Source organism: Aphelocoma coerulescens, chromosome 11 (genome assembly GCF_041296385.1).
Source record: "Aphelocoma coerulescens isolate FSJ_1873_10779 chromosome 11, UR_Acoe_1.0, whole genome shotgun sequence".
NCBI classification, from domain to species: domain Eukaryota; kingdom Metazoa; phylum Chordata; class Aves; order Passeriformes; family Corvidae; genus Aphelocoma; species Aphelocoma coerulescens.
The window spans coordinates 13,361,310-13,615,740 of NC_091025.1; the positions used below are offsets into that span (position 1 = coordinate 13,361,310).

The window sequence follows — 254,431 nt, forward strand, 5'->3', positions numbered from 1 at the left end:
AAGGTTGAGACAGGAATATACACAAATGATCACCTGGCAGCTGTTGTCAGGCACATACCGTGGAAAAGCACAGGCTCACTCTGGGTGTCCATGCTACTGATGAGTTTTACCCTCAGGGATGTCCTCTTTCTCCTGCAAGCACAAGTGAGCACAAGAGAATTCCCTTGGCCTGGTGCTGTTCTCCCCTGGCCCCTGAACCAGCCTGTCTGTGCCATTTTCTGTCTTTTCTCTGCTGACTAAAACCTGCACCCGCAGGCAAGTGGCACGGCAGGTCCCGGGCCTTTTTTATTCTACAGTGTGGAACATTACAGATACTTCTGCTGGCTGGCACCCTAGCAGTGCATCTGCTCCTGCTGTGCACTCTCTCAGTGAACTCAGCCTCCTTTGAGATACCTTAATTGCTTGCCATGGAAGCTGAAGGTGACACCACAAGCCAATCGCCACAAATACATGCAAACCTCTCTTACAACAGCAAATCAGGTGCTTGTGGATAGGGCACAGTATGGATCAGCAAGAGCTGTTTCGCTCTAAATCTCATTTCCACACATCTTCAGACTTTGTACAGAATCCCAGCAGATGCTTGGGAAGACAGGGATCTTGAGTTTATATGGGCATATATAAACCCCTGAATGGCTTTTTGCTGCTTATACTTCATAAACTAATATAGCAGTGAACAAACTGCATTTACAGGATTGTGAACAAACTGCATTTCATATAAGTTATCCAGTTATGGACCAGGCCTTGCATTTCTTATTCAAGAAGGATTAAATCAAAAGGGAAGTAGTTTGTGAAAAGATGAATTTATAAACAGTGAGCTAAACTCTTGCTAAATTATTCTCTTGAAGGAAAAATAAAGGTTTCCAGTAGATTTCTCTGTACTTGTTTTCAGAGAAGCTTATGCTTGTCCCCCTTAGAGGCTTTCTTCATGAGTGAAGCTGAAGTTAAATGTGTAGTGAGACTGAGTTTTAAGGATGATTTTCCTAAAACAGGATTAAGGCTCACCGAGAATGTAATGGAGGGTGGGTAATGCTGCTGCTGCTTTGTGGCTAAACTATATTTTGGTTTCTACAGATAAAATTTCAGTAGCTACAAGCTTTAAGCTTGCTTCTGTAAGAGGTAAAAAAACAGGTTATTTTGGTCTCTCCATAGTTTTTTTTTTCTGGAACAAAATAAGCAATCCTCTCAGGATCTGAGCAGGATAGTAACCAGTCCTGAAGTGGTGCTTCAGGGACTTAACAAGGATCATTCAATTTTTTCCACTCCAGATTATGTCCAAGTTGTTTGTTTGGTTTATTTTCTTTAACCTTGGGTGAAACATTAGGGGAGTTCTACAAACTCATAGCCTGTGATCCATCTGTCAATACTGAAGTCTGGGCTAGTTACCACACAGTGGACAGTTCACATATTTTTGCCATATCCACAACAGTTTTTCTTAAAAGCAAACACCAAAGAGCTCTGTTTGATAAATATGTCCATTTCAGACTAACATCCCCAACAGCTATTACAGTTTATTGATACCTTGACACCATTTCCATCGTATCTCAATGACAATTGCCCTCTTCTATCTCAAAGACATTGACTAACAAGGCAGTTTATAATTAGATGGGGTAACTTAATTCCTGGCCCTCTATAAACATCTGCAAATCTCCACTCCTAGATGGGGAGCTCTTTGCCATACACCACTAATTATACCATGTGCTTATATATCAGTCCCTATGTCCTCCTGCTGAGCATCTCTTCTTTGTTCCAAGTCAGAGGCTGTTGTCAATACAGAGAGAATCAACACAACTGCCTAGTGCTGCATGTGACATTTAATGAAAATGAAGTCAGGTCTAATTTGCATGGCAGGTGTTACTTTATTACAGCCAGAGCTGCAGAAGCTAGATGCTACAATGCTAGTCAAGTGTGCAAGACTGAGAGTCGCTGACAACAAGGGTGTCTGGCACAGGAATCTTGGCACACCCCCTTGTTTGCCTGCTCACCTCCTGTGTGAGATAAAGTGACAATTTGGTTCATCTTTCCAGTTCCCCCTGTTCTTGTTCTTTCTGGTAACTCCATCCACCATAGCTCTTGGAGTAGCCAAGGAGGTTGGGGGTAGAAGGCCCACCCAACCTCCTGCCAAGGGGTCACCACACCAAGAAACTTCCAGCTCTGGCAGACCTTCCTGGATTCAAATCCACAAGATACCTCTAAAGAACTCTATAGCATGAGAGAACTGACTTCTGTCATGCACAAGAAGTCTTACAAGAGAAATACATGAATATTTTTTATGAATCATGTGTGTTGAAAGAACATGTATTTTTTCTTGAGTCAAGCACTCAGAATACTTAAAAGGGCAGAGTTGTGCCCCTTCCGTTTCCATTTCCCCAAGTCATTTCACCAAAACTGACAAGAATGCAAAATGCTCATTTTCACTAATTTTTATTTGGCTTAGCCTTATTAATGCCCCTTAGAAATATTAATTTTATTTTAAAGTTTCTGATTATGATTTCAGACTCAGTTAAGACTGTCAGCAACAATAATACATTGTAAATCTTAAGCTCATGTCTTGAAGTAAAACATAACACACCTTCTAACAGGCTGTGGCTCCACCCACTCACTTTCTACTTCTCAGGAGAATTTTCGTTTCTGTTTTATTATCTCCCCAGCTCCTTTCCGACGACTGTTCTTCCCCTAAAATCGTTTTGCCAACTGCATTGGTTTCCAGACTGCTTCACTGCCGAACATCTAAAGTGCGGAGTATTTTGACCCTCCCTGAGGAGGCACTCCTGATGCCATTGGTTACCGCTACATCCCGTCCCCTCACAGTCAGCCAGTACCAACCCACGGGCAGACTGATACTTCACAGACCCTGTCTGAACAACTTTACAGACACGCATTTAACTTAGCAGGGCAGTTATATGAATAAAATTTTATTTATGGCAGTTTTCAGAGAGAGAGATCGCTTTCCCAGGTAAAAAAAAAACCTTATGAATCACACAATCGGAAGAGCACAATAAAATAAAGCCTTTACCAAAATTCATAATGATTTGCACTGGAGCCCAGTTTTGGATGATATTCAGTTTCCCAGAGAAGATGCTACAAACTCCATAAAAGTTTTTATCTCTGAAGTTTAACTTTGTAAACAGATCTGCCAGTTAGAAAATAACTCTGTTCCAATCGTTTGTTTCTAATCTCTTCATTTACGATCCCGGGTGATTATTTTTTGCTGATGATCCAGAACGAATACTGGTCAGACCTCCGCCGAGACAAAGCAATCTTTGCACTTTAAGAAACAACGACGGCCCGAAACGCGCGCTCCGGGCTGGACCCATGGCGGGGCAGGGCACGGACTCCCGGCCCGGACGGGGACTTTCCCTGTCAGCGGGCAGCTCTGCCGGCCAGGAAAGCCTCTAGACGCTTTCGGAGCTTCTTGCTCGGGAACCCTTGCGGTTTGTTCCTCCCCGAGATGCGAACGAGGCGGCTGAAGATGACAGCGGAGCCTGGACACTTCTGAAAGGGGGACCCGTGGTATCCCATCCCTCGGTGCGATCTCCAGCGGGAGGGGCGCGGGGTCACAGCCGCTGATAACGTTGGCTGCTCGGAGGCGGTGGCAGGCCTTTGCCCCGCCAGCAGCCCGCTCCCTTCCAGCCTGCCTCGCTCAGCTGCACCGCCGAAAGCCGCGACCCCGCTCCGCCCAAGGGGCCCTCAGCCCGGCTTTGCCCGACGCCCCGATCCGAGCTGCTCCGCGGAAGTTCTCGAGCCCCACCCCACCTCAGCCCCGCGCGGTGCCGCGGCGCCCCGGCGCTCCTACCTACGCGGTGCGGGGCTGCGCGGCGCGGTGCGGTGCGGTGCGGAGCGGGCGGCTGCCGGGCACCTGCTCCCGCGCCCGCGCCCGCGCCGCCCCACAAAAGCGGCGGCTGCGGGCGGCGGCAGGCGGACTGCGCGGCCATTGGCGGCCGCGGCGCGCGGCGGGCGCCGGTTGGGCCGGGGCGGCGGAGGCGGGCGCGGGGCGCTGACGCCAGCGCGGGGCCGGTGGGGAGGCGGGGCCGCGCCCCGCGCCGTCTTTGTGCTCGCCGGCAGCCCCGGCAGCGCCGCCGCCTCCCGCCGCCTCCCCTCAGCCCCGCTCGGCGCGGCGGGCGGCTCCGCTCCGCTTCGAACCGCTCGGCCCCCGCTCCGCACCGCAGCGCTCCGCGCCGCGCTATGTGTGCCGGCGCTCCCGTGCCTCCTCGCGGCCGCTTCCCACCCGGCGGGGCGCGCTCGGCCCCGCTCTGAGCGCGGCGGGGCAGGGGAGCGAGCGGAGCGGAGCCCGGACGGTGCCGCCCGGCGCGGAGCGGCGCGGAACGAAGGGAGCGCGGCGCCATGCGGGGCCCGGGGCTGGGGCTGGGGCTGGGGCTGCTGCTGGGCGCGGCGTGGGTGGCGTGCGGGCAGAACGAGACGGAGCCCATCGTGCTGGAGGGCAAGTGCCTCGTGGTGTGCGACTCCAACCCCACCTCCGACCCCACCGGCACGGCCCTCGGCATCTCCGTGCGCTCCGGCAGCGCCAAGGTCGCCTTCTCCGCCATCCGTAGCACCAACCACGAGCCCTCCGAGATGAGCAACCGCACCATGATCATCTACTTCGACCAGGTGGGGCGGGTACGGCGGGCTCGGGAGCTCCGGGGCTCGGGGTGCGACGCGCGGGAGAAGTTGCCGGGGCCGGTGGCGGGGCCGGGCCGGGCCAGGGACGCGCCGCCCTGCGGGGCTCTGCCCGCGGGAGGGGAGGCGCTGAGGGCCGGCGGTGGCCGCGGGGCTGGGCGGCAGTAGCCCCGCGTTGGTGCTGATGGTGCTCTTCCCTTCCCAGGTACTAGTGAATATCGGCAGCAACTTCGACTCGGAGCGGAGCACTTTCATCGCGCCCAGGAAAGGGATTTACAGTTTCAATTTTCACGTGGTGAAAGTGTACAACAGGCAAACCATCCAGGTCAGCCCCGAGCGCCGTCGCCTAGCTCCGCGGGCACCGCGGGAGGGAGCGGACGGGTCTGCGGCCCGGCGGGCAAGGGGCCGTGCGGGTGGCGGGGTGGGACGTGTCCCTGAGCCTCTGCGGGAGCGCAGACCTGCGGCGATTCTCCGCTCGAAGGGACGGTGCCCAAGGGGCCAGGGAGCCCCAACAGGCCTCCGCTCGGCCCCTGTCCGCATGAGCCGTCCCGGCCGCCTGCCGCCCCCTCCCACCTTGTCCGGGCACTCGGACTGCCCAGTGGCGCGGAGCGCTGGCCAGAACGTCCCTGCACACAGCCCGTAGGAACCACGGCCCCTGGCGGGCTTCTCATCCACTCTCCTGTGGCAGGAGGTTTCATAGGGGTTTGAGGTTCAGGGAGGTGCCTATGGCATGGAAACGATAATGAATCTGTGCATGTCTATGCAGCTGCCGTATACGTACCTGCCTTTTCTATGAGATTCAACGCATACGCTCCCCTAGGTAGGGTTAATAAATTACCGGCCTGAAGCCAGGGAACATAACCAACACAGGAAATCTGACTGTATAAATATGCACTTTGCAAAGGTGAATGGACAGCTATATAGCACCGTTCTGGTGTAAGTGGTTTACCACCTTTAGATTGGGCAGGTAGTGTATTATTAACGTGGGATACGCAGTTCCGCGATCATTAACGCGAGCTTAGCAGAGCTTATTGACTTTGTTGTGGCATATTGTCTTTGCTGCCTAACAAAGGAAAACTATCCCTTGAATACACTTCAAAGGCCCTGACTCCAGCGGCTGTGGCTCTGCTCCTCGCTGTCTCTGAGGTTTCGCATAAAGCCATCTTTCAATAAGTACAAGCAGACCTCTTTTCATAGCCTGAAAACACAGGCACCCTATTGAAATTCTCCAAAATAGGATCAATGTCCTGCTTTATATGCACCGGGTGTTTTGATGTGGTTGTCGGTCTAAAACAGTGGTGAAAGACTTCTTCCTTTGGAGTACATACCTTAGCTGGGTTTAGATTGGTATTTCTTTTTTATGAGGCTGGAGTTTCAGCTGTCAAAAGAGGCCTTTTCTTAACTAAGCGTTTTGCCTGCTAGGCGAGCCCCAGCGGTGTCATTGTCTGACTTTAATTGACAGAGGGCTTTGTTTTATCTTGCTCTTTAGGTGAGTTTGATGCTAAATGGGTGGCCAGTGATTTCTGCCTTTGCAGGGGACCAAGATGTGACACGAGAAGCTGCTAGCAACGGAGTCCTGATTCAGATGGAGAAAGGAGACAGAGCTTACCTAAAACTGGAGAGAGGAAACTTGATGGGAGGCTGGAAGTATTCAACATTCTCTGGATTTCTAGTGTTCCCGCTTTAAATCACTTCTCATCCAAGAAAAGGGAGAGATCTCTTACAAATTCCCAAGTCAGAGCTGGGTTTGAAGAGTCATGGACAGCAGACTTTTTACATTCAAGTATTAAAGAAGCTTAATCCTGCTTAGGTTTGTGTACATCTGCTTTGAAGAATTACTACTTATTTTTGTTGTGTTGCAGCCAACAGGCGGGAGACACTATAATTGATCAAACCCCCATTTATATTCTTCTCTCTCCTCCCACAAAATTAGTTCCCATCTCTGTGTCATTGGTGTAATCTGCCATTGTTCCCCCATGGCTTCTGCCTCACACAAGTAGACTTTAGATATTTTCATTGTCCTTTACAGCATATTTTGTAGTTTTGTTTTTAAAACATGTTAATCTTGACTCTTTCTCTGAGTTTAACTTTTAAAAAAAAAGAAAAAAGCAAAGTATTTTTTGAATACATGGATGCCATGATGGAAAGGAAAATGCAATTCTTGCTGTGTACTGGCTGGCAAAAGGAAAAATTTCTACATGAAGAACTATCCACAGCCAAGGCTGACTAGAGTATTTCAATATTTCTATGTAATTCTGAGTGATTGTGAAATTTAAGGCTGCTAAATGTTTTGATGCTTGTTTTGCTCTTGTACAATGTGGCCCAACTAAATGCCAGGAAGTATATTGAACTTTTACTATTACTCTGTAATATATGTGTGAATATCGAAAATTAATTTTTGCTTTAATTCAATAAAGTTTGAATGGGACTTTTATTTTTCTTAACCAGAAATAAGGTTCCTCAATGCAGGTAGGCAGGGGGAGGAGGGTCGGTGGCGTCCCCGGGCTGCTGCAGTGGGACCAGCTCAGGGGTGCAGCCCCCTGCCCCTCTGCCCGCAGCTCCCCCGCACGGGTCCCACAAGCCCCGCGGGCAGTGCCGGCAGCCCGAGCGGACCCATCAAGGGGAGGAAGTTTCACGCCGCCTCTGATACCCACTTATTTATAGCATTTATCTGTATTATATCCTCTAAACCAGATCGCATTTTATACGGCCGCCTAAAACCACCTGACCATGTGCTGGTACTATTGATTCGCTGGTATTATTTGTTTACCGTCTTTTGAAGATATAAATGCTATAATTTTGCAGTACTCAAAGAGATTACTACTTTTATTAAAAGGTGCGTACCGAGGATTTGATTGTATCTAAACTTTAATGTGAAATAAATCGGTGAAATGACCCCCGGGCTGTGTGCGTAGCGCGGCGGCGGCCGGCGCGGGGCTGCCCCGGCTGCGGCACCAACGGAGCCGCGCCAATCCCCGGCTCCCGGGGAGGAATTTAATTAGCTCCAAGGAGGGGGGGATTAATACGAGCACAATAAGCAACGCTTTTCGCTTTATTCACAGGTTCTGCCCTGGAAACAGACCGGCGGGGCGGGCAGGGACGCGCTCTGCGAGGGGCGGCGGCGGGGAGCGGGGTCGGCCGGAGCCGGGGATGGCCGCGGCCCTTGAACTCCGTGGAATACACCAGCCTGCCGTCCGCTACTACTCCTCTGTCACCCTGTGACGCAGGGGCCAAAACGCCTTCTGGCCCCGCGGTTGCCGCCTGGCCCAGGCCCTGCTTCGCGCCCCGCAGGAGCAGGGAAGGCGCGGGCCGGCCCTCCTCAACACCCCCAGCAGCTCGCCGGGAGCCTGGGCACCTGCGGCCGCCGGGCAGGAGCCGTGCGAGGGAACAACTGAGTCTTATGAAGAAGGAATAATGACGGAAGGCAGCCGGGCTGTTTTCACCTGGAGTTACAAACTGCTCAAGACGACCCACACGTCGCATTCTCCGGCCTCACGCTCCTCTCTCAACGTGAGACTCTTCATTACTGTCGCCTGAAGCGTCTCACACTGGGCCGCCTCCCTCCCGCCCGGCTGCCAGCCCCGCGCCCCCTTCACGCCCTCCTCACCCGAAGAGTACGGTCAGGGCTAGAGGAGCCGCCCTTGCCGCCCGTGACGGCGGGGAGGGGGCAGTGGGGGGGGGGGGAAGGGGGGCGGGGGGTGTAACAAAAATTACTGGGTTGCAAGAGAAAGGACGGCGGCCCTGTGCCCTCCCCGCTTCATCGCACCGGAGCCAGGCAGCAGCTCCCGGCTGGGCCCGCCGCGGGGGATCCCGGCGATCGCCGCAATTGCGGGGACTGATGATGCTGATGCTCGTCTTTTGTTTTTTCCTTTTCCCTCCTCTCCCTTAACGCGAAGCAAATAAACCCGCCGCCTTCCGCTGAAAGTTTTCCCCTGGTTCTGAGCGTCTCATTAATATTGTGCAGCTGGAAATTACATTACTCCGATCGCAGCAAATCGCTGCTCTGCGGCTGTTACAAAACGCCGCCGTGGCTGCTTGAAACAGCTTCGTCTGCTCCGCGCCCGAGCAGCGAGCCCCCCACCCCGCTCAGCGATGCTCCCCTCAGCGAGCCCCGCACCTCGGGGCCGCCCGGAGGCCCCGGGCCGGAGCGGGAGTTACGGCGTCCTGGCTGAGCAGGTGAAGGCGCCGCCGCACCGGAACCCCCGTGGCTCTCAGCTGTCTCGCCTGGCCGGGGAGCCCTTGCCGGTGTCCTGGGCGGGGGGCCTGGCCCGGAACCCCGCCCCGGCTCCCCGGAGCGGCGGGCGGGTCCCGCTGCCTCCCCTCCCCAGCTCGGCCCGGAGCTCCCCCGGGCTCGGTGCTCGGAAGTGCGGGTGGTGCGTCCGAGCGGCGGCGAGGCTGCTGCCCGATGATTTACTTCACCAGAAGCGTTGCGTTTAAAAACAGCCCCTTTCTGTCATCCCTGCGCCCCCGGCGGGCAGGGAGAGGAAGGCCGATCGGACTGGAGGGAGGCCGGGAGAAGCCGTCCTTGCCGAGCTTCCAGGGCCGGCGCTGCCCCGACGGGGTGGACAGGGCGTGGGTCATCCCCAGGCCAGCCGAGACAACCTTACAACTCACGCTTACAACTATTACCACCTCTACACGGGGCCGGTGCTTTGGACCCGTGTTTATGGTAGGGGAATGTTAAATGAGTGTTTGGTTGCACCTGCTCGGAGCCTGTTCTCATTCTGGAAACCGCCCGCACCTGGGCAAGGTCACTTTCCTGCCTGGGCAACGCCAGGCCCGGCGAGCCGCAGGGGCGGGGGCGGGTGCTAGGAGGTTAATGTGCTCTGAGGGGGTGACCAAGCTGAAGGAACTGGACCTGGGTGCCATTTTAAGCTGCGGAGCCGGACGGGCCCTGGGGTCTGCTTGTGGGCACTGCTGTCTGGACTGTGCGGAGCCGGAGACAGGAAAGGGACCGGCTTTGCCCGGCAGCCCCGCCACGGCCGGTGAGCAGCCACAAACGGTCCCGTCACCCAGGGGTCCCTTTTAGGGAGGTCGTGTCCCCTCAGGGTTCCGGCGGCCTCGTCCCCGGCCCCCGCGGCCGTGGCACTGCTGGGCTGCTCCGGATACGGGGCCGCGCTGCCCCCAGAAACGAGCAGCCGCTGCTCTGTACCCTGCTTTAATGTGTTTTCAGTTGATGTATGTAATGTCTGATTGAATTTATTGCTGATTAGCGTTGAGCATGAGTTTACACAACAAGAAATTATGTTTCATTCAGTTCATTAGCATGTCTAGTGTTTGCTTTATGAGCATATCACTAATGGTAATGACCAATGTTGATTGATTTCTAATGTGAATATAATTACACAACATAGCGGAATTAAAGGGAAAACCCACATTTTTAATTGTTGAGTTTTTAGGGACTGCGAGTGGGGGCGAAGGGGGTAGGAAAGGGAGAAACAAACCAACTCTCCTCTGCGCAAACGATGAGAAGGTACAGATTAATGACTCCAGCAGGAGACGGGGAGTTTGGTCCAACAGAAGAGCAAGTCAAAAGCGGTTAACTCAGGGAATAGCTAATGCATACTCGACATTGCAAAACTTAATTTCCCCTCGTCTGCCCCCCAGGTACCTCTGGAAGCCCAATAAGTTCGTTTGGAAGCGGCCGTTCCCGAGGAGCCAGCGGAGGCAGGGCTTCGTGCATCGCCGGGCAGCCGGCTCCCTGCAGCCCCGCCGGCGGCTGCGCGGCTCCGAGGCAACGCGGCTGCCGAGCGGGGAGAGCTGCGCCCTGCCCGGGGTCAGGGGGGCGGCTCGCCCAGCTCTGGCAGCGGCAGTGCCGCCCCCGGCAGCGAGCGCCCTGCCCGCATCCTTCCTGCGAGCTGGAGACCGGCGAGTGCTGGAAAGCCCCGGCTGGAGCAGTGCGAAGGGCTGCAACAGGTACGGGGAGCGGAGCGGGCTGGTCACAGCGGGAGATTGTAGAGGCAGGGAGGGGACTGTGAGAGTACTGTGAGGACTGGGCGTGAGGAAGTTGGAAGCAGCTTGTGTACTCCATCTGGTCTCTCTGTTCCTGACGGTGGCCTCTGAGAGTGTCCTTTCCACTTAAAAGGAAAAATGGTCTAGGAGGGAAGAGATCAGAGTTTTGCTTGAGGCATCTGCAGTGGGATGTGCAGAGGGCGAGCAGGAAGGCTCGGGTCCTGAGGAAGCCCCTGTAGTGCAGAAATCCTGGTTGGGACACACACTTGTAGAACCGTTTTTGTTTCAGCCCCAGACAGGGTCAGTGGGTGAAGCATGATGTGTATTCTGCCAGCTAAGAGTTGCCAAAAGGCCTCTCTTTTTGCTTGCCCAGAAAGAAAAGAGGCCTTGTGGCTTTTTGAAGAGTGAAACAAGCTGTGTGCCTTGCATGGGAGAAGAGGGCTCGGTCAAGGCTGGCAGTAATGAGCCGCATTTTCTTGGGGCACTCGCTGAAAATCCAATGTGGGCTGGAGGCGGTGATTCCTGCACTGGGTGCACTTCCCGCACCCTCCGCTAGTACCTCCTTCCTTCCTACGGTGTGTTCCTAGGATACAGGGCGGTGGGGTTCCTCTGCTCCGGTGGTCCAGCGTCAAAAGCAGTGTTGATCCCACTGTAATCAGCTGTGCACATCTGGGTGCAGTGCGTTTCCCCTTTCCCCCGTGGCAGCTTTGAGCCTTTTGTTGGACAAGGGAGGAAGATAAAGCCGTTGCCTTTCTGCAGCTTTATGCAGCTGGGGAGATGTGGTAATGAGCCATGTCCCATTTCACCAGCAGCACTTAGGTTCTTACAGTATGGGATTCCTAAAATGAAACAGTTGTTCTGAACTCAGGACATATCTGGGATACTGAAAATCCCTGTTTGGGAAATGTTTCTTCAGGAGGGAGTTGTGGAACTACTGGAGAATGGGTCTAACATGGCATGAGCATGTAGATTTGAAAAATATTCCCAAGTGTCTCATGCCTCTTGTGCCTAGATCACTAAAAAGAAGAGTTCAGACTTAGTAATGAGTCTTTGTGCAGCAGGCTGTTTCTAGCACTTTTGGTGTTGGTGACCTTCTAATTGACTGAAATTCTGCTAAGCTATCAGAACAAAGAAGACCCAAGAAAAAGATGTTGGAAGAGTTGGAGCAAAATGAAGACAAAAGATGTGAATAATTGTCATTCACATTAGTAATTTATGTTGCATACAGTATGTTGAAAAAGTGCTTCAACTGCCGTTGTATTTCCAGGGTTTGTTTTTTTTTGTCTACACAACACTCGTTCAAGGACTAAAGGTTCACAAGAGGACTCCTGCTTTGTTTGCAGTTAATAGTCATCCAGCTTGTAAGGGAAATTCTCACTGCATTGTTGGACTTCATGCTAATAAATTTTAATGCACTTTCAATGTTTTGGGCCTCAGGGTCATTCAAGTCAGGGCCACCCTCCTTGATCTGCTTCTGTACTGACAGTGTTTTCCAATTTTTCCAGTAGTAACAACCCTTTTAAAAATGTAACTATCCTAGTGTAAATTAACATAGTCCTGAGCCTTTTCTGTTAATAAACCCCCCATGCCACTAATTGCATGACATCTGTTTTTTGGTGGTCTTGTCACCAAAGCAGGTCAATATTTCTCTCTGTTACAAAATAAAAATGCTGAGACTTAAAAAAAAAAAAAAAAGTTTTGAACGTGCCATGTTGCTCACTCTACAGTTCTTTCCATCAAAATTTATTTTATAACTCTTCAGGATATTGGTCACACTGCCCGATATGTTGACTCGGTAACTACCATTTCCACTGAAAGAATGGAGAAGTATTTTGTTCTTTGCCATGCATGTGATACTATTCCTGATGTCATAGTTGTTAAAATCTGGTCCACAGGACTTGAAATTTCATGGGTCAGTTATCCGATTCTCCCCAAATTTTTCAGCATACATTGAATCATGTTTTAAAATTACTGAATGGCATGGATTCATAATTCCCTTTCGTATGTTTTTATAATTTATTTACTTGGTTTTGTGTTTCCTAGCTGACAATAGATCTGAATTTCCCTACAATTCTGTCTGTTGAGGTGTGGGGAAAGAGAAGCTTCTGATGTATCTCTTTTTTATCTGCTTTTATTGTCCCTTTGCTGTCTTCTGAGTGATTAATCTCACTATTTTAGTCTTCAAAGGCTCAATTGTTCACACAATCCAGAGGATTGCAGCGTCTAGTTTTGAAACTCCTCCTTTGAGCAGGACCAGCTCTATCCAGAAGAGTGAGATGAGGCTCAGCAGTTCTTATATCCACAACAGGAATTCTTATTCCTGTAGCTGTGCACTTTGTCACGTGGCCGATCTCTCACAGTGCTGCATTGAGCAGAGACCTTCGCTGGGTTTCCTGCAATATTCCCAGGTCTCTATTGTGGCTTGATTAAGATAATTGAGAGCTCTACTAGGAATCAACCACCATCAATATACGTAAACCCAGCAGCTTTGCATTTAGCCTATTGTGTACAAGAAAAATTGCACAGCTCTGACCAAACTTGGAATTTTTTTTTCCTGTATGGAACTAAGACATCATTGTCTTGAAGCACAGGTTTAACATAGCATTTTGACCTGTGAAAGTCATATTTATTTTCCTAATATACATAGTGGAAAGACTTTATTGATAAGAAAGGACTTTGAAACAAATGCATTAAGAGAAAAATCAGCTTTTTTCTATAGCAGGAAGAGGAGGATCTTTATTTTTTTAAAGTAGAGGTACCAGGGCTCAGTTTGGAAGATATGGTTTTAAATTCCAGTGGGTCGTTAAATGAGTTTTTTCTGCTGACATAAATTTGCATAGCTGTGTTGCAGTGCAGATTCTTGCAACTTATTCTGCCTGTGGGATATTATGGCAGAATTCAGGAAACTGCTGTTACAGAAATACATCCCAGTCCCAGTTCCAGAATTGTTGCAAGCCGTGGATACACTTGCATAAGACAAGGATTATTTGTATGACCAGAACTTTTGAAGAAACACATTTATAGTTCATCTTCTCACATTAATTTTTTCATGTAGCCTTACACAACACAACTGAATTCTTTTGGCCATGTTTTCAAGATCATGTAAGTCTTCTGGATAACTGTTGGGACATTTAATAGTTTCATGCTGTTGCCCCAAAAAAATGTTGTCCAAACATGCTGTTGCCCAAAAAAGAAGTTGTCCAAACATGCCTAGGATAGGTTGGTTTTTGTTTCTTGGGTTTTTTTTTCTTTTTTAAATAACTGGAATGTCACAGGGTCAAAGCTGTCCAGAGTTATCTGGTGATTGTCATGTAAATTTATATCAGTGTAGGGTTTTAGGTGCATAAACTGTTTTAGTCCCATGACAATTTTTCCTATTTAAAATACTTATATATTTTAAAGATGGAAAAAGATGACCATTAAAAAGCATTGAAACTTAACACATCACGTTAAGTATTTGTTCAAATAATATCTGTTACTATTTTCTCTTGAAACTATAGATGGTTTTAGGAAGAAACCACCTCTCCTCTGTTCACTAGCAGTCTTTCAGATAGCACTGAAGATTTGGATACTTGGCCTATGTGGGAAAGGAAATAGCTGAACTGTTCTGGAGTTGTTTTAAGACAAAATGAGTGAAGTGCTCACAAAAACTGTGGAGAACACAATATCAAGGACAAACAAAATTTTTGTTTCTGACAGACTTTGTGGCTGAGATGGTCACAATGTAAGGTGGTGTTGGCTCCTGACACCAAGCAAACTGAAGCTGCAGTTCTACAGGCCAGCTAGTCAGTACCTACAGGTTTGGGCATGACTGTTCTCTGCTCAGAGCATGGAAATGCAGCCAAATCCCTTTGGTTATGCTTCAGCAGCTGGCAAGATGAGTCCTGTATAATCAGAAATCAACTGCAGAATGGTCATTTTAGTTTGATGTTTTTAATGTTCCCTTACTGTATTGTGCTTTGAGCAAAGCTGAAGACGTTGCAAATACAATATTGGGGTGTTGTTTATAAATTGATATAATTAGGAGCTGGTCTGATCAGTGCTATCAATGTCAGCACGTTCCAAAGAAGGCAGGGCTGTTCATTCAGGCTGGCTTCCCGTGTATTCTCTCAATTTGAAGCTGTGTGAATATATTTTATATTTTCCAAATGTATCTGTCACATCCTACCTTAATGGTGACAGCAGATCACATCACATGACACTGTGTTTCTGTCTTACCTACACTGGTGTCTAATGAATGCTTCTGCACAAAGGCTGTTGTACACTGTGCAGCTGAGTGAGCTCCTGTGTGACTCAGATGCTTTTCACTCAGCCCTTTACCTCTGCAGTTTATGGAAATTTCCCTCCTGTTACACTGTGGCCAGGTTGCACTAACCCTGAGTCTGTTCTCAGGGGCAGAGGAGGATTGTGAGACACTCCTTTCTACAGCTGTAGAGCAAGGAAATATTTTTGCAAGCTTGAAGCAAAGGGACTGTTAAATGGTAGGAAGCACCAAGCACTTCTGGGCAGGCAAGGAAAGCCCTGGCCACACATGACCATGTGTAGCAGACTTTTAAACCCTTTGCCACAGCAGTTTATGTCCATTACATCAGTAATGTGCTGTAGAAATACTGTCCTTTACATCTTGAGACATTCCTTCTCTTGCAGCTGCTCATTTGCTGAGTTTCCTCCATGAGTTGTGCAGCTTTTCAGTTTTAACTGGTTTAGTAATCTTTCTTCTCAAAATGCCCGATACTTCAACCTTGCCAGTCAGGAGGAGAGCCTCTTAGCTGTGCTAACTCAGTTTGTGCCTGCCTCTTTGTGTATTGACTTCCTATCATCTCTGAGATTAACTTAAAATAATTCTTGCCTTTAGTAGCCCTTTCCAGTTTTCTCTACTACCTTTATAGCTTGTTCGTGCTGTGCTTTTCCTTTTCTAACTTAATTTTTTTTTTCTTGTTTAGAAGAACCCTGTTGATATACAGTATTAGGATCTCTGCTGGAAACCAGTAATACGTTAATTCTGGCTGAAGTATTGGCTCCCCTCATCTCTGACTGGTTCTTCAGGAAAAGATGGAGATAGATACTGATATCTCTAGTTACTCTGTTGAGAAGCCTACCATTTTGCAAAACACTTAAGAATGTGCTTGATGTCAAAAGTGTGTCCATGGAGTTGAAACCAACAAGGTGCTTCATGTTTTTTAAGTTAAATCACTTAAGCGTAAGCTTGCCAGCTCTGTATGCCTTCAGCTGGGTAATAGAAGTACAAGAGTTGTTTTATATTTAAGACAGCAGATAAAAGTGGCCTTTTGAGAAGTGGAACATTCCTTTAGAAGGAATCACAAGCAACAGTCAGCTACTTTTCAGGTGGATGGCAAAAGTGCGTTCGTGAAAAAGACAGATGTGGAGGCTTGTTCTGTGTTTACATATAAGCCCAAGTGAGTGAGTTTGTTCCTTTGACTAATAAGTTGCTTTTCTAAATATTATTGAACGTAGTGCCACATTGTGAAGTGTAGTAGCAAAAATGATGGAAAGAGTTGCTCTAATTGCAAAGTTATGCAATAGCTGGGGTTTGGTTTCTGTGTCTGCTTTGCCAAGGAGGTAAATTGTACCTGGTGTGGTTTATTTTATTATCCATACTGGATGGGGCAATGACTCTTCCCTCTCTCAGTTGTGCATGGCAAAGGAGACCAGGAGAATTAGCCTATTGGTAGCTCATTAAATAAGTGTCCATCCAGGCTCATGACTGAGCATGAAGTTTCTCATGGTTCAGAGTTAAATGTTACAAGGGAATAAAATTCTACTCACTAAATGATAGTGAAAACACAGTAGGAGGCATTTTGTTCAGGGAGTACAAGCTATTGTCCTACCCCTGTCCAGAAGGCTACATACATCAAACAGAAGATATCTTCCTTACATTCCAGCTAAATCAACGTTATTTCTTCCAGAATACTGCTGCTTCCGTTTCTAGAGATAAAAAAACATAGCTCACTGCCAGGAGATAATTCCTTCTCTTGGGCTTTCTGTCCTTGACCAGTAGAAGTTTTTATTTTTCTTAGACAAGGAAGCCTTTCTTTATCCCTGGAAGATTAAATTGTCTTGCTGGTAGATCTGCCTTACTGAAGAAATGGAGGAGGAAAAGCAGAAAGGGAAGAAATAGAGAAGAAAATAATTTCAAGGTATCTTTATAGTCTCCTATTGTTAGGATGTCAATTACTACCATATATCACCTACACAGCAAACTTGTCATAGCTTGGGGTATCTCTTTTTTTTTTTTCTCTCCACCTAGTAGAAAATGTATCAGTTATCCATACAAAATCTTTTTTTATTGCTAGACTCATCTTGAAAGTATAGCTGTGATGCTCAGAGGGATTTACTTTTTTAACATCCTATTCAGAAGGATGAATGTTAAAAGATCATAGGTTTTTAAAATCCAGTTGTGCATTCCATGGGAATAATTGAAGAAAAGGATGCTCTTTTCAGCTTTTTGAGTTGGCTCTTGTTTTAAGTGCTGGTGCCTCACACTCCAGAGTGGTCAAGAATGGTAAATTCAGCACTGTATCTGTGGGCTCTGATTTAACTGTAACTCTCCTTTTGATGAGGTAGAGTGATTTAGTTGCTGTAAACATGGATTTTCCAAAATGGTTTTTAGGAGTAGAAAGAAGCTTGAGGAACTGAGGAAACCCCAGATTGCTCCTGTAATGGACCAAAAGAGAGCCAGCCCAGCTGTACCCAGCGAGGCGCAGGGTGCGGTCGGGGATCCTGCGCAGTGGCGCGGCTTCGGTGGCTGATTTCGGTGTTCTCACTGCTGGCAGACACTGCCGTGTGTGCAGCTCTTAGCAGTGGGCTTACCCTCCACAGCAATCAGATGTCCAGAGCAGCAGGAGAGAAGGGAACCACTTATTTACAAAATACATCCACTTGCAGACCTAAGATGCAAATCTTTCCTTTTCTTGGTGCTGTGGGAGCAAGAACTGACTTGCGTTCCTTGGAGCCCAGATATTCATCCCACCCTTGGAAGGAGGGGCAGGTCCATCACTACACCCTGGCAGTCCTTGTGTGACCCTCTGGGAACAGCTACTGTGGCCAGGAAAAGTTTGTTGGGAGGGCTCCCAGCTCTCCCTGGGAACAGAAGACAGAGGGAGGATAATGAATGGAGCTAAAAGGTGAGAGGTGTCTGCTAGTTCAGCTCTCCCTTGGTCAAGTTCTCCCTCCTTGATCTGCCTAGTTCTTATATAGAGTCAGTCATCTATTTCCTTCCTATTAGAGCTCCATCCTACTTTACTGTCCCTTCCAGTCTGTGGATTTTAATCCTCTCTCAAGTCTGTTTCACTTGTATTCTTTGCTTTCATGACTCAGGACTTTTTTTTCCTCATTTCCTTCATGATATGTCATTTCTTGGGGCTGGAACAGTGTTCTTCTTTTCTGAAAGGAAACATCAGTCCAGCAGGAGGATTAAAGGAGTTTTTAAAATAAATTCATAGGGAGTCTCAATCCCTCACAGAAACTGGAAGAAAATGGCAGCAAGTTTCAATTCTAGTGAGCTTTATTTCTGTATAATATAATTCATAATGTTATCAATATCTACAAAAGCAAAAAGAAAAGGCAACAGTAAGAGTCACCAAAAAAAAAAAAAAATCAAAAGCCCTGTAAAAGATATAAAATTAAACTTCAAAATACTTTAGAAGAGGAGGAAGGACCAGAACCCCAAATAGCAGGCTATTTTGGGAAAAAAACAGCTTTGAAAAGACCTAAAATAAAACAAAAATATGGAAGAAGCTCCCCCAAACCAGCAAGAGAAGTCCCTCTAGGCCAGTTTAAGTGAATAGGTTAGGAGCTGAAGAGGAAGGGAAAGTTAAGCAATTTTTGTTTATGTTCTATGCAGAAAGAAGAAATAACCACAAACTTTCCTCTGGGTAAAGGGGATCAGAGAAGCACTGGCAATACAATTTGATTGTATTGCTCAGGCAGCGTTTAAAAATACACAAACAATCTCTCAGCTTTCTCCTCAAACTTCCTCACTGTCTTTAAATAACCAAAAGACCACAAAACCACAACAAAATATAAATCTCAAAAATGAGCCATCAAAATGACAGATTCTTCTTTAAGCTTACTCTTAGAGGTTAGATCACAAATTCTCTTCTGCTGAAATGAACATGATTAAAAGCATAAGTATTTCCTTCTATACCACTTTGAAAAGTAAACAATTCAATGGAGAACTATAATTACAAAATGTTCCATGCTCTACTCTCATTTAACACTGCATTTCATACCAGCTACAGCTGCTATTACCAGGGTAAGGATTTGTATGATCTCTGTCCAATTTCCCACAAATGGAACTTTTTCTGCCACCAATGTGGACCTACAACTTGTGGCATGGTCCCAGTCCCTTGAAGACTTATGACCTTTGCTTGAAAGAAAAGCAGAACTGAATGAGCTTTTGATAGCAGAACATCGACAAAATAATGATAAGTTTCATCAAGAGACACACCACACTTTGTTTCTTTGTCATAAGCATGTTTATCACCATTTTGCCTCAAAGACTATTTTCAGGTTATTGGAATCTGCCTGACTTCCAACTTAAGTAGCAACTTCATTTATTTATTTATTGAGGCAAATGATCCTTTGCCTCTCTTCTCGTGCGTAGCAGTCTCTGCTTCACTGCATATTACAATTGTTACCTTAAATGTTCTGCCTTGGGCCTGTGCAGCATTATGGACTGGTACATTGGAAACAAGGAGTGCTTCTTCCAGTTACACAGCTAAGCCAGCAAGGAAATGGGTGAATCTTTCCTTGTGACCTGTAAGAGAAATGTTGCTGTTTCTCTGTTCCCAGCTAGCTAAATTGTTTCGACTCTGGGACAGATTTGATTTGGGAAGTGAGGAAAAAATCTCAGACAAAACAATGATTCTTAATTTTATTGATGTGTCAGGTTGTTCCCATGTCAGAGTTGTTATTTCTGCTTGGGCCCACTTTTTCCTTTTGCTGGTAGAATGTTAGGCATGTAAGGCTAGTGCATGTTACTAATATTAGGGCATTCAAGACTTCTTTCCTTATCAAACAAGCAAATTCTAGGTTTGCCTTTTCAAACCTCAGAAGTTTAATTTTGCTGTGTGTTTTCACAATGCCATCTTAGTAAGCTGATTGGTTTGATTTGAGTTAGTTCTAAATGTCATTCTGCAGAAACAGGGAAATTGAAGGTATCTATCCCAGGCTAGAGAAGTAAAGACCAAGGTGTGTGACCATTCTCTGGAAGGCCCTGGGTGTGTCAGATCTGTGTATTCAACTTCAGAGACCCCTGATGGGATGCTCAGCTCTACGTGATACCACTCGCTGATAGGCACTGCCCTTGCAGAATTCTGCTAAGCATAGTAAGGTACATATTGTATGAGAATAAAACCAGCTCAGCTTTATTATTGACTTGCATGCCTGGTAATGAATAGAAGGAAGGTGCACACCTTCATGAACAGAGAAATTTAATATAGTCTCTTCCTGGAGTTGCACTGGTGGGACTGAAAGTTTATTTCAGCATTCCAAGGGCAATAAAAAATCTAAATTTAAACTCAAAATGTACTCAAAAGAGTACCCAGAGGCTATGTACTGTTCAAACTTTGTTAAGGTCATAACTGCTTATGTAAAGTTAGTTTATACCAGCTAGTTAGGCTTTGTTTTTGAGCAGCATCTCCTATTACTAGAAAAGACACAGCAAGAGGAGGGGATGCATCTGAAAGTTCAGCTCTGCTTTACTGTTACATTTCATTCAGCTCCTTACTGCCTAGTGCAGAGCTGTGTGGAGAGATTTGTAGCTCTTAACCTGTGTTGTGCAGACACCTTTAAGTCTATTCTGATCCATTCCCATTGTTAGACATCTCAGGTATTTGGGGTTTAAGGGAAATCGAAAGGGAGAGGTGAGGGAGATGCCAGTGAAGGTTTGCTATAGCAGGTAAATGCCTGTTAGTTATAAACACAGATTGGGAGGACTGAGTGTGAACAGTTACCAGGTCCTAGCCCATGGGCCCTCAGTTCAGAGTTTCCCTGGTCCATTGTGTCTTGTGAAACCTGTCAGCCTGACTTAGCAGAATTGAACATTTCAACTTTCTTGGAACAGATATCAACGGGAGTGGCCATGGGATGTGAAAAGTGCTGCCTCTCTGACTTTGGTGTGAGAAAACAGCATATTTTCAGGCATTTAAAATAGTTTTTGGGTGTCCCTTTGAGTAATAATAAAAGTTACTAGCCATGTTTGTTTATTCTCAGTTTGTTCATTCTTTGAAATAGTTCTGCTTTGGGAAGCATGCCCAATATTTAAGATATTTGATATCACAACAAAGACTGAAGAAGACTAATTTACATAAAAATACCACTTATTATTTGGGAAAGGTCAAAAAAAGTTCCAATATGTTTGAAGACTAATATGCATAAGATGTAATCTCCAAAACTGCCAGTCACTAAACCTACAGATAAGTACACAAAAAACCCAGTTGAAGAGAAATCCTTGCCTTTTATAAGCAAAAAGATCTATTTACAAGTAATCTGTTTCTCTTTATAAAGGTTTCCATTTCTTTTTGTTTCTTCTGCTTCTTGCCAGCCCCTCTTTCCTGTCAGCCCCTGTTATAGGTCTATTTTACCTGCCTTCCCAGAGGTACTTAGACCTTCTTTCTTCTTTTGATATCTGTTTCACCATGACTAATGCATCCTTATAATTTCCTACACTTTTTGCACTCACTGGCATTCAGCCATTAGCATTGTTAATTTTTTTCCAGTCTCATAATAGTGTTTTACCAGAGTTACAGGGTCCAGTCTAGGCCTTTGTGCACTGAAATTCCCAATAGTCAATTTTCTTTTGGTGAGTACACACCTGGGATTTCCTCTGATATCTGTTGTTTCCAGGTTTCCAACTGTGAGAGCCACAGCTGACTCAGTTTCCTGAAAATACCACATAGTTTATTTTCCTTGACTATCCCACTTCACACATACTACATTTGTAGTTTCCTTGAGAATTTTATCAAAGCATTTTTAATAAGATTGTGTGTCTTCACCAATATGGCTTTCCAGCCATGAGCAAATGTTAGTTATTCCTAAAATGTTTGCATGCATGTTTCTACAGTACTTGCTACAAGGATCTTAAAAGATAAATATTTACTACTCAGTAAAACTGTTACTTTAAACTGTACACTTGTGTAGATGTGCTAGAGCCCTTTGTGGCAGGCTTGGATTCTGTTCAGATTGGACAAACATCTAGGTGTTTCTCATTCTTCCCAACTTTATTTAGGCATTTATGAGAAAAAGGAGATTTTTATTTATCTTAGTTTCTTTTACATGTGTTATTTTTTGCTCCAATTTTAATAGTCCGAGAACTCTGGAAAATTCAAATTTTCAAAGCAGATGAAACATCAGCCTTAGAGGCTTCTCTGGGACAGAGCTGTTTCCTCTAACTCACTGAAGACATTGCTTCAGGGAGAAAAAATTTATTTGTTCTCCATGGCACTTCATTATTTGGCTTCCTTGAAAGACCCATTTAAGGAGATGGTTGCTTCTGACAGCAATAGCAGTTGCTGCAGTCCAGATGAAGAATCTGACTGTGGATACATGACACAAACAGTAGCATGGATAACACTGCTGTTACATGGTAAGCAACTTCATTTATTTGCATGCTATACTGATAATTTAATGTTGGTATCATAATCAAATACTCATTCATTTTTAGCTGCATGGCTTGCAAGTATTAGCAAGAAATCCAGATTTTTGGTTTCTTCATAATTATTGTGTAGTCTTTATATTGTTCTTCTCCATAATCTCATGGATTTATTTTTACTCACAGGACCAACAGTGGCAGCCCCCTATCTTTAGATTTATTTCACAAGAGTGAACACAAACAAGAGAAGTGTACAAATGCAGCCGTGTGCCCAAGAATGGCACAGATTGACAAAGGCCTGGGTAAATGTCCTACCAGCCACATGCACATTTTACCAAGACTTCATAACACCTTTTGGTTTTATGTGAACATGGTGCAGTGTGTGGTGCTACCTACACAGTCCCCAGGAAATGTATAGAGATGTAGTTATTACTTGCCATTAAAAATTGCAGAGCTCCTAGAAAAATAAATTCGCCTTTAGTATCTTTTCCCATCTCTTAAATAATATTATAGTAATTAAATTTTAATATGTAAGTTCTTTGCAGGTCATTAGTGGTATAACGCTGCATATATGTGCCTGCTTCAGAAAACAATTCAGTCCATAATCTCATAATGTTGATTCTACCTGGCAGTTTTATTTGAACTTAATTTCTTTTTCGCCTCATGCTGTTACTCCAAGAGTTATGAGACAGGCATCAGCTGACAGCACCAGGGGAAGGATAGGTATTGGCAATAGCATAAAAGCAAAAGGGGAGGAAAAAGAATAGCTATTGTAGCATTTATCAGTATTCTATTAATAGTCTGCTCAGACACAACTGTGGAATAAAACAGACATTCATACTGCAATTTCTTGCAAAGGTTGAAGCTATTCATCTGCATGGTTACAAGGCAGAAGTCTAAACCTTCCAGGTGTTATAGCTGTTTCATTGTATTATTAGCATCAGAGGAAACACCTTAAAAAAGCCATTGCCTTAGGTGTAAATACTCTACCCCATTCCCTTTGGAAGGAATACAGATACAGACAGCCATGCTTCCTAGAGTGCTTTTTCACATAGTGTCTTTACAGTTTGAAATAAAACTATACCCAAATATTCCAAGCAGGGAACTGGGCCAAGAGTCTTTTTGTTTAGGGCTCAATTGACCATCCACTGAAGTGGACGGAAAGCTTCTTGTTGTTTCAGTGAAGGAGAATGTTTTTGCTATGTGTAACCAGGTAGAGATAAGCTCCACAAGAGCTTATGTTCTTTTTTACTGTGGAAGAGACTGGAGCAACAGGATAGGAAGGGTGCCCAGAGACAGCTGCCAAGCCTGCGAGTTGGGAAACCCACCCGACCTACTGCTCTGGGAATGGCTGTGATATCCATGGAGACCTTTGTCATTCTGATTCTGGGCAGCAGCTGTGCTCTTACCTGTGTTCTCTGTCAGTGCCCTCACGGAATGTACACTTTTTTAGGCTGGAACAGAACTCCCTGTTTGGGTCATGGGCTGGTTTCAGACCATGTAACTCTGCTGTCCTGAGACACCTGCGTTAGGAGCTTGGGAGCTTTCAAGTAGAGACACCTGACTTGGCCTCTGCAGGTGTCTCATTCTGTCTCCTTGATTACAGAGTTTTTAGGGCAGCTGCTTTCTTAATTAGGCACCTCATCAAGTGTGATCTGTTAGGGGAGTGACACTGGGCTTTGTTGCATAGACAGTTATAAGGGCAAACTTGTGAAGACAAAGTCAGGGGGAAAATAAAGAAAACTAAATCAAAACAAACAAACCACACCAAAAAGCAAAAACCACACACATAAAAAAAAGGGTTAGGCACTTGTTGGTTCAACATTAGCCAGCCCGTGACCTATTCGTAATTTTCTAGTGGAGACATTACACATACAAACTGAAACAAATTTAACATTTTGATACTCTCAGATTTTGTCCAAGGTCTTATAATAAAAGAGCTCGCTTCTTCCTTTGTTACAATGTGATTGTTAAGCAAGGAAAAGAATTACAGTGAATAATGCAGGTTGTCAAAGATGGCATTTCAAAAGGCTCAAAATACTCCTCAAAACTGGTTGCAGTTACCCAACAGTTTCCTCAAAAAAAAAAAAAAATGGGGGGTGGGGGAAATAATTTAAGAAAAATGCTTTTCATGTACTCAAGTATTTCATTTTTGTGTAAGTGAACTCAGTCAGTCCAGTTTATTTCAAGTTTTAAGATGTATAGAGAGGATTAAAAATTACTCTCCCCCCTGAACATTTTGAATTTCAAAAATGAGCTATTATGTTAAAATTATTATTTTAAATCCTAGTTGAGAAAATGCATAGCATATTTTACTTATTTAGAAAAGCTGTGTTTTCCTACAACCATTTAAAGAAATGAATTTTTTGTTTTGAGAAATCCTGGATTCTGAAATTAAAACTGCCATTTGATTTTCAGTTGGAATATTTTATTGTTGCAATGGTACAACAGAGGTAGTTAACTGGGATCCTTTATAAAACCTACTTAGTCAAAATATTAGGATACTGAAGTGGGTTCAGATTGCACTGGAGAGTGCTTGCCATGTTCAAGAATCTTGGCAGAGAAAGGAAGAAGAAAAAAATAAGTAATGCTATGTAAGTGTTCCCATGTGTAAGGCTTAGGTATTATTATTCTATGTATTTCACATCATGTGTTCTTCTCTAGTCAGTTGTGTATGTTTAGATTTTGCAAGCTGAGTGAGAACATTTTAAAAAAGTACAGCTTTCAGGTGGAATGGTTTTCCATCCCTAAGTTATGAATGATGATCGGATTGTATTTATAAGGACAAGCAGTATTTGGTAACTCTGCAATAATTGCACTAAGGTCTCCTCGTTTTTGCTGTTCTCACTAGCCAATTTTTGCTGTTCTCACTAGCCAGCCCTTGAAAGGAAATATTTTGTGTGCACGTTTCTGTTGTCTGCCTGGTGCCAGAAAATGCATGTAAAATGCTACCCTGTCTGACACCTACTTTGTCTCCAGTGTTTTCCTTTTGTAAATGACTTCCCAGCTGCATGGAAATAGGAAAAATGTCTCCTGTTTCAAACAAAACTTTCAGCTTTCTGGAGGTTATTCTTGAAGTCAATGGGAGGGAATCTAATTCCACTTGTTTTATGTGAGGTGAACCAGCTTGAGAAAGTCTGAAAGATGAACTTAGCTCTCCTTTATTTCAGTGAAAGTTTCTGGCAAGCAAAATGCACTGATGAAATGAAATTAACCCCTCCACCCCCCAACTCATGTGGGAGATATTTTGCAATACACTTGTTTTCATCCAGTTTCATGAACATTGAGATTTCCACTGCCTTAAAGCTCTAAGAGGAAGCTTTTCTCTCTTTGGTAGCTGAAGTAAAAGGAGACACTGTTGTAATTATGAATGAAGCATTTAAAATTTAAGATTAAAAATATGAAATAGAAACCCAGTTACAAGACAGTAAGCTCTGCTGAATGCACTTTTGTATTGCAATATTTTAGAAAAATCACTCACTAAAGATTTTTTTTCCACAGAAGCATAAGAAGATAATTCCTTTTTTTGACATGCTTTACCTTTGCAAAGTTCCTGGGCTGTTGACAGGTACAACAAGACATGTGCTACACTTACATGCTATTAGCGCAGCAAGCTTTGAAAAATGTCTAATGCATTGGCATATCTGACAATTTAGGGTATTAGTTAACAGTAAGACTCTGTAAATAGAGTGAATTTTAGCTTCAACTGCTGACTTGAGCATTCAGTCAACATCTTCAGTACAGGGCTGAACAACAAATAATGGCATTTTATGCTATAGAGATGGAAGTTGGCGTTATACAGTGTGTATGGTTCAGCCTTAGAGCAATGGTAATTGCAATGTATTGAAGTTTTGCATTGTAATAAAAATAGAGACCATTAGTGGATACCATTTATGTCATTAGTATTTAGTGGCTGTGTGTTGCAGCTTTTTTAGTGCTCATAAAACTGTCTCTGCTTGCAGATATGTGACAGCACTGATATAAATTTAAATGTTTAGAAATCCATAAGACATTAAATATAGATAGTAAATAGGGGCATAACATTATGGACAGAACCTTAATAATTTGGCACACAAATGTTTATATATTTGCATGTCAAGTGCAGAAATTAGCATAATGGTGCTCACATTTATACTACAGATTAACTTGATTAAACAAAGAATAACAAGTGAATTAAAACTGAGGCACATCATGCAGAAGCAGCAGAGAATACTTTCAGGTCCCCAAAAGGGAATTTGTGATGTTGAAAGGTATATCCTCTACATACATCTGGTGAGATACTGATTTTTCTCTTCATAGACTTTTTACTAGTTACAGCACCTGTTCCACTAACTCGTATTACAGTTGTTCTTAAGAAGTGATTATGTTAATTAAACAATAAAAAACATAATAAGTTTGTTAGGGAACCCTAAGATAGAGATTGGCTGGCACTAATTTAACAGTTGTGGAGCCAGCCAGCACAGGGAAGGTCGTATGGTGTCTAGCCCAAAAGAGCAATATCTTGTCAGGAAATTGGAGGGTGGTATGAGGGCAGGGAAGGAGCTGGCTGGAGAAAGACTTCGGAGGATGGGGTGGAAAGGAGTCCAGGAATAAAGCACAGGAGGATTTCCCTGCATTCCAAGTGTTATGCATGAGACAAGTGTGCAAGTCATGGTTTGGGCTTCCCAGTATATGATTTTCGTTCAAGAAATTTGGAAGCTTGTTTGATTTCCATGCAGCAGATCTCTGGGAAAGCTGTCCTCTTCCTTTGGTTTAAGGAAGAAGATTGGATTCTGCTAGCAGTTACTCTAACATCTTTAAGAGGTTCCCACCAGAGCTGATTTTTCCTCAGGAAGTTCCCACCATGGTTGATGTTCCTTTAAGAGGCTTCTCTTTGTGCTTTACTGACCCTGGTTTCTGTGTCAGTGATGGATTTGAAGCAAGAGATTCTGAGACTCGTGTTCTGCACACTCCATCCCCATTGTCCTCAGCTCTGACCTTGACATCCTGGAAACACCCTGGAGGTTTGTCACAGAGCTCTCAGAGGATTTGGAAATCAAACTGTACGGCAGTAAGGGAGAACACAGAAAACTATAAAAACACTTCGGTCATTAAGAGTGAAGTGACAGCAGGCAGTGTTAGAGTATGAATCCTTCCAATTAATTTTCTCTTCAGAGCACTTTTCATAACATTTTTAATTCTAAATTAGTATGAATTCTTTGGCAACATTAGTTGTGTCTTTCAAAAGAAAAGAAAACCTTTGATAAAACTTCTGAATCTCTTGACTAAACAATGATAGAGCCCTGATTTTTTTGAATCCTTATAGTTGGGAAAGGTGATAGTAGGAATCTACATTTGCAAAAAGCTTGTGGCTTACATTAATAGTTGTTAAGGTTATAAAATGAGATGCTTTTCAGAAGCTTAAGTAATAAGCAGAAGCAAAACATAAGCTTTCTGTACAGTGAATATAAATAATTCTTTCTGAGGCTCCTAGTATTTCTTACAATCTAATTATGGAAAGTGTTAAACTGAAAATCATAGTGCTCCTTTTAAAAACATATTTTTTGGTCTGTTTATCCGTTCAAAACAGACCAAAATGTAAATCTGTAAAATGCTTTCCATCTTCAAAGCAGCTATTTATATTCATCTAAATTCTGAAATCTTTTTGAAACTTTTCATTTTTATTTCTGATTGTGGGATTCAGTGTCACTTCTTAGCACATTAAATGCTGATGGCTTTGAACATACAGTATGGCACAAAGCGATAACTTGTGCTTACTACCCTGCTGAGAGGCAATTCTAAAGGAAAAGTGATTTTTATGCCGGAGTTTTGGCTGATTTTAGAATTAGGGGAAATATTAAAGAGCATTGCAAAATATTTTAATTCCCCCATACACCACTAAATTGTTTGTTACCTTATTTATCCCAGTAACAGCAGAGGCTGCTTTCTGAAGCTATTCTTCACTTAGAATTGTACTAAACCCACTAAGTCCTAATACAGGTGACAGATAAGTTTTGCAGTAGAGTGTTACTCTTGACTGGGTCTGTGCACACTTATCAAAAGCAGATGTAAAGGGAGAAAAATATTAGAATGATATAAGAGAAATGGGCTCCCTTAAAACTATTGTGTCATAAGGTAGAAGGCAAAAGACTGGATTTCTGGCAAAGTGTGAGTGAACCTGAAAAAATGCCATACTTCACGGTATTCCTACTGGAATAGTTGGATTAACTGTAGTTACCATAAAACCTGATACTGAATCTGAGTGTAGCATATTCCCTTAAGCAGGACAAGTAGATGCAATGTTTTGAATTGGAAATGAATGTTGAATTGGTGGTACTTGAAAGTACCAGTAGGACTGTGCAAAGCATATTATCTTGATAATGTGTTTTCCTGTGTTTTCTAACATCTATTTTTTAAGTTCACTCTTGTTCTGACTGCTGTCTGATACCTGGTATCTAGCTGCTCTCTTGTACTTCTATCTTGCAGGTAGACAGTGAATCATCCTAGGTTCTTACAGGGCATTCAGGCTTATTAGATTACCCAAATTACTATGGGTCACAGCTGAGATGCATTAGAGGAATTTAATAGGAAAGCTCATCCAATATAGGCTCTGCTGTTCTTACTGCTTCTTATTGCTTTCATAAGAAGGGAGGGAGATTATTGAAAGACATATTTATAAAATATCCAGTGCAGTGCAGCTACACTCCAGGTTTTTGCCAAATTAGGTGTTGAACCTGAAAGAATTCGGGCATCTGCTGCAGTGCAGATTACAGGTCACTGGGTGACCTCACTCATGTAGGTTGGCCTCCTCCTGCTTTGTTTAATCCATCCACAAAATTGAGAAAAACAAGGACCTTCATGAAAAAACAGGTATGCATCTGGGCACAACTGCCCTGGGTAAATAAATTACAAGAAAGCAGAGGGTCAGCTGAAGTAATAATAAAGAGGAAATATAAGTTTCTTTGTCTCCCACACACATTTGCCATTAGCTTAGTGGTGTGCCCTGTTTACATTTATTTGGCGTGTTTAGTCTCACTAGACTTCCAGCAGAACAGATCTGGGGTCATCTTTCTTCCCTGCAATTGAGTGCATGAGAAACACTATGTGGTTAGGTTTATTGGAGGGAACATAGGCTTTAGTGACTTGTGAATGAATCAATAAAGCATGTTCCTGTAGGTTTCTGAATTGTCTATTTCATTAAGAATGGAATTGGACAGCAGAAGATCAATTTCTGTGGCAAATCAGAGGGGTTTTATCAGACCTTTGTTTAAACTGTGGGTTTTTGAAGTCCAAAAGCTTCATCAGAAATATTATACAGGATTTAAACTGAAAAAAGGATCATAAATAGTTTAAATGTCCTTTTTCAGAAGATATTTTTGAACTCAGAATCACATGAGACCTGATCTTTAGCAATGCCCAGAGTTGACTAAATGAGTGGAAAATGCTAAGCTCCCGCATCTGAGGATCATGGTTTACAGAGTACTAGATATGGTGTTCATTAAAAGATATTTGGAAGGGGAAACATTCACAAAGGAATGTTACTGCTAAGGTTATAACTGAGAACTGTGTCTTTGTAAATCATAATTGCTTACAGCAACTGTCGACAATTGACGTGATTGTTATACAGGTATGGAACAGTCTTAAGTTTTGGCAGAGAGCTGTATAAATCTGCTTATTTTTGCAGCATCACCATGTGGCTGTGAAATTCTGAAGAAACACCTTTACAGATGGGTTTGTCTGAAAATTCTTTTCCTGCATGGCACATCCAGGCTTACTCAAGTGTGGTAGTGCACCTTGACAGTGTTGTTTTAGGACAGTATAACTTGCTTGTAGGTAACACAGTGTTCATCTTGGAGCCAGGGCTTTTAGTACACATATGTATCTTTCTAGCATCCTGAAGCAGTGTTAGGTTCATGGATAGACAAGGGCAGTGCGGCATATGCATTTCTTAATTTTTTAATAGGCTCATCAAGTCAGAATTTGTATTTCCAAATCCTCAGGGAGATGGAAAAACATGGATGAGTCACGTTGCTGAGTCTAGACAAAAATTAGCTGAATCTAAATCAAGAACAGCATCAACAGTAATACTTAGAAGCACAGAACTTTATTAGGAATTGATAATTTGCCAGGCATTACTTTCTACATAGACAATGTTGTAAGATGTTGGCCATCAATAAGTTGCTACATATTCCAAAACAAGTTTAAACTAAATAATTTATCATAAGATGTGTCATTGCCTGTTACATAGACTTAGCATTAGCTTGCACGTGCATACCTGCACAGGACAACAGTGTTTTCTAGTAATTCTCTTGAGAGGCAGTTACATTAATTTTCTAGTAATTGCTATATAAGAATTACATGTTACCTACATGTAATTCTTTATGTTTATGAATTATTTATTGTTTAGTGCAACCCTGAATCTTGATTCCTTCCTCGTTGACTCTAGAAGCAGGTTTATACCTGAAGGGTGCCCATAAATGCTACACATACAGAATTAAAATCTTGATGCTCTGGTGCAGTGATAGATGCTGGTGATACAGTGCCTTAGTGGGGGTTTCTAGTTAATTTTCTGTTACACGATCATAATTTGTGCTATTGCTTTGCATCGTTTTGTCGCAAACACCGTCGGGGGCTGATTAAAGATGGGTGAACCCTGCAGGATCTAGAGGTCTGGGTAAGATACCCAAAATCTTTAGTAGTTTTTCAGAGCTTAATGAGAGGTGGAGTTTTCTTTTCTCTCAATATTTTCAGGTGTAAACCTTTCCCTTTTCAATGGTGTATTATTTTTTGTAGGCTGCCTGATCATCCAGGGGTAGGAGGCAGTGAGCTGAAGGTAAGTGCTTGCTGTCTAGAACAGAGCATTCCTTGGTTGGGGTGAACATCAGCAGAGGTTTCTGAAGAGTTTTCCCAGGCAGGGTTTTAATACTGGTATTGATGTCCAGAGGAGAATGCAGCTCCAGCCATGTAGGTTTCTCTGAAGCCATTATTAATGTAATAGCCGTAATGAAGGGTCTGCCACACTAGAGAATAAGAAAGGAGTAAGAGGCTGATCGTTACTCATTGTCGTGTTTACAGAAGGGGTTATACATCTCTCACTGGAGACAAACCCATAGCTATCACTCCAGGGGACTATTTTTGTGCTCACTAAAGATGAATTAGTGTACATAATTTATCTTGATTTTCACAGGATCCATTGCAAAGCACATCCAGAAATGGATGACCTTTATTCTTTCTTACTCATGAGAAAAATCTGTGAGTGGTTTGATTGAATGAGAGCAGTGAAACCAGTCCATGGTGAAAGATTTTTTAAAAGAGAGGTGAGTGGCATTTTTTTTTCAAAATTTGCCTGTGGTTACATGGCATAAAATGTGAAATCCAGTAAGTGGGTTGCTCAAAAATTAGAACCATCCCTCAGAGGTGTGGGAAGGTGATCTCTGTGTTAAACTAGTCATCAGTTCCCTATGAGAGTACTCAAAAAGTACTCCCTATAAGAGTACCCAAAAAGGAGTGTATTTGGATCTGCCCAGGAAGAACAAAGATATCCTTGATTCTGAACTTTGGTGAATTCTTCATAGTAAAAGGACTTGCCAAGGATGGAACATAAGCATGCAATGGCTTGCACGTTTTTGAGTGGTGGAACTGCCCATACCTTTGAGGAGTCCAGCTCATTCAGGTTGTGGTGTACCAGCACCCCTGGGACCAAAACATGGGCTGACAAAGCCTTGCATGGAGAGAAGGACAAGTCAGTGAGTGGGAGTGACAGCCTGACAAGTTCAATTTGAGAAGAAGTGGGGTAATAAATGGGTGGGGTAATAAATGCTAGTGTAAGCCACCGAGATGATGGATTTTCCTTTTAACACCAGAAGTATTTCAATAGGATGTGTTTTACTCAAACAGAAGTTGTGGGGATGGATGTAGAAGTAACTGAGTAAAAAAATCTCATATAAGAGATCAGATCAGAATGTCTGATGGCCCCTTTAGATCTTAATAAAACTTTAAATGTTGAACTGGAACCTCTTTATGTTAGACTTGAACAGCAATTCTTGGTGGACTTCTCAATATCCCAAGTGGCACTGAGGTTTCAAATGGGATTGTAATTTTGAATGAGCCTATGCTGCATGTCTGAGGACATTTGACCTTATAATCTTTGCTTGCATAATACAGATAGCTAGAGTGGACCCAAGCAGTTAAAAAAGACAAATGTGTTGTGGATGAAAAGGAAAGGAGAGTCAGTGAATATTAAAAAATATCAGACTGTCATAGAAGGATAATATTGTCTTTTGGCTTCAGTTCCACAGATGGGTATTTAAAGCCCTCATGTAGATAGTGCTGAAGTGAGGGGCTGAGACAGTTCCACTGACTTCAGTGGGATCATTTTGAAGAACAGGGTTAAGTGATTCTTAGTGGACTGGGACAGAGAAGAATACTGACAACACGGTTATCTTTTGCATCTAGGGCGCTTCTTCAATCCCTGATAAAATTTGAACCATAAAGGAGAGTACACAGTAGGAAATTGAAGAAGAGATCAAAAGATCCAGAATGAAAACTTTGGCTCTTGAGGCTTAGCAGAGGAAGGGGAAAACATATAAACCTAGGAAGTGCACATGGAAGTAGTCATGACAATCACTGTGGAGCCATAGGGTGGAATAGGACTAGGGTCTTTACTGAAATTCCCCAGGCTGAAATAATGCCACTTCTGTCTGCAGAGAAGTATTTGCCAAAGCTTGTTTTTTGGGTCGATATTTTGTTAAAACAGAACACCCAACCAGCAATGTTGAACTATGCTATTTCAATGTTCATAGGCAGATGTTTAAGTTAATTAAAAAAAAAAAAAATTATTTTGATTTGCCTGGGTAGAAAAATAAATAATTTCAGTTTAAGAGGTCATGTTCAAGTGAAAAATTAGGCATTTACCCAAGCCAAAATTCTTTTGTCATTTCATTTTGTGGAAACATGGAGTCCCTTAAGCACTTACAGTGTTTGGAAATGACTGTCTTACATGGAACTCTGGGTTGCTTCTCAGCTCAGGTTCACAGGTTGGTATGGGTCATAATTATCACAAGAATTAGTTGAAGACCATAGCAATTAACTATTTTTATGGCTTATTATCATATTCTAAATACTAAATGGTTCTGTCAAATAGTCTCAGAGAGATTTGATAGCTGACCCACAGACAGGGAACTGCCTTTGCTTACACACTTAAGCTACTTGTATTTCTAGGAAGCTATAGCTTATTAATTAATTATTATTTTATTGATGTTCAATTGATGTTTGACTAAATATAAATTAGACACTCGGTAATAATAATGTAATAGCATGAGGCAGGTGAGATTCCCCCAGGATAGTTTGTAATAAAGCTTCAAATTTTTAATAATCTTAAACTCATAAATAAATTATTACAGGTGGAACAAATGCAAAAATACTGAAATAAGCTATAAAAATGTTAAGTGGTGGTGAAGAGACATATAATCTGCTGGGAGATCTGTGTGATAATGCACATTTGGCACTAAGTCACATCGGTCAGAACCACATCATCGCTCCCCACTCCTTCCAATCATTTCATATTTTGGTGTGCATCTACCCCTCCTATCCCATTATTATGCTGCACCATCCTGTTCCCAGACATTTTGCTTTGCCTGGGAACAGTGTTAATTTAATGCACTCAGGTGACCCCAGAGGCACTGGAATGACACGGCAGCAGCAGCCCAGAGTGCTGCAGTGAATCCTGCTGTTAGCAGAAACGCCGGGGAGGCCGGGCGCTCTTCTGGACAGTTGTCTGTGAACTCTTCAGGGAAAAGTCGGGGGGAGCTGTCTCTTTGACCACACTGTCAGTGTTGAGAAGGACACATCTCCTCACTTAGCTATATCTTTCATCTTTTCCTTGGAAGACAGGTTTCCCAGTTGCTCCTCTGTTTTTCCTGAAGAGTTCACAAGGAGACCATAAGTCCCCCTTACCTAAGAAAAGAAGGAAAAAAGGAGAAGTTACCCTTAGGTAAGGAAAGAAGGATGTAGACAAGGAGAGGATTCTGATGGTGTATTTGCTGGTTTGTTTGGGGTTTTTTGGTGCCTAATATCCTGCAAAGATTTTAAGAGATCTGAAAACCCCCATATATATTCAGTAAAAACAGCACCATTATCCAGCCTTGAAAGACAGAGCAAGATCCCAAGGCAGTATTCAGTATCCGTGTTTTATACTCACCGTAGTGGGAATTGCAGAAATGTAGCATTTTGTAAAAGCTGCTGATAATTTGAAAAGTTGTCATGCAGCAGGTTAGTAAAGAAGCTTAGTTCCTGAAATTAATTTTGCAATATTTCCATCAGCGGATGTAAGGGATACAAAAAAGTCTGAAAATCTGGTCCTGTGACCATAGTCACCGGTTTAGACTTTCACCTAAATTTATGTTCCAGGAATTTGGTGGATATTGAATGGCCAAAGGGTTGCATACTAGAAATTTGGCTCAGTACAAGGTACAGAAAAAGACAAGTATGCTGCTTTTCTGATGTGAGAGACCTTGGTTGCTAGGAGGAAAGCATTCAAGTGTTTGCTTATGTTTTGAATGTGTTAAGAGAGTGGAATAAACAGATAACACCACGCCTCTGAAATAACATTTTCTTAAATAGTGAAACTCTTTCCTAATGAAGAAATTGCAGTAATCACATTTCGTTAAAAATAGGGAGTTATGGTATCTGTGTAAATAAAGTGCTGTGTTTTTCCAAACACAAATCTGCTGGCAAATATATTTTTGTATATTTGTGTAATTGGAGATTATGTATTTCAACTTCTTGTTGAAACACAGAAAATTTTTGCCTCTCCATAACAGGGTAAGGAGGAGTCACATCTGTGATTTGCAGAATCCATATCACAGTGATGTTCTTTTTGGTAGTTATGATTATTCCTGTGCATCTGCCAGGAGGCCCATGGGCACAGAAAACAGGTCCAGCTTGAATCATTCTTCACTTTTTCCGTGAATGGTCTGGTGGAACTGTTTGCCAGTTCCTGCTGACACTTCTCTGGGGAACCACATTAAGCAATTGCTTGGGTCACCAGATGTCTGTGCCTCTTCCTTCATGTGCCAGTGCAGGTTGGGCTTGGAAGAAGGTCCTGCCCTGCTCTTGTTGTTTGCACACTGCCCAGATTTCTTGTGACTCATGTCAGTGTGACAAAAAGCCCTTCCTGTGCTCTGCTTGCTGCCTTGGATGTAGGAGTGCTGCTAGAGATGAATAAATGCTTTGCAAGATCCCTGCCACTTTCTCATGCAGGAATTATAGAAGTCTAAAGGCTAGTTTCACACTTGGGGATCTTTTTGTCATCTTCTTGTCCTGCAAGAAAATAAGATACAAATTACTTCAAACACAGCACCTTCTGCTTCAACTTCGATGCAAAGGTCTTATAACTGAGAGAATTTATCTGTCTGTGTAAGAGAAAGATTAAATAGGCATTAAACAGGCATTTAAGCTGTTTGGAGCCCTACGTGCCTCTGCTGTGTGTACATAAAGCTCGGCTCAGGGAAGGTAGCAAACATTCTGCAGCCTCCAGCCATACCTACAAATTTGTGGTTCTGGATTTGCCCTTGACTCCCTTTAAAAGGCTCCTGTGGCTGCACAGCTTTATTCAAAGTTACCTCTGGTGAGGCAGAGTAGAAGATAACTTTTATAGTAATTGGTAATCAAAAGGAAAGGGGAAACAAAGGAAAAGGCCAATAATGCAAGACAATCATTAAGTGCCAAATATAATTTGTCAAAAGTGTTCCTTCTAAATTGGATGGAGGCAGCATTTTTTCAGATCAATACTGCCTCACTGACTCCAGTACAGTTATGGTAGCTTTTGGCTGACAAATAGGAAGAATTGTGGTACGTCCTATGTGTAAACATTAAGAACAAAGAACTTAGTGGATTAATAGACCTTGACTGTGGTCAGATATCGCTGTAAAACTGGGACTGGCAATATGCAAGGGTTGAAGTTGGCACAAATCACACACATGGCCTGATTAGCTATGAGCCAGCCTCGTAGATCAGCACAGCCAGAAGTTCAAAGCTCCACAGCAAACTGAGCTCAGTAGTAAATATTATCAAGGAGTACATAACCTGGTTCTTGGTGATCTTAGTGGGAAAACATATTGAATTCATTTAGAGTTTGAGCTATCAGAGAAAGTGCATTAAGTATTTAACCCAGCTGTTTCCCATCTTTAGCCATACATCTTACCCAGCCTGATACATTTAATTACCAATATAAGGTGTTCTTGCTGTGACTTAATACAATATTATATTCTTACTCAGTGTTACTATGGGTCAAATACTGTGTTTTATTTCAAAATGCATGCTGGCAATAGAGAAAGCAGGTGTCATACAACAGAGGGGCAACCTCATAACAGGAAGTGGCATTTCAGCTAAAGTTTCAGAGGGAGAATGATATTCTGGGTATTTCCTAGACCAGAACGTCACAGTAGCCTGCTGACAGAAGCAAGCAGTTCATCATTTCTTAGCTGGTGTTCATTAGCCCTCACAGTGCAATAGGAGCCCCTGGCTCTGGCAGCAGAATTCTGCATCTGTGGAGACAAAGCCCTCGTAATCTAAGCAAACCATAACAACTTGTCCTGAGTCCCAAGAAACAGTGTTTGCACTGGAACTCAGGCATCTTAATTCACAGCCAGCACAGCTTACACTCGAGACCAGATGCAGTGTGCCACTCTGGGATCCCCTGGGAGGAAGGAGTCACCCATATGTGTGCACACCTACAAACCTCTGCATCTGGCAGCCTCACACCTTCCTGAAGACAGATCTGCAGCAAGAAGGAGCATCACAGCTGCATTTTTCATCAGGAGAATATGCTAATTTTTGCTGCAACAACTGTATATAACCTGACAATTAATCTCGCCAGTCTCTGGGGTTCACTTTTTCTGTGGTTGTGTTTAGAATCCCCAAATGATGTAATAGGTAGAAGATACTTGATAATATATTGTCTTCCTATCTTTCTATTTTATCTAAAGCTGTATTAATTTCTTAGGTGTCATCGTGTCTTTCTCAACATCAATCCATTGTGAATCATGCAGACACAGCAGTGAAAGAACAGAACCTGCTGCAGCCTGTGAGCTACAAGAAATTTCAGCTGGAGGGCTGCATAAGGGCTTTGCAAGACCACCAGTAATTTTTTATATTCAGAGCTAAATAGAGCAATAAGATGGAATTTAAGCTTTAGTGCAATGGATTGCAACTCTTCAGTCAATCAAATTATAGTTCAATCAGTTCATTTTAATCACTTCTCTGGAGAGAAGTAAACCCCTATGTTGAAGAATATGCAGCAATTTTATTGATGGAAAGTTTAATTGTTTCATTTTTCCTTACCGTCTGTAACACACTAGACTTTTAATCAGTGGGAACTGAAGTTATAATGAAGTAAAGTCCACTTTCCACAGTTCACAACTAGCTGAAAATAATTGGGTTGAGACTCCCATCCAGACAGTGTAATGCCTCTGGCATTTTCCTGAAAACTACACTTAATTGCTTTGCTGATGTTGTTAAGTGGTCCTAAGGGGGATGAAGTAGTAAAGCTGCTCACATATGCAGGGAAACAATACACAAAAAATGTCTTACAAGGTCCTTAAAGGAGGCCCAACTAGTGACTAGAAGACAATATATTGCATTTCCCTCCCCCCCACTTTTCTATACCAGAGAGAACACACAGGAGAGACTGATAAAATAAACTGGAAATTCTATAAACACTAACAGTATTTTTATTTAAGGACAGTAAGCTTGGGAGCAGAAGTACAGAAAACATCAAGGCAGAGCTCTTGCAATCAAACCTGCAACTTAAGGCTAGCCCAAGTTGCTTGGCATTTTTATGCTGAACACTGGTGAGCTGCTGCCTGTCTTCAGCACCTTGGCCCGAAGAACAGATGTACTCTTGTCCCCAGGGAGGGAGGACAGCTTGCTCTCTGAGCTCTAAAGTGACAGCATGTGAGCCAGCCATGAGCTGAAAGCCTTGTGCAGGCATCAGTGGGACCAGCACATGTACCCTGTTAGGCTCTATACATAGCCAGGGAAGGAATAACACTTTGGCATTTCTCCTTATTTAGTACTCATGGTTGTATGGCAATTGTTTAAAATGATGAATTAACTGATAGACTCAAGGATATTCTGATGAAGAAATACATTAGCTACTTAATGGAGAAAAATACTTATTTAGAGTACTGGCCACTGAAATCAGTGTTGGAACTGGAGCTGTTTTGGGGAGAACTACACAGCTAATTTAGCTCTAAGTGGGAGGGTTTTGTTGGTTTTCTTTGTCCTTGTTTATTTAGATACATGGCACAGTAAAGTCTCTCTCAACAGCCTGACCTTCCTCAGCTTCTATTTGTGTAAACTTCAGTATGACCTTTCCTTATTCTGTTCTTGCTTTTACAGGCTCTGAGCTGAACAACTATCCCCTGACAACTTTCTAGAAAGGAACATAGGCAAAATTGAGCCATGGAGTTCTAAAGCTAAAATCTTAAAAGTTCCCTTAACCCTACATCTGACCCCAGGCGCCTTTGAAAGTCTCTGAGTTGGACCTCAAATGTTGGCCAGCATAACTCTACCAGCACCTGAAATGATGCTTTTTCCACTGAAACCGGCTGAAGCATAGACAGGACTCAAGGACCTTGACATGTGGCCCCATGTGAGCCTCACCATTCCCCATAATATTAATAAGCTTTAACACTTATTTCTCCTATGGTGAAATAATAACCTCCCATGTGCTGGAACTGCCAACCATATGCCAAGGAGATGAGCCCTCAGTGAGAAAGTGCACTGTGTCCAATTCACTCTGCTTGCCTGTCTCTGGGAGAACAGCTCAGCAGCAGCAGCAGTGCTGGGCTCTGCTGTTCCCAGGGTCCTGTTTTGTCATAAGTAATGTGGTGTGGAATGGTTTTATCAAACACACCAAATGATGACTGTGTTGCCACAACTGATGGGAGACAGTACTTGGGTTTTGTACTCTCAGAGATGCTGAGTAACCAGGGCAAATCTATATTGCAGAGGACAAATAACCAACCTGATGTGCCTGGCTGAAATTTGCTACTATGCTATCTGGCTGTTTTAGAGGGTACCCTGCCCTGACCCTTCTTTTTGGGACAGGGTTGCTGTCCCAGAAGTTCTTCCTGGAGCTGTAATGCAGTCCCGTGCAGCAGCACAACTGCCAGCTGGCCCTTATTGCCAAGCAGAGCTCCTTGCTGGGGCTCACATGCTTTAAAGTCTTACCCTGGGTCTCAGTGGAAACAAGGGGGAGAATGATTCGACACGTTACCCTGATTTGACATACTGCATGGTTACAACATGGTGTGTCCTCCACATGAAATCCAAACTATGTGTTAGTGTGCAGGCACAAATCTGACTCTTCCTGATAAACTGTTCATGTGGAAAGATACAATTTGCATGGTTGTCATCAAAGCCAATGTATGTATTCATTTGTGGAAGCATGTCAGACACCATATGTCACTAATATGCCTTTGATATGTTGGTGTCTGAATTATTTTTTTAGCTGCTGAATGGCATATGTTTAAATGTAAACATCTGTTCTGTGTCTGTACTGTCTGTATTATTTTTTCTTTATTTCTGTATTCTCTTTTGACTAAAAGTTTGATTTAAACCTAGAAAAAGCGTGGGATTCATCCTATTTTTAAAGAAGAACAGTTTTTGTAGTATTTTAACATGTGGCCAATGGGTATCTTCTCACAGATGAGAAGGTCACTTAAAAGAGAATTTCTTCCCTTTCAGTAACCAAAAAAAATTCAGTTCCCAGGCAAAATAAAAATTAGATTTGACTACAAGTTTGTTAAATGAAAAAAATATTGTTTTAGTTTTGAGCAGGTTCTGCAATGTATGGATTTGCTGAAAAGAAATCCTTGTAAGAGCCATATGTTACACCATGACAGTAAGTTGGTTCTATCCAGAAACTTTTTTGATTCAGTTAAAGAACTTGCAGTGTAATAAATGATTTAATAAAGGAATGAAATAATATGCTATGTTTGTTAGGCTATTCATTATACATGGGTGAAACTCAAAACCAGTGTCACAACAAAGGGACTCAAAAGCAGTTATTGCAACTCATCAATCAACTGAGCCACTGCAGCACCCTTCAGAATGCTACAGCCAGCCTAAAAGGCATGGTCTGGGCAAAAGCAGGGAATGAAACTTTACTATCATAGCAAAAGAAGAAGAGAGTTTATGAACCAGCTGGGGATACCTGGAGAGTCCAGACATGAGTGTCTAACGCTCAAGTACAGGAGGGGCTTATGAAACATTGCAAAGTGAGCAGCTGTGTTGGGCTCACCAGCGTGAGTGGGTCAGCAGGAAGAGACCTGTAAAGAAGCAGCCATGGTGGCACATCGTGAATCTGCAGAGCCACAAGTACCCACGCAGTGACCCTTCCAGCCGAGCTCTGGGAGTGTCCCAGGACTACGGCATTCTGCCTTTTGGTAAGAACTCACCCAATCCAGCAGCAAATAACAAATGTCAGCTCTTGGTGGACTTAGGCAGCCTGGGCTTTATATTCTGTTTGTATGGTTTGGCTCAGGCCTTTAACAGACAAACGGCCATTGAATATAACATAGGAAAATCAAATCTGTCTAAATCCAAAAGCTTCATGTCACTGTCACAGAGTCATAGCATTTCATAGCCACAGCTTAAAGCAAACCACATCAAAACAAACCACGAACAGCTGAGTGCAGTTGACCACCAGCTAGTTCATAAAAAGTGCCCGGAGTAGCCCAAAGCGCACCTGCGGCCATGGCAGAACCACTGCCCGGGCTGCGGGGCCGGCCGGGATGAGGGGCCTCGGAATCAGTCAGTGCCATCTTGTGGCATTTCAGGATATTAAAACGCCCTTGAGCTATAGTAACTGCAACTGTCCTTGGAATCCACCACAATTCCAAAAATTGCAATGGTACTGCATACAAAGCCCGTGCAGCTACGTGTGCTTGGCCATAGCTGCCGCGGCTGTGCATGGAGAGGCTCAGCACCTGAATGATTAATGAGGAAAATGCCAACCAATTATGGCTCATTGGAGGGGCACAGATTAATGCATGTAATTAGAAATACTGGGAACAGATGGAGAATTTTGCAACATCAAAAGCCTGCTCCTTATTAGCCATGCCCTGCGCGGGCAAGTGCAGCGCCAGGCAAGTGGTTCGCCCTGCACAGCCATCTCCTGGGGCAGAGCTGGCACCCCGGGAAGAGGCTGCTCCCACAGGACACCCACCTGGGATTGTGTGTGGGTGCCTGCAGTGCCTGGGGCAAGGCTGAGTTGTGCTGAAAGCCACTGGCCAGCCCTCATCACCCACCCACCAGGGACCCTGCGACCACAGCCCGAGTTTGATGCTTGGAGGTGGCTGCTGCTGCTGCATCATTTGCAGCCTCAAACCCTTCCCTCCAGACCCCCAGCACTCATTCCAAGCACCAGCCTGAGGCTGGGAAAGAGCAGCAGCTGCTATTACTAACTCAATTAAAAAAAAAAAATCTTTAAAAGTATTCCTAACATCTGTCTTCCTCTCCCCGCCCACCCAAATAGGTGGAAAGGGCCTTTAAGCTTTCATATTATCATTTTATACATATACTAACCATATAAAAAGAGAAAATGCACTTCATTTATTTCATATAATAATATTTACCTACTCTATAAAGCAGTTTGTATACTATAAACATAGAACACAGCCAGTAGATATTCATGTAAGTAATGTAAGAATACATATATAAGGCAAATATATAAAATGTGCATGTAAATATATAGCATATAGAAGTAAAAATTATATAAATAAAAATAATAGAATTGTAATTAATTTATAAGTAATAATATATCATTTTCTATATATTGTATATATATAAATATATATATGTAAATAAATGTGTATATATATAAATAAAAATTGAGCTGTTTCCTAATAATGACTGCTGCAATACCAGAAGGGGACACATACTGTTCCTAGCAGTGCAACATTTATTGCATAAAAAGGAAGGAAATATTAGCAACTTGAACAAGATTAAAACCAGCTCTGAAGCCCATCCTATCAGCTGGTGGCTAGTGGGTATCCCAGGGGGACATCCCTTCCTTACTGCATCAAAGGGCACTGAGGGAGGGTGGGCAGACTCCTGTGTCCCTGCAGATAACACTGTGGTTCACTAACAAACACCTTTAATTCTTCCTTGTCTCATGGCCCACTTTGACGTTGTTCCAGCATCCCAGACACTCACCCAAAAGGCTTTTGGGGAGTGGTTATGGTGTAGTTCCAAAGTTACAGTAATTTCTGCTTTCTACGTTTTCCACTTCTGTCAAGTATTCAGAGAATTTTTTTTTCTTTCCATGACCCCAAATTTATTTTTTTTTAAGGAAAACACTTCAATTTTATCAGATCTTCTCAAAAGAAAATCACGTTTGCACTACACATGTTTCATTCAAGGACTTGAGCCCTGATGTTCATTTAGTATAATTTTAGTAAATAGTGGGATTTTCTCAGCCTACAGCTTTGCTGTAGTTTGTAGTTTGGTACAGTTGCCAAGTAAAATTGTGGTGGGTTTGCTTTAGGGTTTATTGCAGGGCACTGAATCCTGTTATAATCTCCTTTTTAGGAACAGTAGAAATGTTCTGATTACAGACAGACAAAACTTTTAGTACTTGCAAGAAGTCAATTAATAGTAAATTGAAAACTGATTTTTTTTTTCCATATTAATTTGAGCACAAAGACAAAAAACCACTATATGATAATTTCATTGTCCTGAACTGTCACTATGGTTAGTTACACATATGACTAATGGGTTCATTCCAACCTAAACAAGACATGTCTTAAGTTTTGTTTTCCAAACTAGGCAAACCGAGCTTTTATCTTCTGTTACGTAAACTGCATTATTAAACACAAAGTAATCTTCCAAACAGGTTGAAGCCAAGTGTCTCTAATTTTCAAAACTTTATATAGAATACTGTTGGCTGAACTCTCACTGTAAATCTATAACTTAGATAACTATTTCCTCTCTGTCATGCTGGAAATAAAATATAATTTTTGACTATGATTTATTTTTCTCACTATTTCCTATCCTCATAGCAAGCACTGAGTTTTATTTTCTGATGGGCCATATTTTTTTCTAGTTTTGCATATAGAAATTCCCAATAAGCCATCTCAGAGGGGATGATATCAGCCTGAATTCCCACTGCTTTCCTCTGGCTGAGGTGTGCTAAAGCATTATTTTGTTGCTCCTCAGAGGGTCTGATGTAGCTGCAGTGAGGCTGGGAAGAGCCTTTCTTCACAGCCTCTTTCACCACATAACTGGGGAATTATGCACCCTGCAACAATCTCGGAAGGAATGGAAGCTGAAAATACTGCAGCTGCCACTGAGAGGTAAAATTTGAATCCAGATCAAGATTTGAATACCAGAGATACCTGAACACCAGTGTTCTCAGATCTGCCTTTTCATTTTGAGAAATGGAACATTGATGGGAGCTCACATTTTGAGACTTTAAGCATTTCTCATTTCAGAATTTAGTCTCTAGCTTTTGGAGAGACCTTGGTTTGTAACATCCCAAATTATAAGGTGGTCAAACTTAACACTTTGACCTCACTCTCTTAATCCAATATTTTCTCCCATTTCTTCACCTCACTAAGCCATTCACAAAAAGTCCTCTAGTTTTGCCTATAGGATTCATTACTGCATTATGGCTCTATATATTAGACTGGGTTTCCAAGTTATTCCTTAGAGAGATTGCATTCTGCTTTGTAATGATTTTACCATTGGAAAAGTTCATCTAGAAAGATGCCTGGGAAACAACGAAGCCGCTAGGGGAATTCATCACTTGAAGTATCCATCACTTCTCAGTAGAGGAATTGGAGTGATATGTTAAGCTTGCTACATCCTCTGTCAATCTTTTGTTTATTACATTATCAAGCTGCTTGCACTGTGAAAGATTAAAACAGTTGGGTAAGTGCAAAGCATGAAGTTACTGAGCACTTTGATTATAAGTCAGACATCAAACTGGTATTTGAAGTGCAGAACTACTGAGCTTTCGCTTTGTCACACAAGCAGATGTTGCCGGAGGCAAGGAGGAAAGGAGTCCTGCATTTTTTTTAACTTGGCTGCTGAACTTTGCACTACCTGAGGAACCAGGCTTTGTGTGCAGCTCCTGGTTAGATGCCTTTCAAACCTGCCTTCTGCCTAAGGGCTACCAGATGTGCAGCTGAGGCAAATGGATAGATTTTCCCATTGTGCATCTCTGCAACCTGAGGATGTGCTGCTTATTGCTCTATGTACATGGTTGGGTTGCTTTATTAATTTAGGAGTCTGACAATAATGCTTTTCACTTTTGCTCTACTTTAAGTAGAGCTCTTCCCAGTATGAGAATGAACTATTAATGAAAAGAGATAATACCTAGGGAAGAAGACTTCATCCTGGATATTTATTCAGAATTTCAGCTTGAAAGATCCAACCAGAATTTTTTGGCATATATTTTACTTCCTGGTAACTCTGGTCTGCACACACATTCTAACTACCTTTAAAGATTGATGGGGATTTGTCCATAGGAGAATCCTTAAGTCTGTTGACTTACCTATCCCACTACCTGGATGTAGTCCATGTAGTCTGAAGGATCCAAGAAACATCCAGTAAATAACTCTCCATGCCCAATGAACTGACTCAGGACCCTGGGTTTCTGGGTAAGTACATTTATGTCTCTGTGTTCAAGTAATAAAGTGCTTCCCTCTCCTTGTGACCATCATTAAGTAAACCTACAAGGAAATATTACACCACGTTTAACAGATGTGAAAGTCATCTACAGGCTTGTGACAGAGAACACCACGGGTTTCACTGGCCATCAGTAGAAGTGAACCCATCTCCCTCAAACATAAAAATCTGTTACAACGTTCCCTACAGATTTTCTTCCTTCACACGCATGATACACACATCACTGGTGTATTCACAATACCTCCACTACTATTGCCTATCACTCCTTATGACAGAGTGTCCAAAACATCATGCTGGAAAACTGTGTTTCTGGGTACCTTACAGAGAGAGGATGGTTTCAACTGGTAGAGTGTTCCCCCACGTGGCTGCCACAACCCCGTGTCACCACAGAGGCTCTGTGTCACTGAAGGAGCAGAGAGTGAGGCTGGCACTGGCAGAGGAAGGTGGCTTTTGGAGGGTGATCTAACACAAATGCCACAGCTACAAAAGTGAGAGAGTTCATTTAGGAAAACCCATTTGAGAAGAGAACTTATAGAAGACAAACAATACAATGAGGTGCACCTCAGAGCAGAAACCCTCCCCTGAACAAATGTGGGCAACAATAATATTTTCTAATTCACAGCTATCTGTAGTCTCTTTTTAAGCACATTTGTCTATGCTTACTTCCAAAAAGCTGCTATCTTGATAAGATTTTTTTGTTTAAAAATAAAAAAATATTAGACATTAGAATTGTACATAAAATTATTTTTCCCCTAGCTCTGTTCTTGGTGTCTTTTTGCGTTATGTGTAATCATGAGTGACCCCAAGGTCAGTTTTTACTGAAACCACACAGAAAGCCCTGCTAGATAGGGAGAAACATGAAAATCTCAAGGAACAAAGTATTTGACTTCTAAACAGAATGCCTGCCTAAGACCAAACCTCATTAGGGAAGTCCTCCAGGCAAACATCCTCTCATTATTTATTGTCATGGTTTGCTGAAGATTCCTCAGTGTAACTCACAATTGGGTTTTAAATAAATCTCTCTGTATACAAATGTGATATTCTTGAATCTAAGCAGCAGGGTTAGCTGAAAACTAAATAAGACCAAAATTTCACATTTCAGAGACTCATAAACAGGTTAGAGTCTGACAGCAATGCAACAAGAGGCAGAAATATGAGTGACAACATATGGCTGAAAAGTAGGGTGGCAGTGGCTGTACAACATAATAACAAAACAGCGAGACTGCAAAGCAAAAGCAAATATCTACAAGTGTTGCTAATGTGGAATTATTTATGGTGAGGAACTTTTCTATAGGACAAGGATGGTGCTGTGTTTATGATCAACAATTAAGGCATGAAGGCCTTGGATTTAAGGCTTTGCTTCCCATCCTTCATTCTGGCCTCTAGAGGGTCAGTTTGGCCTAGGCTCTCAAATGTTTGGAGGCACTCTGATATCCTGGAGGAATTGGTCTAAGCCTCCTGGAGTTCAGCTGCTCATCTCAAAATTAGGGGTGCTAAAGCTGCTCATAGCAGTTATTGTGAATGGGAGGGTGCTAAAGCCTGGGAATGTTTTATCAAATAGCTTTGCTATGGATGTTTTCAAAGGGATGAAGGTCTGATAGATTTTCCTTACAAATCTTATTACATCAAAGGGTTAACTGATGTTTATGCCTAAGTGACCGTGACTTCCATTTTTGATTCCACCAAACTGCTGAGACCTCTTAAAGAAGTCCAGAATACCTCAGAAATTTCCATCTCTAATCAGAACAGGGTGAAGTTCTGTTCAAGGAGAAAATCCTCTGGTGTGATCCATTTTTCTGCTGTAGTTAAATATTCTTGGGCTGATTCAGCATCTGGGCTGATGAGTTGGGCCCTGGAAGCTCTTGCCTTGGTTGATCTGGAGGAGGCTGGAGGGGCAGCACAGTGGAAAGTTCCTCTCCTCACCAGAGGACATGCACAGGCCACTCTTGCCAGGGCACAGTCTCCTGACTCCCTTGCTTGGCTCAGTGCACTGCCCATAAAAAATTCATCTCTTAAATTTCATATTTATCACTTTCCATAACAAGGCTTCTCTACTAAGGTAATACTATAGCCAAACAAATGTAAAGCTGGTGAGGATAGAGAGTAAAATAACTGAAAAGGTCTTTTTTACTCAGTGTGGTGAAAGGGGATATTAATACAAACAGATGGCTTTTTTTAGTGCACCTATTACAGAGTCATGCCCACTTTTTGCTGAATGCATACCTATGAGACTGTGTGTGTGCAATAAAACCCTTAGTTTATTAAGCATCTTTTTCTATTCTGCTATGTCAGTCTAAATTCACTTTGAAGGCAGGAATGATGGAATTGTTCAATATATTGTGTGCACAAGGTTTTGACCTCTGCAATCAGCCCCTGAAACACCACTCTCTGCTTACTATTGGGCAGTTGAAATGAATTATGAGGTAGCCTCATAAAATATTGTACTAAATCTAAGGCCTCGGAATATGTAGTACTTGAGCATTGTTGTATTCTTTCTAACTTCTAACTTCTAAATATTTACAATCTCTGTAGGACTTAAAAATGAAAATTGAACATACTGTTTTTACTGAATATATTGTTTCTAAGCAAGGTCTCAATCCTGCAAGAGCTCAAATGGTTGAATGACCTTGTTCTTGTACAAAAATATGCCACTGATTTCTGCATCCATTTGTGTTTGTGTTTTGCAGAAGACATCCTGGAACTATTATTGTGTCATCCAGCAGGAAGGCACAGGTACATCTGCCTGAGTGCCAGACTGTGCTGTGGAAGACACGTCTCTAAACTGAGGCACATTGTAACCTGAGGGGGCAAAATGCTTTTGTTTCAAAAGGGGAACAGAAGGAATACCCCCAATGATAAATCGACCCCAAATACCCTACTCTGCACAAAGGATCCTTTGTTTGGAGGAACACTGACCCAGCCAAGCTGGAACACCCAGTGAAGAGCTGTCATCACTCTGCATTTCCACACTTACTAAACTTACTTTCTTCATTCTTTGTAACGTGCAACTAGAATTATATCAGCCACCACAATGATCTTTTCCTTTCAACAGCTCTGTGGCAGCAGTTCTGCCTCCCTTTTATTCTGTTACTTAGCGGGGTAGCTCCAAATAATTGTTTTGTTTCCACACACAGCAAAAGCCTATATAGCATCAGGAGGGCCCATGGAATGGGAACTAAGAAACAGAAAGTCCAGTTGCTGAAGTTTATAATTGGTGGTTCTTATTCTGCAAAACAGTTAAACACCACACTTTTACTAAAAGTTTACTGCTTTGAATATTCATTCACTGTGTGCCCACGGGTGAACACAGTTCACCAGACCCCTGTGTTAACACCACAGCTTTAATTTGTTTATGGAGCTTGAAAACTTTCCCAGCAGGACCCTCTGAACAGATGTAACTTATATAATGCTTAAAAAAATTAGAGCTTTATTTATTCCTACCTTGAAGATACAGGGCCTTGAGGAAAAATGTGTTAACATGGTGAAAGGCCAAGCTTAACCACTCCATGCTTCAGGAAGAGAATGCTGTCACAGAGCTGGGAAAAGCCACCTGTCCCACTCAAAAATGTTGTCTTTGTTCTCCACATGAATCAATTTGTATCTGCTGATAACCCACTTCTTTCCAAGGATTTCAGGCTTAGGATTCCCTTTGATGCCAGACTCACTGCTGGAAACAGTAAACCACTCTAACTTTGATGGAGCTACAATTACTCCCTCTAGTCAGCTGTTTGATTGTTTCTGCTAAAAATCTTACCTCACCATTTCATTTTGGGTAGGCTTCCCTCTTCATCCTTTCTGATTGAAACTATGCCAGTCATGAAAGTTACAAATCAGATAGCCCAAGAGGCATGCAATGTTTTCATATAAAATATGCATAAATTTCTTCTTCCCTGTAACATATATGACTAAAATTATATCAGTGACCCCAGGAAGCATTTTTCCTTTCATCGTCCCTGTCCCCAGCAGCTCTGCTTCCCGTCTGTGCTGTCACCAGCGGTGGAGCTGCAGTGCCTCCGACAGAGTCACGGGAGCACAGAAACCACCAGGGCTAGAGGTGTCTTGGTCTGAACACGTGTTGGTGCCAACACTTGTGAGGATTTCAGCCTGTCTGGAGCACAGGAGTGTTCCATCAGGCAGCTCAGCCTGGTAATGGTAACCTAAGCTACCAGCAGCAGGGAGGCGTTTGTGCTGTGCTTTGCTTTGAGCAGTGCTCAGAACCTGTGACACTGTCTGACACTAACTGATTAAGATACAGGTACTGTGGTGCTGTCAGAAAAGAAGAAAGAGGACTTGCCATGCTGTTGTTGCTCATGGATCTCCAGCAGGGCAGCAGCCAGACACCAGTGCACAGCAGCGTCGTGCTCTTCCACCTCTTCAGAGAATTACTTTCCAGTCAATCTGAGCAGATTAAGAACACACCCCGTTTTTAACACAGCCTGTGCCTCCACACTGACTCCAAAGTCTGTGTATCATAGGTGATCGAATCTTTATGACTGGGGAGGGGACTGTGATAGGAGATGAGGAAGATGTGAGAAGGACAAAAATATAAATTCAATAATGAGCCTTAGCAGGAAACCATTTGGAAGGCTCCTGCTGCAGCAAAAAAGATGAGGTCCTAGCAGGGAAAGAAACAGAGCTACCTAGTTATGCTGCAGATATAGACTAATCTTCCTTTTCTCCATGGCTTTTACTTGCAATCTGTAAAAACCAGACATTCAAATTTCTCCCTGATCCCAATTGTCTGGGTATCCCCAAAGCCCACACTACACTATAAGTGGGAAGGATAAGAAGGATTACTTTGCCAGGCAGCCTAGGACATAGGACTAGAATTTTAGTTTTATTTAGTTTAATTCTCAGGGCTTTCCCCAATACAAAAATGCAGGGTCTCCCAATGTACCATTTCATCTCATCTCACAAGTGATGAAATAATCATTTCCCTTCTCTCAGAGGGCGATGCTGAAGCCGTCAGAAAGACTAACATACGTAGTGTCCTGACATGGGGACACTCTTGAGCTCAGGCTTACATTTTTGGCCTTCTGGAGTTACTTGTCCTTACAGCCCGCGCAGGTAGGAAGGCAAGCAGGAATATAGAAAGTCCCAGAGAAATCTCTGGAGATCTGACATTCTCTTTTTCATTTGTGTGCCAAACCAGGCGTGCTTCTGTTGCCTGTGTGGTGCCAGAATGGTTCTTGTCCTCCTCAAAGCAGAGGAAACTGGAAAGATTCTGATCTCCCTTCCACCAGGTAGAAGACAATTTGGCTTCCAGGAACCTCTATTCTCTATCACAACCAGGCTCTTTTCATCCTGGCTTTCTTAATAAATATTTAGAGGGCAGTTCACATTTTCCCTTCTGCTCTATGTAACAGAGCTGATTATTGCTAAGGTCAGGTGGCTCCATGAGTTAATTAATATTCACAGGTAGCAGTAAGAAAGAAGTACAAACCTCATCTCTCTCCTCAGCTTTAATTACAATATCAGTGCTATCAAATTCCACGTGGATACACCTCCCACATCAGCTCCAAACAATTTCAGATGCGTATACTAACAGGATTCACAATGTCTTTAACTTGTGATCTTCTGTCATTACCATATGATTACTCTAATGCATCTTTACGGTGCAATACCCACCAGAACTAACAACCATGGAGTGCCTTGTGTAATGACAGAATAGAGACATCAACGTGGAATTTCAGCTTACAGGGACCTGCAGCATTCCTTTCCATCCCTTTAGTCAACATTTGTGAGTAACCTGACCCCTACCTGCCTCCCTTCCTTCTCCAAATTTACTTTATGAAACACTTATCTCATTCTAGCATTGAGAAACCCCAGGTGGCACTGAAATCCCAATGGAAATGTATCATAAGTCAATGAAGTGGTAATAAATTGTCTCACATTGATCAGCTCTGTGGATACAGGAGAGGAACAGAGGAAGGTAAGTCAGGGAAGAGCAACTGCATTTTGCACCTTGCTGTGGTATGGGTGATGATCTGGACCTTGTGTAGATGCAGGAAAAGATTCAGAGAAATTCGACAGAAAATGCAGTACTGACTACTTAAGTTAGCAAATATCCCTCAGTTAAGTGCTGGTGGAGGTCAGATACAAAAGTCAGCTAGAGAGAGCTGGGAAAGCTTCAAAGGGTCTTTGTGGCAAAAAGCTAAAGGATGAGCCAGTGCAATAACCTGTCAAATGACAAGCCATGGAGATGACTTTAGCCTTTCATTTCTACCACTACAGAAAGTGAAGAACAAAGTACACGTTCTAAAAACATATAATGGGATGGATTTTTGAACCTATGTAAGGATTTTTAAATAAGAACTAGCTGTAGACATATCTGACAATGCACTATGCAAAATATTCCTGTGCCTTTGTAGGAATTTACAAAACTCTCTCAGTATATCAATTTCATCACTCCTTTTACTTTTCTTCAATGGCAATCATTTTAAACTGAATAATAGCATCTATAATTGATGCATTTGGCTTTCTTTGTGATAACAGTCACTATGATTAAAACAGACATCATCAAGACTTGAAAAAGACAGTTAAACAGGAATGGCATTGCATTGTCACCTATCCAAATTGTAATTGGTGTTTAATTGTAGCTCTGCAAGCAAACACAGAAAGACAAACAACAAAGAAACCTCTGGTCTGATTGAAAGCAATTAAGAGAGGAAAACCCAAGAGAACTAAAATATGAAGTTTCAGGGAGAAAGCATTCCTTTCCTGAAATGCAAAGGCTCTTCTTGAATCTGAAAGAGGGAAAGCATGGGAATAGTGCAGCTGTTTCTGGGAAGTTGCCTTTTGAGTGGAAATGGAAATTAAGAGCTGCCAGGATGATTTTGATCTCTCTTGTCAAATTTATATTGTATATGTTTGCTGATATTCTGTAATATCCCAGTTAGCTCTGTTGTTTGCATATTAACTGTTTTGTGTCCCAGTTGCTCATATAAGGATTATAAATATTTTTTGAAAGATATAACCAACACTTTCAACAGTATAAACTATGTTTTTTTCTAAACAGCTTTCCCTCTGTTCTTGGAGAAGACTCAAAGAATCCCTAAGAACTACTTTAGGATGGGCTTTTTCACCATCAGCTGACAGAGACATGAAGGAAGCAGCTCCAGAGCAAATGGACTTCTACAAAAACCTCTTTGCATCTAAACCCAGTGAGTTTACCTTTAGAGCTAAACTGATCCCAGCCATGGAGAGCTGGAGAGTGATGCAGTTTCAGGGGAGCTGGAAGCTAGCACGTCGTTCTGAGCGCCTGGATCCAGGACTTGGCTCCCTCCAGGGGTACCTGTGTAAGAATAAGGATAACAGGTATGGTTCACACATGGAATATGCAGAGTTCACACACAGAACTGGACAGAGATTTTGACAATGGACAGGGTTTGTGGTTTCACAGGGCGTCATCTCCAATTATCAGGAAGGTTGCCTGGTTCTGTTTCAGAATGGAAAAGGAAAATATTTTTATCTACTTTAACATTACACTGGCACTGTCAGATGATTCATAGGCTCTGGAGAAAACAGACATTACCAGCTCAGCATATTTGTGTACCAATCACTATTTGTCATATGTGAGTACTTCCCACAGTCCTAAAAAGGGATTTGTTTTGTGTATTATTTGCAGGAAATGTAACAAACTCCACACTGAACAGCAAAATAAAAACAGTACTTGATTGTTTTATTGAATAGTTGCCTATTTCCTTGGCAAAACTTCACTTTAGGATTTTTTTTATGCTGTGTAATAAAAGGACCCCCACAGCTGTCTTCTCTGTGGAGAAACACTGTCAACATCCAGTATAATTTTCTGCATATTGAGTGAAGTACTTGAAAGTCCCAGATCCATTTTAATATGTGAGCAGCTCTCCCATTGGTATGCAGCTGGAGAGAGTAGTTCTATCCTCATTTAAAAAAGCCATATGACAGATTTCTTTCTTAAAACAAACACTGTCTGAAACTTTTCTTTTTTCTCTCTCTTTCCCCCCCGCATACACCTTTCCTCTCTTGTTAGGCACCAGCATGCTGAAATCACTGCATAGTTCTGACATCTCACTCATTATACATAAAACAATGCCAGCACTGTTTCTTTTTTGATGTCTCTGTGCATGATCTGCTGGAATAATTCCCAGATTAACTGTTTATTAATATAATTTTGGCAAAAAGGTGGGTGAGGAAATTCCAGCGCACTGCCTTGAATAAGGTCTTCACTATCCTTTTCTGAATTTTCTGATTTTGGGAACAGACAGCTACCAATCCTTCCTATCCTATCCAAGGTTCTCTCCAATCCTGATCCTGCAAGCACTTTGCCACACAGCACCAGTCAGTAATGCTCAGTCCTTGCACAGCTATTAACTCTGATGCAATGAAGTGTTGTTGTTATGGGTTGCAGGGAGCATGTTTAACATCCACAGCTATTTTTAATGATTCTGTCAAGAGGAAGGATTACAGCTCTGAAAGCACAGGGAGATTTTGTGTAAGAGTCACAAAGCTTTGAACTCTGCACACACCATGACTGAATATACTGCTCATGTGCTTCAACACAGCCTGACACTGCAAAAGTTGTGGTTGAAAAACAGGATATCTGAAGGTTACAGAACATTTAATGGCTCCAGTGTAAACAATACAGCACCAAGAATTAAGTGTCAAACATTATCAACCTCCCAGTCTGGATAATGCCACATCTCACAGGCTGAGAATGACTCACTGAAACAACCTCAGATGGCAAACCCCCAAGTGGACAGGTTTGGAGTGATGCTACCAATTCAGAGTGGAGCATTTGGTCCAAGGAGTAGGCACTGAGTAATTCCCCACACAGTGCTTGCAGATGCTTTCATCCAAATTCAAGATCTCTGCTCCACATTTCTGTTTTGAATGAGAATAAAAAAGTAGATTCTCAAATTTTTCAATGGAATTAAAATTGTGAAAATTTTATATTGGAAAAATTAATTTAATTGCTGGTTATTTTGTCTGAAACAAATGGAACCAACTGTAAAAATCTTGGATGAACCTGGGAAACAGGAACCCTTGTGAAAGCCACAGAACTGAAAGCCTCAGGGTTCCTGGGGTTGCTTGTTTCTCCCCTACCAAGAGTAGGAACCTCAGAAATATGGACATCCACTTTAACCAGCAATCTTGGTATTTATGGTGGCCACTGCTGGAGGAGAAAAAGAATGAACCTCTACTGGGGAAGCTTTCCTAGAGCTTCCAGGTTTCCACCTCCACTGGCTGGGGGTTGCGGCAGGAATTAGGGTATCCAAATTTTTGAATAAAGGAGTAAAAGCTGCAGGAGCCCCAACCTGGGTCAGAGATCTCAAAAATTCAGGGTTTCCAGCTCTACCAAAGTTACCTGGAAGATATGTGAGCTCTGGGTTCAGCTCCTAGCTGAACTTCAGGAAGCCTGCTCACTGCCCTGGAGTTGGAGGAGGGCCACACAAAACCCAATAGAAAAACCCAGAGATCCATAGAATTTTCTGTGAAAAAGTTTTGGTCTCAATAACTCAGCATTTCCTAATGAAGTAGTGCTTACTGTAAAGTTTCTGCCTATTTCCATTTGGGAGGACATTATTCAGATGGACATGACACATTTTGGATGACATGAGAGAATTAAGTTTGGTGTTCTTGCCAAATTTCATCCTGGTAGATAATTTCTTACCTATTTAAATCCACCTCACATTAACAGAGCACATTTTTTAGCTCACATTCTGTCTTGCAGCTCTTGTACTGTTAAATATTATCTGCATTTCATCTCCTGTATAGCTCTTTTCACTGCTAGGTTAGAGTATGGGATCTGTGTATGGGGATGGGAGCTCTGGGGGTCTCTAAAATCACCTCTGTTGCTGCAAGAACATCAGTGCCACATGAAGGATTATTTTTAGTACCAGAGAAGTTTTGGCAGAGCAAGGTGCAGTCCCACACAGAATGGGACTAGTCTGATGTCAAATTGTTTCATGCCATTATGGCACATGACTGCATTACAGAGTAGCTCTTGTATTTTTCTATCTCCTCAGGAACATTTATTCCTACAATGAGGATCCTGCATTGACTCCAACGAAGACCCAGGCCCCTATTGTGTTAGGCACTATAGCAACAGACAGTAAAAGGCAGTCCTTGTTCCTAAAGACCTTTCTATCTAAACAGACAAGACATTGCCAGAGATTTATCTTTTATTCTTCAGTTTATAACAGTTACAAAACAACTTGGATGAAGAATAAAAATTGCAATGAATAGTCTGTGATTATCCCAGCTGTAGGATGAACCCATATGGAGGTGGGAAACCCCAAGCCAGTAAAAGCATTGAGGGGTGTAATCCTGAACCAACTGAAGTAATGTGAGAACTCCTACTGACTCTACTGGGAGCCAGGATTTCCCCTCTCTGTTCCCACTTCACCAGGTGCCTGTGTGCATAACACAATGCAGAGTTGTACAGTGATGTTTCCAAATTCCCTGGCCCTACAGCAGCATTGCAGTATGGCCACACTGCTCCCACCAGGGGGATGAGCCCGGGCAGAGCCCGGTGCGGTGAGTGTGCCGGTGATGCCGCGGTGCTGTGTGAGCACAGCCACAGCCCTGCTGCACTGGGGCTTCCTGCAGAGCTGCCTTGGAACAGGTTACTGGTAGCGGGCCCACAAGCTGCCCACATTCCCTGGTCTGTCACCAAATCACTCACCTACCACTGGTAGTAAGCTGAATGATTAATTACAGTCTACACTACTCCGTGGTCTCCAGTGCAGGGGCTGTTTAGATGACAGTGAACTCCCTGAACCTCCTGTGTTTCTTGCTGCAAATCCTTTCTCTAAGGGATACAGACTAAAAATATTCCTGAGGTACAGCTCATAAACAGACATATCCCCTGTTCTGATCTTACTTATGTTCTATGTTATTATTTACTTAAATTACATAGCTCCCCAGCCCTAACAAGAGACTCTGGCAACTTATTTCTTGTCTTTTGGAAGCAATGCAATGCACATTAAAGCAGAGATAATAATGATTTAAGACATGCAGGTCTCTTTTCTGGACATTCTGACTATGAATGTAATATAATAGAGGTTTGAGTGATGCTTGTTTTGCACCCCTGAGTTTATCATAAGATTAACAGTCTTTATTATTTTGCAGAACAAGCAGTAGCGCCTCATCAAGGGTATAATCACCTCAGTCAAAAAACAAACAAGCTTTTACTTAATGTGCTAAAAATATAGTTGAGAAACCTTCAATCTCAAGCCGTGTGATAAAATAGACTGTGTTGACGGAGCAAATCAGCAGCTGCTGCTGTGCAGGCTCCTTCACCCTAACAATGCTTGCCTTTTTCTCTCCCCACCAAATTTAGAGATGATGTCAGTGTAGCCAACCCCAGGAGTTCAAAAATCAGAAGACAAACCAAAATAGAATCACAGCATTGATATCAAAGCCATGGAAGTTATTGAAACTGAAGCGTATGATTTGGGGGGTCAGGCTTTAGATTTTTTAATTCATAGGAGACAGCCTTCTCCCTTCCAGTTGTCTGCTCAGTTCTCCTGGCTGTCTGATATGCCCTATTTCAGAGTGAGAGACAACACAGGACAATGGGAAGCACAAAGGATTGGGAATCTATTTAAAGTATATATATAAAGCTCAATTCTCCACCATATGTAGAGCCTTAATCCTGCAAAAACCTTCCCTGAATGCTCAACTTCATTCATACCAGCAGCCCCATGGAAGCCAGTGGGGGTCTTCTTGTACCTGAAGTTTGCCCCTTATTTAAGTTACAATTGCATGTCAGAAATGTTGGCCTGTGTCACAATATTAAGAATTAACTAAGAATTAAGAGATTTGTTGGTCAGTTTTCTCTGTGATCTTGGGCAAGTCTTGATCCATTCTATATCCCAGCTTCCTGCTCTTCAAAAAGGGGTAGAATTTATCTCTGCAAGGTACTTGGAAGCCTCCAGACAAGAGATAATAAAATGCAGAAGATTAATGCATTGCCTCTTTCTGATGTAAATTGATTTCTAGCTAACACAGCTGCAAAGTATGCTTAAAAATCAAAAGTATTTCATAATTAAATCTCCTAATAAAACCAAATTCCCAGAACTGGACTTAATCCACCATGGATCAAGCCTGACTGAGCAGCTGAGAGAAGCAGAGGACATTCTCAGTGCTAAGACACACTTCTCATTTCACTCAGTGGACCTTTTGCACTTCAACACGATCCACAGAACCCTCTCTAAAAAGAGCAGTTCCTGGGAGCCAGAAGTAAACTCATACAGAAGTTTATCAAGATGCAAACCTTTAGTTTTATTGTTCCTACCCAAAATATCAAATTCCTCCGAATTTGAAATTAAAATTAATTGATCTTATTTTAAAGTTTAGTCTGAATGTAAAGTCCAATATTTTGAAGCAGGAGTAGCGTGTTACGATAAAACAGTTTGTTAAGAAAGTATTCACTTAAAATAACGGAAGGCTTTCATCTTTTATTCAACATTTGAAATTAGTAAAAGATATTACCTTAGAGTGGCTTAATTTAAAGTGGCAAACTGATGCATTTTGTTAATTAGACCATTAAAAACCTCATTTATGTGTAAATAAGTCTAGGTCATTAAATTGTAATGTACAGTGTCAACATGAAACTTCAATCTTCAAACTTTCTAGTTATGTTAATTCATGACCCTAAAAAATAATTAAAAATAGAATTAACATCAAAGAACTTAATTTTCCCCTCCTGTTTCTAAAGAAAAAAATATGTATTTGTAGTAATAAAAAGTGCCATTTCTGCTCCGTCCTCCAGTCACACATTCTCTTTGTCTACAAGACTTTGTTTAAACTTAGAGGTACAAAACCTATATGTTGATATCAATTATCTATTTGAATATTTTTAAAACACAGCAAAAAATAGCTAGCAGTGATGTTATCCCTAATTTTCATGATAGGAAGAACAGGCTATTTCAGTGAAATCACATATTGTAAATTAATGGCATAATAATATTGTAAATTAATGGCATAATAATGAGTCAAAAAGGCTAAAAGGTTGTCTCCTGTTAAGGTTTATGAGTATTACTGTTATAAAGTCTTATTCTCACTTGCCCATAGCTTTACAAAACAGGAAGTAAAGGCTCTACTCTAGGAAAAATCCAAGATTCTCAGGCTGATTTTAGAAAACATCAGGAAAAAATGTAGAAACATTTCTGAAAGTTCAGCCATTTCTAGGAGCAGAGTAAAAGCTATCCCATTTGATTTCAGAGAGATACTGGGAGAAGTTTTTGCAAAGACACTGAAGACAGAATTGAGAGGAACTGGAAATGGGCAGTAGAGCACAGGAGAGAGAGGCTGAGTGGTCAATGAGATGCTGCAAGAGAAGCCTCTGGATCCTGGACAACTGGAAAGAATGAGACTGGGCTGAGGGCAGAAAAGAGCAGGGGAGATAATGGTGGGATGGAAGAAACACTGACAAACACCATAGAGAACAGCAGAGAATGCAGCCTGGGGGAAATGGCCTGTGCCTACTCATCTGGAGAACAAATCTCAAGGATGCCAGAATCCCAATCCTCATGAGCAAAAGCAAGCAGTAATTATCATTTCCATACATCCAGGTCACAGATCAAACATAAAATAGAAACTGGTGAAGATTATTGATTTTCCTTTGTATACCCTTTAATGAACAGTTAAAATTCCTTTCTTTTCCAGATGCCTAAAATCAACAGGATGCAGAAATTCCAGTTCTGTGTGCTCCTAACCAGGCTTGCAATTCTGACATAACACAGGAGGGGGAAAAAGGAAGAAAGAAAGAACAGTGAAAATCATGTGAAGGCTCTAAGGGGAAGGGATGCTTTTAAGGCAGTAGCAGTGATTCCAGGTGAACTGTAATGATAACTCCCACTGCCAGGGATGCTGTCCAGCCTTGGCAGGAACATTCTCTCCATCTAATACAAGACTGTATTTGCTTCCTAACTTAGTGGCTGGTTGATATATGAACAGATAAAAATTAGGGTGTTTAAAAACACAAAAATACTTGAATTGTTTTGAATCTTCCTAATTCACTTGAGCACATGACACTAACAAAGGACACAGTCTTTGCCTTACTTTCAGACTGGATTCTTGCTTTGCAGATAACAATCTGCCCAGGAGTAGATGACTGACAAGAATCTTTTCACCGAAGGACTGCATTAAATATAGTTGCTCCTGCACAGCTCCAAAGTATGTAAATTATTCATGTTATATATGAAATCATATTAACAGTTATGTGGGAGAAGCGATTGCTCCCACTGTACACATTCTTTGGAGTTGTGTAACACATGCACAATCAAGCATGACACAAGAAAATTCATCAAAGAATATTTGAATATACCTTAGGGAGACACTAAACTTTTCTGATGATTTTACAGAAGGAAAACTAATTGCATCTGCACAATACAACAGTTTTATAAGGGTTGAGTTCATCAATGCTTTTACTTTTTTCTTTGGTAAACATTTAAAAGAGTCTACTTAAATTGATAAAAAAATCAGAAATGACTGAATGGTTTGAATACATTAAGGTTTCTTCCACCTTAGGCATTCTTACTTGTTCCTACTGACTTTTTGCAATATCAGCAATGCATAGAAATTCTTGACCTATCAAGGTGGCATCAGACTGGATAATAACAGAAAATTATTCTCACATAGACCTTGCACCTTTTCCTAAGACTTAAAATTAAAATCAAACTAATTATATAAAATAATACATTGAAATCACTAAAAATTCTTCTGACAAACATAATCAAGTTTTTTATACTAAATACTTTTGGTTTTACTAAGACTATGAGGTTTTCATCTGTAATGGTATACACACTTATCAGAGACTGAAATATTATATTTTATCACTTAAACATTTTCTTAAAGGACTTTTAAAACTGTATTCCAAAAGCTGCAGAGAAGACCAACACACCCTGAATGGGGCCCTGACTGAGGGGCCACTACACCACTCACAGATGAAGATAAAGTAACAACTCAGGGCTGGGGACATTCACAAAGCACAAGCTTAACACCTCCAAGATGAGGACCACAGCCCAGGGCTATCAGCTGCCAGGCTCAAACAGACCCTGGAACCAAAGAGTGGGGGGAGGAGAGACTTTGGGTGTGTGTTGGAAACACCTCTGGTCAGAGGCACAGTGACTGCTCATCCTCCACTGTGCAGAGGAGCCCACCAGAGGGGTCCTCACTGGGAGGGGGAAGCTTATCCACAGCAGAAGGGGTGACATGGCCCATCACAGGATCCCCCCTCAAAGGGGTCCCCAGACCCTGCACCAGAGATGGTGCAACAGACCCTCAGTGTTGTAAGGGGCAGTGTCAAGCTGGCCCCTGCAAGAGGAGGCACGTGGGTGCTCCCACCTGGCCCAAAGTGTGCATTAATCCAGGGGATCCTGCACTCTTTGGCATGTGGCACCATGTAGTGGCGTGGCCACGGCGGTGACAGGGGACCCTCACCACCAGCAGAGCAGATGGAGGGGAGCAACGAGACGTCCTTGGGACCCTGGGATGGGTGATTGCTTCCACCTACCCCGTCACCTCTCCCTGTTCCCCCACCCCCCACACACACTTCTTTTTTCTATTTCTTTCTCTCTTTTCTCTTCCCTTCTCTTTGCCTCTTATACTATTAAATAAAATACATCAATTTTTTTGCAACAACATGTAACCTCGTTTGGTTTTAATCTCATTTCTGGGGATATTTTGAACCTTCTAAGTTCTTCCCAGTTTATGCACAGAGACTTAGCTTGCTTTGCTTTTCTGGGTTTAAACCGGATCGTAACAACACTGAATGCATCCATTTAACTATAGGAAATTCTGTAAAATTTCTAGATTGTTGCTGTCTTGGAAATTCTCTTAGTGTTCAGAAATGTGCAGAAAGAACCAAATAAATACTTTATTCTGTCATGACTTATCCAGTTATCTGGTGGGGCATTGTGACTGACAGGCTACAATCAGTAGTCTGAAATGGTTGAATTTCACACTGTTTTGATGTTTTCTTAAGTGGCTTTTTGGCAAATTGTACTAGATGTACAAAATTCCATGTGGAGTCTGCTGGATTATATGATCTTGCTTTACAATTTATCCAAAAGAGTATTTTGCTAAGGTGATTTAATTCCTTGTTAAATTGGAAACAATGAAGCTACTGATCCATTTACACACCAAGTTCAAGATCCTTATTTAGAACACTGTAGAGCACTTAAATTGGAAGCCTTTGTTCCCCTTGGACAGGTGAAGATTGATTCCAGTGGTCTCCCAAGCAGACTAAAACTCAGTGTAGTTGAGACTGACAACATTTCATTGGTATGAGGAAGAGAAGAGTCAGATTATTCTTTGCCAAGCTGCATGACTATGGAGCACTATCACAATATTTCTAACTCTCTTCCCACTTCACTATTGATATTGTGACAGGATTTGTAATACCATTAGGCTGTGTTGCCAAGAGCAATTCTTTTAAAGAGTGTGACACTGAATATAGGCTCTGGCAAATGATGCCTTCAGTTAGAAAGTATTAATGTGACAGAACTCTTCCTGAACCTTTTACAGAGAATATGTCTTGACCAAAAAGTGACAAAAGAGAAAATAGTGGTTAAACTTGTGCAACAAAGCATTGAGACAGAAAAATCTCTGCTGAAAATGCCTTTTTGTGCAAGAATTGATCTCACTGTCATTTTTAGTAATGTAAATCACAAAGAAGCATTGAAATCAGTGGGAACTACAGCAGTATAAATCATGTGTCATGAATAACAAAGTTGTAAGGTATTGTTATTGGGTCACTTAGTTCAACTCCATAGTTTATTTTAGCTCTAACATTTATCAGTTTTGCTTGTCCATACTAACTCTTACAATCGAAATATTTTCTGCAGTTTGGCAACAATGGGTATTCTGGACTGGGTATTCACAGAGCAAGTAATAGAGAATTTGTCATAATGGGTCCATCTTCTGTTCTATGGCTCCTCTCATACCTTATGTGTCTACTTTATATAACCATAAAATATCTGACTATGAAATGACAGTAAGAAAAAGAAAGGAGTGTTCCCTTTCCATCACATTTCTCTGACACATGAGATTTGATCATCTCTACTGTTGCAGCAACAACTAGCATTAGCAAACACACTACCCAGCCCCATTGCATACAGACAGGTTATCTGCCATGGAAAATTCCATGGGCTCATTTTTTTCTGCATTAAAATTTTTCTTTCATTTGGTCTAGATTCATTGGTCCTTAATATCATGATGCATTTATTGCACGGATCTGGGAAAAACACAAAATACCCCATCCATCACAGTGTTCTTTTCCCACTGCTTCCTACTCTTCCCCCAAAAAAACACTTTAGGATGAGAATATCCATGGTAAATGATCCAGAGGAGTGTCACTTTATAACTCCTGAATCTTTATAGTCTTTGAGATGGTCTGTATGTAAATCTTACTGTACATCTCACTAGATCTGTCACCTTTATATAAGCGTTCACAGTCAGTCTATACATCAGTTGTCTTGACCAAAATTTTGAATAACTCTTATAAAAAATACTAACACAGCTCTCGAAAATGATCATTGTCATATCACCATGATGTCATGAAAGGAGAACTAAAATAAATGCAAACTTTCAGACTTCTAGATACTATTCTCACTAGAAACTCAGCCTTTTTTGCTGGGGTTTTTGCTGGTTTTTTTTGAGGGGGGGTGTTTCTTTGTTAGTTAAAGAACACCCCACAAAGACACAGTGCTATTTTCCTCGGATTTTGTTCCTCTGGAAATAATTTTGTCTAGTAACTGTTCATAATCTCTAAAAACACATCTCCAGTTGTGATCCAGCTTCTATTATAACACTGCAAATTTATGGAATTAGCATTACTGCTGATGAAATTTATAATGTTGTATGTGATTATTGCTTCACTAATCACTATGTATTCCACTGCTAGCTGTATGCGAGATCATTAATACAGTATATGTATAAACATTAAGCTTAATGGAGTTAAATGATGATATGGAAAGGCAGGATGGCTAATTAATGATCACACAAACAATTAGTACTCTTTCTTCCTAATTCACAAGCTGTTCTATGAGGAACTGCAGCCTTGCAGAGCAAAATTCAGTGCATCTCCTAATTACTAATAAGATAGGGACTTGTGAAAGCACAGACTACCTCTTAACCTCCTGTTACTATAGACTGGCTTTAAGCTTCTCAGCAAGATTTTTCCTGGTCAGAAGGTAATTTAAAAGAAAACCTTTTCTGCAATCTTTATTGGTCACCTTTAAGTGAATATTTGACTGATGGGACCTAGTCAAGTTTTACATTTAAGAGACACTTAAAGAAACAGTCTTAAATGGTCCTTAATTGGTTTGTGTGATATGTCTGTGTTGGTACTTAGTCCAGGACTGAATTTCACACTAAAGGCTTATTTCTAGTGACCCTTAACTCATGCTGAGTATCCCTCTCTCCCTTGTGCATAGTCTCATCATAGACTGATTTTGCCAGAATAATTGTCTTTCTCTGTTCTACAATTCTGAATCTTTTTCTCTGTAGTATTTATAAAAGCACAAAATAATCTTTTTTCTAGATCATCTAAATCCTTGGATTGATTAAATTAATTCTAACTTAATTCTACGATAGGACAAGCTATAAAAAACATCTGTGTGAATTAAAAACCCTACAGTCATTGTTTTTATTTTACATATAGACTTTAAAATAACAAGTTCTATCCTCTCAAATGATATGGTTCAGTCCTGTTACAATAAGGAAGACCTGTTGTGAGACACAGAATTTCAAACAATCCCTGTCACAAAATTATCAATGCACTGATAGAGAAGTCTATGGCAAAAGTTACTTTGGAAGTTGTCATTAAGTACCACCCCTCTCCTTTTAATACGAGACAATGTCCATTAAAACCAAAATATTGAGTCATCCATCCATTCAACAATTTTCTTGCAAATCACCTTTACTAATCAATACCAAGAACCAAATTAATTAAATTTAAAACACTGAGTAGCTCTGGAGTTTCACATATGAGTACATTTAAATATCCTAACAATTCATCATTCAGTGCTTTTCATTAACTGAAAATGGCTCAATAACTTTCATTACCTAGAAAAGTCCAATAATAATTTTAGGGCTTTGGAAGACAGTGCTGGCTCTTTAGGAACACATAACAAGAGAAACAACACTGAGGTGTCTAATGGTGTATAATTATCTTAAACATCTTCATCAAACCTTGGGTTTCATTAATGGGGTACTACTGAGTAATCCAGGCAACAGCCTTCGCCAAATAATGACTTCCACAATTAAAACAAATACATTTTGATCACACTATTCAAAATAATTCAAGGAAGATATATGAGGCATAATATACTAGGCATATACTCAGAACACCTGGAAAGTGCTGTTTTTCTACTGCCCCTGGGGCATGAATCGAATGGCAGCAAAAATGCTAGTAATTTAAAAAATTGTTTTCATAATTTTTAATTATTTATGGATTATTATGGAGTCTTTCAAACTACCTCTCATTTGTTAAGCATAGATGTTTAAAAATGTTTTAAAAAATGTTGCATATACTTTCCAGGGACTCCTTCTGCAGGTGTTCTTGCTTAAGAAGGTTAATTTGGTAAACTAAAAATAGCAACAATTAAGTTGTGTTCCACAACTTACTGACAAAAAGAAAGCAATACAAATGTAATGTAACAAACCCAAACATGAGAATTAGGATATGGAACTGTGTTGGAGACTGTTACCTGACTGCATCTGTAAACATATAAACAAAATATAAATGATTGGAGTAAAACCAAGAAGTATATTATTTGCTATTGATTTTCAAGTCAGTGATGATACAACTGATAACTATGATTTGAAATACTTTTCATTATTTGAGCAAAGTTTAAATAACTACTTTATGGTCATTCTTCTACTAATTCACTAATTTTATTTCAATATGAAACTTGTCATTTGATATATGCCATAAAGAGGAAGAAGAGAAAGAGTTGAGGAAATATGTCTCATTTTGAAGAATTATAACTATCTCTTCCAGCAGAATGTGTCATGATTAAGTAGTAATGATCACTTTGAACCATTACTCTGTGTGCTCATCTGCCAGCAGAGATTTAAGCCACTTTTATGTCATGCAATGGTAAATTATTCTGGCAATTCTATCAGCACTGTATTTCCCACATAATTCTACTATATTCTAGGAAAAATAGTTCTTCTCATTCTGAATTACAAATCTAAACACTCTTGTATTGTTTACTTGATTGAATATGATAGTCTGTTATGTAAAAAAACTACTGAGAATTTTTAATCAGGTAATCCTTGACCCAACTGACTTAAGTGCTTCAGACAGAGCTGTTAATGTCTGCTAGATCAGTGCAGATGCTCTGCATGTGCTGTTAATTCATAAACTAAACTCCTCTTTGAATCTGCTTAAAACCTGTTAGGAAAGCTGACTGAAATTCCTTTCCTGGGGAATTCCAAGCTGATATTTTATGTTTAATTCACTCCAGTATGCAAAAAAAGAAAATCTGAATACTCCCATAAGAGACTTAAATAGAATGATATGACAGGAGATAGCTGAGGAACTGGGTAACTTACTCTGGAAATTTCACCTGGTTTAAACTCATTCTGTGCTAAAGACAGCTGAAACTGGTTGAGGTGTTGAAGGTATTAAAAGAAATGACTGTGGGATGTGGGGCTATAGAAAGCACACTCCCATCACTTCTATGTGTGATTCCAACATCCCAAGCCACAATTCATGGGAATTGTCCTTTTTTACGTAATCTCTTAAGAACAGATTGACTCCATCATCTTTGCCATTGCTCTTCCAGTGGCTGTAGGCAGCTATTAGAATCTTAGCCAGATTAAACAAGTGCATCTCCATCAACCTAAGGGCTGCTGCTCTGAGTCCCTCATGGTCTGTCCACTCTCCAATGGATCCACTGCAGTCTGTCAACCTCCCTCTCAATCTGGAGGACCTGAACTAGGTGCAATGTTTGAGGAGCAGCCTCAGCAGAAGGGAGCAGACATATATAATTTGGGATTTGTGTTATTCATGCTAAGGGGTACTGGCAGCTCATGCCAGTCTTGCATCCCCTGTAATTCAAAATCCTTCCCAGCAAGGCTGCCTGTCTCTTGGCCAACAGGTTCCTGATCTATATCTATACAAAACTTTGTGCTTCATTTTCTTCATATTTATTAGGTTTATGTCAGCCAGATTCTGAAGTTTTCCCAGATCCTTCTGCACTGATGCAGAGGCATTTTGTTATGTCCCACCCCCACTAGGTATCATCTTCAATTTGGCCAACTATTTACCTGCATCATCCAGTTCATTGACAAAGACATTTGACATAAACAGGACTTTCTAAACATCCTAAAATGAGCTGAACTATTGTTCATTTGTTTTCTGTATTCAGAAAAAAATCAGAATCAGCATCTTCTTTTGTATGTAAATTTACACCACCCAATACACATATACAAATATTCATCATACACCATAGTTACACATTCACAAATAAAACTGAAACACAATTTTGCCCATTTATAGGCTATACAACTCAGATCCATTCTAGGCATGCCATGATGTACAAAGAGAAGCCTAGCAAATAATACTGTAGGGAAAAAAATCTGTATTTTTTTCCCAGGTTAGGCAGAAGGCAAGCAGGCATTATCAGCATTGTAATTTTGGAGACAGGTACCTCAGATCCACCTGCTTGCTGAAGCTTGCCAGACCACTGCAGTTATTTTGCACAATTCTGTCACTTCAGCAAGCCAGCATGCAAATCCTCCCTGTTGCACCTTATGTGGACACACCTGCCCAGTTCAATGTCAAGCACAAAACAGAACAATGGGGGTTTCCTGTAGTCAAAAATAAAAGAGGACTTAAGCTTGAAATGTCTGGCTTTAGAATACCTTCCAAGAGCTCTCTTGTGGCTAGCTCAAATCCTAGCAAAGGCTTGTTTCTTAAGAAAATGATTTTATAAAAATCATTTTTATACAGCAGGAAAATGGGAAGGATCTACATCTATAAAATCCATTTTAGTTATCAGTAAGCATTCATTGATATTACAATGTCTATTTGGCATTCTTTTTCCAGTCTTACATCTTTTGCAAAAGACATATATACCATATGCTGAAAAATATCAAGTTTCCTGATAATGAAAATTTTAATAGCCAGGTTATAAGCCTCAGACCTAAGGGGTTATAGAGAAAACATATCTTTCCCACAAACACAACTGCTAAAATAAAACACATCTCATTTAATATAAAATTGCATCACATGTTTAAATGTATATTAAAGGAGCATTTTAAGGCTTTTTTCTTCGTAAGTGGCAGATGTTATGCATAATAATCCATAAAATCCTCTGAATTCTAAAAAAGTGTATTACATAAAACTTTCATTTAAATCTTTCATAGTGCTCAAACACACTGAACAGTGGTAATAGTAAAACACTACAGCAAACAATTAGAATTAACTGAAATAAAATTTGATATTTTAAAAATCATTTAAAAGGATAATACTTCTCCCCATAGATCTCTTTATAAGCATTTATGTAAGCTAAACAAATGTAGCTACCTACTGAATTACTGCAATTTCTGTTCCACAAACTGAAGTGTATGTAAATTTCTCTGGAAAAAAAAAAAAAAGGCAACACCTGCCCTTTAATGTGCAGGAGAATTTAATAGTTTCACCTTAAGAAAAAGAGACTCAGTAACAATGACCTTATCCTTTTTATCGTTTGATATCTTGGGGGAAGAAAATGAAACAACACAAATAAAATACAGTTTAGTGGAAAACTAAACATCTTTAAAAATATTGTCCCGATAGATCCTAGTTTACAGTGGATCAGTAGTGCTTAAGGATGAAGACAAGAGCAAGCTATAAACTGCTTCAATAAAAGTCAATTAACCCCTGCTTGCTGCTGCAGCCCCTCTGCCAACTGTGCAATGTGCACCAGCACCATGTAACTCCAAGTATTAAGCAGTCAAATGAACACTGCCAGAATAATTACCCACTGAGACAATAACAATCACTAATGCATATGCAAAACCAAATCTTGTGCTGGTGTGTGACTTTCAAAAACATGATGTATAATACAACAGAAGCTGTTTTCCAGCCATCTCCTGCTAATATCCCCAAGCTGGGAGACCTCTGGAAAGATATAAATCAGGCCTTTTTTAGGTTAGGATATTGTATATGAATGATGGACACTCCTTCCCTTAAATTAACCCAACTCAGTGAAGAAAACCAAACTTATGTAGTCAGAGATGACTAGAAAATATTTTCCTTGTTAGAATTTTAATGTGAAGGTATCACTTCTCTTCATTAAAGTTATTGAACTGGAATGCACTGTGAGAAAGCTAATGGTTTCAGTAAGTGTTTTTGAAATGCTAACTTTTGTTTAAAGATCAGCCAAGTAGCATAAAATGCTTTGCTACACAGCAATTAATTTTAGGTGTGTATCACTTCCCACAGTAATTCTACACCTTATATTTGCAAAATGTGTTTTCAGAAAGTCATGGCTCTGCCAAACCTGATTCTGATATATATTTTACTTCATGAAACTCCCACAAAAAAACGATCTATGATGGCACTATATTTTTTCAGTCACAAGTAAATTATCCCCTCTTCTAGACACAATACAGCAGTGATTTAATTTTGTACAGCAGTACTATACAATAGAAAGTGGAAATAAATAAGTCTACAGGATGAATTGGTTCAGACAGAACTGCATTACACAGCCATCTGACCAGGGTTTAGGAGCTGATTTATTGCCATGCATTGTCTACACATAGCACCTAGTTTGGAGTATGTTAAAAACTCAGGGAATTCCCTACCTGTAATTTTTAGCACCTTAAATTTGCATTTCATCTAATTTTAACCACTTTCATCTACAAAGTACTCTCTGATTTCATCTGGGTATTGGCACAGTGCTAGTTGCTGAGTCACTCATTTTCCCCTTCATCAGACTCCTGGATTTCCATTTGCATTTTCATCTGTGCCCTCTCAATTTTCTTCTCTGATCACTCCTGGATTTGGTAATACACATAAATGATATGCTATTTTGTAAGTTATCTGGAGTTTGAATCTAACCTCTTATCATGCCTGAAAGAGTCTATATGGAGACAACAGAACCAATTTAAGTATTTGCTTGAATGTCTTGATACAGTCCAATTCTTTACTTTACTAAAGGCTGATGAAAATTCACCACTGATGCCTGAAAATGAAATGCACAGTCATTAAGTTGTGATCATACTGGAAACACCACAGCACACAGAGACTGTGCAACTAAATATATGCAGTAGAGCAAACAGACAAGGAGACTGCAATTAAAAGAGGTTAATATTATGTTGTCTCTTGCTAATTTAATGCTCACTACAGCAACAGATACCAGACTCACATGCCTCTGCTCCCTTGCTGATGAGATAGACAGGTCTCAATTCTCAGAATACACAAGAATAGTTTGTGACTCACTTAGAAAAGTGAATGTGAATAAATTAATCTGGTGGGTATTTTGCTCCTACAGAACTCAAAAACCATAATCTTCCCTTGGATGTTTCAACCTTACCCCCATTTAGATCAATGGTACTTTATGTGTTTCCTTAGATCAATGACACCACATAAACATAGCTGAAGGAATCAATTTCTTGGCACTTCTACACATATTTCACAGAGTTAAGGAAACATAACATAAAAGCAAGTTACCTTCTGAAATAAAGAGGTAACAATTTGGACCACTTTCACTAAAAATCACAGATTTATCCATCACTGTAGAAAACACAGTACAGTCTCTTCCCTGACTCAAATTCTGGTCCTTGGGATCCTTTCTTTGGAGTCTGTTCCAGATTTATTCACTGCTCATCATTAATGGATAATTACTGCGCCCATCAGTATTTACAAGCACTACTTTTTTCTGATGCAGATACACCTCTCTGTAGTTTCATCTTATACCAGAGAATTTGTTGCCTGTTGCAGAATTAGGCAGCAGGTTGAGAATTCATTTTCCTTGACCTCACTTAGGATTAATTTGACCCAAAGAATTAAAAAGTACTGGTGAAGATTGTGAAGGTGTTAATAAATCCAGTACAGTAAACTCTGAAGTGGAAGATTAGCTTTTGTCTCAGTCTAAATGTAGAGGTTAAAATGTTGCTCTGGATAATACTTGCACAGGCCTCAGAAGGGAATAAGGTTTTAATTAAAAGCAGCACGTGACCTCTACAAGAAATAACAGCAGAAGAAGATTTCTGAAAATAGTAAGATTGTGGTGGGAACAAAAAATAAAGGAAAAATATTTTTAAAATATCTTGTATAATGCTTTTATTCTTTTTTTCAGAATAAATAAGGCAGAATATATGTCTGGATGATTGAGAAATTTAGCCACTCCATTTCTCTTGGGCATAGGTTTCTGGTGAAAGCTTTGAAGATGCTTTTGCACAAGTTTTGGCAGATGATTAGGAATATAAGGTCTGGTATTTAGCACTGGCTCAAGAAAGTCATCTTTCCAGCCACTTTCAAATTTTTACACACCTGTTTGCCTTTAGGACACACTGTCAGGGATTAGGTCACCATAGAAACTTCTAAGTTTTTCCTGAGTGATGTGCAGTGTATCTTCATCTTCTGTTGACTTCTCCAGTAAACCTGGGATTCAGCACAAACCAGGAAAGCCCTGTCATGTCCTGGCTCATGCTTGCTGCTCCCTGACATACAAGACATGGCACCCCACATCACTGCCAAGGCTGTGATTATTCCTCCTGGGGCTGCACAGGCAGCAGATGGAACTTTCTGGAGTAATGGGAAGTTCCAGCCCCACCACAGACAGGGCAGGAGTTTGGCTCAGAAAGGTCACAGCCCTGAGCTAGAAGAGTGAAGGTAGTTCAGTACAGATCTGAGTAGAGACAAAATGGCAGGGCAGGCAAAGAAAGCAAGAAGGATATGTAATGAAAATACTGTGTGAAAAATGCATCACAGGTTTTGGAAGTTATAATAATACTAAATCATGTGGCAATGAAACCCAAGAAACTGATAAAACATAAGCATTAAAAAGAAGAAATTCACGGCTTCTGTATTTTGTTCCTTATTTGCTGCATCTAATGTCTTTCCTTATAAATTTAACATTCTTGTTAATGCTGACTCTACAAAGTGCTGCATTCTGCCAGCCATTCTGTTAAGCTTCTGTGAGAGATTAGTAAATTAGAAAAGGTGAGGAAGCAGGGTAAAGAAACACAATCTTCCCTGGTTTTTGTACGACAGTCATTCCCCCTTAGGCGAGAAACTCATGGCTTTCCTCTATGTCCTATATCTGAGGACAATGCTGATAAAGTAAAGAGTTAAAGGATGAAAATAGATTTTGGAGAAAATCTAATTTGGTAGAGTACCAAGTAATATTAGATGGTTTTCCAAAGAGTGAATAATCTTCTTAATTGCCAATGTGTTTCAGGGCACAAACTAGATTTCCAATGGAAATTTTTTAAGGACTTCAAAGACTGATGAATTCTTTGCTTAGTCTTCAGTATATCTGAAGTCAAAAAGCAGGCAAAAAATTCAGCTATTGGCATCAGTGCTAAAAACCAGAATCATGATATATTTCCACCATGAGATATATGAAGAGTAGCAAGAAAAATGTATTTTTTATAGCACAGTGGGATGACCAAGCATAATTAGCAAAGGACTATATGGACTTAGTTCCATTTAATGTTTAATAAATCTTACCTTCAAAATAACTTTGGTATATTTTGGTAGCTGTGCCCAAAAGATGCTGCTAGCTGCAGTTTTGGAAATTCTTTTCCTTAAATGCCATTTCTGAAAACATTAAGGTCTTTGATACTGAGGTTTCACTTCTGAGGTTGTGATGCTTAGAGAAGGATTGTAGCAGCACTACAATTGCTAAAGTTGCAATGTCTGCCGGGACTTTAGTGAAAGCATGTAAATTGTTTAGAACACAGTTCTGTGAGGATCCAGATGTGTCTGTGGAAATTCTAGGAAATCATCTGGATCAGATTAAACCCAAGAGAGTCAGCTGAGTTTAACAATGTTTTTCCACAGAAAGCTCAAACATTTCCTAAACAAGATAAAGATTAAGTAATTTTGTTATAATCAAGGAAATCTGACAGTAATGATAGATAAGATCATACAGGCACGAGTCCATAGGTTTCCAGGTGTAGGGAGAAATGTTACTGGTAGTAGGAAACACACTTTCCAGATATCTGGAATGCAGATTAATGGTGTTGATTAACTCACATGTATCAATGGCAAATAGAAAACTGTTTCCAGCAGGCAGCTCAAGTCAGGAAAATTGATGACAAGGTGGTGAAGGACAAAGTGAACTTTCATCATCCCCAACACCACATACAGATGTGCTCCACCGAGAGACCCTCATAAGTTTTTTCTGCACCATTCCCCTGAGGTATCCTATAAGCTGATTTTAGAATATGCCCCCAATTGTCAATGGAGAGCTACGCTTTTAGAGCATAGGAAAATGGTTTTCCAGCCTCTCATCAATTGTTTTCTCCTATTGATTTTGTCTTGATTCAAGGGGAATTTACTCACAGGATCAAAGCAAATTATAAGTTTTGTAAAATTTCTCAGCTAAATTAAAATCTAGTTGAGAGGAGTAGTAAAACAATTCTGTGTCAGCAAGTATTTGAATTCCAATTCTACAAACATATTCTTTTGTTTTATCTACCTCTTTTCCTTTTTTTTTTTTTCTTTTTTTTTCTTTTCTTTTTTTTTTTTTTTTTTTGGTATTTAATTCAGAATTACGGATTTGTGATTAATTTAAAACATTCACGGTAGGTCAAAGCATGGCTACTGGGAATGCCTTGCGTGCTTCCCTTTTTCCAACTTTTACATAACTAAATTCACAAGAAGTCTGAGAATAAATACCGTTAGGTCAGGTTTCTTCTCCTGTAAATTTAACTGTTGCTACAATTCTGCTACAGGTTTGTACACCTGCCATTTTTAGGTTTTCTCTTCCCAAGAGGACAAATTGTATCAACCATTTGGTTTTAGCAGCATGAGTTTTAGAACTACAAAACCAACAGACCTTACTGGATTCTTTTGAAGCAGGAGCAGTTCCCAGCACGTTGGAGAACCAGTGGAAAAAGCAGCCAACCTGTTACTATTTGATAGCCAGTGGAGTGATGAAAGCAGCACTTCCAGAACACAAAACTTTCTAGACAGGGATTACTTGCTTTCTCCTAATATTAAACTAGATCTGAGAGAAAAACACAAGATCATATCTCTTCATTTTTAGATAAAAGCAGACATATCTGAGTGGGAATACAGGAAGAAAAAATTGTTTTCCTGGTTGATCAGAATGGAGAAAAGCAACAAAGTACTAGCTTAATTATGAGGCAAAACTAAATAACTAGCAAATATGAAATTTAATTCTATTACATATAAACACTGCTCAAAACAGTGATTCAGAAAAGATTTTTCAGGACTATCAAAATAAGTTGCAATAGGGAGTCATCTTTCTGAGAAGATCCCAGAGAGCCCCAACAGTGCACCAGGAATTCAGTTGTGTAAAAACCTTTGACTCTGCACCCTGGTACAAATGTCACTCCTAGAGAAGCCTGTATGGAATTACATATGAAAAGAAAATACAAACGGCATTTTGTTGAACTCATTTGGGGATAAACTCTGAGAAACCAAAGATGAAGTGATAGGTTTGTAAGACACCTTTTCCCTCCATATATTTTTGTGAACTGTGGGACCCATCCATTGTATAAGTGGAAATTAGATTGTGTTCCTCCGTAATGAGAACTCTGTTCAGGGGAAAAACCAATGCATCTTTTTGTGAGGAAGCCCTGTGTCAGCCTGATCTGATGTCTCCCAGTTCAATAGAAATGATGAAGATCCCGTGCCATGGATTAGCCAGGAACAGCTAGCACAGAAGTCTGGTTCTGTGACATGAGGGAAAGGGAAACCTTTTTTACTGAATAACAGTTTGGAAGAAAAATCTGCAAGAATCTGTAACCTCACTGAGTTCTATTTCCTGCCTGTCTTTTCCCCTCTTTCATCATTTATACGCCCCTTCAAAGCAAGGCTTACAGGCTCTATTTGAGTAACGCTTATTATGGCCTGATGAAGTTGCTTTGTAAAGTGAGATAAAAAGGAGAGAATAGCAGAGGTTACTGAGATGGCTAGATAGGCAATTATTTCTATTCATATAACTAATCTTGCAGTGTAAGTAATCTTCAAAAACCACCATTTACCTGAATTATCTGAACCAATTAGCAATATGAATGTTTACTTAAACTAATCTAGCAGAAAGCTTGCCCCTGAAAAAAAATAGAAAAGATATTCTTCATATACTGTCCTCACACATACCCAGTATTTACATTATTTAGCCACTCTCCAGGGAAAATCAAATCTTTAGAAGTTATCTCTATAAAACTAGGTTTTAATGTTACCCTTCCCTTGGGTCAGTCCCTGGATTAGCACTGGATGCTGCAGCTTCAAAGACTAAAGAGCTGACAGAATCATCTTTAACATCATCCTCCTCTATATCTGTATTCATTAAGAAGTTCTACACCTTGCAAATCTCTGTTTTCACCCATCTGGAATAGTTAGAGGCAGAGAAATAATCTGATAAAATATAATTTTATTTTCTACTAGTACATAAAATTTTATGGGAAGCCTATAATAACACACCTAATAAAATCTACCATAATAAATGACAAGATCATACAACATTATCACTGACCAAAGGCAAGAACCAATAATTTGCCCTTCAGTCATTTGGTAAGTCTATTTATCAGCATGGTCATGCTGAGTACTCTAAGAATGCTTTATTCAGACATGCACTAAGAAATTTTGACTGTTTTTTCACAAAGATCTCATTTCACATAGCTATTTATTTTACTATCTAGAATAAGTCATGAAGAAAGTAGTGTATCTGATCCCAAAGCAGTCTTTCATGTACCTTGTTCCTGCCACTCTCTATGGCCACCTACAGGAATACAGGAGGTGAAAGGGGGAATGCAGAACAAAGACATATTTTCAGAAATCTACTTTATAGGCCTAAGAGAGCTGGACAGAGAGAAGCAGGGACAGTAATTTGTTGTGTTTCATCACCTTACTGGGAGTCCTGTCGCCACCTGGAAATGGGACACCTTTAACAGCCCCATGGGTTGTTTATGAGTGGTACAAGACTTGGAAATCCCAACCCTGCCTCTCTGGCTTTTTAAATTTTCTATAGCATTTTATTAGTGAAATTTTCCATTGTAATGCTGATCCCCTGACAAGAACCCCAAATTAGATTTTTTTTTTTTTCAGTGGGTAAGGCTTATTCAACCCAGCCCTGTAGATTTTGTTATAAATATTACAAAACCCAACATGATCCTTCAAATACTGAGTTCTATACCAAGAATAACTTACAGTGAAGTCATTTTCTGTCTCAGAATTAATTTACTTTTATTTCTAACATCAGCATTTGTATTTCACTAGCATTTGTATTTATACATGTTTTCATTTAGTAGAAGCTTTTGCAGGAAAAGTACAGGAGTTCTTTTTTAAGTCAAGATCTATATTAAGATCTCGTAATACATCTTTTTTTGGTTCTCTCAATAACAAAATATTTAAGATGCTTATTCATGGTCTGATTTTCGAACCCTATATTTAACTGGAAGAATCACAGTTGATGCATTAACCCAGAATCATGTGAACTGGCTCATAAAAATGGATGGTGTGATCATATCTGGAATTTACACAGGACCCTACTCAATAAAGCATATTCTGCCCTTACTGTAATATCATCCTCCAGAGCTTTAAAGTCTTTCAAGTGGAATAAAGATGTTGCTATAATGACAGTGAATGTAATGAGATTAAATGTAGTTGGGAGTCAAGGTAAATGGCCTTACATCAGAAAGAATGTAGTAACACAGATCCTTATAATGAAGACAAAGGATATTACCAGCACATTTTTGCTACATTTCTTTGGCAAAGCAAGGCCACAGCAGGACATGCTATGTAATATGAATTCTGTGTTCCTTTCAATACTTCACATTTAGTAAAACCTGCATGCTTTTAGACATAAAGGAATAACTAAAAAGAAGTGTCTTCAATAAGCAGTGAGATCTGTGCTAGCAATGGTACCATCCTGAAAAAAACCTGACAATCTATTTTATTTAGGAATTAAAAGATTTTAATGTGAGAAATTGCTTTAGAATTGGGGTAATTTTTTTCTGTTAAATCAAAATAATCACAGGGGAGAATTCAAGGGCCATTCTGAGTCTGTCCAACAAAGGACATGCACACAGGTTCCCCTAAGCTTGCACATTATTATGCAGACCTTTATTCCAATAGTAAAGCCCAACTGGTTCTAGAATTTACTTTGATTCTATTACTTTTAACATTTCTGAAGGAATTTATTAATAATTTTGCCCTATTTAACTTGAGATTCTACCTTTCAGTACATGAAATTAAAAGAGATGCTCAGGAGTCTTATTTATCACAGAGGTCAGGAAGGTCACAGACTGTTATCAAGAAACCAGGGATCTTTGAAATAATATTAGCTTTAATGTTAGCAAGGTCTGTCTTAAAGTGATAACCACACTAGGAAGTAAGCAATAAAATATGACAATACAGGGTTCTGAGAGGTAAGATTTTTTTTCTATCTATAGCAAGTTGCATACCATTGGTTTGTCACAGCAATACTGTCCTATTTATATAGAAAAGTTAGAACTTCCATGAAAACTTTTGAGTGCTTGTTTTGCCCTGTTTATTTCAGCTATTAAAGTCAATAGTTGAAGATGAGCTTTTTCAAAACAAGTAAATGGATTTAAAAGAGAATTTGACATCAATATCCCCTGATTACCTTTAAAAACATGAACCCTAAAATCATAAAGGCCCACATTTCTGAAAGCCTCAGGTGCAATACATTCCTAGAAATGTACCAATGGTAGTAATGAAAATTAGCTCTCTCTGCCTGTGAATAGCTACCTAACTCTCTAGGCCTTTATGTGTGCAATGACCAGGAGGTTGACACAGTAAAACCCCTAGGGATTGAAGGTGGATTGCTGCAAATCCACCTTAATCAATTCTGCAATTTATGTGCATAAATATCCTTTCCCATCTACCTGACACAAAGTAAGTTTTTGGGTAGGCTTCTCCTACTCAGCTGAAATAAAAATGGAAATAGCAGTACCAACATAACCAAAGTGCACGGTGGAACATGTGCACTGCATGACAGGCATTAATTTAGGAGCTGCTTTTTAAATTAGCAATATGCTAATGTTTATGATTTTTTCAAAAGACCTTAATTACTACATAAAATCATTTGATTGTGAAAAGAAAGCAATAAAAAAGAGTTTAGCCTTAACAGATTATAGTCTCCTTCTGCTGCTGCAAGTATGGAGGAGCATGAAATGAAAAGTACCATTCAGGTACTGCACAGGGTAGTGTCACCAGCACCAACTAAACAAACTGCTTTGAAGTCCTGATGCTGATGTCATCTTTGGTCAGCAAAGAAAAGAAACCAGCTCAAAACCTTCCACATTTCTGTCTTTTTGATTTCACGTTCTGCAAGGCAGCTTGGAAGGTTTCTGTCTTTTGAGATGCTGCAAGATGCCTCATGAATTTGTTCTACCTATCCAGACAGAGCACCCACAGGTCATTATAGACTACACTGGTAGCAGAATGAAGGGCAATTCATGTCAGTAATCATCCAGCAAATCCTTCTCTGAATCTCAGCAGAGCTTACAATTCACAAAGCTTTATTTGGCCCTGCTATTGAATTTCTGCTAATCCTAACAAAACCCAAGTTTATTCTGTCTTCACAAAATTGACATCACTTTCTTAAGGTTAACAAACTATCACTCTTTAATTTTCAGTAGAGCTGCCTTATTACAGAATGTGTGGTGTCAGACTAAACATGCTTTGCTGCATTGGTTTTCTTGTCTATGAAATGAGCCCTGTGATGGTAACTTGGCATGGCTAATGTAACCAAAACCAAGGTATTTTGAGAGGAAAAGTGTAATAAAAATGTTAAAGCTCAAGAATGTGGACAGAACCATCGGCACCTCGTAGGTAGCTAAGAAACCCTGTACAATATCCTGTTCAAGTAATTTATCCAAATATCTTACAAATATTGTCAGCACGTGACAACCTCAGCAAAAACAAGTTTGACTTTTGTAGCAGCACAGGAGTCCTGAAGTCCCCATACACAAAGCATTTAGTGTGAAATCAACTTGCAAAGCCCAAGTTCTCTATGTTACCTGAGTCTTCATCAAAACCTGCTCCTGCAGAGACCCTCCTCTTTTGACATTCTATTGTGATCAAATCAAATTGAAAGAAATGAGATTACAAAAGCCTGACCTACTTCCAATCCATGTTCAAGTGATGTGAAGTACTAAAATGTTATGGTGCCTGAAGAGGATTTCTGCAGCAGTGTTTATATAATTTTCTGTAGACAGCCCTTACTGTCTGCAGTCTTTCATAATAAACTTTATAATCTGAAGCTGTAAATAAGTGTAGGTAAGTGTTAATAATGAAAGAACAGCACAATTTAGGAATTCAAAGATATAGTCAGGGCACTATTTACACAGGAAGCTCTGTACTAAATATTCAGATGATGACAACAAGGGAGGGAAATTCTGCCTATCTTTAAAATAAAAGATGAAAAAAACAGAGTGCAACAATGCTGTTTCTTGAGAAGTGAGGATCTGAGGGACACACCTCTCGCTTGCTGGAAAAATCCAACTTTGTAGGAGCTCTTTGGAAGTGAAAACACTTCAGCTCAGAACTAAGCACAGGATTTCCTCTACAGCTTGCCTTTCTCTCCATATGGCTCTTGTCACTCCTCCCAGAAAACTCTTCAGAAATTTAATTTAGCAATATAAACACAGAGAAGGTCAGTAGAGGGGTAGATTCTGGAGTAGTCTTATTTCTAATTTTGTTTCTCAGAAACCATGGCAATAGTGATCAAATAAAAGTGAAGATTATATTAGACAAAAAGAGAGGTTGGAAGTGACTTTATTTCTATCACTAGTGTTTGCATCTAAGAAGATTTCAGCAAACAGAGCCTATTATTACTCTGTTTCAACTGACTAAACGCTTTAAAATCCTGGCATGTTTCTCTATTTTGTAAGTAGGAAACAGTAGCAATATTTTATTCCATAAAAAAATAAGATTCAGAGAGCTAAATCTGAGCCTTCTTGGGAAACCAGCATGTGGAATAAAAATTGCCTGTAGTCATCAGTTGTGTTTTATAATGACTTTAGGGAAAAAATTTTTAAAAGAAGAGAAATAGAGAGATTCAGTACCTCCTGTGTTGCCTGACGCAAGTCTAGAATGAAGTGACTCATTTGTGTGTTTTCTTTCTTTGGAACCTGGTGAGTGTTTGTTCCCATCTCTGTTCTCACAATCATCACTGCTATCTCTACTTTACTGGAAGATGTACATTTACAAATCCATAATTTTACTCTTTTTTTTTTTTTTTTTCTGTGCTGGTGGTGATTATCATAAAATAAGCAAGAAAAGTACTAAGAAGTCTTTCTTCTTTCACATATAAAGAAGAAAGCTTCTCATAGGAAGATGTCACATTGACCCTGGCAGGGCTTCAGTAAGCAAAGCTCAAGGAAGAGACAAGCAGGTTTGGAAGCCGTCTGTTGAATAAAAGATTGGGATAATTTTTAAGAATTCAATAATTTTAAAAAATGTTTGTTCAAGTTTGCTTATTTATTTTCCCCTTACCTTTACATAAATCAAAATCATGAACAGACAGGATAAACACCTATGGAAAGGGGTAACTAATATGGCCTGGTGGTATTCCTTGTGGCAGCAAGGCAAGTGTTCTGTAAGGTACATCTACAAAACAGCCTAAGCCTTCTGAAGGCTGGTTCTTTCCAGCATGCTCTGTGTGTCAGAGCAGGTGAGACCCACAAAGTGTTCTGCAGGATAAAGTACTCTCAGAAATACCTCAATAAGGGTCAAAGGAATCTTCATAATACTCATGAAAATGAAATGGGGATTTGTAGATCTCACTCTGAACATTTCAATTCCTTCAGCTCTGTTGGATTACATCTAAGGAACAATTTGACTTTGACTTTCCTGTGGGCAAGTAAGTCACTGGCATGCTATTGCAATTGTTTGCGAGAATCATTTTAGACTCACTTATAACTGTGTGCCTGATGGGAACACTTAGGTTTATGATCAGAAGATTCATCAGAAGATCAAATAAATGGCAAGAAGCACACAAGCAAAAGCCTTGTCTGCTTTGAAGAGCTTATGTAGCTTTAACTTTGGTGTCAGCAATAATACAGAACAAAATGGCAAATCCCAGGGGAATCAATACGACCTCTGTGTGCAGATACATCTGAATTAGTCCAGTAAAGATACAAAGACTGAATTGTCCCATAACTTTCTGATAACTCCCTAGAAATTTTGTAGTGCCTCAAATGGTGAAGGTATTTTATTCTACTCCCAAGCAACTGCTTTTTTGGATGATGTTAATTTTGTTAGGTATTTGTAGATACTGAAAAAATTAGAAGTCAACATTTCAGAAACACCAGTATATTCTATAAAAACGGTTTGCCTGTTATAAAGCAAAAGACCAACTTTTATTTTCTGTTGTTCTCCCTTTGATTGGAAAGGGAACAATGATATTAAGCCAACTGCAGCATTCTGGATATCATCAGGTTTATATTAGTGAACTCTTAAAACATACATTAGCACACAGGTTAATTTTCAAAATGTTAGATATAATTAATCCAGGAGCTATCTGTTCCTTGACTATTCTTTCTCATGTTGTGTGCTAGAAGGACCAACTGGTAAAATGACTTGCAGCAATGTATATTTAGGGGTTTTTCTTGTTTGTTTTGACATCAGAAGATCCGAACTGCTGCTCTTAAGGTAACAGTATTGCCTCCAAATTTAGGCATTCATTTAGAAATCTTTCAAATTTGTCTTACAGTTTTCAGTTTAATTTTCCACAGATTCATAACTTATTTCTGATTAGTTATAGAAAGGTATAAACACTTTCTAAATCTTATTTCAAACAAGAGTTTCTGAGGATAACAGTCATTTCCACATTAAAATTTAGGAAATACCAGGTCAATAAAAGTAAGTTTTGACTAAAATCTATTATATTCATGCTTTATGCATGTTTGTGTGTCTGACCTTTTCTCTCATTCTAGAAACTTCTGCTGAATTAGAATGAAATTCTGGTAGCATGGAAATCACACTGGGTTTTGCTATGCATTTTAGTGATGCCATATTTCACTCAGCCTTTTTATAGCTCAGCTCTCATAACAACCATTTATATGCTTTGCTCCAGAAGGTATCTTTGTGTGTTGTGGGCTCTCAATCTGCCCTGCTGTCAGCAGTGCCCCTTCCACATGAGAATAGAAGTCTGCTCGTCCTCAAGCCAATAAAACTCTGTTAATGACAAACTTATTAATCTTTATATCACTTTGGAACTTCAGAATCAAGCAACAATTTCCCAGAGCACTGGAGAAATTTCATATTATTCGATAAAAAAATTGAAAATTCAACTCCCCCCACAAAAAAGAACTCCCAGAAGAACTTCCACAAACCCATCATCATGACCAATAAGTTGAGATTAGTACAACATTGCCAATTATTCTGTTTTGTATAGCAGATATATGATATTTGAATCATAATTTTTCTGTAATTATATTGTGTTGAATATGCTTCCATAGATATCTCCTAAATAGTTCCACATTAATTATTCAAGCAGGGTGAAATAAAAAGAGAAAATAGGACACAGGCTGAATTGCAAAATGGGAATTCTAGTTTTTCATCATCTGCAGTTCTTCACAGTTCTGCCTTTGTTGTGTGATTTGTAGACACAGAGTCAATATTGTTGCAGGAGCCATACGCTCCAAAGGGAGTGCAGGAGGCAACACTGTGTAGAAGTGAGATGCTGAGTTACTGCATTTTGAATAAGCTTCTTAGACAACACCCCCACAGAAACACTGGGAGGGTGGTGAGGTCCTGGCACAGAGTGCCCAGAGATGCTGTGGCTGCCCTGTCCCTGGAAGTGCTCAAGACTGGGATGGATTTGAGTAACCTGGTCTAGTGGAAGGTGTCCCTGTCCACAGCAGGGGGTTGGAACTGGATGAGCTTTAAGGTCCTATCCAACCCCAGCCATTCCACGACTCTGTGATATACATATAAAACACAGAGAAAATATTTTCCACAGTGAAAAAGTATCTGGAAAAATGCTTAATTCTACATGAGTTTTGTTACAGGAAAAATTAACTAGGGAAACAATATTTTAAAATCTATGATGCATTTTAGAATTGAAAACTTCATTTCTACTTACATTAAGATTCCTTTCATAAAGCAGGACACAGGCAAGCCATTCTCCACAACTAGCAGATCTACAGTCTGTCAGCAGTACATTCATTTCTTACCTAAATATTTTCTGCGAATTCCCCAAATCAGGAAGGATAAAACTGAAGTTCCAGAACAATATGAATCGAGAGCCTTGCCTTGAGCAATGCATGGGCACCTCTTGTCTTTGGTACATAAATCCAGCACTGTGGCAAACACAGCATACTAACAAGAAAATGGTCAAACTAATGGAAGGACAGAAAAGTATGAGGAAGAGTTAAGGTACTGTTCAAAAGGATTGAGACTGCAATATTTCCCTCAATAATTAAGACAAACACTAAATATATCCACTAAAGTCATGGATGTATACACTTCGTATGCACGTGCATAGGACTAAATTTATCCTCAGTAATGTGGTGAAATAATTACACAGTATCATTTATGGATTACAGTAAGCATTAGAATTTAGCCTCATTTTATGTTCAGTGTGTAATTTGAACAACTTTAGCACATTATATGATTTACTTCAAATGGAAGTTGCACAGAGCTTTAAACTCTCTAGCATATTTTCAACTGAAAATGTACTTACACTGAACCAAAGTTCATTCCTTTAGGTTACAAAGGAAAACAGAACTATGTAAGAGTATAACATTCCTTTTCCAGGAGTTGATTCCCATGTGTAGCTCACACTAACACTGTAATCTTTTTATTCAATAAGTATATTTTCCCTTTTCTGAGCTTCAAGACAGTGCACGGCTGCTCATTCATCACTGCCATGGTTTCACGTGTGTGTTTGTATATTCAGGTACCAGTATTTCAAACCCAAAGCACATAGTTATATTTAAAGATTTTTATGTTACCTGTTTTGGAGTAAAGAGCAAAAAACATTCCTATTTATTTCATATTTTTTGCGATATCAAATAAACCAACTCAAGAGACTTCATTTTAAATCAAATAAATGTATAACCTCTTAGGTGTTCAGAAATTATACCCTGTAAGGCACTAATTTCTTATGTCATCAATCAAAGCATGGGCTACAATTAAGGATTAGAAAAATTGATACCTCTTTCTCTCATGTGTGTTTCTCTCATATTCTGAGTTGCTGAGTTACCTAATCTTAATTATTGCTTAGTATACTACTACCTCAAACAAACAAAAACCAAACCCAATTCTAATTTTAGCTGGAAAGTGCCAAAATTCCAGAATGTGGGAAAGATGTTTGTGCTTATTTTAGCAGGGTTTTTTTGCAGTCACTAAAAAACACAAAACCATTCCTTCAATATTTCCTTTTTCAAACTAAGCAAAAATCTAGTCTTCTCCAAGGAATATTTCAATATCAAGTTTCATTACTATGTTTGCTGCAAACCTTAGAACATGGCAACCTTTTTTCTAATTTTTCCAAAGTTATAAGAAATTTTCTTCTTTTAGTTAATTACAGACGGAAAAGAAAATCCCAAATTGTGAACATTTGAACAGTTATAAATAAGTTGTTGCACCTCTGCAGTTCTAAGGAACAGCAGGTGAACTATCCATTAATATGAAGTGCTACTATAATACATACCTGTTCTATAATAAACATTTCTTGTTCCACACACAAGTGCATAAAAGGTTTCAACTTTGATAAAGAGAGGAGAAAACATCAGTTTTCTATGCTGCTGAGAGCAAGATGTTTTATTCAGTTTAGTTGATCTCATCTATGTCAGCAAAAAAACAGTGAACTATAGAGAAAAAGCACATAAAATCTCCCTCATTTTGCTCCTCTCTCTCATTTCCCAGGCTTTGGCTGGGAATGATAAGAAAATCATAAGCATACAACTGAAACACTTAAAAATCTTTCTGCCAGGAAGCAGAAATACTTAGCAGTATATATAGAGATTATACTGTACTTACATGCTACAGGGTAATCTTTTTAAGAGGAAAACCACCTACCATGTGTATAACAATAAGTGCCAAAGAATAACTGCTCCAGATGTAGATCTCAGTGTACACTAATTAATACTGAGGGTCTCAGCAGCTATAGGTTAACTTCGCAAACAACATTTCAGAATTTATGGCAAATGACTGAAATATTTACCTGAGCTAACAAGTATTCTTGTGTTCCAAAATGCAAGTAGCCCAAATATGAAGTTTATCAAAAACAGGTTTTTTCCTCATCCTGGCTCAGTATTGACATTTTGGGTTGTTGGTATTTTAAAAGTTTTTAAAACTTTTTTCATAGAGCAACTCAAGAGCACAATTTTTTTAAATTTTCTTTTTAATAAGCTATACCTTTACAAGCATTTTCTCCATTTCATTGTATAAATTTTCTGCTTAAATAGCACTATCAGAAGGAAAATAGAAACCTCTGTACAACTTTGACAACAATGTATCTTAATGCCTTTTCTCCTTGTTCTTGTGTCACTGATCAATAGACCCAAATGCCATGCATTCATCAAGCTACAGGGTTTGATTGCAAAAGCTGTCTTAGCTCACGCTTATCTCTTGTGTCCTACACGCCTAGAAATGTCACAGAGGAGGAAATCCTTACCCTACATATGTCAGCTTCTGTCAGATGAGCAGAGATCCTGAATGAGGAATGTTTTGGCATTCTTTTGTCTATCATGAGTAACTGGAGCAAGAGTCCACTTCGAGGGCAAAGAGAAGAAATAAAGACTCCTTGTTCCTTGAACTTCTTTTTGTTAATTATGAAATCAGCTTTTGACTTTGCAATCCTACTCTGCAGCCTCATTTGGCTGCAGCCTCCTAATGCTGCTTGATATTCATTGATATCATTACATTTGATAATGATTTATACTATCATATTCTCCAAATAAATCTCCCCATTTCCAGATTTTTAGAGAAGCGGAGGAAAAAAAAAAAGTGGGGACACATACACGTACAGATTTGTTTATCTCAAAAGTTATTTACACAGAAATTAAAAACTGTTATTGTGTAAAGACAAAGAACTGCAAGATGTAAGAGTGCTGACCCATCGATTTGTCTGTTTATCAAATGGAAAAATCCCTCAGAGCTCCTGAGAACTGGCCATTTTCTCACACTCAGCCTGAGGACATAGACAAAAATAGAGAGGAAAATAAAAGTGTAAATTGAGAGAATTTCTGCAGGTTCTCCTCTTCTACTTGATATTATTGTTCAAGTTGTTACTAGAACCACGATCAAAGCAGATTTAATTTTTAAGGGCACTGAATATTCTTCCAAATGCCCTATTTTGTTGTGAGAGTTAATCACATATGTGAGTGCACCTGAAGCCTTGTGAGGTGAGTGCACCTCAACAGTCTCATTGATCTCCATAGCAAAGTCATTTAACCTCTCCTTCTTCCCTCTCTGTCAAAATAAGCCAGATAACATGCATTCATGTGATTCCTAAGAGACAGAAAAATGGTCTCTCTATTTACCAGAATCTGCCATTTTGATTCATATTATTCTAAGTAACATTGCCCATAATAAATAATTCAAAAGCTCATCTGTATTACAGAGGATATAAACTGAAGGAGTAGCACAGAGAAAATGAACATGTTAAGCCCTGTTCTAAGATATTCTTAAAGAGCTAACTGAGACTGCTATCAAACGTAACAAATTTTACATGGTTTAAGAATTAGGGCAAAACAAATTGAGAGCAGCACATTACATCGGTTTCAGCTGGCAAGAAAACATTTTGCTGCTTTCAGAACATGTTTTATGTGATGGAAAAACCCTGTCAAGTGTCCCAAGGGGGGTTACAGTTTTGCTTCAAACTGTTGCCAATGAATAAATAAGGACAAAAGTCCTTTACCATTTGTGCAGCAGTGAACACACTGTCAGCTCTGAGTTGGCAGCAAACAGGACACTTCTCCCACTGATATAGGAAGACACAAGTTCAATCAAGTGATTTACAAAAACATTGGAAGAATTCTACCAAACCTGAAAATATTTATAAAACAATGTGAGCAGTTGAGAGAAGTCACTCATCAGGCCCTGTATATCTGCAGTTAAAAGCCTTAATCATCTTCAGTGAGAGACCTTGACCCTTAGACAAACGAAGAGCTCCCTTGGAACAGCTTGTCCTCAGCCCCACCTGGTGAACTGTCATGTCCTGCAATTTTTCAGGCTTGATTCTTAAACAGCAAACTTCCTTTTATGTGCATTTCATACTTTTCTGTGTTACCATATAGTTGTAACAATAATAGTCAAAGCAGAATTGAGCACTGGGCATCATCTTACACTTACACTACAGTTCCTGCATCCTTCTCCACTTCCCTCCCTATCCCATTCTGTAACTGTTTTGCTCTTTTGCAGCTTGTGTATGATTTGCATGTGTTTATTCACTGCATCTTCATTTAAACTATTGTCTGATAAGAACACTGGATCAGAATTTAAGAGAGATTTTCTTATTAATTTGCTTTAATTTAATATTTTATGCAAATTACTCAGAAAAAGGAACATTCTCCAAAATTATATTATTTGAAAAATAATTCTAATCAATTTTCTTTCAAGAATATTAGTTATTGAAAAGTTGTCTTCTTTGAAGATAGAAGAACTATTTATCTCTGTTACTTCCTGGTAAAGATGAATTAATTTAGTCATTTAGAAAAAGCTTTTCACATGTATGGGGAGTTTACTCAATTCTTTGTTGTTTTTTATTTTGATGATATAAAATAAGCTAATTTTTTTCTGCATTCTGATACCTAATTGTATTTCCAGAACCAACTTATTTGAAAGCAATGAAATCAATTACACAACTCTTTTCAATGGAATGAATGCATAAGGCTTTTTTCAATATAGTAGATTAATCTTTTTGATAATCTCAATGTTCTTTAATTCAGTGAGAGATAATTGTACTTGCATTTTCTTATTAAATTAATCCTTGAGCTAATATTTTTTGTTTCGAATATTTCAGATGTAAAAAGGGATAGGACTTTTTTTTTGTTTGCTTATGCAAGAGTAAAATATCTTTATTTGTGTGAGAAACATCTTAATTAATATAAATACAGTTTTCACCAAAGGTTCTCAAATACTCAAAGGCAACTAAGCATTATATTTTGTTAACAAAGATTAATGATTCCAAAGTACACTGAGAACTCCTCTTGTTGGTGTTGTACAGACACTATAATTACCAGGAAAAAAATCTTCCTTCACCCTTAAAAGGGTGAGGGGGTCTAAAGATGGCAAAGACCCACAAAAACAAGAGCAAAGTCAAATGGGGGAAGAGCTGGCCCAGAGGGGTTGGGCAATCTCATGCCCTCAGAAATTTTGAAGACACCTGTGGGTAAAGCCCTGGGAAACCTGGTCTGTCAGGGTTAACACTGATTTGAGGAGGAGGCTGAACTAGAGATCACCAGGGGTCTCTTCCAATTTGAAATGTCTTCTTCTTCTATAGAAACTCTTCACTTTTATTATTTTCCCTTATATTGTAATAATATTTCCCATAGAAGACTCATCTACAAGGTAAATAAAAAGATGTCTTTAAGGCTGTTGCCAGAAGATCTTGCCCTTTTCCTGTACTGAGTTACAGTTTTGCCTCTTCCACTACAGATCTGCAGTAGGGGGTTTGGTCTGTGGCTGCAGATATCTGTGAACTCAGGCTGGGGTTTCTGCCCATTATTGTTGCAGATCTCTTACCACCAGACTTTTGATTTATAACCTTAGCATTACTATCCTATAGTCAATGTCTTCCAAGGAATTTTTAAAACTGAAAAAGGTTGAAAAGCCTTGCTCTAGAGAACTCCAGAAAGAAATTAGCTTTCTTAGTGAGCAGAGCCTTATAAGCAAACTCTTTTTAAAGTTAAATTCCAGCTGTGTCTGAAGACAGGAAGTGAGGACACTGATCTTTTCACAAATAAGTCATATGGTGTTCTGCACAAGGCCATTTTCCAGACTGAGTCAGGTTTATCAGTGTACTTCCTTGACAAGCTTGCCTTGGAGAGAACAGAAGTCTATGGCAGTGGCATAACAAATATGTTATTTAATTTTTCAAATTAAGATCTTCACTCCCAATTTTATTTTCTACAAGAAGTCTTAAGTGATAGGGGATACAGATTTAACCAAGAAATGTGTTCATATAGGATTCCAATTGAAGAAACTAGAGATTAATATTAGTTTGGATAATTTTATTTCATTACTGGCTATATACTGAGATAGCTTCTGAATTTTTGTCAATAAAAATATCAAAGGTCATTTGTAGCAGATTCTCAGTGCTTGGATAGTTCTTTTCTCCCCTGGGAGCTAAAACATTATTTTATAGATTCATAACAGGGCTGGAAGGGACCTCAAGAGGTCATTTCATCCATCCTCTGTTCCAAGGCAAGATCAAACATATTAATCTTGACAGATATTTGTCTAGACTGTCTTTTTAAAAACTTCCAATTACAAGGACTCCAAAATCTCTCCAGGCAATCTATTCCAATGTATTGCTATCATTACTTCTAAAAGGTTTTTTTCATACTAATGAATCTTAATTTTCCTTACTGCAGGTTGAATCCAAAACTGCTTGTTCAATTGTTATTGACAATGAACCTAGATTGCTTCCTTCCTCTTACAGATCTTTTAAAAATATGTATTTAAAGACTTAGTTCAGAGTATAAAAGCAGATTAGAGATCCAATAAACACAACTGTGAGGGAGCTGAGAGAGTTGAGTTATTCAACTTTACAGGAAGAACAGATGTTTGAGACATACCTTTAAATATGTAAAAAATACTTCTGGTGGCTCATACTTATTTACTCAACCTGTAGGAACTAAAAGTAGGCATATTACTGAAGGTGAGGTCTTAATAACTACAAGCACAGCAGAATATTGGGGTTTGAGTCCTCGTTCTGCATCTGCTACTCCTTGTCACAGGACACCTGCTGCACTCATGACTTCTGGTAACTCACATTATCCAACCTTTGGATGCAAACTTCTACCCAGCCATTTGCCCCCATCCTGTAATCCTGCCTAAACACAGTGCCTTGAATATATACAAGCTGGACTACATTCTATTTTTTTTCCAAACATAATTTGCCAAGATAATTTTGATAATTTCTGTGTCTGTTGACTGTATGTGTTCTTCAGAGAACATCTGCTCACTGGCTTAATCCCCTGCATGTACCAAGGAAGGCTGAACAAAGATGTCTCCAGGCTTCTCAGAAGGTTCTCCCTAAATTCACCAAGAAAATTTCCTTTCTTCCTCTTCATTTAATAAGCTGGTAATATTTGATGACTGTGATATGTTTCTTACCTGATTAGTTGCACAGCAGCTACCCAGAAAGTTATTAGTTCCTTGCTGACATGGTCTTATTCCCTTCTAAGCTAATAGCAATGAATTCAGGATTTACTCCTAAACATCCTAAATAACATCCCTGAGGTAATGCTCTGATGCAAAGTAATCTCTTCTGCTCCTTCCATGAATATACATAACCCAGGACAGAAGAGGATGCAGGTAATCAATCACATTTAAAGCCCTCCATTGTGTAAATCAATACAGTGGTTTCAGAGATGCATGAGAAGAGTTAAACAGTGAAAGAAAGCTAGAAAGAGTTGGTTTCGGTTTACTCTTTGTTTTAGAAAGTTTTATAATTAGTATTGGGGCATACTGGGCACTGAATTCATTTCATAGTATCACACATAAAAGCAAGCTGAATTCCTCTCAGTGAAAACCAACCTCAAGCTACCTTGACAACAAGATAACAATAACCCTGTAATTTCAATTGTTCACTTTTTTTTATGTGTTCTGTATCTCAGTGAAGTCTCATCTTCCCAGCCCAGTGCCATAGGCTAATAATCTGTAACAAAACTCACCCTCAAAAAATGTCAGATATAATGAAAAACACAACTTCACAGATGAGAAAGTTGGCCCCAGCTAAATCCTAAGGGCCCTAGCTTCCAGATTCTGTAGGTTCTTCTGTTTCATCCTCTAACCCTGAATTAGAAGGCTGTGTGAAACTGAACAATTCCTGCTTCTTTCTACTGAATCACTCATTATTCATCCAAGAATAACTGACTTCCAAAGACTGAAAATTCTGTTGCCAGCTGAGAAAAAAAATGACCCCAGCAGTTGAACCCAAAACTTGACCACCCACCCTAATGATCTGCCAAGTGATATTTTTATTAATGAAAATATAGGTCTTCCATTGCCACTTACAGAATTTGAGTGGTTATCACTCAAAAATGATATAATATTTCCTCCTACTTAGGAATTGGAATTTAGATTTGTGATTAAGCATTGAATCTCTAACTCTGATGGCCTTTTATACACTACAAAAGTTGAAAAGTTTCATTTTGATTCGTGTTAAAACAATTATTTTCTGTCAGCAATCTGAAAAAAAAAATCACCCCAAATCACTTTTTTTGCTCTTGGCTTTTTCCCTGTCTAATCTAAACACTGAAAATGCCAAGTTTTCTCACTAATTAAACATGTCTGTCTTAAACTGCACTTGTATCTTTCATCATAATGGTGCAGAGTTCCACGGAGACATTATACATTCATGTTTTCAAATATAAGGTGTAAAAAAATACAAATACAAATTTAATGCAGCAATCTCTTAATGAGCAAAGCAATTATGACATGGGAGAAATGAAGGAATTAGCCTTCTAAAAAGTTCTCAGTATTTATGGGCCCAGGGCTTCAGAGTCTGGTTGAGACATGTTTTTATGCACATCCTCTATAAAGAAGTAGAAGGAAATGTGAGTTATTAGTGGAAGTTAGGGAAAATGTGCCTAAAATGAGATGGTGGAACTGCAAGGTCCATTAAATTTATAACATACATGGTAAAATACACAATTTTAAGACTGGGACCGAAATCTTGCAGGGATAGATTTTTTTTATGATATTTCAGTTCTACTGTCAAATTAAAAAAAAACCCCAACAAATCAACAAACAAAAAAATATTACAACAACAACAACAAATCTTAAAATTTCAAAACTTTAGCAAAAGAAGTTTTTGTAAAGTCCAGGTTTAAAGATGGCTGAAGCTTCTTGGTGCTTGTGTAGTATCGCCTAGATTATAGCAGCTGACACATTCATAGCATAAATTGCCATTTTGCCACTTTTTATCCATTTCTTTGAGGTGTCTGTGTGGCCAGTGATTAGTATGATTAGCAAACTGAATTCAACAGAAATAACAGCACATAGAAAATACATATTGTTATCATTTTTCATAAAATGAGGAATACCCTATGAAAGGAAGAGAATGTATTTCAGATGGAAAGGAACTGTAATCACGGAATAAATTCAAAAGGTCATCAAATGTGCAATATGATCAGATGGGAAAATTAGATGGAGAAGAAACACAATTAATTTAAAAAATGTATGAAGCAAAAAGGATCATACTAAGTCATGAAGAGTCCTCCCTGCTCTTCCCTTAATGGGACACTGGCTCTCCAGTGGCAGCTGAAGGCTCAGACAGGTCTGTTCTGTTAATTCCACTGCTCTGCTTTGCAGAACGGTAAGGTCTGCGTTCTACCGTGCAGCACAAGGAAAGGCTGCCCGTGGGGTATGCCCAGCCCTTGCCCTGCAGGGATCTCTGCTGAGACAAGAGATTTGCAATCGCCCAGCAGGACTCCCTGGAAATGACACTTCTTGGTCACGGTGAGGAAAGGCAGACCCACAATCCTTTGGAAGACACTATGCAGATCTTTCTGTAACCCATTGGTCTGCTCCCATCCCAGATCCTCTGTAATCCATTGGTCCCCTACTGATCCCCTGTATCCCTATAAAGGCAAGCTCCCTCGGGCCCCTCCGAGAGAGGGCTACTGTCCCTGGCTCCCCCCTTCGTCGGAGGGGACCCACAATAAAGCTACCTTTGTGTGGAACCAGCCACATGAGCCTCTCGTCTCTCTCTGGTCTGGCTTGGCCTGGAGGCTGCCCTGCAGAGCTGAGCTGGAATCACGAGCTGATAATCACTAAAGAGCTGACAGCCTCTGCAAGGGCCCCCCTGCCAGCAGCTGGGGGAAGACACTGGGCCTCGGGAAGGCGATTCCCTTTGGCACCATCTCCCCGGACTGGTCATCTCTTCCTAGGTCACAGCCTCGGACCCCCTTCACCAGCTGTAATACCGCCTGCGTGGCAGGACTGTCAGAACAGAGGGGGTCGCTGAACACACTCCTGGCAGATGTGAACCTTCGCAACAAAGTAAAAGCTGAGAGCCACAGAGAGCTGTTCTGCAGCCACCTCCCAGGACATGGTTCCTGAACATCACCTGAGATCGGACACTTTCCTCTCATCGCCTGGAACGAGCTCTGCCATGAGCTCTGCCTGCTCCCTCTTGCACAGTCCCACATGGCCCTGCCACAGAGAGCTTCAGCTGCGGAACATATGTTCAGCTGATTCCACAGCACAACTGAAAATGCAGGCTTTGGAAAATCTCAAAAAACAAGCATTTGCTGGCCAAACATGCTGTGCAAATGTAAACTCAGCATTTTGAGCAAAAACACGGCACATAACTTTCAGAAAACAGATTTGGGGAAGGTACCAGACACATGAATGTTGGCGTCAGGGGTGGCTGTAGTCTTTTCCAGGGCAGCATCTCAGCACTGAAATGATGCCCCAAAACTTAATGCAGCACTGAAGAACTGGCATACAACAAACTACTGGGTATCACTGCCTTTTAACCTTTCACCCTATTAGACTTTCCTGTAAGAGTCCTTAAGAGAAACTCATCCATATGGGAGCAGAACCACACCACTCAAAGCAGAGCTGCACCACTGACACCCTTTACCTTCCATTCCCTTTCTAGTTGGTGTTGCACAACAGTGAGTCCCAAGGAAACAGGGAGTGGCAGTGGGTTGGGAAGATCAAGTACTTGATGAAATTAAAATGTTGCAAACTTAGCAGGCAATATGTGGGTGGAAAGAAGGGTACAGAGTCGTGCAGTTGTGGGAAGAAAAAGAGGGAAAAGATGAAGTGAGATTTAAGGCAAGAAATGAGATTAAAGTGGTGTTTGGGCAGGGCTAACAAAGGATTTTAAGCAGAAATTACTCAAGCACTGTTGAAAGAGAAGTAACTATGTTACAGCTAGGTTATCAATGTTAAGGAAAACCAAATCATTCTGAATATCTTAATCTTAAAATATTTTCCAAACCATCACTCATCTATTAGACAAATCACTCAAGCATTACTCATGAAAATCTATTAATGGCTTCTGATTGTGATAATTAAACTACTATTTAACCTCTTTTTCTGGTATTGGTTTCATCTTCAACACCTTCTTTATATATTCATACTCAATCTTTCCCACCACAATAAATATCTCTGAGAACAACAAGGGAGTCACTCAAATTCTCAGTGTTATAAACCCCAGTCATACAATTTGCCCTCCACTCATTTATGAGGCTTTCATGCCTTACCCTCTCTACTGACTGTTTTCTTTTAAATCCTTGCCAGCCCTTAACAAGCTGACATGCAACACTAGAGAAACTGTTGGGTAATTCCTACACTCCTGCCAGCCATCTTGCCTTTGCACTATGTCAGTCTCATCCAACTGGATGGTCACTGTCCAGTTTTCTTCCCTGTACCCTCCTCAATGTGAAGTTCTTTTAGCATATCATCCACTTTTGAAATACGTATTTTAACCCTTTCTGTGGGAAATGTTACTTCAGCTTTTCATGGATATGGTTTATTTCCCCTGCCAATCAATATTATTCAACAATGTTTTATTTTCTTCAAAATATTTTTACTCACATCAATCACATGCTTTTCTTCTCTCAGGATTTCTCTAGTTTCTGATTTAATAACCTTAGCTGGAGTGCAAAATCTCCCATCAATAAGATTCTTTCTCAGACTTCTCTCCTGAGCTACTACTCTCTCTGGTGCCATCCTCTACTCTGACTTGCTCTCTTGATTTTGTGTGACCACTTCCCAGTTTTTTCATTTAGCATTTTCTTTGGGCTCCATTTCTGTCCTCAGTAATCATAAACACTTTGTCTGAGAACCATTTTCTTTTGTGATCCACTCCTTCAGTGCTAACATTGTCAGCTATGCCCATGAGGGTTACATTAGTAACTTCCCACTTAACACTGATCTCTTGCCCTCCTTCAGATTCAGCAGTTTGAAAATTACTATTGACATCAGCTGTATCAGTTCAAATAGCAATTCAGTGAAATTTCAGTGGAGCCAGGACTCTAACTTCTTAACTTTTAATTAAAATTTAGATACGTACATTCAGCTCTCTGAACCACAATTTTCTCCAGGATAAATTCTGCAGCTGTAGATGAAAACTCTCAGTCTTTTCACTAACACAGAGTCATCTAATTTCTTGAGTGGTAGTTTGATAATCTCTGAACAGCCTCTTTACAAAGAAGGAACAGTGTTTTTGAATTGACATGCTACAGCTACAGTATATTTTATTGCTACAATAAACCTGTAGCTATTAAAGAAATTAAACAACGAGTATGATGAGCTTTTAGCAAGTGCATGTGGGGTTAGTTATTTTATGATATCTGACTCAGCTACTTCTGACGAACTGACCAGAGAGAATACCCACATTGCTGGGAGAGCACTTTTAGTAGACTCAGAAGAGAAAACAGGCACAAACTGAACTTTCCTTTCCTATTCCCAGTGTCACTAACCTAGTTTAAAGTGATGTGACATCACTAGAGAAACGACAAGTCCTACCTGAACAGAAATTTTCCCCTGTTTATTACATCTCAGTGAGAAGTAATCCTGCAGGCACATATGCCTAAGTGCTTCTGTATTTGAGACATACAAAAAGCAGTAGGAATGTGGAAAAACGGTCTCAATGTGTATTGCACAACCTTGATTACAGCCAGTAAGATCCTGTGTCCTTTTTTGAAGGATAAAGAGTAAAGCCATCCAAAAAACCAAAGTGAAGGTAGATGGCTGATGAAACACCAAACTTATTGTCAATTTTCAATTATCACCCATGACTTATATCCATTTATACTGAATCAGGACAGTTTTTTAAGAAAGTAAGAACAAATTAAACAGCACATAAGGAAATGTTACTCAAGACCTGGGACACCAAAAGAACAGAGGCAAAAAAATCAGAAAAATATATTACCAGAAATTTAGGAAACACTTCTATCCTAAAATTTCTTTTAATAGAATTCTTTATGATCATATTTGATTCTAACTGACACAATGATGTTTTAATTGACCTTCTGCATATTTGTCTTTCCTCTCCCTACTTGTTTATGATGACTGGGCATGTAAGGACTATAAATGATGAGTCAAATTTTCCCATAATTACTCCTGAATTTTTTACTATCCACAATATACAAAAGCCAAGGTCACAGAAGTTGACACTTATTGGTGATCATAATAGGCCTACCTTTTTCACATCCTAAAATCTGAATCTAAACATGGAAAAATGCCAAGTATTCAGAGAATTGAGAGGCCTTAAACGAATTTCTGGATGCCAGGCATTGCTTTGGGATGGAAAAAAAATTGAACAAAATCTGCCTCTAAGGCACTACGAACATCCTACAAAAACTGTTTCCTTATTTAAACCTTCCATGTTTATTAGGATGCCTGCTCCCATACTTTGAACTTTAGTGTGCTGATGACCTTCTTACAGGAGCAGCCATAAATTTCTGCTCAATTTCTGCTTGCATAGATAAAGGAAGAACTTTCTACACTCAGAATTACATGCTTTGAAGATAGTAGGGTAATTCAGAAAGAAATTTCATATTCCAATGATAGCTTGAACATGGGAAAAAGTCACTAGAGCAATAAAAGAAAGAAGGGTAAAACAGTTGAATACATAAAATGTCAAACATTACAAAAAGGTTACATCCACCCATTAGAGTTTAGAAACTACTGCCATAAAAATCTGCAAATTTCTATTTACACAGGCTAAAAGGGCAAATTTAATGGACTGAATTATGCCCATTAATTTGTTTCATTAGTTTCATTTTATAGCTTTGTGAAGATTTTAATAGAAGATTTAAGATGTGGCATGAGCTTAAAATATTTGGTATTTAGCAACTGTGCATGACAGTAGATTCATTTCACAAGGCTTAAAAGACTATAACAAAGTTGGCCTCCAGTTGGATACATACATACATAATTTTTATAATTCTCAAACAAAGCAGATCTTTCAAAACCTCCCTATCACACTAACAACTAGAAAGCATTTAGTATGTGTTAGTGAATATTGTAATTTTTTTTAAATCCTTTTCATCAAGTAGTGAGGGCAAAGCAACTATTTTTCATCTTTGAGGTGAAAGGAAATGACATTAGAGTCAGGTGTGGAAAATTAGATGTAAAATACTCCATTAACAAATTGGCAGGATTGACTTATCCTTCAAATATATTTTATTATATTATAAATATATTTGAATTTCCATGCCCATTACATGACATGCTTTACTGTGAGTTCTGACATTGTGAAGACAAAGTTCCTTCTTACAACATGACCATCATAGGGTTTATCCTGTTCTAACCTTTCACTTCGATGCACCTCTTTCAACTGATGAGTAGGAAATAGCAGTATCCAAATCCAAACCTCACTGTCCCAAAAACCACTGAGATTGTCTCACTAAGGAGCTTTTTTCTGTCCCATTGACAGGGAAGGAAGGTTCAGATCCTGTTTCACATGCTCAGTTATCCATCGTGAACAAACTGGAGGGACATTAAGGCAGATTAATTTAGATGTGTTCCTTTTGGGGTTTTGTACAGTTTTCTTTACATAAATATTCCCTCATGAATCTAAATTTCAGGGAACATATTGCGGAGTTTTGAATACTAAAAACCCATGTAAAGACTTGATTAAGATTAAGCTCTATTATTTTGAACTAAAACCTTTTTACACTGAAGTTTATACAGTATTAAGGCACTGTAAAGCTCCAACTAAAGTGCAAGAATCTGATATATGTGCCCCATTTATAGTACATGCAGATCATTTGTCAGCTACACTAGCAAATCTAATTAGATGTTCTATTTTGTATTTATGTAAAGAAATACATTTTTGTGGTGGTTTTTTTCCCCAAGGAAGTGTAAGAATAATACTGTTTGTGTTACCTAGATTAAAAAGAGTTAAGTACCTAATCATAAGTACCTATGATAATTTGAATAAAAAATGCCTGAAGATTTATTATTCAAAAGCAATGGAAATAAGTTGTTGGATTATCAAGAAGTTACCTTAAAAAAATTACAAACAATTAAACTATCAAGGGAAAGGATACAAATTATTGCATGGGGATTTAGAGGCATACACATGTAATGCACTGTAAATTAAAGTCATTTATAAGGTACTACTGGAAACCATATATAAAACCAACTGCTTAGTCAGCAAAGGTGAGTTAAATTATTTGCCACTGCAAGAAGAAATCCATGGGATAGCCCACTGCATGCTTATCAAATATTGGCTGCCTTCAAAATAGTCAAAGCTATTGACATGCCCTGAGGACAGCCACCAAGTTCGTTGTCACTGCAACACTCCCAGCCACTTTCTCTGCAAAGATAAAAGAGGACACAGCCAAAAGTCTCACTGTGTGGATACACAAAGTTCCCTTAATACACCCTCTCTGTTCCCCCTCACTGTTAAAAGGTCAATTAAATATGGTAACAATGGTAAGGAAGGTGTTTTAGAGAGAGCAATAATCTCAGAGATCTGAGATAAAAACGGAGTTAGTGAGGGAAAAGGAGTGATCCTCCTTCCACAGGAAAGATTTCACATTCGAATATCTGGTATGTGTTCAGGGGATCTCTAGTTAGTCATTAAAAGAGTCCTGGTTTTGTCTTACTCTTCTGTTATCATTACTTAATGCAAGTGTGTATAGCAATATGTATCCTGTACTACTGCCCTAGAATGTTATGAATTTATATTCATTAACAATTCCATTTTATAACAGTATATCACTTAAGTAAAGATACTATCTGGTGCCATATAAAGAGTCATAATGGAAAGTACAGCAAAAATCCTTAAATACCAGTATTATTTAATTTTTATTGATTAGGATATAATAAAAATGATACTATGTTCTTACAATACAGCAGAGAGAAAGTAAAATATAAAAGAGCCCATTCTTATGGGTTCAAGATTTGCCACAATGAGAGTCATTCTCAGATTTTCTCTTGTTATGGTTGCTTCAAGTTCTAAAAAGATTCTGAAAAGCTGCAGAACTATTGAGAATGTAAAATGTATTATATCTGGATCTTTTTTTTCCTGAAAACCTTATACAGTATAATCACACTTTTGAAGATATGAACATATGCTTTTAATTGCCTTTCTGGAAATTGCAAGGATAAGGCAGTTATATTAAACAGCAAGTGACAGAATGGCTACCACGGTTCAGGTCTGCAGACTTTTTGTATAGATTGGTAAATAGCTAAATATCTGTATATGCTCCAACAAGTAGGCAGAGCAGGAACAAATCAGCCACATGAATGTAGGCTTCTTTCTCCTAATTTTAACATGCTTCTATAACCATCTTTTCCTTTCTTTAGTGCAGTTATCTTTCTCCCCTCTTTTGAAGAGAAAAGTGAGGGTCACTTTTGCCTCTAAAGAGAAAAATGATAAAGTGAAGATTATGAGCTATCTGTAAACCCAGATTTCGGTTGTATGTGAGAAGTTCTTGGTATTTCACACACATTTTGATTCATTAGTAGAGGAATGTTATTTCAGACAGTCATTATGTTTTACAGATTTTTTATTTGCCCCCCATAAGTATTACACCAAAGCAATAGATAAAAGTCTTTAGAATTAAATCAAAACAATTCTGCTTATGGGTACAAGGGCATTAAAATACACATCTTCAGAAGAAGATATAATCTATGAATTTTATGGTCAACCAAGGCAACTTGTCAAGCAAAGTGAAATTATTCAGTTATTTGAATAAATAACTCCTATAAAGCAGACCTTCGACATTTGACTGTAAAATACTATTAGAGAATTTCTTGTCTTGCCTTTGAGCTGTGCTGACACACAGGTGATAAACTGGAAATAATATTTACCTCCATGCAGGTTATAAATTCTTTGGAACTCAAGGCATTTATTAATTTAGATGGTGATATTGGACTTCAGTTGCCTCATTTCAGATACATGAAAGTTGCTTGGAAGCACTCAAAGCAGGATATTGCACTTAAGTGATTTAAAAGAATTTCACAAGCAAATTAAGTGTTAAGAGAAGTATCACATTTTCAGAACAGTCTATCCACAAATTATTCTTTTTGAACAAATATTTACAGTCCTATGGGATATATAGATTCTCACATTTGATAACACTTTCTGAAGATGAATTAATGATAGGGATACATCACTCATCCTGAGTATTAGTTCTTTAAATTGCTACAGTTACACAAAATGACTCATGCAATTGCAATTTGCCAGGGTCTTTTTTTTTAATGTCTGTATCACAGAAAACAAATTTTTTTGCTGAATGGTGATTTCCTTTGCCTTAGAAAATATTTACATTACACTTTTTTTTTTTTTTTTTTTTTTTTAGAATATCTGTGTTCCCTATAGATGTGGAATTATTTTTGCAACGCCCTGCCTCTACAACCAAGATTGATTCGTGGAGAATGGCTTGGCAAGTGAAAGGAGGGGAAGACACTTTTTAAACCTGTCATGGACATTTCTACATCTTCTGTGGTATTTGAATTGTTTGTCCTTTCTGACAAAAAGGCTATTGCCTGCTGTGAAATAGATCAATGGGTGATATTGTGCAGTGATTGCTATTTGTTTAAGAGAAATCTCACTGACTGACCCACTTCCTGTAATGCATAAAAAATAAAAATGAGAGAAGTAATATTTTTGTTCTTGTTTCACTTTCATTCATCTTATTTGATCAGCACTGAACAAAACTGACATCTCATCAAACCCAAAAGTGTATTTCTGCACCAGGTTCATCAGAGGGTGGCATTTAAAACAGAGACATTGCAGGAACAAATGTATTTGCTGGCTCTGTCCATCGATGTAAACCTGACCTTTATCCTGTAAATTTATTGACACCGTGCTGCTTTGTATCATATTTTATTACTATGTGCAAAGCCTTGAAGGTGCTCCCTGTAAAACCGCTCTTGATTTTGATCTGGAAATTTTTGCATCTGTAGTAGATTCATCTAAAGATTGAGAAAACTTTAATATGCCTTAATCTTACATAAACCAGGATGACTTAACTATGCTCTTTAAAATGCCTCCACATTTGTCTGTGTTTCAGTGACACCAGTTCTTAAGGACACAAGGCAAGGAGAACACCATCACTGATTAGTATTTTCTTATAGTCTTTTCACCTCCCCACAAAGCCAATACATTAGTAATCATGTTCCAGGAAAGAAGAATCTATTACATATAGTCTTGTAATTAGGATTTACAGGATAAAAATAGTCAAAAAAGTTCCCTGTACAAAACACGAACTAGGCTCCAACAACTACATTCCTAAAGTAAGAACAGATTTGCCTTGTTGTTATACAGTATGCTGCCACTTCATTCCTACAATCACCTAGGAGACACATAAGCCCTTTAATAAACAGGGTATTCAAAAATTCTTTGGATTGATACATAACCATTTTAACTATAGATAACAGTTCTGTGACTAAATATTTTGTTCTGTGTGGGGAAATTTCATTGAGAATAAACAAAAATTAACAAAGCGAATTCAAATCATGCTGAAAAAACACATCTTTCCAACTAATTGGCAAAATAATGGTTTGCTTTTCTTCAGTATGTTCTTTTCCTAAATTCCTTGGCAGCTTTCCAACAAGCCAGAACACTGAAGCACCATGCTGGTGAGCCCTATGTGAATCACATCTGTGTCATTGTTTTCAGCCTTCTAGGCTTGAACATACTGAAAGAGTCAATGCTTGGCAGTAAAGCAAATAGGCTATTTTCCTTAAAGAAAGAAAAATCTATTATTCTTGTGCTGAAGTGTGAAATCCTAATATTTACCTTTGTCTAAATAATGTGTAATTGAGCACTAACATAAACCAACTCCAGATTTCCCTCAAAACCATTGTTTCCTTTCTTAAAATAGAAGGGGAAAGCAAATGAAAATCATGTTTTCATTCCTGCATTAATTGGGGATAAAAGATTAGAGCTCAGTCATTGAAGTCAAAAGAAAACATTGGAAGAGTAGCAGAAAATAGGGATTTCCACTTGTCTGCTAAGTGTCTGAATCTGCACAGACATCTGTATCTACGTAGTTCCCTGAAATCACTTTATAGGGAATGGAAAGAAATGGGCATTTCTAGAGGGAAATTTCTCAGGCATACAGTAACATCTTTATTTGGGATAGGGTAAATCAATTCATCCCAAGTACTTAGTGAGCTTCAGGTGAAGCCAAAGGTCACACACTAATTTTAGTGGAGATCTGAATTTGCATTTTTTCCCTTTGAGTGAATTTTGCAGATCTAAACCAGAGCTTTTCAAGTAGCAATTTAAAAAACACCACAAAGTCAGAAGAAGGAAGGTACAGATTTTTAAGGCACACAAAATAGTCAGTTTCTCATTCATACGATTTCCTAAAAAAATATAAGCATAAATTTCAGTCTATATAATTAAGATATCCTGTATTTAGTTATAGAACATCACAGGTATTCATAGAATATCCTGAGTTGGAAGGAACCCACAAGGATCTTTGAAGTTCAGCTCTTGGTCCCTCATGGGACATCCCCAAGAATCCCACCATCTGCCTGTGCTTCTTGAGCTCTTGTCAGGCTGGTGCTGAGGGTTCACCTCCCTGGGGAGCCTGTTCCAGTGCCCAACCACCCTCTTGGAGAAGAACCTTTCCCTAGGATCCAGCCTAAACCTCCCCTGACACAGTTTCATGCCATTGCCTTGGGTTCTGCCACTGGTCACACAGAGCAGAGGTCAGTGCCAGCCTGTGCCAATGTGTTACCCATTGCTTTTCCTATTTCACATTGTTCCCCCACTTTCCCCTGCCCCTAGCCCTGGCCACTCCCTCGAGTTCTCCCTATTGTACCCCAACTCTGCCCATGTACCGCCCCTGCAATCTGACAAAATCCCCCCATGCCCGGACCATGAGGTCTCTCTGCCTCTGGGGGTCACGACAACGAGATGTGGTTAAAGTCTTCTTAAACGCTCATGGGAGACCCTTCTCTGCCTCCTTTGCCAACACCATGTTGTAAGGCTGATAGCTGACCAGAGCAAAACCGCGGGGCCGTCCGAAATGGCCTACGGGAGAGTGAAAGGGTCGCACTGCCCTAAGCAGCCCTGCTGAGCTCTCAGGAAAGCCGCACCCTGCTAAACTAAACCCAGCGATTACAACACCTGCCCCTCCTCTCCCCCTCACAGGGAAGTTGTAACTGCAGTGAGGTCTCCTCTCTCAGTCTCCTCCAGGCTGAACAGACCAAGTGCCCTCAGCTGCTCCTCACACGGCTTTCCCTCAAGGCCCTTCACTATCCTAGTGGTCTCCAATAGTTTAATATCTTTCTTATATTGTGGCATCCAAAACTGCCCCCAGCCTTCAAGGTGAGGTTGCTCCAGTGCAGAGCAGAGCAGGACAATCCCCTCCCCTGGCCCATTTGGCGGTGCTGGGCTTGATGCCCCCCATCCACTGGAACCCTTTGTGCCAGGTGCTCACACAATGTGTTTATTCAGCTGAATGCTGGACATTTGGTCCAGAAGAATTCTGTGGGAGACAGTACTGAACGCTTTACTGAAATCCAAAAAGATTACATCAACTGGCTTCCCTTCATTAATACTGTCAGTGCTTTTCCCTTTGCAGATATTATGGGAAACAGGAGAGGAAAAAGAACTAAGACCAATGAATAACATTTAATATTTAACTGGTTTTATGGAAAGAAAACACAAACAGCTCCAGTAGTTCATGTAGAGCCCCATCTAGCTGGAATGAGATAGAAGTGTCTCCAGTTTTAAGAAATAATATCTATTGATTAGACATAGCTACTTTTGAAATGTTCTTGGATATTTTTTGTTTTTTCAAGAGATATTTTACCATAAAAAATGAATTTTATTTTGCTGTAAATGCTGCTTTTGCAAATTCAAAAAGAATTTTCTTTCTCAAAAAGAAACTTCCTAAAATGCTGATCCAGATGAACCATATTTTGCCCTAGTTTGTTTGTCATAACAATGGCAAATGAAGTGTTTAAAACTAAGACTCCCATAATACTTCATTAAAATTGAAGAACAGTACCTTACTCCTGGATGATGTTCTCTGTACCTAATTTGAATGTCTTGTCTATGAAGCAGCAACTCAACTGATGAACAAAATTCAGTGTAAAGATAAACCAGATTACTTGACTACTCATCTCCAGACTCATTTGAATCTGTCTTTTGACCTCTTATAGAGAAGAAAAGAAGTGCTAGAAGTGTAGTACATAAAATCTGATAAACAAGAAGAGATAGATGATGAGAAGATGAGAGGAAGGATGCTGACTATCTTTGCTGATCAATGAAACAGGAAAAACAGATATATTTTATAATTCAGAAACCCCATTAGAAAATAGCTACAGCAGTTGTGTTCACATATAAAGAATGTGACCTGCAAAAACAGATGCTTCTTCCATCATCTATATTCTGTATCTAAAAATGAGTCTTTAAACCCTTCTCTTTAGTTTACTGCCTGATTACCATTACAGGTTTAATATTTGTCACAATTACATTCTACAAGTAAGTTCAAGACCATTTTCATGTGAAGTGCTTATAGACGTTCAGCCAATTAGACATGCACATGACCATGAGCTCTTCACATAAAACTTATTAAACAGCGAAGATAGTTCAAGTGATAATGATATGCCTGTTGGGACTTGCTGAGGATCCCTGAAATGGATGTTTTAATTATGTTATGAATATACTGTCTAGAGATCACTGTCCTTGTATCTACTGGATGAAGCCCAGCAAGCCTACACAAGCAGTTCATGTTAGTTTGTCTAAAGATCTAGCAAAACATGAGCAACTTTCACCCAGTATAATGTTCAAATTATTTGCCTGCACCAATCTTTCCTACAGTTAAATACGCAGCTTCTAGAACTTATTTGTTAGTAGAAATGCACTTTGTTTAGGCAAAACTCTCATCCTGACAAATGTTCAGTTTTTAGCTGTGGAGTATTTCAGGTTTTGAATAAAGTGAAAAAGCCATGCACCACGTGTTTTTGTCTGCTCAGATCTCTGTGGCTTCTTGCAACTACAGGGAAGTTTTTAAAGCTTTGTGTCACTGCCCAGGGAGGTAACTGGCAAACAGCAAAGAGTGGTTGGGGCACAAGCAGCTTGAGAACAATAAAAAAAAAAGAGGGAATGTGCTTAGGCCCAGGTGGAGACCTTTACAAACTTCCTTATCTTCATAGAATTTTAGCTCTGGCTTCCATAGTGACTATGAAAATCATTAACAATCACCACTAATTTTATCAAGACAAAAAACAATCAATGTGAAAAGAGAAGTCTTTTGCAGACAACCTTGGACAGACACTGGTTTTTACTGCCAGGATAACATTGTTTTTTGCAACAGCCCTATATATGTTACTGAGGATAAAGCTGGATTTAGCAATGACAACATTTAATACAGACTTTAATCAGTCAGCCTTACCTCTAGTATTCAAGACAGTTGTATTTAATTGTCTGCTCTACTGCTTTTTTAACGTATCGTATTTGAGGTATACTCTGCAAACAGCCTGACAATGATCCCTTGGTTTGGGATCAAGAGTCAAACATTTGCAGATGCTATTTTATGTCCTGGTTCAATTAGCAGGGAAGGGTTGCAAGAAGCAGTTTTATCCTGGTCCTGATAGATCGCCTGACTAAGCACACTTTTTGTACTGGCTGCAGATGTTTACCTGACTCACAGATTCATGAAATCTGACAGAGATGACTTTGAGGTCTCCATGTATACACCTGATGTATGCAAATATAGTTAATATATTAAATATAAAACATGCTGGGGCAGTAATTACTAAATTGCTTCATGTTTGTAGATATAACGCCAATAATATCTATACAACTCCCTTGGACTGTATTTTCTAAATACTCTGTGAAATTACTCTCTAAAAGTAGGCAATGTTTCTGATTATGATTAATAATAATATAATAAATAATATCAAAAGGGAGATTGGTTCTTTCTTACTGAAGGACAGAATCACAAAATGGGTGAGGTTGGAAGATATCACTGGAGGTCCTCTGGTCCAACCTCCCTGCTTGGGCAGGGTCCTGTAGAGCACATTACTCAGGACTGTGTCAGGTTGGCTTCTGAATATCTCCAGGGAGGGAGACTCCAAAACCTCTCTGGGAAACCTGCAAAGGTCACTTTCAAAATCTCTTGATTCACACATGACAATTTGCTGTGTCAGGGAGGTGGAACCCCTGGACATGTGTGTGATGCAGAAGCTGTTTGCCTTCAGTTGCAGAACTTGTCCTCAAACAGGAGACAGCTTCAAGGACAATTCACCATTGAGCATAAACACACAAGCAGACAGCATCAGCAAATGTCAAAGATAAAAGCAACCTTCTTACCTCAAGAATGCTGGCAATCCAGTATGGTTTTGGTCACTTATCTTGACTAAAACAGACTTCTTTCATGGAAAACTGAAGTTCCAAGATGAACAGCAACATTGATAACTAGAAGGTAGAGCTAGAGAAAAAGAAAAATCATTGATGGCAGGAAATAATTATACCCTCAACAAAGCAGTGTGTGTGTGCTGTAAATAACTGCAGCACTTCTCACAGAAAACCATTTCAGTATCTGCTGTTTGGAAATGAGGTGGACCTGGTCCCCTGGAGACACTGGATCAAGCAGAAATAACCATGCAGTTAAGAGGGTATTTAACCTACAAAGCAGGCCAACTTTTACATTTTGAAAATCCCCAGCCTGATCCAACCATTGTAACACAAGCTAATTGAAAAGATCAAATAAAAAAAATCCAGTTTAAAGCAAGAATTAAGGAGGAAAATGATGCATACTTTAATACTGCATATTATTCAAAAGCATACATTTCAGTGTAAGAAAAAAATATCCAGCAGTTTAAAAATGCTTTATCTCTGCATCTTGTACTGTTAGAGCAGTTTTTTCTCTTCTTAACTATTTCTAAGCTAAGGGATCAATGATAGGTATCCTTAAGTGTCTGAAGCACAAACATTACAAGGAAGACAAAAAAACCTATTTAGTGGGGCTCATGGGGTAGGAATAATAGGATGCAACAGAGCAAAGGCTGAATTTGGAAAGGAAATACTGATAATTAGATATATCTGACCATGTAATAATCTTCTAAGTATCCTTGTGAAACACTGTCATTTAGGGTATTTTAAAATGGATTAAACACTTGGAAATTTGCTGTGAAGATCTCTTCTGTATTGACACAGGAACAGACAAGGTAATGATGTAAGTAAACTTTGTTTATGTAGTACTTTTTTAATTCTATGATTTCTAGATTTTATTTGCTGGGGAATTATGGTTTTTTTCTTTTTTGTTGTTGTTGCATTGTTTTCCTCTCACTTCCATCCTTTCTTCAATTTCATTCTGACATGTTTCACTTCATATGGAGACACTAGACTTTTATAGCTTTCAGGAGGTTAAAAGTTATATGTATACAAACTCAAGGTTAGCCTGTTTAGAAATTCATTCAGCAGCTGAGCAGAATGAGTTGTTTATCTGTAATATTTATTTTTCTTTTCACTAAATAGCTCATTCACTTTAGCTAATTGGTATTGTCCTGCTAGGCCATATGGATTTAAACTGAAGGAGGCTGTCATGGGGAAAGGAATCTTCAAACAAAATTTATTAAAAAAGAGAGACATATTTCAAAGAAGAAAGAAGAGGAAAGCTACTCATCTGGAAATATGTGCTTTTGTCTCCAAATATTTCCTCTTCTCTCCATGTCCTGCCCCAGAGACTCCTAAATACCCTTACTAACATTTTACTAAAATGCTCTAGAGAACAAAAATCATTGCTACCAGCACTGCTTGTAAACCACTGCTAATATCTCAACAAATAAAAAGTCTGTCACTATTTTGCACAAATGTCTCTTACGCCATGATTGCAACCAATATTACTGGTAAACTATTTCATAGACAGAGAGGAAATTAACATCAGTATTAGACATTCTGATAGTGATAACAAGATCAGTTGTATTTTAAAGAAAAGGTATTCCAGAGGAAAACATGAGGAAGCACAAAGAACACATTTTTATGATGTGAAATTTCTTTTCTTACTTAGCCAAAGGACAAAGAAATTTTCCACATTTTAACCAGACCTAAGTTTTCACTTTGGGATACAGATCCTTGTTTTTATTTATGTAAGTTACATACTTGGATAAATCCAAATTGTACCCTACCATTCTGTAAGTTCAATTTACAGTCACACTTTCTAAAAATAGACACAAATTATGCAAATATATGCATATGCAAATTTTTTTCAAAGAGAAAAAGGAAAACCTAATTAAAAAGCAAAGTTGTGCATGACCAAATTTTAAAATAAAGGTTTACATGCAGGTGCACTCACACCATAAACCTAAATTGTTGGCTTTAATCTGCACAGTCGCGTGTGCAAAGTGCACATTTCTATTTGGAAATGGCTGAGTACAAATTTAAAAGTAGTATTTAGGCACAGTTGTAAAAGCTCTGTGTCTTTTTTAATTGCCTAATTCAGAGTCTCATGCCCAAATAGTTCTGGAAGAGACAAGAGATTCCCAGCTAAGGAGAGCTGCATAAATTCACCAGGGGGTTGGCTAAATCTAAAAAGAAACTGAAGGGATGTCTAATATTTAGTTTGAAAGAAAAAAACCTGTAGATGAACATGTTTTTTGAAATTAAATGGCAAAATATGGCAAGCTAGAATTATTGTGAATGTTTTTGAGTCTAATTTGAGTGATTCTTACCTAAGCAAGTGCAAATCATGCAGCATAAAACAAAACCTGGAATCTTTTTCTTTCAAGAAATATTTGCTTTTTTGGTATGAAAGATTGAAACATTGCAGATTGAATGTAAAAGGTAGAGTAAGGGTATATAGAAAGAACAAAAGCACAGCAAGATTCAGTGACTTATTTACTCAATGTCATGGAGCGGGTCAGCATCAAAGAAGTCATGAAGGTCCCTCTATCCAGCCACTTGCAGCCACTTGCAGATCAAATTCTCTGTATTGCAAACCAGTTTTATATCCCAAAATTCCAGTACAAAAGCTATGGAGCTAAGTCAAGCTAATATGTCACATCCCTCTGGGATGCTTTAGCTTTGGTTTATCCCTAACACTGTGAGGCTGCTCCTGGGCTGGGCAGACTCTGAGAGCAGCACCTCTGCTTGGAGCTGGCAAACGGGACACATGGATGGCTGAAAAACGCTATTTCATAGGCAGAGAGATGCTGCTGCAGCTGGAAGAATGAGTTAACCTGCTGTTGGGATTAGCTGTAATCACATTAAGAGAGAGAAGACCCAGTCAAGTGCAGTGAAGTACTGAACACCCCCGACAAAGAGCCCAGAGCAGAGGTGATGGCTGCCCAGAGCAGAAGTGATGCTGTCCTACCCTGAAGGGCTCACTAACCCATCCAGCCTCACCTCAGCCCACAGGAAAACCCTCCTGACGCATGACTACACGCAGAAAAAGTTATTCATGACCACTGTCCAGCACCGGGGAAATCCAGTATATTAGCATAGGGAAGAGAAAGGAAACTCTCACACATAAATATAGAATCACTAATTTCCTAATCCTTAATCACTTAGGGACTTTTAAACTATCTATTTCAGAAAAAAAAAAAAAAAAAAAAAAAAAAAAAGATGTGATTTTCCATTAGGAGAGTGAAATGGATCATAAATACAAAGTTGCAGCAGAAACCCTGACCCTTCAAGAATAAACTAAGCTGTATAAGCATCATTGAATCAGCATTTTGGGACTGGTGTAGAACACTTGTTTCTCTTACAAAAGCACATAATTTAATAAAACAGCATAAGAAAATCTCCTGGAACATTGTGTGTTACTAAATCAGAACAGGGGATTATCTGCTGCCATGCTATTTGATTAAGCATTAACAAGGAAAAACAAGCTTTTCAGTGCCCAGTGATAAAGATTAATACAAATAGAAGCTACCATAAAAGAAAAAATGTCCAACAAAACCTTTATTGACCAGTTTCAGTCAAGCAGTTTAATCCAAAAGATGCAGGGGAGCAAACAGCAAGAAAATATAAATTTCTAAGATGTGGAATACCGCAACAGCTCTTGAGCAAGCCAAATTCCTATAATCTTACATATTTTATTAATATTATATTGGAGAAAAGTAGATGCTGGAAGCTAACACAAAAATACTGATACCTGGAAAATATTTCCAGGAGGTCTCTACTGTTAGATATACACAAAAAAAATAAATGAAGTGAATTAAATTATCACAATCCAATCTTTGAAGTCCCTCGACAAATGTAAACTTCAGTGGATACAATTCATTAAAACCTAATTGCAAAAAAATCAATAGTCCAATTTAGCCCAACCCAAAACTTATTGTAATGCACTGAACATTTGGAAACTCAGGTCTTTATGAACAGGGCTGAAGTGACATTTTATATTACATTGCAGAGTGTCTCTAAAGCAATTAGCACAGGCTGCCTGCCTTTACTCAGAAAGGATATTACAATAAGTAGCTCTCGTAATAGTGCATCTGCAAACACCCACTCTCAAGGATGCAGTGAAAAAGGAAATGATACTACTAACAATAGTCTTATAAACCCAATTTAAAAGAAAAATCAACTATTTATACCCCAAATACATACTTTTCAGAGTTCATTTTTATTGCTGTTTAGGGAATTCAATGGCCACATTTTGCTTTTAATTATATACCAGGAAACCCACTGACAATGTTAGAAAAGCTATATATATATGGCCTATAGTCACTATTTCTCAAGGAAATCAGACAGAATTGGTTCATAGTGACAGTAACCAGCTTTTATTAGATTTATTTTAAAATTTAAGTTTTACAGTATTTTCAAAACATTTTAAATGTCCTAAAATGTAAATAAACCACTACTATAGCATTTTTAAAAAGCTAAATATGATTGAATAGTACACAAATTTTGTATCCCAGATTGCTCTAGAGGGCTCTGAAACCATACATTCTGTCCAGTCTCTCCTAATATTTGAGTTTACAATTTTAATCCAAATGTCCTTCTCTCAGATGAAAAGAACTCATGCCACATGAGTTCCAAGAACACTGAAGCCACATGACTTCCTGTATGGACCAGCTTCTTGTAAAAGCTTTGCATAGGCTGGGAATTACTGTGATTATGACATGCTTGGGTAATACACACAGAGGCCACACAGCCACTGAGCAGAACATAAGCAAAATGAAAACAAATAAATGAGGCATATCACCGTTTTCTTTAGAATAATCTTCTCAGGACCCCATCAATAGTTTTCATCTGCTTCACTTTATCTTCCAATAGTTTGGGGGTTTTTTAAAGATCCCTGAGTTCTCCTCAGACAAAGCTACTCATCTCACACATTCCATCATATCCTATTTGATCTATGCCAGTGGAAGAAAACATCAGAAGAAGATGGCACCATACTGGAGGTGAGGGGGAACTTGCAGAGTTCTGGCACAGTCATGAAGCCATTCCAGCAGAGGCTGTACCAGATGTCTGATATTTATGTACACTTATATTACACTTAACTAACCTAAGAGATCAAACACACACAAACCCCAGTAAAACACCACAGACTGTCACCAATGCAACAACATCCTTCCATAAACTTTAGCTCATTTATATCATAAGCATGCTTTGATATCCAGTGAGAGCTGAGGGCTTAAAAAACCTCTAATAAGGAGCAATGAGGATCTAAAAATGATGCATGGTAACAATGTGCTAAAAAGGTGAAAAACCATTCTTGTTCTGGCTATAATTGCAATGGAAATAACATATAAACTAATAAGCTATAACATTTGGAAGAAGCGACTTACAAGGGCAGAGATAACAAAAACACTATTAAAAAAGAACTCAATAGTGTTGCTAATACTTCACAGAAGAAAGTCGAGTCCTTCAATAATTCCAGATAAATACTCACCACGATTTTTCACAGCAACATATTGGCTACAGCAGTAGAAGCACAGTGTTAAACTTTGAGTCAGAAGATATATTTTAGTGGGACTCCATCACTGCTCAAGGAGGGTGTTATAACAAGCTAAATTTGTGTTTGGTAGCAAAGATAGAAATGCCATATACCTAGGTAGAAGGGAATTGAGAAAAATGCCTCCTCCTCACAAAGTTCCACAGGCAGTATGATTTCTGTCTGGATTAAATAAATACTGAGCTGAAGGACTGAGTCTGTCCATGGGCTAACAAGTTCTTATGTATCAGCGCAAATTCATTCGAACTCTTCTCATAAGATTTTAGGTGATTTCATTAACTTTTCACTACCCTGGGTGCCATCTGAACTGCATACAGAAAATAGCCTGGCTAAGGAGAGTATCAGTGACCTCCCACTTCTGAACAGAACATTTATTCCGACAACTACATTAGCTTCAATACTTATACTGCAAAATCAGTTGGAGAAAACAATGGATTCAAAATCAAATAACTGAAACTAATCAGGCAGAATGAAAAGAAAAAGCTAATTAGATTTTGTAAGCCATTTTTGTTTCTGAAGAATATAAATATAGTTATATACACTATATATTTATTATACATTTATGCAGAACTCAGATCTGAGGTCCAAGTAGGGTTAAGACATTAGCACTTGAATAAAAAAATCAGCAGTTCCTCTGAGTGTATTCTCTGATAAAACAATAAACTCTTCAATCTATCAGGAAGGCTCTGCAAGGTCTTAAAAGAGTTTTGAAATGTCAAGGTTACATTGCAGAGGCTGCAGAATCCTGACTTAATAGGAACAAAATTTATTTTTTTTTTTAACAAAACATTAATAAAACACCTATTTAGAGACTATCTGATGTTTTTAAATGAGTTATTACAGAATAAAAGTTAATAGTGCAAATAGGATTTCAGCCCAGAGCATATCCTTAAAGGATATTTCAAAGGATGAGCCACAAAATACAGCAGAAAAAATTGCTCATCTTGCCAAAGGGAACTTGGTAAGAATATGCTTCTCCCGAGAAGCTTTTAGAAGATGACACTGGTCACAAGGGACTTGAGCAGTGACCATTTTTTGACTGGATGTGTCCAGATGTGCATGCACCAGTGGAACAGCCAGAACCAGCCCCTCTGCCCTGCTCCATTGCAGGGATTTCGTTATTCAGAATACTCAGCAGCCAGCAATTGTCCAGAAGCTGCTGAGGTATATAAGTACCAGCATGTAAGTCCATAAACTTCCACGGCTCACAGGCACTAGGAATTAGGAAATGGAAGCTGATAAATTCAAAGGACAATATTGGATCCAAACCTTTCACACTAAGTTGTATTTTTTGTCCAAATGTAAATAATTTACAAGTTTAGGACCTGAAAGCATTTTCCTTCCACTACCACCCAGCCAACACTTCATTCTTCTCCCTTCTGCTTTCTCTTGCACAGAGATTCATCAGCTCTGTGCATTTTTTGGTGACCCAAGAACTTGCAAGAAAAGAGAAACATACTCCAGAGCATGGCAACATCACAAAATTGTTCCCAGCTGGACAGCTCCCTGCTAAGGAAGTGGGGTATTAATGATCACCTTCTTCAGCCCTGCTCATACACTGTATTTATGCACAGTGCATATCTAAAATACTTTCTGCATTGTGCTTTTTACACACGGTCAAAACAGAGGGCAAAACATTTGGCACACAATGGTAAAGAGCCCCTAAAAGAGACAGACACAGGGATCCACTCCAAGCAGCTCACTAACCCTTGCAGGCACACATGATCTGGGACAATGATTCAGAAAGAAATAAAAAGGAGAGACAATCAGTTTCAGAGGATTTCAGAGAAAAAGGTTTCAGAGAATAAAAAAGGCTTCTAAAGAAGGATTTGGAAACAAACAGAGAAGATCAGCTGAGCAATACAGAAAAATGATGGTGGTTATTTTCAGTTTTCAATCTAAATAAAAATAATTCATGTTCTAAGGAGACTTAAATTTAGAGGACCTTGGTTTTATTATGTTTGTATTAAATTTGTGTTAAATCTGTTTAATATCACATTGCAGAGTTATGTGAAAACATTTCGTATTTTCCCCATATGGGCGCAGAAATGTTTTGGCACATAATGCAATAATTATAGTTTTAAAAAACCACAATATACTTTGAAAGGAAAAGAAAAACTGTAAAAAAAATAATCAGAAGTCATGTGACACACAGGGGAGCCCAAAGAATACAGCTCATGACACCACCAGTTAATGCAATATCGTATAAACCACAAACATTATCATGCACCATAAAGCACTACAAAGGCACCAAAATCCTAAATAGTCCTAATTACAGCTTCACAAGACTTCTCTAGAGCAATATTTGCATATTTCTGTAGTTTGAAGATTTATTTTTTTGGTTAAAACGTGAAAGTCCTTTCCAATTTGACTGCAAGTCAACTGAGTTGAAACAAAGTTTAATTAAACATGATTCATTCAACTTTCCAAGCCAGGTATTTTATGTGTGCTGTGGTAACTATATGATAATCAAACCTCCTGCTTCTGAGGACAAAATGTATTTTCACGAAGGTCAGCTTCTGTCATGAAGATATTTTAATTGGTTATCATTTGGAGGATAAAAAATATCCCCAGTGGAAAAAACATGTTAAGAACTACTGCTAACTCATTTTTCCCTTTCTCATGCAGAAAATATTTTCTGTATTTATTTTAATTGACACATAAGTTTTTTCTTGTTCACTGAATTTGCTTGAACTGTTTAGCTCAGCTTTAAGGCAAGATCCTACCTCTGACTCTGCTGTGGCTACACTCACCTGAAACTGCATTCTGAATAGGCCATACTTCAGTAAATTTATGTAAATGATAAAGGTTGAGCTAAGATGGAATAGGGGCTATGGTTCAGCTGAGCACCCAAGAATTGAAATGTTTAAGATCTTAATATAATTTGGATCCAAAATGTTATTGCTTTCAACATCCTCAGTAGATTAAGGGTCATTTTCCTGCCTGTAAACTGGTTACCAATTATTCTTCCATTGCTCTGGAAATATTCCAGAAATCATTATAAAGTCCTCTGTGTTCTGAGAGGCAGCTAGTTTGTCTTTTTCATACATCTATTTATTGAAAAAATGTTGACCTTAGACTGAAGGGCTGGCAGATTCTTAGATACCTATAATTAGCTACATTAATAATTTCAAGTGTGATGATTATTTAACAATATTGTATTAATGCACTAGCTATTCCTCAAAAATTTAAATATGTGAGGAAGTTTACTCTGAAAGTATGACACAGGGAGCATTCTAATTTTTTTTTTTAATCAGCAACCAGGTCTCTATAAGATTATTTTGCAACTAACCATTTTGCTGCCAGCAGCAAAATAAAACAGACTCCCCTGAAGTAAGTTTGTCTTGGTAGGGTTTCAAGATAACAGATTGTGACAAAAACCTCCTCGGGTTCATACAGTTGCACTGTTTGCCTTTTTGAATAAACACTTCTGTTGAAATGTTTATCCATTAACCATGCAAAGAACAGTTTCATCACAAGCACAAATATCTTTTTTATGTAGATGAAGTGGGTATATATACACCAGAATATCACAGACAGCAATTCCTTGATATCACAAGCAAGGGCCCAAAAAACTCGGGCAGAGCCAAAAGACAAAATTTTGTGCTTCCATGAAAAAAACTATCATCAGACACTGGATAGCCACTAATATTCCTGGTTAATAGGTTTCCTCTTTTAGACTTCATCTGCAAGCAACTCATTACCTAGAATTCGTTATCCTTTAAAACATTCTCTCCCTGGAATCTAAAAATAATGCCAGATACAGTTGAAAAATTATTTTCACACCTGTGATGACAAAATTGTTTTCACATTTTGAAGAATCCACCTACTGTCCAGACCATGGAGATGGCACTTTACTGGTCACAACTGATTCTTACTGAAAATAATGATCACTGTAACAGATGTCTCTGAATGAACTGGGACATAGGTCTTGATGCTCAAATCCTCACAGAGGTCTTTACAGACTGACCTCGCCTAGGGTTTGTTCAAGAGCTGTCCAGCTCAGCCAGCTTCTTTATCTGTGTGATGTTTGAACAGAAACGAATATCTAGGACATTTTTTCCATGGATTGACTTCTCTGTTCCTAAGCATTTATCTAATCTTCTAAGATAGTAAGTTGAAAATATCACATTCATGGGGCTTATTCAGAGATGCACTTTCCTATTTTACAAGAGGCAATTGGTTCCCCCAAGTGTTTTCAGTCCCACCCCAAGGCAGCAGCACTGGTTGTAGGTGTGGGGTCTGCTCCCACAGCACCTGAGTATTTGCAATAAGGAAATAATTCCACAGCATTTGAACAGTGTTTGCTTCTTAGCCCCCATTCTCACAGGAGGGACATCTTTTCCCTTAAAATCTACTAAGACATTTCCACTCTCTCTCCAAGATTTGGGAAGTTCATTCCCCACTACATTCCAAGGATGATGTAGCACTGTCTGTCCTTGTATTTATGCTGAAGCTGATGTTTGGAAGAACAGATGGGCACTGTCTGAGTGCTCTTAGTTGGGAAGCCTATTTCCTTCCCACAGACGACTTGGCTTTTTAAAAGGAAAATAAATGAAATGAGAAGTCAAAACAAGGGGCTTGAGCAGAACAAATGTGTGAAAAGCTCTGAAAAACATCAGGACTAGCTCTAGCCCACATTAAAATCCTATGGAAAAATCATGCAAGTTGACAAAGTGTTACACCAGAATTTTCATCTTAATCAGAAAAGATCTCAATCATTTCCTTTGTTAGTATATCATCAAAATTCTAATATACTGAAACAAATTTCAGAATACTGGGATATAAAATAGTTTCTGTCTTCTGAAAGGTTTTTAAACTAATTCACATGCCCACCAGTTTTGGGGTTTCTGTGGAAAAGGGACTGACACTGAACTTTGGGGAAAAAAATCCTTCAATTGCTTCAAAGATAGATGGTAAAAAGAAGATGGTAATAAATCATTGTCACTATTTGCACCACTGAGAAAAGCAAAATTACTGAATCCTTTAAATTTCTCTCTAAAATACCCATGGTTTGCTAAAATATGCCCATATGATTTGATTTTATACACATATCAAGGAAACAGCCACCTACCAAAAAGGCTGTATTTAAACAGCCATTTCTTTTCATAGTAAATTGTCAATTCTTGAAGATTTTGGAGGTCAACAGTTCCTTGTGGCTCTGTTTGTTTGTTCAGTTTGTAGAAGAGCACAGAATCTGTCTCTGGCATTTAATTAGGGGATTGCAGACATGAATGAACAAGAATTATTTATTCTTGTTCTTTTAAAATCTTGTTTCCCTACTGTTACTCTCAGAAAAACAAAGCTTGTCCTACACCTTAAACAAAAGTTGTCACTTATTTTGCAGTGTTCTGTCAGTGCAGGCTCTATCAACCTTAATAAACCTGTGCCCTGTTGCAGAGGCTCACCTTAGCAGACCACAGAATATGATGAACAAGATTTTTACCAGATCCAGAGAAAATTCTTCTTGGGTCTGAACCAAGTAGAGCAGTATTTGTCTGACATTTCATACCATCTATTTTACATAGGGCTCAGGGCAAGTGAAGTTAACACCTTTAAATTACTCTATAGTCAATGACGATAAGAGGGATTTCAAATAACTCAGAGCAGCTAAATTTGATCTGTAAAATTGTCTCTAAAATTGGACAAATTCTTCTAATCCTATTTCTATAAGCCAGGACTGTGGTTTATATGAGACTCAGAACACCTAAAGCAAAGATAAAGATGGACAGCTCAGAATTGGATTCTAGAAAGGATTTTAACAAAATCAGGAGGTGTCCAGAGTTCAGTAATGGGAAATGCTGAAGAAAGGAGAGAAACATCTCTAATGCCAACATTTATCAGCATCTAGCATGTCTATCTCTTCAGACAAATCCAAAATCCAGTGTCCATTCAGAGAGAGAAGTGAGGGTATTAGTAGCAATCACCTTTCCCTACATAGTGGTTATAGCCCCCTGCTTCTTTTCCCTAGGTCAGAGCTCTCTAGATCTAGGATTTTAAGTGACTGTCACATCTAGGATCATTACTGAGATAATTGTTGTAGATGATGTTCAGTTTGCTGAAGTTCTTAATTACTCAATGATAGAACAGAAAAATAGGATCCAAACAAACCCAGAAAACAAAAGCACAAAACAAATCAGAAGAGAAAATGGCCTTGCTATACATATTTAATGAAACAGTGAAAATATCCTGCACAAAGACTTAGAGAGTTAAATTGAAAATGTGTGTATGATAAATGGATATAATACTGTCTGTGTAATGGGTTTCCTATTTAAATTTTGTGAGGATTTAATCAGTTGGGCACAGCTGTGCAGGATGCACCATAAACTACGTTGAAAAATATGTAGACGTGTACATTTATCTGCTACAAATTAAGCTCACTTAGAGGTGGTCTTAATGGACCATGTAGCAATCATTACAAGCATAAATTTTAAACTGTCTGTTTCCAGTGAATTTGCTTTGAAAAAAAATTAATGCTCATCCTTAGTGGAGCACAGTAATAAATGGAAGTACCCTTAATCTGTTAAGCACTAATAACCTAGCAATTATTCATTATGAACCCCATGCTGTATAATGTATGTCTGTTACAATTTTATTAGCCATTCTTTACTTAACCTGCAAAGGTGTAATTTTTATTCCAACTTACACCTTGTAATTATGATGTTTGAAGTGATGTGCCATTAAATTTACAGAATGCTCTGTCCCACTGGTTTATTGTAAAACATCTGTACAGTAGAGCATTGTTACAGCTCATGATCATTTATGACTTTCAGACTTTCTGCTTCTATGAAAAGCAGCAACATCCACCTTAGAGATCAAAAAGCAATGACTTTGTCACAATGCAATACATAAATAACACATAAATTATTTAACATGGAAAATGGATAACACTGTAATCAAAGTGAACCAGTGACCCAGTTGGAGCTGATTAGAAGGTAGCAGCAGTGGTGTGCTCTCCTACAGGGATTGTCACTTGGAGTCATCCAGGTGCTATTCTGGTGTTCACAGAAGCAAAGGGAAACCATCTCCCACCACTGAAGGACCCTTTCTCACCCAGATACTGCAGGGTTGACCAGAATGAAGATTTCCAAACCACAAAGATGAAATCCATACTTTTAAGTAACTTCTCTAGGTTTGCATCTTTTCTGCCATCCACTATCAGAAAAAATGTTTGTTGCTCTGGGAAAGCAGAAGAACCCACCAAGTTTCTCAAATAAACCAAAGAGGGGCTTGGAAATAACAAACCATGAACTCAAGCGAGCAATAGGGTAAGATTTTGCTGTGGAGAAATGATGTATCTCAATCGCATTCATGAAAGAAACTTTGAAATCCAACATCCTAAAGATTACTTCCTTTCATTATCTGTTGTCAGGAAAAATAGGTGAAGAGCATATTCAGAGAAAAAGAAAAAAGAAAAAAACAGCCAACCAACCACCCACCAAAGCAAAATTTATTTTTATTTAGGGGGAGTCAACACAGGTTGTCTAACTATTTTCTTCATAAAGACTTCTTTGCTAGTTCCTTTGCTGATGTAACTGTTGAAACTGCCAGTTTCCAACATGCTCTGCTTTGTCTTTAGTGCATTGGCCAAATATTCCATCCAGCTTTAATCCAAGCTGATGAGGACAGACTGTGACATTTCCTGCTATCATCCTCTCAGAAGCAAGGAGCTTCTAGCTCCCCTGCACTTACAATACTGCCTCAGCTGACACTTCTGGCAAGAGAATCAATCCGACAAACACGAGAGGTGGGGAAGCAGAAATGGCAATGCACAAGGCATCTCCTGCAAAGTGCAGGCACAGGGGGTGGTGTGTGTATGGGAAGTGTGATCCTTTAAGTATGCATCAGTCAAAATAAAAATGAGGACAAAAAAAGAGACAACTACATGTGGAAACAAGCCAGAGAAACTCCTTGATTACATGAGAGGCAGTACATATGTTGTATATATAATGAATACTTTTCTAAGTTCAGTGCTTAACTCAGAGACACTGTCACATCAAATTCTCTATATTGCTCTGAAGGATCCTTGTGCTGAAATGTCAGCTGGTCATATCACCTAAAGGCAAAAAGAAATTGCCCTAACCTTATGCATAGCAATTCCACTGCTCTGTACTCTATAGCACTGTTTTCTAAGAATAGCTGTTTCAAAAGGAAGCTTGTCTTCGGTGTGAGCCAGAGGCAATTGAATTTTACCCTGAAAGTGGCTATAGGCTTTGTAGAAACATTTAGGAATATTAAATATTCATATATTTGATTTAGCAAAATTCAGGACATCAGTAAAGGCATCCACCAGAATAGCTCCAACATATTTTTAACAGTACCATTGCAACTTAAAGTATGGACATTATGACAAAGTAAAATGCCGCAAAGGAGGACAAATGCTTGGAAAATTCCCTTTTTCCTCCTGTAGTTAGTAGGTGTTTATGAATTATTTTGCAATCCCAAATGGCAATGTCCAGAAGTCCAGCTTTCCACTGGGAGGGCTGTGCCCTGCAATGGACTGTTCTAGATCCAAAGTGTTTTTAAGTTCAGTTTCCTGTGGTCTTCACCTCCTTTCTCCACAATCAATACCACAAAACAGTGCCTCATTTTTTCAGACCTAGATCTACATCTAGCCCTCTATCACTGCCGTAAGCAAATATTTAAAACAAGATTCCCAGTGAGCTGCTCTGCTTTGCACACCACGTAGGGGAAGCATGAGACTGGATGCCATAGGTGTCACGGAAGAAATGGAGGAATCCTATATAACCATGTGATACACAACAGAAAAAAACAAGGAGAAACAAAAAAAGGCACTGGAAAATACACCCAAGTATTTTGTCTTGTACTTCACTTTACAGATGTGCTGTAAAAATACCTACACTATCTCCTTTTGAACATCAAAAACATGTTTTGTTAACTGCTTATTTAAAGCAAGATTATACCCCCATATCAAGGGATATCATCCTTTTACAGAGGAAGGCATTGCTTAAATCTATAATTTCAAACTACCAAAAAGCTCATCCTGAATCCATGACATACTGTCTCTCAATGACTAGACACCTAAACATGAGACTAGGAATCCTGGATTTGGATTTCTGTTTTGAGATGGGAGAAGTAAACAGAAACATTCCTGTCATAACATAGTATCATTATGTCTCCAAATTCTTAAATTTATAGATGTAAAGATAGTCTAAAGCACCATGACCCACGAATTTAGAAATTTGTAGATGTAGTGAAAAATAAAATGTCATGTATTGTAAGTATCTAATAATCATATATTATATAATAGTCTGATGCATGAAAAAAATGTACAATGTACAGAGTTTAAATATACTGCATTTGCTTGGCTAAATTAATCTATAGTTTATAGTCATAATAGAATCATACATACCAAAAATTTGGTAATTAAATATAATAAAAATATGTAAATATAAATCTTTTATTAAGCAGCCTTTCATCTTTTATATGTATGAACATTTTTCTGTATAAAATGTATATGCATATAGACATATGTAGTAAATTAAAAAGCTTTCAGAAATAACCTATAAATTGTAAACTTAAGAATTTGTAAATTGTGTTTCCTTGGAAAAAAAATACTGTAATGATTTTTTTTAATTAAGGAAACGTGGCCTTTTTGAGTTCTTGCATCCAACTTAAATATCTACATTTCTTATCTTGTCAGAACAGAAATTGTCTTATGATGGCATAGATTGTATTTTACTGGATTAAGAGACCACATGAAATTATAGTCTGCAATAAGGTGTAGGAAAATTGGAATTTTAGTGGTCAGAGCAGCCCATGTTTTTTCCATGTTTATTTCTTTTAAGAGGACAGATAATTCCCCAAAGTACCTGGCATATAAAACTCCTAGTACTGCTAGCTGGCTCTCTAGCAGGAAGCACTACACACTTCCCCAAAGCACATGACTGATAAACAAAAATTTTTTTTAATTAAAAACTTTTGAGACCCAGACCGGTTACAGTGGGGAAACTGCAACATGAGTATCAAACAACGAGGCCCGTGGAAAAGAAATATATATGGACTGATCCTTGCTAGATGTTTCAGAGATGTTCATTTCTCCAGCCTCATGGCTGAGGATCTGCTGAGGAACTGCTGCAATCACAGGACCCGAGGGTCCTTGCCCCGTGCAGGGGAACACAAAACAAACAATGGGGAACGAGGCTGACCAGGGGCAGGGAAACCCCCCAGGGCCCCTCTCCCAGGACCCCACGGCAGGGGGAGGGCCCCAACACAGACCCAAGGTACTACGTTCTCAACATGTGTTTAGAACAGCAGCAGTGCTTTGCCTGCAGGGGATGTGCAACCACTCTGCAATCTCTTTCCTAATGTCTCTTTCCCTGGTTTAAGTTTCAAGGCTTTCACTCTTTCCCTCATCACTGCATCTCCAAATAATATACCAGTGCAGTATTTCATACACATAAAATGTTCTCTCCCATTTAATCTGAGCCACGTTGATAAAACCAAGTTAACACCAGGATGAAACTGTACCCCCCACCTCTGGAGAAGTGTTTATTCTGGATTTGCTGCTATCCCAGCTCCCTCCATTGCACCCACTCAGGTAAGAATGGGTACCAAGGTAAGATACCCCGAGGTACCCCAAGTGGGTACCAAGGTAAGAACATTGGCAGACCAAGTTGTTAACTGCCTGCAAAAGACACGCAGTCTGATTTTATGCTCAGACCCAGCCACATACCTATTGTTCAATTCCTGTAAGGAAATGTTTTATTTACCATTATGTTCAGGAAAATAACTATTGAAAAATACATTATATATATATATAACATGAAAACAAATTTTTCCTGTGCAATGTAGCAGATTAAACTGCAGAGACCAATTGCCCCTGAATCAAGAGTGGCATAGCCAGTATTCAATATTTGATTTGAACTGTGTTCTAAACTGTTTGCTTTTAACAGGCAGACCACCAAGTGGAGAACTATAGTCTTCTAAAAATAAAAGCCCTTTCTCAATATATAAAAGTTTCCTGTAGTGTATTGTCTACAGTTTTATTGTAGTAGTGGAATAGAAAGAACAACTACAGGGATATCATACAGTGTAAAATAAATAAAATTGAAAATTATTCTGTTTCAGTTTTGTATTACTCCATTCACCTAACTAGAAAAATGTGTCACTGCTATAGTTTGTGAACAAACGCACGCATTCCTGGGACACCACTGAAGACAAAGAATTTGCTTTGGAATATGAAGAAATAAATTAAGTCTGGTCTTTTGTAGTGAAGCAAAGGCAGCCTCAGTCCAACAAGGCTCTGCAGTTCAGCTGCCAAGCTGCGGCTGAACCACTGCTCCCAGCCATGGACACTGCGTGATTATAAGGACACCAGCCAGGACTTTCTTCTCTCTATTTCTTTCATTCTCTTTTTTTTTTTTTCCCTTAATGAAACTTTTACTAAACTGTGTCTGAACTAAGGATCATTCTGGTATAACTTTCAAGCCAAAGTTAACAATGCTCACAAAAACAGAAATTCATATCTGAAAGTGTGGCTACATTCTGGCCAGAAAAATCCATGAACTGAAAATCAACCCTGTGAAATGAACTCTTCATTCAAAAAAAAAAAAAAAAAAAAAAAAAAAAAATCACCAGTTCCACATCTCAGTAAGTCTCACAAAATTCATAAGGTAAGGTATTACCACATACCCACAATTTTTAGTTTCATTTACAAGGCAACAAAAGCTATAGAGCTGGTGAGTTTCTTTGGCACTTCAGGAAATAGAATTTTTTTTTAGTTCTGAAGACAGACATCTTCAGACTGTCTTGATCATGGCCTTTAAAGCAAAAGAGATTGCACAGGTCAGTGGCTTATTGGGCAGGGCATCCTGCCAAAAGCAAACGTCAGTGGGGAATGAGATAATAGGCAGGAAGAAGGGATAGGAGGATGTAATTCATGCTCAAAGCAGGCTTAGAGGAAAGTTGGAGCTGTGTACAATATAATTTTTGGACACAAGCTACCTCCCAGAAACACATCTCTTGGAGGATTTTGCCACCAAAGTCCAGGGAACACCCCAGAGCAATAACATTTCCCCAGATGCTTTTTAAGGTCTTTACAGCTATTGCCCATGTCTGCATGTATTCTAAACTCCCAAAGCAAACAGTACTCAGCTTCTGCTGCACAATCTGCACACAAATGACACTTTATCTGGAGAACCTAAGAGAAAATGAAACCCAAGAGAGAGAAATATGAAATGTGGCACGTTGCCATCAGATGCCCTCGAGAAGACAAATAGAGCTCCGTGTCCACACAGTCAGGTACCTGAGAGAAGCTGTGTTTAAGCTACTGAATAATCTGAAAGAATCGGTTTGGTTTCCAAAACCATTTGTCATTTCCACAAAGTGGAATCAGGTAGAGGAGTCAGAAAATGTTTCAGAGAAAGTTGTGTCAAAACCACTTCTTGTTTCCTAGAACCATGCAAGCCATGGATGTGAAAAGCAGAGCAGCTCAGTATCTTTCAGAGCAAAGCTGTTGTGATGTGATTGAGCACTTGCCTGGTTAAAAGGGCTGGCAGATGCATTTGAGTTGCACTCAAGTCAGGTGACCATTTTTAGTTAATTGAAACAGGGTTAATGATCACCACTTTCATAGCAGAAGTTGCAGATAAAGAAAGCAGTAATCAGATGTTGAAGCCCCAATTCTTCAGAATATTGAGAGCTCTGGTTATGTATTCTGTGTCTCTACCCTAAGGTAAGATAGTGCACGCAGTTGTATTGGAATTGTTCTCTAAACCACCTCCAGCTGAAGTTCTTTCATCTACTTGGTATCCCTAACCACAGTTCACAGTACTTTAAAAATTGTCAGAACAAAAGGCATTTTAGTTTTTATATTCTACAGAAGGCCATTAGGACTACCACATCTGCTCACGCTGCTGTAATAAATCAACAGAAAACATTTTTCTTCTCTTTGAACAATTTTAATGTTTTCTAACTTTGTTTATGTCACCCAATTTCTCATGACTTATTTAATTCTTAACAATTTTTCTTTTTTTACTAATAATTTGAGATGAGTTGTATGAAAAAATTTTCTACAAATTAGCAAAAGATCAGCACCTTCAATTCCTGGCAATCTGCTTGCAGCACAAGTCAATAGGCAGCACGCCAACAGAGTATTAAAACACAACTACTTCTGGAGTTCCAGGCTTTTTCCCTCCTTGCATTTACAAGGAGGGTTACTTGCATTTACAACTTGTTTAGTGGTATATGGATTTGTGATCAGAGAGGCTGTTCTAACTTAATCTGCAAATAATAAAGACCTGTTGAAACTGTGGAAAAGCAGAAAGAAATATGGAGCAGAGATTTACAAAGTCAGCAAGGATGGACTGTGAGTAAAAACAATCTTTGATTTCATTTTTCCTTGTGTGATCTTAAATAACAGTTTCTGTCACAAAAGGATTACTTGCACATTTAGATAATAGACCCAGTCCATACTCACAAACTTAATTTGGTCTACTAGCATGTGACAAGCAATAATAATGTTGAATGTAAATATTCAGATACAGAATTCAAAGATCACATGGCAGAGTTTGTAAGAAGTCCTCACAGCACTTGTCAGGATTCATCATAGTTTGATTGGTATGAAAGTCTTTTATAGATACTTTGTCTTTTCACCCTATAAAAGTTCATGTATCAGTAGCAAAGGCTGAGTTTTCATACAGAATGTTGTTCTAAGACCAACAGCAAAAGAGACAAGTTAACAATGATCACATCTGACTGCGTTTATTTAAATGTTGGTCTGCTAGCATCAGTCCCTTAAAAAACATTGCCTTTTCAGCAATACTGCAACCAATGTCCCCCATTAAACTAAAGCTGACACACAAAACACAAAATTTGTTTATAAAAAGATCTGAGCACCCTCATATCTAGTTAAAGTCATGGATAATCAAAAATAGATGTTTCTGACTGCTTCTAAATTGATGAAAATATTTTCAGGTTCCCAGAAACAGAAAGCTCTTTGCCATGCTGGTTAAAACCTCAGGCCTGCACTATATGGCCCCAAGATGGGAGCACACAGGGAAAGAGGGAAGCTGCTGCCTTTGCTCCCAAGGCCATCTAGTGTGATGCTTATGCATCAAACAATCCAGCGAGGTACAGGCTAGGAGCAGTCAAGCCCCAGGGGTTTTGAAAAAAAGATGGTATTTGAGCATTTTCATTGCATTAACTAAGAAAAAGAGGTATTATTTATAGTCTGTACATGACTAAAGGTTTAGTACACTGTTAAAAAAATAAAAGCCAAGTTTAGTATGGTTTTGAATCTCATCTTAAACAATAGCTAATATTGATACACCATCAGTAAACCAGAAATCCTGCTCCTGAGCACAAATGGAATTCAACATTCAGGATTCTGCTGCTTGGGGGCATAAAAACTCTACACTTTAGGGCAGAGAGAGGATATTAATTGTAATTTGTCTTTGAACTGAAATAAATGAGTTATGGGAGAAAGCAATTTAGAACAGGATCAAATCATCACACAGTAGGTCTGTGTGAATTTTCATGAATGCTGATCATGATTTTATGATTATAAATCATCACAAAGTTTTACACTCTTACAGCAAAATGAAGAAATACATTCCAAATTATATTTCAGTGACGTTTTACAAAATATCTAAAATTCTATGTTCACTTCACCTCTTTGAAGAATTTCAGTGAGCTTTAGGAACTGAACACAACTGGGCCTCATACACGCTTGCTGCACTGGCAGACCTGAATGTCTTCTGATTTTAGCTAAAAATTTCCATATATCAAGGAGAGAGTCTTACCACTGAAAACAGACATGAAACAGTGCGATACAATATCTTATACTGATTTTTTTCCCCAGGTTTATTACATATATTTTAGACAGAATTAGTCTATTCTTCTCACACAAATTACAAGTGAAATCAAAATACAACTGAATGACCAAAATTTCAGAAGCTCATTGGAAGTCTGATCAGGATCCAAGTATGCACAGACCTCTCAAATACAAAGTTAGACTATACTTAAAAAAAAAAGAAAACAAAACAAAACACAACAAAACAAACAAACCCCAGAAAAATCCATAAAGGGATTTGAACTGGTTTTTCCCAGTTATTTCTCCATCAAATTTTAACTACACTGAGAAGATGACTGTTAGACAAAGACAAGTTTCAAGCCCACAGTTATGGAAAACTTTTGAATTTTGTCAGTGAAAAAACCCTTTGCATCAAAACTTTGAGTTCTGTACTACAATTTCTCTCATACTGAAGAGCAACAAGAGCTCCTCCCATATCTGCTCCCATATTAAAAAATGACAAATTGTCTGCAGAAAAAGCAGAGAATAAATAACTCAGCTGAGGACAGTAACTCAGCCCACCTAATTTTTTATTAATCTTTACACCTGGCTATCTTTTATCTGCATCCTTGTTCATATCACCTAATCTGATTTTATACATAAGGAGGTTTTTTTATGCATTTGGCAACAGATTAATGTCAACAGCCATTTGGAGGTAGCCAAGACAATATCCTACCACCAGCCCCCGAGCCCTGGCAGGACTTCCAACCACAACAGCAAAAGTATTTTTCAGTCCCTTGAGGTTAAGTTAAAAAGATAAACACCACATAGTAAGCCTAAGTCATACAAATATTAAAAGTCTTCTTTGTTTGTCACTCTTCTCTAGCACATGGTAATATCACTAAACAAATAGCAGGAAACCAATGGAGAATTCCCTTCAAAATCTCAGGGTATACGGTGGCAGAACTAAGAATTACAATTTGAATTCCCTTCTTGAAACAACACAAACACACATTAAAAACAATAATGTATTTTTGATAGTCTAGAGCTTAAAAAGACATATTTTGCTCCTTCATTCAATTTCAGTTAAATTAATTTCATAATCTGGTCTTCTATTTTACCTGCTAAAAAAAAATGGAGCACTAACCCAGCCATGGGAAGAAACACCCAGCTGGACACCATTTAGCTGTGTAATACACAAGTGATTTAAATTTCTCCTAGTAAGCAACATGTACTAACTTACATGCAAAACTTGATCCTCTAATATCAAGACAAGTTGCTAATTTATTACTAAATGATCTAAATGAACTTCCTTTCATTAAATTGCATTTATCTGTGGTACAATTGACTCAGAACAAGACTTTGAGCTGAATTCAGGTAAATCCATAGAGAAATTCTGTGAGATAAAGGCCAAAATGCTGTTCACAGTGCACCTATTTTTGAATTGTAGGCAAAAACTTTAGCAAGGTCAATGAAGCACCATCAGAGGGGATTTGTTCCTCATACTCCCAGTACAACAATTCCGAAGATTTTACCTTGGTTTGCTTTCAGAAGTGATATTTTAAATTTATTTTTTTATAGCAGACAGTGAGTATGATGAGATACACGCTGCTCACAGTACAGGACTTCATGGCCTACTGAACAGGTAAGGACATAAATAGATACCTAAAGTTTAGACTGTGCACAAGTTTCTTACAAAACTGGAGACAAAGGCCTTGAAAATCTAATCTTTTTTGTATCATAGAACTATTGTGTAGCTTCACTCAGCTCTCTATTTCTCCATGGCCCATATACATTGCAGGTAAATAATATTCCCCAATTAATCTCAAAAGCAGGTAATTAATTAGTTGCTATCAGCAAAGTGCATTGCAAAGATTATACACTACAAAAGTTAGGAGCACCTGTTTCCCTTTCTACTAACTCAGGTGATGTCCCATTAAACAGATATACAAAATTTCAGGGTTGTATTATAGGACAAAATGAGAGAGAAAAAACTGCCCTCCTAGAAAAATGGTATCTAGTTTGGAATGGGTGACATGAGTGGAATGTGAGATGTATACAAGATTACATGACAAATTCCATCTCCCCATGATAATTCTTCCAGTCCAGATACACATCTAACATTCACACACCTAACCATACATAGATTTGTAGTTGTTAATATGAGATCTTGAGATGAGGTAAGAAAAGCCAAAACCACTCCAGCAAAGATTCAAACTCTTATCTATAATTCATATATTTGTGGAGAATATTTGTTTTCATAACTGCATGACTTCAGGGGAGATTGCAAGCTGTCTTTTTTCCCCAGTTTCCAGGGTTTTTTCATTTGGTAACATCTCATTTGTATTATTTCTTGCAGAAGTCACACACTTTCCATCTGGCTACTAATACAGAAAAACAAGACCCCCACAAAAAAAATGGCAGAATGCACACGGGCAAAAGTAGCTTTCCATTTAAGAATACGTGGGGTTTTTAAAGGGAGAGAAGAAAGGTCTGTGTGTAAAATAAACAAACAAAAATCAAAACCCCAAATCACTATTCTTATATGTACATTGAAGAAAATAAGCTGGCAAAGGAAAAAAATACAAGTACTGGACTAACCTTCCTGCTCCCCATTTTACAGCAAACAAATAAAGGACTTCTCATTTCTCTTCCCTTCCTCAGTTCTGACCAGTATGTTTCAAATATGTGGGAAGTACAAAGTTAAGTTACAGTCTTATGCTTCATTCTTTTTCATGTATGTAGAGCTGGCAACATGCATTTAGAGCATAAAATGACCCATCCTTCAACCTCATCATCACTGTTTGTCCCCCATCATCCCCACACCAGTACTGTATTTTTGTTAGTCTGAAACATGAACTGAGACCTGTGCAGAAGACCAGCGCATATATAAAGCACTTCATGTATAGCAAATAATCTATACCTTCCTCCCAAATAGATTTCTACATGTTTGCAACGATTCTCCCTCATTTTGTGTGCTGAAACACATATTCCTCTTAATTTACTGATGAGCTTCTATTCCACTTCTGAAGGACATAAGGAAAAATTATCATTTAATCCACACCAAAACCCGCCCACAATTATTTCCATTACAATAGCTGATATCCAGAGGCTACACTCTGCTCGCTCTCCAGAATGCACAGTGGCAGAGCAGAGAGAGGCACGGATGGCAAGCGTTCCCTCCCTGCTGCCCACGTCAAAGGAAAGCACAGGATCTGGGGCCAGGAGGAGCAGCAGTGGTCCCGTGCTGGCACCGGGCCGGTCCCGGGCAGGCACTCGCTGCCAGATGGCTCCGAGGAGCAGCCACGGATCTTCCCTGCAGCCCAGGCAGGGCCAGCCCAGGAGCTGCCCCAGCAGCACTGACCACTCGGACTAGTAGGTATTTTTGTAAAGTACTGTGATGTAATTAGGAAGCCCTCAGTCTACAGCCAGTAAAAGCAGAACCTTGAATATCTCTGTTATTTCTGTTCTGTTACAAAGGTTTGCAATCATTTAGCTTGGGTACAAGATGCATTTCAGACTACATCAGATCAGAGTATTACTTCAAGGCAAAATGTAAAAATTAGAAGCATAAAGAAGCAGAGCAGCTGATGTACATTTTGGCTTAGCAGTTGAATCACAAAATGGAAAATAAATTCTGATTATCAGAAATGTTTTCTTTGTCCTGAAGTGAAATGGCTTTTTAAAATTTTTTTTTTTTTTTTTCTACATGCATTCTGTAAATTGTATCAACTTGGAATTGAAAAAGTAATTTTGAATTTTAAAATCAAAAGGTTTGAAAAGTAGCGCAAGAAAATTTCAGTGTTTCTGAATTTTGTTTTCTTTCTCATTGCAGCTGTAATGGCTTGTCAAGCTCAGCCTGTAATGAGAATTAGAGAATTTCATCCCATTGAAATAGCATTCTTTGAAAAATTATTGTTGATAAAATAAATGTATTGTACTAATAGATTATTATATACCTCAAAGTCAGTATTTTCAGATGATCTAAAATAGGAATAAGCTTTGTTTGGAATACTGATGTCAGAAACAGGATGGATGTTAGTGTCTCCAACACAACAGAAATTTAAAAGAACCATGGAGACACTTACCTAAGATCATAGGGCATGATTGCATTCCAGGGGTCTGAATATAAAGTACCTTTCTCTCTCCATCATCTGCACTGGCACACAAGGTCTACCAAAACTGAGAGCAAGCATCTAAATCTGTCTCAACTCTCTGGCACTTAAGCACAAAAATGGCACAGAACTGTTACTTGGAGACCTGAATACAGCCCTAACACAAAAACACAGAGGAACCAAAATAACACATCAGTGGAAACTGTGGCTGATCAAAATCTCTGCAGAGGAAGCCAACAAGTGAGGAAGAACAAAGAAAGGGAGCATTGGCAAGAGGCAGTTGCAGGCTGGAGAGGAAATTTCCAAGGCACAGCGTGGAGATGTTTGCACAGCTCCCAGAGACTCAGCTACTGCTGGGGCCACCTGGGAGTCACCCCCACCTGTACCCTGCCAGTGAGGAGATGCAAAATGATATTCCTTGGAAGTGATCTGTGGTGTTAGGAAAACTGAGCTTGAAACTGCCACAGTTAAATGAAATCTAACCTGGAAGAGATGATGGCTACAACCTGGAACGGTTTGGGCTTCATTTCTGAGCTCCTTATGACTAAATTTATGAGTGTGTGAGTTTTGAGGGCTTTTAGAAAATGGAAATATGCAACTGTACACACTTCGTGCTATAATTGTACATGTGGCACATTCTATGGCATTTAAGGCTCATTAAATTCTGAGTCTTGTGTCATCTGCCCTTGGCTTAAAATAGTTTTGTGTGAGCCTTTTGTCTTCAACTTTCTCTTTAATAGTTGTTTCTGCTCTTTGCCCCCTTTATTTTCTTTACCACATCAGGTCCACAGCAACACCGTAGGTTCAGATTACAGCTCTAATCCTCCACAATTTGACTCCCTTAATATTTTCTCAGAATAAAGCAAAAAGAACTGACCAGTTTACAGAAACCCTCTATGACCAAGTAATAATTAAAATAATTTCAGAACACTTCTTTTTTTAAAAAAAGTATTTTTCCCAATTAAAGTAAAAGTAAATTTTTCAAACTAAGGGTTCAGCTCAGTTTTCTAACACATATAGAACTCTAATGATAACAGTAATATGTTCTATACAGAGTCTAGGAACTGCAGGAAAGAACTGTTGTAGCAAGTTTAGAGGAAACTACCAAGATGATCAGAGGGAGGAGCTTCCCTCCTACAAGTAAAGGCTGAGGGAATTAGGATTGCTTAACCTGGAAAGAGAACTTTTGGAGTGACCTAATTGCAGTTTTCCAGTACATGTGAAGGGAGCAGGACAGGAAAGATGGAGGGGGACTTTTTGCAAGGGCATGTACTGACAGGACAAGCTAAAATGACTTCCCACTGACAGAGAATAGGTTTGGATTAGGTGCTAGGTAGAAGCCCTTCCCTGTGAGGGTGGGGAGGCCCCAGCACAGGTTGCCCAGAGATGCTGTGGCTACCCTATCCCTGGAAGTGTCCAAGACCAGGTTGGACAGGGCTCTGAGCAACCTGGTCTAGTGGAAGGTGTCCCTGCACATGGCAGGGGGTCTGGAACAAGATGATTTTGAGGTCCCTTCCAACAAAAGCCATGCTATAATTCTGTGATTTAGGGTTTTTTCTATGCAACAGCTCTTTAAAACCACTGAAGAACTGACATAACAGAATCAGGTATATCTCAAGTTGCTGTGACATGAAATGTTTCTTTTTATAAATCAAGAGGCTCATCACAATAGCAATATTAAATTGCCAAAGCAATTTCCATTTAATTTAAGGCATGATCAAAAATCAGACACTTTTAGTGAAATCAAGAAATATCACATCACTGCTGTTTGCCTTCAATAGCTGTTTGAAGTTATTGGGAGAAAAAAAGAGACTGTCTTATTACAGGTTGGCAGTACAGATTTTCTGACAAATTTCTTCCCTGCTCTAAAGACTTTATGACTGAGAAGGTACAATGCTTTAAAAAACGAAGCATCTTTTTCCATGATAATAACTGTTAAGTTTTTCCTCAGTGCTCATATGCCTCCAGCTTATTTTGTAATGATATAACACCTGCAATGGATTAAATTTGCACTGTAACTGTAGCAGAGAGCGTAAGAAATGTCAGTTCTCATTAGCCTGCATATAAATCTGTCTTTTTTGGTAAGTGGTATAAAAGAAAGACCACTGAACCGCTAGAAACTCAAAGCATATGTTGTTCATGCAAAAAGGACACTCAGCAATATGAGTCTTTTCCATGCTGTTCTCTTTCAGGACTAGAAGAACGTTTTTGGAAAGAAAAGGAAAAGCACTGAAATACATTACCATCAAGTTGTAGTAGATTTTTATAATTGCTTGCTGACACAGCTGAATAGTCATAAAATATCAGAGAGTAAATGAGTTGATAATGTAAAGCAGTAATTAGGATTTTGTGCATGCTTATGCTATTTACATATTTTAATGCTTTGATATTAACATGTCAACTTTAATAGTATGAAATGAATTCCCACGTGTGAGATTTATTCTCCTCACCATTAGATGTGTATTCATTGACAGCAACTCTAAATTTCCTTTCTTATTTGTCTTTTCTAAAAAGACTTTCCAGGATCCTATACAAAATGTTTTCCCTTCGATGCCCTGTCCAGATTAATTAAAGAAGTTTATAGCTCTAATGGATAGAACAACCCCAACCACCAGCTCCACATATCACAGTGCTATAAAAACACATACACACAATCTCTGTGCCTGAAGTTTTACAACAATGTAAATAAAAGGAGATTATTCAACTCCCTGGTATCTCTGCCTGTCTCTAGGTAGTGCTGATGCTCACTAACAATCTGATGTAACTCAGTTAAGCTGAGAAGTGTGAAAAAAACACATCAAAACAGCGATGCCTCAAAAGACAATGGCACATCCCAAAGGTATTTTAGAAGATTCAGCATTAAACATAAATATGCCTTTCAATTTTTTTCCACATTTCATTGTGTTCCTGATCAATCTTTTTCTGTTGAGTATAGCCCTGGAAAGTTTTCAGCCTTCAGATGAGCAACACTGAATTAAAAACAAACAGTTGGAAAACAAAGGTGTGGTGTGATTAAGAAAAAAGTACAGCCTACCATCAGTTATTGCTTTACAGTGCACTGTAATTTAGTTCTGGGTGTACTGCAGAACCTGCATAATACAGCCAGAGTTGCCTGGCAACAAACAGGAACTATATCAGAAAGGAGCAAAGGTGTGAATGAATAAACAGAAGCGACAGGGACATGTGAAAATGCTCAGTAAAACCATGTTCAGTGCTAGAATGTCTAACCAGGCTTTCACAACATTTCAAGGGGAACAATGAATCAAATCCTGCTCACCATTAAAGTAAGATTAATGCATGTACATTTAAACTGGATCTGACAAAACAAGGAGAATATAAAATCTGGAGAAAAGGCAAATTAATGAATGTATTCTCATCAGTTTGGATACTGAGTACATTCACAGATTAAATACCCAACACTAACCTGATTAAATGAAGTAGAATTGATCAAAACTAGTGGCTCAATTCTACATGTTCATCAGGCATCCATTTTGGTGCTAAACTCCTGGAAACCCAAGCACTCAGACACTAGATTTGAAAGACCATTGTTCATTATTTGCACTTCTTTCCATTTGGAAAGTCTTACACTGACATACTGAACTGTTTTGCTAGTTTGTAATTTATTTATTTGCAAGATTCTTTGGTTATGACCAACAGCCACTTTGACATACAAGGTCCGTGATGCACAACTGCACTTCACACTGAAAAGTTGGTACTATGCAGAAGTATTTTAGCCATTTTACTGCACCACAATATTTTATTGTAAAAACAACCCCATTTTAATATGAATGCATAATTGGAATATAATAGATAGTTAGATCTGAGAAAAGCCTGAAGATCCAAACAATGTTGATATCTCTGAAGAGTGTTTTGAGAAGGAACACATTTCATAGTGAAAAATTGCAAAATTATAGTTTGATGTATTGAATATACCTGGCCAAGCCCTTCATCTGGCATATATCAGAGAAGCTCCCATCATCCAGGGGAGCCCAAGCTACTTTATCACAACTAAAGGTCTTACCATTTTTCACAAAATGATGCTGAAATATCCAGCTAAATCTAAGTCAACCTTTTTCTTCTCTACAGGTAAGACAATGTGATCAAGCAGAGATTGATTAGTCAGAATTACATTGACGTAATGTTGGGGCAGAAAGTTGCATGAGGTCATCTTCCTGAACAGATGGTCTAGAGATATTGGTTTTAACTAGCACATGGTTGAGTAAATAATGTTTAAGTTTTCTTTGAGAGCCTGGGGAGTGAACCAGATAGAGTTGAGTGAAATACCTGTGCCTCCTGCCCACATCATCTGCTACTCCCAGGGTTTTCATTTCCTGCACTGTTTGTGCTTTATCACACGGCTCACTGGTCAGGCAGTCTGTGCCCTTGGTTCAAAAAGCTTTTATTGGAACATTGAGAGAAATGTGCACTTAGTTCCAATTTGTCAGTTCTTTATATACGTAGTTTGTTCCTTACAGGCAAAACCAGACAATAGACATAAGTGTGTGGATGAATGGCATTTTTTCAGTCAGTATAACCAATTTCATATGTAGAAATAAATTACCATAACACAATAAAAATCTACATGATCAGTTGCCTGAACGATTTGGTATCTGTTGAGATTAAATGCACGTGTGAACACAGTTGTTAATTTTCGTGTTTGTCCAACATAGACATGTCTAGCCACATTTGTCTACAATCTCAAAGGGACAGGTCCTTTTATTGTATTATTTGTTTACCGTAAATTAAGAGTGGTTGACAATAAAGCTCAGAAGATTTCTCTGAGACTTTTTAAATTCTTTGAACAGGAACATCTCTTAAACCAAATAGCATCAATATTACTGACTTTTTCAACATCAGGCTAGTGTGTGTTCTATCACACCTTTTTTCATTAAAAATTCTGGGAATGTTGTTGTTATAATATTCAAATGGTTATTTGATAATGAAAGATGGTTTATTAAGGACAAAAATACAGCACAAGATTCAAGACCAGGATAATGATTTACAGACAAGCAAATGAACACATACAATTAAGATAAGCTTGACTACAAATTAGTTCCTATTTTTTGCATTGCATATATATTAGTATCTTAAAATGACCTTCAAATACTACTGATTCATGACTACAAATTATTATTCTGGGTAAACACTAAAGTACAGAAGTATAATCAAAATGCTAGAGAAAAATTAAATAACAAAACATGCTTGTGTATGTAATGATCTGATATGGTAACAATATTTAAAATAAACTGCCTGCATTATGTGTGAAAGGAGCACTCAGATGTGCAGGTCAGCTGATTATTCAGCTAACTCTTATTAAACATTTCCTGCTGCCTTCACCTTCTCTCTCTAAAACCTGTTGACTACTGGCAGAGACTCCCCATTTCTATTTTTCTGCTGTTTATAAAAAAGGCTAAAAAGAAAACAATAAAAGAAAAAAAAAACAGTAAAACTGGCATTCTGATTTGTTTCATTTAAGCCAGCCTTTGAGCAAAAGAAGAAAGCATTCTCATAATCCAAGAAAAGAAAAACGCATACAAGCCTGGCAGTACTGCCTGTACAACTTCTTCAATTACAAATGTGTCTACCCCAAAGAATTCAAACCCTGTTCTCCAGCTAGCCTTCTGTAAAGCAGCAAAATTGAAAAAGGGGAGGAAAAAGGGATACAGCTAGTGTTTTATGTATCAGTTAGAGAGAGGAGATTCATCTTAAAAAAACCCCAAACACTTCTAAATTTCATCCCATCTTCTGCACAACAGCTCAGGATACCTGATCTGGCCTCCTGAAGTTCATCACAAAAACTTCCAGCTTCCTCCAATTTTGTCCATAGGTTTCAATAAAAGGATGAACTTTTATTTTTTTTTTTACAATGGTATCTATGGAAAACTTGCAATTAAAAACTCATTTTAATAAACGCACTTATACCACACATAAAACTATGCAGTTTGCAATAACCCAGTTTCACTTGGAGCACCAGAAGTTGTAAGGTCATTACTAATATTATTGCAGACAAGTGTTTCTCTCATGTTTTATGACTGTAATGTCATTCCTATTTGACTTCACTGACACTACTCATGGCAGAATTGCTTATGACATAATTATGGAAATACAAAGCTTATTATTGCATAATAGCCTTACAAATCTCATGCATGCATCATTATGCAAATTCGAATAGTGGAGCAAATGTTGTATGGACATATTGACATCAACAAGAATAAGCTAAACAAATGAAATATAGTCCAATTAGTAGTTTGGGGGGCAATCTTAAATAAAAGGAAATGCTCAAGGGAGGAAAGAATTCTTAAAAGTTATGGCAAAAATCTGACATCACTTCAGGAAAAGTAAAGATTTCTGTTCAGTTGGTCCCAAGACACTATAATTTAAGAAGTGATTGATGATATGCATACCAAATTCTAAGTTCTCTAAAGCTACATGTCACATAAGTTAATTTGACTGAAATTTAGGAACCTGGGCTTAGCTAGTTTTGTAGTTACCCCGGAAGTTAATGGAGAGAGGAACAGGGGGAAAGAGAATAAGAGAAAGATGTCCAGAGCCAAGTATGGTACTGGAGACATCTATGCTAAGGTGATGTTAAGTACCTCCTGAAAGTACTTACTTCTGTCCCATGACTACAGACAGAACTTATAGCCTGGATAAATAATGAACTTCTAAAACATGCTACAACCTAAATCCTAGCCTAAATGCTATATACATATAATGGAGCAGCCCTGATATCCTATCCTAACTCCAATGGCCAGGCATCTCCTTGCTCAGACTGGGCAAATCTGTGCTGTATCCTCCACATGTATTTGGTAGAGCAATCTCTTATAGATTCTGGAGGACTATATTAACTCAAGCAACACGGTGGATTGGTAGCTAAATTTAAACCTCTCTGGAAGGAAACTGGATTTTGAAATTGAGGAGAACCTCAATCCATCCAACTCCTGCCAGTCTGATGCCAATGCCAGCAATAGATGCCCAGACCCTGGAAAGGGGTCACAGATCATCAGGAGAGCATGTGAAGGACAGCACAAAGGAATTCCAGCAACTCCAACCAGTAGGTCAGCTTCATCAGGGATCCAACTTAAATGACTCTGCAAATGCATGTGGCAAAGTGAATAAACAAGAGGAGCTAGAGGCATGCACATACCTGCAGGGCAGGGATCTTACTGGCATCCCAGAGCCAACCACACCAAGCTGTGAAGTGCAGTGACACACCAGAGGGAAGGGATGCAATGCAGGGGACCCTGAGATGCTCAAGAGATGCACCTGAGAGAACCTCACACAATTCAACAAGGCCAGGGTGCTGCACCTGGGATCAGGAAACCCCAAGCCACAGGTACAGGCAGAGCAGAGAAAGGATTGGGAGCAGCCTTGAGAAGGAGGACTTGGAGGTGTTGGTATACAAAAAGCTCAGCAGGACCTGGCAACATGTGCTTGCAGCCCAGAAAGCCAACTTCATCCTGGGCTGCATCAAAAGAAGTCTGACCAGCAAGAGAAGGCTCCATGGAGACATTACAGAAGCCTTCCAGTAACCCAAAGGGGCTCCAAGAGAGCTGGAGAGGGCCTTTTTAAAGGATGTGCAGTGACAGAACAAAGGGGAATAAATTCAAACTTAAAGAGGGTAGGTTTAGGTTAGAGGTACAGAAGAAATTCTTCCCTGTTAGGTGCTGAGGCCCTGCACAGGTTGCCCAGAGAAGCTGTGAATGTTCCACCCCTGGAAGGATTCAAGACCAGGTTGGATGGGACTTTGAGCAACCTGGTCTAAAGGAAGATGTCCCTGCCCATGGCAGGGGGGTGGAACTTGGTTTGATGCCACAATAAAAGGGCCAAAGGATGCTTTGCCTTGTGACCTCATCACAGAGAAATGACACACCTCTGAAGTGGCTTTGGTTATTGTTATGCCTTATGCAAAAGCCAGTACGTTTCTGGCATCCCAGCAAAAATGGAACTGTTACTATTTTAACTGGATCTGGGATTTTTTCCTCTGTTTGATAAGTAATAGAGGGTTCTCAGAGCCTCTGTAACATTTCTCTGTACAGCACCATGATTAATGTAAGACCCAAAATGTCTATGCAGATAAATAGGTGTTTTCTAAACAAACACAGTCAAAAGTTAGATTTGCATTTTCATTTTCTCCTATACACTGATGCATTGCCTCAATGTGGACAGATGTTTGGGATGCCATGTTCTGCCATCCAGGATCCAGCAAACACATTTGCTGCTCAGGCATGGTTCCTTTCCTGACCAAACTTATGACCATGTGTCCAGGTGGCAACTCTGCCCACTCATCAGTCCAGACTCCTCAGACTGTTTCATTTGCAAGAGGTGGCAAACAGGTACAAGTGTGGGTGGTCAGACTGATCACTCCTAAAGAAACACCCGCTGCCATGCTGGACCCCCCCTTTGGAATTGCACTCTCATATTCAGTGCTTTGTGCAATTTAACATTTAACTTCATTCACTGCCAACTACCTGAGAAATAAAAAAGGCAGAGGGAAAGAAAACACAAAACTGTGTCTGTCTTTTAGAATGGCAGGTTATAACTCTTCCAGTATTTGGCAAACCATGGACACCAGAGAAAAGGTAAAGATGATTTGAGGATGTGCAAATGCCTGAAGGTGCTATTCGTGTAGGTAAATGCAGGGACTAAAATGGCACAGAGAAAAACATCACCATAAAAAAGGAGGCAATGGGGAGTGTAAGATTTCTATGTAATCACATTTTAATCACAATGAGCTAATATGTATTTTAAAATGCAAAACAATCCCTTAGTATTACTGATCTTTCATATAAATAATAATCTAATAGTCTAATCTAGTCTAGTATAGGTTGCTACAGAAGAAAAATATGAAAATATAATGTTCAAGTGAAAAATAAAAGCAGAGAAGATGGATAATCTAAGGTTGTATGGTATTTTATCACATTTTATACAGCTGCTTGTTTAAAGAACATGTGAAAGTATTTCAAATTTGCACTTTTCAAACAACTTTTTCCTCAAAAAGACCTTGACAGCAAATGTGAAATGTAAAATAATTAAATCAAATCTCATAGGAGGCCAGCAGATTAAGTAAACAGCAGTGATAATACTCCTTAAAGTAAAGAGTGCAGTAAGCTTCACAAATAAAATTTTACTTCTATCAATGCAATTATGAAATCCAGTGTATACTATTCAACTGTCAGCTCCAGAATCGCACTGGAATTCTGCTATTCGGCTTGGATGTCAATTTTGGAACTTACAAGTAGAAGCCTAGTTGGCCACATACCTCTTTTGTGTTACTTCTAGTACTACCCGGGCATTGAAGTTATTCTCAGTATAAACTAGACAGGGCCCAACTAGCCTTTTGGAGTACAGTACAGCTCTTCCTCACCTTCCATAAGTTGGTTATACAATTGTTTCTTATGCTGTTACCAGGATGATTATCTAAATCTTTTTAGCTATTACGTACACAAGGTAAAAATCAAAGCACAAGCTATTTTTGATATTTCCAAGGCTACATTACTCTGTGTTGAAAACTTGTTTTGAAATTCTTTTGCTGGCCATACTCAGAATAAGTCACCAATGCACACATCCTCTGATGTCCTGGAAATGGAAAAGAGGGCAATATTTTGCTCAGGCCCAGCTCTTTATCCACTGATACGACACACTGCAGAATTTCCATTACACAGGGGTTTCAGTTCTGGTGCTACCATTGACCCACCCAACTCTTACAGTGACAGAGGCTGAGAATTGTAATCTTCTCTTTGTCACAATTTAACTGTAATCTTTCTTTTCAACACCAGCTGCCCTTCCTCAGCAGACAGGGTAACATTTAAACAAAAATATGTCATTATAATAATACTAATATTTTTCATAAGTGTAAGTGCTTTCTTTCAGTACCAAGTGAGATGATTCTAGCCTAGCAGCCAGCTGGTGAACCAGCAGTTACGTTGTTTAGGTCACCATGAACTTCAACTCACACCATTTTCTATTTTTCTGTTACCTTGTGGCTCAAGTGATATCAATTTAATTTAGACGCTTTGCTGTGTGTCCTAAAGCCACCTTATTCATTAGGGAAAAAACCCCAACCCTCTAAGCCCATCTGAAGCCACCTGCAATTTGAAAATAAATTCTACTGAGGACCCAAACCCATTATTTTTTCTCTTGGTTGGCTGACACAATTGATGCATTAAACTCCTTGCCTAGAAACCAGAGTTTGTCTTGTGCAAAATTTCTTTAACACTAAAAAGCTGCACCAGACTACATTTTCTGCAACCAGTTGTGTCTCTTAATTCCACCAACAAGAGCAATGCCAATGCTGAAAGCCTGTAAGGACTTAATCAGTATGTTTCCTATACTCCTGCAAAGCAATTTAGATGATTCAGACAGCACTAGCATTTCATCCTTGCTGAAGCCAGGGGTATTGCATTGGCTGCACAAATTTTGCAAAAAGTTTTGGCAGAGAGTTTGCTTTAAACACCTCTAGAGGTGACAAGGTTATTGGGTGTTATTTTTTGAATTTTTTTCCATTTATTTCTTGCAATGATAGGAGATTACCTTATATACCTTCACAGTCTAATTCACACCTAGCCCAATTCTTTGTCTGAAAATCTTTGATAGTGGTTTTCATTAGCCAAAAGTACTTTAAAAAGACCCAGAGATATTTTATTTCTAGGAGAAATGGTTTTCAAATACCAGGTGAGCTTTTCTCTATACAGAGTAGCTTCATTTTAAATGAAGTTAACTGTAGAAAATCAGCAATGGCTCCCTCTTTGGCCCTTTCATCTTGTACACAAATATTTAGGTGTAACCTGGAAGGGACATGATGTCCATGTTTTTCTACCTATACCAACCCTAGTGCTATTTGAAATATGGGGATAGGGGAAATAGATCCAGTAATAATAAAGAACAAATAGAAAAAATTGCTGCCTGATGCCTGCTTTTTCTTACTGGCATTATATTTTCCCCTTCAAGTAGTGAACTACATACTACAGTTTTCAAGTAAACCTGTATACAGTTGTTTACAGCATAATGGTGTAATATGCAGTGTCAGCTCTGCAGCTCAACACTGACCTTTTTCCTCTGCAGTCAGGACATGAAGGTGAAGACTATATTTAATATTTTTTCCTATTAATAAGGGTAAAGATTCTCAGGTGCTGGTCTTTTCTAGAAAGGATAAGAACAGAAGGATCCCTTTCTTGTATTCTGTAGTTTAGGCTTCACTTCAGAGATTATCTAGATTGACATAAGACTGGTTGGCAAAAGAAAAAGATGCACTTGAAAACGTAAGTGAAATCACTCACTATCTTTGATAGGAATGGTTGATACATTGTAAATATTGTCTTGAAAAAGCCTGGTATTAAGGGAGTTTTTTCAATTTCTACAAATAATATTGTGTGGCCTAAATATTTTCCCTCTACAATTGTTTACCAGACCCCTCCCTCACAAGTGGAATATATAATGAAATATGATAAAATTAAGAGAAAGAAGAAAACTTCTACCATCAGAGGAAAAAAAAAATCCCAATCAGAACATGTTTCATCCTCACTGCTGTGACTGTAATGAGACTAACCCCAACAGAAATACAAATCCCAGATCATTGGTACAATCCTTAACCCCTTCCCTACTCATGGCTGTTATGAATATTTGAAACACGCAAAACACCTGAGATTTCCTGGCTCCATTCTTCTTCATTCTGTGAAAATCAGCACTTTTTGAAGTGACCTGGAAGTATGAAGCACTGCCACGACTCAAGGATTACGTGGTAAGACAACTGAACCAATAATGTGAAGATGTATTTTAAATGTTAGCTGTTTTCACGAACTGATTTTAATGCCTACCATACCCTGCAAGAGTCTCTTGAACTTGGTGTCTGTTTTTCATCCAAAAAGAAAGTATGAAAATATGGCAGCTGGATTTTAGGAAAGATAATAGGTTCTTGCATTTTTCCTTTTAATAGAATGTACTTTTTCAAGGCAAATGTAACTAGAAGTTAAATACCAACCCTTTATGGGATTTTGTAACACTGTATTTATTCAGGCAATCATTTATTAACAGCAGGCTAATTAATATTTGAATAAATACCATTTTAAAAACTACCGAGGTAAATATAATGGATTCTCTTCCATAAACTAGTAACTACTCTCAAGCTCCTGCTGCCATCAGTGTTAGAGTATGCTTGGTGCTTTACATCAAGATCTCCAACAGCACTGGTTATTAGTGACTCTGACTAAAAGTTCCCCTTGCTTGAGGAAGATTTACCAAAGTCCTTTCCTTAAGATTGCAAGTGATGCAAAGACTCGGTGCTGGTCTGTCCTGGGCCTGACTTCTCAGGAGCAGACACATTAAAACTATTTCACTGCTGTTGCAAGTAGTTAGCAATTCATTAACAACCCATCGGGGGGTGGTTATTGTTATTATTGACTTCCTTACTGTGTAAGTAACAATTACTTTAGCTATTCATGCAATTGCACCTCTATTTTCCAATTCAGCATTTTTCCACATTCATCTCTGTGTGACTATTCTCTTTGCTACAGTGCTCATCCTGTATTTGTCTTTTATGCAAGTCTTAAGTGTTTGTGGTTAGGCATGTAAACAAGAAGAGGGTATTTTTTTTTAATATAAGGTAAATAAATTAAATATTGTGACTGACTTTCACAGCAAGAAGCCATAAACATCAATCATGATACATTTAAGCTGAAAAATCTCTCTCATCATGTCAGGGGAAAAAACCCATAGATCTCAATACAGGTAGGACATCACTCAGGGTGCTGTATCTTATATTACAAGTAACTCTATGAATTTCTATAGTTATTTTTATTTGACTTACTTCCCTATGATTTAACTCCACTAGCATGGCATATAATGAAACCAAGTGCGGAGTTATATTTCTTAATCTTTCAGAGCAAAATATGACATTTTGGAAGTAATATACCATGTCCTTAAAAGCTGTATTCTTCTTAATTCTAGGTACATAAGGCAGGTATCTCTTAAAACTAGTTTTATTACTAAAATTATTTTACCAAAAATAGATAATTATGAAAACTTAACATTCGTCTACATAGAAAACAATGAACTGAACACTTTTGCAATGTGTTTAAAATGTTCTAATTATTTTAAATTTTTTTAATAAGTTTCTGTTTGCTTTGTTAATTATTGACAATGGATTGCTACTTCCTATTTTCTATTAAGAACATAGGACATTAGTGTTTGTATGGTTCATATAGTACATGTGTTTTTAATCTTGCATAGCGTTTAGGATAAAAGATAGGAAAGAATTATCCTTCACAAATTCATAAAATAATTTTTATTTCACCTTTGTTCCTGTAGATTAAAAAATATTTGTGTGTATTATCACAAATAATTGAAATCATGACACAAAGTGAAGGAGGTAATATCTACAGCTCTGATAAGTAGGGATACTTCTCTCTGACCCATGCAAAATCCTGACATTCTCAGTGAGACTACTGTTGGACTATAAAGTGAATAATCTTTTCATGAGAGAAAGGAAAATAAAGTCTTATCTGGAATATTATCTATAATACTGATCATGACCTTTGTTTAAAAAGTTGAACTTCAGACGGAAAAGTGTCAGAAAGGGCATTAGAATGAGAAGATAAATGGAGAGCTTGAAAGAGGTTAATAAAGGAACTCATCTCGCTCACTCCAGCAAAATGAAGGCTGAGAGGAATTTGATGGCTCTGTCTACACATGAGGGGAGAAAAGCATCACTGAGAAGAGAGCAGTCCTCGTTAATGAAAAATGACACCAAAAGACCAAATGCAAGCAAACAGATTGTGAATAAATTCAAGCCAAAAATTAGATGAGGGCTTTTCAATAATCAAAGCAGTGAGGAAGCCACTTACAATGGTGCCTTATTTTCTGTCCTATTCATCACACAACACCAGGAATCAGTCTGTTAGTTGGATAAGGCCCTACACAAATGACATAAGCTAAATCAAAGGGCTCACCTTCAAGAAAACCTTATATAAACCCACTCCTTCTACTCCTTCTTGCAAATCAAGTTGCAAAACATTCAGGCAATGCTAGCATTTCACTAGATCAAACTTTTCATTCCTACCCTACCTGAGAGCTCCTTTTCTTCCTTGGCCTCTTTCCTGGGGAGCAGATATTTCCACCCACTGACAGCAGCTCTGCTGCCATGTGCAACAGGTATAATAATCTCACCTGACTCCCTCCAGAGCAATCAGATGCCTTTTCAACACACATCCAGCACTCTCGATTCAGTAATGCTGCAGAAGGACAGCAAATCTATCGCTTCATAAAGTCAGGTAAGAGCAAGCAGAGTTCATTTGCACAGGCTCCACACGAACACAGCACCTTGCTAGCTGGGACCTACAGCCTGACAGACACAACTTCACTCAAAAACATTTGTTATCATATCCCTGCTGAAGGATCTTTCTGGTTTAATTGCAACTTCAACCTGAAAAATTCTATCTAAAAAGTGGACAAAGCAGGCATTCTTTTTGGATTTGGAGGGGTTTGAGCAGTGCAAACAGCAAGTCTTTCACAGCCTCTCATTTATCCTAACACATTTCTGTACATTTCTTTCTGTGTAAAATTGGATTATAACTTTCTTTGGCCTTTGTCTCTGTTGATAGCCATTACTGTTGGTGATTTGTGATGAAAATCTGCAGGTATAGAAGTCTGTAAACACATCTAAAAATTAGGGCAAAAGGTTGGGTGATGCAATCCACACCTTAATTGCATCTCCCCTGATGGGGGAGACTTTTTAGAGTCTTTGCTAGGAGTCAGAGACAAACGGGACTTCTAAGCCTCCTCTTTCTTCTGTAGTTGTTTATTGAGTCTTATCAGAAAAGTACAAGCCACTGACGTGACCCAGACATAGCATGAAGTAGAGAATGCAGGAAAAAGCTGAATTATCAAGATTGCACAGCCTTCTTAAAGGTAAGTTAACCAGTGGTCACTAAAAAGGTACATTATTTTTACTTTTCTACCAATGTCTAATAAATCATCTAGTCACGCAGGCAGGAACAGCAGAATTCTTTATCCAATCATCCCAGACTATTTCTACCACAGAATATGGAGTAGATGAAGAAGGTCTGGAGAACAACAACAACCCTCCATTTTGATGTTTTTTGCTTTTATCGACTTCCTATATTAATAAACCCAAAACCTCCAAGTTTTTCACCCTGTGACAATCTTACATGGTATTCTATCACCTAGTTCACACCAGTGTAGATTCTAATTCTTCCCAGAGGGTAGGCAATTTTCTCCATGGATGAAGGTCAAAAACAGTGTTGTCCATGGGGGTAGAACCCTTCAAAACAGGCAGAGAAGTATTCTCTGTATTCTGGGTTCCCACAGGTATATATAATTAGGAGTAATATCTTAAGAGAAGATATAAATACTGTGATTACTAGCAAAACCTCAGTGCCACTGCAATCTGTTAGTCTATCAGAAAGTCTCCCAAAAGATGCTATGGAAATTCCATCACTGCAAATCTGAATGTGAACTTTGCTTGATGCAGTGAACAACACTATTTTGGAAGGACATTGGCAACTCACTACAGTACATTTTTGCTCATAAACAGCACAAGGTTAGTTGTTCTCCTACAAAAATACACTGAATTAGAACCAAAAGCACCATTCTACACAAAGATGAACTCAGAATCTTTTGAAAAGAGGCACCTATGCAGGAGAATGGTGTCACCTAGTCTCTTACACAGAATGTACCAGTGTTTGCAAGGCCTTTCCTAAGATATGGGGGACCTTGTTTAAGTGAATTGAATACATTTCCCATACTTCAGATGAATAGCCTAACTACCCCTCAGCTCTCTCTCCTAATCCTTTAACAAACAATGAAAATGAAGTGTTGGAATTTATTTCAAATCAAATACTGGTTGACTTGTAGCTCAATGTTTTTCCTTTCTAACATGAAAGGTTGCACTTTCCAGCTGTACAGACATTTTCTATACAGTGTTATATCAGGGCGGTCTAGATTATTAAACACTGGCTACCTTCATCCCTCATCTCCAGCTACTAAAAAAAGACTTGCATCTTAAATGTTAATTATGCATTTGCAGGCAGCCTAAATGACTCAGGGGACTGAAATCTGACTCTAGCTTTTCATCAGCAGGTCATCAGTTCAGACCTGACTCAGATCAGCAGTGGCTGGAAGCTTCTACAATTCAACAGCTGCTTAGATGACCTATATGAAAGAATATAATATTATGTTATATGCAGCTTTGGGTGGAAAAGAATTCACATCTTAAAAGTCACATTCAGAACTGACATTAATTGGGATCCATGCTATTAAACCCTGACAGGACAGCGGGTCTGGAAACAGCTCTCCTGTCTCTACAATCTCCTCTACAGAAAGGATGGAAAGGCTTGATGGAACAGAAGGTGATTCTTTTTCTTTGATTTTTTTTTTTTTTTTTTTTTTTTTTTTTTTTTTAGATTTTCATGGCTTCTCCTGTTCTTTCTCCTGGTTCAACAGAGCAAGGGAGTCCTCAGACAATTATTCATGAATACATTTAGCTTCAAAATTGGGAGTCAGCATTGTAACAGATCCCAGATTATTCTATGCTTGATAACTGCCTTTTTGTGTGTAGAGCATAGGCATCAAGAAATCATCCTTACGAGACTTCTTCAGAAAAAATGCAAAACCAGAGATACATCAGACTCAATATGTTGAAACAGGTGGTATCAACACTTCAATTTTCCCTATTCATAGGCTTTCTAGAAAGTAGATTATAAATCTATATATTCATTTTCACTGCTCTAGTATAACCTACAGAGAGTTGTCAGAACAGAAAATTATTAGAAGCCTTTTCTTGGGCTTATGTCAAAATTTCAACATTTCTATGGATAAAAATCATTACAATCCAGACATTTATTTACTAGTCCTAATAAAAGTAAGCAGCATTCTTTTGTATTTGAAATTCTGCCCTTGAGCAGTGTGAAAAGCCAAAATAAAACTCATGGATTTCCTCCGCTCCCTGGGGGCAGGGAATCTTTCCATTGGTGTACAAATGGATGAGCTCACACCCCCACGAACTGCAGAGGCAGCCAAGGAGGGGAGATCACTGCTAAGGCAGAAAAGCATTTTGCTCTGCTTTATCAATTCTCAGCTTGACTGAGACTCCTCTAACTCGTGCCAAGAGCAAAACAACCACAGATTCAGCATAAAGTCAATAATTTCTTCAAGAGAAGTTCTCATCCCTGGTTTGTATAGATCTTTTAACAAAAACTTAGCTCAGAAACTCAGGATCTGTGTTTATGACTCTGCCTCTGCAAATCACAGGTATAAGTATAGTTTAATGTACAATATTTAGTCCTGGTTTTGTAAAACAGCAGTCATGAGCCTATGCACTATTTCTGGGAAGAAGGAAACAGCCCATCTGATGTGTGTATGCATCTCTGGGGTTCATATAAACACAAGATTTCTATGCAGAATCCCATACTCAGAACTATAGGCCCCATGTACATACAAAATATGCATTATCTACAGCCTCTTCTTCTGTAACTTGGCATATTGGACTGTCAAGTTTTGTGAAATAATTCTTATAGTATTTAAACAAAATCACAGTTCAAACAAATATTTTTTGCTTTGAAGCTGTTGTTAGGTTTTATGTTTTCAAGATATCATGGGTGCATAGCCTGATAATAAGAATTAACTGTCAAAAAAATTACTTTTAATTCTACATTGGATGAGATGCATTCTTAATTCTTCTGCTGAAAGTTATTAGCAATATTTAAATAGCTAATAAAACCAGTTTTGCTGAAAACATACTGAAGATAGTAATGTGCACATCTGTCCTTAATCTGAAGTGGACAAAACATTTAATGACCCACAAAATTTGTAATGAAAAAAATCTCCTAGTAATTACTGATTGAATACAATCCAGCACATTTTCCCATGCTTCTACCTTGTGTATGGTCAAGCTGGATGTTGGAAGACATCCCTCATGCATCCCTATAGCTCTGATGTGAAACCACAGTAGCTTCCTATGAATAATTTTGCACTGTCAACCAGTATTTGAGCACAATTGTTTCTGTAAACCAGTGCATCTGTAATTACTGGAACCTGGTGCCCAACCATAATTTTTGAAGACCAGGTTTTTCAGAACCTAGTAGGAAACTGGAGGAAATTAGGTCTTGGAGCTCAGCTACCTTCATTGGGGAGGCAACTACCTTGTAGAAAGCGGAAGCAAAACACAGGAAACCAAACTGCTTCACCCTTTGTCATCAGAAGTGAATCACTAAAGATAGTGACAATTAATCATTAAAGATTTTGTTCTGTTTAATTTTCTTTTTTCCTGTGAGGCTGACAATGTGAGGTTACATATATTAAATACACACAGATCTTACCCACATATACTTGCAAGCCAGTGAGAAAGCTGGGGGAAGTGAACGATAAACAGTCTTTAACTTACGGGGAAAAAAAAATGGTGAGCACATCCATATTAAATAAAAATTCCCACTCTCCTGCTCTTTGGGCACTTCACTCTCTTGTCTTGTCTCGAGTTACAAAACCCTCTGACCAGGGAAAATTGGAAAATTATGTAGCTCTAGTAGGTGTGCAGCCAACTGGAATTGGCAGAATGGGATACAAAGGCTCACCTAACAATACAGTGGGCAGGATGCCTATGCAGGAGCACCTTCTCCTGAATAACAGGAAATGCTCCCCAGGAAGCTCTGCAGTCCCACAAACACTTCACAAAAGGTGGATTTTATACCCAGGTATGGCATACCTGTCTCCAGGGCAAGCCCAGGCACTCAGAACTCTGCTTGCATAAAAAGTTAAGGCCCTGATCCTTTGGCACATTGCAGATTCAGAAAAAGAGGGGTTACACTTTCTGTCAGAAGTTGAAAAGGTTTTTCTTACTGAAATTCAGTTTTCCTTACTGAAATTGACATATCATGGAAAATATGATGGTAACAACAGATTATAAAAATGTTTACTAAATATGTAATTAACTTCAGGGTTGGAAGTTTTGTTGTTGTTCTTAAATCTAGCAAACATCAGCTGGCAAACAAATTGCATGCCTTAGAGCTTCTTCAGAAAAAAGCTGTTCAAGGTTTGATATTTTTAAACTCTGCAAAGCTCTCAGCTATTAGCAACAAAAACAATGGGAATCAAAAAGTATCTTTCCTTCTATTACTGTCATAAGTTAAAAATTAAAGTATTTGGGTTCGTTAGAGGATTCACAGCCTAGCAATTAACAAAAACTATCCCACATTATAAGATATGGAACATAAATAGAATCTAGCTGCTTCATGAAAACTAAATTTAATATAGAAACACACGATGTGAAAGCTTGCCTTAATACTTGTTCTAAGAGCCCCTGTATGGGATAGAAAGAGAAGCAGCACTACAGAGGAAAATAGATCTTTCCATGCTATTTGAAACAGAATTGGACCTGATTCTTCAGTGTGTTTTTTAAATCAGTAGTACCACCACCATTTGGCCCTTGACACAGGATCGGGCCCTTTATCTGAATTTCTGCATACTTTGGTTTCATAAACTGCTCTTAGTTTTATTCATTTTTTTCCCCACCAAGCAATCTTGCATATCAAATCAATAATCTTGCTTCTAGCTTAAATCTCTTTTAATACTTCTTCAAAACTGTTTGTTCTTCAAAAAACTGTGATGCATTTCTACAACACAGACCCTAGTAATTTTTGTCAAACTATCAGAAATATGAAACTTATGTTCCCAATGTTTGATCCTTTCCAGCTTTGATCTCCCCAGTAGCTGCTTTTGTGCTGACTTTGTACCTGTGCAAAAGAATTAACAAAAATACTTAATACTATCTCATTGTTAGCAAAATTTAACATCATGATAAAATAAGTGAACGGTACTAGATATTGAAGAACAGAAGCTATGATACTAACACTGCAGTGCAACCTCCACAATCTCCTTTTCCCAAAAAAATTTATCTAGACAACAAAGAAAATCTCACTCAGCTGCACCAGAATCAAGTGCATTGAGACTGGTCAAATCTCAGATTTTGTAACTGTGTTTTTCTATGTTCCTTCTGCTTTCATTTCCCTGCAACCTCTTTCATGTAGAAACTGGATGATACTATATCCACAGCACATTTTACTGACCCTCAGAATCATCCCCTTGATTTGCATGTGTTTACATTTATTCAAATTTTAGCAGCATGTGTAAATTACTGATGGGAAAAAAAGGAGATTGAACCAGTCTACAGGAAAAGATCAGAGGCAAGAGATACAAACTGAAACATAGGAAATTCCACTTTAAATTTTTTTTTTTCTTTAACTTTGAATATAAACAAAAACTGAAATGAATCATCCAGATTGGTTGTGAATTCTCCCTTATTGGATCTATTCAAAACTCAGCTGGACACATCCCTAAATACCTGCTTTGAGCAGAGGGGCTTGTATCTCCCAAGGCCCCTTTCAGCCTTAACTACTCTACAATTTTACTGGTGTGTATTTCTATATTTCTAGGAATAAGTTGATTATACAGCAATCACCTTGATTATAGGAACTTAACATATATGCAAGTAATATAGAAACAGCCTTAGTGAATGCAAAAAGAGTATTAGGAGAACTTACTTGCCACTGTAAAGTGTGCTAGTTGAAGCTAATATTTAAGTGCCACTCAGGAAAATTGCTCTAGCTCATAAAATACAGCTCTATTCTACAGAAGTGCAAGAGAAGCATATATTCTATATTCAGATATCAGACCGGTTTATCAGTCACACAAATCAGTATTTATATTTCCTAAATGGTGAGAATACAGCTCTGGACTTGAGCAATTATACAGTGAGAATTTGCTCCTTGCTGGTTTAAGAGAAATATGCAGCACTTGCTAGATCCTTCTCCAGGATCATCTCAGCCACCTCCCCCAGGCTCCTGTGCTTCCCAAAAGAAATTCCCATGCAGTGGCAGTCATTGCTCTTCACCTCTCCCCTTAGACAGTCCACAGCCACCCAACGCTAAAATACCTTCACTGTCTTTTGGATTTATTTGGTTGTTTTCAGACTGTTTGGTGCTGGAGAATGTGTACTTTGTTTCCCTGCAAGATTGCTTTCTAGCAAACAGTCCCTCTAAACTGCAGAGCATTTTTGCCTTCTCCTCCACCTCTTTTCTCCAGATTGACCTAAAATCCATAGAAGTGACAAGAAAAAGTTTTGCACAGAACACAGTGCTAATAGAGCAGGCTGATAAACTTTGATCATCCATTTAAATGGAGCACCAAGGAACAAAGATATGGCTACTTCTCAAGACAAAGCAATTTTTCAAGAGTGAATTCCAAGCAGGTCGTAACTAAGCAACAGCTCACCTGTACAGGGACTTTGATCACTTGACAAAGCAGATCAGAGCAACACAAGGGAAAGAGGACTAGAGATTACAAGAAAAAAAAAGAGCCTTTTCTTGGCCTATCAGAGAGAAAGATGGAAAATAGCCTAGGAGATGCAGCAAAAAGGAGCCTGATGATTTGGGGAAGAGAGCAGCTGAAGAAAGGAGCTCCTGAACATTTTAGTAACCATACTTTATACTTTGAACAGCTTATTTTATTTCAATATCCCTGTTGCTTCACCCAGTGATGACAGAAACATTTAGGGGAGCAAAGAACAGTGCCTCTTCCTCACTCCAGGCTTGAAAAAAACCCAGTTTTTTACCTTTGCATGGCCCATGCAGTACCCATGTGAAAGAGACCTTGGCCAGTGAGGAAGAAAAAGATGGGCATGCAGAACTTCAAAGGAGCTGCAGGGACAAAATAGCAGCAAAGCTGGGGAGAAGGCTGATGAAGCCTAGGGAGAAACTTGCTTCAGGATCTAGTAACCAGGGGCACAGACTGAATTAACAGGTACAAAACTCAGGGAAAAAGAAAAAAATATTAGGAAATTACACATTGAAAATAAATATATAGGAGATGAAAGGTATATTGCAAAAATAACAGCTAGAGTATATCAAAAACAATGGAGATGGGCAATAAAGAACAAACAGATGGCAGGGGGAAAAGAACAACAATCATTTTCAAACACCTCACAAATGCACTGATTGTAAAGTTCAATTTTATCTCTTGAGGCTGGCAGTAAAATAAGTATATCTCATCATTATTACTCCTCTATCTGCATATTGCAGAACTGTTCTGATGCTGCCTCCCATATGAATTAAAACTGCATTTGCCTTCAAAGGAAGTTGAAAATTTGTCATGAGGACAAGATTAGAGCCTGGATTTGTAAGTATTTATTTTTTGTTGGGAGCACCTGAACTGGCCTCAGACAGGAAATGAATGTGGGCAATAGTCAGACTGGTACTTTTTCTGAGGAACCTTGGTATCCTTTTCTAGTGCTTAAGGTCGCTCCACTCCTGAGGGAAAACAGGGAAGAACATTTTAATTAAAAATGAACATCCACAAAACTTTATAAGCCATTTTTGCAATTTCATTATTCCAGCTAAAGAAGAAAGATTCTAAAATATTATTAACATCCCTTAAAATATTTATTAAGAGAGATTTAAATTAGCTGTCTGAGTCCAGCACTATTGTAGTGATTCCATTTCTTTGGTATATCCAAGGTAAGGACTAAAATAATGTTTAAATAACAGCAAGAGCATTGATGATGCAACTGAGTGTTAGAGGTTCTGATTAACATTTTATTTTCCTCAATAACTGGTAATTATTAAAGTACAGACTTTCTCCTTATTAAGGCCAAAGTCCACTCAAGATCCTGGGGATCCTGAGCTGTTGTTTTTTCTTTGTGAGTTAAGAACAGCTGCAAATGACAATGATACAGCATAAAATGTCTTATGTGTGGTGAGTACAATTAAAGATTTTTCTCCCTGCATTTGTTTGAAGACTGACAGTTCAGCCGACAGAGCAGCCAAGTTTATGCAGTTTTCTGTAAGCTTATTGACAGTTTTCCCTGTGAAACTCTTTCTGGCTCTCTTCATCAGGTAAAATCCTGAACCTCTGTCAGACAGCTCTTTCAAGAGCAAACAGGATGAGGAGTCCAACCATGAGCAGCTATGAAGTCTCATTAAAAAAAAGTCTTTCACACTCTGTTGTCCTTGTTCTGTATTATAATGATGGTTTGCCATAAAGTGCAAAGAAATGTTATTCTAATGAACAGAGAAGAGGCACTGCTACACCGAGGCATGATTAACGAGCTGAAGTCATTCATGAAGTCATTTTACATGTCTGGCTGGTGACCTTTGAATTTGAATTGTGTGTAAAGTATAATAGGAGAAATTATTTGCTTAGCATACAATATATTCATGGTTTAACAAAGGGATTTGGAATGGGTTATGGTGTGGGAGAAAAGGCAATCCTGACACAAAGTGAGATTACTTCTTCCTTCCTCTCTCCTGTTCCATCCCCAGCTTCAAATGCAATTGAGGGCTTGTTCTGTTCCATGAGCTCCCCCCATGGCTATGAGCACTTGTTCACAGACCATCACCTGACAGAATTCCCTTCCCTTGGCAAGGCCAGGGAAACTGGAGAGCATGCAACAGCTGAGGGAGATTCTAACCCTATCTGGATTGCCAGGTGACACAGAAGAAAAACGAGAAAATTAGATTTTCTGTTTAGATGGTTAAACTCCATTCTTTAGACCACTTCGGAGGGCCCATGTCTTCTCCAGCCTGTGTACCAGTGACCCACACTGTCAGAAACAGCCAGCAGCTGCTTCCCCTCTTGTGGGGTGGGGACAGTACAGGCTGTACTCCTATAGAAATTACTGGAATTGCTTCCACTTTGTCCAGACTGTCCCAGTTTCACTAGGATACCTGGGAACCACAATCCTCATAAGTCTACACAAAGCCAATGAAAGCACAAACCTCTACTTGGCCACTTTCATACGTCCCACATGGGATCTGCTTTTGTGGGACTGAACAGAGGAGCCTTTGTTCAAAATCTTCCTGTCTGCCAGTTCCTTCTTCTGGCCCTTCTTCTCAGCATGTGAGATGCATCTACTGGCTATAGAAAGCATAATGAGGTACAAGTTACACCCTGGTGAGGCTCCAAAGAATTCCTGACCAAGTGAGCAAGGTGCCAGCTGGTGCCAGGAACATTTCTCTCACAGCAGAATGAGAGGCACACCCACTTGTGCTAAGAGCTGCAGTACTATTTCCTGTACATTTTTGAATATAAAGGAAATTACCAAAGCTGATAGCAGGCAGGACGTGAAGGAGGCAATGAGAAAGGATCAATTAACTACTTTGTTCAAACTGTAATGATCAAAATGACAAATGATCAAAGGCAGCAAAGAACACTACATGTGGCGCTGCAAGAATTCAGCTGTTCTCTTATACACTGCTGCTTCCAGTGTGAGGTAAAAATGGAAATTCTACCTGCTCTGGCATCTGCAAGAAGTAAGGAGAGGACAGAAGCTAAAAATACTGTTAACCTAGTTTGAAAGTTAAATATTGCTCTAATACTGTACATGGGGAGGAAGTAAGTGCCTTTGTTACTGTTTTCTGATTCTACTACATTTTCACTAATAAATAAGAAAGAAAAGTTAATTGGACCTCAACCTTGAGTACTCAGCTGAGAATTTTTCCTCTCCTCCTGCTATCTTTTAGTTAAGAGAGCCCTTTGCTTTTAAACTGTGCAAGCTTGCATTGCACAAAATGGTTTAGGCATGGAATGGAAGATATTTAGCACTTTTCAGTTTCAAAACCAGAAAGAGTAGTCAAATAACAGGAAGAGAAAGGATTAAAGAAAGTCTCTCCATACTTTTTAGAGTATCACTAAGAATGGACTATTATAATATTAGCTTGTACTTTCATAACTTTTGTTGTGTGTAAATGAATTAACAAGAGAAAAGACTATCTCTTCCCCTTCCCCTGCAAAAATAGTGACAAATTCTTACAATCACACTCCCTTTAAAATTTTCCACCTATTTTGTTCAACTTTGGATTATAGAGCTTCCTTTGAACTGGTGCCTACATTATTGCCACAGTATCATGGAAACCTTAACTGCTATAAGACAAGTACCATTAAAAGAAGCACTTTTGTGTCCTTCCTCTCTGCAGCCTCAACTGGTACTTTCTTTCCTTCTTTTGTGATGGAGTATTTGCAAGGTTGGATGGTGAGCCAGCCCAGTAAACCTAACTGTATCAAAATTAATTCAGCCCTATTTTGCCAGGATAATTTTAATCCAATTTCCCCCCCTTTCTTGTCCATTTCTGTGCCAGCATAAGCACATAAAGGAAGACAGGAATGAGCTGCTGGGGTCAAGGCAGGTTGGGAACGCTTCCCAGAGCAGTGGAATTGGCTTAAACTGACTTAAAGGGATGGTTAACCCATGACAGTTGTAACCACACCAGATATTCCAACATCAACCCAATAAATTATTCCATTAAAAAGTCTAACAAGAGTGACATCATCACACAGCAAAATTCAATTTTTTTATAATTCTGTATTTTCTGACAAAGGGAGTGACAGGGAAACTTTTTCAACAATCACCACTGGGAAGTATTTTCAACACACAATATAGAGCTGCACAGGTTTTAAGCCACTTACAGTGCCAGAGAACATGGACAGCCCTGTGACAAGAAATAAAAAACATGCTTATTTTCCAGAGAGCCCCTCTAGAGTTGCCAGGCTCTCTCAGCAGACTGAGCAATGCCACAGTACAGGGAGGCAACATGATGAGCCCAAGGAGCTGGTATGACAGCTGTGAATTGAGAATTCACTTGTGGGACACTACACCAGGGATTGTTTTTTTCTTTCCATGGTATGGAATAGTATAGTTTAGGTTGTCTAATGAGAGCAGCAGAAGAGCTAAGTAGGATTTGCTCTTTTGCCTAATGAGGTATGCAAAAAATTGCTAATGGATTTAATCTGCATAAATTTTTTTCTAGCATACATATTCCCATGCACCCACTCACACTCACTCTAAAACTCAATTGCTAATGATGAATTTCATTTGTTCCCCCATCAGAATTAAGAATATTTAATGAATTGTAATGTATAGCTCATTATCACATTAGTAACTTACATCTTGTTTACATTGAGGCTGGATGGGGGAAAAGGGGTAGCTCCTTATTGCAGCTGTACCAGGGCAGAGTAGCAAGCACAGTGTAAACACAGGTGCTTGAAGATGAGGCTTGCAACAATTGCATAAACTCTGCTGAGTAACCAAAGTTTGTACTTCCTAGGAAAGACTTATTTTCTAGAGGTACCAAGCACTTTTAAAACATAATATCTTTCCCTGTAGGACTAAATATATTAAATATAATAAGAACAGAGCACTGACAAACCCTTAGCAAATCTGGGAATAAACATGTAAGCAATTCACTGTTACCAAGTATTCATTCTATTGCCAATTCACTGAATTTTCCACAGAATAGAGGGAAAACAAGAAATACTTTCCTCAGCAAAGGAAATGCATGCAATGCATGGAATATTACATGTATTTTCCTTCTGGGGTGAAAAAAGGAGAGGGAACATACCCAAAGTGCAATTCAGCTGTATGAGCACAAATCTATTCTTGGAATGGTGGGAAGATACACATTTCTCTCTCAAGTATCTCAAGTCTCCCAAGTCTCTTGCCAGTGGCAATAATAGTGGATTTCTTTCTGAACTATAGAAAATCCTCCTGCATTGTGCAATTATCCCATCATCCCAGTCAGTGAGCATTTCTCTTATGTGTCTCCTTCCAGACAGACTGAGTGGTTCCTAAGCACAATTACCCTCTGAAGTATTGCATTACTAGATGCATAAAATTAAACATCTTGCTGTAGGATTACTCCACCTCAACTGTGTTACCAAGAGGTTTCGATTCACTAAAACAGCACTGTGAAACTGTCTGTCTCTATGAGTAAAGGAGGAGTTGTGAACTAAGCAGTTCAAGAAGTGGGCAGCCTTAGAGAAGCTACTTACAGAATCAATGTTTATGGCAGGAGCTAAATGATCTTTAAGGTCCCTTCCAAGCCAGTGCATTCTATGAATTTGGCCCATTCTTGACCAGTTAAATCCTAATTTAATTTCTGCAACTCTTTTTTGTCTTTGGTGAATGGTTAACCACTTTTTTAATTTTGATGGTAGTCAGCACATCTAATATAAATAACTAGCAAAGCATCTCTGGACTGTTCATTGAACAAAGGTTTGAAAGGCAAGAGGAAGGAAGAGAGAAGAAATTAAAATGAGTGAGCATCAGTGAGCTGGTAGAGGTTTCAGCAAGCTCTGCCACAGCACTACCTCTGGATATCCTCATGGGCCTAAGCATAAAAACACAAGTACAACAGAGAACAGATAGGTAGAAAATGGACAAAAACACAGCTAGAGATTTGAAACAGATGAATACAGCTACAGGTTTCAAAATAAAATATTTTTGGACTTGCTGAATGCAACCATTCAATGTAACTTACAAAGATTTGTATTCATTAGCAACATACATCCCCAAATCTCTTTTGGAGCCTATTGTAACCTGTATTCTGTCTTTGCTTCTTCTTCCCTATAAATTTATATGTCAAATTTCCTAAATTTAATGCAGAGCTTGCTTGTCAAGTAAAATACCTCAGAAACGCTTTATAATGACAAATAACTACATTAAATATAATACCAGATCACACTATTTATACCTGAGGCTTATTTCCTGAAAAACATAGACTATTAGTATTCCCATGATTCAATAGCATGCAATATTTTTATTTACACTTAGCTTGTATAATCTAGTGTGTCTAAGAAAATTATTTTACATAGAAACTAAAGCAATAAGAACAGATTTAAACAGTGATATTAAACAGTGTGTCCAGAAACTATTACATCTCAGCTGACAATAAGAACTTCTTTCCTGAGCTACCTATTATCTATTCAGGAGACTGAAATAACAGGACCATCTGGCTACTTGCAATAAAGGTTACAGTGCTCACCTCTGCTGTCCCTGGTCTGTGCAGAGACGAGCATGGAGGTTTGATATTCCAGATATGTCAGGCTTGTGAGGCTGAGCAGTTGCAGTGTTCCTACTATACAGGAGCAGGGGACAGTTTATTCCTGTCTTTAACCAGCACACTTCAGGACTTCAGTTATTTGAATGCCCTTCATCAATGAAGTTATTCCATAATAAAGGGCAAGAATTTCAGATGAAATATGAATGCAGAGTGACTCTGTGGACACTTATTTTGAAAGCATAAGTCACCTTCAAAGTTGGAATCACATGGAGATAAGAGTTTCTTATTTTTGCAGAACAGGCTGGTATATCCATGTCACACATGACATTTGTGACAGTGGTTTACATATGGAAGTTTTTTTGGGAGAAGATGATATGAGCATAGTAAATTAATTTATGAGGTTTTGGTCCATATTTCAAATGGAAAAGTAAGTAATACATGAAAATTGCTTTCTGGTTTCCATAGCCCAGTCCATTTTTAGCAAACATTTACATGGGCTGGTTTGGAATAGACCATGTAACAGTTTTGTCCCAGGCTGTAAAAGCAATTCTTTCATAAGTGCTGTAAATTACACTATTTGTTGTTTTAAAGAATTTAAATTGTTTACAAGGCTTTTAGCTAAAGTTCTTAGAAATAATATTTGCAAATACTTCATGATATGCAATATTAATATGTTTTTCTATATAATAAGAAGGTAATGCAGATATAATAAATACATTCTAATTATGAGCTACATTGGTGAGCCTGCCAATTCCCACTGAAATCACAAGAATTAGATGACTTCAGAAACATAAAAATTCTGGATTCCAAATAATTAAATTTAAGTAGTTAGAAAAGAGGCCGAGGCATAACTGATATCTGGCTGAAGGGTTAGTGTGAAGAATTCTTTTAAAAAGTATTTTATGTTCTGTTAATTTTATGTATTAAATGCCACTTTAGGAGGTTTGGGAGTTTAGCTGCACCAACTGGCTTTCATTGAATTAGAAGAGAATCCTCTCATGGCAGCAGGAATGTAAATCCAAAGGAGTAGATGAGGAGATACCTTTCTTTTAATTCTTTGAGTAAGCCACTGTCATGATAAATTATAGGAAAGAAACCCCGGAGCTGTGTCTTGTCTTTTTTTTTTTTCAACAACTAAAAACTTCAGAAAGAAGCCAACTAGGTCATAGCTAGCCACAACACAGTATATCAGTGTTAGGCAAATTATATGTAAGTAGGTTAAGTGATTCCATATATTCAGCAGCTTCTCTACTGACCATGTACAATGATGTACACGTGCCTACACTGGAATAATTATACAGTTGCAACATTATTCACATCCAGAACGTCCAGGAAGGGTACACGGAAACACCTGTGGGACTTTCCATGAATAAGCAAACTGTTACATTTTGTGATGCTTAAGGCCAAAATACCTGACCTAAAGATTGACAGAACACTGCAGCATGGCTGGGGACACAACAGGCCAAGTACAGAAAACTTATTGGAAATGCTTATTAAATTTCTACATGGGCTTATCAGATATGTCACAGTAGGTTATGTCATTCAGGTTTCATTGTATCACATCATGCCTATCAAATTGTAATGGTGCCTGACTGGCAAAACTGAATCTAGAATAAAATTTGATTGTGTCTTACCTATTTGGGGATTTTGAAAAGCACAGCAGATCATACGTCCTTTAAAGTGTCATAACTTTCACCACAAACTTCTTGTCAATTTGTTCTTCATCTGAAAAAAAGAATATTCACAAGTGAGTGCCATGTATCATACAAACATGCAGTAAATTGAGACCAGACAAAATGATAAAGTCCAGGTAACAGATGAGCTGTGTTTATAAGAGTGTCTGAGGATCAAATGCTGATTGAAATAAGATACTGAAAGTTGCCAGCTTTACAACTCAAGCCTTCAAGCAGCAGGACAGGCATAACAGGTTCCCCAGGACACACTGAAGTCATAGCATCACACAGCTACACCTCTGTAGCTGACAGTTCTACTTCATGTTTAAGTTACCAACACAAACTTTTTTTTTTAAAAGGTGTCAACGCTTAATGACTTTATTTGTAATTTTATGCATTAAACAGTGAGTTTGAGGTCCACAGGATCACTACCATATTGACTGAAATAGGACCTGAGTCTGCCTTACTTTGCTCTTATTTTCAAGGCAGTTAAGCCATGTGTGCTTTCACACCACTAAAACAAAAGCTTTCAGAATTGCTCAGATGGAATTTAAAAATATTTTACCTTTTTTTCCCCCCCTATTAAAAAGTATGTTTTACAGGTTGATTGAAATCAACTTGCAAACTATTCTAATGCTGGTGTGTTTCATGTTGTGTTACTGGGCTTTAAAGCTGGGGAATCATCCAAACCACAAAAGATTTTCTGCTTCAAAATCTTTTTGCCACCAAAATGTGTAGTTTTGACAGGTGTGCTTTTTGAGCAATCTGAAGAGGTTTTACAAAAATGGAAATGCCAGTTAGAGAGCAATACTGAAATTCTCTCAATTGCATACAGAGGTTTGAACCCTGGAAACAAAGTCTGAATACAGTGCTTCACACGTTGCTGTTATGGGTGTCCTTTGTTTGAAAAGAGAAAGTGGCTGCCTGTTTAAATCTCACACACAGGCATGAACACACATTTTGTATGTCACCAAGTAAACCCCAGGGTTCTTGGTTAAATAAAGTTCAACACTGGAATCTAATAAAAATGGTGAACATATCTCAAATAGCAGCTACATTATGGTGGAAACCATTGCTGTCTCTTAAGATCTGCAAGTAATTAATGTCTTTTAAATTAAAAATATCCCAGAAGCATTCAAAGATAAAGCATTTTCCTTTCAAGTGAATACCTATTATGCAACATGTTAAAAGGACCAGATTTAGCTCATCTCCTTCTAAACACCCAAAATGTATAAAACAAAACAGGAATGTAGTCTAGCCACATCCTAAAATCGTGCAAGCAATACAATAATTTAATTTATTTTTATAAAGGATTACTTTTCTGTATTTTGCTTCATTTGTAGCTATTTTACCATTATATAAGACAAACTCATGCTTCCAAAATTATCTAATTGACACTAAGGACTAAGGGTGTCTAGAAATGCCTTTTTCATGACATTGCCACATCTCCATTAGAAAACAGGAAAACACACAATAGATGTACTCATGAGCTGAAAATAAATGCTTGAGGAAAAAAATTAAATGGTGAGTGTCATTCAATTTGGCACTCAAACTACTTTTCACCTCTTCTAGGAGGCTGACCTTGTCATACCATAATGAAGAACGTGAATGATACCCCTTTTTCTGTCTCTATTTTGCTGCTAGGAATATTTTCCCAGTGTTTCTAGCACTGAATACTATTTTGTGTTATAGGTAGAGCAAATGAAGAAACCTATTTTAAGAATAAAATGTTGCTCAATAGAAGTAAATGTGACTCATTCCGATAAAGAAAAACTTTTTAAGTATTCAGAGTGAATTACAGGTAATCCTATTTTTAAATTAAGTCTCTTACTACTTACAAATACCTGATTAAACACTGATGCATAACACTTGCTCTTCCTTCTTAAATTCAGACATCTACTTCATTTACATGCAATATTTTAAATGCATTTATTTAATACAATGCCTACCTCTGTACTACAAATTGCTTTTACTTGTCATGAATGCTAATGCTCATTTTTTATTCTGCTTTGAAATATCCAGCTACCCTTGGCTTTCTTTTCTCTCAGGCTTTGATATATTGGAATCATTTCCCCAGGCAGCAATCAGTGTTGATAAAAGAGTTTGAAACTCAATTCACAAACACATAGCATATTTGTGGGTAAGAGAACTAGTACTTTATTTCCACTGTGTATCAAAACAAACACGGGAATACTGCTTCCAACAGAACTGAGTTCACACAGCAAGGAAGACATACTGTGGATTTCACAAGTGGTGCTGATTTACAGCATTTAGGGGGTTATTTTATTTCTGGAGATAAAGTTCTACATGTGCAACTAACAGCAACACATCACCTTCAATCACAGAAGTACACATTGATGACATGCCTCTTAGTGGTGTTCCTTCTGCTTTTTCCCTGGTCTTTTGCTTCCCCCCTCCTGCATTTGTCCAGCATTTTCTGCTCTTCTAAACACATTCCCACAGAGGCACCACTGGTGTTGCTGAGGTGCTCAGCTGTGTCCTGTGCTGGCATGCTCCAGAATATCTGGAATCAGCCCTGTCCCACATGGAGCTGCTCCACAGAGACCCCACAGCTGAGCAGGGACAAGTGGGACCCACAGGACCCTCAACATCATTTTGCATCTGGCAGTCCCCTCTCAGCCACACAAAACACCACTGTGACATCAGCCAGAACTCCCATGACACCCCCAGAACCACACCTTCCTTTGACAAACAACAGAAAAGCCCAACCAGCCCCTCAAAAATGCTAATCACAGTTGTATTTTCCCTTCTCTCAGCAATAGTAATTAATTATGAAAAGAACTATTTTACACTAGTGCATCTGTAGTCCATATTTCAACAGCATTTCACACGTGCTGTAAACCAAATTGTCTTACCCACAGCCTTCCAAAACAACAGATGAAAACAATGCATTAAATTACAGAATTCTGTTGTTTTTTTCCAAGAAACTTCTGTGATGCACACAGTGCAAAGCAGACTACTAATCTGATTAAAAAGATGGGCAAAATCAGAAGACAGGACAAAGTATTCAACAGTGTCAGGCTGTCTTACACCCACTGTAATGCCTCCGCATACCTGAACCATTCTGGAGAATATGTTGTAAATACACTACAGAAAGCCCTCCAAAGGTAAAATAAAATAAAATAAAATCCCCTCAGGCAAGAGCAGCAAGTCTGCCTGGCTCTGGAAAATGCTCTGGCCCTGTGAGTGCCCATTTGGTAGGAGCACAGTCAGTATCCTGTCCACAGCACAGACCAGCTGTGCCACAGGGGCTTCCTGGAGAAAGGGCAGGTATTTAAAGTGGTTAAAAGGACAGCTTCCTTGAGAGAAGGATCTGGGGTACAGTTATGACTTTGGATTCACACTGAACCTGTAGTTCTTTGTTCCAGCTGCTTTCCTCGGGGTACATTTTCATTTGTATGAGTGATTGGCGACCTAAAACCTGCTGGTATTGACAAATAATAGGAACTGTACTTTAGAGTCCTATACTCTAAGGATGTCCATACTGACAAATCATTTAAAGATACACAGTCCTCCCGATTTTTTAGACCCGTGAGTAGCAGCAGAGTCCAGTCAAAGAAGCCCTCCAGTTTTCCCATGTTCTTACCAATGGGGAGCTTGATAAAATGTTTCAAATCACTTCACCAGGAAGATACAAATATAAGTCAACTTTGCAAGGGGATGCATCCCTGTTCTCAGCTTTACTTCCTTTTTAAAGTTACAGCACATGCAAATTAGGTAGAACTAGTAAACTTTGAGGAAGTTACCAACACAATCATAAGCTGAAACGCAATGCTTCTAAGATTTATTCTGTACATGTGTCTCCTAGCACAGACATTTCACATCCTGGCCAGCCTGGGAGATGAGGTCAACATTCCTAAGAGTCAGGTAAATGCCAGTGGAACCTTTCTCAGGCACATCAGATAGGAACACACACCAATTGCAATCACACTTATAAACCTCACTCAATTACAGGCTTTTCAGCTCAGGATGAAAAACATGCCTGCCCTAAAGAAATGCATTTAGGCTTTCTCATTTCTGAGTTGTGAAAGAATTATGCCAGCCATCCATTATTGATCTCCTCAGGAAAGACAGCATAAAACAAAGCAGCTCTGAAGATACTCACACAACAGGGTTGTGCTGACTTGCCACCTGCATTTAGTGATATCTTTCCTTTAAAAAGAGTTCATCTTTTAGGAATATGGAGATATGCACCTTTAAATGAATAGCAATTAGTCTTAGTTTTTAATATAAGCAGTCAGGACGTGTCTAAAAAAAACTGTATGACCACTTCAACTTTCTGATTGATGTGAGATGGTAAAGGCACACACCACTTCTGCAGCCTCCTGGGACACAAAAACCAACCTTCACAAGATAATTGTGCACAGCAAGAGACATTAAAGCATTTCTAGCAAATCGTTAGTACAACTTTCCTGCCTATTTGCAGGGAAAACAGTAAAAATGTTATTACATCATACTTTCCTAGGATACTCTCCCTCCCCTCCTCCCAGTTTTTACTTAACTTTTACTCCTGTTAAATAAAACTTATTTCTTACCTCAGAAGGCATCTCACCCCAGAAAATAAATTAATATCTTTCTACCAATTACCAACACCTTCTAAATCTCTAGAGAAATTTTGCACAGCAATTAGTAACCTTCTGGGCAAACGTGCTCTAGCAGGAGAAGATTACCAGCATCTTCCCTCCCAAGCTTCTTCAAATACCTCAGTCTACTGAGTCACCCTTTTGATGGGATTCACTTACAAATCGTTAGCACAAATGGCCAACACCTGGATCCTTGTGGTGGTTTTTGGGGGTGGTGGCTTCACCAGGCATTTATTTAACAAGCTGCAGGTGGGCTTTTGAGGGTAGGGTTGTGAAAAAAAGTTGTTTCTTTTTGCTAAACTATGAGAGTCAGAATATCAGTGTATTTTTTTTTTTCCTCTCTTTCCTCTTCTTTTTTTCTGTTTTTTTTTTTGAAAAGGCCAATTTTATTGTCATATATGGGATAGATGAGGTTGCACTCAGCAATGATTACTGGCAACAATATCTTTTTCAAGGGAAGCAACTACCACTGTGCTTGTAAAATTTAGCAAGTAAGGGTAAGGTCAACAAAGCACCTTCTGATAGAGATTTTTGGAATATGTCAGCAAAACAGAACAGAAAATTAGATTACTATTTATGAACAAGTAGCAAAATTTGTACACTGGCAACCTTTTAACTGAATTCTGTCCTTTCCAATACATGTTCTATTTTTTTTTCATGGCAGATTTTCCTCAAAATTGTATTCTGTGTTGGCCTTTGAGTTAGGCAATTATGGTTTGGGGGATTTGGGGTTTTTTTTTCACTTGTATTTGAATATTGAAAGAAAAATAAAGGAAAGAAGCTTTCTACCAAGGAAATTATAACTTAGACATATTACCTGTTAAATAAGTCATATTTTTAATAAAATATTTTTCAGCAGCATGAAAGGGATAATATTTAACAAGACAGACATGTTTTAGGAAGACTAGCTATGATAAAACATTGCTGTATGTTTTTTAAAGAAGGTGGTTAGAACATGTAGCTCATGTAGTAACTGGAAGCTATCTGGTGCCTATCAACAAAGCCAGACACAAGTATTTCTGCCTGAGGAAAGGGAGATTTTACCTTAAATGTCAGGGAGGTGGGAGGGAATCTCTTTGCTGAAAACCTTCCTACCTCTGATCAGAGTGGATACCACCTTACTGGAAAGAATGAGACTCTGGCACAGGAGGATCACCAACATTTCCCATTATTGAGTAAAGGAGGACAGTATGTGTGTCACTGTAGGGTTGAGGTGGGAGGAGTGGCTTTCCCCTCTCATACAGACCCAGCCTGGGCTGCTTCATGAGCCTGGGCTCACCCAAGGAGTGGCCTTGGTACCCAGAGCGGCTACCAGGACTCACTTCTGCCACATGGAGGTGGCACTTGGATCTCTTCAGCCCCCAAGGTGGGAGTGCTGAACTCTGGCTGTGGGCACCAAAGTGTAGAATTTGCAGAGATGCATTGTCTGAAAAACTTGCTTCATGTCAAAGCACAAATATTACTGAGAAAGAAGTTTCTATAAGGGAACCAATTTATTCCTGCACACAAAAAAAAATGCTTTTGGGGAATAACGAGGCAGTGCTTGGGACCAATAGATTCTTTCACTTAATCGGCCCATGATGTTGGTTCAAGCCTATTAGGCTGGGAAGGCTCCCCTTAAACACCTTCCAGTGCATTTATAAAATTCTCCTTTGCTGTCACATGAATGAGAATCGTGACATACTGAGACTCACTTGTATTTGCATTTTAGCTCTTGCCTGCCTGCGAATGCAAAGAGGGACTGCATGCATGATGGTGTGCATGCAGATGTAACCACCCCGTTTGCATGTGTACATTTGACATTGTACTTATGCAAATGAGGATCAAAACAGAGATATCCTTTTGAAAAAACAGAGGGAAAAATGCAATCAAAATGAAAAATACGATAAATAGGAAAAATTCAGAGAATTTTGGAATCTGAACTTGTATTTGGAAACAAATATTTTGAGTTATCTTGGCAAATAAAAGGGAATACAAGCACAATAAATCTGAAGAATCAGAATATAAAACCTCTTTCTACCTTCATATACTCTAAATCTACTAAAGTCACCAGAATTACTAATCTAAATTAATGGTAGTTGGTAATTTATTAGTTATGAATAAACTCAGAGTAGTATTTCACTACTACAGAAGCCTTCTGCTCTGGTGAATTAAGGTGTTCTGTAGGCTACTGAAATGCTCGGGATATTTACATCATCACATCATAGTTACTGATAGTCTGGAACCTTGAACTTAAGGGTCAAATCCAGAGCCAATTCAACTCAATTAATTTAAGGGCTCATACACGCCATGTTATCTTTCTTTTTTTCCTAAAAATCTCTGCCTTAGAAGACATTTTAAAAAGGGCCTTTTTGGTATTTTAAATCATCTTGAAAATAAAATTACAAGGAAAACCTCTGAAAAAAAAATTTATTTACTGTTTTGACTGAATGGAACATCAACAAGTTCAGTAATGAAAGATAGTAAAATGATGTATTTACTCACAACATTGTAATCACATGCTTAAAATTATCCAGCTAGTAAAATCATCTGTTTCCTACCATCTGGCCTATGTGCAAAGAAATAAAAGAGGATATTAAAGACAGAAATTTACTATTTGAGCCATAAACAAGACTTTACACATGATAAAGTTTAGTATTCTTATATATAAGCCTTTGTATTGTTTAGATTTAAGGATAGGGAGAAGCTGGTCCAGTGAAGTACCTGAAAATTGCCCTACAAATGAAGAAATCAAACAAATGTGGATCATGGATAAAACACAAGGAGAAAACAGAATTATGTTTCCATTTACACTGCCTCAGACACTGGAACTAGTGCAGCAGAGCCACTCATGCATTTGTGGGAATTTGCTGTAAGAGATTCTCTGACATGAGCAGGCCTTTGTGGAATAAGAATATTAAAATGTCTAAAAAAATATTTTACTAATGTAGAGGTGTCAAAAATTCCCCAAGCCTGAATAATTCCTCCCTGGAAATCCGAGCTCTGATTAAGTGTCAACAAGTCTAAAGGATGAAAGCAATTACTGCCTTCCTTTGCTTTTCACTAAATATCAAACCCAAAGCTGCCCAGGAGTGTTTGTTGCACTGGGTGTCTGTTGCAGTGTGGCATCTCTCAAAAGGCTTTCTGAACATGAAATAGATAAGTTTAAAAGCAAAAGGGAATATCAGCAATGTTCTTATTGTTGAAATCAGCAAACAAACAAACACTCATTGAGAACCCTCCTTGTTATAATCTGCCATACTTGTCTGTTGATAGTTCTGCAGCAGGCCATAAGGAAACACTAAAAGGATCTCCTTAAATTTCCATTCTGGGAACCATTGGACAGTCAGCCACAAGAATTACCAAAACAATCCTCTGGATTAGCAAAAAACATGTTGTCTATGATACAAGTAGATTGGTTCTCTGTTTGTAAAGCCCCAAACACAGAAAGGACCAGTCCAGTGCTACCATGACAAAGAGGAAATTTGGTCAAATCACACCTTGTATCACCTGTATTAACACAACCTCCAGTATCTCAGGAAGACAGCCTTATAGCTCTTCTTCTCCTCATTTGTTAATCAGAATTTCTGTTTCTCACTACCAATCTTTTCCTTTAAACTACTTAACTCCTTGCACTGAAATCTATAAATTCCATTTCAGACAAAACCTGTTCCCAGCTGTTATCCTCCAGCACTCTTCTCACATTCTCTTCTCACACACACAAAAATCTCTCTGACCCTTCTCTCTCTCTCTTTTACCTTCTCAAAAAAATAAATATATAACCAGCCTTCAGCTTCCCTAGTGTCCCTTCCATGGTCACTGGTTACCAGGGAAACCAGATACTATGGTAACTCAGGGATGACAAATCATTCCTTAAACTCCAAACTATATGTAAAGTCCTCATCCCTTTCTTCTCTAGGCGATGAAGTGGCAACAAAAATGATGGCAGCAAATCCCCATCTTTACTCATTTAATCTTTTAACTATGTAAATCTGTATTTTCCCCATGCACCCCTTCCAGCTTTTTAAGTGCCCTGCTATTTTTAGAGCAATTTCATGCTCAGTCCAGGTTGTTCTAAATTAGACCTGAGTGCTCTCATCATAGCTCTAATTGCATTTTTAATTTTTTTTTTTTTAATGTCTGAAGTTATTCCAGTTCAAAGTATAGGGATGCTCTTTTCAGCTGGAAGGGAAAAAAAAAACCCCAAACCACATCTGATTATTTTCTGAGCCTCAAAACTATCACAGTCCAATATCATAGTTGAGATTTCTGTCTCAAGGGTGAGTTTATGCAGAGTCTCTGATGTCTAACCAAAGATTAATTTTGTTGTCTTCCTTGGGTAAGGATATGACAACAGTTCTCTCTCTCTCCAATATCTAACACTCATTTTCATGAAACGTGAAGATACCCAATCTCTGTGACTTTCACTCATGCCAGATTTGTTTGAAATTGGTCAACAAGTTCAAATGTTATAAAGGAGGCACATGCCAAGGGTAGGGTCACAAGGATGCCACTTTTTAGGAAAGCTTCAAGCCAAAAAAACAGAACTAACAATTTCTAGGTTATCAGTATTCCAGAAATGCTTATTCATTCTTGAGAAAAGAAAAACAGTTCCATCATCCAGAGCCTTCCATAGAAGAAATTTTACAGCACAGTTGATCTTAAGACCATTTAAAATACTTAAGTTAATGCTAACAAGAATAATTATGTATTAATCATGCATACGTCACAGAAAGTATACTTTTAAATTCTACTCTCATTGCACTCCATGGAAATGGTAGGTGAAAAACTTCCAAAGCAGCCAGTAAACACTTAGAAGACATCAATTCCTCTTGCTTCCACCCCTGTGGGTTACATGTTCTGTCCAACTTCCAGGTGAGACAACCGATGGAAAGCTCTGCTTTAAAGTATCATTTACAACATTAGGAACTTTTTTCTTGGCCATATCCTTAAATGTCTCTGCCTCCTGGGGTATTTCACCTTGGCTCATGTGCTGGCTGACTCAGATCCTCTGGTCACTCTAAAAATAATAGTATTAGCCTGGACAGCCCAAAGTCAAAATCCAGTCCAAAAAGAAGAGATACCACATTGATTTTATGAGACCATACTTGGGTTTAAGTTACTGTCTCCAAAAAACTTATCTAACAAGCAGCACATGCCCCTACAATGAAGCAGCTCTTCAGGTCCCAGTCAGTCCAGTGTTGGAATCTGATGTCAGAGAAAATTTGTTCCAGCAGACTGAAGAACGATACAACTCCCCTCTGTCTGGCACTTCTCTGCTTCTCATACTTCTGCTGCAGTTTCCATCTTTGCTAAATAGGACTGCAAATTCTTGCTGTCTGGATAAGAAACTCCAGTACCTTTTTTTTTGTAATTAGCTGCTCAATGACAGATTAAAGAATTGTAATGCTTGTCATACAAAGGAGCAAATAGAAATTTTCCCTGCTACAGATCCATGTTGAAATCCACACTGATTCAGTAGGACAGCTTTTCTCTTAGTAACTACCAAAAAAAACCAGCTGATTACTGAGAAAATAATCAGTTAAGCTAAAACCCTTATTCTTATATTGCTATCTCCTCCTCTTATAAAGCGCAATGAGATAGTCAATATTCAAGCATCTGCATGATATATCTGCCTTACAGCCTTTAGCCAGACCATACAGTGCTCACAGAAGGCTGTTATAAATTGTGCTGCTACTCCATTTGAGATACCAAGCATCCAGTTCCAGAATTTAGGTGCTTCTGAGCACCTAAAAAGTTTACTTGAAACCACTGCCAGCATCAGAACACCAGACTTCCTGTGCCACATAATTGATAGCCCAGAACCAAAGAACCTAAAAGCAGAACTGTCTTTATGTAAATTGAGTTTCCTCATTTCCAACAAGCAGCACATCATCTTCAGTGAATGATTCCCTTCTGAAGTTTTAGATCAGGCATACATTTCTTTCTTTATTTCCTGCTTGGCATGCTGTATATAACATCCTAAACTGAGTATTTATTTTCCTTTGTAGATCACCATATCTATCCAACAATGTTGAAAAACCACTCAGAAATAAACTATATATAATAATAAGCAGTAGGTTCAAGAACAGCAAATGTTTTAGTTCCAGATTTTCAGCAGTTTCAGAAAAAAAATATGGCAGATCAAGCAGATGAGACACTCTGTGCTTGAGCATCCTCTCAATAAATCGAATACATATGAGATGATAATAAAACCAATTCCTAAATAATGACAGCAAACAGTCTTTTAGACTTCAGAATAAGTAAAATGTCTGACAAAGAAGAATGGATATTGGCAACTTCATCTGATTCAAAAGACACAAGGAAAAGGCTGAAGCGATGACTTGCTACCTTAAAGAAGTCATTATGAAAGTATCAGCTTTGTTTCTGACGGCTTCCCCAGGCACGACAGTCCAATATTTTTAGTTAAAACATGACTAGCCTTAGTATTTATCCCCTCTTCCTCCCTCCTCTTTTGCTGGACTGTCTTTGAACTGATTCTGGTAAAGGAAACTGGTTCCCAAGACACATTAAATTAAAAACTAAGAATTACAATCACACTGAGGAAACAGTCCCATACTCACAAAGTAGCTCTGGAACTGCCAGTGGTGACAATAGTAAACAATGCATAGGGGAGGGGCACAGATGCACAGTGGGTGAGGATTTGTCCCTTTGAAAGATTCAAAGCATGGGATCAAAGCACTATTTCAGTTCTCAAAATGCAGTTTGGGCAGTACAGAAACATCCAAAGATATCTATGGAGAAACATTATTAAATACAGATTTCTTTTGGAGAAGGGGAAATATTTCAAGCAAAAATGTAAACTTCCGTAATTGCAATTTAGTGTTGATGCTGTGAGCATGCAGTGAAAGGGGGGGAAAAATGTGTCCACTTTCTTACACATTGTCCTTTTTAGTGAAAGTGTCCAATGTTATTTTGCCATTTTAACATGACTAAATTTTAAAGTAAACAAATAAAGAGAAATCTTTCTGTGCCATATATTTGTAAGACACAACTGTTCTTCCAGCTACCCACGTGAAATAGATCCTTTCCTGGCATCCACATGTAGAGGGAATCTCTATAACTTTTAGCACCAGCAGGCAAATCAGAAATACAGGATATTTTACTTTGTACAGTTTATAAATTTTAGCAGTTTGCAGTATTTTAGATCAAACCTTCAAAGAACTAAGGAAGGAATGATGATGTTACCTTTGCATTATTTTTATGATCAAGCTTTAGTATGTTGTAAGGTACATTGCTGAATTTATTTTGTAGTCAAAGCTTGTATCAGTTAGTAAGACTGATTAACCTGCCCTCTACACCTGCACAAGAAAACCCTTATGCAAATTGGATTAATTTTTAGAGAAAGAAAAAAAGAGCCAAAAGGAAGAACTAAACTCTGCTCTTTAATAGTTGCACATAAAAAAGGAGCACATCATAAAATATATACTGTGTGCTGTTAAGATACTAAAGTATTCTGCAGCATATAAAGAATTTTGGTTGGAAAGGAGAAATCTTTTATTTCCTGTGACATCATCTAAATCTTTTTGAAATAACTGCTGCCCTTAGAGAATTGGCACATGATCAATAGAGGTGGGGAAACCTCATGATCTCCTTCAGCATCCTGCAGGCAGTTGAACAAGTTCTACCTCCTGCAGGACCAGAGCACTGATCCAGTGTATATCATTTAACTCCCCCACAGAATATCTTTTCTTTCCAGTTGCTTCCTATAAACACTAAGAAAAAGCCAGTTTGGTATTCATCCCTTTGGCCTACTTTCCATTTAATATGAATGTGCTTGAAAAGAGTAACAAGTATCTTTTGTTACATTAGATGTTAGTATTAAAGGAATACTGTCTGTTTCTTATGTGGGTCTGTCTCCAGATTGGTTGAAGAAATGAATGATATATCTAAAAATAGCCTGTGCAAAGCTTAACAATTGTGTGAATACTCGATTTTGTGCAATTGGCTAAGTGGGAAATGTATCAAAATCTGGTCTTCACAAACTCACTTGGGATTGTGAAAAACAATATTTTGGCAACACCCACAGAAAGTAGCTCAGGAACAGGCTTTTTCCAGAACACTTGTTCACAAGTTCATTTCTATGATTTAAGAATACTCTTTTGCCAATAATGTCTTACAAACCTCACTGATTAACAAAAGCAAGAGTTGCTGAAGGTCTGCCCTCCCCTTTGCTTATTTGATGGACAGATCTGTGACACCTGAGTGAAAGGCAGAGCCTCCTTCTCTTTAGTTCTCAGAACAGTTCCAAATGCACATGAAAGGACTGAGCCACAGCCTTTGGCAGTTTAGGGATACAGAGCCTGTCAGCCCCACTGGCAAAGTTTAGCAGTGATCAGAAGGTGAGGGGCCAATGTCACTGTGCTCTACTGAGTCTAATAGAGAGAAATTTGGAAACTGCTCTGCAAAAGGGCATCTCAGGAAAGGTATGATTAATATTTTTTTAAACGAACTACTCAGCATAAAAAGGATTGCAGAAAATTAATCCAGAAAAGGAGTCTGTTCATGAGCCGCCACATGTACAGCTTCAGAAATAAAGAGAAAGACCCACGGCCTCCAGGATTCCTCCTTGCTCAGCCAGTCAAGATGACTTATTACACCTGCATACAACAGAGGGGAAAACAGAAAGTAAAATTACTTCATTGATTTTGTTCTGGTGTATGTAAATAACCTTATTGTCAGATCTGCCCTTTCCAGGAGAAAAAAGTTTTGTTCAATTTGCCAGTTGACTTTTTTCCTAAATCTGATTTTCATATTTCACAACTTCTCCACTGAGGACTCAGTAAATAGTAGCATGATTAACTGAAATTGTATTTACTTCCTAATCTATTTTATGGATTATTTCAAAGAGCTTTTAAAGTTTCTTAATAATTTTTTTGTTTCTAATATGGTGATTTAGGAAAAGACATTCTCTTGAGAGATTTCAAGCTTTTCCTGTATTTCTATTTTCTCACCACAATTGTTAATAAAGGCATAATTTTTCTGAATATCTTTTAAGTAAACAAATCTCTAAACTCTTATACATGTTGTATGTGTCTCAATTATAAAACAAATATTTTTTTGAAAGTAAAATAATCTATACACCACTAATTTGAGGAAAGGAAGCACAATCCATTAATCTATGTATCAGTCTCAAGCCAGTTCATTTTTAAGCCAAAATCAACCAGTGTTAGTGAATGGCCGGGAAAATCCATGTGGACAGTCACTGGAGGGCAGAAGTAATAACCAGCCTGTCAGTCATCTTAACTATCTTCAACAAATATTGATTTTGGGGGTAGATGCATACAGTATAATAGGCACACATTTAGAAATGTTAATAAAAATGTGATCTATTGCACTTTTCTCACTAAATACAAAATGCCAAAAATAATCTAAATAATTCTAAGAAAATTGTTTGCTTGGCAAATCCATCTGCAAGAGATGTGGAAATAAATCAAGGGTTCCTTGATGTGACATGGCATATTTGAACTAACAGATCAAATAGAAACACCAGCTACAATTCAAACAGTTACAACTCAGACTCATTAGAGACAAGAAAAGCAAATTCGATAAAAAAAATTATCTTACTTCGGTCATCTTTCAAAACAAACTGAAAAGTTAGAGAAGTACATTCTCAGTGCTCATGAGTCTAAGTGATGGATTTAATATGAAATAGATCATTTTGCTATATTCTTCATATCTACAGCTAGTCAAAGTAGAGTTTATTTTTTAAATGAGATTCAAAATAATCTTCTCAAACCATTCTGAGCTCCTCTAATAATCAGATTATATTTATATAGCCAAGACAAAATTCCAGGTAGAATTCTGTGCTCCCGCCTATTATAAATAACAAAAACATTCAAGGGCTGTGTGTCACTAATTCTGATCTTACAACTTAAATACAGGTTAAGCATTAGACAAGATTCATATCTCATATCTTGTCATGATTCCAGGTCAGCCAATGAGCTACTGTTGTCTTTGAACATCTTATTGTTTTAAAACAAATAAGTGTGTTTGGTTTTGTAAATTTCTATTCCCATATTTCCCATTAGAAATTAGCTTTAACAAATGGTAATACTGAGTCAACTGATACTAATTATTTACAGTTATACTAATCATGTGAACAGGTATCTTCAAGGTGAAGCTGTAAATACACTGTAAACTTTAGCAAAATTAACAGAGGTTAATTTGAATTATAGATACGATGTCAACTTCTGTTCTGAATCAAACCCATAATATTCTACAAGCTGTAGATAAAACAGTTGGGTCAATAACACAGAAATTGAAATATGCTGCAAAGGAGACTCAACAAAAAACAAAATTGCTACGTACAAGATTATAATGCCATCTTAAAATAACCCATTAGTTTGTTGTGAAACAAAACACATAAGCACTTTTCAATAGCCTCAGATTTTTTCAGACCAACAGCTTCCACAGATTTATCATGAAGTTTATATTTTACTGCTTGTATTTCAAATTTTGGCGTGCTTTCATGGTGCAAGAGATAATTTTAAAAAGGAAAGTACAGAAAAGTATACATAAATTAAAAATTATGAGACATAAATGAAACATAATGGCATGTTCTGCAACCCAGCAAAAGTAAAACCAAAGCAGCAAAACTTTAGAGAAGTGCAAAGCCTTTTCCACAGAAAAGCAGAATTCAGAAAACTGAATTACAAGTAGCATTCAAAATTATTATCTAAGAAACTCATAACAAGTCTCTCATTAAGAGCAGTCTATGTCTCTAGCCCTTACTGCTTTGAAACTAAGGACTTTTTCATGCAGCATGCTGTACGTACTTTTTCCTTAAATAACATTTTCCCCACTGCCTCTCCCCAGGCAACAAAGCAGCAAATGCAGACAGATCAACATCACATTCACAGCAAACAAGCAAGGACTTACTCAGAACCAGAAGTCTGTCACTTGTAGAAATGTACTAAATGAGTATCTGAGCAATAAGCAAATTCCTAAAGACACCTAAATCGTGATAAAATGATCAACCCACATGAGAACTAAATTCTTGAACTGAACTAGTGAGGACAAAAGTACAAGTATCTAAAGGACATTCTGAGGTCACTGAGCAGGACAAGCATGTGCTCTTCACTTACACTTCAAAACAGTGTTGTCATTTTCTTGGAATGTTTCATACAAGGTGACAATTTCAAGCACAGCAGTCTGAGAATTAAACTGAGGTCAGAAAAACCTGGCCAGTTAATAGAAACCCCAAAGCAGTCTGTTCTTTATGGGGCGGCAACTTCAAATAAATGAGATATATAAATATTTAATGCCAATCCTTACTTTCGCATAAATAAATGTAGCTCTTGGCCATGTACAGAAGCCTGTTCTTCCACAAGTTAAAAGAATCCCAACAGTAAGAAAACAGAGACATACTCACATATAAGAGGAAAATCACAGAAACTCATTTAGTTATCTATTTATTACCAAATTTGGGGTTTATGCTTAGTACTGTGAACTGACTTATTCTGTTTGATAGAACCAGTCTCAAAATGTTCATGTAAAGACAGAAGAAATCATATTTAAGCTTACAAAAAAGTCTTGCTGAAAGGGGATCTGTAACATATTACATTTGCACACACAAAATAATCCTGATTTTCTGTCTTTAAATAGCTATATTAAGCAAAATGGCATTTGCATGTGAAGAAAGGAAAATATTGAAAAACTTTACAGTAACACATTTCTCCATTTTGCATTTAAAAAGCCTAAGTAGTAAGGGAGTTAATACATTAAGTATTGTGCATAAGATAGGTAGAATTATATTGAATATTTATTAGAGTTATCTCAGTTATACATCCTTCTTCATGACATGTTATATTGGCTCACATGGACTAAGGGCCCAGACTGAAAAATTTTAAAAATATAAACTGTCAGAGGATTTATTATGTAAGCACCACATCCTCAAATTCTGAAAACAGGACTCTCAACTCATGAGAATTTCACACTGAAAACCTGAAGGACGCCCAGCATGACTGGCAGAACAGACATCCATGTGCACAAGTGCCATGAAGGACTGCACTGATTCATCCATCAGTAGGTTCCTGTTCCCTGGGCATCAGGCAGTGCAAGCTTCTGGCCAAAGCCTCCTGCATTTCAGTAGTGGACAAAACAATCTTTATGTATGCAGCACATACATGTAAATACTGTACAAAGACATAAATGTGCCTTTAAGAATAACAATTATATAAATGCATTACACATAAAGAAAAGGTGTATATCTCCCTTGCAGCAAACACAGTAGAATTAAGTACATTTCGTAAAAAGTAGATCCTGCTTCATATACTCAGATGTAAATACATCTGCTAAAAAGTGTACATAAATTATTTCCTTGGTTGAATTCTAGCAGAATAGCAGATCATGTTCCTAAGGTAGTCAATGTAATTGTTAAAACACAGCTGTAAGGTCATTGTGAAAAAGGACTATGTTACAGTAACATTCAGAGGCAGCTATTTCTCCCAAAAGATACTTCCTGAAAGTACTGAGACACTGACAAAATTAGACTTTTTTCTCCTGTGACAACCCTCAGTTTCTTCATTCCTTTGAATATTGTTCCTGGTTACGTTTGTTAGAGTCCCTAAATCTCAGTTTAACTGCTGTTATTGATTCTTAAGATCTGAAACACAGCTCTAAACAGAGTTTTTACCAGCTCCTTAAGTGTCTTTTATATAAAGCATTAAGGACATTGATATATTTGTTTTCTCTTTTGGAGAAGTACAGATAACTCTATCATTCTATACATCACCTTCATTGATTGGTTTATTTCTAAAAATATGTGGCAATTTACCTGCAGGACACTTGTTCCTAACTCATTAAGAGTGATCAGTAAACCCTCTGGTGTTCATTAGAAAGAAACTTCTGTACACAGCAGCAAAAAAATATTTCCTTCAACAACAGTGGTTCAGCACTTTAAGGTGGCTGTAAGGTTAAAGAAATAGAAAACAAACACATTGACTGTAATCTCTACTGTATCTCCTTATTCTGAATTCATCCTGGAGGCATAAGGGTTTGATTTATGCATGTTGGTTAGATTCCCTGCAACCCTTTTACCCAGTTTTTAATAATATTTATTTTCTGGGAGTTCATAAATTCTGAAATTTAGCAGAGAAGGTTTCTGGTGAAGTAATGAGCCAAAATATGACAAAACATCAATCAAAGGAGCTTGTGGCTTCTGACCCTATCTGGGCTTGGTTTTATGACTTTCATATCTTTGAAGTTATGAAAAGGAGACAAGATATGACAGGTACTGTGCTTGGAGAAGTCACTTAGTCAATTTAATTCCAGCCACCTGTGAGCAACACCACAGAACTACTTCAGCGAATTTGAAAGTGTTCAGCTCCCTATCTTTCTTTCACAGTAGTAACACATAAACACTACAATAGCTTGCAGGTGTATTGGGCTGACTTTCTTTCAGTCCATTGATGAAGTGAGGGATTTAAATAAAAGTGCAACAACATTACACTTCACCAGTGCAATCCATCAAACAAAATCAGAGATAGCCTTCAGAAGACCAGGAAATCTATAAATGCAATGCAAAATGTGGTTGTGTGAAGTCCTAAAATAGTACCATGGCCAGTTACTTCTGTATAATGGGTGAAAAGAAGGAAAATGAATCCTAATATATATCATAGGTGAGGCTCCTCACGTAGGGAATTTTAGCAAAATTAGAACTGTTTGCTCCCTTTTAGTTCTAGAAGAGGAATGCAGATAAAAAGTCTTGGTTATTTCCAGCTTTTGAGCTGGTGAGGCTTAAGTACCAAGAAATTACACTTTCTCAGGGCTTTTTATGAATGTCTGGATACTTGGTCAGCCCAAAAGATAGAAAAAAAATCTAATTTTAATATGTTTTTAGGTTTATCAAGGTGGAGATTTTTGTCTTTGAACAAGCCATACAGGATCTCTCTGAAGTCGGTGAAGATGCTTCAATTTTCAGCAAAAACTGAATCAGTGCCTTAGGGAAATAAGATTGCCATATTGTTCCTTTGGGGAAGAGGAGAAGGTTTGAAGAGTTGATTCTGAACAGAAACAAAGTTAAAGTTACAAATAAGTTGAAAGAAAACAGGAAAAGGCAACGGAGGCAGCCTGTTGAAAGGCTAAACTGCGGCTGTAGGAGTGGCATCCAACTACAATTTCATGTAAAAATTTAAAGACTGAATTACAGAGAAAGATGTGTAGACTTACTTTAATACTTTTGTTTCATTTAAAATATTCATACTTGATACAGCAAAGATAACAATAGAAGTCAACATATTTCAGAAACCAGAGTTCTGGAAGTTTGTGGTACATTAGTTGAGGGTAAAGCCAGAAGGCAGGAAAAAAGGATGAGGAAAGTAAGTGTGGGTCTTTCTGTGCCAATTTTCTCTCCTGCCTGAGGCTGCCACTTTGGTAATAACCTGAGTTTCTAACACCTTATATTACACAGGAGGCTCAAGACTCTGAAAAGTTATGTACAATAAAAATCTGAGAAATGTGCAGAGAGTAATGGTATCTGTTAAAACTTTAGGCTCAGCTCTGTTAAATTTAGGCTTTCTGGTAGGAATAAGTTAGTTGGAATGCTATCATTCAGAGGCAGACAAATGACATTTGACTTTTAAGGGAGGGGGACATATGTGTTTGTGGAGGAAACAAGCCCCAGCCTCTGAGCAGGAGCATCAACCCACATTTAAACTCTCTCAACAGACACATTTTGAACCCTTCATGAATCATACACAGACTAGAGATAAGTAGGCAGCATATCAGGAATTTGAGTGTTACAAGAACAGCATTTACACGCCTTCTAAACAATTTTCATAGGGCTAGCTTCCCATCAAAGACCGTAAAATAGAAAACATTCTCAGGAGCTTCAGTCATGTGTCAGTACTGATTTCTTTCTTAATTTTTTTTTTTAGGCACTTTACAAATCCAGTACAAAAGCTGGTACCTCTGCACTTAGCTCACTGACAAATCTATTAACATGGCAGATGCTCTCCTTGCATCAAACATCAGAGGTCTTTCACGCTTAATGGGCAGAGTCTTTTCTCATTCTGAAAGAGAGCTTCCTGATGGAGGAGAGAAGATCAAAGCACAATGAGAATGAGATGGGGAGCAAGACCCAGGAGTTCTAATCCATTTATATCATCCTGTCTTTCAATATTGTGAGCAAATCCCCCTAAAATGAATGCAGCCTATAGTGGAAGTTAATCCTGATCTGTGAGATTACAAAGGTGGAACAGGGAGCTTCACATAAAGGGTAACAAGAGGAAGGGTGTCAAGTCTGTTCCTTACCAAACACACCAAAGGAAAAAAATGGAACAGGAAACCTTGCTCCTTGGTGCTACTGTGAATGCATACTCTGGGGAATTTTAATTCTGAGAACTTCACAAAATATTTCACAAAGCTTTTTTTTTTTTTTAAATAATAGAATAAAAGGAATAGAAAACTACAAATTACTAGTTTTTCCAGTAAGATATGTCTATGTTATATATATGTGTGTAAATATATATATAGTAACTTATGCAATATTTGTCAATACCACACTGTGTTTGAGCTTGTTTCATTTCCATTTTTAAAACTGATTTTCTATATGGATATTTTATATGTTTGTTTATGTATAGGCATAAGTAGGCAGAATAATATATAGGCTATTTTTAGCTAGCAGTTATGCATCTTCTAACACAGAAAAAGCTGGTGGTTACCTTAGGAAATTATTATTGCATTATGAAAACCACTATGCAACTATATGAGAGCCCATGAAGAACACAATAATATTTTGAATTCCTTGAGTCATGATTGCCTAAATAACCTTCTCTTTCATAATGCAAGCAACTTGAAAAGTCAGTATGTTTTTCTGCAGTACCTCAAAAGTTCATCTCCAGTATTTTGATAGTTCCTCAGTCCACAAACATTCTCCAACAACTCTCAATGCAGTGATTTGCAAAAGGAATCAGGGTTTACCATGTAATTATTTATACACAATCATAGCATTGAAAACTATTTTTAAAAATCCAATCCCTGTTTCCTGTAGTAATTTTGAAGCTGTGAAATTCTCTCAAACTTTTCTGCAATAGAGTAATTTACTTAACTAGAGGAGACACAAGATATTTGCATTTAAATAAAAATTCCCCTTAAAATTACTTATAAAATTAAAAATGGATTTTCTAAGACTACGTAACTCTATTAGTTGCCAATGCTGAATAACACTCAGTTTGTGCCTGATACAACCTCAATAAGGGCAACAACAAAAAAATCTTTTTGAACTCAAAATCACTTGAACCTGGCCATAAGGAGCAGATCACCTTCACTTATGAGAAGTGTGTAGATTGGAAATTCACAGAAAGGATTCAGCTTTACTCTGGTGATAGTCCTACAATTACCACTGAATAAAAACATGCACTATGCTTTTACCCAAATTGTTATGGAAATTATGTCTCCAAAATTCTGGGATGTGATTAGTCTAATTAGAGCAATGCAAAACCATACTGCATTCAAACACAATCTCACTAGGACAACTGCTGTCAATACCCTGTCAAATATACTTGGAGAAAAACAACGTTCCCAAGTTCAGAATGCCATGGCACACAGTTAGATTACTCATGCAGAAGGTGCTAGAGCAGTTGAGATATACTGAGATGTCTCCTGAAAACCAAGACCTAATATGTGATCTCAGCAAACCAGAAATTAGTGGCACATACTGCATGTTTATGTTTGATTTTTCATCAACATCAAAATGTGGGTGTCATATTCATAAAGCACTTTCAGAAACACAGGTCCTAAACCTGAACATAGAACATGGCAGGAAATTGCTAGCTCCAGTATTATGGGGTTTAATAATTTCAGAGATAAGCACAGATCCAGTATAGGCTTTACAGTGCTTTTATAGATAGCATTGTGTAAAATACACAGCTGAGAGGAGATAAAATTTGGACCCTGTAGGCAGAAGTTCAGTGGGGAAGTTTCTATGCAGAGGTACTGGGGCTGAATTGGTCTGGCTCCATCACAGAACCTCACTTTGCAGCCTGATGTGTATGGATCAGCCAGGATAAAAACTGTGATACTTGTTCTCTGTGAACACTCACAGGCAAAGCTGAAGGGTGGTAAAGTTGAAAGCAACTTCCCATACATGATCCAAAAGTAATAAATGGTCATTTTCTCCCAGCTGAAATGCAAAAGAAGGGGCAGGGAGAGAACATGAGTATGTAGAGGTCAAGCACTGGAACATCAAGGAAGAATTTAAATGATTATTTTTAAACATTTCAATGCCAACTATTTTCTCCTTCTCAATATATTTGAGGTGAGTACACAAGGATACAGAGCTTGTGCTTAGGCATTTATATTTTCTTCTAGGTCAGATTAAGCTAATGTAATAAAGTAATGGAAAACCACTGATGGATCTTGGCTGAAGACATGGATGTCAAACTTTCTTTAGATAACAGAAACACTTTTTGACAGAGAGAGGTATTTGTTAGTGACTTTCCATCTACTACAAAGCACCTTGAGTTGTCTTGGCACAGTGACTTGCCATATGGAGTGATGTGTGACCTGTGTTAATTTTGTTCCTATCAAGATATTTTGCTCAATTTCCACAGAGATGCTGTGATGGAAATTATTGGCTACATATGGCAGCAGGAATACATGAAAATTTGCAGCCTTTTAAGGACATTTATAAAGGATCATAATTCCATAAAAAATTCCCAATAATTCTTTACCATTATTAGTCCCTATTACCAGAAAAAAACCCAAACCTTTTGGTAACAGCATTGCTTCATTTCCCAGTAATGAGGCAATTAACTAAGATGTCCTTCTACATTTTTTTCCTAATGTAAAATATTTGAATATTCAAATACTGTTACATTAAGCCTTAACAGCAGTAAATTTCTTTGATGAAACTCTTCCCTTATACTTAAAGAAACAACTGTTCTTGAGGCAGCAACAACTATTCTAAAGGAAAGCTTTGTTCAGCCCTTGTTTCTATCTCTGTAATGGACAAAGTTGTTTTCCTCATTGTTTTCAGTGTTGACTCTCAAATGATTCCTTAGACAGTAACCATATTTTCTCTGAATGCAAATCCAGCTGTTTACACTCAGTAACATTGGTCATTCTTTAACTAGTTTGCTCCCAAACCCAGATATCTGGGAGATATTCTGTCAAGTTATCAACTTATCTGTTGTCAGTTGATGAATTTCAGATAATCACAGATCATTTCATATCAACAACTACATCTGTTCTCCAACAGACTAATAAATTGGGTTTATTTATTTCAGGACCCACCCATTTTGATTACCAATGTTACCGTATTTATTTTAAATATACTTTGTGCTTTTACTAGTCTCTACTTTCCAGTAGAGTCCAAAGGCTGTTATCAAAAATATCATTATAAAATAACTTCTAACAGTACTACCAGCATGCCTTAAAGTTATTTTTAAAGACTAATAGGTATATAGCTAAATGGAGTAAGAAAAAAATGGATACATATATTACAGCGGTCTCTAAAAAAATTCCAAAGTATTTGGGTTATATCCTACTCTGTTACTTGTCTCAGTGCAAGTCCAGGGTCAAAATCTGACCAAGCAGGAAATTAATTGAAGCAAGATGTTTGATTATAACTATGAGAATTTTCTTTTCAACAGGCTTTGTATTAATCCTTTTTCTAGTCCACTGGGGTGACCATGGGAATATTAAGGGAATTATTTGAAGATGAGTTTGATCTGGTCTGAAATATCCTCATTAGTGCTGATGAAGCAAACATTGTAGAGAACCCACTTTAAAAACAGCAGCTAAAATATGCAGGGCTGAGAGGCAGAAGAAGTTGAGATAAAGTTTTTGCTCGCATAAATTGCAATAGCAGTGAAGTCAGCAAAACTGCAGGAATCCTTTCCAACCTTTTTTATACATTTAGCTAATTCCATTTGCTTTGGAGGATCCCACATGGCATTGTCTCATCTGTCACTGAGTGGGTGGGCACATGTTCATACGTACAGTGATAGAAGAAATATGGCCAACTGCAGAGTAAAGAGAAAGCTGAAAAAGAAGGGAAGTAATATGACTTGAAGCTCTCCACACACAATAATAACCTGCATCTAGCAAGGAAATTCTGGTAAACCCAGAATATTAAAAATATTCTGTTTACCTAGGCAACCTGTGAGAAACAATGCCACACATTCAGACAATTTTTAAATGGTAGCTCAAATGCCATCCCCTCCCCCACCTTCTCTCCAGTATTTTCATTTACAGAAATACTCATAAAAACACCAGTACTTTTTTCCCCGAGCAATGTAACTATATCCAACACCCTAGCTTGGTATCAGAAGTCTACTTTAGCAATACTCCTGTGTACAGTGTTTATTACCTTTAAGAAAGAAACAAAGCTAAGGCTACAGAAAAAGAAACATTTTCAACATTTTGATTATATAAACTAATAAATATTCTCCTCCCAGACCTAGGATCCTTGAAGTCAATACTTTCTGAAAATAAATTGTTTCTTACTTTCCATATTAAAAAAAAAAAAAATTAACAATCAATAGAGAGGTCAAAAGTCTTTCATCACAAAATATTTTTACAGCACTTTTTTTCTTCCCCCTTTTCTTCTCCTGAAGGACTAAACATTAGAAAGCTCTAACAATCACAGCTTCACATCTTTGCAAATTCAGTTGAGTTTAAAACATGGACTCCCACACAGAGGTGACACACACATGATTCCATGTATTTGCTACTGACAGCTGCATTTCCTTTCCCTCATAAGGTTTATTACCTGTCCTCATGGTCCCTGGTTTTAAAGAAGGCTCTGACCTAGCAAAGCCTTATCCTATCATATGATCCATCATATCCTCTTCCTGCATCGCCGATTTACAGTGCAGTACCAGATTTATTGGAAATGTATTGCTTTGCTGTGATTTATATTTGTGCAAGTCACTGAATCACAAGAGCTATTAAGTCTTCAGGGCAGGAATCATCTCTGATGATACATCTGCTAAATGTATCACATTCATTCAGTAGCTACAGAGTCCAAAATTAGGTTTCAATTATATTGAAAAAACAGTATCAATAATCAATAACAAGAATTCTTTTCTAGTTTTATACAATAAATAACATCTGCAGTGGTTGAGAAATATCAGGTCATTTTCTGCAAACTTTCAAGTTTTGTATTACCAAAATTAAGAAGAGGAAACCCTTTATGTTATTATAATAGAACAGGAACTCTGCTTAGCTTGATAATTCAAGGCTTCTTGAATTAGGTGCCATCCTGAAGAAAAAGAAATTGGAAGGGAGAATAGCCTGGTTTTATTTTTTCATCTCCTTCTACTCAGACTTTTGAAGAAATGTCATGCTTTCCTGTGATAAAAGTGCAGTGAATTCTTTCCCACCCTCTCCCATTTCTCTACAGTTCTGTACAGTTAGATTAATATGATTAGGAATGGAGTACAACTGTTTTGTTGCTCCCTCTGGAACTTAAAAAGGAAAATTGGACAACTTGGCAATGCTCATTTGCACTCAGCAGCTTGACTAAATTTATCTCAGGATAAACAAGAAAACAATGTGAAACAAGTTTTAGAACAAACTGCCTTGCACAGGCCTGGGCTGTTCTCAGCATCAGCTGCTTGTTTGAATATGCTTCAAAAGAATATCACTCACTAACCAAATTGGCAAAGCTCTTTATTTAATGTAGTGAGATAACCCTCTGGACATTTTCCATCATTGTGGAATGATGATAATTTCAAATCAAAAAACAGTCAAAAGCAAACCCCAGAAAACCATCACAATAAAAAACCTGCAGATAAAACTATTAAAAAATAAGATTTTAATCAAATTTTACCAGACTGCTCCTAACTGCAGGGTTAGCACCAATACTTCCTCAGCAGTGGAAAGCCATGGTTGCCACAGCTCTCACTACATAATAACTATCAGGAAATTCTGGCTTCTCAATGGTGGTGACAGTAGGATACCCACTGACTACAGGACAAAAACCTCATTAATATGGCCTCTCATTATACACAGCAATCACTATTTATATTTCATGAGATCATAGATCTTTAATGTGTTGTTCAGATCCCCTTTGGCTACAGAAATCAGAGATAACCAGAGAGGGAAGGTAATGGCATGAGCTGCATGAGATCACCTAAGCTGCACTCATACCATGTTGGTTTTCAGCTGGACAGCATTCAGCTCACCGGCTGCTGCCAGGCCTTTGAGTATCTCCAGCTGCAGAAAAATGATCCATAATAAATCATCTCTTGGGATAAAAGATGAAACCATCCCCATAACTGACTCCTAGCCCTACTGACAAAGTACAGCTGTAGAATGAATCTGTAGAATGTAGAATGAAGCTGTAGAATCACATTTTTACTATAAATTTGTTATTCAAGAAGAATTTTTCTTCTTGCAGGATGTTGCCATCCTTAAGTTTTGGTAAGATTCTGTGGGAAATACTTGACAGGGAGGTATCCAACTGCTGATTGGCCACACCACTTTTCTTTTGTATTCCCCATAAGGTAAGAATATTTTGTAAAAGCACCATATGAAATCTTGAGTGGCTATTGAACCTGGTTATGTTTGTAATTTATCTTGAGATCCAAGCTTAATATCTAGATTTCACAGATAACAGAGAAAGTCCAAAATTATATGGGTTTCCTGAACACATGCACAAACCCCACAACTGAACCGAAATTAATTTGACTAATTCTCCCTTCTAGATATTAAAAAAAAAATGTAGAGGGCTTTGAAATTTTTGTTACTACAATTCCTAAAATGAATTACTTTTAAAACTGATCATTGCATCTATTAAAAAAATAGCTACTAAAATATTAGTTTACTATTGGACAGTCTGGATTTGTTAAGAGAATTTTTGTTAAAGAAGCTCCTAGAATTTAAAGTGGTTATTCCAATAAATAAATAAATCTAACCACTATTATGAAACATAGCTCTGCAGATGGACCAGCATAAAACTAATGGTTGGAAAAGAACTTAAGAAAAAAAAAAGGGAGAGCAAGAAACTGCTGCAATTACTCTCCCACCTTTAGATTATTAATCACAAGGCAGCTGCCAACTGGCCTTTTATGCTGAGTTAAGTAGTCACCCAGGTTGTAGTTTTTATTTTATTTGCCCCAAGTAAGCTATTACTTCAGGATTCATATTCTACTTTAAAAAATTGACTTAAGAACCAGAAGTGTACTTTGCAAACTGTCTTCTCTGGAACAAAAGGGAAGATTAGGCATAATCTCCATATCACTCCAATGCTCCTAGAATAAGGGTTATAGCTAGGGGAGGTGGCAAGCACAGTTATTCCTGAAATGAGGAGATAACACATATCAATACCTTCTGAAATATCTGGAGAGTAGTCAGTGGTGGCTGTAGACACATTAGTAGAAAGATGTATAACTTGGAGTAAGTAGTTCTGGAGAATGACACCCAGCTTTGTTGAAGAATTAATGAAATAATCAAGGAATGTGCCTAAATGTATGGCTATTAAGTCTGATTATCACTACTAATATGTAGTTTTTAATTATGTTACCTGTTTAGTTCTTAATGTCTTAGCAAAATAAAACAAAACAAAACACAGCAGAAGAGTTCTGTGAGATTTCCTGTCTTTAAAATCAAGGGCAGATTCTACCTCACTTTGCACCATGCAGTATCACTTGCTCTGCTGCCAAATGACTGCAGTTGCCACTATTATGACTGGCATCAGTGCAAGCCCTTTAAGCTTTGAAGGAAGCAAATAAATAAGAGTAACAGAAAATTTAGCACAAAATGGGTTACTGGCAAACCACAATAATTTCCTAGAAAAGCTCAAGCTTCTTAAACAGAAGAAAGAATTTTGTATCACCTGAGGCCAGTTCCATCTCTCAATTTACCCTCTGTTGTACTGGAAGAGACTCTAAGTAAGCCAAAGAGATAAGCTTTAAATCTACTGCTTGAAAACATTCCATCCTCTCATTCAAATAGGTTCATTAAGTAAATCTGACATACAGCACCAAAAACTCTTTACATGCCGCAAACATTTCCTTGCAAATCAACAATAATAAAGAAATCCAAGCCTGATCCTGCAGCTTTTATTTTGAAAAGTCGGTGAGAAATTGAGATTTAATCTCATTCAAATTGAATTAAGCACCTTAAATTAGCAGTACAAAATCAGGATTTCTGAACCCTCATGAATCTAAGTGACAGGTGAAGAAAGACCTCCAGCTCAGACACATGGAGTACTTGATCAAGACAGAAGTGAACACAGCTCACTCATATTTAAAACATTCTTCCATATATTTTTAATAAAATAACTGATACAAATTCAAAACCAACTTCATAAATCAAACATTATTCAGTGTATGAGGCTTCAAGGTTTCCCCTGTTATGGCTGTGAGTGTGCCTGTCTCTGTGACAAGGGTTTTGCACTTGAATGCTTGAGGTTTTATGAAAGGTTTATTGGATTTCATAGTCCCTTAAGGGGAAACCCTTTAAATGTCTTTGCAATTATAAGTCTAATAACAATTTCAGCTCTTGGACAGAGCCTTGACTTGACAAAGATAAGGAACTGGAAGTTGCTCAGTCAATACAAAGCTATTAATCTCTGTCACCCCGCTGTCATTGTGGCTCAGGGAAACAATGTAGTTTCTTGACCTACGTGAAGCTGTGTAGTGATTTTATTCAGGATGTCAGCATTCATCAGCACAGATTTTGTCACACCCCAACTCACTTGAAGAGCTCCCACTTCTTTATCTTGACTGCATTGACACCCTTCAGATACCAGCAGTTTGTTTCAGTCTCTGCTTATTATTATTATTTAGCACCTTCTCATGTGTAAAAGCCTTCAAGAATAAAGTCTTGATTTGGAATATAAGCAGTTTCATCACTGCCTTCTGTGTCCTCAGAGGACAGTTTTTAGTTGCCAAATGCTATACGTGCTTGCATATTCAAATTAAGGTTAATTTTGTTCATCTTCAGGAAAATTAGATTAGTGTTTTTCCTTAGTGGTGTGCTTTTTAATGTCATCCTTCTCTGATCTTGAAATACAGTGTGAGAACATAGATCAAACTCTTAGCAAATTATCCTGCCAATGTTATCACAGGAATGCACAATTAGCGTGGATTTGTCTTAAATAAGTCAGATTTATCTTTCTTTCTTGGTTAGTGCACCCTTGCTGTAGGAGAAACTACAGCACTGATTTGTTAATGAACCTATTCTAAAGTCTTGGTGAGCAATGAAAAGACCCCTCACTTTCTTCTGGAAGACTTTGGAGAAGACTACAGTGATAGTTTAATAGATGTATACCAGTAATGTGCTCACATAAATATTAGGACTTCACAAAATATGACATGGAAACAGCAAACTGATGCAGAAAGAAGTAATCTAACCAGTTCATACAGAATGATAACTGCACTCAAACCTTTAATAAATATTTTCTAAAGGGATTACTGAGTAATGAAAATGTGTACCACAAGAAAATCTAAATAAATTACCAGTAATGTAGGAGTGATGATTAGATGGGTTATTTTAACTGCCCAACACCAACTTATTATACTAAACAATATGTATGAATACAAGCAAAATAACAAATAGTAGTAATCTCTACAAAATACTTAGCAGTACAGTATTCTTGTATTACACTTAGTGGAAAGTAACTTCACTGACTCCAGCAAAACTATTCTAGAATTTCTCTGAATAAATAAGATTTTCAAAGTGAAATGACATTCTACCAAATTTGCAATGTTGATAATTTTTTATTGTATAATGAATATGGATAATACTTTAAAACTTCAGGGGTGTTTTGTTTGGGGGTTTTTCTCAGTGAGTATTTTGAATGCAAGGAACTACAAGAGGAAACTAAGTAAAATTACAGCAACTGATTACTTTTCTTTCAGGCAGCCTAGGGGGTTTCTATCCACCCTTGTTTCCTTTTTTTATCTCTTCTCCTTCACTCTTCAGTTTGTCCCTTTATGATGTTCACCTTTGTCCTACTACCCTTGTATTCTTACTCCTCCTTGCCCTTGCATCTGTTTCTACTCTCCATCTGTATTGCTGAACAGGTTGCAGAGCAAGTTATAGAACAACTTTCAAATCCTCCTGCTGAAATTGGCTGCAACCAGCCTGCTAGTTCTACACTTGCTGAGTCAACCTGCTCTCTTCAGTGTAGTCCTTCCAGTGTGCGAGACTGACAGAGGCAGTGCTGGTTCAGCAAAGTCACCATGAATAAAGGTGAGAGTGGGCAGCTGCAAAAATAAGCTAAGAATAAGCTTCAAATGAAATTTTTGCCCATTTTTTTCTCTGTAGGCTTCAGAGTATGAAGGTTTTGAAGTTGTTTTATAATGTGGGTTCACCTGGTTGAGGAAAGTAGTTCCATTACTTTCTTTTCTTGCACTGGACAACTCTAAAATCAACTCTCTCAGAAGACATTCTTTCATGTGTCTTCTGGTAGCTACAGAAATTGAAATTAATGGGGAAACTGAATTAATGCATCATTTGTCTTAATCCTGTCAAGGCAAGAATCTATGATTGTTGAAGTCCATAAAGCTGTTCCCAGTAGCAGAGGATTAGCACCTACAGGTATAGTTGGAATTTCTATTTTTCTCCTACTTTTTCCACACTGATATATTTTATAATAGACTAATTGCCTGTATCTTTTAGTGTATTTTCATCCTCAACTATCACTCTCCCTCCTTTCAATCTCATTGTGGTCTTTATCTTTTCCTCATCAGTTCCATTAATCACATTTTCTGGCATTACAGCCATTACTAAGAAAGAATACCAATCTTGTATATTGTGGATATGCTTCAAATTTTCATAAATCTTAAATCCAAAGTCCTTCCCCCTGTTCTCTGCATGTATAGATGTGCGTGTATTTATGCACACACATGTACAGCATCCGGCACAAGAAGCCTTCAGTTACTCAGGGCTGTTAATACAAGACAACAAAAGCAACAACACAAAGGCTAATGCCAATTATAGAGCCAAGGATTGTATCATTCATTCTGATCTCTCACACTGTTTCATTAATACTTGCTTATCAACACAAGCCAGTACTTTTCATCCTTCTGGGCCAGTGCCAACACTACATTGCAGTTTGACCAAGTGTACTGCAAAATGTGCACACTCGCATGCCCTGATACACTGTGCACATCTCCTTTTAACCTCTCAATGCAAATTAGATGGGGTTGACAGGAGAGCACAAACAGATTTTAGGAAGTAACATTTTTGTACAATAGATTATCTCATTATTAATTTAGCATTTTCTTCTTTTTCTTTCAGTCTCTCCATTCTTGAATTCTGCTTGGTATTTTCTTTCCAATACTTCACCAAATTATACTCTTGGATATCCTCAAACCTTATTTCTCATCCTCACAACAAAACACCTAAGGTTTTGGTCTTTGGTTTGGGTTTTCATTCCTATCTTTGTTCACTCTGTTATTCAGTATTTATCCTCATTCCATCTCACATGGCCAAAGGAGACTTGCCCACAGTCCCTTAGGTTTTCTGAGGGAGGTATAGATAGTATCACGTACAGTCCACCAGGAACAAGGTGTGAATTTATGGCTACTGATCCTGCTCAAAGACAGTTGAGTTCATGGTAAGGACACAATTCCATATGCAATCTAGCAGTGCCTGTTACCACCTTCACGGCCCATTTTCTGGGCAGACAGATGAGGCATCAAATATTTCCTCCTGACTTGCTTCTCCTCTTTCTCATCACTTTAATAGCATTGAAAGGGTTCACCCCATCCCACAAACACAAATGTTTTTACTTCCTTGGACTCATAGGACCTAAAGATTCTAAAGTAATTTATACTTCCTGTGGTTTTACACCACTTTCCAGTTCCAATGTTTCTTAAAATGTCAATGGCTATTTTTTGCCTCATTATATAATAAATTTGAAATAACAATACTTCAACTGTAATACATGGTGAGTCTTGAATTCTGTTGCTCCTTCTTTCACTGTCTTTATATTAATATACTTCATACTGATATATATATTTGCATACTAAGGAATTAATACCTCTGCTTCAATTTTACCTTGCTGGATATAATATGTTTGTAGTGACCAAATAATTAGTGATTGTGAAACACCTTTAGTACCTAGAAGCAGTGTTCTATCTAAAATATTAGATAAAAGCTATAATTTAACAGTATTCTTGTTTAGGTGTGTCAGTTTGAAAAAAATCAACAATATATGACAATGTAAGTAAAAATAGACCTGCATGATAATTTAAAAATGACACAATTCAGAAAATATTCAAATATTCATGAGATTAAAGATAGAGGTTTTCTGATCCTGCACAAGGAAATTCTCTTTGTTTCAACAGCTGTTTAATCCCTCAATCTCTCTGGCTAGATGATATTTAAGTGGAAAACGCTTTAAGAGCACAATCTCTGCAAAACCATAATATCTGATCCTTTAAATCTGAGTATATGTTAGTGACTCTGGCACTATAAATTTTCACGTTATAACTATTTTCATTTTTAAATTATGTTGTAAAAGTTAGATTGCACTGTAAACCCTTCTCCTTTGCAATGAATAAAACTGAAGCATATCCAGAAATGCTTCCTGAGCTGCAGAAGCTGTAAATCAGTGGAATTGCAGCATGTGGAACAATGCACCTCTCCCAAAATGCTTTCAGAAAAAAATGCTTCATGTGCTTGAAACTTGTTGATAAATGGGATGAGATTTAAATGTATTTTTAAATAATTGAGAGTGTATGATACATACAGATTTTGTAAGTCAAAGAATTTCCACTGTTTTGGTATGATTATTACAAATCAACATTTCCACGAGTGTTTTCTTTTGCGCAAGCATTCTAATACAATGCTACTTCCCATTAAATTTAAATTTGCTTTAAGAGAGTACAATAGTTATTAGTGATTTATAGTGAAGTAAAGAAGAATCAAGCCAAACATTTCTCATTAAATCTCCAGTTTTCCTTGACTGTGCCTCACTTCATCATTTTGAATAACACTTCTCAGGAGAATTCACAAATCAGTATTTATGCTAATTATTTTCAAGATTTTTAGAAAAAATTTCTGTCAGTGCATTGGGCAATGAAAGAGGAGTTGAAAAATGCAGTGTTTCATCTACAAGATGGCCCAGTAGAATAGTAGCACAACAAACTTTTGTTTGACAAAAGGCTGGGGCAGTTCCAGTGCTCATTCACTGGATGATAAAAGCATGAGAGGATGAAATTAAATCAGAATTAAGACTGAAATTTACTGAGCTCCCCTCCACAACATATATTTATTTTTTTTAATTATTATTTATTTTAAATTGAATTCTGGAACAAAAAAGACCTTGGTTTTAGGAGACATTTCAAGTGCAACAGAAACATGTAGACTAGAATAGTAAAATTTTCATGTGTTTGTGCTTTGGTTTTTGCACTCAGGTGAGCCAATTCCTACCCCAATGCCCTAAATAAGTCTCTTGTTCTCTATATCAATAAAATCACAAAAGTAAAATGAAATTGTATTTCCTAATATAGATCAGAATTTGGGGAAATAATATTCTTCTTACAAAATCTGAAAGAAATTCTGTTTCACTGAAAGCAAGTTTAAGCATGTAGCTTTAGTAGGAATTGCCTATTTATTCTGTAGCGAAAGCTAAATGAAGGAGTCAACCTAGTGATATTGTTTTCATTATCTCTGGTAGGTTGGAATCTAAAACCTTCAGTTTAAAGGTAACTATGACTTTTGAGCTAGGTAGTCTCCTAATAAATATGCAACACTTTGTTCCTTTCCCCAGAGAAACTCTAATTATTCTCCTTACAAACTGCAGTAGCTCAGGGGAGAGTAATGAAATAACCTGTATTTTTGCATATGTCAGGGCCGTAGCAAGAGATCTGTCCTGCCAGAACACACTGAAGTCAAATTTCTAGCTTCCATTGGGTAAAGACGTGTCTTTACAACAATCTTGGTGGGATAAAAATTTCAAGGGAAGCAGTATTTTGGCAAGGCATAAGTAGAATTCTATTATGCTTAAGTTTTGAGCTTCTAAATTTTCACAGCTCTCATAAATAGGAGTGTATTTGGGTTTATTTATTCACAAATCATGATATGTTACAACACGGATTTGATCTCATTCAGGGATGAACCGTTTCAGAGTGAAAAACTGTTAAGCATTAATTGTCCTTATACAGCTGCTGGAAGAATTTGTTTTTCATCTCACGCCTCATTATCCACCTTACTGCAGATCTGTGGGTGTAATAACCATAAAATGATCCAAGTGTCCTACTATTGTCCAATTACTGAAATGTAACATGACTGTTTAGGTTCAGATTGCTACTTGACCACTTTGCATCTGGAAGTTGTTCCTATGAACAGAAATGTATTTTTTCACTTATACACAGAAAACACCAACACTCTGAAGTCTTTTATCATAGGAACTAAAAAAAGATCTTAAAAGCTAGTAAAGGTGTCCAGGCATTAAAAGTTCCTTCTTTGAAACAGAAGTTACCTACACAACACCCCAACACCAGCAGCACAACATTCTGTAATTAAAATTCTGAACAGAAAAACAGAGTGCCCTGATTATACAGGCCAATGAAAAATGGGAGCAGCGTTTGGAATCTTTCAAGCAGACAAGGCAGTGATGCTCCATAAAAAGATGAGAGAAGGTCACATTATGTTAACTCAAAAATAATGAAACTAGAGAGTTCAAATACTATATTCTAGCTCTGGCAGCAAACTACAGAGATGGGAACTATTTAGCCTGTTTTGGAAGCCAGTGGATTCTTCTCTCAAAGACTTTTTTGTTGTTGTTTTTAACTCTTAGAATTTATGCACTTTATTAAGAACTTCAGTCAGGAAGTACAACAGATTCATCTCCTTTCTCCTCTATCTGATCTCTTCACTATTGCCTTTGAACTCTGGGTGAACTGGATTTGATTTTAAGTTGCATATCTAATACCTCTTCATATGGCCTCTGACAGTGCACCTATTTTGAAATTGGATGTTTATACAAGAAAGAAATTTTACTCTTCAAAAAGACCAAAAAAATCTCATGTTAAATACAAACCTGTGATATAAGTTTGTTTTGAAGAATTGTGAAAGGAAGAAAAGAGGACTGGTGGTATTTTAAACACTAAAAGCAGTCTACATGTCACCCAAAATGCCATTAATACAGCATTCAACAGAAAGATTTGTTTGAATGAAGACTGCAGGATTCATCACCAAACCTTTTTCTAAATGGGAAGCCTATCAGTATGCTCTTAGTCTGCACACATTTTATTGTGTTCTTCATAAAGACAAAGGGAATTTGAATTTAGTCTGGAGTTGATCGACTAGAACTCTGCAACTGCACTTACACCAGCTCTACATCAGGTCCTGTTTTAATACACACACACAAAAACCATAATGAAGCAATTACAAACATCACACAGAAAAGGCCAGGAAATGACAGCAGGAGTCACTGCATACTTTATTCCAAGAAGCACACACTTAAAAAAACCCACACATATCATTACAAATTCTGCTAAAGGCCAAGTGCAACTCTCAGCATGACCTGCTCCCTTTAAAGAAATGGTCTATTCTACAAGATAACTTAAGGTTTGCTTTAATGAATTTGTTGTGTATTACAGTTTTTTCTTCCCTCCTCCAGTGTATTTTTTTCCTAGGGTCAATTTGCAATTATTAACTGGGATAAAGCATAATGAAAAGGAAGAAGTGGTAAAAGTTTACAAGAGAACATCAGTGTAAATGCTGAATGTAAATGAGAACAAAGGTCTGTGTGCTAAGACATATAGTCAGGAAAAAAGGCTGAAATACGAGAACAGACTTGTTATTAATGGAAAAAAATTCAATTCTCCCTGATAGACAATGTTATCTAACATTTATCATTTATCTGTAAGTTGTTTGCAGACATGTTTTCAGCTTTTAGGTTAATTATCAAATTCACAGCTCCTCCTGATTTTCCTCAAGAACTCTCCCACACATTGTGCCTTATCTACCAAAGATACCCTTGTTTAAGAAATGTAACATATATATGCAATACCTTTCAAAATTATCTGTCAATAATGAAAAAACAAAGTACCAATAAAAAATTTAAGCCAGAGGCAAAATTACAGCAACTCAGATGAAAAATGTATAAACAAACAACCCCCCAACCCTCCATAAAGAAATCAAGGAACTAGCACTTTAAAAATTTCCTTCTGATAGGCAGAATTTCTTTTAAAAAAAACCCAAGGCTTTTCTACATATATTATTGAATCTTTTATGAAAGTTCCAACAACTTCAGCCTCTGGAACAATTACAAACATTAAGAATTATAATTAATTTCTGTTTAAAAAACACCACACATCAAGGAACTTACTGGAAACAACTGAAACTAGCTGATTCACAAAAGGTCTTTTATTACGGTAGTTCCCAGGTTTGCTATTCTGACAACAGAGATGAGTCTTTCACTGAAGGTTGAAAGACAGTAATGGGAGTAATATAAATAACAGGTATGAAAATGACAATTAGGAGGAACGGTACAAGCAGTAAAGGGACTGTCAAAGTCAGGAAAGTAAAAACAGGTTGTAAAAGGAGCAATGTCTGTAATGTTAGTGAACATGTTCTAACTACTTCTAATTCCAACAGCTCAGCTGGGGCCTCTGCTATAAGGGAGGAATGCAGAGTCGGTGAAAGTCAGGAACAGCGCAGGCCAAATTCCACATTTGATGGGTTCATTCATTGCAGCGCTGTAATGAGACAGCTTTACGTTAGCTCAGGTGTGTTTACAGTCACACATCTCAGCTGCCTGAAAGGATGCCTGTAAATTTTGGTGTAACTATTGACAATCACAATGACATGAGTGAATGTCATAAGTGGGGTGGTAACAGCCTCAAAGTCCTGAAGTCAGCCAAGAGCTAGATAGGAATCAAACACCAGTGCCTGACTAATAAAAAAAACCCCATCTATAACTCTATATTAAGGTCATTACAACCCCAAAGATGGAGAATTTCAAACTCAGACCTGAAATGAAGCCTCTTTTGCATTTACAAGCAGGTGCAGACAGAACTACAGACAGCAGTAGCAATTTCTTCACCAAAAGGGTTGTCGAGCATTGAAACAGGCTGCCCAGGGAAGTGGTGGAGTCACCATCCCTGGAGGTATTTAAAAAGATGTGTTAAAAGTTAAGCAGTGAGGCAGCATTTCTCACTCATTAAAGTTGCACCAGCAGATAATCTGGTAGTCCATACCCAGGATGCATCCTGCAAAGTGAGTAGGACAATGCCTGGGAAATACTTCTAAGAAAATTAGTGCTAATTAATAATATTACTGCACCTCCCTGCTTTGGTGTTCTAATTGCTTTGAGCTTTACCTTACAATGGCAAAAGCTAAACAGAAAACAGTCAGAGAAATACTCAAGTATGCCTCCCTTTTTCCTACAGTCCTCTAAAGATGCTCAGCCCTGTATCCTGCAGACTAATATACAGACTTTTTCTGACCTAGAACCTGGATTATTTGAGTAGTCTATTAGCTACTTAATTTTGGGAGCATGTGACCTTCCATGGGGAGTTTGATGTGAACAGCATACAAGGAGATGTCAGGGGGAGTCACAGTACCAGCAATGCCTGGGAGCTCGATTCATTGTAGCAGTGAGCTAGTGAGCTATAATTTAAAGGGTCAAAAGCCTTCTGTTATTTTCTTATGAGGCTTTTCTCTTTTGATGACTGTGCTAACAGACCCTGTTCATTTATTCATTGAAATTTATGTTTATATTCCATGTGAGATGCTCGTCTATCTGCCAACCTGTGTCAGCAAAATTATAAACCTGTCAGAGACACTGTATTTTAGTAGTAACCTACATCGGCTGTAAAAAACAAATGCAAATGTTCAGACAATTACTTATATGCAAAGAAAATAGCACTTTCCAACAAATAATGCTGCCAAATAAAATACTGACACTACTCATCTTTAAAACAATGAATTTATATCATCTACTTTGAATCATGTTAAGTTTTTTAAAAGGCTTCATTTCACTTACTACCTCAAGAAAATTGCAGGCATTTCAGATACATTCAGAATGTGGTTAAACATAGAAGTGCCAAACAGCCTTCCTGAGGTGTTGTAAAGCTGTGCTGAAATTCAATACAGTTGACTGAATTCAACCATATAAATATTATCTCCCCTAGTCCATAGGTGTCAACACACTTGAAACTGCAATGTCAGTACGTAGATAGGTATTTGCATATTTACATGATAGAAATGCTTGATTCTGCTCAAGCAGCCTATTTGCCTTATAGTATTAATTCCATGGCTTTTCATCTTCATGGATTATGTTATTTACTTCATAGAGTTTATTCAAGTCAGTAGCTTAAGGGATAGGAGAGAGGACAGGAACCATAGATCCCTTACACAGCCATAGTGAAGAAAATTATCTCAGGATCTAATGTCTTGGCTTTAACCTTGTTTTTAAAGGTGGAGATGTACTAAAATTTGTGATCGAATGCCTCCAAAGGTTCTGCAGCAGCCTGATTTGGACAGTACATTTACAAGTGTTTTTTACTCGTTGGTAAACGTTTACAATGCATGTTGCTCATATTATCACAAATAAGAGATTGGAAGAGGATATCTGGTGTATTTTCTTGCCCCAAGGTTTTCTGGCAGCGTGATTTTGCCAGAGTACTGTGTGTGTGCATGCACAAGAACCAATTAGTGTCCAAGGCTTTAAATTAGTTATAAAATTAATCACAGCATATTAGAACCATAAAACAGCACTTGTAATATGTACTCATTTTATAGATAAGCTAAATTAGTGTAGCCATTGCAAATTAGCTCTATTTCAGGAGTTATAAAGACAAACAGATCCCATCCTTCAGCCTCTGTATGTATGAGGATTATGAAGGATTTGATTCATAATAGCCAAACTAATTATATTTACACACTCAGGGAATTCTTTGATACAAGTTCAAATTTCCACTCAAGAACCATATAAGATGTTTAAATGTATACATTCAGACCTCTTTTGTCTGTTAAATGTTATAAAGTGATATAAAAATCGTATTTGGTTTTAAAAAAAGGTTAATGTTAAATCCAGGTACTTATTTTTTGATTAGCATCCCACTGAAAAAGAAAGTTTAACATCTTTTCTTTCACTTTAGATACTTTACATTTTCCTAGTTAAGATGTATTTTATAATTGAAAATAATGCAGAAAGTTTTTGCAACTGAAAGTTTCTTCTCAAGGAGCATGTTAACAATAAGGCAACTACTTCCTGGTTTCAAGCTTTTATTTAAAAACTTTTAAAAGGTTGTGCCTCCTATCGTAGTGAAACTTCTTTTTTAAAAACAACTTTCCAATAAATAATATTTGCACTGTTAACTAACAGCTTCAGAAATACAAAATGTTTTATTTAACCATGAATAAGTAAACTTTTTGCCAATAGAACTTCTACTGGTGGTATCCTGGTCTCACCAATGACAAAGGAAGATTATCTGGAAGGAATAAAAGCAATATAGAAACTTGAGTAAAAACTAGAGAAGGAGGTCTGGAGTCTCCCAATTTTATTTGTAAATAGATGAATGCATAGTTGTTCTTACATAATCTCCTTGAATCTTATTTATCCCAGTATTCATAAGTTTCTTTGTAGTTTCAGGTATCCTCATGTGAATGAGAGAATAACAGAAGAATGGGAGAATGAATTTCACCCATCCAAAAAATCTGAGGGAAGTACTCTATGAGATTTCCCTCCATTCTTGGGTTTAGATATTTATACTTCAGAGAAAGAAGTTCTATTACATCTACACAGTTGCAGATAAATTTTTAAAAGACCTAAGCATGCTGAGGGGCAAAGTCTTTTCAAACTTTGGTCTTAGGTGTCACAATGGGAACTGTGCTGGCGAGTATATTTGAAAATCTGGTCCTTATACCTGTGCCCTAGTTGGAGTTAAGATCTTTTAAAATTCTGTCTCCAGCTACAAATGCTTAGAAATTAGGCTTTGGACTCTTCAAGGTTTATTTTTATTTAAGAGTCTTTTCAGAAGTTCTGGGTATCTACAGTTTGTGTTCAAGTGCATATGATCACTGGATACTCAGCATGTATTAATTACAGGCCTATCTTCATTTCTAGATATTCTGGTTATTCCTTATAGAAAAACTATGAAGTCTGCTTTTCATATCCTTTTCTCAGCCACATTCTTCAACAGTGTAGCTTCAAACTAATTTCTATTCCTTGTGGTCTCTTTAGCAGTTAAACATTGGCCAAATTGCTTCTACATACTCATTATAAAGACATTCTAAATGAAATAATATGCTCCAAAAAAGCTTTTGACAAGACAGACAGCCAAGGGACTGAAAGGTGATGGTCTTTTGCCATTTCTGAGTGATGTGGCTGCCAAAACTCATGGACTTGAGGTTTAACCTTGCACAGACAGTGATCTGTCTTCATGAAAACTGACTGTCACATGCACATGCCTCAATTTCACAGAGGAAGCACTGGAACTGTAAAACAAGAGAACCTTGGACATTGCTAAAGAGAAAAAATGTGTAAAGCTTTCAGGGCCTCACCAACAGCTAAAATTAACTCTGAATCACCCATGTGGATATATTCTGATGCAACAAATTTGCCACAAACCATAGCAATTACAATCTCCCATGGCCAGCACAACTACAAATGAAAGTTTCTTTCTCTCACCAGATCTAAAAAGCTGCTACGTCTTCATTAGCACAAAACCACTTTTTGTCTGCAAGGACAGAACAAGCTGCCATGCCAAACATGGTTTGAAAGGATAAGAAAGCATTCAGCATAACAAAACACGCATTTTTAAAGAAGGTCAGTATCATTTAATGCCACTGTTCTGTACTGAGAAAATCTATCTCTTCATTCTTCCATCACCCTCACAGAAAATTTAAACAGCCATTAGGAGCCAGAAGGGCTAAGAGAAATGCAGAGGTTTAATTGCTTTGTCTTGGGAATGTTGCAGAAGTTGGTCTTGCACAATGAATACTCTGACAGCTCAAACAGAGATTTATCTATGGAATTAGAACTGCTTTAAAAAGAACACATATGAACCTGACAGAAAGTACCGACTGAAGACACAGTATCAGCTTATTAAATAATATAAATGAAGGAAGGCTGCATTTGCAGCTGATTCGCTGTGTCCATCTGGGACCCTTTTAGGCTGACAAGAGTAACATATTATTGAGTGACAGAACTCGGTAGAATTTGGAGGAATGCAAGGAGAATCATTACTGCTCTGTACAGAAAATAAATGTGTTTATTGCCAGACTCTTTCCTTTTTTAACCCACTGAGAGCAAACAACCAGCACAATGTTAGTAATTAGGTATTTTTAAGCAGAGAAAGTGCAAAGCTGACCATTTATTGTCCTGCTACAAGCAGTAATCTTAATTCTGGAGTCAGAGCAAGGATGACAAAGACTTTTAATACTGTATGCACAGTACCTAAAACAATAGGGGATCACTGCTTGGGCATGAAGCAATTACCACAAATCAGTAGTAACTACCTGGTTTCTATTTTACCAGTTTTGAAATACAGGGGTCACTGTTACTCATGCCACAGTGTGTAAAACACTCTGTTATACACAGCTATATAAAAATACACATTAAGGGAAGAAACATATTCCCACTTTCTAAATATTTCATGGCAACTCACATGTCATTTTAAAAGACCTTCCTGTTTAAATAAAATCTTTGCATGAATTTTTCTGATTTTATTTTGAATTTTTAAAAAATAAGAATGATATAACTCTCAGTACTTCAGTGAGAAAGCTAGAGAAAATTATTTATAGTTGCTGGTTTGGGTTTCATTATTTCAAACCAAGCTCAGGTTATTTATACATCTAAACTATGCAATACTGCTTCTTAAGGGCTTGTTTTAGATGATAGCCGAGTAATGGGAGCATATGACCAAGCTACCAATAAAGTCAAGAAAAAAATCTTGCATTTAATTACGTATCTTAAATGAAATTTAAAATCTATTGATTTGGGGGGAAATATCTATCATACTCTTATTTGTCACAGATTTCCTATCAGCTACCACTACTTTCATTTTAAAAAAATTATGTGTCATTACTGTAAACATGCAGATTTCTCACATCATTACAGCTAGACACATCAGAGAAGTTAAAAATTTTAAAGGAACTTTCTAAGTAAAATGGAATTGCTCCTATTTTGTAAAAGGGGTGGAGTTAAGTCATAGTAGTGACAACATGGCTAGAGAAATATTCACTTTGTGAGGTGGTAGGATTAGGCACAGGAACCCTGAATATCACAATGATTCAGCTCCAAAACATTGCACAGGCAACCTGAATAAAGTTATTTACTTGGCATTAGAAACCAAACTGGGGATAGTGCTCAGATTACCCAGGTCCCCTGACTATGTCTTAATCACAGATCATCCTCTCTTTAATCAAAGCTGATATCTGTTTCATGGAGGTGGTTTCAGGACATAAGTCATTACAATAAAAACTAAAAATGTGTATGTATCCAAAGGCCATCTCTATAAATGTTTGTGTTTATACACCACCCGCTCTTCATTAAGTGTGTCTAATTACTCTGCTATGTAACAGCACTTGGTATTCAGTGATACTCCAGTAAGAAACACTCCAGTGCTCTGCTGCACTGAATATCTACCTGCCTATTTGTTCCAACCTTGCAAATTAGGAAGGAAACTACAAGCTGCAACAAACAGTTCCACAGAGAAAGCAGCTGTGCTCCCACCACATTTCCAAAACAAGCAAGTGAAATGTTATTACTGTGATTAAAGAAAATTAATTCTAGATTAGGCCATTTCAAGACACAGCAATAAATTCTGCCCTTACCTTTCAAACTGCCCACTATCTTTATTAATTTTCTATTTATGACCATGTACTGTTTTAGAAAACATCGCATCTAACTGAAAGGAAGAAAAAAGGGTTTTGATTGCCTGTAATATGTTTACTGTAAAATACCTTTGTTTTCCACTTGATTTAAAAAGTCAGCACTACATTACAGAGAACACATATGTTATATTCATAGATACTCTTAGCTGACCACTATTAGGCCAAGGGAATGCAACAAATGCAATAACTGCCAATGCACGTGAGCAGTTCCAGTTCTTGAACTTGAATATACAGAATGCACCAAACTTTTAACCCCATCCTCTAAGTCTTTCATGTATAAAAAAGCAACTTCACACTTGGTGAAATGAAGTACGTTTGAGAAATCATGGTTTAGTCCTTTGGACTATTTTATTTCCTTTATTTTTATTCATCTCTCATTTTGTATTATTTTTCAAGAGAGATTTGGGACTTATTCTGGCAGCTTTGAGTGCCTGCAATGAAACTGTCACCATGTCTGCTATTCTCATGTCCACCAAACAAAGTAGAATCACAGAATAATTTAAATCACAGTTTTTAAAAGCAAAAATATAATGGAAAGATTTATCTTCAAGACAAGTGTGAAAAAATGCCTAGATTTTAGTGGGAAAAATCCAATCCAATAAAAAGTAAGTTCTTCTTTGAAGAAAGTTATAATCCAGACCAGTTTCCCAATCCACATAGGCATGTCCATGTCACCATGAACTATCAGAGGCAGTAGGTGGGTGGGACTGATCAGCAAAGACCAGGGGCACTGCATTTGTTGAAGCAATAGGAAGAGTTTGTGCAGGCCTACATGATTTGTAGAACTACCACACTATATCACCATATGTAATCATCTGAACACAAAAGGGGTGCAGGCAGTGCTCAGATACAGAGGAACACAAATATAAATTTATTCAAATCAACTAATCACTTACACGGGAATTTTGGCAGAAAACTGCCCATATTCTTGCAAATAATCTCATGGGAACTTTTAATGGACTGAAATATTCAAAAATTTTATTCAGTCTCATCTAGGAAAAAAAAAAAAAAGATTACTGACATAGTGAAGAACCACCTTGTATCTGGGTTATTAACTAAGTGACTCAGGAGGAATAGTGCCATCTACTGAATTAACTATAGTCCTTAAAACACAACCTAACAAAATCATCTCTCATCTGCTGGTTATTGTACATGGATGAATTTTTTGTCCAGTTACTTTGATAGAAAATTGTAGTGCAGACACTTCAAATCACTTGGCACCTGCTGTTTTTCCTTTGCCAGGTGCATTTCAAAAGCTTATTCACAAAACAAAAGAAATAAGATTATTTTTTTTTCCAAGATGTTTGCAAGGATACTTTCAAGAACCGACATGGGCACAGAGCACTTGGAACAGTCCAGGAGGGAAGTAACTGTTGGCTGCTAAATGTTACAAGAAAATAGAAGTCTGGAACATGCAAGCAATGAGACAAATCAGAAAGAAAATAAATCTATGTTTACTATTTCTGCAAATACCCAAGGAAATCCAAAATCCAGCAGTGCAAGCATATGGCATTAAAAGAAACATGATGGAAGAGATTACCATGAGTTCACACCACCACCAAAATATCTAACATGCAAAAGGTATATATTAAAAAAACTGAAAGAATGAGTGGGCTGGAAAGAAGTTTTGGTGATAGTAAAAGAACAGATTGAGATAAATGGGATTTAACCACATGAATCTCTTAAGTAATCCCTGAAAAAACTATGTCCTTCTATGACTTCCACTAAAAATTCAGTCAAGAATTTCCTTCAGTAAAAGGAGGAGAGGTTAAAGATTCACCATCAAAATAAATACTGTGCATCAAGATGATGGGTGGATATGGAGAAAGTGTTGATAAGCTATTATGGACTTTGTAAACCAAAATAATATTGATAGGTCAAATGATACTTATGCATATAAATAAAGTATATGCAAATACTTCATCATCAGTCATGTCAGGAGGGAATTCAAAAAATTGACTGCCATAAAAATTGCCAAGTGACTAAGGAAATTTGCACATTACTAAATCTTTCACTTGGTTAAATAACCAATATCATCAGAGGTTATTCTATGGTTAATCACTGAAAATAAAACAATGAAGTAATTTTTTTTCTAAATTTCTAAACAACTAAGTAAGGCCTAGTAATTGTAAAATCAGATTCAGAATTATCCTTTTGGTCCTTCTTAGAATTGATGGTACAGAATCCAAATGAACACATTATTCTTTTAAATCATAAGTACAGAGAAAACCCCCTAAGTATCTCAAGAAATTTTATTTTAGATATAATTATAAATTTCATTTTCATCTTCTTGAAAAAAAATCAGATATTAAAGGAAATGATATAAAATTGTATAAATTCTTTAGCTGTATGAACAATAGAATGGAGAGTTATCCTGTATTTGTTATTCAGACACATTTTCCAAAAAGATTTCTGAGTATAAGAAATTAAACCCACGCTTTCTGCACAGCTAACAAGAAACCAGGTATTTCCTAAATACTAGAACCAATGCTATCAATAACTGTTCTGAATTACTTAATTGCTATATATTGCAATTAATAAAAATTTTTTCCAGATTAGAGTTTTCCTTTTATATAATGCATAAACTTCTGGCAAGTATTGTGTAATCTTATAATAAATTGGTAAATACACAACATATATGGAATGATTTAGAAATGTACTATGTAGTTAAATGACTTCTTGCAGACATGTTTGTACTACACGTGCTCCGATATTTTTTTTTCAGAAAGAAGAAATACCATGAAGAAATGCACATCTTTTGAGGGAATGGTCTCATGGTAATCTTTAAGAACTCTCTGTGGATTTTCAAGTCATCTTGTCAAGCAGCAGAAACCCCCTTATATGAGCTATCTGACCAGACACGTGAGTAGAATAGCCGAGAACAACTTCATCCCATCCTCACTGAAGTCAATGAAAAAAAAAAATCTGCAGGATTTTGTAACTGAAGTGTATAGAAGCCTTTAGAATGACTTCAATGAGCACTGAATCAGTCCCATCAGCAGCAGCAGGAGCTAGAGTCACTGTGAGTAATATATGAGCTGTCCTTGGGCTGCAATGTATTTGCATAAACCTTTTGTTGAATAACTTGAAGAACAAAATAAATCAAAATTGAAATCTATTCACAGTTAAATGGCAAGCTGAAAAAGAGATTTAGTGAGTTAAATTATTCACCATGCTCCAGTGAAAGCATATTTCACAGATTCACATTCCCGAGTGAACTCATGCTCTGCCACAGCCCAGCTAAATTTAGCATGAATAAGCATCTCTGGACAAATAACAGCCAAATAAAACAGGTGCCTTAATACATGCACTCAACACCTGTTATTTTGCAGAAAATCACAACCACACATATTTGTTCTCATTTGATTTATTAATATTTCCAATGTGTATGAAGCTCTTTTGCACTGGACACACAAACAGGGCCTTGGGCTAATATGCATCTGTGATTATGCACTAAATACAAAATTCAAAGGGTTTTCTCCTATGCCTGACTGATTTATAATACTAAAATATCACTTGGTTATGTCCACTATAATTTCTGTGAACTACTTTTCTTCCCCTTTATACTCCTTGTGAGATGAGGTGACCAGAATTGAAAATACAGATTCATATGATGGCATTGTATGATTCTTATATACATACAGCACTATGAGGGCTTCTATGGGGAAGTTAACTCCATCCCATTTGTATCCTTTCCTTTCTGTATTACAGCCTCCACATTGAGGCTCCATACAGATGGAAATTATACTTCACTGGATTCTATGGACTCCTCCAGAATAGTACAGTTTCTACATTAAATCCTTTCCAAAAAATCATATCTGGATTTTTCTCTAGCACATTATTTTCATCCTCTTGCCTTTCATTAATGCTCTGTTAGAAGCACTCTTCTTCAAAGGTGATGTTAAATACAACTCTCTCCAAGTTGCTGGTTCCTCTGTGCATGGAATGTAAATACTCCCATGGTACTTTCAAGAAGAGGAATAACCATTCTCCAGGGAAGGATTCCTGCACAAATGTTCACCTTTGCACAACCACTTTGCTACCAGTTCTTGAGAGGACACTGTAAACCTTTGTGGAGAAAAAATGTCCTATGAAATAGGACAGAGGAGCAGAGTTACACTGTCTACTGCTGCATTTGGAAACTGTGGGAGAACTTGGGGAGTCCTGTGGTGAATGAAAATACCAGCCAGAACAAGACCCTGGATGCTGAAGAGTGCTGAAGTTTCTGCAGTACAGAAACAAAAGGATACTGGCAAGTGAATTGAAAATGAGACTGCTTGAAGAACAATAAGAATCAGTAACAAACACTGACACTAATAAGCTGAATGACTGGCAGTTTGATCAAGCACTGCTATAAGAGTGATGAGCAATTCAATCACATTTGTCAGGATAAATATTAATTGTGTGTTAAAGTATCTTCTATCTTATTGTAGCCGCAGTAAAAGACAAATGACTAAAACATAGGCATGTAAATGTGGAAATAAATGCAGATTCTCAAGAATTAAAGCAGCTAATAACAGAGCGTTGAATGACAACTGGGTGTCCTTGCTGAATTCAGATGCTTAAGAAAATTTATAGCTTTCCACAAGAGAAAAATGTATAAAGAGTTTGGAAACATACTCATTCCAAAATTCATAGAGATGATCTAAGACACGACACTTCTATGCAATAGAAAAAGTCACAAAAACTATTAACTATACTATTATATATTACTATAATATATAACATAATAATATATATTACTATAACTATTAACTATATTAACTAATAGTAAGTATTAAAAACCAGTAAGAGAGCACACAAGAGGTAATGACCATCTGAAGAGTAGACAGCTCAGAGAAAAGACAGCTACAGAGAGAGAAAGTGATAGATAATCAGATTTGAAGACCTCATATTTTGTTTATTTAAATTAGCTGTACTGAAAGAGAAATAGAAAAGTCATTGAAGTGAAAATAACAATGGATATGGGCCATAAAATGGAGGAGAGAAGGATCAATCTGCTAATGGTTCTGACCTCCCTACTCAAGCTAACATGATCAGGGCAAAATAAAACATTTATAGTCAGACACAGTAAACAGCGAGTGAGCAGATAATTGCACAGGCACACTTTCTGAGTGGTTATATTTTTTCCTCATAGTTTATCTATGATCATAGAAAAGCAGAGGTAATGATCTACTTGGCTTATACATTAATTTACGATCCAGAAAATAAAGCACAGCAAATAATAATTACCATCACTGTCTTGTTTTAAATCTTGCCAAAAAATTCTCAGTGGCCAATAAGCACTCATTCATTTAGGATTTTTTTTTCTCTCCCCTTTGTAAATACTTCTGCATTTCATCCACTTTGCTTTCAAAAGACAATTTTACCACAGAACTGCTAAACAATAAATAACATCAAAGTCTTCAGTGGCGTAAAGATGTAAGCAGTTTAACTCTATCTCACTGACTTCAGTGAGAGGCATGAAGCCAAACAAGTGTCTTTTTTTTTGGAAAATACAAGAATTAATTATTAAAATACATTTTTCAAAACAAGCCTGTCAAAGTCTACTTGTAGAAAAGACTTTTAAAACTCTGCAACTGCTGTACTGTATGAAACTTGCTTTGATCTTCTTAAGGAAACACAAGTTTAACTGTCAAAAATAAGCTGTTGCTCAAATATTTTGCAGTTCTGATCTGGGCAGGAATGTGCTGGCACCTAGCATTTCTTCTCCAGAAGCATACTTCTAAGTATAGCTGTTCATAATAGGAAATATAATCATATTTTTAGATACTTTAAATGCATTCATATCTTTTGCAAAGGCAACTTCTATCTTTTTGCATTTGTCACAAGCAAATTTTTCAGTCTAGCTGTCAAGTGCGAATAAAATAATTTATTCTGTGGTTCTCCAGAGCTCTTATTAATTACATTTATTGTGGGCTTGTATTAATTCTAAATGTGCTATCAGTTTTTGCTGTGCATAATCTGCAGTCTCATGTAGTCCTGTATACCATCATTTGAAGAAACCCACAGAAGCACCACATATGAAAGACAAGACATGGACTTCAGCATCTTGTTGCTCACTGAAGATCAGAATGAAGAAAATGGCACTTTAGTATCAAAAAAAAAGGCACAATGATTATTTTTTGAAGATACCTGCAGGAATACCACAAATGGTGTCAGTTGGCCTAGTCCCAAGGCATCTAGGGATTTACAAGCCAATAGGCTTGGACTTATTCTGCAAATTAACTGGAAACTGCTGGTGACTGCAGAGCCTCTACAGAGGATGCTTGTTTGAGGCACTACTTAAAAAGAAGGAACTCATACTTTGCATTAGGTACCCATAATTTCCTCCTCCTGAAGACAGATAATGAGGGAAATTCTAATCACAAATTTAGCTCCTAGATCAGAGCTAACTACATTCAACATGGAACATCTCCTGCTGAAACTGTCAACAAAGAAAGGCCATATATATAGATCTAGAAGACACTCCAAGACACTGCACAGAATGTTCACTGAGATAATTCCATTCCTTCCCCTTTCTAGTAATTACACAATGTTAAACGTAATGTATTGCCAGTTATGTCGCCAATTCTCTTCAATTTATAGGCTGTGTCCTCAGCAGGGCCCCCACTTAGCCTGAGCATTACACCACAGTGGCACAGCTGTTTGCTTCTGGTTCTGGAAATCAGAGAGCCCTGTTCTCCGCTGTACTGCATGAGATCAGCATGCCTTCAAACACTTAAGTTTGAAAAAAGAGAACAATATATGTAAGAAACTATAGTGTTAATGCCAAGGAAATTCTCTCCCTTGAAATGTACCATCCTGTTCCAGAAACTGTCCTCAACATCAGGTATTTGAATATTTTTCCTAATTAGCATGATGAAGAAAGTAGAAGAACAAAGATAAAAGTCCATGACAGGGAAGAATTATTTTCCCCTTTTCTCCCTTGTTTTAAGCTGAAGTATCATTAAAATAGATTGACAATTTTTTTTTAAATCCTATAAGGCAAAGAAAACACAAAAGGTACCAGTGCCAAACTGGCACCCACTGCGTCCTCTGCCTTGCCAAAATGTTTCATTGAGCTGCTAACTGAAAGTGTGAGGAGCATGCTGATGCTGCAGCTGCTGCTGTATTTGTTGTGTCCTATACTGGTAGAGACTCTCCAAGGATTTTCTCCAGAACAGCTCATTTACAGTACAAATATAATAAACCCCCACTTAAATAAGTTCCAAAAAATTCTTCTAAGTAACAGAGATCCTGAAAGCACTAAGATGCAGATCTAAGACAGACTTAAGCAGAACATGTTTGTTTTAAACAAACAAATTATTTGCCATGTGTTACTTGGTTACTCCCTGCAACCCCAAATCATTAACACTTGGGCCTAACTGCTGAACACAAAATATTTTGAAAAGCAAATGCATTGTTTTAAAACATCTTTTTCAACGGCAGGCCCTCTGTCATTAGTTTATATATGCTAAGTGAATGGATGTTACACATCTGCCCTGCACCCCCACAGGAGTACAGAGCAGTTTAGAGTAACACATAAATCCACAAAGTGCATTTTACAACGTGAGCAAGTGACAGAAGAACTGTGTTTTGCCACAGGTAGAGAGGAGGATAAAATTGGATTTGTTTCCAATTTTTGGCACACAGAATTGACAAAAAAAGGGGGTTACTAAAGAAATGCTACTGTGACAGAGTTTTGAGGAAGAAGCAGGATGCCTTGAGCATGTGGTGGGCGGCACATGAAAGCACATTACCAGGTACCTGACTATGGTATGGGACAGACCTCAGATAAAGAACAATGTAATTTCACCGCCCCCAAAAAAAGTAAACTGAAAGCCAAACTGTGGCTCTCTAGGTCACCAGCTTCATAGCAAGTTCAGATTGCTTCTCCCTGATATATTTTCTCTTCAAAAAAACTTGTTTTGAGAAAGGTGGACTGAAAACCTTGAAAGATTGCCAATGTTTACAATGTGTAAGCTGGTAAAAGTCAGCTGTTTAACACAGATTGTCCAATTATACAATCAATGGCTGAAAATGTTTTGTTTTTTTAATCTTGATTAACAAAGATTAATAAACTTATGTACTAGTTTAATTGTTCAAAGCATAAAAAAATATTGTCATTAGAGAATAGATTCCAGGAAAGCTTTTAAATAGCATAAATTATGATAATGATAATATTTAAGTAATGGTAAGCAATTGAAAATCAAATCTATTTGCCCCCATAGGTTCATGCACTTTCTTTCCTTCCTAAGCTGTAGCTTACTCTGTCCAGTCTGCTAATAAAATTTTGGTGTAAAGACCCATCCAGGGCTACGAAGTCTGGGTGGTTTTGAGGCTGAGCTGTGAGTGCACACTTGATATAATGCGTGCACCACACTACCACTGATCCAACAGGGACCAGGACAAGGGAACAACTAAGAGCAAGTAGTATATGCTCTTAGGCACCACCTATCAAGGTAAAAAAGACAAATTACACCCTCAACTCATAGAAGGAGGTCAAATGTCTACAAAAAAAAATATATAGGAGCAATGGGAATCTGCCCTGTTCCTTATAGTTTTTGCACTGAAAGTATCATCTTTCACATTGCAGCTCAGACTGTTGTGTGGAAACAGTCTCCACAGATTCATATTTTATAGTAGACATTGAATAACCCTTTCTGTACTTGTAACATCTCAATTTACTCTGATAGATCTCTTTTCATGCAATATTCTCTATTTCTGGAGAGGCTGAGCACCTTTACCTCCTAATGACTTCACTTGGAGCTATGGCTGCTCAGCAGCTGGGACTAATGGACCCAGTATCTTTTTCCACAACAGGGCTTGATGAAGATTTGCATTGTTTAATAATAGTAACTTGCCTAACGATCTGCATTTCTTCTCTCCAGGTTCCCAAAAGGATCTGATATGACTGGAAAAAGCTCTGACTGTTTGGCACACATTGTATATAAATACATAATTCAGTGTAGAAAAGTTACACCCCTTTTACCACATGAAACTCCTAACTATGCTGAAGATCAGAGATCAGCTGTATGAATGAATTCAGAAAGAGATGCCCATTTGGCTGATTTGAATTCAAAAGAAAACACTTTTTGATCTGGGTTTATTGCAGTGAGAAACTGCTACTTCCATAAAATTCAAAGCAAGTAAATGCAGATAAGAATCTTTGTTTATTAGGAATAGTTTAAAAAACGTTAATATGCCACTTGAGGCCACAGTGAAATCAGCAGTTTCAGATAGCACTACTTAAATATTACAGTAGATTACTTTTCTTAGAATAACACTTTTCATAGCTTCTTACAGCCATGAAAATAGATTTCCATTCATGAACAGTACCCTGAACAGTAAGATTCATATTGTTTCTAGTGTTTTGTGCACAAGGCAGGAAGGAAGGAAAGCCTACAGTGTGATTCCCTCCTGAGTATCAATACATTGTCCCAATATCTCAGGCTCAGTCTATTAAAGTTGCTGGTGTTAAATGTGTGGAGGTGAGTGCAGTGAGGAGAGAGCATATGCTGCAGCCTTTCCACACATACTGCTAACTGCTGGTGCAATGTATCCTGCTGTGTATCCCTTTAGGAGAAATTGGAAATGTTTCATCCATGCCCTAACGTTAGAGCTGACACAGGAAGAGGCAGTACACAGTTTGAGCCACCTTTGTGCCTGCTTTATGAGCAACCCTTATGGGACGTGCATTTCCAAGGTGGCACAAGTGAATATTGCAGTAATCCTACATTCTTGTGATTTTACACTCCTGAAATTGAGGTATTTCTGTTAAAGATCACATCAGAGTTTTTAATTATAACACAAGGCACAGGCTGTACACCTCAGCTACAAATCCTGTACAGGACTAGAGGAAAGAGAGACAAGAGAGTAGCACCAGAATGTTGAGGCAGCTGGGTCAAAGACCATGTCAGGATCCTGAAAAATCATAGAAAGACTCTAAAGAGGCTGACAGATATACTCTCCAACAGCAGTAAAAATGCTGTGACTGTGGAAGCAGAGGCTGGTTTGAAGAGCAGCACATTTGAAAGAATGTGAGGCGTAGCAGGCCAAAATGACTTGGCATTAAAGGCATGTCTCTGTGGTGGACTACATGGCTCTAAAGCTACAGAAATAGCACAGCTGATTCTTTAAGGAAAAAGCTCAAATGTACGGGGATGAGCATCCCTTATCTTCCTACTCGGCTCCATAGAGGAAATCAGCTTCTCAATTAATTTTACAGGTGCTCAAATAATTAATACTGAGATACTGGCCCTGAGATGGATAATGCAACCTCTTTGTTACTTGTCTTAGGAATAGCAGCAAAACACTTCCTTCTCCTTAGAAAACTACTACTTTAAAGTCTCTCTTTTCATCCTGTACAATAGGGACTGGAAAGGTTGGAGGCAGATGACATGAAGTGAAATAAATCAGTGAATAATTACGACCCTACATGGAAAAAGCAGCCAGCAGTACTCCTAAAGGAGCGAGACAGACAGACAGAGGTAACATGCTGTTGTAATCCTGTCACAGCAATCCAACTCCTTAAACTGTTTCTTTCAGCTGAGAAAAAGATGCTGCATCAATGACTTTGCAGATTAAAAGAAAAAAAGTCATCAGAAAAAAGCAGAGACAGACTAGACAAAAAAAGAGGCAAATGCAGTAATTCAATCAAAAAATTCACAAGCAAGCATTTGACAAAATTGAATGATGCTTGAAAGCATAATCTCTAACAAAAGAGGAAAGTGAGAAGCAGATTAAAGTTTACTCCTTTTTATTCCAAACTCTGATTCGTCCATTATATAATTATCATAACATAACATTTTCTTTTTCCCTAAATGGAAAGTTTGTTCAGTGTTTCACTGTCTAAAACCTGTGGGTTCCCAACCCTTGTCCATCCACCAATCATTTCTGAAGTTATGAAAGAAGTCCCTTTCTCCATTGCACATTGCAGAACCTTTACCTGCCTATCAGATACAAGACGTGGATATACCTGTGCACAGCTTATGTGACATGAAATACATGAATTTTACTGCAATACATATAGCAGGACAACTATATTTGTAGACTTACTAAATTTATTATTTTAGAATTTGGGGAAAACAACCCTCTTATTTTACAGTTATGAATTTCTTTGAGTACCTCTAAACTGAAAGTCAGTGGAACAAAATCCCTCATCCAGAGGTACAGAAGGTATAAGGACATTCTGTTCTTATTGATCTGGGAACTGCTGGTCTCTTCTAATCAGAATGTCTATCTTACCTTGTTACTTCCAAACCATTAGTGCAGTCTAAAAGAAATATGTAAGTACAGCGGCTTTTAATTGCTTTGTATAAATCCAGAATGAGAAGTTCACAGGAAATATTTCCATCTGATTTGTACCTTGGCCATGACGCTTTTTTTCATTATTGTGCAACTAGCAACCCAGGAAAGACTAGAACTATTAATAATCATTTGATCCTGTGCATGCACAGCATATTCAGCCCACTAACAACAGCCCAACTCAGAAAAGAAATGTAATTTGCAATGCAGTCCTCTAAAGGGCCATGGTATGCTAAATGATTTGTTATTAATAAGAGTTGTAAACAAGAACTGCTCAAAAATAGGTACAAATAAATTTTAACAAAGCCATACCTTCTCACATGACAGTATTGTCACTATCTATAAGAGCCATTCAGAGCTTCATGGCCATCACTTACATTTGGACTTTTCCACTTCTTTATAAGCAACCATGTATGTGACAATATATGTGAAAGTGATGACAAACTTACTATTCAATTACACATTATTGGGCAAATATTTTCACATCATAAAATTCTAAGGACATATTTCCCCTTTTTTCAGAGCTCTAAGATGTTCTAAATATTCTGCAACCCTGTACTCTTTAAATTATTTGAGCAATATAAACAGCAGTGTGGAATGTAGTGGTTTAAGTTTTTAAATTTTGTGTACTAGACCAGTATGTGGTTTATCCTAGAGAATTTTTTAAAATACATAAGGAATGTTGGAGCTATAGTGTATAAAAAACTAACATAATGTTGAATTACTTTGCTGCTGTAGGCTTGCTTCTGAAAGTGGTTACCTTAAGAAACAGTAATTATACTTTTAGTTATCCTTTTCTCATGTGCCTACTATATATTACATACCACAAAGCAAATTTTTTTTTAATTGAGATATGTGAGATGGAAGAACAATGGATCATTATGAAAAGTACAGATCTCTTTACAAAGCTACTCAAGAATGATATCTTTTATCTGCTTTATTAATTACTATTCCATTTTCTTTTTTGTTTGTTCATTCTTAGTCTCACTGTGGAAACTAGAAATTGAAACTGGTTGCATTGAAACCACTAGAGAAAGCTGTCAGTGATTTAGTGGGCACAAGACTATGTTCTAAAGCCTCTGGAGGCAGCTGAAGGCAGTCTGGCAGAATTCAGATGTACTAAAAACCTAATCTAGAACACTGATGATGAGTCCATTGCTGTCTTCTTTCTTTCCCAACAAGAATTTTACACCTTTTATAAATGGTGTATAGCCTTTCAAATATGGTGCAGCACACAAGAAAATTTTCTTACAAATACACAGGACTTCTTAGCTACACTTTTTGCCATGCCAAGGCAACGAACAAAATTAACTTCCTGGAAGTAGTGATCAGTTTAGACATTAAGTAATTCCAGACTGCTACTTTTCCTCAGAAAAATCTCACTTTTCACCAAACAGGAACAAGTGGTGTGCTTAAGAAAAATATTGTATTTATAGTAGAAATTGAAAGCAGCCAATAATCATTTTAAAAATTTAATCTCAGTCTTGAGCTAAAACCTGCAAGCTGTTTGTTATCTTGATCAATGTTTAGAAATACACATTCTCTAGATTAAAAATTATCAATGTTAATTTGTTTTACATGATTAATTTCTGCAGAATAGTGATATTTTTGAGAATTAAGGCCAAAAAAATAAATAAAGTAATATAATTAAAATATCACTGTTATGAATCTGGAATCTATACAAATGTATTTACCAATATTTATAACTCTAATATATTTACTATTATAATAATTTCCCAAGTTGCCATAAGTCATTACAAAACTAAGCAAAATTTTCCTGCATTAAACTTTGAGGGTGACACAAGAGGCAGAACACAAATGAAGCACAACTTCCCCTTTGGCCAGAATGTCAGAGAAGGTCTCATTTGAGACTCTGGATATATGGGCTTGCAAAATGACTATATGGAGTTACAAAATATAAAAACATGAAGTTGTGTCTAAATTTCTTTTTTCTCCTCCGGAGTGTCAACCTTTCCAGGAAAGTGAAATCAAGGAACAGACTCCACAGGGAATAGATCATGGTGAGCAAGCCAGGCATGATTCTGTTGAAAGAAATGGCATCAAAAAATAACTTTTGCATGTGGATTCCTTAATCTTCTGGCCCATAAAGGTTTCCTTCTCGTGGCAGCTGGGAGCTGGCCGAGGACATAGTTGTGAGTCTGCACAGAGTTTTGCTAGTCCAGACATTGCTGTTTCTAGTCAACCATAAAAAATAGAGACTTAATATATTATTTTACGGAAAAAAATGTAACCTGATGCAGTGCACCACATAACTGGATGAGAAGCCATTCATAAGATAATAAGAAGTTATGCTCAAGTATGTCAGATCAATAAGCAGTAATGATAAAGGCAGAAAGTATTTGTGTTGAGGTTAATGGTCCATCATAGAAGTGTTCCAGTGCTACATCCAGATCTCTTAAATCCAGCATGTCATTAACATTTAAGCACTTGACCTGTGGTTTAGTCACTATTACAAATACATGTTTGTTTTAGAAGAGACTGTCATTAGGATTTTTCCATTCCTATTCATGCAAAGTGTGCCTTCATTCAGCATTAAACCAACATGTTCTAATTTATATCCAATTATTTTCTTATCAAGATACTCCAAAAATAGCAACCACGAATAACTCTTTAGAAAGTAATTTTAGAGGACTGAGTGCCAACCAAATCTGACTTTGACATTTTTAAGTGAATTCAGTGCTAAGCCTAAATTTATGGAACTATTTGATTAAGTCCTCCATTTATTCTCGAGACAGATACAGTACTGATAAAAACTTGTAAGCTCTCCATAAATTTTTCTTCTTTCATTTTACATCAGGACAGCCTCCAGATCTTTTATTTGCCAACATAAATCCAAAGATAATCTAAAATGGCATCAACTTCCTTTTCAAGTGTACACAAGGCCTAAGATAGCAATTTTTCCCATTTCTTAATTTGTGCACATTTGAATTAGGACAAACTGGGATCAACAGTGAAGCACTACTTGAATTGAAGGAAACTGATTTTTTTCTATCACATGTCCTTTTACTATCCTATAAGAACCTCTGAAATATCTTTATTTTAGATGGAGGGAACAACAAATGAAGATCCTATTTCGTGTTACAGACAACACTCCTTCACTTCCCTTGTGGCTCCCTTAATTAATATTAACACTAAAAACTAAATAAGGAACTGATTTAGTACTCATGAGTACTTCACATACTGATAATCCAGTACTCACATGCTCTTACCTTGCAATATCCAAATGGAAGGATTATGAGGCTCCACTAACTTTCTTCAAACTACATATTCATTAAGAAAAAAAAGTTCAATTACCTATTCAGAAAAGAGCAGCACGGATATATATCAAAATAGAGGTAACATTTTAAGGTAGTTACTGTGGTCATTCACTTTTGAATTTTCTACTGACTGTCCATAAAAATGTGACATAATATTCAACTCCCCTAGCACACCCAGCTCTCCTAGTGATTACACAAGCAGAATCTCATAGAGAGCAGGACTGGATTTAAATAGTGATGAACAGGCAGGTCCTCTGATTACTCAATAAGTAATCCTCAAAATTAACAGAAGAGGCAACATCACACCTAGCTTCATTATGAGCCTGCTAATGGGCTTCACAGAGATCACTACACAGCAATGAAATGGAAATAACACAACTGATTTAAGCCATGTTTGAACAGGAGCACAAGGTCCTGGTGCTGTCCAGTACACTGGTGGCCTTTCTTCTGACAGCACCAGCAGGCCATTGTGAAAACTAAAATTTCCCTATAATAATTAGAATCAGCTGCGTATTGGCAAGGTGAAAATGTCCTCAGGTATGCAACATTTTCTTTAATAAGCTTCAATTAATCAACAAACACACTGTGCATGTGTAAACAAGACAGTCAAAGGAAAGCATCACTGTAATAGTGTGATCACTATAATCACCGCAGTACTAAAAATTATGTAGAAATGCTTTGCATATTTCAAACCTGTTGTGCCCTGTGGCAAAATCATTCTGGTTTTTAAAAGAGAAATTTATTAAAATTGATACACTCTCCTTGAAACAACGAAACTCAATCTTCTCAAGCATTAATTAAGGCCTACTGTCATTCACTTTTTCTCAAGGTAGATTTATAATATTTACCAACTACTCAAAGTCTAAACAACACTGTCATTGCAAGTATGCTGTGAAGTTATCAAATCTTTACACCATTGTTGTATTCCCTTTTTTTCTGCTAAAGTAGACACTAATGAAGGAAAAGAAGGAAGAATTATAATATAGCCAAAAAAAGAGAATGAGTGCATTCAAATGGCACTTTTTTTTCACATTTTAGTGCACTCATTAGACTTAGGATGCATGGTCAGACTAGCGATACCAGCAAACCTTTTTTAATTGCACATTCTATTTGCCCCTGTTCCATGCATTCAACCTGCAGAGAAGAAAGACATTTAAAGATTACCAAGGCAAGTTTGTAATGAAGCGGATGCCTCTTTGTCTGTCCTTGCGCCAACAGCAGCAGAAGGGATACTAATTAGAGGGTGAATTATTAGCTTCCCATGGTGCACTGCAGGGGCATTAAAAATGAGTGTAGTTTGTTGCTTTCCTTTTAGACGGTTAGTACTGGTTTAATATATTCTTGTTTCTAGGTGAGCAGCAGGGGACAGTTTTTATTATTATAATTGTTGCATAATTACTGGCCTAAGGTTGCCTATTGTTAAATAAAAATGCTGAGATACTAATGTTTTATTGAACAGTACAAGTAGATAAAATTGTAATATATTTCCCTGAACAATATAAGCTTGTTATCTGGCAGCTTGGTGACAACTCTAAGTTGTCTTGTGGACAAAGACTCTTATTTTTTGTAAAGACTAAATATAAAATGGGATTTTCTAAAACTTGAATTCATTCAAGTTAAAAAAAGAAGTTTTATTTTCATTTATTCCAAAGAGAGTACCTAAGTCCACGCAACATAACCTGACCAGATTTTACCTGATGAGGATTGTAACTGACCTCAGAATTAACACCTGCAGTTCTCCTTTTTCTGCAGTCACAAATACACAAACATATTCCAAATTTTCTGCCCATATTTTGCTTTTGTGATAATCCAAAACTGATTAACAATGTAAGAAATTAAATACAACAATAACCAAAGTAAAAATAAAGAAAATTAAGAAACATTCGATACAAACACAAATAAGAAATTTAGAATATTTTCCTTGGTCTGCCTTAGCAGAAGAGCTGTCTGAATTTGTAGCAAAAAGGTTTTCATAGTTCATCTCAATTTCCTGTTGTGGTTCCTGCATGTCAGTAGGTAACAGGCTATTTTGATGTCCCATGGTTTATCCAGGTGGAGCTCTATCTGCCAAGCCACCTGCTCTGCATCAAAACTTCCTTGAGAGAAGAATTCTGAATGCAAAGGATCAGCTCCTGTCACTTTTGTCCATGTCAGATTTACACAGACTTCTCTCTGAATTTTGCAAATTTGAAGTGTAAGTCTCCACACAACCGCCCTAAATAAACAAAATGCTATTTGAACCTCATCTGGTTCTTTCTACAAAGGAGGAGCAAAAGGACATAACAGAAAGACAATTATTTGTAATACTATTGAAAAAGGAATTATTTCATGAAACTTTGCCAAAATCCACTTAAAAAGTCTCTTGGCATTGCACCAAACTAATAAATTACCAGCAAATATTGCACTTCTGATTTTTTTAATGGCAGAACCTCTTCATTTTTCTTACTTTCAGGAAAGTAAAACAACAAAGAAATAGTTAAAACTGAAGAAAAATTAGAGGACAGAAACTAATTAGCTGTCTTAAAGAAGTCTTTAAATGGTCTTTCTATGGTTTTTTTTTACTGTTGAGCTAAACTGAAAGATCTGGAAACACCATCCTGTTGCCTTAGAAGCCATTCTTCCTCTTGATACCTTCAGCTTCCTAAGTTGCATCCCTGAAACCCTTAGTTCCACCAGCGCATTTGAGATGCTATGATTATGAAGAACATTTGGGGGAAAAAAGCAAATGCTTTAAAAAATTTACTAAACTAGTTTTGGGGGGGGCGTCTCTAAATCACAACTAAATAAAGAATCTAAAATTCTTTAAGAGAAGTACTTGCAGGTCCTCTGGTATATCCAAACACACAACAGTTTTTCAGGGAAGAAATACTTAAGTATTGTTATATTATGAAAGAGAAGAGGATTGCACTGTCCATCCACAGCTGGTGGAATATTGCACACAATAGCCACCTTCCCCTACTCAAGTTGTCAGTATCCTTATTTAACTTTTTCCACCTTGACCTAGAAAATACATGTCATTTGCTATTTCTGTAATGAAATGCTGATCTATGCAAGCCTGTGCTGGCAGCACTATCCAGCACTTTCCCTGCAAGGTTCTGCTGGCTGCCAATCTCCGGAAACCCCTCGGTGGTGTTGAACAATAAGAGATCACTGACCTTTCCTTCCTCTCCAATGAAAGAACTATTTAAAAGCTAAGGCAACTGTGGAGATAACACAGGTAAGGAACTGATGGCCATCAGCGGAGTCTTATGCTATTGTGATTAAAGTTTTATTACTGCAACATTTATATTGCACAAGCACCTCAAAGCAAAGACAAAAGAAATGGCTGTGTGGGTTTGAAAACTTCACCTCAGACAATATCCTGGTATTTCTATCTAGCCTAGCTTTGCATTCCTGATGTGGAAACTTCACTATCAGAAAATCTCAGCATTTCCCACCAAAACCTTGGTGCAACTTACTGTTGCTGCATTTTGTATTTTTAAAATAGTTTCCAGAAAATGCAGGAGGAAATTTATACCGTTTCTTTCATTTTAGGAATTCACATTATTCAGTATTCCTATTAACAAATTATTTATTTTTTTCTTCCTACTTGTACTAATCTCATTCCTTTTTCTGGCTTCAAATTTAGTTTTGTCTTCTTTTTCTGGGGTCAATAACCCCGTGGAAAAATGTAAAAATCCTCAGTTATTGTGTTTATGTAGTTCTGTGAACCTTTCCCGAAACAAAACAAATAGAAAAAAATCCCTTGGCCTAGCTCCATAAATTATCAAAGCATTAAAATTGACTGGTCATTTAAAAGAATGTGCTAATTTCAGTCACCTCTTCAGAGTCCATTCCAATAAATAGATTTTAAGCACATGCCTAGACTGAGTTAGAAAGAGATACACTTCTGAATAGCAATAATTGTTTTCATTTCAAGCTTAGGAGCGCAAAAAAATATATTAAGGCTCTATAAGTATTTTATATTCAGAAACCAATTACACAAGAGCTAGACTCTGAGTGGGATTGTATGGTTGCACAAAGACACGAAGGAAGCAAACACCTCTGGAAAGAACTTGGTATCTTTGCACTAACAGGCAACACTGATATTTTCACTGCAAGGGAAGCCCAGCTAGTGAGGAGTGTCTCTGCTGGCCAGGCAGACACTTCACAGAAGGAGGGATTTGGTGTGAACCAGTTGAAGATTTTACAACCCCAATTCCAAACCCAAAGAAGATGCTCAAACAAACTGAGACTCCTCATCCCAACTTGTGAAAAATGTCAGTCTGGCCTAGTCACCTATTTAAATTATTTATACAGCCACATAACAGAATATCAGAACTATTCACAGTGTGTAACACACCTTTAAGTAGTATTTTTAATCAATGAGATTAAGAGGCACACAACTGCTATTGGCTTTGACTCTGAACTAGGTGACAAATGTGGGGTTTTATCCTGTTTCCAACCCTACTAGTTACAAATCTAGCCTGAAGACCCCAGAACTGTCGGAGAGTTCATTCACAAAGATTCAGCTGAGGGACATGAACCAATCTGACCAAGTATATCAAGTATTATCAACTGAAGTAAAACCCAGTTAAAATTTTAATTTCTTTTTGCTTTTTCTGTTAAAATTAATCAAGAGTGTGTTAAGAGGCAATACAGTGTTTGTCCAGAATGACTGCAGCAAGCCTCCCGATTGAAATATTTTTATTCCCTGGAACAACAAACATTTCTCTTAATAGTAAATCAAGCAGCACCATAAAGAGCCATGCTAGTCTCTTGCATTGACATAGTTATTAAGTATTTGCATCATAGGCTACTTTTTATAAGAATAATAACAGCTGTGTTTGTGATCACGAATCCTACAAAAGGAGAGACCAATCTTTGTCTCAGCAAGACCAGATAGGATTGAGCGGCACCTTAAAGGTCTCATTGTGTAAGCCTCACTGGATCTGCTTTCATCATATTATTTAAAAGAGAAGGGATTGCCCAAAGCAAGGGTAATCAAGACCTAAAGAGTGACTGCTTAAGCAGAATGACAGATGAATATAGTCACTGTAAAAAAAGAGAACACAGCACTAAGGAAAAGATCATTTAAAATAGAAAAGCAGCGAAAACGCCTTCAAATGCTTTCTTTTTACAATTCTATGATTACTAGAGAGAATTTTTGGCTGAAATATGAGTGTCCATTAAGGTGAAGAGAAAGAGAAAGAGAAGAATGTCAAAAAGAAGGTGTAAGTAGAGAAGACGGGGGAAAAGAAGGTCAGAAAAAAGGAAAGAAAATAACAGTAGACAGGACAAAGAAGAATAAGAAAAGGTGGGGGGGAAGGGTGAGAGAGGAAGAAACCGGAGAAGGGAGGGAATGGAAGGGGAAGGTCAGGCAGATTCTCCAAAAGTTATGCTCTTATGTCATGCCATACTACTTAGTGCTGAAGAAATGCACCATTAAAAATGTTTGGGGTTTACATTAGGAAGACCTAGACATTCTAATATGCATTAGTTTCTTTTTTCTATTGTCCATATTTTCCATCAGTACAAAGCGAACCTAAAAAGTAAGAAATTCATGTACTCCAGCCATCAGGATATCTATATGTAGCTGTACATCTATATTCTGGTAAATGTATTATGGTTAGTTCTAGACTTTGATCTACTGCATGTACCTCATTCAGATGGAGGCTTACTGTTGTTTGAAATCTTTCCATCTCACAGTAGATGCAGAAATGTAAAATTCTAATATATTGATTCTACTATACTCAATGTCAGCAAATTCAAATCTCAGCATGACTGGCCAGGATACTCTGTAAAATAAAGGCAACGTCTCAGCAGTTCCAGTGACATCTCTAAGATTTACTGTCGGACTGGAATGCATGCCAGTGTCAACAAAGACTCAACCTCAGCTGTTCTAAAGGGTGTGAATCTGTATTAGAAAAATACCATACAGAAATTCATGCATTTAGGACAAACCATGTGTTACTGGTATGACCCCAGTACTGAACTACTGTCTGAAGTTTAAACATCATGGTAGTGGTGCCAAATGTGCCTATGACAATGCAAAGAACACAGTGATAAATCACCACAGACAAAGCTGTAGTAGTAGGCATTACAACAGACCAATAGAATTTTAAAGGATAAAAAAATACACCCCTCCAAAATAAATAATGCAGCAAGTAATTTGTTGAGGTTTTTAAATTTTCCTTGTAATTTAACTCTTATTGAAGCCTCTAAAACAGTGAACAAAAACGTTCTGCAATGCTTTCATTCATCCACCTGTTCCCATTTTCATAAAGAATTGTTCGTCTTAGCCCAAATCCTGTCATTTCATAATGACACAGAAACATGGCTATGGGCCTTGTTGTCATTTGCAGGAGCTCATGCTGCTGCAGGAGTATCGAGGGTTTGGAAAGTGCATGAGGAGTAACCCTGAAAGTCCTCATGGAAGCTTTGTTCAGTGTCTCACAAAGGTGTTGGAGCTGAACACTCTCTGGCAGCTCCATATACCTGAATGAGAGCAACTGTGTGAGTTGGATACATCATATGTGGTAGAAAAGAGGGAATATAAAGTCAGCTTAAGGCCCTCAGCATGGCACCAACGAATAAAGCATGGGAACAGAACATTTGCAGGTTCTGCAGCACTTCACTGACCACTGCAGCCTATCCAGCATGAAAGTTAATCATGCTAATCATAACTTTAAGTCCCATTAGACTGCCAGAACTGTAAAAAGTGGTCTTATTATAATTAACAGAGACTTTAAAAGTTACTTTTTGTGCTAGATCAGAAAAAAAATGGTTATTGCAGCACCACACATTTATTTAGCTACTGGCTGAATATTGTAGTATCAGAAAAGTTGCCAAAAGGTAAACCTCTCTTACAGTCAGAACAAATTAATTTACTACCAGTAACATAAATATTTGATTATTGATTTGGGTGTTGGCAAACAAAGAAGACAAAAATTTACTTAGGGAAAATACCAGGCTCAACTTCATTAGCTCCCTCCAGACTCCTCTCCTGCCTGCCTTATTATCACTGTAGGGTACACTCAGACCCTTCAGGGAGGCCATGAGTGGTGCAAGCAGTCAGGGTCAGTGTACAGAGCTTTCTCCTGGCTGTTCCTTGCTCCTCATTCATTTCCTATGTTCCACAGGATGCAGTCCCCTCAGTGATGAACCTGCTCTGGTATGGGCTTATCCACAGCCCACAGCCTCTGTGGGGACATATCTACTCCAGCATGGGCTCACCCAGGAGCCACAGTCCCCTTGGGGCGTGCATGCCCTACCAAGGAGCATCTGTTCCTCTATCCCATTGTTTGTTCCCTCTGTTCCCTCTTCCTTCTGTTCTTCTGTCATATCTTAAATATGTTTTCACAGACATGCCACAAACTCCTCCAAATGGCTTGGCTTTGGCAACTGGTCTGGCACAGGGCAGACCCTGAACTTCTTCCACATACAGAAGTTAGCAATTATTGGCCTGCTGCTGGCCTGTAAAAACCTAGAGGATATAAGGACTTATCAGGAGTTTTCCTCTTCAGAGAGAGAGAGAATACATTTGAAAAATCAAAAGGGGGTTTTTGAATGAATTAGTTACAAATGCAAATGAAAAATAAAAGGAAAAACTTAAGGGTCTTTTTCATCAGTTCATGCCACTAATGTCCAATCCAGGTGGATTTTCTTATGAACTTGGAATAGTACAAAAAGATAGTGTTGAGGTTAATTTCATTAGTATAAAAAGGCTACCACTATCTCATTCTGATTTTTGTTCTTTCCTATTTATTAAATCAATGCAGTTGTAATCCTATTTAAAGATGATGTTTTAATGTATTCAACTATGTCAAGAAGGGTTCCATTCAAAACTCCTTTAATAAAAATGGACTTCTAAAAATCATTTGGGGTGTTTAGGACACTGTTGGCCTTCTTTCTTTTCTATTTTTCTTTGCAACTCATGGATCACTAATGATGGCATTTTCACCAAGCAGCTGTGACATGCTAAATTAGTCTATACCCTTTTGGCAATTTAACAATGAGCATTAACAATTACACTTTAGAACCAAACAATATCATTGATACAAAACTAGGAGTTTTTCAAAGGAGGATAATTAGAAGAAGAGCAAAGAATCTTTAGTGCTGAATTTTTAAATGAAAGAGATGCAAAATTAAGCATGTAAAACATGGCAGATGAAGAAGCCAAAAAGACATACAATTTAGTAAAGTATAAAATGCAAACTGTTCATTCCTATTTATCAGTACAACAGGGAAATGTCAAGGAGTTTTAATGCTTAATGAGCCCATCAAGCTTAGAATGCACCAATTGTACCATTTTAGATAATCGGCTACAACATTTTTGTCTCCTCCTCTTCTTTGCCTTCAACACAGCAATGCAAAAACTGAACATCTTGCCTGGACTAAATTACACCTTTTACAGTACATGGGGTAGTTTGTGGCTGATTTTTGATGAAGGCAGTTCAGACAAGATTTCAGGAAGGATTCTTTGTTTTTGACATAGCTAACATTTGTTTTGATAGATGACAACATAGTTAATACAAGTAATGGTAGAACAATAACCAGTTCAGCTTCATTAGAATGCTGCTTCACCTTTTGTGCAATCTCACATTAAACGTAATGGCTTTTTTAAGCTATCCATATCAGATATACAATATTGCTATCAGATTTATAGTACAGAAAAATAAATTACTGACATTATATTAACCAATATTCTTAGAGATCTGGTGATCTGATAATTCCAAGATAATCTGTTGGGTATTTTAAACCAGTTTTCTAATATGAAGTTACATTGTTTTTAAAAAATTTAAAGTATATCCTTCAGAACACCCCTGTCCTTGTATAAACCATGCACTGGATTCTCTCTCTGCAGAATCCAATGACCAGATCTTTTTGGTTGCATCAGTTTCCTTTGAATTATCTTCCTGTCAATAGAGGTGGAAATGCTGAAGAGTATCCACTCAGGGAATATTTCACCTCCTCCCTCTAAATAATGCTGCCTCTTTAAATCCCAGTAATTATGTTTTATTGGTATAAGACCTCGAAGATCAAAAATATCCCAATAAAAAAAATCCATGCTGAGTGATTGATACGTATTACAATTGTTAAGGGGCAGCTGACACCAGCTGGCTTCATGCTTCATCCAATTTGCCCATTAAACCTGCCCTGCTGCTCCGAATGAGTTCATAGAGCTGGGTCTCTGGCAAAACCTTGGAATGCTGACAAGCCACACAATCATAACTATTCAATACACTGTGCATATTTGTATCAGCAGGGAGACAAAAGGTTGTTATTATCACTGAACAACTAAAAGGTAGAGAGCTTTACTCAGTAACATTAGCACTTGATTGCTATATAGTAACAGTGTCTTTCAGATCATCCTGATTGGGAAATATTGATCCTTTCATCTCAACAGCTGTTAAGCTTTACTAGGTTGCAGAATGACAAGTGCTTAAAAAAATAAAGTAGAAGTTGGAGAGAAAATGTGGCAGGAGGGAAATGAAACACAAATATGTGCAGTTGATTAAGTGGGTGGAACTACCAGGTTTGTGTTATGTATTGATTCTCACAATTTTTTTTATTTATTGGATTGATGACAATGGTGTTTCATGTCAACTCAAGCCACAACGATATTTTAGAGCCATGTTTGTGAGAGCTGAAGTAAATGAGAACAATTGGATCAGAAGCCCCTCAGTCACATTTCTTTGATTTAGTGAAGCAGGAGACCATCGTTATTGTGCTGTTGCTAAAACCATCAGTAATTAAAGCTGAGTGCTTAAATCTTTAAAGTTCGTCAAACAACATGCCCGATATGCTTGTTTATTGCTAGAGATGTGCTAAACCTTTAAGTCAACTAACCCAGCAAAAGCAGTCCTCTGAAGAATTGAAGAACCACAAGAAGTATTTATTAGTTAGAAAAATGACCATTTTCTTTAAAATATTATTCAGCAAATAGCTCTGAAATTGTTTGAGAAATGCAGAAACAATATGGTTTTTGCTGATGCTTCCCATGATAATTTTCCACGAAAATGGAAAAGTATTACATTCAGAAAGTAAAACTAATTAAAAGAACAATGAGGTTCTGATTAGGAAAAAACCAAGCAAACAGACCATAACAGCATACTTGTTGGGTCATTCCCACTCAGCAACACTCTTGAGGAATTTACTTTAGTTTAAGTATATACTTAAAATAAAGCATGTGCTCAAACAATTCACTGAACCAGAATTCAAAACACTGCTTGTAAAAGACAGTCCAGTACAGTTCAAACTTTGACTTTAATAGCTTCTTTAACAGAGGGAGATGAGCTGTGGCATTTTGTATTGATAGTTCTAATTACCATGTTTTACTTTAGAAAGCCATAGAATGACAGAATTGTTAGGGCTGGAAAAGATCTCTAAGATCAAGTCCAACCAAAGGCTGGTCTACTGCTCTTCTTTTCAAACTGTAAAAATACATTAATTCCCTGAGTTTTCTACCTGAACCAATCTTCAGAAACTATCTTCTCTTTAACATGGACTTGAGTTATAAAGATTTCACCTATGTTTCAAAAATATGCTACTTTTAAAGGTCTTTGTAACTCACCTGTACTTGTCACTATAAGGGACTTTTTAATTTAATATTTTTGCATATATAAATTAGATAACTTATTAAAACAATCTGCAGTGGCACACAGGTGAAAAAATATCTTTTACCAGGCAAGAATAGTCCATGTTTGCAGAAAGAAATAAACCTAGGAACTCACACTAAATGTGTCCTATGGAGAAGTGCCTATTAGAAACTCACTTCCAAGACTAAATTTCAAGTTTAATTTTTCCTTACTCCCACAACAACAGTTTGCAGCATAAAACTTAAAGCTTGTGAAAAAAGCAAGGTTTGGCTTTTCCCCCTTTGCTGTGCTACAGTGAATCTTGCGTTCACTGTATGTTGGTCAGCATTAGCGATTTTCAAACGCCATGAACCAGAAATTGCTCTGTCCTGCTGGAAGAGTCACTGCCATCCTCAGTGCTCCAGGCTGCTCCCTGCCCTCGCTGGGCATGGTCCTCTGAGTCAGGGTGTCAGATCTGCTGTAGGAACAGCTGAGATCACATCCACGAATGCATGAATAGCAATTGCCTCCACTTTTCAAAAACATCTAGGAGCCAGTTAAAACTCAGAATTTTGCTTTCTTACTAAGTTCTGACTTTTGACTTTTTCCCTGCCTATTTTTTTCTTGCTTCTTGTGAAAGTACATTTTTAAAGGGTCAGTTTCATAACTTTTTATGTCTATACAAAATACCTTTTTTGCAATAAATATCAGCAATATCATAGCTGAATAATGAGTAATATGTCTTATTTTCATGTGTTTACAAGTGTTAAAATTATTTCAGTTATTTTTAATCAGCTACTATATTGTCTTGTTATTATATAGCAGCAAGGACATAAATTAGCTATTATAAATCACACATAAAATTAGGAAAGTATAAAGCATAAAAAAATATTAACAGAAAAAAAATTCTTAAAATAAATATTGAATTTTCTGAAACTTGCTGGTCTAGCTACTCTCTGTACCAGCAAAGTACATCATGCAGTAAAATTATTTTGTCAAACTCAGGGGCAACTGTGCTGGAAGAAGAATGTTATTTAAATAAAGACACTCCTTAAAATATTTGATTGGATTAATGTGAAGTCAACTGTCCTAAATAGCTGAGATGTAATTAACTGTGTAACTAACAGTTTCAAACAAAAAAAAACAACCTTTAGTGACTACATTTGTTAGCCACTGCTTTTTCACCACACCCCAGTTAGTAAAAAAGACAATTTAATACAAGCTAGTATGCACAAGAGTTAAAAAAAGGGAGCCAGATAATGAGAATTGTAGTTAACATTCAGTAATTCATATGAAGAAACAAAAAGGACTGCTCTTTTTACCAGCAGCAGATTCTTCTTATAAGTAACAGACTGAAATTTTAATTTTCAGGACACCACACATGGATCTTTCAGTACAAGGACTCCAACAGAGCATCCTGATCTGTTAGAAGGGGTTTTCTTTATTATTCTATCTTTATCCTGATGGCCAAAAGATTTCTCGGTATAAATGACCCCCACCATGTTCATTTTGAGCTATATCAAGGTCAGTTCTGTAATGAGAAGCATCTTTCTTAGTACTAACTGAAGTATTCAAGGTGTCTCTATCACTTTCAAGGTAGTTTGATGCTAATTCCTATCACATTCCCCTTACACAATAAATACATATTTCCATATCTATTTGTTTTCAGATTTATTTCTGTAAAGCAACAAAAGGCAGAATTTAACCACCTGTCAGAGACTTAATCCCTAAGATTTCCAAATATTTTTGGGGATGAGTATGTAAGATGGAATTGAAAGTTGATCTCCCACAAGCATTCAGCAGATAGATCTGCAGGGCTCACTGTTGGTTCTGCAGAATATTTGGACACCATGCTGAATATGCTGTAACATTCAGGTATTTCTAAGGAAATAAATGACTGATCCAGGAACCAATTTACGTGATGTGGATGCAAACTTTGTGCCTTGTTTTCTGTAACAAAGGACTATGTGTGACTTAGAAGTCACTGTGAACGTGTAGCAAGGATGTAATGAGGTGGGGTCACTGTGCTGTTGCTGCCTTGCACCAGCATGGAAATACACAAGGATCTAAGAAGAAAGACTTGAGCAGTAGCCACTGAAGCCAGTAAACCCTGCCTTTAGCTTTCTACTGTCCTGGGCTCTGGCACAGGCTTAGCTGGTGTCAATCCAGGACTCTGCTCTGCAACGTGTCTCTCTGCAGAGAGACACAATTAATGTTCTTGTGTTTCTCCTCTCTATCTGTAAAACAGTGATACAGCAAAAACTCATATTCGTAATATGGGGATGAATGTTGTCTTGCTAGATAAATAACAATGTAGGTAGCCCAGGATGTATAAAAATCGTTCTTCATTACTTCACTGCACCAGCTCATGCTAACACAATATAGCAACCATGAGGCCTTTTGGTTGTGTACTTCAGTAAAAAAAAAAAATTTGAAAACAATTCTTTAAAAGAAAGATGGAACTTAGTATGAGATATTTAGAAATCTTGTAAAAATTGGATGGGGAAGTCAATTACAGGCTTAATCCAATCAAGTACTGATAAGCCATGACTCACTGAACTCCTGTGGGATACCCAGGGCTCATACTGTTATGATTGCTACCACTTCTTTTTAAAAATTAGGTTTAATTTTAATATTTACCATTCAGGTTCCCGACATAAGAGAGAAACATATATTTAAGGATGTATAGTAGGTCATAATGCCATTAATCATCTTTTAAAAGATACTCATCACTTTAACCAGTTAAACAGAAATTGCGAGTTTAAAAATATATTTTTTGTATTTAAAACTAAAATTCAGCAGTTGTAGTAGTTAGCAAGACATGCCACTCTGGTTGTTTTGTCATACTGATGCCTTATCTGCTGAGTCACATGAATTTAATACCCTCGGAAAAACTTGTATATTATCAAATATTCTGCTTTATCTGACAAAAAGGAGGGAAACAGATTGGAGAAAAAGTTTAGCATGACCAAGAACCATTTGCAGTTCCCAGTCAATGTTAGGCTTTACTGTTATCTCTACCCAGGTGCTTGACTAGTTGCTTTAAGCCACGGGAGATTCTCATTCTCACAGGCAGCATCTCAGCCTTGCTGAGCAGCAAGAACAACAAGTTTTCTTCCAGACGTGGTCGACACGTCCCATCAGGGGGATGTGGGGTATGGAACCTGTGCTTCTGCATGAAACAAACTTTTCTTGCTCCTGCTCTGCTGTGTGGGTGTCATTCTTCAGTTGAACTGGTCGTAAACACAGACCTGTATCCCCTACAACCATCCAGGTGTACTTGGGCCCTGGTTCCAAGCTTAACTTAAATCTACAGAATTGTTCCCATGGGGGCTGGCAGTCTTTAGTTTAGTCCTTTGCCAAGCATTTATAGGAGGTATCCCCATCCCTCACTTGGGTTACAAATAGATCACATTTTGTTCTGATACCAGATAGTGCTGTGCAATGCACAAATAAGATATAGGCTGAATACTTAGTATTTTGAGCCAACCATAGGGAACAATAATCCTGTTCATGCTTCTCAGGTATTTTACCAGCTATGCTGATATAGCACTATTAAAATTCAGGATCATAAAAATCCTAATGCAACCACTAAAATTTTGGCAACATATTTTTAATTTAGATAGTTACTTTGAATTCAAAAGTATCTAACTTAAATCTATTCTGGCAAATAGATTTACAAACCTGAAATGCAGACATAATTATCAGCAAATCACCAGCTAGTGATTCTAGTACTTTTATCTACTTCATCTAAATACCGGATGTGTACTTGCCTACCTTGAATTGTGGGGGGTTTCCTCTCTTTTTCAGAGGATTTACAATAAAAATCTGGTATCAGTATACAAGTTATGTGACACCTGCTTAGCAGACAGTGCAGTGAGTAATCTGCCATAATGCAGGATGAAAAGAAACTGCCTGAATGCTGATCTGTTCTTTTCCAATCTTAAACACTACATACAATTTTATTGACAACACAAAAATCATTCACACTGTAGAAGTCAGAAGTGTGTATGCACCATCCTTTCCTCAGAAGAGATATAAATTTAAGTCCTGGGTTTATGTAATATGATAAGTAAAGCCAAGTGCATCTCCTGGAGAGTTTCACTGAACTCATCCTAAACTTTAAATATATATGCATATATCACATAAATACCAAAGTTCTTAATTTCTCTCACAAAGATGATACATGAAACAAGAGTTCTGGCCATTTAAGCTTTAAAAAGGCCTTGGTTTTGGCACTGTTTAACTTAATAAAATAAATAGTACTTCTATATCAGTAAACAGTTTGTAAGTAGTGACTATAAAGCTAAAAAAATGTCAAATACATTCTAGAAAACTCTAACTAAATTATACATTCAAAGACCAAAAAACCCAAGAAAGAACTACACCCTGTTATCAAAATCTATACAGCCAGCATGACGTTGAAAACATGCTGATCAAATGCTCATGTCTCCGTAATGCAAAAGGATGGTTCTTATCATTCCAGAGACCTCATATCACTTGAGGGCTCTTTTGCAGATTGTTCTTTGCATGATCAGTCTTCCAAGACCTTCACATTACTGAAAATGCAGCTACTATTTATGTTTGATATTCAGTTTTCCATACAAATTTAATGATCTTCATCTTTGGCCCTCTCATTTTAAATGTTTTGGAAACATCAAGCTGCAAAGCTAGAAATATGAAAAAAGAGTCCTAAATTTACCAGGGTAAATAAGTGTAGGCTCATATCAAACATATTGACATGTTTGAGAAAATAAAGTGGCCACATTTATTCACATTGCTATCCTCTTTTCTATACCCTGTCATAACTACATTTTAAAAAGACCAGCTCACTAAAGGCATCTCTCTAAATTCCAAATAAATGTTTAAAGAACATGAAAAATGCAATAGAAACTGAACATGGATCATCGGGGGCATTTTTCAAAAGTATGTATGATCAACAGAAACAAATTTACACAGAGATTTTTTTCTCATTAGAAAAGACTTTCAACCCATAAAACCAGAAGCACAATAGATTTCGTTTCATGTTAGCATGAGCTGAATTGTATTGGTTTATTGAAATGACATGAAGTTTTTCTTTTCCTTCAGATCAATGTGTAAATGTGTCAGTGTGTCACAGAAATCCCTTGGCAGGAGGAAAGTAACAAAAAATGTAGTCTGTATGTCATGCATCCCAAATGAGAAGTTGTGAGCAATTTCACAGTTGCAAAAGCAGTTTCCTTTTAAAGACACCATTTGCATTAGGAGCAAGTGCTTTATTGTCCCATTAGAATTTTGTTGAGCATGTATGAGTGTTGAGTTGGTAATATACTAAGCACGTGGATGGTCCTGCTGGCTACTCTGAAGTTGTTCTAACTTAGCCTACAAAAGTACTTGATAAAATTAGACATTGCTACCAGGGTAAAGATGGAACACTGACTCACGTGCTATGGGAAATAAAGGCAAAACCACTCAGCATCATGAGGATCATGTCCTGATTGCTGGAAATGAAGAAGTAACCAGAAAACCATACATCATCAAATCCAATTGCTTGAGCAGAAAATTTTAGGTTTAGAAATGATACAAATAAAGAAGCTCAGAAATATGTAGTACATGCACCACAAAATTCTCCTTACTAGCTCAAATGTTTCATATTTTGGTAAAAATCACTTCAGCTCTTTGCATCTTTTGTCTTTTGTACCCTATGTCTATTTTGTATGAACACAACAAAACTAATTTGGCTGAAAGCCAAAGCTTTAGCAGGAGACAATGGAATCCTGTGAAATTACAAAGCAACCTATTGGCCAAATAGATTCTGGTAGATTTGTTTACTTGACATGTACAGCTCAACTGTCTTGATCAGTCATTTCCAGAAATCCCAGCTAATGGTTAATTTCAGTGAAATTTTTCATGCTAACTCCAGTGTAATGATAAGAATCTGGTATTTACTCTGAAGAAAATGAGGAAATAGTTTTGAATATATAAGAATTATCTACAATTCTTTATGCTAGAGCAAGTTTTTGTAGGTAACTATAAAAAATTGATAGTGATCATGAAAAAAGTAAATTTGCTCAAGCATCATTCTAATGTACCTCATCTAGTAATTATTAAATCATTTGTATTTTTGTCAGAAGATATTTATATTGTCTTATTTTAAGAACACGCACAGAGTTCTAGTACCCTAGTAGTATATACCAAGCCAACTTACCAATACAAAAAAAATTTGTACAAAAAAGTATTAAGTAGAGGAAGTAATTATCAAGATAACTTTCTACCTTCTACAACCATTATTCACTTCAAGTAAGGAATCTGGATGGCTTGGCTGAAGACACAACATTGATGCATGTAAATGTCTGTGACACTGGAGACAAAATTATTTGACTGCCAGATAATGGGTGGAGCAAGTTCTTGTTGGATTTCTGCAGATGAGAGATTGTAACTAATTTTTATCAGTGTTGCAAAATTATTTCATCATGCTTAAGTCTTTGTTTTGCTAGGCAAAATTAAAATAAACAATATGTCCCCACTCTAACACCTTTACATTAGTAACAAATGAGAACTATGGGATTGATTTTCTGAAATGCACAGGAAATCTTTGAAATGAAACAATATTTTTAGAGAACTCATTTGGATCTAAAGCCACCTGTCAGAAGCTGCTGCACAGAAAACCTAAAGGAGTGCTCTGGGAAGGCTGGTAAAAGAAGGGGTGGGAGTGTCATGTGAAAGTAACCCTGGATTTAACATGTGTTAGTCTGACCAGTAGAGAGGTCTAACAAGTGAGCAATGGTAACATTTGCCTGAAACACTCGAGTCTCTTGACTAAATGAAGCAACTTATACTTTGTCCAACAGGATGTATGCAAAAATAGCTTTTAGGGAGGAAGGACATAGAGACAAATATTTTTGAGCTAAGATCCTCATAAACAGCCATCCCTGAGAGGAACTAAGATGAACTGTCTACTTTATTGTTATAAATAAAGTAAGGCACCAAATAGGAAAGAGACATAGCATGTGGACAGGATTGGTGGAGCAGGCTGGGAAATGTTTCTGCTTATCACATCACACAATATAATCCAGGGGGAGATGGAAACTTTACCTATTTGATTCTTTAATGTAAACTAATTTTTTTACTTGTCAAAATTATATCAAAAACCCAGTGAAGAACAGACTTATTTTTTAAAGTAAACAAACAAACAAGACAGCTTTGATTTGAAATGAAAACAAACAGGAATAAAAGGATAAGCTTTCATCATTTTGGAGACCTTGGCATTCTTGCAGATATATTCATGAATTAATCATTGAAAAACTTAAACTCAAAAGATCATGCATTTTCCAATGCAAGTAGTCTCTAAAGAGTACTGAAAATGGTTATTAAATTATAGTTCTTTAAACTCCGTGCATCAGGAATCTGTTTCACACACAGCTAACTGAAAGAATAGCGTGATGCTAAAGTCCCTGTGATCTTACAAAACCAAAGAAAAATGTGAGTAGGCAGTAGCAGTATGTCACTGTATAACAGTACTAAAATCTGTTAACAAAACTACCATACATATAGTAAACAGCAGGAGTTTTGGAATGCCATGTAGCTTTTAAATTATTAGCACTAATTAGCCAAATCAAAAAAAGAGATCAGAAAACACATTAGAAGTGAAGACAAGTCTACCTGTATTGCTGTGTCAAAATTACATTTCCAAACAACCAATTAGTAAAGACAACCTTTCAGCCCAATAAGCCGTATGTAAAGTGGGACGGCTTCATTACAGTGGCTCCCTAATTAAAATGTAAAGGCTGCTGATCATTCCATAATTAAACAACATGTCATGTGGTTTCATCTGGCAATTGCCAGCAGCTAGGCCTGAAATCATTAATGACTAAGACGTAGTCTAAATGAGTCCAGAGACTGTAGAACTACATTCTGTCAGAATGGAGAGTATCCTATGGTCATTATGGAGATAATATCCTCCAAAGGGACTGCTCTGTACAAAATGTTGAAGTTCTTTCTCTCAAAATGACTTTGACTTTTTATATCCAGTTTTCTTACTAATTAGCCCGAAAGAAAAAGGCTAGCAGGGCTAATTAACTTCCAGCTACGGTAATCTAAATACGAAACTGCAGTACCAAAGACTTTCCCTGTGGATATTCTAAACATTTTTCATAAGTTAAAGGTCTGCTATTGAGAAAATATTTTTTAGGTAACACTATGCCTTGATTGAGTATTCCTTACGTGGCTTCCCGCTTTGCAGAGTGCCCAAGGAACAAAAGCATTTGCAGTGCCAGTTCTCTGTGTTCTGCACACCACAGACCATCCCTTCAGCCTTCACTGATGATGCACAGAAATACCAAGAGCAAAAGAGTGAGCTTGTAGTTCCATGAATTTACTGGAGAATTTTGGGGGTGGGAATTGTTTTGCAAAATAATAATGCCAGCCACAAGAAAAGTATATATTATGAAAGCACACACACTCCCCAATCTATACTTTAGGAGTTTCAAAGTAAAATAGACAAAGTAACATGAGTTCAAGTTCCTTTGAAAAGTAGAGTAGACAGGATCTTTTGTAAGCAGCCAGAAACAGCAGCTGTTCCACATCCCAATCAAAACTCTATAGTTCATCTTCAGCTCTTCTTGTGTCTCCCATGTGTATCCTTCACACACACCTTCACTGCAGCAGGGAATTCAGGTGCCTTCTTCTGCTCACTTTTATGCTAAATCTCATTCAAGGGCTTTGCCATTTGAAAGTGAATAACACTGGATATAACAGAGCTTGAAACAACAACTTGGCAGCAAAATTTAAGTAGTGCTTAGTGTTTGCCAGATTTTCAGATTTATAGATAATGAAGAACTAAATTACTTTAGGGAAGAAAGAATTTTGAAAAATACAGGAATGATAAATAGCTGAAAATATCAAATCTAAAACTAAGGGTGAACATTTGATAAATGCAGTTACATTTTATTTCTCAGCTCATAATACCTATTTCCAGTTGTCAGCCTCTCAACAAGTCTTGGTGAACTGGTAAAGGGTTAGTTGAAGACTTTGCCTGAATTTTACTTTTGTTTCTTCTTCTTCTTCTTCTATGTAAAATATGTACTTTTTTCTTGTTAAAATAAAATAGTCAGATGCTAGTCACAAAGTAAACCAAGATGAATACTAAAAGTGAGAGATTTATCTGTGAAAAAATTATCTCCTCACAAACGTTGTAGTAAAAAAACATTTTAAGTTTTATTTCCATCAGTTTTAATGCTCTCTGTCCCTTTACAAAATCTGTGGACTTACACAGATGTAAAACTGATCCAGCTAAAATAATTCAACTTCAAACAGTGTAAAGTGTGTGAGAAAGACAAGAAACTGGCCAAACACTTCTTAGTGACTACCAGGCTTGTACTTCATATAAGCAATTTGACTCAAAAAATGCAAACAAGAGCTACTTGCATTCTAATTAAAGTATGCATTTCCTTTTGGAGTTTTCTGTATTTCCTGCAGTTTAAATTTTATGTTGGTTCTACGGCACACTCTTATGTTTGCTTTCAATATTCTTCTTCATTTCTGATCTAATAATTGCATTCAAGTTCATGCTGGAAAATCGTCCTCAGTATTTCTTCTGTTGCCTCTAAGTTTTGTTCCAGACAGATTCAGAACTGTCCCTTTTGAGCTGGTGGAGAATATCAGCTGTGTGGGAGACAGAGTAGAATGACAGAGTACATGGGGAGGGAGAGAGGGGAACCAACTGAGAAATCGCACAGCAGTTGCTGTGGTTCCACATAACAAATAACTGGTCTGTGAGCTCAAAAAAACACCAGATGTGCTAAGTTTGTAACAGACATATCCTATTATCCTATCACTTTCACTCTAAATACAGTTACAGTCTGACTTGGGTTTGGAATTCTTTACGTCATTCCCAAAATCAATAGAGACAGCAGCCATTATTTAGCATGGAGCTAAATTCCAGACCAGTAAAGTAAATTTGCACTTAATTTTAAACTGTAAAGTATAATTAGACATGATTTTTCTTCTTTATACTATTCATTTTATCACCACAATTTATGCTGAATTCTTTCTCTGGTAAGAACAGTCTGAGAGCTGCCTATATTGCAGTGAAGCCCTGGCAGACAAGCCTGTCCCTTCTCTGCTCCATGCAACCACTCTTTCAGTTTTGAATTAATCAATCACGCTACAGCTAATTGTCCTGCAAATAGATTAAAAAATAAATAAATATAAAATCATGGTGAACACATGTATATGTTTCTTCTCTATATAACACAAAACAAAATTTGGTTCTGTACATGCTTCTTTATGGACAGAGTGTCCCAAATAATTTTATAACAAAGTATCTTATTGACAGTACATTGAGTACAGAAAAATGGGGCAGCCAGAATGCTCTCAGAAAAACCTCAGATGTATTCAGAGGCAATAGAAGTCCTTTTTATTGAGAAGACCTGTTGCCCAGGAAGCCAGGGTTTGTTTCTGTTCTTTTTCAAAAGAAGGAAAAGACCTGAGAAGTTTTTCTTCAACAAGACAAGCATCCTCTTAGATTCTTCACATCAGATGTGTTAACGGGGTTCAGTTAGAAGACACAGTGTTTCATACCACCTAACAGAATATTGCAAATGGAAGGCTGAACAAAATTGTGGTGAAAATAGTACTAAAATATAGGGATTCTGAAGAAATGGAGTAATCTTCACTGTTTTGCTAACAATACCATGATGTCTTCTGGAGTCTGAAAAAATCCCCAATATACAACCCTGCTGAGATTATCAAGGATGACAATTCTCAGTGCAGACTCAGTTTAATTTACACCAGTCAGTAAACGAGGAATTTATGCCAATCAATACAATTCTGTATATATACATATATTTCTAGCATATGTTACTCATAGCTATGATACAGGAAACACTGGAACATAACAGGCAGAACTGAAATAACGGGATCCACACTGCCAGTCACACTGGAAATGTTCATTCAAACTCTTGCATAGTCCTTGAGGAGAAAAATATATCAACAAATTTTTGGAAGTGTGAATGTTTTGGTAATGTTTTTATCTTCCCTGTAAACATCAAGTTCCACAAAATTTAAGCCTCAGAGATGAGTACTTCCTGCAACTTCCTGTGGAATTAGGATCATGTGCTTGTTTTACCACAGAAGTGGTTATTTCCAAGGCCAGCTTTACCCAATCTACTCATATTCCTCTGTCTTCCATTCCCAGTCCATCCACAGATCACTCAAACTGCTGCTTTTATTTCACCTGAAGTGACTCCTCTTTATTGCCTGATCTTGCAACAAGCTGGGTGTTTTGCAATCAGAGGCACCTCAACTGCCCGGTTCTTGAGTGCAGAGACGTTGCTTTTGTAGGATGGGCGGGACATCCTGGAGAATGACCATGGTTTGACATGTAAAATGCTCAACTCCAGTGTTTCATGAAATTAACATCACTTAGAGCAGTGCATCCACTAAGGGCCACAAACAGTGCTCTGGGAACTCATGGGAGCCTTCTGCTGTGCCAGTACTGTCCAAACCATTTTGGGTTTTTAGCTAGTAAGATGTATCTTCCTTTCAGTGTTCCTGATTGAACTTAATTACTTGGCTTACCCCTGGGCTGAAAACTGAGGCAGCTTCAAAATGAGGGTGGCTTATATTAACTATATTTTAATTACTGTCTTCTGCACCATAACAGTAATGGTGGTACTGTTAATAAAGGGAAATTAATTTCCCTTCACTTGGATCAGTGATAAGTCAGTTTTGGACTTTCAAAGGGAGAAATTCCTGCTGATTTAAAAAAAAAAAATTATATATATATTTAATATTTTAATATGTGTATATATATATATATATATCTGCTTTCTTACGAACATCCATGGAAATCAGGAATCATAGGTCTGTAAACACAAGATGCACTCAGATTTTCAACTCTCTCCTGGCTGGTTACATTACTATTACAAAATAAAAAGAGCTATTAATTCTTCTGGTCTGCAGAAATTCAAGCTTCTGTGCAGAGGGCTATAGTTAAAAGCTGAAAATGAGTACTGTTCTAATTCTTTCACGTTTTATTTTCAAACTCATTTTCGTATTTATTGAAATTCTTCAATGCAGCTATGGACATTCATATGACATTTTTGACTCCAACTGAAGAACCATAAGCATATCCCCTACTTTAGCCAAATGAAGCCTGTCAAACTAGAGGTCAAATTCATCCCAGCTATCTCAACAAGTAAAATAATTCCTAAATATCAGTTTCAAGATCTTGCAGCTAGATAGACAAATAAAACAGGCATTCATAATGTCATGAAGGTACAGAAGAAGGATTACAAGAATCTGTGAAGTCCAGAACCCTTTAAACAGTGCTGTTTGCTATAAAGCATTACAACATCAAGAATGTTGAGAGAGTGATTCTGCTGGTCACTCTTCAAACATTCTGGACTAGAGAAGACCAAAACAGATTTTTCTGTGCTTAATTTAGTGCTCAGTGTTAAACAAATAGCAGTTTAACTGAACCTTCAAACTTCCTTTTTTAGAACAGGAAAAAAATTGTTTGAAAGAGGAAATTTTTTTAGTTTTGTTGTGGCAGGTTTTTTTAAGAAATATCTGCCCTCTTTGCATGTCTTGATACTGCTACGCAGCATTAGCACCATGTTTCTCTCCCTATTTGTAATGCTGTATGCTAGACTTTGGTCTGATCTTAAGGGAATTACAGGTCAGATAGCATTGCCACTCAGAAATTGCTACTCCTAAGTACTACAATTTAATAAAAATTAAAGAGAGAAAACTAACTAATCCAAGGTTATAAATGTCAGCCAGAAATGAAAGAAGATAAAGGAAGAAATATTGGAGTGATTATTTAAAAATTCAAAGTAGAATCTCCCCAGAGATGGTGAAAGGCAGAGAGACAGCATCATTTCACATCTTACTTTTTTTTTTTCAAATAAAACAATTATCATGTAGCTATATATTGAGAAGACTCCAGCTCTCCACTGGCTAAGAAATCTACTGGGCAGCAAATAGGCAAGGTGCTTTGGAAGTCTAAAGCAATTCTGAAAATGACCACAAGTAGAGCAAAAGTCAGTGGCTTTTTCTTTTTTACATGCTTCAGCCCTCTCTAAACTTCATTTGCTTCAACCCTGTATGCCAACTAACTGGGGGGGAGGGGGACTTTTATATTAACTATCTAAGAATTAACTCCTTTTTCCTGTTACTTGGGTAATTTTGACCTTTTTTTTCTTTTTTTTTAATTAAAGCAAATACATTTAAGGAGTAGAAAGGAGACAAAAGTATTCTCAAAATATTCAGGTCATGGTCCTTTTATAGAGCTTGCTGATTATATAACTCCATATATTTTCATATTCTAGGACTACAGTGGAAAAAAAGGCTCAAACCCATAATGTCCTGCACTTTCTGACAATCAGTACTATGACCCTGAGAATATGATTCAAAGTCCACAGAAGTCAACAGCAGCCTTCCTCCAGTTGTAACATTTGTCTTGGTGCTCTTCAGTTATTCATCCAATACAAATGAATCAAAGAACACAAGACAAACTTTGCAATCTTTATTTAGAAACGTGCTGCCTGTACACTCTTGCTATTTTCAAGGCACCTACCACCATGTTCATCAAACCCTAAGCTAAAGTATCCTATATGCAACTGATTCTTTCATTTTGAAAAAACAGCTGACCATTCCAAAAAGTCTTGCAGAGGTACATGGAAACTGTCAACTGTTCCAACAGAACTGAGACAAGATTAAACCTAGACATTTTAAATATCATTATTAAAAATGTTTATAAATTCAGCTGCTAAATGGATTAGAGTTTCACTGACTACATTTTAGCTACAATCCTGACTGTGTAGTCAACCTAGATATGAGGAGGTTACCTAAAGTAAATCCATAAATTACTGTGCTTCTGTTCTCCTAATGATATATTCAGAGGTCTCTGCACAACACTCAGTAATAAAAAACCTTCTCTTATGGAAAATAGCTGCTGAACAATGACATCCACTGATACTGTAGCCTGCTATACATCTTACTAGAAACCCCCTATTCTCTCCCACATTCATATCCCTGTAGTATCCTGTGGAGCATCTCCAGTGCATCTAAGAAAGGGTAAGAGCTTTGGGTTAATAATTCATTATGAATAGTCTACATTTTCATGCAGTGTGGATCCAGGTGATAATATGCTTAATATAAATTCAAAATGTCAGCTTAAAAAAAAAAAAAAAAAGAAAGAAAGAAAGTCTTTCTGCCTTTGTTTTTAGTGTGAACCCTGAAATAATTTATTCATGGTACCATAACAAACTGTCAGCTATCTTGACAAGTAAAAATGAAGTGTACTGTACTCCTTGGAAATTTCCAGAAATACTTTTTTGTTACAAAAAGAATAGAGAGAAAAGACAACACATTGAAATCCACGGCCAGACTCCACATGCACTGAAACTTCATTCAGATGCCACTGCTTAGGATCTGTAGAGCCCTTAAGTCATAACAACCTATCAGAAAAAAATCACCTGAAGTGATCTCAGCGTATCTAAAAATGTTCAACTGTCGTTTTGAAGCAGTAATTCAAGTATTTAAACTCAGGGGAAAAAAGTCTTGATGGAAAATACAAGGGAAAAAAGCATGTTAGTGGAAGAGAAACTGCCTTAATTGGGTAGTTAAGAGTATTTGATAGGATTATAAAAAGGCAGAACTGTCAGAATGCAATTCTTCTACTGGCCACTGGCCAAAGCAGTGCAGATTTTAGAGGGAAGAATAAACCACCACAATTATACAGCATCTCTTACACAAGATAATTTCAAAACAATTCTCAGCCTTTCACTTTTATTTGCATGAGAGGAAATTTTTACTCACTTTATGGTTTCCCACTGAATTTCTTGATCATTTAAGTCTTTGTCTCTAAAAGGGAATATGCCCCAATGAAAAGCCATTGATAGCAGCTGCACTAACACAGAGAGTGGAGAAGCAAATATTCTAATTGCACCAGAATTTATTCTTTTTTGAATCATTTCACTCCTGCAAAGTACCTGTACCAGAAGCTGTATCAATTCAGGTACCAATGACTCAGCTGCAGCTGGAGCAAATGTCCACCCCAGAAAAGCTCAGGAATGATTAGAGGTAACAGGTCAGCAGCAGCTCCCTGCTGTGAGACTTTAATTCATCTTCAGCTACCACAGTGCTTCTCTTCTCCACATGAGCCACCACTTTCTCTCTCCCCAAACTTTAACCCACGATTTTTAAAGGCTAACCATTCTTCTGACCTAAAAACCCTGCTATAAGTAAGGAGAAACTCACCAGGAAAGGAAGATAGAATGAAGATCCCAGTACTCTTGAGCAATGTTGGGTTTATTTTCAAAAAGAAAAAACCTTTCATTACTTGATGTGAACCTTGAAGAGCTGTCAGAATTACTATCCATCCAGTGGAAAGAGATTTCTACTTAGTAAAATGGAGACTCTCATGACAGACCTTCATACCTGCTCCCTCTGACAAGTAAGGAAGCTTTTTTTCCCATGCTGATAGCAAACATTTCTAAGTATTCTGTCATTACAATTTCCATATGAAAGGGCACAAAGGAACACATAAGAAAAATTAGGTTGCATATTCAGAGCTCAGAGCTACATTTCACTTGACCTTAGCCTTTAAGTGGCTATTGATAGTTTGCTAATTTTTTGCTTTATATTCTATATATATTGTATATAAAGATTTAATATTATGTGTATATACTGTGTAATATATAGTGCATACATATAATATAATATTATATTATATTAATATATGCTGTGTATTGATATATTGTATATTTAAATGTATTTATATTATATATGTATGTATGAATTATATATATGTCTCTCATGCACAGTAGACATTACATATCATGCAGTTTGCTCACAGCTGCCTAGACTTTTCTCATTTGATCAAATGAAAAAAATTTGAATTAAGAAAGAGGTTTTTGAACTAATTTTTCTATAGTACATACCATTTGTTACAATCCATTCTGAGAAAGAACAGGAAAGACGAAAGTCCAGCAATGCAAATGTAGGACTAAGACCTTCAGATCAGGATTTCTCTTTCCATTCTCTTCCCTCCTACTACGAATATGACTTTCTCAACCAACTTGGCAAAGATACACAGACAGCAAACAAGTAGCAACATGTTAGAATCATTTCTGTTGGATCCACAGGGACAATTTCAAGCAGATGAAATCATAGAATCATAATGGTTTAGGTTAGGAAAGACCTCTAAGACCAGTGAGTCAAAGCATTAATCCAGCACTGCCATGTCCGTAACTAAACCATGTCCCCAAGTGCCATGCCTTTTAGATACCTCTGGGAATGGTGACTCCACCACACCCCTGGGCAGCCTGTTCCAATGCCTGACAACCCTTTTGGTGGAGAAATCTTTCTTAATATCCAGCCTAAACCTCCCCTGGCATAACATGAGGGTGATTCCTCTTGCCTCATCACTTGTCAATTGAGAGAAGAGGCCGACCCCCACCTGGCTGCACCCTCCCATTAGGGAGTTGTGGGGCGCGAGAAAGTTCCCCCGAGCCTCCTCTTCTCCAGGCTGAGCCCCGTGGCTCCCTCAGCCACTCCTCATATGACTAAACCTTCAAACCCTTCACCAGCTTTGTTGCCCTTCTCTGGACATGCTCCATCACTTTAGTGTCATTCCTTTAGTGAGGGATCCAAAAGTGAACACAGGATTTGACGTGTGGCCTCACCTCCTCCTGCTCAGCAGGATCAGGGAAGTGATTCTTCCTCATACAGGGGAGGAATCACTTCCCTGGTCCTGCTGAGCACACCTGCTGATAGTGGCCAGGTGCCCTTCGCCTCCTTGGCCACCTGGCCACACCTGGCTCATGTTCAGCTGCTGTCAACCAGCACCTCCAGGACCTATCCTGCCAGGCACTTTCCAGCCCCACTGTCCCAGCCTGGATCCCTGGATGGGGTTGTTGTGACCCAAGTGCAAAACCCAGCACTTGGCCTTGTAGATTCTCCAACCATTGGCCTTGGCCCATTGATCCAGCCTGTCCCACTGCAGAGCCTTTCTATTCTCCAGCAGATCAAAACTGCTGCCCGACTTGGTGTCATCTGCAAAGGGACCAAAGGTGCACTCAAACCGCTTGTCCAGATCATTGATATGTGTATTAAACAGGACTGGTCCCAATACTGCAGTCAGATTTTTACCCAGCAAACAGGGCACCCAAGCCATGAGCAGCCAGTTTCTCCAGGAGAATGCTGTGGGAAATTGTGTCAAATGCTTTGCTTAAGTCCAGGTAGACAAAATCCACAGCCTTTCCCTCGTCATCTAAGTAGATCGCCTTGTCACAGAAGGAGATCAAGTTACTCAAGCAGGAACTGCCTTTCATAAACCCAGGGTGACTGGGCATGATCCCCTGGTGTCCTGCACGGGCCAGGTGATGGCACTCAAGATTATCTGCTCATGGCAGTCAGAAGAAATATCTGTCTTGGGAAGAGTCCCAGGATTTTGTCCTATATTGTTTTATCAAAACAGCACATTAAATATTAATAACTGCAAATAGGACAGAGAAAAAGGCTTCTTACCCTGAGGAGGGCTGCAAACTGGAGACTATGACATTTTGCAGTATATACCTCCTATCTGTACCACTTCCAGGGGCAGGCTAATGTATTTAAGTGACTTGTAGTATCCTTGTATTTTCTATCCCTCATTGGAGACTTTCAACTTCCAGATTGGAATTTCCAAACACAACAGTTCTGATAACATTATATATTCAAAATTCAGGGGGAAATAGTTGCGGCGCAAAAAGAGATCCTCTTTATAATCTAACAACTGATCAATATCCAAAGTGACAGTTCATTATCATTAGCTGAAGAATAATACAACTTTGTTGCAAGTGGAAGTTACCACCCCGTGATGCTCTAACCCTGTGAGGAGCATTAACAATCTTAGAATTTGGTATCCATTGCAAATATTTGATACGGTGTGTTACAGTATGAATAACAGCTTAGTGCAATACATTTTATTGGTTCACCAACAAGGAGCACACCCTTCACTTCTCACACAGCTTTTGTGTTCTCAAATACAACAGTCCAGCTACTAAAAAATAAATTGCCTTTTTTAATGTCATATGTGTGACATTTGAAAAAAAAAAGCACTTCCTTTCTTCTTCCCTTTTTCTGTGTCACTAGAATAATTTCTTCCTCCTCAAGTCACAATTAAGCACATTCTACTCAACAGAGCTGCAGTGTATCAAACTAGCATAAATGATGGTGCCTTCAATTCTTACTGTTACACATTCATTATCTAAAATAATTAAAACTTAAGGGAAATTACAAAGTATATCTGTGAAAGTTATGATGCAGGAAGATTTTCAAAATTACTCTTCTAAGATTGTAAGGAATCTAATTACTGTGACAATCCATCACTGTCTATTGTGTGTCAGCAGATAGAGCTGTTACTGTTGGATTCATAAAATTCTGCACATCTCTTACCTGTAACAAGCCAGCAAGAGCTGAGCTGATCCACTGAGTGCTCTTTTATTGTGATCAAGCTCAGCCAAAAGACAACTTATTTCAAACAAACTAGTGAAAATTCAAATACCAGCACATATTACAAACACTAGCAGTCTCTTCAGTTGTCAAGCATCTAAATTTAGGAGCAGGACTGAAACTACCATCAAGCTTGATTCTATGAAGACCAAATAAAGTGATCATGGGAAGTCCTGCCATACAAATTATGCAATTACACACATGTTTTCTATATAAGCTTTCATGGGAAGGGTGTATAAATAGTTTGAACTTCTTCAACTATGTGGTTTAACTTCCTTTTTCCATTCAAAAATATTAATTTCAGACTGAAAAAACTATTTTAGAATCCTACCAAACATCAGTACTCTTCCAAAATAGTATTATGTAACTTTTATTTCTGTTCAAGTTTTTCTGCCTTTTAACTTGTACATGCTTCATATGTACTGAAAAATAATTTTATATGATCATTGATATGATAAACACAGGTCTCAATATCAAAATATAAAGCCTGAGATGGGGGAGAGATTCAATGTTCTGGTCTTACCAAGCATCATGAGCCTGAATCATTCTACCTGAATAATCCTAAACTTAATCATTTATGAAATCAGCTCACTCACACCCCACCCAAAAATATTTGAGGAGTCAGCACTTTCTCAACATGGAGAAAAAGAGGAGGTACTCACAGTATACACAGTTTAAAAGTATATTTGTTTTTCTTGCTTGAAGAGCATGGAGAGTAGTAAACCTGCTATAAATTTGTTCTTCACTTACAAACCAAAAGGCAACTCAAACATTCAATGCAAATTAAAGACCAGTGTTTTTTAAAAAAGAAAAAGTTTAAAATGTTTCACTTACCATTAAAGAAAATTTATAAATAACATATACATTATAAGTAAAGGCAATGGTTACAAAAATAATTTATTTACATGCTGCTAGTTGTTTCATCATCTTTAAATTGCCTTTGAAAATTAAATTTTAAATGTTTTCCTGATCTCAGTTACTTTTCAAGTAAATATTATGCATATGAATAGCTTGCTTGCTTCTTTTCCACATTTCATAAAGTTTCTATGAATTTAGACAGTCCAGGATTTATGTTTACTGGTTTGAAATCTATGTGAAGGTTTGAAATCTATGTGAAAGGTTCTATGAATTACAAAATTGACTAATAAATCAAACAAACAATGTTTGCACTGTTTAAAAGACATAATCAGAGGCAAAATAACTAAGCTCAGACAATAAGTAAATTAGATTTATGTCTTGCATGCAAGGATCACTGATATCAAATGCTCACTTGTCTCAATTTATTTTAAGCAGAAGTGAGGGCAATGGCACTTACAAAGAGTCTAAAAATAATAAATTACATCTTACTGCACAAAGTCAGAGGTTAAACTTATTATTGCTCACCATAGGCCAACCTTAACCCCAGGATTAATGCCATAAACAAAACGAAAATTCCGTTTGCACACATAGTACACGAGGTTAATGTCTCTGAAGAATTACAAAAGGGAAATGATGCCCCCTACTGCTCCCAGAAAATGTCTCTCTATAAACACAATATTTTGGTTCAAAGGGAATTATTATCATGTAAAACCAATGAACATGTATTTTCAAACTAACCAGTGCTCATTAGCATGACATCTGCTAAGGACAGTTTATTTCATCTTTGGACTTTAATTAAAATATATGAAGGGCCTTTCCTGGTAGAGGAAACGCTCAGGAGCACAAACAGCTAGAGAGAAGATAGAATCTAAGTTTCTCAGGAGTTAACACATTTCGGTGAAGAAAGTATGAAGATTCAATTTTTTCTCCTTCATGCATTTCTGATTACATAAAACTTCAAATAATAACTTCTATGTAGCAGTGATATTTTTCAAACAGCAAAGTTGATAGGATTGTGTTTGCTGCCTGGTAGCAATTTGACACAATTCATTAAAAGCTAACAAAGTCCGTACCATGCCTTGGAGTTGTGGAAGACCACAGCTCAATTCCTAACCCAGTTTTATGGTTCTGGGATCACTGACACTGTTGTAATGGATTTCTTGATGGGCAGATAAAGCAACAAGGTTATAGTTCGAAACATTTTTAGGGAAAGAGATCTCAAATACTGAAGAGCCTTTACCGGTGTCTCATTTGTTCTGCTTTTAAGTCACAATAGACCCAATGATATCAAAACTGCTAACTTCTGATTTCCCAGTGTAAGTAAAAAATAACCCCCAAATTCTTAAAGATATTGGACACACTGAACTCCTCTATTTCAAAGTAAATGACATAAATAGGTATTGGGTACATTGCTGTCTTTGACCCAACCTTCAGCACCCTGTGACAATTCTCAAACTTACCTAATCTTAAAACTGCTATCACCTACCTTTGTTCAAGGCTTGCAGAGTGAAATGGCTGTAGTTCACAAGTTCTTATGCCACAAAAATAACCAAAATTAAATCAGTAAGCAAAGTTAATGAGCTGAAATGAACAGACTTGCTTTTTTATTACAAAGTCATATTTTATCACAAATCTTTACCATGTGTTCTGATGTTATTTAGACAATACTAAAATGACCTTGCACTGGTCATTTTCAGCTCAGAGCACAATTAAACACTGATACAAGAGGAACACTTTTACCTGACTCTTATGAGGATGCCTCTGCAGTAGAGTGTGAGAAATGAAAAATTTTCTCGTTCGTTGTCAGAGCACACAGAATTGAAAATGCAGCACCTGTATTTTGGGAAACATTTGATTAGAACCATTTCTGCTCATTTATGGTAACTTTACAACTCATCAATAAGAGGAAAAAATGTTCATGATGGTTTATTGTTTCAAAATTAACTGGACCCAAAATGGGCTCAGTGATGAGGTTTAGAAAATATAAATTCTACTCAAGCTTGTAAGATTGGATGTCATAAACATATGTATCATGTTTTCCCAAGAGCATATCTTCAAATAAGTTCAGAAATCAGGTTCCATCCCAGATTTTTTTTTTCCTTTTTACTGTTGATGACTTCTAGCAGGAAGTTTAGCCCTCACAGTACTGCCTGAGTAACACTGGTTCTAGTTTGCAACACAGCTATGCTCTTCTAATCCTCACCTGATATAAATCTCTATGGATTAACTGGACTCAGAAGCAGATTTAAATAAACATATAATGTTCTATGTCAAAGGAGATGATTTTAAACCAGTCAAGAGTAGGCATTGTCCAGGGAAGGAATGAGAATAATTACATCTTATTTCCAAGGCAAAATTGTGTTTAACTGTGTTCAAATACAACTCAAATGCAACTGAGGATAGTCCTGACTTCCACGTATTTTTACATGCATGATGGAAGTGTGTTGCTTAAGGATTTAATAGTCTGGAGAAGACTGGAGACAGACAGAACATCAGTATGAAACGGTGGATAACATGACTGACAGAAGTTTGAAAAATTTTATCAGTCATAAAAAGGAAATTACCTCCAACTTATTTTTCTTGTGATATTGATGTAGGACTCTATAATAAAATTTGGAGTTGATTTCTATTACTCGTTGTGGAATAAGCTGAAATGGGATGGTATCATCTGGAAAACCTTCTACTGTTTTTGTAGCACTGTGAAACGAAGCACATAAATGGAGGCACCCCATTTCTCTAAATACACTTTCTAAATGTGAAAGGGTTGAAGCAATTTCCAAAGGTCTCTGTCTGGAAAAATCTCTCCACTGATATTTAACTGAACTGCCTTTGCTCTGAGACATGCAATAAAATACACTGGAATCAAATGTAAATACATCTTTGTGCTTTATGTAAAGAAAGTCAGCTTAATTTGCTTTTTTCACCACTATTACACAAGCCTAGCATGGCCAGTTGGCATAACTAAAATTTCATTGAAATTGTTGGAAATATTCTGATGTACATCAGCTGATGAATAATTCCATTCATTTTAGTAAAATTATATCAAGCCTTATCCTCACAGAAAGTCTGTGAGTCCAATTTTTGACTGCAATGTTTTCATATACCTCTCAAGAGAGGATCACTAACAGAGTAAATATATCAGAAACACCTTCTCACACTTTGACTGTGTAGAAATCATTGTATTGTACAGAAAGTCTGGCCCAGCTTACTGTCCATACACAAAAGTTTAAAAAATATGGTGTATTCAGAGGGAACTCTCAGATTTAATTGAAGAAAAAATATTCTTCTGTATAAGAAAATACAAATGAAATATTACCATACTGTTTCAGACATTAAAATAATACTAAAATTTAGGGCCAGATTCTGGAAAACCTTACTGAAGCAGATCAGCATTTAGTCTGCTCAGCAGTCAAACTGAAGTCAACAGGACCATACATTCAGATGAATATTAATTTATCTTGGTCTTAACCTTATAACAGTTAGATTTTGAGCAAGTTATCTGCAAACTGACATCATTCAAACATAGAAATTTTTACACCTATTCTCATCCTGCCTTCCACAAATATAAAGAGAAAAACAAAAAGCAAATCAACAGTAAGGTTTACTACAGGCTGCATCTTTTAAAAGCACTAAAAAGCCAATGTAAGCACATCTTCACAGCTCACTGCACCCCTTGTACCTTTCAACGACTGGTGCCACTTCCCACCCACTCCGAAACTGAACTGAACCTCCCGGAACATACAGACATCAGCTGTAAAGTCCTGTTCTATTAGCAGTCAGCTACCTAACAGGTACAACACATACAAGAACATTGTTCAACAATTAACTATACCTAGTGCTTTACAGAAAAAGTAAATTAAATTCCTGTAGTCAGAATAGTAGCAAAATGATTATGAAAACTTTAAAAAAACAAACACTTGGATGCAAGAGTCATAAAGCCTTAATGATGCTCAAGAGTCTGAGCCTAACTTTTGATAACCTATGAAAAATTACTTGAAAGAGCTTTATAAAATCCCTAGATTTTATCAAGATTAGCAAGAATACTGCTTTAATTTTTGCAGCTGCAGAAACTTTGATGAAGTACTCTATTTTAAACTAACTTAGAGTGGCACTTGAGCCTGCCTCACTTTTTGCAGCATTTCTGCATTCCTTAGAGCCAGCTGCATGGTGCTGACACCCCTTCAGATACCACTTGTCATTTTTGCAAGTAATTCAGTAGTGTTCCATCCCTTCTCACAATAAAGATTATACTCTTAGGTTATCATTTGTTTTGTCAGTCATCCAAGTGAAGCTGCAATGTTTAAATACACAGTAGTCACACAGTGTGGAACCCTTAAAATTACTGGTAATAATATAGCTAAATATTTACATTAGAAAAAAAAACCACAAAACTGTCTCCTGGAACATTTCCCAGGCAAAATAACAGTCTTTGCCAATACACCTGCAGCTTTTTGTAACTAATTAAGAAACTTGAGCCAACACACTCAAAAACCCTCAAAACCCAAATGCAGAGTCCATTACTTGAAAAAAAATACTACTCACCCTCAACAGTTGATGCATGTGTAATTGCAGTGCTTTTGTCTTTTCTTCCTTTTATAAAGACTCAATTTACAACAGGTTATTTTGAAAGGAAATTGGAATTAAGAAAAGTAATTAATTCTAAAATTAAGGGACATAATAAGTTTCAGTTATAGAAACTACTAATTACAGAACCTATACCTTGGATCATTTTCAAAAAGTTTGCCTCTTGATACTAAAGTGGATGATCTATAGGTTCATTAAGGTGTCAGCATTGCAACAAATTCTCCAAAAGGTAAACCTTCTTAACCACCTTCTTAGCCACCAGGGCTTCAAGTACATCTGTCACAGCATAACTGGGGACTTGAACAAGATGTAGAAGCTTGTGTCTATAAAGCATTTTAAATCATTTAATTTCAAATCATTTTTGGCTTTTTTCTCTCTAGTTCTGTAAACAAAAACAACAAAAAATTTAGTTTAAAAATATACCAAAATTTACTAATGAGAATTTGAGGTTGCCTTAAATTTTAGGACTATATTACACACAAGACTTGGGAGCTCTAGTCACATTATTTCTATATATTTCCTTCTGAAATACATAGAATTTATTTGAGGTATCACTCTCAGAATATGCTACTATTCATGTTATGACTGCAAATTAAAGTTTTTGTTTTTCATAGTCATGCAGGATACTTTCTATACCCTAGTATTTTAAATCCACATCCTGCAAACAATCAAATAAATATTTAAATTTATGCATGCAAATAACCCCACTGAAGACCATAATACTGAGGATCAGAGTACCATGTGTAAAGTGCATTATCACAGACTCCACAGTTCACTTACTCATCACAGGTCTGAAAGACAGTTTGAAAATTTGGTTTCCATGTCATTTCAACCTGTACAGCTCCTGTTTCAAGCACGCAGCTCAAGTCCAAACTATTCAGGAAGGCCCAGTTTCATAAAATCATTCACACAACCAATTTTCAATTGCAGAAATTCTAATAAGGAGCAAGAAGTTGCACAAGGCAGCTGAAGCAAGCTATTGTGAAACATGAAAAAAATCCCAACACCTATTTACACATTACCAGTATTTCCCCAACAGTAATAAAAATAATGAACTTGGCAACAACTCACGTTCAGGAAGATCTCTAATATATCCCACTGGTGTGCCAAGTAGAAAAGCAGAACCAGGCACTGGGTGTGTCAAATTCCTTTGACTGCTGCCAGCAAAACATTGCACTTTTCCATCTCTAAAATAAACTTAGGAGATCTAACCAAAGATCCAGGAAAGGAAGATTCCCCTCCAACTAAACAGAGCCTCTCACTTCGAATTAGTGCAAACACCCATAGGAGGAAAACAAAACCATTAGTCCCTGACAAATCCACTCTGTAAGCAGCCTACTGTAAGATGTCAGAGAATTTCCAGTGTTCTCAACCTAGATCACATTTGGGGTTTGCACACTTGCATTTGTGCTTATGTCAAGAGGCTTGAAATTTCTCCTAAGTATGAGGAAGAATAAGTCCAGGTTTCAATTCCAAAACAAATTTTAAAAAAGTAAAAATATTACATTTTTTCTAGTCTGCATCACAACAATGCAGGGAGAAAATTCCAACTTGTTTTAATAATTGTCCCATGTCTATAATCATTAGTAAACCTTTTCAATAGCATTTTTTTTTTCCACTTCAAAAGGGCTCTAGTTTGTTTCGAATGTTACAATGTCAGGTACTACCCAATCTCAGCAGGGTGGGTCACAGAACCACAACTGCTCACACTCACAGTGACCTCCCTGAGAGCAGCCTCAGACCATTATAATGCATTTGAATACAGATTTATCAAGAATATACATAGAACTACACCGATTACAATAAATTCAGCAGTGAAACCGTGTTTTATAACATGCAGCATGGCAAAACAGACAAGAAAAGATCCACAGCACCAAGCATTACCCATATCATTTAGAAGTCAGTAAGTCTTCTTTTGTATGAGATATTCCAAAAGGCTGTGTTGATCTGGTAGAAGTCAATCTTCTTTCAGGTTTTTAACACTACTTTGTCTCCCAAAATGCTGGTAATTTCATTTTTATTAAAAAGTTCCTTGCTTACAATGTCGTTTGTAATTAATTGTTATCTAAAACATTGGCTGCAGTGGCTGCATTTTAACAGTGGATGGCACCAATCACCTCAGAAATTGCCTCGCTAAATGTTAGATTACATTCTTGTGTGAACCTTGTAGGATAATTAATTGGTAAAGCAAAATGCAAATGTCTAAACAACAAAAACAGGAAAAAAAATGTATCTTCAGGGAAGCATCTTTCTTGAATATGACATTCCCTGCCCTGTGTAGAATGAGTATTTGTGTGTAAATGAGCCTGTGTACACAGACGTAATTTTTTCCCATTTTACTACTGCCACAGACAAATATTTTATTTGGCTCAAAGAATGACTTCAAATTCAGATAGGAAAGTGTATATAGCAATATCTGGACGTAAGCTTTTAGCGGGATTTTCCTATGGGCTAAGAATTGCAAACTGTCATTTGGTTAAAAAGTTCTAATCAGGGATACAAGTGGCTTTACGAAAATGATATTTCGTATTTTTGTATTAAGCCTTTCCAGCTGTAACATACAAGTAGACTAAAATGAAATATGTACATTTAGATGCACAACAATAAAATATTTATCCTCCCTTTGGAGACTGTATTTAATTAACAGCTGCTAAAATCTTAACTTCACAGCGATGCTAAAGAGATGGCCAAAACAAACTGGAATCAAATACTTCCAAGGGGAACTTGGAAGATTCTAACCTGTGTCTGGGACGGTATGAAAGGAGGCATTTACTCCTTGGTACAACAGCTGGTCCGTATTGTCAGCTCCAGGCACTCAAAAGCCAACAGCAGTCCCAGAGATACCCTTCACGTCTCTTTAACAGTTTGGGGATGGGGGGGTGGTGCTTTAAGTAAAAATCTGCCCTCTATATTTTCCGAGCTATCAGAGCTAAAGATCTGGGGATTGCACTTCTGTCCCCTGCCATCAGAAGGGATAAAGCTTGCGTTTCTTTTTAAATGAAATCCAAGAAGACTATACCAGAGCTGGCTGTGCCAAGAGTGTCTTAAACCAAGGTTTCCCCGCCAGGCGGGCGGCGGGACCCTCTGGCTGGGGCCCCGAGGCGGGGAGCGGCCGCTCAGTGAGGCTGTGCCGGGCGATAAGGGCGATAAGGGCTGCGAGGAGTGTCCGGATCCTGCCGGGACACACAGACAGGGATGCGGGCAGCCGAGGGGCGGGGAACGACGGGCAGGCGGGGACTGAACGACCGGGAGGCGGGGACAGGGGGCCGGAAGGCGGGGCCGGGAGGCCGAGTCGGGAGCGGTCTGTGTCGTTCCGGGCTCCTCAGCACCAGAGACGGGGAGCTCCTGGAGGCAGCGCATGGAGCCGGTACTGCGGAGCGTGACAAAGGTGATCAAGGGACTGCAGCACCTCTCTTACGAGGAAAGGCTGACGGAGCTGGGCCTGTTCAGCCTCGAGAAGAGACGACTGAGAGGGGACCTCATTAATGTGTATAAATATCTAAAGAGGGGGCGCCAAGAGGATGGACCAGGCTCTGCTCGATGGTGAAACTGATGCACAGGAAGTTCTACCTGAATACGAGGAACAATTTCTTTCCTGG

At 38.1% G+C, this 254,431-nt stretch overlaps 2 protein-coding genes and 2 long non-coding RNA genes across 7 annotated transcripts; 3 read left to right on the forward strand and 1 right to left on the reverse strand.

The window, feature by feature from the left end:
* Nucleotides 1-4,067: 4,067 nt before the first annotated feature.
* On the forward strand, nucleotides 4,068-8,262 carry CBLN1 (cerebellin 1 precursor). The gene is made up of 3 exons (XM_069026633.1): nucleotides 4,068-4,608; nucleotides 4,823-4,942; nucleotides 6,107-8,262. The coding sequence occupies exons 1-3, from the start codon at nucleotides 4,342-4,344 to the stop codon at nucleotides 6,302-6,304; spliced, it is 585 nt and encodes a 194-aa protein (XP_068882734.1). The 5' UTR covers nucleotides 4,068-4,341; the 3' UTR covers nucleotides 6,305-8,262.
* A 447-nt stretch (nucleotides 8,263-8,709) lies between these two features.
* Nucleotides 8,710-37,861, forward strand: LOC138117196 (collagen alpha-1(III) chain-like). Its single transcript, XM_069027271.1, has 4 exons — nucleotides 8,710-8,862; nucleotides 9,061-9,286; nucleotides 10,225-10,533; nucleotides 37,167-37,861. Exons 1-4 carry the CDS (start codon nucleotides 8,710-8,712, stop codon nucleotides 37,325-37,327), a joined length of 849 nt encoding a protein of 282 aa, XP_068883372.1. The 3' UTR covers nucleotides 37,328-37,861.
* On the forward strand, nucleotides 28,884-36,954 carry LOC138117070 (uncharacterized). Its single transcript, XR_011154492.1, has 4 exons — nucleotides 28,884-29,032; nucleotides 30,956-30,995; nucleotides 31,350-31,479; nucleotides 32,618-36,954. It is a non-coding gene; the product is annotated as an uncharacterized lncRNA (long non-coding RNA).
* A 4,209-nt stretch (nucleotides 37,862-42,070) lies between the features above and the next one.
* On the reverse strand, nucleotides 42,071-164,127 carry LOC138117091 (uncharacterized). 4 transcript variants are annotated; one of them, XR_011154502.1, is made up of 9 exons: nucleotides 163,976-164,127; nucleotides 159,381-159,471; nucleotides 105,451-105,568; nucleotides 52,034-52,154; nucleotides 49,155-49,258; nucleotides 48,615-48,750; nucleotides 45,178-45,340; nucleotides 44,727-44,904; nucleotides 42,071-44,078 (listed from the first exon to the last, which is right to left on the reverse strand). It is a non-coding gene; the product is annotated as an uncharacterized lncRNA (long non-coding RNA). The 4 variants fall into 4 exon arrangements; XR_011154501.1 differs by lacking the exon at nucleotides 48,615-48,750; XR_011154503.1 differs by lacking the exons at nucleotides 42,071-44,078; nucleotides 44,727-44,904; nucleotides 45,178-45,340 and adding an exon at nucleotides 47,668-48,524.
* Between the last annotated feature and the right edge of the window lie 90,304 nt (nucleotides 164,128-254,431).

Bases quoted from the DNA above. Each gene is read 5' to 3' on its own strand.
- CBLN1 (XM_069026633.1), top strand. From the start codon at position 4,342: ATGCGGGGCCCGGGGCTGGGGCTGGGGCTGGGGCTGCTGCTGGGCGCG. The intron at 4,609-4,822 runs GTGGGGCGGGTA...TTCCCTTCCCAG, and splicing joins TGATCATCTACTTCGACCAG to GTACTAGTGAATATCGGCAG. The intron at 4,943-6,106 runs GTCAGCCCCGAG...CTTGCTCTTTAG, and splicing joins ACAACAGGCAAACCATCCAG to GTGAGTTTGATGCTAAATGG.
- LOC138117196 (XM_069027271.1), top strand. From the start codon at position 8,710: ATGCTCCCCTCAGCGAGCCCCGCACCTCGGGGCCGCCCGGAGGCCCCG. The intron at 8,863-9,060 runs GTGTCCTGGGCG...GTTTAAAAACAG, and splicing joins TGGCCGGGGAGCCCTTGCCG to CCCCTTTCTGTCATCCCTGC. The intron at 10,534-37,166 runs GTACGGGGAGCG...TTAATTTCTTAG, and splicing joins AGTGCGAAGGGCTGCAACAG to GTGTCATCGTGTCTTTCTCA.